The sequence below is a fragment of the Cervus elaphus genome, chromosome 24 (genome assembly GCF_910594005.1).
Source record: "Cervus elaphus chromosome 24, mCerEla1.1, whole genome shotgun sequence".
NCBI lineage: Eukaryota > Metazoa > Chordata > Mammalia > Artiodactyla > Cervidae > Cervus > Cervus elaphus.
The window spans coordinates 20408275-20696632 of NC_057838.1; the positions used below are offsets into that span (position 1 = coordinate 20408275).

The 288358-nt window shown below is 38.3% G+C and overlaps 1 protein-coding gene, 3 non-coding genes and 1 pseudogene across 43 annotated transcripts; 2 read left to right on the top strand and 3 right to left on the bottom strand.

Moving 5' to 3' along the window:
- Positions 1-17128: 17128 nt before the first annotated feature.
- CLASP2 (cytoplasmic linker associated protein 2) lies at positions 17129-188002 on the bottom strand. 39 transcript variants are annotated; one of them, XM_043886887.1, is made up of 42 exons: positions 187443-187873; positions 176961-177039; positions 169969-170072; positions 168121-168212; positions 166830-166905; positions 165196-165293; positions 160374-160444; positions 134732-134878; positions 113399-113478; positions 110572-110664; positions 107210-107355; positions 104169-104304; positions 97769-97839; positions 95566-95625; positions 94377-94454; positions 93540-93707; positions 90697-90752; positions 89471-89644; positions 81622-81645; positions 79541-79558; positions 77330-77431; positions 77149-77175; positions 71282-71452; positions 70733-70840; positions 65831-65937; positions 64137-64160; positions 62573-62817; positions 58098-58161; positions 52791-52793; positions 47629-47792; positions 46741-46819; positions 46563-46613; positions 42543-42686; positions 39382-39525; positions 37639-37745; positions 35724-35877; positions 33046-33274; positions 25783-25976; positions 24682-24810; positions 21983-22189; positions 20808-20924; positions 17129-18881 (listed from the first exon to the last, which is right to left on the bottom strand). In XM_043886887.1, the coding sequence occupies exons 1-42, from the start codon at positions 187635-187637 to the stop codon at positions 18795-18797; spliced, it is 4623 nt and encodes a 1540-aa protein (XP_043742822.1). In that variant the 5' UTR covers positions 187638-187873; the 3' UTR covers positions 17129-18794. The 39 variants fall into 39 exon arrangements, with proteins under 39 accessions (XP_043742822.1, XP_043742825.1, XP_043742841.1 ...); XM_043886890.1 differs by lacking the exon at positions 77149-77175 and having other exon boundaries at positions 187443-188002; XM_043886906.1 differs by lacking the exon at positions 70733-70840.
- On the top strand, positions 101528-101634 carry LOC122683400. The gene has a single exon (XR_006337737.1). It is a non-coding gene; the product is annotated as a U6 spliceosomal RNA (small nuclear RNA).
- LOC122683374 lies at positions 177217-177342 on the bottom strand. The gene has a single exon (XR_006337721.1). It is a non-coding gene; the product is annotated as a small nucleolar RNA SNORA61 (small nucleolar RNA).
- LOC122683255 lies at positions 180284-181580 on the top strand (annotated as a pseudogene). Its single transcript, XR_006337662.1, has one exon. The product of XR_006337662.1 is annotated as an L-lactate dehydrogenase B chain-like (transcript).
- An 86587-nt stretch (positions 188003-274589) lies between the features above and the next one.
- On the bottom strand, positions 274590-274696 carry LOC122683415. Its single transcript, XR_006337751.1, has one exon. It is a non-coding gene; the product is annotated as a U6 spliceosomal RNA (small nuclear RNA).
- Positions 274697-288358: the final 13662 nt, after the last annotated feature.

A 288358-nucleotide genomic window follows, 5' to 3' on the forward strand; every position in this document is an offset into this window, starting at 1 on the left:
AAGAGGAAATCTGTCACTACTTCCATCTTTTCCCCTTCTGTTTGCCATGCAGTAATGGGGCTGGATGACATGATCTTAGTTTTTTAATATTTAGTCTTAAGCCAGCTCTTTCACTGTCCTCCTTCACCCTCATCAAGAAGAGGCTCTTTAGTTCCTCTCTGCTTTCTGCCATTAGAGTGGTATCACCGCAGATCTGAGGTTGTTGATGTTTCTCCTGCTTATCTTGATTCCAGCTTGTATCTCATCCAGCCTGGCATTTCTCACGTATAGGTTAAACAAGCAGGGTGACAGCAGACTCCTTTGCTGCTTGGGTGTCCTCAAAACATGCCACTGGCCCCTCCTGAGAGAGGTAATTCTTAGATATGTTGACAAGGAGTCCGGGGCCCTCAAGGAGGAAAGGGTCCAGGGCTCTCGTGGAGGAGAAAGGGGTCTAGGGCTCTCAAGGAGAAAGAGACAAAACCATCTTTTGAAGGGAAGAATGTCAAAGAGTTGGTAGATGTATTTTTAACCAGAAGAGCCACATTCATCATTATCGCTTAATAGGTTTTTGAAGGCACTAAAATAGAAGAATTAGATCAGAAATTCAAGGTATAAAAATGGAAAGAAGGAGGTTAAAATTATCACTGTTTATAGACTATCTGCTCATATATCTGAAAATGTCATGGGAAGAGAGTAAAAATTTAATAACACTGTAGCATCTAGGAACCAACTTACAAAGTATAAAGAACTGTGTGAGCAAAGATTTTTAATTCTGATAAACACAAATGTACATTGAAAACTGAAAACACCACAGGTGTGTCCAGTCACTCAGCAGTGTCCGACTCTTCGACCCCATGGATTGTAGTCCACTAGCTCCTCTGTCCATGGGATTTTCCCAACAAGAATACTGGAGTGTGCTGCCATGCCCTCCTCCAGCGGATCTTCTGGACCCAGGGATTGAACCTGCGTCTCCTACATTGGCACTTTACCACTAAGGCACCTGGGAGTCTAAAAATACTACATCCAGTATTATAATGGTAGTTCTCCATAAGCTAACAGTAAGCTTAATATGATTGCAATAGAAATAGTAACAAATATTTAACTGGACAAGCTGATTCTAAGATTAATATGGGAAAATAAATAAGCAAAAATAGCCCCCCAGATTTGAAAAAGTCAAATGAAAGTATTTATAAACCTAAATATTTAAGAGTGTGCATTGGTGAATGAATGGATAGATAAGAGAATGAAAAATCTAGAAACAGATCAATATGCATATGGAAACTGTGCAATAAAAACTGGCATCTCAAATAGTGGAAGAAAATGGAATATTCAGTAAATGATATGGGAATCAAGTTAACCATCTGAAAAACATACCAAAATAAATTCTAAGTGGCTTCATTTTGTTTTTTTCCAAAAAGATTGGAAAGGATGGAAAACAAAATCGTAAAACAAGAGAAGTAAATATGAGAACATAAAAATTTTAGATATTCAGAGAGGACAAGGCTTTTTTAATTATTACTCAAAATCTAGAAATTTTAAGAGGTGGATAATATTTGACAACCTAAAAATTATACTTTTCTTCCTAACGACCACTGCCATAAGCAAATTCAAAGGAGAACAGGGAAAAAAAGAAGAAGAAGAACAGGAAAATACTATTTAGGACTTAGATCATGGACAAAAAGTTTTATTTCCCTAATACATAAAGTTTCTATAAATAGATTAAACAAAGTACTGTGAAAATGGCCTTTATACACTACAACTCCAAAGAATACACAAACTGGGAGTAAGTCTTTAGGATATACCCATACAGAAACTTTCATCGAAAAGAGCAACTAAATTGAAGGGCTTCTTCTTGCAGGACAACCTAAAACCTCACCACTAGAATTTTATGTTGTCAGTAATGGTGAAGATTAGCCACACCTTTGTTCTTGTAAAACGGTGGAAGAAGCTGATACAGCTTTCAATAGAAAGGACTACTATAGCTATAGTCAGTGATCCCATACCTATCATTTTCTCCCAATTAGATGGGACCCTGGGGATCAGCTGAGGAACAACTGCTCTTAGACAGCCTTCATCCAATCAGAACTTAGTGGCAGTTAATGGCCAGGAAGACAGTGGTAAACAGGAAGGACAAGCTTCTGATGTAGAAAATCAGATCTTTAAGAAATGTTCACATTTGAGTTCTGGATTAAAAAGTGCTACCTGCTTGGAATTCTGCACAGCAGTTAATTTTCACTTGAGAAAAATGAATGATAGATAGCATGATTTTCAAATGCTCACAAGTTAGCATGATTTTAAAATGCTTCTGTGTAATAGGTCTTGGGCTTATGCTTAACCATTTCAAAATATGCATGCTTTCAGACTCTTTGTTAAGCCGTGCATGGGGGCTAGTGAGTGAATGCTTGTGTCCCCTCAAAATTCCAAGTGATAGTATTAGAAGGCAGGGCCTTTGGGAGGTGATGAGCTCATAAGGTCCCACAGAGCTCCCTAGCCCCTTCTGCCATGTGAGGACTCAATGAGAAGTCTGCAACCCATAAGACAGCCCTCTCCTGTCTATGCTGGACCGCTGTTCTCAGACTTCCAGCCTCCAGAACTGTGAGAAATAAATCCTGGTGTTTTTTCGTCATAGTAGCCTGGAGAGATTTGCTAGGTGTCCCTTTTAGAAAAGTTAGTGAGCTGCAGTGTCCGCTTGTGCTGTACAACCAGCCATTTCAGAATTTACTGGCATAAACAACCAGCATTTACTTGGCTCATGCTTCTGTGGGTTAACTAGCTGGGCTCAGTTGGGCAACTGTTGTGAGCTCAGCCAGTCTTCCTCATGCCACTGCAGTAAGCCGTGGGATGGCTTTGCTGATCTTGGCCGGCTCTCTCCTAGATCTGGGGTTTGTCCGGGACAACTGGACTGACTTGAGTTTCAATGTATGGCTTCCCACTCTACTGCAGACTAGACCTGCTTTATGCTCGTGGCGGTTGAATGGGTTCCAAGAGACAGTGTAAGGACCTGATCAGCCCAGAACTTGAGCACCATCACTTCTGCTGAAATCTCTTGGCAAAAGCAAGTCATAAGACCAGCCCTCGTCCAAGAGATGGGGAAACAGACTCAACCTCTTAGCAGGAGGCGAGACAAAGTCACAATTATGTGGATATAAATGCTGACAAGGAACAAACATGATTTTTACTTGCTGATTCTTAAAATGCTTCAACATAATAAAATGCACTTTTTTTCCCCCCAGATTCTCTCTGTTAATAGGGGAGGGATTGGAAAATTGTGGCCATTTTTGTAAAAAACATTCGAGATACCAAGGGAACGTTTCATGCAAAGATGAGCACAATAAAGGACAGAAATGGTATGGACCAAAAAGAAGCAGGAGGTATTAAGAAGAGGTGGCAAGAATACACATATACAAAAAAGATCTTCATGACCCAGATAACCACGATGGTGTGATCACTCACCTAGAGCCAGACATCCTAGAGTCTGAAGTCAAGTGGGCCTTAGGAAGAATCATTTCGAACAAGGATAGTGGAGGTGATGGAATTCCAGCTGAACTATTTCAAATCCTAAAAGATGATACTGTTAAAGTGCTAAACTCAATATGCGAGCAAATTGGGGAAACTCAGCAGAGACCACAGGACTGGAAAAGGTCAGTTTTCATTCCAATCCCAAAGAAAGGCAATGCCAAAGAATGTTCAAACTACTGCACAATTGCACTCATCTCAAATGCTAGCAAAGTAATGCTAAAAATTCTCCAAGCGAGGCTTCAACAGTATGTGAACTGAGAATTTCCAAATGTTCAAGATGGATTTAGAAAAGGCAGAGGAACCAAAGATCAAATTGCTAACATCCACTGGATCATAGAAAAAGCAATAGAATTCCAAAAAAACATCTACTTTTGCTTCATTGACTATGCTAAAGTCTTTGACTGTGTGGATCATAACAAACTGTGGAAAATTCTTAAGAGATGCAAATACCAGATCACCTGACCTGCCTCCTGAAAAACCTGTATGCAGGTCAAGAAGCAACAGTTAGAACCGCACATGGAACAACAGACTAGTTCAAAATTGGGAAAGGAGTACATCAAGGTTGTATATTGTCATCTTGCTTATTTAACTTATATGCATTTAAATCATGCAAAATGCCAGGCTGGATGAAGCCCAAGCTGGAATGAAGATTGCCAGGAGAAATATCAATAACCTCAGATATGCAGATGACACCACCCTTATAGCAGAAAGTGAAGAGTAACTGAAGAGCCTCTTGATGAAAGTGAAAGACAAGAGTGAAAAAGCTGGCTTAAAACTCAACATTCAAAAAAACTAAGATCATGGCATCTGGTCCTATCACTCCATGGCAAATAGATGGGGAAATAATGGAAACAGTGACAAACTTTATTTTCTTGGGCTCCAATATCACTGCAGATGGCAACTGCAGCCATGAAATTAAAAGAAGCTTGCTCCTTGGAAGAAAAGCTATGACCAACCTAGGCAGCATATTAAAAAGCAGAGACATTACTTTGCCAACAAAGGTCTGTCTAGTCAAAGCTACGGTTTTTCCAGTAGTCATGATGTGAGAGTTTGACCATAAAGAAAGCTGAGTGTTGAAGAATCAATGCTTTTGAACTGTGGTGTTGGAGAAGATTCTTGAGAGTCCCTTGGACTGCAAGGAGATCTAATCAGTTCATCCTAAAGGAAATCAGTCCTGAATATTCATTGGAAGGACTGATGCTGAAGCTGAAACTCCAATACTTTGGCCACTTGATGGAAGAACTGACTCATTGGAAAAGACTGATACTGGGAAACATTGAAGGCAGGAGGAGAAGGGGACAACAGAGGATGAGATGGTTGGATGGCATCACCGACTTGATGGATATGAGTTTGAGCAAGCTCCGGGAGTTGGTGATGGACAGAAAGCCTGGTGTGCTGCAGTCCCTGGGGTTGCAAAGAGTTGGACACAACTGAGCAACTGAACTGAACTGACAGGTAGGTAGGAAAATATTTGAAATACTTCAAGTCAGCTGGATAGAAAACTAGCAAAATTTGTTCCTGAAACAGTTAACAAATATGCTCATTGTGAGGTTGGTGGATAACAATATAATTAGGTAGGATTTGATAAAAGCCCTTTGCCTTTGTTTTTTTTTGTTTTTTGTTTTTTTTCCCATTTATTTTTTATTAGTTGGAGGCTAATTACTTTACAATATTGTAGTGGTTTTTGTCATACATTGACATGAATCAGCCATGGATTTACATGTATTCCCCATCCCGATCCCCCCTCCCACCTCCCTCTGCCCTTTGCCTTTGAAATGAGAATGTTAGAACTTCCCTGGTGGTCCGGTGGCTAAGACTCTGTGCTCCCAGTGCAGGGGGCTTGGGTTCAATCCCTGGTCAGAGAACTAGAACCCAAATAAAAGCATGCAACAAAAATTGAACTAATCCTGTGTGCCGCAACAAGACCTGGTGCAGTCAAATAAATGTTAAAAAATAAAATAAAATTAGAATGTTACCTTCCTGGTTCTGTATTTGCATGGGAGAATGCCCTTCAACCAGACTTTGAGAGTGGAAGTATGTCACTAAGAATATGAGCACCATGTATTGAAAGAATGCATAACCACAAGTAAGGGTCAGGCACTCTTCTGAACATGAGACAGCAGGGTAGACGGCGGAGCTAGATTTGGATTTGAATTCCAGCTCTGCCAGTTATTACTGTGTGATCTAGGACTAGTTACAAAACCCCTCTTTACCTTAGCTTCTTCATGTGTAAGATGGAGATATGCTCTTTATGGAGTCGTTATGAAGATTAAATAATACATTGAGCTTGAAACTCTGCACAGTTCACAATAAGCATTATGTGTTTGCTCTTGTGCGTCATCTCCGAAGAGTCTCACATATCCCATCAACAGGAAGGAGCTGACTACTGTGCCCTGGATAAGCAGGCAATCCAAGCACAGATATCCCTCATGGTGTCTTTGACTATGTCATAAAACCAACAAAGGATGAAATGCTATTTGATCATATGTCAATGTGGACAGTTCTACAGCTTACAGTCAGTCATTTCACTGAGATGCCCCAGACACATGGCAGTTTCTTGGATGTTTTACTCAATGATGAATGACTGAAAATACTTTAACCTAGAGAACTGTGTGGGTCTGGTAATCCATATGCTTCCAAATGCGCTTTATCTCAAAAAAAAAAAAAAAAAAACAGAGCAGGTAATTTTTTTCCTCCCAGGCAAATATTATGCTTCGCCAAATTACCTTAAATCCTTTTTTTCCCTATGTATTTAAGATTTTTAAACATAAGAAATTTGAAAGAACACAAAAATGATCACCTATGTATTCTTTAGTGATATATGACCTATTGTTAATATTGTATTTATTTTTTCTCTTTATCTACTTTTTTTATTTGCTTAAACATGTGAAATTAAGTTGCAGATTTCATGACATCCCTATGTAAATACTTCACAATGTATTCTAAGAGTAAAGAAATTCTCTAACAGAATTATAGTATCTTCATTACATCCCCAAGTTTTTAACTTCAATTAAAGAAGTTATTTTCTATTATTATATATCATTAATGTATATTATTTTATTCATTTCTGAATCTCTCCATTTGCCCTTAAATTGTTTATTATAATTGTTTCTTTAATCCAGAATTCACAACTGTATTTGTTTTTAGTGTTTTTTTTTTTGGCCATGCCAAGACCATTGCAGGATCTTAGTTTCCCAACCAGGGGTTGAACCCAGGCCACTGCAGTGGACTGCCAGGGAATTCCCAAGCTTACTGCAATTTTGGAGATGTTTGCTAAAGCAGTTAGCATGTCTGTATAACCACATGTCCAGCTCCCTGTATTAGCTTCCTAATACACTGTAACAAATTCCTGGGTGATTAAAATACTGCAAACTTATTATCTCACAGCTCTGGAAGTCGTAAGTCTCAAATAAGTATCACTGGACTAGAGTTAAGGTGTTGGCGGGGCTGTGTATCTTCTGGAGGTTCTAGGGGAGAGGCTGGTTCCTTGCCTCTTCCAGCGTTTGGAGGCTGCCGGCACCCCTTGGCTCTTGTCAGTTCAACCTGTGGCCATCACATCTCCTTCTCTGACTCTCCCGCCGCCTTCTTTCATTTATGATGATTACATAGGGCCCACTTCCGGGATAATCTAGGGGACCCTCCCCAGCTCAAGATTCTTAATCACGCCTGCAAAGTCTCTTTTGCCATATAAGGTAACATATTCACAGTTTCCCAGAACTAGGACTGGACATCTTTGGAAGTCATTATTCTGCTACTGATAAAGTAAAATTATATATCTGAAGGTGGGACAAGAAAATATTTAAACATATTCTCTCTTGGTCCATTTGCGCCACTATCCACTCCCCTTTAGTGCACGTTGTGCATCTCCATTACACATTAACTAGATCCCTTTAGAAAACACAGGAAGGCCACCCACCCAAAAAACGCTATTTCCTCCCAGTGCCAGCAAGGTAACTCCTTAGGAGGTACATTCCTTTCTCAGTCCTATAACGGGTCACAGTAATCCACCATTCGCCTTGTTGGGTTATGTAAACTGTCAACATGTTAGTTCCTTTGATGTACAACCTTTTGTTTCAAAAATTTATATAACTGTGCTTTGACCTCCAATGAGTGGAACAGTCCTCAGAGCTTTCTGAAAGTCTGTCTCATGGGCTACATAACCTTCAGGGCAGCTCGAATAAAACTTTCTATTTCCTTCTTAGAGTGACAATACATGTTTCGATGCTGTTCTCTCGAAACATCCCACCCTCACCTTCTCCCACAGAGTTCAAAAGTCTGTTCTGTACTTCTGTGTCTCTTTTTCTGTTTTGCATATAGGGTTATCATTACCATCTTTCTAAATTCCATATATATGTGTTAGTATACTGTATTGGTCTTTATCTTTCTGGCTTACTTCACTCTGTATAATGGGCTCCAGTTTCATCCATCTCATTAGAACTGATTCAAATGAATTCTTTTTAATGGCTGAGTAATATTCCATGGTGTATATGTACCACAGCTTCCTTATCCATTCGTCTGCTGATGGGCATCTAGGTTGCTTCCACGTCCTGACTATTATAAACCGTGCTGCGATGAACATTGGGGTGCACGTGTCTCTTTCAGATCTGGTTTCCTCAGTGTGTATGCCCAGAAGTGGGATTGCTGGGTCATATGGCAGTTCTATTTCCAGTTTTTTAAGGAATCTCCACACTGTTCTCCATAGTGGCTGTACTAGTTTGCATTCCCACCAACAGTGTAAGAGGGTTCCCTTTTCTCCACACCCTCTCAATACTTTTTTTCTTTCTTCAGGTCCCCCTGTCCTTATATCCCCACTTGCAATCTCGAATGAACCCTTTCCCCCCAGACTATAAAATCATATATATATCATGTACATGTGTTAGTTTTTTATTGGTTATGCTTTTGCCACCATGGACATCTGGAAGTGCTGGTGTAATATATTTACTTTTTAAGAAAACCAAAGTGGCAAAAGTATGTGGCTTGAAACATCTACTACGAATATACTGGAAGATTGGAATCGACATATTCACACTACTATATATAAAATAGCTAATAAAGACCTGCTGTCTAGCACAGGGAACTCTATGCAATGCTCTATAATGGCCTATAGGGGGAAAGAATCTAAAAAAAAGCGTGGATATATGTATACGTACAATGGATTCACTTTGCAGTACAGCAGAAACTAATACTGTAAATCAACTATGAAAAGTGAAAGTGAAAGACACTCAGCGGTGTCCAACTCTTTGTGACCCCATGGGCTATACAGTTCATGGAATTCTCTAGGCCAGAATACTGGAGTGGGTAGCCTTTCCCTTCTCCAGGGGATCTTCCCAACCCAGGGATCGAACCCTGGTCTCCTGCAGTGCAGGTGGATTCTTTACCAGCTGAGCCACAAGGGAAGCCCTGTAAATCAACCATACTCCAATAAATATTTTTAAAAAACAACAAAATAATCCAATAATAAAATGATCCAACAAAACACAGCCCTCTGTCCTAATCTCCCTTCTCATGAGGTTGCCACTTTTCAAAGCACACTTTCAACCTTTAGCAATGTCTCCTGATACATAGTCCTAGACACTGTCTATTCACTTTCGAGGGAAGGTGAGGTTTCGGTAGTCTGTATACCTCCCACCCAGTCACAGCTAAGGCAGCTTCTTGGTGAAGTTAACTTTTATCGTTACCATCGTTATGTGTATTAATAGCAGTAGTAGGAGTCGCCGCTCAGTTGTGTCCGACTCTTTGCAACCCGGAGGACTGGAGCCTGTCAGGCTCCTCTGTCCATGGAATTCTCCAGGTAAGAATACTGGAGCTACCTGGGAAGCCCTCATTATGTGTAAATATTCAAAATTAAAGATATAGTATATTATGATACATACTTCGCTTTTCATTTGCTTGTCAAATTACCTACATCCACTCCCACAGTGTGAGAAACTTTCTTCCCAATATATTCATTCATTACATGAACCGCCCCCCCGCCTCTTTCTCTTCCCTCTCTCCCTCCTCTTCTTGAAGACATTCCCCTACTACCTGTAGGAGCCTCCTCTACCTGTATTCCAGTCTGGGCTGGCTATCCCTCCTTAGGGCTACTGTATGGCTTCTTCCTGAGGCATCTCTCAGCAGCCAGGCTTGAAGACAGGCAAGCAAAGGGCGGAAGGGCAGGAGGAAAGGATGATGAGATCAGAAGTATTAGTCTCAGTGAGACGTCAGGTAGGGCTGGAGCCGGCTGCCCTGCCTAGCCACGCTGGGTTACCAAGCATGTCCAAGACAAATGTTTGGGGTGAAATTTTCTTTTTTGGTCACACCACAGAGCTTGTGGAATCTTAGTCCCCCATCAGGGATCAAACCCAGGCCCCCAGCATTGGAAGCGTACAGTCCTAACCACTGGACTAGTCGCCAGGGCATTTCCTCTTTGGGTTGAATCATAAGGCCTCATTTTATTGATGCTTTCAGTATGACAGAGGATATGGAAATTGCATCCTCTTCTCTAATGACTATGAATATTTTTTACTTATTTTGAGAACCTCTGTACTTCCCTAGGTGAGATGTGTGCATTTTCAGAAACTTTTTATGCATCAGTTATACAAACTGTATAAGGAGTATTTTTGAAATGTATAGATAGTTATTGATTTTAAGATCTTAAAGGGCACCAATATTCACAAAATTGGGAGGGGACCTTACAAGTGTTCATGTACAATAACTAGAGTATTCATAGCACAGAGATTAAGTTTTCTATCTCTGGCCTTAGTCTGGGTTTAAAACACAGCTTGAGATACACAACTTGAGCAAATCAATTAACTTCTCTAAGTCTTAGTCTCTATTCTATAAATTGGGGATGATGATGATAATATTTGTTGTGTAGGATTGGAACAAAAAGTTAATGCATCTAAAGTACTCAGCACAAAACGTAACACATAGTAAAGAACAATTAGTATTATACATTTTCATGATAAAATATAGAGCAGCTAGTCAAAATGTGAAAACACAGAATAATTTTACTGTTTTTATGAGATTTGGATATTCTAAAGACGCACTGAATTAATTTATTTATGTATTCATTTATAAAACAAATATTAAGACTTCCTATGTTCAAGTGTTGCAGACAGTGTTATAAATATATAAATGGTTTTTAAAATAAAAGGGCCTATGTAGTATTTCAAAAGCCAAATTTGCACTGATAGATGAATGGATAAATATAGTAGATACACACAACGGAATATTATTCAGCCTTATAAAGAAGGAAATCCTGGTATATGCCTCAACACTCATGAACCTTGAAGATGTTATGCTAAGTGTTTAAAAAGTCAGTCTCCAAAGGACAAATACTGTATGATTACACTCCTATGGGAGTACCTGAAGTTGTCAGAATCATAAAAACAGAAAGTAGATGGATGGATGCCAAGGGCTAGGGGGAAGGGAATTAAGTGTTTAATGGGAACAGAATTTCAGTTTTGCAAGATGAAGTTCTAGAGATCTGTTATACAACAATGTGAATATACCTAACACTACTGAACTGTATACTTAAAAATGGATACAATGGCAATTTAATGTTACATGCTTTCTTTTTTACAATTAAAAACAAAACAAAACTTTTTAAAGCCCTGCAATTAGCAAATGAAATGCTGAGTCTATGACGGTTAGGTGGAGAAACTCAGATCGGAGGAGGTGAAATGACTCGGCATGAAGGAAGCCAGCAATAGCCCAGGGTGTCGGCTGGGTCCCTGTGCCTGGCCCGCAGCTGTGAAGGCCCTCACTTGTGGAGTTTCCGGCTGTGTCCAAGAAACAGGCATTACTTCATTTAGTCTCACAATATTCTTATGTGCCAAGTGTTACTGTTTCTGCTGTTCTGTGGACGAGGAATTCGGAAAGTTTTGAGAGATGAAGTTGTCCAAATGCTGGAAATAGTGGCTCTGCACTTGAGCACCAGCTCCACCGTAAAACGTATTCTCTGCTTCTATCCTCTTTTGGGAAGATGAGGAAATCTGGGACAGATGTCAAATAGCTAACGCAACAGCAGAAGGTGAGGATGGTGACAAGAGGCAGAGGGTGGCAGATCTACTTATCGTATGAACCTTAAAGAAGGCAGGGCTGAAGACAAAGTGGGTCTGAGTCCATATGCCAAATTTATAAAAACACATCAGCATTGAAGTCAGAATCACTGAAGTCAGTGTATGAACAGAGTGAGTAGAGAGTGCAAGAGACGGAGCCATGATTGAATTCTTGCAATCTCTGTGGCAATACATGTCAGTATGCAACTTTTGAAAGAGTTGCTTCATACAATAGGTAACTAATGAGAACCCACTGTAGAGCACAGGAAACTACCTACTCAATGCTCTGCGGTGACCTAAATGGGAAGGAAATTCAAAAAAGAAGGGCTATGCGTTTACATATATAGCTGATTCACTCTACTGTACAGCAGAAACTATCAGCGCTGGGAAGCAACTATACGCCAACAAAAACCAACTAAAAAATAAGTTGCTTTAACTTGCCTACTCTGTTCTTTTATATTACTCTGATACACCATGGGTATCATCTGATGTATTATTTACCCAAACATCTTTACATAGAGTCATTTATGGTAATCAGCTTGTGAATAAAGTTCTTAACCACTTTTGTACTTTGACCCTATCTTAATGATCATTATTTTTTGGTTATTTTTATATATGGTAAAATGCATATAACATAAAATTTACCATCTTAATAATTTTAAAATGTTTAGTTAGTTTTGCAACTATCACCGACATCCATTTCCAGAACTCTTCATCACTGCAACATGTAATCCTGTGCCTTCATTTAACAGTGACTCCCTCTTCCCTCCTCTCTGAAACCCCTGACAAACACCAGTGTATTAAAGCTCTCTGTCTCCAGGTACCTCATACAGGTGGAGTTATACAATATTTGAATATTAAGTTTTTAATACTTTTCAACAAACCTCAAGGCCATTCTTCAGAGTCTCCTCGGTTATCCACACTGCTGCACACCTAGAGAAAACCTCACTGTATGGAAATTCTCTGATCTCAAGAGCTAGAAATCAGTTCTTGGAAATAAAAATCACCATTTCTCTTAAAAGAGCAAAATGTGAAGGACTACCCTAGCACCCAAGCACTAGACTGAGACTTCAGAATGGAGTAGGTGGCAGGAGAAAATGAACAGAAAATAGTTTGGACAGAATTGGGGATCATCAACCATTTGTGGTGAATGTTTGGCATGTGAGCTCATATGTATTAAAACATGGGAAAATTTATCCTAAAATTCAGCTGGAAATGAGTTCTGGATTCTTCACTTTCTATTCAACACTAGTGTAAAAAACTGATTCAGCGTTTTTAAACAGGGCTGTATTTGCCAGCGCAGCTATCTACGGAAACTCCTTTGCTTTGATGCGAGGTCTCTCATCCTGGTCATTACTGACGTCTGGGGCTGCATACTTGTTTTGTTGGGGGGGTGTTGCTGGAGGGGGCAGTCCTGTGTGTGTAAGATGCTTAGTAGCATCTTTGACTTACACCCACTAGATGTCAGTAGCACTTCCTTACCAAGTTCTGACAACCAAAAAAACCCTTGACACTGCCAGATGCCTTCCAGGGGGCAAAATCATCCCAGAGAACCATAGTTTTAGGAGGATGGAGAAGAAAAAGCACATTTCTTGCTTTGTTGAAAGTAACTCAACTGTAAGTCTCTACTTTGACCTGAACTTTGATAAAAATTAGTTATAAATCTGGTTATAGACTAAAACCAGCGAGCACTCTCTTTTTGCACTGACTTCCAATAAAATAGTAGCTCAGATGGTAAAGAATTTGCCTGCAATGAGGGAGACCTGGGTTCAGTCCCTGGATCAGGAAGATGCCTTGTAGGAGGGAATGGCTAACCACTCGAGTATTCTTGCCTGGAGAATCCCATGGACAGGGGAGCCTGGCAGGCTAGTCCATGGGGTGGCAGAGAGTCTGACACGACTGAATGAGTTTCACTTACTCCAAAAATATCAGATTCACTTTCTTTGTGCATGCTCAGTCATGTCCGACGCTTTGTGACCCCACGGACTGTAGCCCACCAGACTCCGCTGTCCATGGGATTCTCTAGGCAAGAATACTCGAGTGGGTAGCCATTCCCTCTTACAGGGAATCTTCCCAACCCAGGGATCAAATCTGAGTCTCCTGCATTGCAGACGGATTCGTCACCACTGTGCTACCTGGGAAGCCCTCACACATTCTTAAGGAAAAAAATACTGGGAGGCTGGGGCCGCACTCAGGGCTAGCTGGTCAGGACAGTTTGCACAGAGCAGCACATCTGGGCACTTTCTACCCCCAGTTGCAGGCCGACTCGTCCTATACCAATCACATTTCTGAAAGCTTATTAATGCATTTCTCCCATTACCAGGTTCACACCTACATATTAACAGCAGATAGATTTTAGAGGTGTCAGATATATAGCTTCCCTGGTGGCTCAGCTGGTAAAGTATCCACCTACAATGCAGGAGACCTGCGTTCGATTCCTGGGTTGGGAAGATCCCTTGGAGAAGGGAAAGGCTCCCCACTCCAGTATTCTGGCCTAGAGAATTCCAGGGACTTGAAGAGTCCATGGAATAGTCCATGGGGTTGAAAAGAGCTGGACACCACTGAGTGACTGTCACTTTCAAATGCACAGCAGGTGCTCAAATATTTACTAGGTAAAAAAGGATAATCAGAACCAGATTCAAAGAGACCAATCTGGAAAAAAAAATTGTAACCTGAAAACCAACTCACTTCTGAAGTTTTCGGAGTATGTAAAACTGAGGTGTTTGTGATGTTAATTCTATGATCGTGCTGCTTTTCAGCTTGTCTTGGGTGAGCGCCTTCATCCCGTCAGATGAGTGCTAGCACGCAGCCAGATGCCATTCTCCACTGGCATCCCATGTTCCAGCTAAACCAAGCCAGGTGGGCAGATACAAATGCTATGTTTAGTCTGGAACGCAGATGCAACATCGCAACATTGTAACTTTGTATGGAAAGCAAAACTTTGGAACTAAAACCACTGAAAGAAAAGCTACATCCAAGTTTTTTTTTTGATTGTGAGAATGCACAGATTTTGGGGGAGATCTTTTATGGGAATTTTAGGAGAGAATGAATTATTATTATTATTATTATTATTTTTTACATTTATCAAACAAACCATGGTTTAAAAAGTTCTAGTGATACACCCTAATGCTACTTACTTCACACATAGCCCTAGCATTGCCTTGCTCTTTGGCTTCCCTCTGTTGTTCCGGTCCTGTAACCCCAATGAGTCTCAGGCCCATTTAGCTCTAGACAAAGTTGAAGCATCATCTCTTCTAGGAAGCCTTCTGTGATTACACCTTATGTGCGCCATCACCCCTATTCCCTACCTCCCATCAACACCTTGTGTGTTATTCTCAGCAGTAACCACACTGCATCATGGTTATTTGCTCTACTTTGCGTCACTGAAGGCAAATACTCAGATATCTTTTGCATGAATGAATGTAGGTAAATCTGAGATACTGAAATTCTTACACATATAAAGATTTCTTGTATTTTCTTGTTCTACTTTTGATTACTATAAGAATAATTTAAACCCAGCTAGAAGAATTTAGACACAGCTATTTAAGTAACTAGTAAATCTTTAAATAAGCGATGTCTTTCTACATTTGGCAATTTCATAGTAAAGACATCTATAAAGTTACCTAGTATGAAATAATTAGAGATGTGCCACAGATGTAGCAATTTGTTACAGGAATATTCAGCAAAGGTCTACAACCCAGGATTATGCTGCACACATACCAAGGAATATTTCGCTGCCATGAGACGTCATCCTATAGAAAAACAAACAGAGAATATTTTCAAAATGTAATGTTAAAATACATGCACAGAACAGATGCATTCAAAACCTTAGTTTTGAATTCTAAACTTTTCATTCTCCGTTTAATAAAACTGAATGTTCCTTTTTGGAGAAGGAAATGGCAACCCACTCCAGTATTGTTGCCTGGAGAATCCCATGGACAGAGGAGCCTGGCGGGTTACAGTCCATGGGGTCGCAAAGGGTCGGACACGACTGAGTGACTAACACAACAACAACAACGTTCCTTTATAGTTTCCAGCATTAAGTCAAATTGATTATCTTAGCAACCCACAAAATAGCAACACAGACCATCTCAAGTGGTGCTATTAAGAGGTAATTTCTTTTGCAAATTTTCCAAATATTCCACAATAGCAATGGACAACTTTTTAACTGACAAGGTTTTTTAAAGCTTAACTCTGGACCTTGCATTTGCATGGCTATAAAACTATACTGATTAACTACAATAAAATGAACTAAAACAATACAGGAAGCAAAGATGTCAAAGGTTAAGGGAAAAAAAAAAGCCTTATGGGGGGAGGGATAAATTAGGAGTTTGGGATTAGCAGGTAAAAACTATTTATAAAATATTATATATATATATATATACACCATATAGCACAGGGAACTATATTCAATATCTTGTAATAACTTATAATAAAACAGAGTATGGTAAAGAAATATGTATGTATAACTTAACACTTTGTTGTACACCAGAATCTTACACAACATTGTAAATCATCTATACTTCAATAAAAAAAAGTTTCAGGAAAAAAAAAAAACCCTCATCTATTGTGGAGTAATATTACCAATTCTCATTTCTATTTACTGTAAATGTTATTCTAAATTAACAATAATAAGAAACACTTGAATTTACAAATAGATCTGGCCTGAAGATTTGTTTTCTACTGTTAGGTCAAAACAGCTTTTCACCAAGTTATGTCTAAGTTTATAATAAAATATGAAGGAATAGAGTGAATTTACTCCAAATTTGAAACCTCAGATTCAAACCGTATCTTACTTGAAAATGTCAGAAGTCTATTAGAGATTTTGAAAACCCACAAGAAACAAACATGTTTTAAAACATGGAATTACATGCTTTTTAAATTGGTTTTCAGCAGCGTGGGTCAATGAATGACACTGACGCTTAGGGGAGAAAATTATAAAGAAAAAAAAAATTAACCAGTAGGTTTTTATCACCATTTTTCAATAGCTGACATATTAATATGTTTCTGATAAACAAATTAAAGGTATTGTAAATAGCAATCTGAATAGTCAACAGTAACTTTCTTATAGTCTTATCAACTGAAATAATAGAACTTTAAACATGACTTAGCTTTCACCTTATCACATTAAACCATAATCTTCTGTTACCCATTCATTTCTTGAGTGCCTGCCTTTACGCGCCAGGTGTTTGATCTAAGTTTTCAAGTAGAGTTATTATTCAGGCTGTGTCACTCTATTTAGTTGTCAACAGTAGTTAGAGCAGGACCTTAAAGAGGTCAAAATTAAATTAATATTTCAATCCAAAATGATTATAAAACACACCAAGGTCATGAAACATAAAACATTACTGAGACAAGTTCAATGCTTAAAATACCTTTTCTTTTTAAGGATAAACTATAATACATGCATTTAGAGCTATATACATTGGATTGTGGTTGCTACTCCTGACAAATCCTTTCCCTTCAGATGCACTTACAAATTCATGAGAACACCACTGATATAGGACTTCCTAAAAGTTTTTAAAAACCTAGTTAGGAGATAAGTGACTTGTCGCACAGTAAGACAGAAAAACAACCGATATACATCGTTAATTTTTTCAAGTAATGTTATGTACAGTTTTATTGCCAGTATATGCACAACAGTAAGCATAAAACTATAAATACACAATGTAATTAACAGTAGAAAACAAAATTGTTACAGGTAAGGGGGGGTGATGTAGAGAAACTATTTTCCTGCTGCTAGAACAAAAACAAAGGAAGGTAAAAGCCTATGACAAATCATCCATTCAGTACTCTTGTCTTAAATTCTTTACATACATTTCTACATTTTTTTTCAATTAAACAAAGAAAGTACAGATAACTCTGTTAACAATAGCAAATTGCTTCCCTAATAGCCATTTGCCTTTCCAGTCAAATTCACTTTATGTTAAGATTTAAAAAAAAAAAAGTCAAGGTAAGAAATCATTAGTATCCTGGTTCCATAAGATCTAATCTGCCTTTCACCAAAACCAGTAATTTTTGAAAGTTGGCTGCACGTGAAAATAAGAGGTGTAGCAAAAGGTGATTAAAAAATTTGTTAAAAAGTAACAGAAGATCACCCTTTTAGTAGTTTTCCAAAAGACGCTATATAGGCAGCAGCTCAGTTAAAAGTATTAGCCCTGAAGAGGTAGAGAATTTGAGCCCATTACATGAAGATAATAATAGCCTTGGCACCATCTTCTCTCTCATCAGGATCAATGTTTTCAAGTAAGACAATTTCATGGCAAAAGGAAACCAGGTTCCACCATATAAAGAAAAGGTGCTGGTCGACTCCCATGTCGCAAGTTTGTTGCATTAAATGAGAAACAGAAGACGGTCAAGGACACACATGCACTTGCTTTCTTTTTGTCTGTTTCCATTATCAAGTTTATTCATAAGTGAATTTGATATTAATAAATAAAAAAAGCATCATTCACAACCAAGATAAACAAACCAAAAAACCCTGCAATGAAACCTTCTACTTGAATAAGTAACAAGAAAAACACAGGCTGATGATTTGGTGCAGCTTTCTTAAGGGATCAGAGAGGGGACATGGTTTTAAATAAACGTGGCAAGGTCAACAACCAACGAACGATACCAGCTTTACAGAACTGGCTGGTTCTGTAACGTTTCTTTGAGGTCTTAGTTTTAAACTACAGATCACCCCAAAGAAGTTGCAACTAATGACATGTATCACCATCACACCAACAGAGTCCAGCTGGAGTTCAAATTAGTCCTGCTTTGTTTCACATCATTTCAATATTTCTAGCATAGGACATGATACTGAACAAAACTCAAAAGTAGCAATAAAAATATTATTCTGCATTTGAATAAAGGCCAAAAAAAATGTTTTAGACTGTTAAACTTTAAAGCTTTAAGCATTCCTGTTTAACCAGCATTAAAAAAAAAAAAAATTTATACAGTCGTAACACTGGCAAAGGTTAATGGGAAGACAAAGAAGTACAAACATGTGAAATGATGAATTAGATTAAAAATTACTTTGTATTGATCAACTGATGTTAATACTGCTTCTTCTTGAATTTGGAATAACTATTGTAAAAGTTACATGCAGACTGAGGATAGTCCTCTGTTACAGAAAATACAAAACAAAACAAAAAACTAAAACTGGGAAACAATGGTAAGTTTCAAAAGCTGTATTTGAAAATTTCCTTTCATTGATGAGGGTGGTCTGTCTGTCCTTTCTTTGAGAGACCTGGTTCACTTCTGTCAGCTTCACTAACTTTGTCCGGAAACATCAGTAGTGGGGTCAACTCCTCCAGAACCTGTCTGTGCACGTTTGATGTAAAGATTCAGTAGCTTCATCTGCAGATTCAAGCCAAACACATGTCATTTAGGCAAGCTGCTCTAAATTATCCTGAGATGCTCATTAAAAAAAATTATACACATATGCGAGCTTTAAAAGGTATTTTAGACTGAGGGGTTATTATAATGCACCAGCTATTGTTGATAATTAAGAATTTTTAAAAAAATTTAAGTCTTTTACTTTTGTTCATGACTGAGTATTCTAGCATGCCTTTTCAAAAACTGTTAGAGTAATTAACATATAAAACTTAAAGAAGTCACCATTAGGACAAAAATGGTAAACATTTGTGCATTATGTGCTATACAATATGCTGCCTTACATTGTATCTTTTTATCTTCACAACATTTTAGAGGTGAGGAAATCAAGATTCAGGATGTACCATCCCTGCCTAAGGTCAAAAGGGTAGAGAGAAGTGGGCCAGGAGATGAAATTAGGCTCTTGGGTTCCAGAACCCAAGATCAAGACAACTATATCACTACTCTACTAACAGGAATATTTTTTATTTCTCTGTCATTTTGCAGTCTGTACTGTATGAGATCATATTATTACAGTTTGCAATCAAAGCACATCCAATTCTGTTTTCTATTTTTTTTTTAACCTAATGTTATTCTCAAATATTTTTCCCACCTGCTTATTGTCTTCACATGCAACATTACTACAGGCTGCCTAGCATGCTGATAAAGTGATGAATTTTAATTCTTCTACAGATGACTGGATTATCAGGACCTAACTTGTCACCTGAAAACTCAGAAAACTTTTCCCTCTGAAACCACACAGTTGTCCAAAATTTGCTTTTCTTAACATTTACTCTTTGACCCAATGGTTTAACCCAGCATCCATGGCATTCAGCAGCTCACTGAACCCTCTGAAACTAGGGGTAAAATTTTCTGTATGAGTTTATTTTTCTTGAGATGAGATTACACCCGAAGCTCAAAGTGGTCTGTAATCCAGAAAAGGTTAGGAATCACTGCTTTAATCTATCTATAACTTGTATAGGTTTTAATGTAAGGTATATATTTGAGTTCTTTTTCCTTTTTATGTATTTCTTATTCCCTTTTGCTACTTAAAAAATAATTTTGATTATAGTAATGACAATTGTTAGGATTTGTGGAAACTTTTTAAATGAAGGTGAGTGTCCCACTAACTGATTCATAAACCATAATTCAACAATCATAGTTTATCCTCACCCTTCAGAACAGATTTAAGGTTTTGATGATACCAAAGAAATGAAGAAAACAAAACTAATGTTTTTTATGTCTTAAGGACTAATTGTAAAATTTATTTTAACATATCAAATAAAAATTAAACATTTATGGTGATCATAATAAGAGTAGAAAGAGAATGAGAACAAATATTTGATTATCATAATTCACAGGGGAGAATTTTCTAAATGTTCTCGTGTTCCATAATTTGGTACATGTAAGTCCATGAATATATAACCACAATTTATTCTTTTTTTTCTTTTCTTCAGCTGTACTATGTGGCGTGTAGGATCTTAGTCCCCCAACCAGGGATAGAACCCGTGTCCCCCTACAGTGGAAGCACAGAACCTTAACCACAGGACAACCAGGGAATTTCCAACTACTATTTATCCTTTTCTCTCTTTTCTGTTTATTTTTAAACAGCCACAGGGGTAAGAACTGAGTGTGAGAGTGGGAAGAGCGAGTTGGTGATCAGGAACAACCGGAAGCAGCAGACATTTTTTCACAGCAACCTACCAGCCATCCCACCAAACCGCTGACTTCACTTGAGTGACAGAAGTGAAAGTACAGACAGCTAAACTGCAAACGGTAAGAGGAATTAGGTTGGACGCTTAAAGCCTAATTAAAAGTCAAGTAACAAATTACCCTTCAATACACACAAAGAAGTCTGTCTTGAAGAACGACCCATGGCCACCATCTTTGGGAGAGAGCAGCCCTACTTACTTTACTGCCAGTGAGCTGACTGAGATGTGGTTTTAGTTCATCACCAATTACTGCATGAACAGCCACCAGGCAGAAGACACAAGCTTTCCGAACACTGCTCTCCGAATTATCATAACCCTGGGAAGAAATCCTTGTTAGTACTCCTGCGGGATCTGAGAAAAGCACCATTGCACAGAAACAGAAGTGCAACTCAGGAGATGTCACGTGTGCTGACGAGAGAGCGTTTTACTGACTGGGTAAAGTTAATATCTCACCTTTTCAGGCAGAGACGTCCCTTTCTCTCCTCCCTTTCCCCTTGAGCACCCCCATTCCACTGTCAGCCTGTTTTATCAGGGTCTTTCTTATTCAGCCTGGTAAGCTACAATCTCTGGCTGCAAAAGTCTCTGAATTAACCTTTCTAAAGCCTTCAGCTTTTGGATATTTAGCAGCTTCTCACGAATGAATAAAACCAAACCTCCCTGGCTTGGCAGTCAGGGTGCTCCTCTAATCCAAGCTGAATTAGATTAACATCTGGACCATCCCTACCATTACTCTAAGTTATTTATCCAACAAACATTTATTCATGTCCACTACTATATGTGTGACACATACCTATTGTGTATATTCTGTTCTTAGCACCAAAGCACAGATAAAGAAAGAAGACATTTGGATCTTATCTTCAAGGACCTCACAACTTAGTAGCTGCAGCTTAGAACAGTCACAAAGCTAATACTATAGATGCACAAAGAAATGAATGATGGCATCTTACACACACACTATTTAATATTAGTCATTAAAATTATACTATAGCATATTATTTATTAGATTGGAATAAGAAAAGGTTCCATTCTATAGAAAAGGTTCCTAGTCTTCGATTAACTTAAGCAAATCATGTCACAAAATAAGATCCCATTTTTCTTAAAGAGTTTTTCATATGTCTGGGTTTGTATGCATAGACGAAACCACATTACATGCTCAGTTACTACACTAAACAGTAAGTTTTGTGTTATGTGTATGCTACCCCCCGACCCCTACACACACACACACAGAGCTAGCTATGGGAAGTCTTTTGCTCTGAACACCTAAGACAGCAGGAAGGTTTGGTCATGACACTGGTGTTGCCTGGCAAGTGCCTAAAATAACTGCATCCCCAGTGTATCAACACAACTTCTTTTGAACCAAGTTTTACCGCTTACCTGTATTAGGCCTGGCATTATCTCTGGCAAAAGCAGGTTAAGGGTTTCCTTGGACACTCTCTCGATCACTTTTGTTTGCATTTTGATGGCAGCCAGGTTGATGGGGTAGTCTGCAGTCTGGATGATGGGACACAGCACTTTGATGCACTGCTCCGGGCTGATAGAAGTGGCCAACACTGATGCGGCCTCCTCAGCAGATCTCACCACCTAGGACAGAGGGCAATGCTGAGCAGGGAAATGACTGCAAAATGTATGCTGTGTCCTGGATGTGCACATTTCATGAAATACATAATACAACATGGGATCTGGAGTTTTCTTTGAAAACATGAAAGTAAATAAATGGATACATGGGGCTTTATTATGTCATTCTTCCTTCTTCTGTGTTCTCTCTCTCTTTAAAAAATAATCAGCATGTATTTACTGGGTAACATTTTGCTCAGTGCTGTAATATAGAATGTTTGGGGATACCAAAAAGCATCTGCAATCAAAAGGTTTCTATATATAAAATTTATAAGAATTTTGTGAGTTTGGGGACTAGGTCTTTATTTTTCTGTACTCTCTTAATGCTGGCATGGTTTAACGATTAAAGCAGTCTGACCACGATATTGTGGTCGAGTTTGCAGGGGAGCAGGGGCTCTGTCCACCTAGACTATCCTGTCACTGGAGTCCTTAGCATCAGCCATGCGAGACCCTGCTCACTGTTAGGACCCTCAACTCCAGGATGGCTCGTGTCCCTTTTATCACATTATTACAAAAATTAAAAGTCATTTCATTAATATGTTATCAAATTAACAATCTAGTTCCCCTACTGTTCATAATGATTTTCCTTCCTTCTATACCGGACTTGGGGAGGTAAGATGCTGGTTTTGCAAGAAAAAGTTATCTATATTTTTATTGGAATCTGTAATCTCTAAAGATGCTCTTGAAAAGATGTAAAAATTACTGCCCCTGTGGCTATTTTTGGTATTGTCTCACTTATGCTCTCAAGCTGAGAGGTTTAGAAAGGAACAGTGGAAAATACACTGGAAATCAGAAGCTGTTGTTGTTTGGTTGCTAAGTGGTGTCTGACTCTTGCGACTCCATGGACTGTAGCCCACCAGGTTCCTCTGTCCATGGGATTTCCCAGGCAAGAATACTGGAGTGGGTTACCATTTCCTACTCCGGGGGGTCTTCCTGACCCAAGGATCAAACCCATGTTTCCTGCACTGGCAGGCAGGTTCTTTACCACTGAGCCACCAGGGAAGCCCCTGGGAAGTCAGAAGACCAAGGGCTAATTTTGGCTGTAATAGCTTAAGGATATCAATTTTATCTTTTGTAAAAATTGGTATGCTGCCGGCCTTATTTGGCTCAGAAGGTGGATAACTAAACTAAATATTATGTAGTTGTTTTTTTTTTTTTTTAAGGCTTCAGTAAGATGCTACAGATGTACCACTCAAACACCAGCTGGATTTTTTAAAACTGGATTAAAAATCCAGGTAGATTTAAAAGTTATGGCACATAATACTATAAGATTCAGTCATAGCTTCTGAAAGGTGAATAACCCAGATGGTTTTGATTTCTTCATAGCATCACCAAGATTTTCTTATTGTCATGTATGTGAAATGTGGTGTTTCACTTGCTTTTAGCTGCATTTCCCTAAAGATGAATGAGGCTGAGAATCTTTTCATGTGCTTATTGGCAATTTGTATATCTTCTGTGAAGAAGTGTCAACTGATCTGCTCATTTAAAAACCGAGTTATTTATCTTTTGATTGTTGAGGTATAAGAGTTCTTCATATATTATGGTTGTTACCAGACATGATTTGCAAAAATGTTCTCCTATGTTGTGGGCTGTCTTTTTACTTTCTTGAGAGTGTCCTTTGAAGCACAAAGGTTTTTAATTTTGATAAAAGTTCAATTTACACTTTTTCGCTTGTTATCTCTGCTTTTGGCATTATGTCTAAGAAACTACTGTCTAATCCAAGGTAACAAAGTTTGATACCTATGTTTTCTTCTGGGAGTTTTACAGTTTTGGTTCTTATGCTAAGCTTTAATCTATTCTGTCTCATTGCTGTTTTAACCTTCTTTTTTTTGACTTGTCTTTTGCTTATGTCTTAGAGACACCTAATGCTCTCTCTTAGAATTGCAGTCCCTATTTGAAACTGGCTTTTCTAATTATTTCTAAGATTTTAATAAAAGTCCTTATGATTGTCTGATCAATGCCACTGGTTATGGTGGGGATATCCCAACAATGAAGTAATGAGATAGGTTTACAGTACTTTTTAAGGAAAGCTGTCCACAGTGTTTTATTGAATAAACTCTTAACAGATACCCAGCTCTTAAAGGCAATTTACCACTTTAAAATAACAATGATTCTTATTTCCATTAGTTACTAAAAAAAACAAATCCTATCAGTAAATGGAAAGTGATGTTAAGACTGGGAAACTCTAAGTGGAAATCTAAAAGTGAATGAAAGGAGAAAATGAAATCAGATAAATTATATCCAGGAGTTAGCCTATTTTGGATAAAATGCCATGATATCAACATAACTAATTTAACAGAAAAGAACATATTTTTGCCTTTCAATCAGATACTACTGTGAACATGAAGTGGTCATTAAGAAAACACTTGCTAAGGGCACTTTCCGAACACATTTATGTGTTTCATACAATAATATCAAAAGTATTGAGAACAAAATAATTTATTTGTTAGATAACTCACCTCCTTATGAGGGTCTTTATGTGCTTCCAGTGTTTTCATGACAGTCAATTCTGCATAGTTTTTAAATCTTGCTGGTTGATGCCTTAGGATTTCTCTTAAAACTTTCAATGCCAAAGCCCTGATTGTAGGCTGAAAAGAAACATTTTAATGTTGTAATGCAAGAAAAGTTATGACCAACCTAGACAGCATATTAAAAAGCAGAGACATTACTTTCCCACAAAGGTCTGTCTAGTCAAAGCTATGGTTTTTCCAGTAGTCATGGATGGATGTGAGAGCTGGACTATGAAGAAAGCTGAGCGCCAAGAATTGATACTTTTGAACTGTGGTGTTGGAGAAGACTCTTGAGAGTCCCTCAGACTGAAAGGAGATCCAACCAGTCCATCTTAAAGGAAATCAGTCCTGAATATTCATTGGAAGGACTGATGCTGAAGCTTAAACTCCAATATTTTGGCCACGTGATCGAAGAGCTGACTCACTGGAAAAGACCCTGATGCTGGGGAAGACTGAAGGTGGGAGAAGAAGGGGACGACAGAGGATGAGATGGTTGGATGGCATCAGACTCAATGGACATGAGTTTGAGTGGACTCTGGCAGTTGGTGATGGATAGGGAGGCTTGGCGTGCTGCAGTCCATGGGGTTGCAAAGAGTCACACATGACTCAGTGACTGAACTGAATGCAAGGGTCTTAATAAAGGTTGAGGGAACTGTAGAGAACTGCATAAAATATGTGGTATATTACATAATCAAGCTTTCACATCTCCAGCTGAAAACTTACACTTCTCAAAGAAATAAAGAACCACTAGTTCTATTTAAAAAAAATTTTACTTCTGAACAACTGATTCAAATATGCAAAAAAAGTTGCACATTTGAATAAAAATTTATGTCAGCAATGTTTTATTTTTCCTGCGGTCAATTGCTCAAAATCATTGATCTACTTGGTTGAGAAGAAAAAGTATTTTATGGTGAAAATTTCATGCCGACTGAAGCAGCAGCAAAGACTCATTTCCCCAATTGCCAAATATGTGTAGTGTTTGATTAATAGGCAATGACAGGCAACCCAAGACACAAAAATAGGCTATTGTTTACATGCTCTGCCACTTACCTCTTTATCCCCAAGGGTTTCAAGCAATAAAAGTAATATTGTTTTGAAGTGTTCATCCCAAACACTGAAAGATTCTTCCTGTGTCAGTTTCATGAGTTCATACAGGGCGATTTTTCTTTCTTCTACCCGTTCATTATGGTTAGACAACTCCTTCAACAACTCTGCAACCAGGTCAGAATGGTCTAGGGAAAGATCTGTCATAAGGACATGATGTTAATTCTTTGACTTTAGAGGGCAACTTTCACAAGGATAGGGATAACTTTATAACATCATGAGACACAGACAGAAAGTTAGTTATAAAAACAGCAATGAAAAATGACCAAGATTCTTTTCCATTTGTCATCCCCAAAACCTCAACGCTAGCTTAAAATTGTTTCTGATAAAAATTCATGACAGAACTGTACAATGAACCCCCATGTATAACAAAACCTCAGTTGCATAACGAACCCCCATCACCAGACTTAAAAATTAAGATTTTCACATTCTCACATCATCTTTGCCCCCACCCCCACTTAGTTTTCTCCAGTATTTCTAGCAAATCCCAAACGTGTCATTTCATCCTTACTCACTTCAGCATGCATGTTTATGTTGTCATGCCAAGGGGCTCACAGGGTTTGGGCACTCCATTTTTAGCGATACCAATAGTGATCCCTGGATTTAACTAGTAACAACTTGATCCCACCACTGGGAAGTTCTCTGTCAATCATCTTTGAACTAAAGATTTCACTCACTGATGTGGCTAAATTACTTTATTGGGAGTTAAAAATGTGTTGGGATTTTTCTGAGAGTGAGTTTGTCAACTAGTGCTATTTTGATTACCCTGAAAAGGAGTTTAATATTTCCCCTTAAATTTCAGAGTCAAGAGTTTGGGCCCAGTGGTTATCAGAGAGTATTCATTTGTTTCTGTTTTTTAAAAGTGTAATTATGAACTCATTAATTTTATGAATGTTAAAGGGCACGCTGCTGATTTTTCAACAGTCATCAGATAATGCTTTGAGTCATCTTTGTAGGAAAGACGATTCAATCCAAAAGTTCACTTCAGAACATTACAGAACACCAGAATTCTTCCTAAATTCTTTTGATGATAAAATACATGTTAAATTCAGGTTTTAAGGGACTTGGACAGGAATTTGCGTGAGCAGAGCTTGTGCCACAGACTCCTTTTCCTTCTAACCTCATCTCTGGAATAAAATAACCACAGACCATGGTGCCTGAGCCTAAAAGGTCCACCTGGGGTCACTGCCTCTCCAGGAAAGACGGCTGTCAGTGTGGAGCTGTATGCTCTGTGGCTCTGCTCGGCAAGAGCGTTCTGGTCTTCAGGAGAGGGTCATAGCCAACAAAAGGAAAGGTTCAAGAGGAAAGTGCACGTTTCCCAAAAGTGAACCTGGAGGTTGTAGTTTGCCAGATGGCTCACTACTGGTCCATAAAAATACACACTACTGTGCACATCCTGCTGGCTGAATAGCCACGGACCTAGAGATACCAACGACCTGACATTACAGAGCTCAGGGAATCAACGACTACAGAAAGAAAAGCTGTATTTCACTTAAGAGGATTCAGAAATCTGAAGAAAGAAAACCAAGTTGACCTACCAGAACAGATGAATTTTTCCCCCCCTTTTGGCTGTACCCCATGGCATGGAAACCTCAGTGTTCAACCAGGCATTGAACCCATGGCCCCACCTAGCATTGGAAGCACCGAGTCTTGACCACTGAACCTCCACAGAAGTTCCCAGATGACTTCTATTGGAATAAAACTAACAATGATAGGGAAGGGAAACTGAACCAAATAAAATGACAACACTTACTGACTATAAAAAAGGAAATGTGTTACGACAACTTTTGTGGAACTATAATAAGAACACTAAGAACCTCTGATCCCCAAACACTCATATATGACAGCACAAAATGTGACTATTGAAATTATAACTTGAGGTAATCTGGAAAGAATGAGTACTGAGGAGAACCAAATTAGGATTTTGGAAAATTAAGAAGAATTTTTAAGAAATGCAGAGCAAAATCATGAAAGATAAGAAATTTCAGTTTAAAGATCTTAATTTGGAGAATAAAAATAAACTTATAATAAATTCATCTGTTATAGACCAACAATAGAACAATGTTGCTGGTTTAACAAGAACTACTGCAGCAGGATAAATACATCTCTACAAACTCCTCAAGAATCACTCCTGAGAAGTTACATTATCAGACTTTCAAAGATGTCAGAAAATCATTCTGATTAAGAGTGTATTTTATTTCAGCTGAATAAAGGGAAATCTCAAGAAAATGCTTTGTTTCAAAGGAATTCAGTTCTCTTCTTCATGAATATAGGCTTTGTAATTACTCTAGAAGATAATTAGAAACAACTTGTCATATATAATGATCTGGACAGATGACTGACAGGAAAATAATTTCTGCCAAAGAAAGCACAAATTATTTGTTGATAAAGTATAGTCAATTGTATTTCCTCTTCTAACACAGAGAGGCATTGTGGCTCTGTGAAAAGAACAGAGGCTCGGGAGTCTCACCAAGCCTCTCTCTCTCTCAGCCTTTGTGGGACAGGAGCACACTCTTAATTACTGTGGAGGCTGGGTTTTCTTGATCAGTAGAACGGGAAGACGGCACCCGCCTCCTAGGGTCAGAATGAGAATCTGGGTTTAAAACATGAGTTTCTCTTGAATAACAGTATTATCCTCATCAGAGATAGTATATATTCTGGAATATTACAGTCCCTGATGAATTTTACAAAGGTCATAATTAGAAGTGGCTATGAGTGGGTTTGACTTGTTATTTTGATAAATCTATCACTAATGTATGTATCTGTCTGTGACATGTACAGAAACATCTGAGTAAGAGAGATACTTAATAAGAGTATCTCAGAGTTTTAAAACAAACTTTCTTTCGTAGAAACTCCCACTTGAAGAAAACAGTAATCTCCTAACAAAGGTCCATCTAGTCAAGGCTATGGTTTTTCCAGTGGTCATGTTTGGATGTGAGAGTTGGACTATAAAGAAAGCTGAGTGCAGAAGAATTGATGCTTTTGAACTGTGGTGTTGGAGAAGACTCTTGAGAGTCCCTTGGACTGCAAGGAGATCCATCCCGTCCATCCTAAAGGAGATCAGTCCTGGGTGTTCTTTGGAAGGACTGATGTTGAAGCTGAAACTCCAATACTCTGGCCACCTGATGCAAAGAGCTGACTCATTTGAAAAGACCCTGATGCTGGGAAAGATTGAGGGCAGGAGGAGAAGGGGACGACAGTGGATGAGATGGTTGGATGGCATCACCGACTCAATGGACATGGGTTTGGGTGGACTCTGGGAGTTGGTGATGGACAGGGAGGCCTGGTGTGCTGCAGTTCATGAGGTCGCAAAGAGTCAGACACAACTGAGCAACTGAACTGAACTGAACAAAAGTTTTAGATTGTAAAAACCAAAGAAGAGGAGAAACTTTACTTGGGGCCAGGGTATAAAAGAAAAATCAAAACGCAAAATTGAGGTCAATATATTAAACAGGATAATGTTAGCAACATTCACAATAATGTCAAAGTCTTCACCTCAGATTTTAAAAAGAAAACAGACAATAAGTGAAAATAATTGCTGCACAAAGCCTGGAGAAACTATTTTGGTTTAGTAGGAGGCTTATCCATCTTTGAAGAGTGTTTACTCAACATAAAAGGTCTGGCTTATGTTTCAGAAGTCAATCAAGTATTATGCTGTGAAGAAATAATGTTCTCAAGTTCAGAACTATTCAACCCAGTTTAGGTTTCAGCTAATTTCCACAGATATTTTCCTTTAACAAACAGGAAATAGATGATCTTTAGTAAAGGAGAAGAAAATTAGAGTAGGGGTTATCTTGCTATACTGTCACAGTTTTGGCTTTGTGATGTGATATTTGTGATATATCAAGTCTCTTTTAACATGAGAAGCTGGTAAAAACACAATACCTCAATCTCATAAAATGAAGATATTTTTTCATTCATCAAAATTACAGGCCTGGGGACACATTCATGGGCAGAGTAAGGAGGGTTTCCACGTGAGGATGGGAAAGGTAGGGTTTCAGAGTTCAGCCAGAATAAGAAGCGAGTCCCCATGTAGTGGCAACCAGGTGTGATCTGTCAAGAGCCCAAGCAGAAGGGCACTGGGTATCAGTGTCCACGTGGAAAGGGGAGCCCAGCAGGGTGAGGCATGCATGTGTGCAAGTGAGGAGGTGGTGGTAGGGATGGAGAACTGGTTGCACACAGGAGCAGGGATCAGATAAGCAAACACAGTAAAGATAATGGACGTCAGGTTTCTCACAGGGGTTATCAATATGTAAAGAGAGAAACTAAAATTAATCTCATGGTGCTAGACTGGAATTGGAGTTATTGGTACAAACACACAGCTTTTGACAGATACAGAAATAGATATATATCAATGCATACATACTCCTTAGCTCTAGTCACTTAGAGGAAGTATACCAAGTGTCCAAACTTTAGTCTTAAAAGATCATTTCCTATTAAAAGAAACCAAGGATTGATCCTTGGAGAAATGGTTGGTTACAGGACTGAAGTAAAGACAGTGTAAGATTATGCTGTGTCAAAACGTAAGGATGGGGACCTGTTAAAATGACACAAAGCCAGCTTAAATGGGATCCAGGTGGTCAAATCAAGGACCACTTGAGCATCAAAACAAATGATGATAATTAAACATTATAACCCACTATATAATAGGAAATTATGTGTCTATACATAAATTATATGTCTATACTTATAGTTATAAGAAGGTCATGTTGCATTTAGTCTTCACGTCTCCTTCAGTGTTCGGTCTTCTCTTGGCTTTCATGACCGTGGCACTTTTAAAAATTAAAGGCCAGTTATTACGTAGCATTTCCGTCAATTTAGGTTTGTTTGATATTTTCTTACTATCAGATTTAGATTATATGCTCTTGGCATCAGTATCACAGAGGTGATACTGCATCTGTTGACTAACACACGATTTCACTTTGCCCCAAGGTTGGTGATATAACTTTGATCGCTTAATTATGGTGCTGCTCCTAGGCTTCTCCACTGTGGAGTTACCCATTTTGGAATTAGTAGGGTTTTTTTTGGAAAGATACTTTAAAACTGTAAATATCCTGTTTCTGATTTGTTGCTGTTCATTCATTCAGTGTGGTCCAACTTTTTACAACTCCATGGACTGCAGCACTCCAGGCTTCCCTGTCCTTCACCATCTCCCAGAGTTTGCTCAAACTCATGTCCATTGAGTCCATGTTGCCATCCAATCATCGCATCCCCTGCTATTCCCTTCTCCTCCTGCCCTCAATCTTTTCCAGCATCAGGATCTTTTCCAGTGAGTTGGCTCTTCACATCAAGTGGCCAAAATATTGGAGCTTCAGCACCAGTCCTTCCAATGAATATTCAGGGTTGATTTTCTTTAGGGTTGACAGGGTTTGATCCTTCTCAAGAAGAAGGAACTGTATTCACAACTTTTAAGCTTTTGCCTGTTTTGAAATAATACTTAAAAAACAAACAAACAAACAAAACCCTACACACAGACACACAGATGGCAGACGAAGCAAGTCATGTCAGTTGTGACCACTGTGCATAAATAATATAAAAACAATTCAAGTTGTTACAGCTAGGTCTCAATCACCAGGCTGCTGGTATGACTCACGGATCCAAGGACACTTTGCTGCTACGTCCAGTTTATTCACACACTCCTGTTATGCTGCTATTGTGACTAAACCTCAAGAGCATAGTCAACTACATATGACAGACTAAAACAGACCGAAGTGCACAATGGTCACAATTTTATAGATTCTTATGTAATTTAGAGAATTTGGCACATTGTCATAATTTTGCCTTTGTGATATTTGTGATATATTAAGTCACTCAATATGACACGTTGGTAAAAACATGATTTATCGACTGCATTAGTGAAGAAATACAGAAGTGAAGAGATTTTTCTACTCTTCAAAATAACAAAAATTAAAAAAAAAATTGAGAGCTAATTTTTCAGTCTTCCTAACAATTAAAGAAATGCTCATTAGGATATCTATTTTATACCTATCACAATGACAAAACATAAAAACACTTAAACATTCTGGGTTGCTGAGGAAATCAGTACTACTTAAATTTGCCATGTGTTTTGAGTTGGTAACTGGTAGTAACTCTGAAAACTTAAGACTTACATATCCTTTAATTGAGCAATTCTATCTCTAGAACTCTCTTAAAATTATCTGTATGTGTGCACAAAAGTTTATGCAAAAATAAGTTCACTGACAGCAATACTGAGGGAATAAAGGAATACCAGAAACTATTAATACCTAATTATGAAATCATGAGGCAGTGTTGAGAAGGAGACTTGCAAGTTTATCTACATATAGTTACATATTACTAAAGATTACTTAAGCCTTTAGTTCAAAAAAGAAGTAATGAATCACATAATTTACAGAGGAAATATGCAATTCCTTACTATTAAAAACAAAGAAAATATTATTTGCACTGTTTTACACTTTATAATCAGTTTCTATATATCTTATCCAAACCTCACAGCATACTATGATCAGAAGGGCAGGTAAGACGGCATCTCCAACCATGACAGGTGAAGTTCAGGAAGGTCAACCAACCTTCCAGGTGATGCAGCTTATTTAGTAAGTGTTAAGAGCTTAGACCCAGACTTCCCTGGTGGCTCAGATGGTAAAGAATCTGCCTGCAACGCAGGAGACCTGGGTTCAATCCCTGGGTTGGGAAGATCCCCTGGAGAAGGAAATGGCAACCCACTCCAGTATTCTTGTCTGGAGAATTCCATGGACAGAGGAGCCTGGTGGGCTACAGTCCACGGGGTCGCAAAGAGTCAGACACGACTGAGCGTCTAACATACACACACACAGAGCTTAGACCTAAGCCAATTCCAGATCTTAATTGTACCTTTTCCCATATTCAATCCTTGAATTAAAGAGTTTGTAACTTCACACTAAAGAATGGGTATCCCTTTAAAGGGTTTTGTCACTCTGTATAAAAATTAATAACTAAATGAAAATGTAACTGGTTTCAGTTGTTCCTGGGAAAACTAAAGTTTTCTTGATTTCAAAGATGATCTTAGGATGATTAATCCATCTTTTATTCTGGAGAAGAAAACTACTAAACCAACAGAAATGAGCTCCTAGAAGATGGCAGAGAACATTCTCACTCTCAAAGAGCCTTACTTTTTAGAGAATTACACAAAAAGAACATGTATCTTCTTTTGCATCACTGATTACCAGTCCTCTGAACACGGACAGGACATACCATCAGGAAACTGGTCAGCATCATCATCAAACATGGCCTCCTTGAGGGCAGACTTGTTGAAGGGACTGATGCTGTCTGAATAGTTATACGGATTATAGTCTCGGGAGCGTGGAGAGGAGTGCGCAGGCATCGAGTGGAGCAGTGAAGCCTTATTATCAAGGGCTGTCTGGCTTGAGTCAGTAGCATCACCTCCTGCTCTTGGGTCAGACATCCCAGGACCACCACATATCTATTAATGGGAAGAAGAAGGCACAGCAAATTAAATCATTTCAAATATCTGTTTGAAAGTCTAAAGAGGTACTTCCCTACTGCTTGAAAGTCTATTTTGAAAAGATAACAAAAACCAGCTGAAAAAAATTAAGTAATGAAATGCACATGATGATGAGCTAAAACTTGCGTTCACAAAGTCAGTTTACTAGAAAAGATGTAAGGAAACCACAGCTGCAAGGGTGAATAAGAATCATGAAAGAACGCTGTCTCTAATGATTCCTACAGTTTCCTTATCAAGGACAGGACCAAATATATACAGTGCATTAGCAATGCCAGTAAAAGATCCAAAACAGCTTTCATTAGAAACACAGAACTAAAAGCTCCCAGATTTCATTAAGGTTATAAATTCCATAATGACAGTATATTAATACAGTATAAGAAAACAAAATTTTAAAAGGCCTGCTTAAGGAAAAAAAGGCCACAGAGGACAGCATAACTTTTGGAAGGCTGCATGATGGAGTTTGGGCACATTAACATAACCTATCAAAATACCAGTTACCACCATCAACATCACTGTTACCACCATCTACTGAGCAACCATGTGCTATGCCAGTAGCAAGGTGTTTTACAAATATTCTTTAAATATTTACTGTACATGGAATACTGTACGTATTCCATGCCAGGCACCATTACTGGTATTGAGAATATATTAGTTAACAAATGAGAGAATGCTGTCTATCCTCACGAAGCTGACATTGTAGTTGAGGGACAGAGACATTAGGAAAACGTAATGAGTGAGTTACGTAGGAGGTGAATCTCCCATGGCAGGCGAGTGCAGCATTAAAGGGATCTGAGGGCCAAAGCTGCAGATGAGTCAGCGTGGCTGGAGCAAGACTCACTGGGAAGCCACTGCAGCAAAGAGCTGGGGGAAACAAGGAAACTGGCCGTGGGTATCTGGAATAAGAATGTTTAGGGCAGAGGGGGCAGCCAAGACAAAGGCACTAAGGCAAAAAGCATGCCCTGTACGTTCAAGGAACAGCAAGGAGGCGTGTGGCCAGAGCAGAAGAGAGCAGTAGGGGATGAGGCTGGAGAGGTAACAAGGGAAAAAATTCTACTGTGTAGACTGCGGCTTGCATTTGAAGAGAGACTAAACAGATCTCCTGATGGACTGAGTAGGGAGGATGAGAAACGGAGACAAGATGAGGACAACTGTTCTGTCCAAGGTTTTTGGCTAAGCAACTAGCACTGTATCAAGTGAGAGAGAAAAGAACAGTTTGGGGTAAAGATCTGGAGTTCAAACAGGAAGCTAGATGTATGAAATCTGGAACTCAGAAGAGAGGTCTGGGCTGGATGGAATCACATGATTTATTATATGCATAATAATTTTTAAGGTATGCAGTAACATCCCTATTTTCCTTAGGCAGACATAAGGTTTACAAATGATAATCTGACTAGTGAGTACATGGCAAACTTACTCACTCCTGCCAAAATCCACTACTTGACACTGCCCCTGCTACTCTAGGAGGGAAGTCTCAATCATGCAGTGATGCTCCCTAACCTCTTAATGCTATCACACTCAACTTGTGAGGCAGGGAACCTCAAATACCAGTAGTAAGCAGGGGTTTGGCATTCTGTTTACTAGGCCCATCTGCTATGTAGGCACGGGGAGAAAAACAATAGCAGGAAAGACGTCAGGAGGCAGAGGAGGGAGCCCTTTAGAGATCTGCTAAAGTACTGCAGTGTTCTACAATTGTGCAAACACTGAGAAACCACAGATTCCACAGGAAACGGTGGGATAGCTTGTTCTTAGAAAAGTCTAAGATGTCAGAGAAAAGTCGAAGAAAAAGTAGAGTAAAAAAATCAACAGCTCTTTATATAGTGGCAGAAATAACAAACTGAACAATAATATTCACAAATGTTAGAAAGATGGGTCATAACATTCTTAACTGGCACCACATAAACTGGTGAAAATATCACCACACTGAACAGGAATTTTAAAGAGCCTGAACACTTTATTTTGTCCTACAAGAGCCATGGGATCTGGCCGATGTTCTAGGCCTCCGCTCTTTCATGACGCACATGCTTTCATAACTATACTGGCTTTCATCCTGGTTCCCAGTGGGACAAAGCCTGCTCACATCTAAGTGTCTCTGTGCCTGCTATTTCCTTAATGGAATTCTCCTCTCCTAGACCTTGTATGGCTCGATTAGGGTCTCAATGCAAATGTCATCTTTCCTATAGCATTAATCTCTATCCAAAACTCCACAAGGAACTTGAAGGCAGCATCTGTGCCTTGTAAATCTAAGACTCTGTTAGAACAGAGCCTGGAGTATGGTAGGTACTCAATAAATACTGAGTAATTGACTCCTGGAAGTTTATATCTGAAAGTGACAGAAAGCAAAGTTTAAAAACAAAATTAAAAACTCTTAATGAAAACATGTGCAATGTAAGAATATTCAAATACTCACTGAATCGCCATCATCTTTTTTAGAATCTCTTTTCAATGGTTCATTCATATCTTCTTGACTACGAAAGCTGAAATTCTGAATTGCTTCAGTGACACCTCTAAGAGAGCTATAAATATCTTCAGAGTTCATATTTTCTGTGTCATAATCAAAAGCACTATGAAAAAGACAACAATTAATTTTTGTTTATGTGTAGTTTTAAAATACAAATACATCTGAGGAAATGGCACAGGATATTTATAAAGACAGAGTTAGAGAATGTATATGTTCTAAAGCATAATTAGCAAAACAAAACCTGACAGCTACAAATGGCTAAAGAGCATGTTCCCCTGTTTGCTGATCAAGGGCAGTTTATAGTGACTCTAGAAGGCACACAGCCCTTAGCAACTGGTTTTTCTTTTCACCTTAAGAACTTTTTTTACATTTTTAAATAGCTGAGAAAAAAATCAAAACACATCTCACGACACAGGAAAATTATATGAAACTCAAATTGTGTGTGTGTGTGCATGCTCAGTTGTGCCCAACTCTTTGCAACCTCATGGACTGTAGCTTGCCAGGCTCCTCTGCCCATGGAATTTTCCAGGCAAGAATACTGGGATGGATTGCCATTTCCTCCTCCAGGGGATCTTCCCGAAATTGTTTCGGAACATAGCAAGGCTGATTTATTTAGCTATTGTCTATGGTTATTTCACACTACAACAGCAGAGTTGAATAGACCTGACAATGACCACCCTGCCTGCAAAGCCTAAAATATTTACCATATGACTCTTTACAGAGTTTGCTAACCCCTGTGGGTTAAGTCACAATAATGGTAATGCTGGAAGAGGAGAGAGATACATTTTACACAAATATGTAAGACGATTGAGAATTTTTAACATAGAATATAAGTTTTACTGATATGAATTCTTTTTTTTTTTGCCACATCATGAGGCATGCAGGATCTTACTTCCCTGACCCCAGGGATAGAACCAGTGCCCATTGCAGTGGAAGCAAAGAGCCCCAAGCACTTGACTGCCAGGGAAGTCCCACTGAAATATGAATTCTATAATCAGATTCTAAAATTCAACTCAGTCTGGAATTTAGCCTGATGGATATGCATAGGCATGGAAAAAATATGATGGTAAGTTTACAATATGTTTTGCAATATAATAAAACATCTTATGTAATTGTAATGAATATGATGAAGAATATGCTATTTGGCTAATAACAAAAATCAAGCTGATAAGGACAATAATGGCTACTAAGCCATTTTTTTTAAAGACCAGGAGAAGGGGAAAAAATGTTAATCCATTAATGAGTTAACTTATAACTTCTCTGAAGTATAGCTCATGTGGGGATTAATCAAGTGTGTGAAAATTTCACACGTTTCATGAAGGATCAATCTCAAGATCACATTTTTTTCCTAAGAAGTATACATATTGCCAATTTTATATTTAACCCTTCCCTATTTGTTTTTCTTTATTTTTACATTTTTTTTTGTCTATAAACTTAATTTTGTTTTCTATTTTTAAGAGGTGGTTGGCCCATATTAGATTTAAATTTTCATTATAACTTGATCTCATCATTTATATCAACCATTATAACTGAAAGACACAACTGGAAATTAATGGATTTACACAGCTTGTCTGAGAAACAGTAACTATGTTATTTAATGTTTAATTACTTCTTGCTTTTTTCCAAAAGCTGTGTCCAAAGTTTTCCTGTCACTTACAAGAAAAAGAATTCCATATCCTATATATTATGATCATCTAAAGGGTTTATTTTGGAATAAACCTAACATTGTTTTAATTTGCTAAGTTCCTATGTGTCCAAGACATTTTCGTTAAGTAGTAATCAACTGGATTTATATTAATGTCAGCTTTTCTAAGAATGGGAATCTGCAAATACAAACCATGATGGAAAACAATCCTTTTATTACCTTGGAGATAAAGTATTCTGTGATGTATTGGTGGGAGAAGTAAGAGGACTGGACCAGTTGGCTGGTGACCGTGGTGTTGGTCTTGTCAAAGGACTTCCCATGGAACCCTGACGGACAAGAGTCAAATAAACATTAACATATGACAGGCTCTTAGGGAGGCCATTCAGTCAAGAAGTTGAACACACGAAACAGCCAGATTTATACTAATAGGTCATTATTTTGTGTATTTTAAAAAATACTTTGTCTATGTAGTGAGACATGTGGGATCTTAATTCCCCAACCAGGACCAAACCCACGCCCCTGCACTGGAAGCACAGAATCTTAACCAATGGACCACCAGGGAAGTTCCCAGGTCATTATTTTACTTTTCTCTTTCTTTTTTAAAATTTATTACTAAAATTTATTTAGCTGCAGTGTGCCTTAATTGTGGCATGCAGACTCAGTTCCTCCATGGCATGTGGGATCCCAGGTTCTCTGACCAGGGATTGAACCCATGTCCCCTGAATTGCAAGGCGGATTATTAACCACTGGAACACCAAGGAAGTCCCCACTAGGTCGTTATTTTAAAATACTGATGTACTTATCTCTAGTTTCTGTGGGGAAAAACTTTCTTTCTATTCAGCAATCTAGCTCTTTTAAGTTTTTTTTGTTGTTGTTGTTCTCCTCACCTACTTCTTTCTCCTAAATATTACCACAACAATCTTTTTTCCTCAATAATTAAACAAGATTCCAAATTAACAATCTTAAATTAGCTTCCTGCCCTAAGCCAATTCCTTCCTCCAATCATTACAATCACTTAAATTTTGTTCCTCCTTCAGTCTGATTTACAAATGATTTTTACAAAGACATCAAAGAAGTAAAATCTGGTCATATTAGCAATTTGCTTCTCTCTCAAGATAATAATAAAACAATATCTTCTCCCTTTATTTTTTTAATTTTCAGTTGTTATCCCACATAGCTTGTGGGATCTTAGTTTCCTGACCAGAGAGTCAACCCACGGCCCTGGCAGTGGAAGTGCAGAATCCTAATCACTGCACCACCAGGGAATTCCCCCTTTCCATTTAAAAAAATAATTGACTTTGGTCCCAAGAAATGGTTCTCACATTGTTTTACGCTTACACTTTACCTTACTCCTGCCATAAGTGCATCTGCTTTCTCCCTTATGCATTATCAAAGGTATTGCCCTCTTTGTCTTTTTAAAACCCAAGTTCAATTCTTTGGCATATTATGCAAATAGTTCAACACCATTTAGATATAACACTAACGCTTCACTTACTCAGATCTTATTTCTCCAAAACAAACTCTTGTATTAGTCAAGCACCTATAGACTGACAAGCCTGCACTACCCTCCTTGGGCCTGTCATTCCTGGAATAAGTCATCCTTTCTGGTCCTCCAATAAGGACTGGTTCATCTAAAGAGCATGTTCTAATTCTCATAGCTTGCAAGGCTGATGCCCTCATCTAAGTTCTGCTATATTTCACTTTCCTTGTTCATACCGTGGTTACCATTCACCACCACCCTAATGCACACCAAATAATAATAAAAAAATTATAGGCCTAAGGACTATTTTTTTCAGGACAATATTTAATTCTGCTCAGGAAATGCTGCCTAATGCAGATGCAAAAATTACATATTAGGATCAAAGTTTACTTCATGCAAAAAAGAAAGCAATTACTGTTGTTAACCATCCATCACATTAAACAATGGCAAAAAAAAAAAAAAAAACCCAAGTGAAAAAAGACCTGTGTTCCATTGCCAGTGTTTCGAAGGTGATTATGAAGAAGTTTGGTAGCACCATCCTGAAAAGTTTTTGGTAAAGCTCCTAATAACATTGTAAACTCTGGGGTATTGAGTTCAAATAAGGAAATCAGGACTGACTGCGCTGCCTAGAAAACAAAGACATACAAGAAGCAGATGAATATATTTTGGTTACTCAAAGGAGACCATTTTCTTCATTCAACATTTCTGTTCAATAGTGCCAGACCAGCTTTCCTAGGGAAAAAGACGTTCCTATATGCTTTCAAATTTCTTTGCTGAAACAATAAAAATTTTTTTTGACTTACCTTTTTTGAAAGTAAGAAGGGATTATGAAAAGTATAACAAATATGGCCAACCAAGGGCAATGGTCTTGGCACCCTTATTGAAAATCAATTGGCCACAGACACAGGTTTCCTCGGGACTCTCAATTCTATTCCATTGGACTTTACGTCTATCCTTAAGCCAATACCACACTACCTTAATTACCACTACTTTGTATGGTCTGGGTTTGTAAGATAAAACTGCCCTCATAGAATGAGTTGGAAAGTGTTCCTACCTCTTATGGTTTTTATTTTCTTCCTCTTATGGTTTTTAAAGAAGAGTTTGAGAAGAATTGATATTAACATTTCGTAGCACTCACCAGTTAAACCATCTGAGCCTGGCTTTTCTTTGTGGGTGGTTTTTTGATTACTAATCTCTTAACTTGTTCTATTGACTTTTACAGTTAGTTTCATTAGTTTGTGTCTATCTAGGGATTTGCCCATTTCATCCAAGTTTACTACTTGCTGGCATACAATATTGAAGCATTTCTTTATAATCATCTTTATTTCTGTAAGGTCAGTAATAAACTTCTCTCTTTCATTTCTAATTCTAGTAATTTCAGCCTTCTCTTCTTTTTTCTATCAATCAAACTACAAGTTTGTCAATTTTGTTGATCTTTCCAAAAAACACAACTTTTGGTTTCACTAATTTCCTCTATCACTTTTCTACTCTCTATTTTATTAATTTATGCTTAATCTTTTTTGTTTGTTTGTTTGGTCTGATTTTTAAAACTGAAGTACAGTTGCTATACAATATAAGTTACAGGTGTACACTATAGTGACTCATACATTATAACTCATTTATACTTAATATTTCTCTTGCACAATATATCATTGTGACTGATTTTATACTTAAATGCTTGTACCTCATCATTCTCCACTCCCATATTAGTCCTCTCCTGCTGGTAACCACTAGATTGTTCTCTATATCTGTGAATAGGGTTCTTTCTTATTATATTCACTAGTTTGTTAAATTTTTTAGATTCCACAGATAAGTGATATCATACAGTATTTGTCATTGCCTGATTTATTTCACTGAGCATAAAGGTCAACCATGTTGCTGCAAATGGCGAAACTGCTCATTTTTACAGCTTAGCAGTATTCCATGGTGTGGGTGTATACTTATCAGCTCCTCTTTGTCCATTTGTCTGCTGATGGACACATGTTGCTACCATCCATATCTTGGCAACTGTAAACAATGGTGCTATGAACATCACTGGAGTACGTGCATCTTTTCGAATTAATGTTCTTGCTTTTTTTTTTTTTTAAAGATATATACCCAGGAATGGAACTGCTGGGTCATATGGTAGTTCTATTTTTAGTTCTTTGAAACTAAGGACCTGTTTTCACAGTGACTGTACCAATTTACATTTCCAGCACCAGTGTATGAGGGTTCCCTTTTCTCCACATCCTTGCTAATACTTGTTATCTGTGTTCTTTTTGATGATAGCCATTCTGACCGGTGTGAAGTAATATCTCTTTGTGGTTTTGATTTGTATTCCCTTGATGATTAGTGATTTTCAGCATCTTTTCATGTGCCTGTTGGCCATCTGCATTTTCTCTTTGAAAAATAGTCTATTCAGTTTTTCTATTTTTCAATTATGCTTTTTTTTTTTTTTAATGTTGAGTTGTACAAGTTGTTTATATATGCTGGATATTTATCCCTTATCAGTCATTTGCAAATATTTTCTCAAGTTAAATAGGCTGTCTTTCTGTTTTGTTTATGGTTTTCTTTGCTCTGCAAAAGCTTTTAAGTTTAATTAGGTCCCATTTGTTTATTTTTGCTTTTATTTCCTTTGCTTTGGGAGATGGAACCAAAAAACACTACTGCGATTTATGTCAGAGAGTGTTCTGCCTATGTTTTCCTCTAGGATACTAACAGTATTTGGTCTTACATCTAAGTCTTTAATCCATTTTGAGTTTATTTTTGTATACGGTGTTAGAGGATACTCTAATTTCATTCTTTTACATGTAGCTGTCCAGTTTTCCCAGCACCAGTTATTGAAGAGATTATTTTTTCCTTACTGTATATCCCTGGTTACTTTATCATTGGTTAATTGACCATTTGTGCACGGGCTTCTTTCTGGGCTCTCAGAATTCTGTTCCATTGATCTGTGTGTCTATTTTTGTGTCCATACCATGTTGTTTTGATTACTTTGGTTTTGTCAGTACAGCCAAGATGCTGTGATTAGGGTTGAAGAGGAACCTCAGGAAGATGGTGATGAGAACAGAGGGTCTAGAAAGGGACACCCCAGAAAAGAAAGAACCAGTGTTTTTGAGCATATGGAAAATCTCAGCCATGAGCATGTGGCAGAGATGTTGAACCTATTAACACTTAAAAAACATGTTGCGGGGAGAAACAGGACAATGAAAAACAAGGCAAATTATTAACACTAGGACAAATAAAGTTTCCATAAGGAGGGAGGCAGTAATTAACCACTTGGTGAAGGAATTAATACTTTCACAGTCAAAATTAAATCTTTTCTATTGATTACCAACAACTGATTCGTTAAGTATTTTGAAGGTTATGGGGAAAGACACAGGATAGGATACTGGAAACTGAAATCTTCATTTACAAAGGCAGACAGACAGATACACAATGACTGAATCTATCAACAGGTCAGTAAATAATGCCTAAAACTAATACGTCAAGAAACAGTATAAACTCTTATTATTATTATTTTTTTAAAGATCTTTATATCACCAGGTAAATAACTCTATGCTAACTGGTAACATCCTGAAAACATTAGCTTCCTTAACTGGCAATCTAAAATGACTGATTTGTTTTTCTAATTTATCTTCTGAATCTTAAAACTAAAACATACCTTCCGAACATCAGAACTTTTGGGTTCTGTTGTCCAAGTGATGACCCGAGACACTGCCAGGCGAGTTTCACTGGAATTTACAAAATCTCCTGGATCCATCTGTTTGGCCAGAGTTTCTATGTATTTGAGGATAGCAACCTTCACCTACATAGGGATGCACAAAGAGAGAGGACAATCAGCTGGGCATCGTCAGGCAATAAGAACATTTCAGAAACAGTTAGGTAATAGTTTTTTGTTTTTTGTTTTTTTTTAGAAATACAAAATGAAAAAGCATCAACAGCAAAAGAAAAGTTATACATACAACCACCTACCTATCAGAGGTACAAGTATATGATAATGTGGCTTTTTTCCCACACACAGCAGACTTTATAAATTTCATTACCCGTCTTTGAAGAATTGCTGACACTCTCTTGATAAAATTAGACACTTCTCCTTTAGTCTGCCTTCAGAGCTTATAGCTGACTCTTGTCTAGATCTCCCCAGGAACCAGTCTTTATACATCGAAGGATAATTTGCCTCTTGGGGAAATGAACCAAAGAGTTTTGGAAATAAGATATTATACATCCAGTGGGTAATCAAGTGAATAATCAAAGTGGGCAATACAGATAAATATACATTAAGGCTCCAATGAGACCAGGTTCCTTAATAGGTCCATCAACTGCTAGAACCACCTCTCAAAATAAATGTGACAAAAAAGCTTTACAGAAGGACCACTGGGGAAGAGACAATAGTTATTTGCATAAAAGAGGTATAATATATGAGTTTTAAAAGTCTTACTATTCTCCTAGAAATTCCTGATATGTGGGTGGCATGGTAGGTAGGAGTGTGGTAGGATGCAGGCTTCAAAATCAGCAAGAGGTGGGGCAAAGCATACATGCTTCTCTCTTAGATGCAGCCTTCTTTATCCTTAGAGTAAGCCATTATTAAATAATCTCCCCTTTCTTGGTATGGCAGGGTAGAAAAAGTTAGAGAACCACTGTTTTTAAAGTCATGCCTAACATTCTAGATTTCTAAATAATGATTCTCTAAGACTTTATCAGTGTACTTTAGAAATGCCAGCTGGCAGAGTGCACAGTCCTTGGATACAGCAGACTCTAAACACATACTAAATGCTGGTTTGCAGACTTAGAAAAAGGAAGATTTAAATGTATGATTAAAATAGAAACTTTGAAAAAATATTGTCAAAGATTAAGGTAATCAGGTATTCTGTACTCCTTCATCCCCAATTATTGATCTTATTATCAATCATTTCTCTCACTCAGTCCAAATAAGGTCTCTGGGAAGTACTATGTCAAGTTAATATATAGAAGTAATAAGTTAAACTTCTTTTTTTTTTTCCCCCACAGCACTAAGTTAAACTTCTGACTCTTGAATATCTTCCCCTCTCTGCTTCCAGTTTAAAGAAGACAGAAGACATCAACTTATTGTCTTCGTTTCATAATAAATGATTTTAAGAAGTAACTATAACTTCAAGAAATGTGTTTTTTTTTAAAGAGTTAACCCATCACCATCCTGAGTAAATCATATAGTGAAGAGGGAAAGAGATGTATAGCTAATATTGAGTAGCAGGCCCAACTAAATTATGGCAGCACATAACATTCTGGATTTTTAAGCCACATCACCTTCTATTGGTGAGACCAGCTAAAAGAAAGCTAAAGTAAATCAAAGAATAAACAATGCATTTTGTTTTTTGAATATATTTATTTGCACTATGTGAGATTTAATTAGTACCATGTCTTGGCAATTTATAGAGGCATGTAAAGTTTCTAAAGAGTTTCATAGGATAGGTGTGTTTACTATACAAATAAGCAAAACAACCATAATACATATGTAATCATTTGAAAATTTATATTTTGGTAGTATATTTCAAAAGGTTATAATACATAGTCTGTATTTTTAATAACATAAACATGCATTCTTCTTCAGAGAGGAAAAACAATATAGTTGCTAATGTGTGTATAATTCTAAACATATTTCTGAAACTCAGGGAAGAAAAAGTCAGAAAGTTCCACTTATTTAAAAAATATTACTCAAATAAAATCATCCTGTATGTCATCTTTGTCTATTTTAACGCTTCCTTTTTGACATCTGGCTACATGACAGTCTGTGGGAAATATAAAATATTATCTGAAAGATCCAGCACTTTTTAAATAAAGAATTTTGATAAATCTCATACTCAAGTTATTTGTGTTTTTCTATAATCTGTTTTTAATTCTTAATCCTGTCAACCATATGAAAGTTACTTTTATTTTCAGCGTAAGGTACAGCTCCAATAGAATTCCTTTTTGCTATCCTAAGACATCAGTTTGCGGGTTGAAGAGTGATTTTCCCCTACAGCTTTATGTGTGTGTGTGTGTGTATAATATATAAAAGCCACACATATGTCTGTATTATAGATTATGATATATACATATATGTAATACATTTACATAGATTATTTCTCTAAAAGTCATATACACATACACATACATATTCCCTCATAAATATGAGGTAATATGAGGTAAATATTCTTTACCTCGGTCGGTAAAGAATCTGCCTGCAATGCAGGAGACTGAGGTTTGATCCCTGGGTTGGAAAAATCCCCTGGAGAAGGAAATGGCAACCCACTCCAGTATTCTTGTCTGGGAAACCCCATGGACAGAAGAGCCTGGCGGGCTATAGCTCATGGGGTCGCAGAGTTGGACGCGACTTAGCGACTAAACCATCACCACGTACATATGTGTATGTGTATGTATGTATGTATGACTTTCAGAGAAACAGTCTGTGATTCCAGTCTTCAGTATGACATTTCCTAACAGGGAAACTAATTTTATACTTCCCATTGTCTTTCTCTTCAGGTCTTTAGCAACTCTTATTTTGAAAACTAATAATTCAGACCTCCATTTCTATTGGCCCATGTAACAACTCTATATATATAGTTATCAATAGCATTTGAATACCTACCACCAATACCTAAATCATAATTCTTTCCACAGTTTACAGTTCATCATGTATTATAAATATTAATGACAGAAAATTATAAGGAATACGTAGCACAATGGCTTGGACAAATAACAAGTTTAAAGAATATCTATCAATAATATCAAGTAAATTATTCTCCTTCTGCAGGTCACTTTTAAAAATCAAAACAGATGAAACCTCTTTCACAAAGCAGCTCTGAGAAAATAACATATGTTGAGTACATGTTAACTCTGGTAAGAAATATAATTGTGACTTTAAGGCAAAATCATATTCAGACACTTAAAAGGAAAATCAGTCCAAGGCAATAATGCTTATAGAAACATTTCGTGCAGAACAGAGCAGAAAATACAAGGCTTGTAAATGTACATATGCTTGTTATTTCCCTGACATTAATCTCATTTAAGAAAACTTAATAAAACCATTTTTAGTAAAGAATTCAGGGGTGCATATTATATTTTCTTCTATGTTAAATAATTATTTTTAACAAAAAATTGGTATCTACCTAGTTTCCACATAAATTATTAGAAAACGTGTGCTAATAACAATTGAGAAAGCTAATCCCAAATCTAAAGCTTATGCACACATCAGAAATATCACATTGTAAGAAGAAAAAAAAAAGCTACTGTTTCAATTAAGAAGAACTGGAGAACAGTTCTGAGATTAAACTTAAAAAAATTTTTGTTAATTGAAATACATAGGCAAAACTGATATTCTGCCCAGAATACCTATTCAAACTCCTAAACTTTGAAGAAAAAAAAAAAGGACTGGGAAATCACAAACATAAAATGAGAAAAGACTTTATAGAGAGAGTTTGCACAACAGCTTAGGGTTAGACGGCCATTCTTGTGTTGCTTTCTAACTATGAGTCCCCAGTAAGCTTCTCCGGAAGATAATCTGGCACCGAATAACACTTGAAATCAAATCCGTGCATGCTTTAGAGGCTTATAATGGTTAGTAATTGAATATATAGATGCATACAAACATTATCGGAAACACTGCAGAGTTTGTAAAGAGAGTTAAGAAAAGAAATAATGCAGATTAAAACAAAACCAATAAAACCTTGGAGCTCCAAAAAGAGTGAAGCTGGTCCCGAAGTGCTGGCTTGACTGTCTGAAAGTTTATAAAAACAGAATCCACTGATTGAACAGCTTCTCATGTGACAGAAATACAAACATTAACTTTATGAATAAAATACTTGAATTCCTTACAATGTCTTCAAAAGACCTCAAATTTTTACCTTCAAGCTTGGTGTTTGGGTCTGATCAACTGTAAATCTCATTAGAATATTGAACTGAAGATCATTTGGAAAAGATTCTCTGAAATAAGGAAAGAACAAAGCAAAAAATTAAAAATTAAGTCACCAAGTAAGCTTTTAGCAAACTTAAGAGATTATGTTTGATACCAAAACATAATGTCATTTAGAAAGCATGCATGAAGCAGTATCTATATGTGGTATAGTCTATGTGGTAAAGAATATAATAAAAGCTATTCCCAGAAGAACCAGAACGTTTGAATTTATACCCTGCAAGTATAAATTTAACCCCCTGTAGGGGGTTAAAAAGCAACACTAGAGCAAATAATGATCTCTTGCCTCAGTTACAGATTTAATCAGAAAATGTATTCAGGGAAAAGTTCAACAGTATCAGAGATGTTTCCATACCTAATATCTGAATTCTAGACTCACCTCAACTTAGTAAATGGATATTTGAAATAAGTCACATCAACAATCTACACAAGAAAGTAGAAATGTACCATTGATTCAAAATCTTCTGAAAAAAGAATGCATAATAAAACATTCTTTTTAAATTTAGCAAATATTTTTAACTTTATATCAGATTGAATAAAATCCTTAACTTTGCAGTTACATCTTAATTACAATAAATTACTACCTTGAATTACTCAACCGTTGTTAATGAAATTTTTTACAGATTAAATGCAATGTTTGAACTAAGAACCTATGTTGTATCAAATTATACCATGTAAATGACATCACTAACAATTTTCAAATGGACCTCATGCAGTCTTGATGGTTTGAAAGGACTCAGAAATCTGAACTTTCAATACAAAAACTAAGTATTCTTAATTACTACTGGGTAAACTTGAAATATATGAAGAAAAATCTTACCTTGTAACATCCAGGGCTTTCTGAACTTTTGCTTGAACAGACCCAAGCAAATCAGCACCCATTTTTTTAAGTAGTTGCGTCAGCAGTACAAACAACCAATCCTGAAGATCGTCTTTGTGGACTTGTATGAAGTCCACTAGAGTCTCCAAAAACATGCTGAATACCTACAGTGGGTAAATGGGGGAAGGAGAAGAAAAAGGAGGAAATATTGACCTCTATGATCAATTCAAAACTGAAATAGAAAGGAATACAGGAATCAGAGGCACAGCGATTGGCAGCCAAGCGGAAAAACAACCTCTCTCGCTTTTCATTGGACTCTGTGATACAAGAGTACATTTGAACTGTTATCCAACTTCTGCGGAAGTTCGACAATTAGCTATTCCATGCAGCATCACTTGGTAAAGAAACTTTGGCCATAATGGCTGGCACACCTAAGGTTGTCAATGATGCCATAGCTTAAACTGAAATTCATTTTATCTAAATTTAGGGCAAGAAACTACCTATAGTCTCACCAGCCCCCAGCTCTCTGAAGTGTCAGTGAGTTAATCAGGAAGACTATGCTGACAGCTACCTTAATATATAAGATGATTTTTAACATAATGGGCTAATTGGAGACTTCTTAGTTCTCACACACACAATGTTAGTGGTCACAAAATTCTTTGGTATAAGATGTCTTATTCATTAAAACTGCCCCAAAAGTAATTTTAAATGACCTGTGTGCTCAGTTGCTCAGTCATGTCTGACTCTGCGACCCTGTGGACGGTAGCCCTCCAGGCTCCTCTGTCCACGGGATTCTCTAGGCAAGGATACTGGAGTGCGTTGCCATTTCCTCCTCCAGGGGATCGTCCCAACTCAGGGACAGAACCCACGTCTCTTACGTCTCCTGCATCAGGCAGGTGGGTTCTTTACCACTAGTGCCACTTGGGAAGGCTTAAATGACCTGGGATACCTGCGCCTAAATAAATAAAATCAGGACACAAACCTACATCTACATTTTAATGATTTCTACAAAGAACCAGATGGCATGCTATTAGTCTCCATTTCTCCATTTTATACTTGTTTCCAATATTAATCTACTAGTTTTAAACTCCTTATAAGATTCAAGAAAAATTAAAGGGGAGGGAAGCTAAAATTCGTAAGTGATTTATCTCATTAAAAATATGACAAGTGACACAATAAGGTTATATCTCTTCAATAAATTCAATATCATACTGGACAATTTATTTCAACATAAAGAGGGAAAAGTTCTTAAGACAACGTCAGTCATGTTGTGTTAGGAGACAATTTATAATCCCAATGGATTATAAAATCTATGGCTTAAAAAAGTTAGGTCCAATGTAACTATGCTAATTTAAAATTAAGAGTTCTGCTCTCAATATATATTTTACTTCTTCTACTTTCCTTTATGTAGTTATACATGAATTCCTGTTTTTTCGCTGTTAGAAATGAAAGACTTTTTATCTATCAGAATTATAGATAATATAATTTATAATAATATAATATAATATATATTAATATAATTTATATAATAATATAATATAATAATTTTTAAAAAAAGCTTTTTAACCTAATTTGAGTTAGAAAAAGATGTGCTTGTGTGTATGTGCTCAGTCGTGTCTGATTCTTTGCAACCTCATGGAATGAATGTAGCCCAGCCAGGCCTGTATGTCTATGGAATTTTCCAGGTAAGAATACTGGAGCGGGTTGCCATTTCCTACTCAAGTGGATCTTTCTGACCCAGGGATCGAACCTGCATCTCTTGGATCTTCTGCACTGGCGGGCAGATTCTTTACCACTGTGCCACCTGGGAAGCCCTAGAAAAAATACACTTTGCTCAAGATGCTATTTGTAAAAGCAGAAAGTATGACTACTTAAAATTTCTGTTACTTCTGATCTCAAGGCAGTAAGTACATGTGCCTCAACACTGTTCTTAATCACACTGCAGATTCATTAACTCCAGTCCTACCCTATCAGAACCACTTGGACCACGGCTTTACTGAACTGTCTCTGGCTCCCTCCTCAGGGCCTGAGGAACTTCAATAGACCTACTCAGTGACAAATACATGTACCTAACCTAGTACTCACTCTGACTAGCAAATCTATCCAGTGACATCCTGTAGTTAGCCAGTACCTGCCTAGAAAGTCAAACGTTAAATATTCGGGAATTTTGTGAGATGGTTGGTGGCTTGAAATCAGCCATTTGGGACTATTTACACCTCAGGAATTATAACAAACATGACAAATCAGGGCTTCCTGCTACTCCCTTAAACCTGGTGTACCAGCACAACACTCTCTAATTCTCTGGTTCACTTTCACTCTTACTGTTTCAACTACCGCCTATTTTCCTTAAGATTCCAACCTTAAGCTTTCACTATACCAAAATCCATTTTGAAAATCAAAGGCATTAGAATGCCTAAGTCAACTCTCTCATTTTATCTGATTCTCAGAAAATTGAGAACTAGAAAATTAAGGGACTTACTTGCTCAAGGTTTCCACAGCTCATCAACGGCTAAGTCACTTGGCTTTTAATTGTGTTCAATGCACTCTATTACTGGACAACTTCCTCATCTACTTGACTGCCATTCATGATAAAATTCTCCACTGACTTTCCCCTCATTTTGATTTCTTCTATAGCTATCCTTATAGTAACTCTTTCTCCAAGGAAGAGCCAATTTTATTTCTAAGACTAGTCTTTCTATCTGTATTCTTGCTCTCTAAAGTATGGTCTCCTCTATCTTTACTCTTCTATTCTCAACCTGAATTATTTGTTTACCGATGCAGAAGACACTGTCTCAAGAATTTCGCCTTCAATTTCCAGCCTATTGCACCCATCAATTACCTTCCAATCGAGAAATGTCATAGCTTTTTCATGAGCTTAGTACGCCTGGCCATTCCATAGTTTGACACTGTTTTTCCTCTTCTTATCTCCCTTTTTTCATTGTTACCAGGAGTTTTCCTTTTCTATCCTGAATGTGGGGAGATCTCTTAGATCTTCATCCTGATTCTCTTTTCATTGAAATTATGACTTCCTTGACAGAGCCTCTCTGATCTAGCCTTCTAGGCCCCACAATAACCTCTATAATAGCTCTCACTGTTGGTCTTACTCAAATCTGTCGATCACAACATCACTGTAGGCACCAGGCCTTCCTGACCTCAAGTCTGGATTTTTCTAACAGGCCAGAAAGCAGATATTCTAGGCTTTGCAGGCCATGTGATGTGGGTCGCACTCTTCAACTCTGTCATCACAGCATAGCCACAGACACTATGCAGACAAGTGAACACAGTCTGTTTCAATAAAACTTTATTTACAAAACAGCAGACCAACTCAGACTTCTTTCTGTCAGACAGTGACATCACTCTTTTGACAGAAACAAGATTCTTTAATGTCCCTTCACTGTCTATAGAATAATGTCTCAAATGCTTAGACGAGGCTCTAACTCCTCAGACTGATGTTGGACTATTTGGCAACATAAAGTCTTCATCCCTAAACACATATCACGCACACTCCTGATTTCCTACCACACTCTCTAATCCCTCTGTTTACACAAAGTACATGACTCCTGACAAAGCTTACCACTCAAGTCCCAGTCAAAGAGCTTCTTGGATATCTTTAGATAATAGCCACTGTCCATCCCTGTTTAAAACTGGTACTTGGGCTACCTTTATGGTGCTCTTTTAACTTTTTCTGTATTTATGTTATCTTCCTATCTGGAATATATAGCATTTGAGAACAACGGCTCTATTTCAGTCTTATGTCACCAGTTAGAACCAAATTTAAAGTTATCAGAGTTTGAGGATGCAATTAAAAAGTTGTCCGATGAAACTGTAGGGAAAGTTCTCTTAAAAGTAAGAATTTTCTTTTAGTTGAGTAAAATTTACCTTGGTAACCAACCCCTTTTCTCAATGCAAGGGAAGATATGGATGACCTTCCTTTCACTACAGCCAAGGTTTTCTTCACTATCAACTTTCTGACATCTCCCACTTCTCTGGACTCAGGGTAGTCATTTGTAGGAGGCCCTTTCTTCTCATCCTGATATAATCCAAAGTTTATGTTCCTGTCAAGATCTGAACTGCTATTTTCTTCAGGAAGACGTGTCTGAGTCTCCCAAGTAGAAATTTCTTTGGATGAGATAAAATGTGAGTATAGCTGAATAAAACTGTAAATGTGTACTTATAGTACTTTACATATAGAATTATACTATTATTTTTCAAAATGTTTATATTCTATCAACAGTACTTCCTAAATGATACACATACGCATATATATACACACATATATATCTCCATCCAAAATATACATTGGAAGTTCGCATAAAATTTCATGTGACTGCTGTATCATAAAGAGTTCACTGTCAGACAGATGTTGCTATTCTCCAATTTCCTTATCTGTGATTAAAGGAGAAAGAGAAAAGTGGATATGCTAATAAAACGTTGGCTAAAAATCTGATTTCAGAAGAGAAAGCTGAGATCACTGCTCCTTAAACTGCTCTGTTTCCTTTTATGGGATACCATTAACAGAATAGTAAAAGTACATATGAGGAGGTTAGAACTCAATTTAAAAAAGTGTGAAACTTGGGAATAATTCAATGAAATCAACCTTCAACAGACTCAATGTATAATCCTATATATTTTACAACTCTAGTTCGTTGGGAAAGCACTGTAATATTCATGTTATTACAATTGAGGCAGCCTTTTCTTCACCTTGCTATATCAGGTGTATCAGTTGCTCAGTTGTGTCCACTCTTTGTGACCCCATGGACTGTAGCCCTTGGGGCTCCCCTGTCCATGGGATTCTCCAAGCAAGAATACTGAAGTGGGTTGCCATTCCCTTCTCCAGGGGACCTTCCCAACCCAGGAATCAAATCTGGGTCTCCTGCGTTGCAGGCAGATTCTTTATCACTGAGCCCCAGGGAAGCCCCTGTATCTTAGGTGTGCCAGTCATCAAATATAGAACAGAAGAACATAATCAAATTAGATTAATTAGTAGATTAAAAAGCACATCTCCAAACAGAATGACAGTTTGCGTAACTGCAAATAGCATTTCGTGGATTGCAAAGGTTCCAACACTGCATGAACTCTTTGGGAGAGAAAATAGAGAAAAAGGGTTAATTTCACAGTCATGCAGTAAAGTTAGGTTTCCAACAAATATTGAACCAACTTACTCTCTATTGAGAGTTCCAACACAGGGGACAGCATGCAAAAGGAAAAAAAGAAAAAAAAGAAAAACACACAAATTAGTCGCCATCAATGCCAAGTTCCTGTATGGAAGAAAAACACTTAGAAAATAAAAATGACAAATGTTTTCCAAAGTTTTATGACAAACTCAAAACAGCGTTTAACACAAGAGTTAAATGAATGGTATGGGAGAAGAGTACGTGGTTTTCCTGTCTTTTTCTCTCACTTTCTTGCCAAGAAAGTTACAAACAAAAAAAAGAAAAACTCCCTTCTTTTCAGACCCTACTATCCTTGAGGTTCAACTTCTGGATAGAATCTAAGACTAACAGACACCTGCCAACATTTCTGAACAGTGCCAACATTTGCTTCCAAAGCATGGTATCTGAGAATTTTTCGTTTATTTTTTCCCCCTCTTGAGAAGCAATGTATTCACAAGTTAAATTATTTCTGTGAAGGACTGGAACAATTACTATTGTATGGAGGTTAAAAATACTACAACTTTTAGTTTTCCCCAGGTAAGATGCATGTTTGGTCTCTTGATTCTAAGACCTGTAGGCAGGTAAGACTACACAGACCATAATATGTCAAATCAAAGCATGTTCTTCAGTAAAGGTGGCGCTCCTCAAGTAGTTCCTTCTGAGTCGACTGTCAGAATCACAGGGGATAAGCTTTCTGACACACCCTACATCTGGAGGAAAAAGTGTGTCTAGAGCAATCAAAATAAAAATCTGCCCTGAATTCCTTAATTTTTCAAACTTACTTATTTTTAAAAAAGCATATGTAGTGCTTATTGTGTTGTAAGGACTTTACATACATTAACTCATTTAATCATCACTGCAATCTTATTAACTCTATTTTACAGATTAAGCAATGCACACTGCTAAAAAGTGATGGAGGTAGGATTTGAACCAAAGCAGTCTAGCTCCACTACTCATATTTGTCATCACTGTGTTATACTGTCTCTCTCAGGAAAATATTAAGAGGCTTTAAACTACACATTTGCAGCTTTATAATCTAAATTACTGTCATACAGATACCACGACTGAATCGGTAGTATATGAAAATTTAAAAAGTTTATCAAGTTATGGACATCAAGTAATTTCAGCTTGTATACTGTAAATAGTCAACCACATTACTCATGTCACAGAAAAAAAATCCAGCATCTATTTCAACTGTACTCAAGAAGAGCTCTTTTCCAGCCCTTCCTTTCTGGGATGTCTTTACTATACAGTGGAGTTCACCTGATATTTCAGCTGGACTCAGATACTTACTAACACAAGAAAGAGAAACATTCTAAGGGTTAGAGGTGATCCTCGATGAAAGGAGATGGGGCTGCTGCTCACACCCTGGTTCTCTAAGTCTCCTATTTCTGCTGGGGACAGCAGGTGGTCTACTGCTACTTTTCAGATGCTATTAAAATAGACTGAAATGTTGAATTCAACTTAAAAGGACACGGGAAAGTCCACTCAACCAACCTCATGATAGGAAGTGTCTCCGAAACCCTACGGCCCATTCTGGGGCAAGGCTTCAGATGGTTTCTGCCCTGTGAGCTCTCAGGATGGCTGAGGTTACAGATAAGTGATTCCAATTCAGAGTGGAGAGCATATTTGAGGAAAGAAAGAGAAGTGACTTTGATGATCTGTTTCGAGGCTATGAGGAAAAGTGCAGGGCACATTTGGGGAAATGAACATGGTTTTCAGGCTGGATGGAGAGTGAAAAGGGAATAGCAAGCAAACATGACAGGCTTTGTTTGAATATCTTCTTGAGGGTAATGAGTAGTCACGGAAGAGTTTTAAGTCAGGAGAGATTTACCTTTCAGAAAGATTATTCAAGGATGCAGAGTGAAAGAGAATTTAGGGATAGGAGGTGGGGAGGAGGTACAGCAGGCAAAAGACAATTGTGCCAGGAATGAGTAGTGAGAAGGGAAATATTTAGAAGGTTGAATCAATCAGGACTGAGTAAATTTCTAGAATGAAGCCCAGTGAGGGGATGGTGGCTTCCTCCAATGAGATAACGTGACACAAGAGAAAAAGTAGTTTTAAGGTTTAAGATGAGCCAAAGGCATGTAAGTGAAGGAGAAAAATATGGGCTGGAAGTACCATTTGAGAGTCATCAGGACAAAGTGGGTGACAAGCTTCAAATAAGGTAGAGAGTGACAAAGGAGGGCCTCAGGCAGCGCTCTGAGCTACAGCGACACTAGTAAAACAGAGACAGGCGTCTGAAAAGAGAGGCTGTCTGCCGCGAGGAAGACCGGGTTAGACACAACAGAAAACAGCCTTCTCCTCCTCTCCACACCACACTCCTTAGAGTGTCAGAAGAGATCAACTGAGTACACTTACAACAAGGCTGAAAAATAAAAAGGGGTGTCAAAGAGCAAGTTGAAATTTATGAAAAATTCCTGGAAGACCAAGCCGATGAGGGTATATTAGCAAAAAAAAAAAGAGTACAAGTTTATGTGGCTGCTAACAGCTTCAAGGTAAGACCTCCTGCCATTTCCATAGGAGAAAAGGTAGAAAGAATGGGCTTATGTGAAATTAATTTTGCTGGTTTGGAGGCAGGAAATGGAGTTTCTGTTGGATGGCTTCTATTTTCTTGGTAAGCCAAGAGGCCAGGACAAATGCTCAGGATAGGAGATGGGTGGAGAGGGGAACAGGGCTGGAGTTAAATTTAAGGAGAGACTATTTGACACAGTCTCTACGGCGGACAGAAGAGAAAAGCAAGAGGTACAAGAAAGGCAGGACACAGCTTTTAGAGCAAAATCACAGATCAGAAATGGACAGCATATATAGGAATAAAGGTTGATTTAACCCACCAGGGACTGGTACACTGTTTCCCCTCCACAGTCTTGACCTTCAACCAGTGGCATGACTATGAGCAGAGGTTCTTGAACAGGTTTTTATTTTAGTGTCAATCATTAAAGTTGATTGTATACAACAGGGGTTGGGAAACTATAATCTGCAAGCTAAGAATGGGTTTTACATTTTAAAATAGCTTTTTTTTTTTTAATCAAAAGAAAAGGCTATTTAGTGACACAAGTTAATTTTATGCAAATTAATATTTCAATGTCATAAGTAGTTTTATGGACACCTAGTCATGGCCACTTGTTTAGATACTGTCAATAGATGCCTTTGTGCTAGAACGGCAGAGCTGTATATAACTGAGGTCATTATGGCCCACAAAGCTGAAAATATATACTGTCTGGCCCTTTATAGGGAGTGGGAAAGAAAAAAAACAACTCTTGATAGACAGCAGTTGGGAAACTAAAACTAAAATTTTACTTGGAAGGAAAAGAAAGCATCAAGAATAGCTACTTGATTCAAATGACTGGACTATTAGTACATTATAAAATTAAAAAGGAGGGATATCTACTACTTGAACAATATAAAGATATGCAAAAACTCAAATCAAACCCTGATATTTTTAAATCCCCACTATATGGTGATCTAACCAGTTTATTCTTAATTAATTACATTATTGGCAGTCTCTGACGGACAATCACCAAATAAAAGCTGAGCAAAACAAGTTAACAAAAATCTTCCCTTTATATCTGTATTCAGTGAAATAACTTTAAAAAAAAAACACAACAAAGCCAGATGGATCAATAAGAATTGTATGCTGTCATAAAACCCCACAGGAAAAAAAACAGAAAGTCTCCTTCCTGACACCTCTAGGGAAGATCGTGGCTGGTTCTCCATATTTACTAAGGGAGGCCAAACACCTGTGTTTTCACCAACATCAAACTCAGCTTTCCTATTTGATCTTCAAGAGACTTTAATTTTAAAATTTACTTCATTTAAAAAATTTTTTCTTCAAGAGACTTTTTAAAAAAAGTCTCTTTATTACTGTTAAATCCTAGGATCCAACTAAACTGCATTCTGTCCTAACAAAAAATAAAAAACTATGACTTCAAGAAATAATAACGGCCTCACTCTCATACCTTCCAGTACAGATGAATTATACTACTTATTGAAGATGTTTTAAAACTCTATTTTTAAAAGTTGTATAGATTATTAACAAAATATTATTTAATAAAACAAGTCCGCCCAGATCCTGTCTTGTTCTTTGACTCATACTGCTAACAAAAAAAATGTCAACAGTTAACTTGTTTAGGATTTATAGAAACTCTTCCATTATAATAATTCCTACAGTAACTAGTGGTAGTAATATCAGTATAAAATGGTATAGTTATCTACACGTTCAGTTTGAAAATTATATAAACTTAGTGTGCTTTTTGTCTTTAATGGGATCTTGCATTCCTGGATAAAATAAATATACCTTCAGATAAAAGGATAATCTTTGGAAGTTATTGCTTTAAAGTTAAGACAGTTTATTTTCCTTAGCCAGATTTTAGTTTATGAAAAGAGTGGGATTTTAGTATCTTTAAGTACTGTCACAAGTAATGAAAATACTGAAAACAGAAAAAAATGAGGAGAAAGAAAATGTGCAACAATAAAGTGAAGACAATAAAAAAAAATGAAGCAAAATTCATTAATATTTTTATGATTTCCCTTCCACATCTCCCTCTCACTTAGGTTAGAAATTCTCATGTAGACACCTGGTGTCCTAAAGGAAGATATTGAATAAAATTTCATCACTGTCAAACACACTGCTGAAAATAGAACAAATGAGTACATTTTACAACAAAACTTTACACTTTAAAACAAAAATTCCACAGTACACATGCAGCCTATACATAAGTACTTACATAAGATTTTAATCAGCATTAAAAGCTGAACAAAGTTCTAAAGATTTTTATGAACTCTTTCAACATAAGAAATGTTTCTCTTTTATTACTCACAAACTGCAGGTGAAACCGTATTTGTGCTTTTTGTGTTATTTTTTTTTTGCTTTTTGTTTTTTAATGGCAGTTCTTGTCTACAAAATTGCTCTTTTAAGAATATATTTATGTTAAAAGAGAAGAAAACAATAAAAAGTTAGAAACTTTTTCCAACTTATCCCAATATTTCTTTTACAAATAGTAAAATGTTTTTAATAATACAAATACTCACCCTGACTAATTGTAGAAGAGTTGTGCATGTGACTATATCTTCTTCAGTTTATAGCCTTAGATAATCTCTCTCTCTTTGGGAGAAGCTTAAATAGTTATCAGAGAGCAACTTCTAAATTATGTATGATATCAAATACTCAATTTCAATTATGTTGAAAAGATCATTGCCACTTTAGGGCAATAAATAAATAAAAATGGCTTATAGTTTTTTGTTATTATTTACTTCTTTTTTGGGGCAATATAATAATGACACCTTACAGGAGTAATCTTAAATACTAAAACATACCTTGCCATGAGGATCAGCAAACATTCTTGTGAAAATTTCACATAATCTTTTCAGTTCAACTCGACTGTCAAAATAATAAAGTGGCTAATTAATACAATGCTGTAGAAAGAAGTCATTTAAGTGACTTACATATATATTTGAGCTGCTTCTTCTTTTTTTTTTTTTTTATTTTTATTTTTGTCACACATTGATATGAATCAGCCATAGATTTACATGTATTCCCAATCCCGATCCCCCCTCCCACCTCCCTCTCCACCCGATTCCTCTGGGTCTTCCCAATGCACCAGGCCGGAGCACTTGTCTCATGCATCCCACCTGGGCTGGTGATCTGTTTCACCATAAATAGTATACATGCTGTTCTTTTGAAATATCCCACCCTCACCTTCTCCCACAGAGTTCAAAAGTCTGTTCTGTATTTCTGTGTCTCTTTTTCCGTTTTGCATATAAGGTTATCGTTACCATCTTTCTAAATTCCATATATATGTGTTAGTATGCTGTAATGTTCTTTATCTTTTTGGCTTACTTCACTCTGTATAAGGGGCTCCAGTTTCATCCATCTCATTAGAACTGATTCAAATGAATTCTTTTTAACGGCTGAGTAATATTCCATGGTGTATATGTACCACAGCTTCCTTATCCACTCATCTGCTGATGGGCATCTAGGTTGCTTCCATGTCCTGGCTATTATAAACAGTGCTGCGATGAACATTGGGGTGCACGTGTCTCTTTCAGATCTGGTTTCCTCAGTGTGTATGCCCAGAAGTGGGATTGCTGGGTCATATGGCAGTTCTATTTCCAGTTTTTTAAGGAATCTCCACACTGTTCTCCATAGCGGCTGTACTAGTTTGCATTCCCACCAACAGTGTAAGAGGCTTCCCTTTTCTCCACACCCTCTCCAGCATTTATTGCTTGTAGACTTTTGAATAGCAGCCATCCTGACTGGTGAGTAATGGTACCTCATTGTGGTTTTGATTTGCATTTCGCTAATAATGAGTGATGTTGAGCATCTTTTCATGTGTTTGTTAGCCATCTATATGTCTTCTTTGGAGAAATGTCTGTTTAGTTCTTTGGCCCATTTTTTGATTGGGTCATTTATTTTTCTGGAATTGAGCTTCAGGAGTTGCTTGTATATTTTTGAGATTAATCCTTTGTCTGTTGCTTCATTTGCTATTATTTTCTCCCAATCTGAGGGCTGTCTTTTCACCTTACTTATAGTTTCCTTTGTAGTGCAAAAGCTTTTAAGTTTCATTAGGTCCCATTTGTTTAGTTTTGCTTTTATTTCCAATATTCTGGGAGGTGGGTCATAGAGGATCTTGCTGTGATTTATGTCGGAGAGTGTTTTGCCTATGTTCTCCTCTAGGAGTTTTATAGTTTCTGGTCTTACATTTAGATCTTTAATCCATTTTGAGTTTATTTTTGTGTATGGTGTTAGAAAGTGTTCTAGTTTCATTCTTTTGCAAGTGGTTGACCAGTTATCCCAGCACCACTTGTTAAAGAGGTTGTCTTTTTTCCATTGTATATCCTTGCCTCCTTTGTCAAAGATAAGGTGTCCACAGGTCCGTGGATTTATCTCTGGGCTTTCTATTCTGTTCCATTGATCTATATTTCTGTCTTTGTGCCAGTACCATACTGTCTTGATGACTGTGGCTTTGTAGTAGAGTCTGAAGTCAGGCAGGTTGATTCCTCCAGTTCCATTCTTCTTTCTCAAGATTACTTTGGCTATTCGAGGTTTTTTGTATTTCCATACAAATTGTGAAATTCTTTGGTCTAGTTCTGTGAAAAATACCGTTGGTAACTTGATAGGGATTGCATTGAATCTATAGATTGCTTTGGGTAGAATAGCCATTTTGACAATATTGATTCTTCCAATCCATGAACACGGTATGTTTCTCCATCTGTTTGTGTCCTCTTTGATTTCTTTCATCGGTGTTTTATAGTTTTCTATGTATAGGTCTTTTGTTTCTTTAGGTAGATATACTCCTAAGTATTTTATTCTTTGTGTTGCAATGGTGAATGGTATTGTTTCCTTAAGTTCTCTTTCTGTTTTTTCATTGTTAGTATATAGGAATGCAAGGGATTTCTGTGTGTTAATTTTATATCCTGCAACTTTACTATATTCATTGATTAGCTCTAGTAATTTTCTGGTAGAGTCTTTAGGGTTTTCTATGTAGAGGATCATGTCATCTGCAAACAGTGAGAGTTTCACTTCTTCTTTTCCTATCTGGATTCCTTTTACTTCTTTTTCTGCTCTGATTGCTGTGGCCAAAACTTCCAACACTATGTTGAATAGTAGTGGTGAGAGTGGGCACCCTTGTCTTGTTCCTGATTTCAGGGAAAATGCTTTCAATTTTTCACCATTGAGGGTGATGCTTGCTGTGGGTTTGTCATATATAGCTTTTATTATGTTGAGGTATGTTCCTTCTATTCCTGCTTTTTGGAGAGTTTTAATCATAAATGAGTGTTGAATTTTGTCAAAGGCTTTCTCTGCATCTATTGAGATAATCATATGATTTTTATCTTTCAATTTGTTAATGTGGTGTATTACATTGATTGATTTGCGGATATTAAAGAATCCTTGCATTCCTGGGATAAAGCCCACTTGGTCATGGTGTATGATTTTTTTAATATGTTGTTGGATTCTGTTTGCTAGAATTTTGTTAAGGATTTTTGCATCTATGTTCATCAGTGATTGAGCTTCTTCTTTTAAGCAAAAAAAAAAAAAAAAATCAGCTCTCAAAATTGAGAAATTTGTAGGATTTACTAGTCAGGGCTAAATACAATTTATCAAAAGCAACAATAATTCTGTAGTAACATACACAATATTTTAAAGGTTGAAAGTTATATGAAAAGAAATACAACTGTACTTTATTAATGTAGCACAGCAGAGTAAACTATACAGATGATGTTCTCAGCACATGAATCTTACCCTTTTAAATGCTTTTCTGTTTTCTTAAATTTTGCCACCTGAGGGCTAAAATCTTTCTAAACTACGACTACTTCCTTGCCATTTAAAATGATACACTGAACCTAACACTAATCTAATCTTGGTGGGGTTGGAAACAACATTATGATGATTTATTGTAGTGATTCATGAACTGTAATATTCATGAACTGTAATAATATGTAATATGAAATTAAAATATATTAGGAAGTACATAGATAAACACTTATTGTAAATTATATAGTTCTAACATCTCCTAAAATCAAACCCTAATTTCAGGTATTAAGGCAGGAAGTAGCCCTCTATTTTCCACCATATTGAAACTTACGAATTTTCTGAAACTAGGTTCTTAAAGGGATAGACTGTAGAGATTTAAAACACTACACAGGGGGTGGGCCCCCTCCCCCGGCCCGCAGGCGGGCTCAGGGCTCTGCCCCCACCAAAAAAAACAAAAAAAAAACAACAAAAAAAAACACTACACAGATAAAAATGATAGACTTTAGAGGGGAAAAGCAAGCAAAAGCCAGGAGGACAGGAAACCGAATCAAACCCAACTAAAAATCAATATAAACTTAAAAAAAAATTATTTTATTCAATTATTTATTGGTGACATCTCATGACATGTGGGATATTAGTTCCTTAACTAGGGATCAAACCTGTGCCCCCTGTAGAGGAAGCATGAACTCTTAACCACTGGACCACCAGGGAAGTCCCTAAGCTTCAGTTCTTAAGAGAAAGTCACTCCAAATCCATTTCATACTATACCAAGATTCAAATATCACATGAACACCACGAATATACCTTCATTTTCAAGTGAGCATAAATATTCTTTCATCTCAATGAAAAACTTATCAGGAATGAATTTTAATGAATGAGTCAACTTTAATATTGTTATACTTTATTATTTATTTTCATTTAATTAACATTTTTATTTAATAACTACTTATGAAAAAAAGTTTCCTTTAATAATGTTTCTTTAAATAGAGCAAGATAATTATAATTTAAAAAATAACAATAGTATGGATGGTCCTAAAAAAGGATTAAGGCTTGGGATAATATTCTGATGCCACTTTTTGAATTCAGGACACATATGAGCCCATACTAGTATCTTTAAAGTTACGAAAAAGTCAAGTAAAAAAATGCTGACTCCAGGGCCTTCCCTGGAGGCTCAGTGGTGAACAATCTGCCTGCTAATGCAGGAGAGACGATCCTCAGTCCAGGAAGATCCCACATGCCATGGAGCAACCAAGCCCCTGCACCATAACTATTGAGCCCGTGTTTCAGAGCCTGGAAACCACAGCTATTCGAGCCCACACACCACAGCGACTGAAGCCTGAGTGGCCTAGAGCCCATGCTCTGCAACAAGAGAAACCAGCGCAATGAGAAGCCTGTCACTGCAACTAGAGGGCAGCCACGCTCGCCACAACTAGAGCAAAGCCTGTGCAGCTCTGAAGACCCAGCACGGTACCCCCCCAATCAAAAAAAAAAAGCGCTAAACAGACACGATAATTATTTTGAAGACAGTATAACTCACCTTAGCGTTCTCTGATTTTTTAGTAAGTTTTGCAGACCCAGGAGGCCTTCTTTCCTTTCTGACCAGTTGGAACTAGCACATCTGTTGAGGACTTCTGCCACATCTTCTGTCTGCCTCATGTATGTAGGAATACTCCCATTCCGAGAGCTGTAGGAGCGTTCTGAACAAGCACTGGATGCATCACTGTTGGCATCATCATCTGAATGCATCCCATATGATTCGTATCTTCTTCGAGCAGGTTTTTTCTGTTATACATTGAGACTCTCATTAGTGGCAGCTAAAATAACATGCCGGTATTTCACGATTTCTACTGACCAGAAAAGGACTGGCTTTTGCATAAAAATCATTGTAAAGCATGCTAATAACCATTGTAATAATAAAATGTCGAATTTTATTTTTTTCAGAAAACATGTTTTAGGAGTTAGTAGGAGATGAAATATTCTTTAACTATGGGGAGTGGTAGAAGCAGAATAAGACTACCATATGGAAGTCAGATATGTACAGTGGGGAGTGCTAAAAACATGAGGTTCTTCCTTTTTTCTTTTTGTGGAAAACCAAGACCTACTACTAGAGTGTAAATGAACAGGCTCTGTACTAAAATTCTGAGTTGTTACAAGAAATTAAAACCTTTTTAAAGGATGAGAATGCGTCAGAAAAACATGTTTCCTGTGTAAAGTTCTATTTTTTCTGTCTCTCTACCTCCCTTTTCCTCTGTTCTTTCATTTCCATTATCACTTCTCTGCCACTCCTCCTTCACTTGCACCCATCCCTGATGTTTCTTCGAGAAGAGAATCACAGAGAATGATGACAGCCCGTTTAGCTTACTCTTACTTTGGGGAAGCAAGCTCCCGAAGGGCTCTCCATGCCTTCCCCAATGTGTCTAAACTACCTCTTTCAATATATGTAAGAAAGTATTACTTTGATTTCTTCACATCTGAAGTTATTATTTAATAAATAAGACTGCTAATTTTACCTTGAATATTAAAAAATGAAACGAGACAGAATAGATTATTTGAGATTTCCCTGAAAGAATTAGAAATAAATCTTTATGTTATCTGATACTTGAATTCAGGCTGGTGAGAGGTGAAGATGTTTCTAGGAAACACTGCAGAACAATAATTTTACATAGCTCCAGGTGACTTAAATTGTTCAAGTTTAAAAATCTAAAAGAAATATAACCTGAACTTAATTAAAAATAGTTTTTCAATGACTTCCCATCACTAAATTGATTTGATTTGGAGGCACCAACTTAATTTAGAATGGCAAAAACATGATAACTTTTGTATTAGACTCCAAGTCTTGTTATAGACCTAGTGTCAATGACATCATCGCATTTGTACAAAGTAGTCAGGCTAAAAGGATGAGAACCCCCACAGGACACTATTTAAGCACTATCTCCCTACTGCTAATCATATAATCATATGTACAGAAAACTGATGTATGTCTAAGGATTTTATTACTTCCACTTGAATTTTTTATAGAAGACTATCATCTGTTAAACTGATGAAGGAAAGAAAAAAACGTTATGGTACCATAAGATGTCAGAAAATAGCAATGTCTATACCTTAGTCCGTATGTCTCCTAAGAGCTGAGAGCAGTAGATTTTTAAAGAGAAAAATTGAAAATAATGAAGAACATTTTGCTAAACAGCACAGTGAAGTAGGCATAAACAATGCCCATAATCAGAACCATTAAGCTTTTAAATATATAGATACATAAGAACTGCTTATTAGCAGGCTATATCTTTAATCTTGTCAATATCCTTTAGTCCAAAGAAAAATATGTAAGTTACAGAAATATTCACATAACCAATTTTCCCAAAGAAACTCAAGTCTTCTTCCTATTTGGATCCTTTTGTCATTCCTAAAGTTAATTTTATTTCTACGATTTTCCCTAGGTCCAAACCAGGCTTAATAGTTGGATAGTCTTTTCCTAAAAATTGATAGTTATAATTGGAATATCTATGTTATGCAAATAATGGAAGTAGACACAAATTATTGGGATTCAGCTTTTAGCACTGGTGGCTAAATATTCCTCATATAAACCAAATACATCTTATTATAAATAATAGGATAAAGATTACTCAAGAGTAATCCAATTAATTCATAAAATTTGTATGAATAGAATTTAACTAGTAAATCCTTCACATAAAGGAAACTAGAAAATGTGATTTGAGAAATACACTGATCAAGAAGAATAAATTTAAAACATATGACTAATTTAATACCATCAGAATAAGGTGTGATCAATATATACCAAGCTCAAGAGAACAAAGTTCTTATTTAGTAAACACACTGATTTATGAAAAAAATCAGATGGCTGAGGTAAAGAGAAAAATTCAGCACACACAGACTGTCAGAGCAGAACTACACATATGATTACATTTAATACGTTAAAGCTGTGACCAATGAATATTTTTAAAAACTTGCTGATCAAATATATGTGGCAAATAGCGTATCAGCAATGGTTAAGAGCTGGCATGAAGGTTTAAAAGGCACAACGTATTATCTTATTTTAAAACAAACATGATGCCTTTGTAAATTCTATGTAAGAAAATGAGTAGATGCTTCTCAAAAATAGGATTAATATCATAATTCAAGAGAAACTGTCATACTGAACTGACAGGGAAAAAGGCAAAAGCCAATCATCACCACTGTCTCAAATACTTCCTTCATAATTTTAAGGGAGAGAAACTACAGTGATATCTGTACAGCACTCTTCTGACAAAACCATCATGGATCTGTAGATTATATTTTCAAGCCTCACTGTGTAACGTTTCAGGTTTAAAGAGCTAAAAAGATACCTTAAATATAATTTGTTTTGAAATTGTACTTTCTCTCAGCTCAGAAAATACAAATAAGTAAAAGACTATACAAACTTTTACTCTAAACTAAAACAACCCCTAAACACTCAAGGTTAAGCTAGCTTTGAAATTATATACTTGCAGTGTACATATTTATATACTAATCTATCTGCCTTTATTCTCAGTGTACTACAGTGTATAAAAACACCGTGTTAACAATATCAGTATTTATATTCCTGACATTCCATCGTGGGCAATGGCTTAAAAATCTGACCAATTAATAAGGATCAACAATAAATTATACTGCTTTGCTTTTTATCTGGACACATTTGATCTTCCTAGATTTCATCCACAAGACTCTTCCATCTCCTTTCCCATACTTGTGGACTGGCTTACTCAAACATTAGTTTCATTAACTGGAACATCTACAGTGATAAGAAAATGGACAAGAGTACCAAGGCATCTGCCACTGCCTCCTCCACGTCGGAACCTGTGTTCAGGACTCGCATGGCACTGACCGAGGATGACAGTCGGCTTGATTGGCTGATCCCATACCCCGGACCTAATTCATCAGAAGAAGGAAAACAGCTTTGAGAGAGCTGTAAATGTAACATGGTCAGGCTGGAAAGTTTGAGATCCTTGAGGAGGGGGAAAAAAAAACCAATGGGGCAAAGCATTTTAAAAGCAATATTGTATTCTCTGGGTACATTTAGTTTTGGTCAAATAAAACGGTAAAAGCAATTAAAATCACTGACAATGTGTGGCAAGTGAATTTAAGGAACAGTCGCTATGATACATTTATCACCAGAAGACAGAAGAAAGTATGGCTGGTCGACTAAGGGCTTGGAAGTTGGTAGCCCTGTAATTAATCCAGTTTTATCAGTCAGGCAAATTTCATCCATGTGGGTGAGCCACAGGGTGGCCCAGAACAAAGATCAATCCTCCAACCAGTAATGATTAGGGAGCTCAATGAAGCCATGCCAAGAATTTACAAGGAAAAACTCCTCCAATGATTCTCTCTTCTCCTTCAAGATAGGCTGATTCATTCCATAACTAAAAGACATATCATTTGATATTTGTTAAGCACCTACTATTGCCTGACACTCTGAGGTACGTAAAGACAAACCATAGTTGGGTTCTTCTCCTCAACTACTTTTTACAATATATCATCATTTACAATTAAAACACTTCATCCACCATTTTGGTTTTTTTTTTTTAAAACATATATACAAAAGATGAAGTACGTAACAGAGAACATAAAACAATTCTATTCTATTTTAAAATGACATAACTTAGGTTATACAAAAGAAAAATGTCCATCTCCAGTGAGAAAAATGCTCAAGTAAGATTGCTGAAAGGAAAAAAGTTACTTGGGGGGAAATTAATAACAACAACAACAACAAAACACACAAATGACTTATTCTTCAACAAATTAAATAAAAACAAAATCAATTTTAAAACACGATTATTCAATGGGAACTGAAAAGGACAAAAAACTGAGATGAATGCACAGATGATAGTGAAAATGTACTCATCCTTCACCTGAGACCCCATACACATCGGGGGCGTAGAGGGCACCAGTAGATCTGGAGTGGTGTCTGGAGGCTGGAATAACAGGACCATACAAACCTCATCTATTACCACAGAAACAAGGTATAGTGGCAGCACTAGAGTCAGGCAAGGAGAGTTAGTTAACAATGGTATTATACTACTAAATACTTAGGATCAGAATATTGCCTTAGATAAGGGCAACTGAACACTGCAGTATCACCCTTGACACACAACAGATCTTACACCTAGGGGACAGACATAAGCCCACAGGAGACAAAGAGGCAAGTATTCAAATGGAAGGAAATGTCAAAAGTACAAGCATGAAACAGAAAAATGAACACTGTAATTTAAAAAAAAAACCACTATGGTAAATAGTAACCAATAGTAATCTTATCTCCTCTAATCCTGAACTCAGGGAGGTAGTTGTTACTATTCAATTTGACAAATGGCTAAACTAAAGCACAGAGAAAGGTTCATTACTTTGATCAAGGCCACACTCAGTAACTGTAGTTTTTAGGGTCTTTGCTCTTGAACAGTACACATACCAACTTCACATTGTTCAAAAGATAACATACCTCATTTATATTAACATAAACATTTTTTATAATGGTTTATACAACCTAAGTTCTGAATTCAGTAGATTTAAATATCAAAGCACATTTGAACACCAAAAAGGGAATATTAATAATTTAATTTAAAAAATCTAGAAATGTGTGACTTTTCCCTATATTTATGACATCTCTCTAAATCTAAATTTAGTACATTTTAAAATTTTAGATCTTAAAATCCTTATTTTCATAATGTTATAAAGTCAGTCTTATTCTTAAATACACAAATAAGGGAGGAAAAATTCATTTTATTATTTAATGAAACATATTACCCTTATTTTAAAAGTTACTCTGCTTCAGATATATTAGAACAGTTGAAGTACTTTTATTATATGAATTACTCTTCTGTCACAGGAATGAATAAGAAAATGATCAAAAAGATTGAAAGACAGGATTAAAGACAGAATGTTGTATAAAATGTTTAATCGGACCCTGAAAGGTGACCGGTATCATTAGTAAAACATACTAGTATATAGTTGGTTTTAATTTTACCCAACAGAATAATTAATAAAGTGATAAGGAAGAGTTGAACCAATATGGAAATGGTTTAATAGATAAAAAACCTTTTGAAATCAAGTTATCTGTGGCTGAAGATAACACTCACATGCTTGTAATAACATAGCCTTTCTTTTTCAATCTTAGTTCCAGAAACAGATGGAAACTAAGAGTGCAAGTTCCAGAGTTTATCTTTGCCTAGCTCTGATTTATCTCTGGTGTATCAGGGCCCTGACGCTGGCTTTGTGCTACAACTGAATAAATGGCAAACGGTGGGATTCATGTATTGAATGGCCATATTCAAGTCAGAGGCGACACAAGTTTTCACCAAACGAAGGAAGACAGCAAAATGTAGGCAAATATACCAGAAAATCCTGATCTCTGGGAATGTTATTTTTATCCCTGTTTAATAAATAGGGCCAATCTCCTATCTTTGCAATGCAACATCCACATGTAAGCAAAAGGCTATAAAATTTAATTTTTCTAAAACTGTATGATAAAAAGGTTTAACCACCTCTAAACCAAATAGGATGTTTTATCACAACTGAGAAAACTGCCTCCTTTAATAATAAAATTCAAATGATCTCAACTGCCAAATGGAGACTGAGATAAATCTAGAAGATTAATGACTAAACAATATCTTCCCTCCTAGCACAGCCTGTAAAGTATCTGCCTTCAATGCGGGAGACCTGGGACCAATCCCTGGGTTGGGGAGATCCCCTGGAGAAGGAATGGCAACCCACTCCAGTATTTTTGCCTGAAGAATCCCATGGACAGAGGAGCCTGGTGGACTACAGTCCATGCGGGACACAACTCAGTGACTAACACTTTCACTTTCTCTTTAAAAATAGGCATATTAACATGTTTATAACTAGAAGTTGGTTATAAATTTCCTCTAATCTCTATTGTACAGGTTTAAAACAGTCTAGAAACATATTTTGTTCTTGCTATCTCATGCTTTCTGCTGCTGCTGCTGCTAAGTCACTTCAGTCGTATCCGACTCTGTGCGACCCCATAGGTTCCTCCACCGGGCTCCTCCGTCCATGGGATTTTCCAGGCAAGAGTACTGGAGTGGGTTGCCATTGCCTTCTCCATGCTTTCTACTAATTCTACATTATACAGGGTATTATACCATTTAAAAAAAATTGAAGATCCTTGCCACTAACATGTAACACAACTAACTGCAGGTGAGCAAGCAATGTCAGGGCAAGAGGTGGAAGAGCAGGGGTGGCAGAGACGACAGTCCTGATGACCACGTGCTCACTATGTGCAAGCACTGCTTGGAGGGATCGCTTCCGTGGCATCTCTGCTTTACAATGTCTTCAGATCAATGCTAAGAGCTACATGCTGTTGTCATCCTCATTTCACAGATAAGGAAGCCCCGGGACACAGCTACAGAGCTGGGATACCAACCAGACCATCCGACCCTAGAACAGACGCTCTTAAACTACCACAAGCCCACTCCAACTCTTAAGGTGATGTGCTTATTTTACACAAATATAGGATTTTTTCATTTTTAAACAGATATGCATGAGGATTAATCAATATATATGTACCTGTATGTGTGTCTGCACATATACACACACATACACAGATACTCTACAACCTACTGTTGTACATGAACTACATGAACTAAACCTATCTCTGGCAAAGTACAGAAGGAAACTCTTTGGCACCTGGAACTGGAACACAAACAAGGCTTGAGGATACCCCTGTCTGTGTTCCTAGCTCAAAGGGTCAGGAGAGGATAGTTTAGTAGTGATATAGTTGAACCAAATGGCCCAAAAGAAACTTAATTTCTTAGAAATTCTATACCAAAGGGTCTACTGAAGGAAATAATACTTCCAACAGCTAACAAGTGGAACCATGTTCTATTTAAGTGTCACAAAATCTGAAGTGCAACTCTCTTAAAGTGTTACAATAACCTACACTCTATGGAATTAAAAGAAAAAAATATGAAATAACTTTAGGTAAGTGCATAAAAATAAAGTACTAGTTAAAATGCTGAGGACCACAAAGAAATTCTAAAGATTTTCAACATAAAAAAATTCTGCCTCTCCAATTACTCTAAAATACAAAAAGTTTTAAAAGATCATTTAACATTTTATAATTGAGGTAAGCATAGTACTACAGTCAAGGTTACAGTACAATCTCTATAATAAGGAACAGATAGGTTGCACAGCAATGACATGATAAAAGCTAATGCATGGGAAGTGCTATTAAACTGTAAAATATATAAAAATATTAATCCCTTCCATTTTAATAGTTCATATATTATTTTGCAGCCTTCTTTCCAGCAATCTTAACTTAAATATCTAAGGTGAAGAGCAAATATTTCTGCTGAAAAGCATAAATGTCTTTATTCTTATCAAACTAAATAGTCCACATTTCACTTAAGAGTAATTACTTAAATATTATCTTTAAATTTTACAGGGATATTTATTAAGAAAAAATACTGAATTCAATATTATGTAATCTAAATCTGTATATTTACTTGACTATGAAGGCAATTTGTTTATCTAATGTCTAATTTGCTTATTTAAAAGAAGTAAATGTCAAAGGAACTTCGCAAACATGTAACTTCCCTCTGACTGTCCTTAAAAAGGCAGAAAAGAGAGGCAAAGATCCAGTAGATAAAGCTAAATCCAGGGTCTTGTGAGGTTATCAGATGGTGCGAACACAACAGGAAGCCCAGACACTCACCAAGGGGCTGGAAAGAGCGCACAGGACTCGTATCCCTGCTGCTCTCCCGGCTGGCTTCCCGGCTGCACCCTTGACTCACGCTTGGCCGAGGAATCCGACTGCTTCGGGCTGGTATGAAGCAACGGCAGCACAGAAGTGGAGTAAACAGGAGAAGGGTTTGTATTTTTGATATTTTGGTTTTATTCTTTTCTTTCTTATAAAGCTAATAAATAACAAGTTCTGCTAAGGATGAGAAGAAATGATTCTTGATGAAGCATTACCAGGAATACCATTAAAATTCTTGCTTATACTCTTCTAGTTTATATGTGATTAGAAGAGCAACTGTATTTTACTAAAATTCAACAGCTGCAAAGAAAAAAATGGATTTAAAATAGAAGTAATACTTCCAAGATAAGATATTTAATTTCATTTTTAAACCTGTATTTCAATTCTCCTTGAGTTTGAAGCTGTTTTCCTCAAACTTAGAAGACCTAAACGAGGTCTTCAACGCTGCCGAAGCCTGAAGTACAAAAGAAATCCAAGGTCCCAAGTCTGACACAACAGTCTTACCCACTGAGAGTCGGGACGGACTGGCCTCTCTGCTGCAGCCCTGGCTCCGGGGTATCTTGCTTCTCTTCTGCGCGGAGGCGGAGTTAACCAGGACTCTCTGAACACCAGAGCTCACCGTGGAGAGGGCTGTTGTGGTCAGAACTCTTCCTGGGGACCCAGACCGGCTGCCAGCTGAACACCAAACACACATATAGATGTTAACCTGTGAACTCTAAGAGATCTTTGTCGAAAGGATAAAAATTCAAGAAGTACATCTGAGAAACCTGTGATACAATGGCAAGTTCTAAGTTCCAAGGAAACAGATTAAGGAAGCTTTATATACACTGAAAACCTGGAATAAAAAGATATACCATATATATATATACACACATACAAACATATATATATATATATATATGTATACGCACATACTAGGATTGAATGATAAATCATGTAAATATATTTTCAATTTTGGGGAATATAAGATGTTATGTTTAATAAGGAAAACACTATTATGATTTCAGAACATAAATAGTAGAAAAGGTTTCCAAAGAAATAACTTATCTAACAATACATTTCATGTAACTAGAGCTATATGTTAAAAAGCTATCTATAGAAAAAAAAAGCTATCTATTAAAGCTATACATTTATAAGGAAACAGTAATTCTATTATTGATAACATTCTTGTTAAGAATAGGAAAATTAAAAAAAAAAAAAGAATATAATAGGAAAATTTGCTTCCTGTTAAAAACAGTTTGCCTGTTGAGATGCCTTGAAATGGGCATAACAAAGTTGTCTATCTTGTTACTTGCATATATTTTAAAATTTTTACAAGATTAAATTTTATTTATTTATTTTGGCAACACTGAGTGGCATACAGAATCTTCATTCTCCAACCAGGGATAGAACCCGTGCCCCTCACAGTGGAAGTGTGGGTCTTAGCCATTAGAAACCCAGGAAAGTCCCAAGATTAAATTTTAAATGTTTACAAAGTTGGGCCAGCTAAAAAAGAAACGGGTTTTGCTATTTGCCTTCAAATAAAAAAGGGGTCTTGGGTGGCCAAAGTCTGGCATGAAGATGTGTACTGAGGGTAGAACAAGATTAATGGGCAAATAAATGTCAAAGAAAGTAGATTCTTTCAAAACTAGTAATTTTCAGTCTTGGAAGAGAAAAGATGTGGTCAGGTAGAAAGAGGGAGCTGGATAAAATCTCAGGGGGGTAAGACTTTTAAAAAAAGAAACATGTGTTTAAACTAGAACTGCATAATTAGTTTTTAAAGGGGTAAGCTCCTTGTCAATCAGAGCATTTTGTGTCTGCACTGAAAAGGAAAATAAACTAGTTAAGTCCAAGGTATAATTTAACTCTAGATTCTGGACAGTAGCATTATAAAAGTTAAACCTGCACTTAAATAAAACTTCATGAAAGCAATGTTTCCTCTTTGCTGGGCACTTCTCCACAGTCACCGCTCACCTTGTATCATCTTACCCAGCCATGCCTCACTTCCACAGAGCAAAGGTTAAAGACTCAAAGTCAATGGGGAGAAGCGGGGAACATCACTGAGGAAGGAGTGCTGAGTTCAAGGGAGGGAGTGGTGACTTTTTAGGTCAAATCAGTCCTGTCTTGAGGGCTGTCCTGGCCATATTTTTGGATTTTTTTTTTTTTTATGGAAGCTGTGGCATTTTCTGATTTTTATCATGTTGTATAGACCAAATAATACATGAATAGAGGCAGATTGGATATGATCCATGGGTTGCTGATCTGTGACCCTTGTTACTGTTTTCTTGGCACTGTGTTCCTGAATACAATTTAAACTCATGCTTAATTCCTAAACTTTACCAGTATACAATATGAAACTCATCTTCTGCTGTTTATAGCAATACTGTAAAACAAAGCAATGTTTATGATGAAATTGACACTTTATTATTTGTGTAGAAAGAATTCTAAATTATTGCAGGGAAATTACACAAGTGTACTTTAAAAATGATGGTTCATTTGAATTGTTCCATGACATTTCAGGTGAAGAATCTTTAGATGAGGTTTCTTTCAGTCATAACCTTAGGGATACTCACAAGGCACCTATTTCTCCATGCAGCATCTAAACTAAACATACACACCAAAAACACCCAAACACCCAACATGCCACAAACTCACAATGCAAGGTAAGCTGATGGAATATTTTATGGGAATGTAACAATATAAAAAGTATAAATAATGAACTGACCACATACAACATGTTATTCTGTTAAAACCAATATAAGTTTAGGAGGTGAAGGTGTTGGTAGGAAACTGGAGAATTCCTTGAGATATGGATCTATTCAGCAGAGAAGAAACATGCAGTATAGAAGCAAGAGTAATCACTCCATCTATTCTAGATTTGTTTAGTTTATCAAAACTATGCAAGCTCACTCTCTATATATTTGAATTGATTCATGCCCTGTCCTAGGAAATGCAATTGGCAGTGTTAATCATTTCATGCTCTTCTCCACTACCGCCATGAACAGCATGATAATCCAGTGCTACAACCCATCTTGCAATCATTCATACTTAGAAGAAGAAAATATCATGGCTCTTTCCCCAACAAAAGAACTACAAAGGTTAATTATGTCTTCAAGGAAAACCACAGTTGATAAAAAAGAGTATGATGCACCTAGCAATATCATGCTACTAGAAAATATTCTAATTTGCAAAATTTGAAATTGGGTAACTAATTTCTCTTGTGCTGCCTAAAGTTTTCAAATCGTCGTTTTGTACTTTTTATGAGATACTTTCAAGGCATTACTAAAGCTCCCCTGCTTTGGGATGTTTACACTTGTGGGATCAACATGGATAATTTTAAAAAACCAGGGTTTTGGTAACAAATAAGGACAGGTCACAGGAAAATCATAATTGGGAAATTTTACCCCAATGATGGCTACAAAATGATAGAACATTAAATGTTAAGAATTTCTGCTGAATAGAACCCATTCTTGATAATGAAAATAGATGATCAAACAACTGATGCACATATAAAGTCTATAGATTCTTACCACCAATGGTATTAGCAGATTGTGATCCTGAACAAGTGTAAAGGCAGAATTAGGGTAAGGGTTATAATCCATGAAGAGGGAAGGAGCAGATTTAAAATGCATGGCAGATGGAAATAAGAAAGCTTTAGTCAGTTTTGAAAATTAAAAATCCTAAAGCAAAAAAAGCAAACTTTAACAAAAGCAGAACACTGAGTAGTTTTTACAGCTGATAACTGAAATCAGACACTAATGTACAAAGCAGATGAAATGAAGGTGTAAAAGTGCAGATTTTTCAGCTTTTCTTCTGATAGGCCTAAAATCTAAATAATTAAATGTTTAAATTTTTGTTATTTAAACATTTAATTTAAAAACTATAGGTAAGGAAGAATTACAGCATCTTCTAGCTGAAGAAAAATTACATGAAAAAGCTACAGATTTTATCTTTCTTAAGACACTGAGGGAAAAAAACTGAACAGTAGCAGGGTGGGTGGGGAGACAAAATTTCTGACAGGCTGTACAATCATTTGTACATAATCAGTCACTACCAACAACAAAAGACACACTCTTTAAGTAAATAATTAAGCCTGGAAGTCCCTCCATTGGGTCTGCTTTCAATTTATTTTTGGTTAGCCATTAGAACAAACCTGCTTTGACTCAAGAGAATTTTTTTTCCCTTCAATGGTGATATAAAAATATGGAAAGACCATGCAAACCCTAGTGAATTACTTCATTACAAATTACAACAAAGTGAAGATGGAGATCATAGTAATATTTCTGTGTAGATGTGTGTAAAGAGACTTGAATCAAATTATATAAAGCTGCAATATCTTTTTTCAAAAGAATTTGAAATCAAACAGTTATTCAAATAAATATATAAGCAAGCAAATAAAAACCTCACCAGTATGATTTAAAACCTAAGTGATTTTACTGTCGGAAAGTTATCTGATCTTAAAATCTTACTGGGTCTAAAAGCCTATTATTATGTTCTCACACTCTAGGAGAGGATTTGAAGTACTGTGCATAGGGTTTCAATGTCAAAGACCAAATATAAAAAATTATTGTATATTCTCGATATGATCAGTAGTTAGGATATTCTTAAAATGGAGGTCCTTAAGTAATATATTAAAAAATCATACACAAAGCACTTTGAATCTCTGCCATGAGTTCAGTCTTAGTATTACTTTAGAAGAAAACTCAGTAAAATACCTCACATGAAATTGAGTTTTATCCTTAAGATACCAGATACAGTCTCTGGTTGCTATCTTTACTTTTCCTTATGCTTTAAATTTCCTTCACCATTATTTTTGTTTCCTGAAGGCCGTAAGACTAACAAGGTATAGAAAAGTGCACAACAGGAGTATAAAATTCAGTTGACACTGCACTAAGAAAAACAAGATCAATTTTATCAGCTAAAATATAGAGCATGTACTTTGTGCTCAGGCAAATATACTAATTTAATCCTCACAACAATCCTGTTAAGATTATCCTCTTCATTTTACTGTTTATATTAGAAGTACACAGAAATATAACAACTTTAAATAACCTGGAATAGCCATGATCAACTCTGGGAAGTACGGCTCCAGATACCATGATCTAAATCAATACTTCTCAGACTTGACTGTAACAGAAATCACTTAATGATCTTGTTAAAGACTGAATTCAGTACACCTGTGGTGAATTTCTCAGGTGTGCATTTCCCAGGTGATGCTGATGCTGGTTTGGGCACCACATTTGGAATAGCAAGGCTCTAAACTTCCATGTTACACTGCTAAAGATTAAGTTACTTTAAACAATTACTCTAAAAATACACAAGATCAGGGAAGAATGTGATGTGATCTACTCCTAATTTGGTTGGGGAAAGAGCCCTTACCCAGAAGGCATTTGCCATTTTTCCTATTTGTAAATAATCCTCAATTTGCAGACCAATTTTACTGGAGCATTCCTGCTTCTTTTCAGGACTCTTGTTGAGTGCTCCAATCTTTACCCTGACTGGATTTTTTGACCGTGGAAAGAAGAGAATCTGCTAGGCTGGACTTGTCTAATCATCTCCTGGCGCCCTCCAAGCCCAGCTCCTTTCCCTAATACCAAGACTCAAGAATCAAGCTAAAAAACAGACGAACTAGGCATCTGTATCCTGAAATATTATCTAAAGAACAGTAGAAGATAGCTACATGTATTTCTTTCTAAAATGGCCAAGTATTGATATCAAGAAGAACCTCCCTAGAAAAAATTCCTGTTCTAAGAGACATGTACTAAGGAAAATTTCTTGATAAAGAAGGAAAGAGATCTCTTTTAAATTAATTATGCCATAAATGTATATACTACTATTCAGGAACATAGAGGAATGGATCATTCATTTTACCTAGAATTCAAAATTGTGCTTTTTAATAGTTGTGCTTATGAGAAACTCAGCTTCCAGTGAAAGTGCAAAAATATAAATCTTAAATTTAACAAGGAATATTAACAAAACTGGTCATTTCAATTTGTTTCCTCTTTATGAATCAGTATATACCTGCCAAAAATGCTGACTGTATTCTAATGGATTTTAGGGAAAGTACAAGGATACTACATATCTGTCCTTGAATAATATTAGCTAGATGCAGCCAGATTTGATGCTAACATAAAGCAATTATTTTGCCCCTAAAAAGCACAATTTTCCACATTTAAAGTTTCTGAGTAGACTGTGAAAACCTTAATGCTAAAAGATTTGTGTTATTTAAAATATCTCCATGCAAAAGTCTGTATAACAGATGAAGTTTCTCTTTCTAAGTGGCAGGTATCAATGATGCAGCCCTAATAACACACCAAAGACAAGACAACACCCACTCCAAAAGTTCGAAAACATGCACAACAACTGACCCAAAACATTGAAAAAAAAAATACCTTCATTTTTGTCAGGTGATGATGAACCTAAAGTACAGAACAAGAACTCAGTATGTGGCTTGTCTTTTTGGGAATTAGTTTTGTCTTTTTCCACTGGTCAATCTCCTAATACAGTAACATACAAAGAACACGCTTATCCTAACACAGTAGAAACACGAGAGAACTAATAGGTAATACATACGCTGTGACTGAGACACCATCTTTGTTCGACTTCTTCCTCGGGAATCTGTCTTGGCATTTCCCATACTAGCAAGTGGTGCTGAAAGCTTTGCTCTCACCCGGCCTAAAGAATAAAATGATTTAGATAACTACAGACATTTTTCTATAATATATAGTAATGAGGGAAAAAAAAACTCACTTTAATTTTCTAATTGGGTGTGCTTCTCAAGTATTGTTAAATTCTGTAACACTGTAAACTTCACTTTAAAGATTAGAGTTCCCTTGAAATTTTAAAAATATATACTGTTTTTTATGTGTTGCACCATAAACTAACTCTCCTTTAAGGGTAAAAGTAAAGTCAAGCTAAAAGATCTCCATTCTCGGTTTGATATTATTAGTCCAGTAGTTATAATTAAGATAATTACCACAGGCATGCACTTCTTCAGTTTCCATGAAATTTAATTTATTCTCAAATTCAGCCTATAGTTTAAAATACAAGCCTAAGCTTAGAAACAACAACCCAGTCTTTTTAACTGAAAACGTACTTCCGAAGGGATTTGCAAGAAGATACAATACTAGCTAAAATATCTTTTTTTTTAAATATCTTTTTATATACTGTGCTAAACATCAGAGTACTACAGATGTACATGGACACGTTTACTATTCTTTCCCCAAGCAACCAACTTCCATTTATAAAATTATTTGAGGAAACAACAATCACAGAGGAGTTGGCACTTTCTCTACACATTTCCTTCTCTACCTCCAATCAGTATTCCTTCCTTCTCTATTACTGTTTCATCCCCTTCCATGAAACCAAGGCGCAGAAATGTTTCTAGAGTTCTTGAACCAAAGGAGAGAATGCTTATTTATCGAAGTGCTTAAGTAAACTGTCATTAGAAAAAACAAAAATATATTACTAGTAGGTACTTCGGTGTTCTCGAGCAACAGCCTCAATCGCCATCACATTGGAACCCATACCAACGTGATCGTGAAGAAGGGTTCCGAATTGTTTTCATTTAAAAGGAACAACTTGAAGGGCAATCGCGATCTAAAGGCTAGCCTGATACAGCAATATTAATTAAGAAAACATATCTAAAGGTAAGGAAAATTTCAAAATTATGAAATGAGTGAGGGAAGAGAAGAGAATAACTAAGAACAAGGAATAAAATGAAGCAAAATGAGAAGTGCAGGTGGTAGATCCTTTCATTCTATCAACTTCTTCAAGGCCCCTAAAAAGCTCATGATTCGGGACTTTCACCCTTTTACAGAGTCTGCTTAGAATAGGACATGATGTTCTCCTGACTAAGAAGTAAAACAGAAAGAAAATTATTATTTTTGAAATGCAAAATTAATCCGTTATAATAAAGAAATTAGGATAAACTATTAGGATAAATTATTTTTTATATTACCATCTAAATTATAATGATACGGTGCCAGAAACCATTTCTATAAAGTATTCTAAAACTTAAAATATGAAAATATTTCAAATATGTCAGAGTAAACATGAGACCATCAAAATGTCAAATCTACTTGGTTGTATTACAAGAAAATGCCACTCGTAAAATTTAGGAAAAAGACTGTGTTTCATATCAGAGGCTTAATTAATAAGATAGCCTTCAAGTAGGATAAATAAAAACACTGAAGTTTTTCCTTTCTCCAAATTGAAAAGTAATAAATATTTTTAAAAAGGTAAATTGGTTCAGTAAAATAAAGTATTATATCTAGCAAGGTTTCTGTATTTCCAAATTCAAATCATATGCAATTCCCCAGGCACTGATTCAAAATCAAAGATACATTTAAAAGCTGACAAAATAAATGCATTTAAATGGGATGATATTTAAACTCCAATGATAAAGCAATGGTGTGTGCACTCACAAAGTATAAATGAACTGGCAAAAATTAAAAAACAAAAACACAAAAGAAAAGCATTAATGTCACTACAGAAAAAATGAAACTATGTAACTTTATACTAGGTATTATTAAACATGTGAAGCAATTATGTTTTTTCCAGCATGAGATAATGCAAAATACACAGCAAAACTCCAGGATGAAGGATTAAAAAAAAAAAAATCTGCATGAATAACTAACACAACCAAACACAAAATGTAGAAGCAGCACAGCTGGCAAATTATGGATTTGCAAAGAAAGTAGCCTATTTTAGTTTTTAATGTTTAATTCCTAATAATGAAAATATTAATATTTTTGTGTTACTAACAAAATGTTTAATTCTTACCATCTTCAGATGCTGTTCCTAAATAAGAGAAATAAAACAATAACATTTCAACAAAGTCTGCCAATGTTGATATTAAGACTTTCCTTGTGCCTCCCACCCAAGATGAAAATAAAAGGGCAAAAGAAAAAAGTATCTTCTAGTTTGATAGCCTTAAATTAGCTTTTAAAAGGTTTTGAGATAAAACAAAATTTGAGGTAACCTAAAGATTCACAGCACAAAAAAGTTAAAACTAGACAACTGAAAATAGCAAAATTCTGTAATAAACCAGTTTGTCTGCTGTATTTCATACTGAAAATTTTAAATGAAGAAAAGTAACAAAACTAATTACTCGAGAATGATACAACTCTGTCACTGATCTCTTCGAAACAAATGTTTCAATATATCTTTCCAGTGTAAGAATACTTGCTGAGCATTTTCAAAAGGGAGTCCAAGAAAGAACTAGAAACTGACAAACATGGGAATCAACACCATGACCTAGGCCGTATTATTTTCATCAAAGCATTACCTACCTATGACTCTATCAGCTGTTTAGTCAAGCTTTTTTTGTACTCCCCAAGATGTTGTAAAAGCTAGCAAAAAAATTATCAAGTGTAGAGAACCCTGGTTAGGACTCCACATTTTACTGCTAAGGTCTGAGGTTCACTCCCTGGGGAACTGAGATCCCACAAGTTGCACAGCACAGTCAAAAAGTATCGAGGATGAACATCAGAACTCACTACTGTTACAGAGCAATGACAGATGTTTCTCTCTGTGCGCGCATGTAGATTTTTTTTTTAAACGCAGGACTAAACATCAGTTAGAGTATCACATTATATAACACAGATGATTTCTCAAATAGGCTGATGTTTCTGACCCAAACAAGAAAAATTTTGATCTGGAAAGTGAGAATAATTTGTTTTTCAAGGATCCAGACTCTCAGTGATAGAAGTGATATCACATGGTCTGAAATATAGAAACTATCTCTTGGTGGGTTTTCATTTAATAATTTCTTAAATTTATGAAATACATTAAACATGAAGAGAAGCACAGAGACCAATTATAAATAACACTCATGTACCCAAGTCAAGATTAAATAAATCATCAGAGTGGAAGATATGCCCGTTTCAGAGTTTATGTAATAATTGATAGAAAAACACAGTTTTCCATTTTTCCTAGATCTCATACTGTGACTTACAGATTCATGATCTTCTTACAAATTCTTACAAAAAAGTTCAAGTTCCTAGATAACACTGTAGTATCTGATGATGTGAAGGGAAAGTATGGATAATACAGTCTAGTACTAGACAAAAATATCATACAGATAAAAATTATCATATTGGATCAAGCAACTAAAGATAAAACTAAATAATGAAATTTAAAATGTACAGCTCAAAATAAGTTCAATTTTGATTAAATGTTCATTTGAAACACACTCTTAAAAAGACAGCATCTGTACCTAGCATTTCATCTTCATAGATGACCACTGTTATTGTTGTTTAATCGCTAAGTTGTGTCTGACTCTTTTGCAACCCCATGGACCATAGCCTGCCAGGCTCCTCTGTCCCATGGAATTTCCCCAGGCAAGAATACTGGAATGGGTTGTCATTTCCTTCTCCAGGGGATCTTCCCGACCCAGGGATCGAACCTGAGTCTCATGTGTCTCCTGTACTGGCAACAGATTCTTTACCACTGAGCCGCCAGAGGAGACATATGAAACTGTATAATATGTCATCTGTCTCTCTCTATAGCAGAGGTTAGTAAATTAAAGAATTGAATCATGTTACTTATGAGACTCCTTTCTCCTGAATCTAGTATTTCTGAGAAAGACTTGAGAAACCCAGAATATTCTAAGGGCTCAGGTTAAAAGAAGTTAAGAAAATTGATTTAACTTATAACAAACAGTAATCTAGTATTTGAATAAACTGAGAAACCCAAAATGGATATGTCTAGCCCCAAATTCAATCAGAGAATTACGGAACCATTTTCACATTAAGACTGCTGCTAAATAAGCAGTCTATTTTCAGAAATTAAGAGAACAAAGATATTCATAGAATCCAAGAACCATAAAATTTTTTAGTAGAATTAGAAAAGGAAGTTCTTACCATCCATCTTGTCAGAAGTATCCTCTTTGATGAAAGAGCAAGCAAAGAACAGAGGAAAACTTGGTATATTAGAAAAAGATTTTATAACCCCTAGAAAACATTATTTTTAAGAAGACAGAATTCATAGCACAGACATGAACCTTTTATTCAATTAAAACATACTAGATTAAATGAGTTTTCCTTTGTGAGACAAAGATTACCCCCCCCCCCAAAAAAAAGAACTGAATTGATAAGAAGTCTAATTTTTATTTGCCTGGAGAAGTTAGAGAAGCCCATGTTCCAACCTTGGACGCCTCCACCATCAGACAAACCTCCTGCTTGGTTCTGCTGAGCCTCTCATAATCTAAGACAGTTCGCCTCGCTTTCTTTCTTCCTCTATAGACTAGAGCACACCCCCAAATTCCACTCTAAATTTAGCTCTTCCGTCATTATCTTCCTTCTACTGCCTTGCTGCTTCCTCACCCCATCCTTTCCTAGCACTTTCGGCCCTGTAAGCTCTGAAATATGGATAAATCAAACAACTCTAATTTTCTACCCCACTACACTGAGGTGCCCCAACAGAGACAACTATAAAACCACAAAGTCATGCATAAAGGCACTGCTAGAAACGAGGGTAATCATCAGGCTTGGCCTTGAGTGACTGTGCAGAAAATTATTAACATAGCAGACCTGATACTCTTAAGAAGAGCCTAGTTACAGGGCTGGCCTTTAGCTGGCCGTTGGGAAGTTAGTTCTGGATCCTGATTGTTTCAGTGTTGGGGACAAGGTATTGAATTCCTGTTAAAGGAACAGGCCTGAACTGTTTTTGCAGACAATGTGATTTATGGGGAATACCTGCTCTCTTTTTGGGAGAACAGATGCTGGTAATTGTGGCTGGGTGTATGGCAGTGCCCTTTTGCCCTCACCCTGGGCTGAGTCTTAAGGGAGTCTCTCTGGGCAGAAACACCATGCACATATTCTACAGTCACTGCCGGAGGGAGGAGCATGTTTCATACAGCCTGTCATTTTGCCTCTGGGAGGGATAACTCTGAACGCCCGTGCCTCGACGCCTCCAGAACGCCCAATGGGTTGTCTCCCCTTGCTGATCCTGAGGTGCGTCCTTTTGCTTTAATAAACCTCAGCCGTGAGTACAGCTAAGTCGTGTGAGTTCTTCCAGCAGGTCTCTTAAATGTGTGGGTGGTTGCAGGAAGGCCAGAAGAGCACCCTACCTCTTGTGACCCCTCAACAAGCTGTTCCACACCTCAAGTCACCTCTCAGACATCCTGCTTTTTATTAGCACGGTGTCCTGACTCTGTTCCCTCAAACATGAAAACACAGACACAACAAACTCCTGATGACATGGGTTCGCTACGCCCAGCTGCCCTGAAGACATGTCAATCTACCTCCTCCTTCCTTTTCTTCCCCCTGCCTCAGTGACGCTGATGACCCTTCAACATCCAAGGCTAACTCCCTAGCGCTATACACCCTATTCCTTATGCCTCTCACAAGAATTCTGGCCATAAGCAATTTCTTCTCATTCTTGCATTTTAACTTTTTCTTCTCTACTGATCCTACCAACTTAGTATACAAACATATGTAACTCCCTCAATTTTAAAAAACAAAAAGTTCATTAACCTTTATGGATAATTCCTACAATGTTTTTTCATTTCTTCTCAATCATTAAGCATAGGGATAATTTACGCAGACTCTCCTTCCAACTTCTTCCTCAATGAACAGAAGTCTTACTTCTGTCACATGACACCACTGAAACCATTTACTTTTTTTCCTTTAGGCAATCTCACAAACCCAGCCATTGAGAACAAATACTCATAAATTTGGCATAGATATATCAAGGTTTCCTCAAGAGAAATTCCTGTCTCCCATTCTACCCAACTTCTTCTTCAGGATAAAGTTTTAAAGGGTAAACCTCAAAACACTCATCATATCCCAATGTCAAAAGGATTCAGTACTTTAGTGGAGGAAAAGCCCAGTGACAACTGCTTTAAGTAATGTATTGAGTTTAGTATTGAAAGATTATAATAAGAACAATCTCTAATCATTTCCTGACCTAATCTCAAGCACAGATCTCTCTCCTGAGCTTTCTGCCATTGTATGTAATTCTTTCTCATATACTATCTTGCCTCCAAAACAATTCCAGGTTGATGCCTTGGCAATGTCAAACTCAGAATGCATAGAACTCAACAAGCTTTCAGGTGCTCATCTTTTAGCAACCTACTGATGGACTGAGAGACTATTTTAATACAGAGGCATATTATCTCTGGATCCATAAATGTTCAGCTATAATAAACAAGAATCAAAGTGAAGGAAACAAAGAAAACACAAGTCACATCTGTATAAGAAAGGTGAGAAAGAGGGGAGGAGGGCGTCTAGGAAAGAGGAAGAGAGGAAAGGAGGGAGGGAGGGAAGGAAGGAAGACAGTAAGGAAGAGAAAAAGACACAGAAATAGAAAGGATGAGAAAATCTATTCTCTAAGCCCTGGAAAGAGCCACAGGCAAGTATCTCACTGTCCCTGAGAGTGAGCCTGGGTCAGAATGAAAAAAAGAGGACAGAGGGTACCTTTCCCTTCTGTAAGAAAGCAAACATGCCCTTCAAACCTTAAGGAACCAAAGAAACAAATTAAGGAATCTCATGGCACTGTTATGACTTTCTTATGAAAAAAACATTGCAGAAAATGGCTTTCAAATTCACATTAAAACATTTCAAATTCAGTATTTTCTTCCTAGTACTAAAAAATAAAAGCTATGAAATATGTTTTTATTGTTAAGACTCACAATGAGTAAATTTTATTGTTTCCCATTTTTCCCCACTTAAAAAATTAATGTATAATTCATGTACCATAAAATTCACTTTCATAGTACACAATTCAGTGCTTTTAATATATTCACAAGACTGCACAACCCTCATAAATATCCAATTCCAGAACACCTTCATCACCTCAAAAAGAAATCTTACACCCACTAATGTCACCCTCTATTTTTCCCAACTCCCATCACTTAGTAACCACTAATTTATGTTTCCGTGGATTCACCTATTCTAGGCATTTCATGTAAATGGAATCATAAAATGTGCCAGTTTGTACCTAACTTTATAATGCTTTCAGGTTCCATCCATCTTAGAGGATGCACTAGTATTTCATTTTTATGTAATATGACCCTTTTTATGGCTGAGGAACATTCCGTTTCATTGTATCTACATATCTGCTTAACCATTTACCAGCTGATGAACATTTGGAGTTGTTTCCACTTTAGGGCTGTTATGAATAATGTTGCTTGAACATTTATTCATGTATATATTTTAATGAGAACATAAGTTTCATTTGTCTTGGGTTAACAGCTAGGAGTGGAACTGCTACGTCACATCATAACTCTATGTTTCACTTTTTGAGAAACTGTGAAGCTGTTCCCAGGGTGGCTCTGCTTACATTCCATGAGCAGTATGTGATGTTTCAATTTCTCCATATCTTCACCAGCCATCCTAGTAAGTATGAAGAGGTGCTTTTGAATTTCATTTCCCTAATGTCTAATGATGTTGAGCATCTTTTTATGTGCTTTCATTGGTAATTTGTGTATTGTCTTCAGAGAAATGCGTATTCAAATCCTTTGCCTATTTTTTAAACAGAACTGTCTTTTTGTTACTGAGTTATAAAAATATTTGAGATCTAAGTCCTTAATCAGATACATGATTTGCACATTTTCTCTATTTTGTGTGTTGTCTCTTCACTTTCTTTTTTTTTCTCTTCACTTTCTTGATGGTACCCTTTGAAACAAAATTTTCAATTTTGATGAAGTCCAACCTTGATAAAGCTTCTCTGTGGATGTGTGTGTTTGGTAAAGTATCTAAGAAAACATCGCATCATTCAAGGTCATGAAGATTTATACAGGTGTTTCCTTCTAAGAGCTTTATAGCTGTAGCTCTTACGTTTGGGTCTTTAATCTATTTTGAGTTAATATTTTGGATACAGTATGAGGTAGGGGTCCAAATTCATTTCTTGGCATGTGGCTATCCAGTGGTTCCAGCATCATTTGTTGAAAACAATTCTTCTCTACTGCATGGTCTTGGCACCCTTGTTGAAAATCAACTGATCAGAGATATATGGGTTTATTTCTGGACTCCCAATACTTTGCATTGGCGTATATGTCTATCTTTATGCCAGTATCACATAGACTGAATTACTGTAGCTTTGAAGTAAGTACTGAAATTGTTAAGTGTGAGTATACCAAGTTGCTCTTTTCTTTCCCAAGATCATTTCATCTATTCTGGATCCTTTGCATTTTCATATGAATTTTAAGGAGCAGTTTGTCAATTTCTGTAAAAAGGGAGCTGGACTTTTGAGAGGGATTACACTGAATCTGTAGGTCAATTTCCTATCTTAACAATGAATGTCTTTCCATTTATTTAGATCTTTAAATTCACTTAACAATGTGTTGTAGTTTTCAGTGTACAAATGTGAAAGAAAACACACATATGGCCCTAATTCCTGGCACAGAGCTCCTAACCCCCTTGTAATTTCTTTGGTGGTAGGATGGAGTGCCTTTTGTTCTAATATTTACTGCTGGTGACCTGGCGCGTAACCCTGGTCTCCCCATTGCAGTCAGACGCTTTACCATCTGAGCCACCAGGGAAGCTTGGTATGTGACAGAGCTCCTAAATTCCGTGGAGTTTCCTGGGTGACAGGAGTGTCTTTTGTTCTAATGAGGCATTTCCTGGTGGGCTCCTGGATAAGCTTCAGGATGTGGGATGGTCCCAGAAAGATGAAATCATGGTCTGAAGCCTGGAATGTTCAGCCCATCCTCCATCCTCTGGAAAGGGGCGTGGAGTTGGAGACCACGTAAATGATCAATTAAGACTGTGTGATGAAGCCTCCATAAAGTGCCAAAAGCACAAGATTCAGAGGTTCTGGCTGGTGAACATACCCATACACTGGCAGAGTGGCACACTGCAACTCCACAGGCAAAGAAGCTCTGGGCTTCAGACTTTTCCAGACCTCATCCCCGATATCTCTTCATCCGACTGCTCATTCATATCCTTCAATACTCTTTGTAAAGGAGGGCGGCAAGGGCACCTCTGACTTATAGCCAGTTGGTCAGAAGCACAGGTAACAACCTGGACTTGCAGTTGATGTCTGAAGTGTGGGTGAGTCAGGGCGGGAGCCTTTAACCTGTGAGGCCTGTGTTAATATAGATTATGTCACAGGTGAATTGCATTGAAGGATACCCAGCTGTTGTCTGAGAATTGCTTGGTGTGAAATTCCACACGTTAGTGTCAGCAGTGTGAGTGTGAGAGTAAAGGAGAAACACAGGAGTGGTTATTCCTAGAGAAGTCTTACAGTTCTTCTGTTATACAGATTCCTAAGTATTTTTCCTTTTTGAGGTTATTGTCATTGGAACTGCTTTCTTTATTTTCAGATTGTTCACTGCTAGCATTTAGAAATCCAACTGAGGGCTTCTCCCGTAGCTCAGGCGGAAAAGCGTTCTACTTAGAAATCCAACTGATTTTTGCACATTGATCTTATCTTTTACAACTTTTGCTAAACTCATTAATAAGCTCTAATAGTTTTTTGTGAATTTCTTAGGATTTTCTATATATATGATCATGTTTTCTATATGTAAGATCAAGTTTTACTTCTTTTCCAATCTCGGTATTTTTTATTTCTTTTTCTAGCCTAACTGACCTGGCTAGAATTTCTACGGCAATGCTCTTACGAAGGGCAAGAGTGGACATCCTTATCTTGTTCCTGATTTTCAGGGAAGCATCCAGTCTTTCATCATGTCATATATGATAGCTGTGGATTTTTCACAGGTATCTTTATCAGGCTCAGAAAGTTTCCTTCTATCCTAGTTTATTGAGTATTTTTATCATGAAACGGTGACAGAATTTGTCAAATGCCTTTTCTGCATCTAGTGATCAGGTGATTTTTGTCCTTTGTTCTACTACAAGGTATATTGTATTGATTGATTTTCATATACTGAAATAATAATGCATCTCTAGCAAGGTAATGTTTCAAATACAGAAAAGTTTTATGAAAATTAAAAGCAGTGATCAACCCACTGTTGACATCTTTGTCAACATTTTTGTCCAGTCCTATAAATAAAAATGTTCCTAAGTATTATTCATAATAACAAAAAAAAAACAGGAAACAACCAAGATGGCCACCAATAGAAAACTAAATTGTGATATATTCATCCAATATAACATTGTATATAGAAATATAAAGGAACTTTAGCTACATGCAATGATATAGATGACTCTTACAAAAAAACCATATTTGCCCAGTCCTTCATCTATGTATAATTTTAGACAAAATGATGAAATTATCATACATTTTTTGGTAGGATATATCACTTGATCTTTATTAAAAATATGACTTGTCAGTGACTGCATGGCATATATAAGGGTATATACCATAACTTAAACATTTCCCCTTTTAACATACCAAACTTGAATCTAATACATTATTAAAAACATAATAAATGTTCTTTTTATTTCTTGGCATATTATCTAAAACCACTGGACTATAGGCTCAAACACTGAACATTTTTTAAAAAAGTTTCATGGGTATCATGAAAATGCCACTCAAATAAAACTGCTCCATGATTATTTCACATCTGTACTTTTAACCGCATTCTTTATGACTAGCAATCATTAACTTAAACTTTCTTGTTTTATTTACAGGTCAATTTGCATCTGTTTGATTACAACTAAGGTTCAATATCTGTTCTGGTGGCAACTCTGAAATATGATTTTCTTGATATATATAAAAATTTTTTTTTCTATAAAAATAAGCTCATCTGTTTTCCCAAGATGTTCAAAACTTGGAGACATTTTAGCTTTTTTTGCAGTACGTGGCAAAACCTTTTTCCCTTTCTGTTTTCAGCCACTTGTTTTATATTTTTACACTCAGATTTCAATCTGAGGGACTTTTCCCTCATGGTTTTTTGGCTTTTATGCTTAGAAATGTCTTCTTCAACCTGAGACTAGATGAATATTCAACTACTATGTTTTCATCAAGTTGCTTTATATTTTTGTTCAACTTTTTAGTCACCTGGAATAAACTGTTATACAGTGTAAAACGTGATTCTAACTTAGTTTTGTACCAGATTGCAAGCCACGTGTCTAAACACCATTTAGTGAATAACATATGCTTTCCTCACTGGGTGCAGCTATGCCACCTTTATCATGTGCTACATATACACCCAGAACCTCTGCACTTCCTACGGACTGCCAATGGTTTGCCTGCCTAGTGTTCTACCACTACTACTCAAGAGAAAGAAAAATGAAGCACAAAAGTAAGACAAATAATACGGCTAACCAACCTGAAACTTTTAAGGTTGATGGATATAAAAAACAAACTCTGAATGGCTTTGGGGATGTATGTTTTAAGCTTTGATTATGATTAAGCTTTGCAGTTTTCCCACATTCCCAAAAGCCTTTACCTTCTTGGGAAGGGAAAAGAGATAGGAGAAGGGAATGGAGAAGCTGGGTACTAGGCCAAACTTCCTCAGTAACCAGCAGCTGAAAGTGGCAGTAGTGCAGAACTGTGAAAATTCTACAGGCAAATCAAGGAATCAAGAACTGTTCCTCTGATTAAGATGATTAGGAAGAGAAGGAGAAATAGGGCATTTTAGATATCTCAGAACTACATTCCAAGGACAGAATCATATAAAATGTATGGACTATTCATAATTAGAAAGAATGAAATAGATAAAGATATCTATCTACTGGACAGATAGATATGAAATGAAATGATAAAGATATCACCATGATGAGTTACTGAAACTGATGATGGTTCACTAGCTCCCTGAGACCAGGGAGAAAACGCAGTGCGATTTTCTGTCGTGAGCTGTCTTACCTAGCGATGCATAGGAACCTGGATTCAGGGCCCCTGCACCTAGCCGCCCACTTCGCACAGCCTGCCCAGCGGCGTGATGTGCCTTGGCGCCGGCAGCAGCATTCACATCGATGTCACTTCGCGAACGCTGCAGGCTTCCAGGAAGAGAGCTGGCTTTGCTGCTGCTTGCTGATACTATGAAAAACAAAGGAAAGGTAACCTGTATTATTTTCATCATTGCAAACGGCATAAAAATTATATAAACTTGAAATCACCACAAGCTAATGAATGATGATCCAAAAAGGAAATAGTGGCCATATGGATATAGAAAAGTACTTTATTTTCTAGATACTAGAAAAGTACTTTAAAATCAGGATGCCTCAGTTTCAATGTTGTTGCAAGTAAATCTTCTTGGACAATTTTCTCAATATTTCTCTGCCTCATTTCCCCCTTCCAAAAAAATGGGAAAAAATAACCATACTTTGTAAAACTTCATAGGATTGTTTGGTAAATGGAATGATGATATTTACAACTGATTCATGAAACTGAAGTGCTACACAAGATAAATAGATGACAGCAGAGCTACTGTTTGGCCATAAAAATAATGCAAGTAGAACTAGTCCGGGGATAAGATAATTCAGAAAATAATTCAGGTTCTGTCACTCTCAGGCAATGCAAATTAAGTCATTACATTTCTGGTGCTTAGTTTTTCAGTTTTAATAAGGAGTTTTATAAACTCTGAGTTATGACCCATTCATAAGGCTTTGAAATTAACTGAGTGGGTCAGGATGGCACTTTAAAAAAATGAAACAAAACAGAAAAACACAGTATGTCATAAGTAAAGGTAAGTAGACTTCCTGGAACTTCAGATTATACTATACACTATACTGACATATAATACACTACATATTACAGGTATGTTCTAGGTATAAAATTACATACAATACATTGTATGTAGTATATGTATATGGTATACAAACACAGGTAGTAAAGTGTATATGTGTGGTATTTACTATGTAAAATGATTTTCTCCTTGTGGGTCACATTAAAACAGTTTAAAAGCTATTGTTTTCAACTGTTTAGCTTTTAAACAGTTCTAATGTGCTTCAAAAACTTTTAAGGAAAACGTTATTAATTCTTGATGACACTCTGAGTGAGAAAAGCTTTTTACACAGTAACTTTAATTTATAAAGTCACTTTTACTTTATTAAGTAAAATATGCTATGACTCTTAAAAAGGTAATTTACCTCTTCCAGCCACAGCAGATGGGTTTGCTGTAGACCATTTTGCAGAAAAAGGGCGACTGTAAGGTAAAAAGAAATACTTTTAATAATTTATCACTCTTCTGACAACACTTAATGAAATACCACTGAGATTTCTGAAGAGTTGAGAAGAACTTGATTTCAATTTTTCTTTTACAAATCACTTCAGAACAGTTGTTGTCATGTATCAATGGTATCTAAATTAGCTGTGAAGCAAAAACGAAATAACTAGCACTGAATGAAGATTGTAAGCTCTGCAGAATCAGGGACCAGGTGGCTGCTATTCACTCTTGTCCTCGGCACACATATTGTAACAGGGAACTCAATAACGGCACTCTCCAACAATTTTATTCTGAGGTATTTTACTTAGAAGGAGAGACAGGGAGTATTATTACCAGTACACAGGGAGCTCAGTGAAACCAAAGCCTCCACCACCTAGGTCATAACAGTTGTGGCCACTGGCAAGTCAAGCAATTACTCTGTAGATATCACACCATCTACAGCGGTGCTATTAAGTGTTACTGTCTGCGGCAAGAGAAACAAAGCTACAAACTACTGCTGAGGGTAATATGTATTAATGTGATTAGAATCATTTCAAAAGAATCCACTGCCTCCTTTAATATCTTTTCTGATTATTTACCTTTAACTACAATGGTACTCTGAAGCCCCAAAATAAACATGTCTAAGTATGTAATAGGGTCTGGAAAGTGTATCTATGAATTTTATTTTATTATATTAATCATTTATTCGTTTGCTGTCTTGCTATGTGGCTTGTGGGATTTTTAAAAAATTTTATATCTTTGGCTGCGCTCGATCGTCGTTGCTGTGCCGGCTTCCTCTGGTTGTGGTTCCAGGCATTCTGGCTGTGGAGGCGTCTCCTGCAGAGCTCGGGCTCTAGAGCAGGCGGCCTTCAGCAGCCGCGGCTCTGGGGCTGTAGAGCGCAGGCTCAGCAGCTGTGGCCCGCGGGCTTAGTTGCCCTGGGGCATGTGCAGTCTCCCCAGACCAGGGATCGAATCTGTATTCTCCGAATTGGCAGGGGGATTCTTAACCACTGGACCACCAGAGAAGTCGGCTTGTGGGATTTTTAGTTCCCAGATCAGGGAATGAACCTGGGTCCATGACAGTGGGCGCGTGCAGTCCTAACCACTGCACTGCCAGGGAATTCCTTATCCACAAATCTTAAAGGTGAGGGGAAGAGAGGTTAATGTCAGACTACTGAAAATATTCTTAAGTTATTATTGTGTGTAAGTCGCTCGGCTGTGTCCAACTCTGTGACCCCACGGACTGCAGCCCACAAGGCTCCTCTGTCCATGGAATTTTCCAGGCAAGAATACTGGAATGGGTTGCCATTCCCTTCTCCAAGGGATTTTCCTGGCCCAGTGATTGAACCCGGGTCTTCCATATTGCAGGCCAATTTTTTACCGTCTGAGTCACCAGGGAAGCCCTAAGTTATTATTATTGAATGGTAAATTTGGCATTTCGTTATCAAACCCAATATTATTTTTATAACTGTCTACTAAAACCGTTATGTTGAAGCAGATTGATTCAAGTTCACAGATTTCAAAGTTGTTTATGTTTAAAGATGTTCGACTAGAGTATCTAAATATCTTATTTAAAAAAAAATTAAAAAAAAAAATATCTTATTTAGATCTTTGCTACTCAAAGAATGGTCCATAGACAAAAAGCAATGACATCACCTAGGAATGTGTGATGCAAAAAATGCAAAAATCTCAGGTCCCATCCCAGATTTACTAATTCAGATTCTGCATTTTAACAATGATCTTCAGCCAACTCATATACAAAGTCTGAGTAAAGCAAGTAAGAGTAAAGGGGGAAAAAAGCAACAGAGCTCATTCAAGGTGAAGGATTTATCACAAATTTAAATAGAAGTTTAGGTACAATTATTCCTACAATAATTTTTTTAAATCAAATCGTATCTTCTTTTACTCTGAAAACTTGTAAGTCACTGAACTCTTATTTGCTACAGTACTCATAAGATCCTGTGAGTACCTCCTGCGATTGTGCCCCAGACACCTCTCCTGCCCACCCTGGTACCTGTCCTGGACCAGGAAGTTGCCAAGGCAACTAGCAGTCTTTCTGGGGGCAAAGACCCTAAAGACACAGCAACTACAGCGAGGCAGACTGATGTTCTGTGAACTGCTCTTCCCTGGAGAAATCTGCAGATATCTGTGGCCACTGCTAGGGATCTTAGCCATCTTATAGGGCTAGAGAAACAAAAAATAGGGTATAACTGCCAAGGCAGCAAAGGTTTGAGGTGGCCAGCATAATGATGAGAGGGGTGTCACAGAGAAGTCAGTCAGATACTATAGATAATTTTGTCCCCTGGAGGGAGTTGCTGAAATCTCAAACTATGCCAGAGGCGAGGAAAGAAAGTAATGGCATTTTTACCAGTCACACAGTGCTGTGTAAAAGTTCTAAAGACGATTTCTGAATCTCCATTATAATTCTTCCACAGCAGTGCCCGAGAAATGGGCTACTTACTATATGGACTATTTTGGGTGTATTAAAAAAAAGTATACAAATTAGTGCTTTCCAATCTTTCTCAAAGATATCAACATATTCTAACAAAACATGTCTGAACATGTTTGCACAAACTTTGAATCCCTAAACTCAACCCAAAGACAAAAAGTTATACAAGCATGTAACCCAACCCCTGAGGCAACAGACTAAAGGAAATAAGCACATTCAGTCACCATTCTTTCAAGGCTTTAAGAAGAAAGCAATCAGATACTCAATCATCCAACTTAAGGAACTCTGTGGAGCTGAAAAGAGGAAGTAATCACTAATGATCATTTATATGACCTTACTTGAGGCTTTCTTGGGAGCTAGATGAGGACCTGTCTGATTGTGGAAGAGATGCTACACTGCCAGAACTCTTTAAGTAAGTCTGAAGACTCTTCTGATATGACGGCTCGAGGGAATTATACAGTGTTTCAGCTTCACCAGGGAAGTGGTTTCTAAGGCCCATATATGTTCTGTAAAACAAATAAACAACAAAATTTAAGGGTTTTTCCTAAAAAAACAAGAACACGTTAAAGAAATAACTTTGCATGATTACACATTAACCGTAAACTGTGTATATTCAAAAAGAGCAGAAGTTTTTAACACCAAAGGTTTTTAATACAGCCACAATGTGCCACGTGAATACTTTCTAAATTAAACAAGTTTTTGGAGGAAGACAACAGGTTTTTGAGAAAAGGAGATCGCAGTTCAAAACCTGACTGTAATCTTTACAACTTAGGTGGCCTTGTGCAAACTTCCAGATCTCGAAACTTCAGTTACCAAAGGAGATAGCACCTTCGTTGGATCATTTCAAGGATTAGAAAAGAACATATACCTACTGCCCTAGAAAGTATCAGGTACATAACAAATGCTCAGTAAATTAGTTATTTTTATTCACAACAAAAGTGAATATGTTATGATGTAATACGAATACTGATGGATATATAAACAACAAGGCTAAATGAACTGTTAAGACAACCAGTACAGGTTTAATGGAGAAAAATCAATCTCCATTTCACTAAAGAGCGAATCAAACACAATGCTTGGGACACTTTCAATATTTTCATTCTCCCACTATAATTTCTGTTGGAAAAAAGACCAAAGTATGTTTAAACCACCACAAAAATACCTTATAGACTTACTTTCTTGCCTCCACTCTGGCCTCAGCATCAGCATCATGAATTCCCTTTTTAATAGTTTCAACCAAGACAGCTGCATGCCTATAAAATAAAGTACCTTTAGATTCATGTATAAAACTATCTATTTCACCACAAACAATACTGCCTATATACTATATATTACACATCAATCACAAATAGGCAAAGGAGAGAATAAAGGTAACTAGTATATAATAATGAATCTAAGATAGTAAGATTTCCTAATAATCCACCTGACATATTTTGCTCATGTATGGTTTCCTTCTGACAAGTCAAACATTATAAACCTGAACATAATTATTTTTATATGGAGTCCAGATAAACAGTACTAAAATTTTAAATTTCTCATGAATTAAAGAAAATCTTTTGTGCAGTTCCTCACTAACCTACCTGTGTAGAAATGTGGTAATAGTACAATCAGTTACAATCTAACCAAACTGGATAGCAGCTGCCATGAAAGAACTTAAAGAAAACTTGGAATTATATCATGCCTGCAGTAAACAACATATTCTATTTTTTAAAAATGGGTTGTGAATAGATTTAATGCTTTCCATAAGAATGGAAAACCAGCAATGTATTCAACATAAATACATGTATATCCCAAGCTTCATATGTTAAACAAATGAGAAATACAGCCATACAAATAGCCCGTGACTGACTAGCTGCCCGTATTTTCCTTTTTCTCACTGCAGAGCTTCATTAAACATTGCCCAGGATATACATACCCAATGACACCTGACGGCTGGTGTGGAGAAATCTGCCAACAAATCTCTCACGTTTTTTATCTCTTTGCTCTGAAAAGAAGTGCCTTTCTTCTATCCTAAATCATTCATTACTTGATTAATTGCACCTTGGGAAACCTATCTTATATGACTAGAGATACATTTTAAAATACTTGCCCAATTTAACATGGAATTTCTTATATAACCTGGAATTCCTTGCCCATTTACCTAAGAGACCCTCATTCACCCCACAAAGAAGAAAATCACAGATGCGATGAGTAAGAGGAGCATCTCATCTTTAAAGGAAAATCAGTACAAATAACTTTTAAAGGAAAGTGAGAAAAAAAAATAAAGGAAAATGAGAAATAATGCAAAACCAATATCATCAATTTCTAAAGAACTGATGACAAAGGGGAGGGGAAAGTGGTGGAAGCGGAAGAGTCCATGCATACCTTTCCAATGAGTGAGTCTGCCACTCCTGTAACAATAAATCTAAAAATTCAAATGAACGCCTGAAAAATAAAAATTAACTATTAACTAAATGTTGCAACATTAATACTCAGATAACTTTACAACTAAATGTTAATTAATACTTTCTTCTATAATACTGCATTCTGTCTTCTGAATTAAAGTATAAGACATATTTTTAGATATCTTTACTCTCAAATACTTAACTTTTTTTAAGACTCCAACTATTCCTATGCTTAATAGTTCAAAAAGACCTTAATCTTAACTTGAAAATGTTTGTCAGATATAAAATTTAACTTAATTTAAAAGATACTTATCTTTTAAAGACACCTACTATGCACTAGAAACTGAAGACACAGAATGGTGACCAAGAAAGCCATGATGTCAACTCAAACACTACATTAATCCTTACCCTCGCAATCTACTCGTGGAGGCCATCTGGTACAGCTCAGGAAATAACACGGAGGTTAAATTAATTTGCCCACAGTGACAGAGCTGGGACTTAAACCCAAACATTCTAACTCTAGCGATCACAGCTTGAAGCAGTTGACATCACCTCCCTCATCCACATCCAATAATCATGTCTCAATTCTGTCTGAAATCTCTTGAATTTACTGAATAAAACCTCCTTCAGTCAATTATCACAAATAGAGCTCCAGTTTTGCACCGTCTCTTCCATGAGATGTAAGAAGTCCCACTTAATTAAACCAATGCTTCTCATTGTCCTTTTTTAATCACTGTTCACAGCTGGAATAGAAACTAGGATGGATGACATTACTTCTCACCAAAAACTCCTTATGAAACAATATCGGAATTTCTCTTTCAGTTGTTCAAAGCCCTCTATACCCTGACTTCTACCTATTCCCTTCTTCCCCGTACTGAAACCTCCCGTTTATCACATCTTCTGGCCTCAGTGGCCTGTTCAATGGCTCTGCAGCCTGCAGCATAGCTTTCCATCTCTGCCTATACCCTACTTACCTCCCTTACAGGTACTGAAATGCTCCCCATTTTCAGGATAATTCTATGATGCATTTCCTGACTTCCTCTTCTCTGTTACATTCCTAATTTTTCCCATTACCAGTTTATTCAGTGTAAGACAGTGACTGATAAATCTTTTCTGTAAAGGGCCTGAGAGTAAATATTTCAGGCAGCAAATATTTTAGGCTTTGAGAACAACACAGTCTCTATCTCATTTTTTCCCCCACCTTTTAAACCACCTTTCAAAAATGTTAAGATACAGTCTTAGCTTGTGCCTGTATAAAACTAGACTGTTGGACAGATCTGCCCAATGGACTGTTATTTGCTGACCCTGATATAAGAGAGAGGTAATTAAACAACTGTCCCCAAATTCCAAATCACTTACAGGTAACAATGATGTCTTATTTTTCCGAACATTCAAAGTACTTAAATAAACATACTTATCAAACAAAAAAGGGGAAAGAGTTTTGTTTTGTTTTTTTTTTTTAACAATTTCCTTAAATATCCAATACACAAATCTTGCTTTTTGTCTTTAATACTAATGGTGCTAGTGGTGATGTCAGTGATATCAAAGACTATAGAAATAATGAGACAGATATTGAGGCTGACATTATGGCTGTATACTCTGTGCCAAAGACTATGTTCCTGTCTTCTAGCGTCCCTCTCATCTAACCCTCACAGCTCTATGGGGTCCACATCATTAGACCCACAATCATCATAGACACTGAGGTTTGCGGCAATTAGATGACTGCCCAGGGCAGGAGAGTCAATCAAAGCTGTAGGATTCTAGGTGAGGACTGACTCTAGACTCCAAACTCTCCGAAAACCAAAGAAACAGTGGCCCAAATAAACCAAAACGTGGGAGATCTGGGTTTGATTCCTGGGTTCGGAAGGTCCCTGGGCGAAGGGAACAGCTACCCACTCCAGTATTCTGGCCTGGAGAATTCCATGGACTGTATTGTCCATTGGGTCGCAAAGAGTCAGACACGACTGAGCGACTTTCACAGACACACTTTAATACGAAAAGGCCAAGAAATGTGGATAGTCATAATAAGCACTTTGTTCCTTTTTTCCTTACATAAAATAAAAAACTTTAATAAGGTTTCTAGAAGGCAAGAAATTGATGACAACTAAATTTTGTACCCAACTAAGAATCAGACATAATGCAATATTCAACATAAAGCTATACTAAGTTTTTTCAAAACTTACCTCCTTACAGGAACTGATTTCGATGTGCAATTGCTTGTTATTAAAGGTATAAGTCTGGGTACATGAGTATGCTGAAAAAGACAGTTTAGAAGAGGTTGAGAAATACCATGTACCTTACATAATCTCTTCCTCTACTTGCTTTGCATTCAAGTATTTAGCTATATTAGAAAAGAACAAAAATAACCATAAAATAAAATTTTGAAAGAAATTAAGACCAGTCAAAAGGTTTTCCCAAATTAAAGTAATAGTAACGATACAATTTCAGAGGGGCAGATGTGGGTGTAACATTAAATAATAAGGACAAGTTAATTGATAACTACAGAGAACTGTTAGGACAGTGTACTCTGGGGGGAACCAGACACATACTGGTCTTATTTTTTGATGTACCACGGCTACTGCGGGAGAGCACAGTAACTGCTATGTCATCAAAGCAGGTCATCAGAGTGAATCTGCATAATTATTAAGAATGCACTTTGAAATGGTGATTTTAACTGAACTTTCATCCTGGCTGAACCACAGCTCTCTAGAATTCAGTATATAATTTTCTGATTTCTATTAGTAATTCTTACATTCTTCTTTAGTGAGAGTGTTTGTGTGTTAGTCGCTCAGTTGTGTCTGACTCTCTGTGACCCCATGGACTGTAGCCCACCAGGCTCCTCTGTTACTGGGATTATTCTCCAGGCAAAAATACTGGAGTGGGTTGCCATTCCCTTCTCCAGGGGATCTTCCCGACCCTGGGATCGAACCAGGGTCTTCTGTATTACGGGCAGATTCTTTACCACCTGAGCCACCTCTTCTTTAGTAAAGCAAACACTAAAAAGTTCACAAGGGACATTAACATAAAATAGTAACCTAAAGATACATATTTGACACTTTAAATTCTTCTGAGCTGATAGTACAGGCCGGGTTACCTAGGAAGCAGGCTGTGAGATGGAGTTCAGCCTTTCTAATATTAAGCAGTGCTTTGGGGATCAACACTGGTGGAAGTGAGAAGGAAGCAGGAATAGGCAAAGGAGAAATCAATCTGTGATACAGCCCAAGGACCTCTTTACCCAAAGTCACTGGGGCGCTCTGGAAGATAGTCTCAAAATGGCCTAAGATGGCCAAAACTCTACTCTTCCATGTCCATCAGTTTACTGGGTATGGGCCACAACCAGAAAGGGGCAAGACTTCAGGAAAGGCAGATCTCTGCAAGCTGAGGAAGGCCTTGAAGAGGCTGTAGCTGAAGGCTGTCAGCCCACAGTGCTTCCACACTTGTGAGGAAACAAGTCTTCGAGTGAAGGAAAAAGTGAGTGGCCACAAAGAACTCAACCAATGCAGAGGGAAAACTTTTCACCTCTGACAGAGGGAAGCCACCCACAGACCTGAAGTTGTTCAAGATGAGGATAATGCAACACAGTGCTGATCTGCGTATTATCCAATTGCTATATCCAGTATGGAAGGGCTCTGTGGACTTGCTCCCCTAGCACCATGGACTGGTTTTGTAGATAACAATTTTCCCATGAACAGGTTGGGGGGTGCGGGAGGGAGGGCAATGGGGGGGGGGGTGATGGTTTTGGAATGATTCGAGCGCATTACATTTATCATGTACTTTATTTCTATTTGAGCATCCAGAAGAACTCATCCCCAAACATTACTGAGGAGTTAAAGAAAGCCCAAGGGGACTTTCTAGCCACAACATACCACATAGCAGGTCTCACCTACCTTCTTCCTCCTCTCTCTCATGATCTCAAAATCCTACTGCTGCTGATTAACTCTTAAACAACACAGTGGCAGAGATGGGGCTAGAGACTAACCTATTGCTACACCATATTCAGGGGAGCTATTCCAAAGGAAAATAAGTGATCCTCACAATTACAGATGATGCATTCAACCAAATACTAAATCAGAACAACTTAGAAGCAGTCCCCTGGGAAACAAACAAAAATATAGAAAACAGGAAATAATGTAAAACAACAACAACCTGATTTGTATTTTCTGAGACAATGGGACATGTTATTGTCTCAATAACACGAGACAAGCTCATGAAAAATGGGCAATTTGAAAACAATACATAAAGTATAAACAAACCTAAAAATGGCAAATTGGGTACTGTCAAGTGTAAGTAGAATTTAAAGGATTTTTCCTGAGAACATATACAACTGAAAGACAGGAAACAAACAGAAGCAATAAATAAATGATACACAAAAACTAACATAAATTTGAAGAAACTTCATTTCAGTCAGAAATCTTGCTCCTCTGTGTAAAGACAGCACAAATGAAAGATGATCAACTCCTAGACCTGCTGTGAGGGGAACTCCTAACAGAGAGAATCTTCTACAAAGCTTCCCTAAGGCGGTGGTGGTGCTGTTTTTAAATAAAAGAATCAAACAACGTCTCACTATAAAAATAATAAAAGAGTTAAGAAAACAATTATTTGTGAAAAGGAGATAATTCTGGGAGAAAACAAATGTGAACCTGAAGTCCAATTTTTGAATTCTTGTATAATGGCAAAGCAAAGCCATTTAGAAATATGAAAAGATAAATATCTATGAAAACTGAGAACACACTAAGATCAAGCAAATATTTTTAATGGGAAGAGTCCTAATAAAGACTGGGCAGGAATAAAAGCAGAAAAAAAACCTCACCATAGTCAACTTTAGTTGCTGGAAATTAATTTAGTGGTTAAAAGGGAAAAAATGACATGAATAAGATAAAAATATGTACTTTTTATTTTTTAAAAAATATATACTTTTTAAAAGGCTGGGGGAGTAAAAGAGAATTTATTCTTGACACTGTCAAAGAACAAGAAACTTCTAAGAAAATAAGACTTTTTTAAAAAATGAGACCATAAAGAACTGGAATATTATGAACAAACTAGATTTAGCAATGAATAAAACACTCTATAAATGAATTCCATATTTTGCAAATACTAAAAGACTACCTATCTAAATATATGATGTACTTGGATACTAACACAACTCAGGTTATTCAATGAAGAAGAAATTATACCACCAAATTCTCTGATCGGAATGTAATGAAATTACAAAATGATAAGAACAAAAGAACCATCTGAAAATGCAAACAGTACCCTTATGTAATTCAATGAGAAAGTTGAAATGGAAATTGCAAATGACTGAGAAATATAAAATAGAGTGTGGTAAATCTAAATTGCTGGATGCTGCTAATGCTAAACTCAGAACAAAACATTATGATAAGACAGTCTTATGCTATTAAACAATAAAAACTATGACAAACTGAGAATATACCACAAAAATCTAGGGAAAAAAAGAAGTAAGCCATAGCAAGTCAAATAAAGGAATTAAGAAACACAAATATAGGAATTAAACAACTAGAAAAAAAAAATCAAAGAACCCCACTGGTACCAATGTAACAAATTTGAAGCTTATTAAAAAATCTCTTAACAATACCTCTAGCAAGTATTTTCTTTTCTTTTTTTTAAAAAAAAAGAACACATAATAATATAATACAAAATGGTAATATAACCATGGTAGAAGAAACTTTTTGTAAATTAACAGTATACATCCTCATGTCAAACAGGCTTCTTAAAGTATTAGCCAACTGCATCTAGCAGTATCATAATGTAAAATGGCCAAGCAGAATCCATTTCATGAATGTACAATGGATAAATGAAGAGAGACAATTATTTCTAAAAGGATAGCTGACAAGATTCCACATCTACTACTGACCAAAATTTGGCAAAATATAAATTGGAGGAAATTCTCAGACCTAATCCAGAATATCTAAAAACTCATCCCAGTGCTCGCTTCGGCAGCACATATACTAAAATTGGAACGATACAGAGAAGATTAGCATGGCCCCTGCGCAAGGATGACACGCAAATTCGTGAAGCGTTCCATATTTTTATGGAAGCAACCTAGATGCCCATCAGCAGATGAATGGGTAAGGAAGCTGTGGTACATATACACCATGGAATATTACTCAGCTGTCAAAAAGAATTCATTTGAATCAGTCCTAATGAGATGGATGAAACTGGAGCCCATTATACAGAGTGAAGTAAGCCAGAAAGATAAAGAACATTACAGCATACTAACACATATATATGGAATTTAGAAAGATGGTAATGATAACCCTATATGCAAAACAGAAAAAGAGACACAGAAATACAGAACAGACTTTTGAACTCTGTGGGAGAATGTGAGGGTGGGATGTTTCAAAAGAACAGCATGTATACTATCTATGGTGAAACAGATCACCAGCCCAGGTGGGATGCATGAGACAAGTGCTCGGGCCTGGTGCACTGGGAAGACCCAGAGGAGTCGGGTGAAGAGGGAGGTGGGAGGGGGGATCGGGATGGGGAATAAGTGTAAATCTATGGCTGATTCATATCAATGTATGACAAAACCCACTGAAATGTTGTGAAGTAATTAGCCTCCAACTAATAAAAAAATTAAAAAAAATAAAAAAATTAAAAAAAAAAAATAAAAACTCATCCCAGAGGTCATATTTAAAGCACTCCTATTAAACTCAGAGGAAAAAAAAAAGATTTCAATCATTTCCACTAGTTTTGCACTCTGCTGTGAAGGTGCCAGGTTTAGTGAAGCTCACAAAAACATTAAAACAGAAAGAAAAGGGACATTTTCAGAGACAGATTCACAGATCTCTTCACAGGCACTAGATCTCACTGCTGAAAACGCCTGGTACAGCAGCATCAGAGAAGCACCATGTAACAGGAGAGGGCAGATTGACCAAGGAAACGGAAAAGGCATTTAAAAACAGACCCGTTTATTTACAGAAATTTACTACAAGAAAACAGTGGTAGTTTAAGAAACGACTGAACTATAATTTACTACACACCACTGGGTCAACTGGTTTTGTATTTGGGGGAAAACGAAGTCAGATACCCGTATTTTACACACACAAAAAATTAAGTTAGATCTGAACCTAAGAAACAAAATCATAAAAGGTTTAAAAACTGATTATTTTTATAACTGAGAAAAGGGGAAGGTTGTTTTAACTATAACAAAACCTACAAAAATAGCATTGTCTCAAAACAGAAAAATTTCAAATTTCTATATATATCAAATGATAGCTTAAACAATATATGAAGAAATGACAAACTGGTAGAATATATTTACAAATAAAATTAATATACAGTTGTCCTTCAGTGTCCACAGAAGTGGTTTTGGGACCCTTTGAGGATACCAAAATTCGAGGATATGCAAATCCCTTACATAAAATGGTACAGTATTTGCATAAAACCTACACTTTTTTTTCCTGTATATTTTGTCATCTCTAGATTACTTAATTAGTTAATATAATGGAAATGATACACACACAGTTGTACTTACTATAAATGTTATAGAAACAGATTCCAGCAGACGGCAAAGTAAGTTTTGCTTACTAGAAACACACTAGAATTCTTCCCCCCCCCCCCAAAAATATTTCTGATTTGAGGTTGGTTGAATCCACAGATGCAGAACCCATAGATAAGGAGGCCTTAGGAAAAAAGCGAGGAAAAAATGCAGACTATAAACTGGCAATCCTTAGAAAAACTATTAAAGGAAAAAAAAGAAAAACTATTAAAGGAAAAAAATACCTAATGTTTTTTAATAATCCAAGAAATGCAAAGTGTAATATGAAATAATATTTCAATTATTAAATTTTAAAACCTTTAAGATACTAATAATACAAAGTGTTGGTAAAGGATGGAGAAAAAGAATTTCATAAACTTCATGGAGAAAAATGGTGAGGACAGCTTAATATTATGCCCTTTAACTAACAACTGACTTAGACATTAAAAAGAATTAAACAAGAGAAGCTGCCTGAGTACATGAAGTTTAAAAAGCAAGAGTAAAAAAACATTATTTTTACATATATATAAAATATAAATGCTACACTTACATTCTGTAGTAAATATAGTTTGTATAGGCACAAGATAGAGGTTTGGAAAAGTACATACTGAATGGCTAGAGTGGTGAGTTGTAGAAGAGCAAAATTTAAAAATTAAAGTGGGGAAGTTTTATGTTTTTAACTCTTCTTCTGGCACCTTCAAGAGGTGGATGATGAGAAATATTAAGAATCTGCTGTCATCTCTTTTACCACTGCTTGTAACATTTTAACTGTTTAACATCTGCCTGTTACTACCTGTAACATGATTCACACACATACTCACACATGCACATGCATATTGTGCCTATTATATTCTGTATACAAGCATCTTTACTTTGTAATCCTCTTTACTATTTAAATTTCATTAATACCTGTGTATTACTTTTATTATCAGAAAAATTATTCAAAAGTAATTTTTTTCTTGGGGTTTAAAAAAATTCCAATGATTTATTTAAGTACATTGAAAGAGAGAGACAGAGACAGACAAATGAACAGGCAGACACACAGAGGAAGACAGGAAAAAAAAAAAGAAAGGAAAAGAACCTACCCGAATTATGAATCTGATTGCTGCACATCCAGAAGTCGCCATGACTTTTGCACTATTGGGGACGAGATTAAAAAGTGTAGGTACAATGGCTTCAGCGCCATGATCAAACTTGTTTCCCAAAACTGTCGAAAGATGGCTATAAAGGAAGACAAAAAAATGCTGTTTTAGAAAAATAGTTTAACATTAAATATAGGTAGGACCATATAATTTTAAAATATTCTTTTACTGAATTAACTTAAAATCTTTATTTTAACCAGTTCTAACATGGCAGGAAAACAAGAGAGAGAAAGGGAAGTGCAGGTATTACATATTTCTTTCTTTTCCCTGAACTTTTACTGTCTAGTGCAAAGCTGAATTTTGGCATTTTAAGCATCTCTCTGCAATAGAGAAGCCATCTGATCTCAGAATTTAAGCATTAACATGACAGGTAAAACATTCAGCTCTGACTGTCCTGATGTTTAGTCTTTATCCATCAGATATTTTCATTCTGATGCCGCAGTATCAATCTTATATTCAACATATTGTACAAACAAGTAAAATTCTACCCAAATCAGTACTCTGCTATTTCTATTAATGGTACCACTACTATTTCAGTCACAAATACTTCCTCACATCTTTGGTGTAGGATTTCAGAATTCTTGATTGAAAACAGAACTCTACCATACATTGGTTACCAGCTTCCCTGGTAAAGAATGGTGGTTCAGATGGTAAAGGATCTGCCTGCAAATGCAGGATACCCAGGGTCAGTCCCTGGGTTGGGAAGTTCCTCTGAAGAAGGAAATGGCAACCCACTCCAGTATTCTTGCCTGGGGAAACTCCATAAATAGAGGAGCTGGTGAGCTACAGTCCAGGGGGTCGCAAAGGGTTAGACACAACTGAGCAGCTAACACACATTGACTGGAGCTTCCCAGGTGGCACTGGTGGAGAAGAACCTGCCTACCAATGCAGGAGACGTAAGAGACATGGGTTTGATCCCTGGGTCGGGAAAATCCTCTGGAGGAGGGCATAGCAACCCACTCTAGTATTCTTGCCTGGAGAATCCCATAGACAGAGGAGCCTGGCAGGCTACAGTCCACAGGATTGCACAGAGTTAGATAGGACTGAAGTAACTTAGCGTGCACACACGCACTGGTTAGTTGGGTGACTCTGAACAAATGTGTCTTCTCTTTCCAAATTTGCAGTTAAACACCTAATTCAGCCTAATTAATTTAATATGGTTTAGTATGATTTTGGGTAAAACACTTAGGAAGAATGCTGTAAATACTCACATTTCTGACAAGGTGCAGAACTGGCTAATTTCTATATAGTTATACCTTATTTAGAATACAGTTAGCTCCAAAATATCAGATTCCTGATTCAAAGCGGTACTCAGACCTACTTACTAGTGTTCAGTCATACATTCAGTTTTCCCTTGTGAAACTCAACTGAGACGCAGGGCAGGCTACCTGTGCCCTGACGTTGCTGTCGTCCTTTAAAGTGTGAGCCTTTTGTTCTGGTCAGCAGGTGATGTCCTTTGGAAGTAGCCTGGTCTTTCCAGGCTTATTGGGAGGGTAGCCTGAGAGTACTCAGCTTCCAGAGTAGCCTGAGCAGTACGATCCCTACACAACAGCCTTTCTGGGGTCTCAAATGCATGCCCTGGGTGTCTGACAAGGTCTCTCCAGTCTGGCTCCTCAAAACTTGAACCTGTCCCAGCCCATGCAAGTTCTGGGAGTTGTTTACCTCATGGCTTCCAGCAGCAGGTCTTTCCTGTCCCCAGGGAGTTGTACCTTTCACATGCACAGATTAGTATTCAACTAGACTCATGGATCCCCTATGCAGACTTCTATAGCTCTTTTTCTGTGTAGCTCTCTTCTCCCCAGCATTCTGCACTGAAAAGTTTAGCCACTTCAGCTTTCAGAACCTCCCATCTCTTCTCTTGTTTCTTCTTCAGCTCAGCGAGACTGTCTTGCTCTGCCTGGGTTCTCCCTCCCCCTCCATGGTTCAGAAATGCATCCAGGTCAAAACTGTGCTGATGGTACTGTTAAATTGATTTGTTTCAAGAATTACAGTCCTGCCTGTCTGCTGTAATTATCTGTACACAGTTGTGTTATACACTTTCTCCAGTTTTCTGTAAGGGGGCTAATCCTATACCAGTTATTGCATCATGACAAAAAGCAGAATTCTCATCATGGAGTATTTTTCAAGGTTACAATTTGCAGATTTTTGTTTTGTTTTGCTATCAAGAGATATCAAGATATCAAAATTTTATGAATTTTGATATCAAGATATCAATTATTTTAGTATATTAACTTGTATCTAGCAACCATGCTATATAGTCCCTTAACTATAATCATTTATTAATTCTTTTCTTTTTCTGCATGAATAATTATATCATCTGTTAATAAGGGCAGTTTTGTTCCTTTTCTTGCAATCCTCATAGTTTTTATTTCCTGAGTTTTTTAGTTTATTTTTTTCTGCTCTGACTAGGACATCTAATATGATCTGGATTATAAATATTAATAGTATGTATCTAAGTGTTCCCTCTCTCCAAAGGAAGGCTTATACAACAATATATACAACAAATTTTTTTTTTGGTCAGGAGCAGCCGTAAAAGGAGTTCAAGTGTTCTACCATCCTTAAATTGTAGAAAAATATAAACATACTGAATAGGTTTAGACTTTGATAAGTTAATGATGTATGTTACAATTCGAGGACAATTGCTAAAATATCAGAAATAAAAAGCTTAATATACAAATTAGCAAATAGAACGTTATATAAGAGCCAGTTCTTGGACCCATTCATTTTTTTGTTACACTCACAGAGTTAGTGACCAAAAACCTACCAGTAGACTTCTGACATATACACACACTGCAAAGTTGGTATAAAGTACTATTAATAAAGGTTTTTTTTTTCAAATTGCACAAATTTAACCCCTGTGCATATGATTTTTGGATCATGCTTTAGGGGGGTTATCCTACTAGTGCTTTACTGAATGAGCAACTCCATCAGTGAGCACGAAATTAATTCATAAGAAATACTTATCACAAAAAGAATATACTTACGCTACAGTAATGCAAGCTTCTCTAACCACTTGGGATCTAAGATCCTTAGCTGAAAGTTTAAGTGCTCCATCCAACAAGCGTAAATGCTGGAAAAAGCAATCATATTGTGCAGCTCCAGCAACAAGCAATGATCGAATTTTCTTTAGCTGAAATAAAGAAAATTTTCATTACTGACATTAAAAAGTAAAGCAGTATAAAAAAACAAACAACTGCCTAAACATTATTTGAACAAAATTTTTTAAGTTTTCATTAGATTTTATAACTATATTAAGACATTTTAACAGCATTAAACATAAATAAACATGTGAAGAAACAAACAAACCAGCTCTCTGGAAAAGAACATTACAGATTTAGTTATATGTATAAGAGACATATATAATGTTTGACTATATAAATAAATCTTAAAGTTTTAAGGGAGTCTATTTAAAATTGTGACAAGACACACTCAGGTGCACGTCTGAGCTCACACACAGAAGTTTAAAGTTTACCTAAATAATACCCGTTATTATGTAGAATCTCATATTAATTTTGGAGAAGGCAATGGCAACCCACTCCCATTCTCTTGCCTGGAAAATCCCATGGATGGAGGAGCCTGGTGGGCTAAGAGTCGGAAACGACTGAGCAACTTCACTTTCACTTTTCACTTTCATGAATTGGAGAAGGAAATGGCAACCCACTCCAGGATCCTTGCCTGGAGAATCCCAGGGACAGGGGAGCCTGGTGGGCTGCTGTCTATGGGGTGGCAGAGAGTCAGACACGACTGAAGTGACTTAGCAACAGCAGCATATTAATTTCTGAGGTCTTCTAAATTTTTAAAGATATCTTTAAAAGTTAAAAAAGATGAACTAAAGATGGAAAATATAAAAATAAAATATTGTGGATATTAAAAAATAGTTGAAAGAATATTATATAACCTTAAGTGTATATAAGGAAGGGAAACTATCGTAAGCAGAAATCAGGAGGCATCTAAATGAGTAACTAAAAAAATCACAATATGGTAGGAAAAAATTATCTGCAACACAACAGTACAATACACAAGGAATGGCAATAAAGTAAAAAAAAAAGACAACCAAATATTACATTTGCTAAAATAAATACAAGGACATGTGTTCAACCTTCCTAGTGATAAGCAAATGCAAATTACAACAAAGACACACCATTTTCCTTCATCAGATCGGCAAAAGTTAAGACTCAATAACACCCAGTGCCAGACAGAAAACAGATATTCTTACTGTTAAGTAGATCATGAATGACTAATATCTTTGTTCAAAATATTTTGGCAACGTCTGTTGAAATTAAACTCTATCTATTCTTTACCTGTCAACCTCATTTATAAAAATTTAACTTACAAAAATAAAAACACCATGGTTATAAATACATGCAAGGATGTTTATTGCAATATTGTTAATATAGCACAAAACAGAACAAGTCTATCTTACTTTCTAGAAACATACAGCCCACCAAAACTGAATGAATAATTAACAGGCAATCTGAACAATCTGATCACTGATCATGAAAAATTTACAGAATCTGCAATAAAAAAAAGTTCCCTGCAAACGGAAGTCCATGACAAGATGATTTCATTGAGGATTTCTACCAAACATACAAAAAAGAACTTATACCATGCCTTCTCAAACTCTTCCAAAAAGAGTGACTTAGCTAGTGGAATGGCTAAGATGCTGCACTCCCAATGCAGGGGGCCAGAGTTCAATCCCTGGTCAGGCAACTAGGTCCCACATGCCACAACTAAAAGATTCCCCATGCCACAACTAAGACTTGGTGCAGTCAAATAAATAAATAAAACAAAAAGAAAAATTCATCCAAAAGACTAAAGTAGAGGGAACCCTCCCAAAGTAATTCTATGAAGCCACCATCACCCTAACACCAAAACCAAAGACGCTACCAAAAAAGAAAATTACAGGCCAATATCTTTGATGAATACAAATGAAAAAATCCTCAACAAAATATTAGCAAACTGAATCCAATTACATATAAAAAGGATCATACACCTTGATCAAACTGGATTCATCCCAGGGTCACAAGGATGGTTCACCATATGCAAGTCAAACAATGTGACATAGCACATCAATAAAAGAAGCCACATGATCATCTCAACAGATGCAGAAAAAACATCTGATAAAATTCAACAACCATTTATGATAAAAACTCTTACCAAAGTGGGTATAAAAGAAACATATCTCAACACATCTCAATAAAAGCTATTTATGACAAACTCATAGCCAATGGTTTATGACAAATCCAAACCGAACACTCAATGGTAAAAAGCAGAAAACATTGCCATTAAAATCTGAAACAAGACAAGGATGCCCACTCTACCACTTCTGTTCAATACAGTATTTATTAGCACTCTTAGTAACATGAATCAGGCAAGAAAAAGAAATAACAGGTATCCAAATTGGAAAGGAAGAGGTAAAACTGCCATCACATGCAGGTAACATGATTTATCGAAAACCCTAGAGACACCACACTAAACCAATTAGAACTACTAAATGTATTCAGCAAAGCAGCAGGATGCAAGATTAACATACAGAAACCTGCTGCATTTCTTTATACTAACAATGAAATATCAGAAAGTTAAAAAAAAGACTTTAAAAATTGCATCCATGGTGGCTCAGACAGGAAAGGATCTGCCTATGTTTGATCACTGGGTTGGGAAGATCCCCTGGAGAAGGAAATGGCAACCCACTCCAGTACTCTTGCCAGAAGAATGCCATGGACAGAAGAGCCTGGCAGGCTAAAGTCCATGAGGTCACAAAGAACTGGATACAACTGAGGGACTAACACTTTCATTACATATATATATATATTACATACACACACACCTAGGAATAAACCTGACCAAGGAGGTAAAAGACATTCACTGAGAACCATAACACACGGATAAAGGAAACCATAGATGAATCAAAGAAATGAAAAGCTATCCCATGCTCTTGGACTGGAAGAATGAATATTGTTAAATGGCCATACTACAAAAGCAATCTACAGATTTAATGCCATTCCTACCAATTTAGATTCCTACCAACAGTGCCCAAGGGTTCCCTCTACCCCACAGCTATGTAACCCAAAGGAAAGCCAGGGCACTGGGGCATCAGTGAAGCACAACACAGGTGGAGACACTAACAAATGGATGAGATAGACTCTTCCTGAACAGCAAAACAGAAAAAAATGCACCCTGCAAAAGGCCTATTATCTCAATTTGTTTTCCAGACTGAAATACTACTTATCAGACTCTATTTCAAAAGAAATACCAGATAGTACTACTACTAAATTTCCAAGTTTTTGAAAAAGAACACTGGGGGGAAAAAAACAGAGAGGAAGAAAATAAAAACTAGAACACTTACTGCATTGGCACGCTGATCCCAGTCGTGTTTGTCATCTGACAAAATTTCCCTGATTTTATTTAATGTTTCTTCAAGTTCTCGACTAGAATAGATCTTCAAGAAAAGATGCAAAATGATAACATTAATATTTCTTGCCACAACAAAATGATGCCCTGATGTTTAAAACAATCATTTAAGTAACAATATTTTTCCCTTTTTAGCACCATTTTTTAAATGAAGAATGGAAATACATTACAAACAATAATAAAATAAAATGCTTTGTCTTCCTTACCAGTTACGTAGGTAAGGGTATTTTCTCCATTCATAAGTAACTTCAAATATACTCTTAAAATGCTTTGTCATTTAAAAACAAAATACAAATATCCTACAGGTTAGGAAAAATAGGGATGATTCCTCAAAATGACTTCAGGTATATAAAAAATCTATTACATTCATAGAGAGTGAAAAAGTTTGTTTAAAGCTCAACATTCAGAAAACTAAGATCATGGCATCCAGTCCCATCACTTCATGGCAAATAGATGGGGAAACAATGACAGACTTTATTTTTGGGGGCTCCAAAATCACTGCAGATGGTGACTGCAGCCATGAAACTAAAAGAGGCTTGCTCCTTGGAAGAAAAGCTATGACCAACCTAGACAGCATACTAAAAAACAGAGACATTACTTTGCCAACAAAGGTCCGTCTAGTCAAGGCTATGGTTTTTCCAGTAGTCATGGATGGATGTGAAAGTTGGACTATGAAGAAAGCTCAGCGCCAAAGAATTGATGTTTTTGAACTGTGGTGTTGGAGAAGACTCTTGAGAGTCCCTTGGATTGCAAGGAGATGCAACCAGTCAATCCTAAAGGAAATCAGTCCTGAATATTCATTGGAAGGACTGATGCTAAAGCTGAAACTCCAAAACTTTGGTCACCAGATGTGAAGAACTGACTCACTGGAAATGACTCTGATGCTGGGAAAGACTGAAGGCAGGAGAAGGGGATGACAGAGGATGAGATGACAGAGGATGGTTGGATGGCATCACCGACTCAATGGACAGGAGTTGGTGATGAGTTTGAATAAACTCCAGGAGTTGGTGATGGACAGGGAGGCCTGGCGTGCTGCAGTCCACGGGGTTGCAAAGAGTCAGACATGACTGAGCGACTGAACTGAGCTGAACTAAACTGCATTCGTATATTGATACGTATTTGTTTTAGGTTAATACCTCGTCCACCCCTGTCCATGCTGGACAGCAGCCAAGAAAGATGCTCACTTTTTTCCCCTCTGGAGCTAACCACCAAACACCTTTCACTCACTTAACAAGTGTTCACATAACAAGGATGCAGTATTCTAGGCATAAAGGACACTATGGTTAGCAAAAAATAGGCATGGTTTTTGCCTCTGCAGCATATAATCTAGTCAAGAGAGAAAAGAATTAATCAAATGATATAAAATATGAAATTACAAACAGAAAGTACCACCAAGGAGAACTACACACTGTCATGAAAGTGTACATATGAGAGGGAAGTGAACTAGTGAGGAAAGCCAAACCTGAACTGAGGCAGGTATCATCAGACAAAACAAAGATGGGTGAACGGCATGTGCAAAGGCCCTGAAAGAAACTGAAAGGCCGAGCACAGCAGTAAAGAGTGCAGAGGGAACCAGGCAAAGAGCCAGAGACCAGGCCTAAGTCAGTCACACACAGGATGTCTCCACATCACAGTCAAGGTTCAGAGGTGGGCATGTGGCCCAAGTCAGTGCGATGAGAGTGAAACACAACTTTTACATGGTCAACCAGGAAAAGAGCAGAGTGCAGTGAGGATGTGAGGCTTGGAGAGCTGCAGGCATACTGCTGACCGCAAGAGAAGACAAGGTAGAAGGGTCCAGAAATAAGGCCTAACAAAAAACAGGGCTCTGGGTACCATCTGAGTGGTATACATGGATACCTCAAAATGGCCCTGCTTGTTTTTTTCACTTTTAGCAGCCATTAAAGTCCCCTTTCACTTAAAACAGAAACTTGCCAGAAACAAGAGTACAAAGGGGAGCAAGGCAGGAGACAAGGTGGACGAGGTCAGGCGGGGATCAGATAACACTCTGTTAGAGAAGGGTCTGGAGGGTCTAAGCCTTTCCTGCCTCCTGCCTTCCCTGCTTAGGAGTCAGTAGGAATAATTTCTAGCTGTCTGACTCTTGCAACTGATTAAGTAATGGTTTCCACATCGAACACTGGAAGAGTACATTTGAAAGGAGAAGATCATGAATCCAGTTGTGCACAGGTTGAATCTGAGATGCCTCAGAGACATCTAAAAGGAGATGTCAAAGAAACAATCAGTGGAAAAATTACTTTCACAATAGAGAGACGTCTGGCTTAGAGATAAAAACCTAAGCATTGTCTATGTAAAGGCAGGAACTAAAGCCATAGATTTGAAAGAAGCGACTTAGTAAAATGGATAGTAAGAAGAGAGGCCTAAAACTAACCCTTAAGAAATCTCAAATATTCAACAGTTAAATAAAGAAGGATGTAGCTATAAAGGAGAAATAGATGACGCAGACAAAAAAATAGGGGGGAAAAATGAAAGAACACTGTTCATAAGCACCTTTAAAAAAAATAGTGGATATACTGAGACACTGTAATGTAATATGACTCAACAATATGGATTTAATTTTATGTCAGCCTCACTGAAAAATCACTTGAACATCCAATTCTACCAATAAATAATAACTTGATAATAGTAAGTCAAGTATTTTATTTATGCAGTCAATTCAGGAAAAAAAGGATTTGAAAAAAGGGACAAAAACAACTGATCATAACAGGGAATATGCATGGGGAACGCCACATTACTGGTACCCTTACCTGAACAGAAGGGACATCTGTAAAAGCTTTTATAAAATCATCTTCATCAACTGCTCCGGCACCTCCTTCCTTAGAAGCACCTGATGATTAAAAAGAAAAAAAAATTTTTTTCAAGTTTACTTTTAAGCATTTTAGCACCATGAATGCCATGAAAAAATTAACTCTTTTGATATGAAAAAGGCATAATTTTGAGACATTCCATTTCATAAGAAGACATTAAAAACTCTTCAACTTCTCAGAAAAGAGAAGGTACTTAGTAGTAGTTGATTAACTCTCTATAAGGTACTAGACGAGGCTGGTAATAGAATCCAAACTATACGAACAGAACCCTCTCACCCTTCGTTCAATGAAACGGCAAGGACACACAAGAACTACAGGTCAAAGGATAAACATTTAAAAAGAGGAGCAGTTTAGTCACAATGTCACCATCAATGGCAAATAAGGGAGGCAGAGGAGCCATGTGTGCTGCAGTGTCAGGAAAGCAAACGTGAAAAAAATGAGGGTCCTCAAATGAACTTCAAACAAAGTAAAGTGAATAGGCAGTACTTATTTAAAAGCCACTAATTAAACTAAAAAGAAATACAAAAAGGCAAAATGGTTGCATGAGGAAGCCTTACAAATAACTGAGAAAAGAAGTGAAGTTAAAGGCAAAGAAATACCCACTAGAATGCAGAGTTCCAAAGAACAGCAAGGAGAGGTAAGAAAGCCTCCCTCAGTGATCAATACAAAGACACAGAGGAAAACAATAGAATGGGAAAGACTAGAGATCTCTTCAAGTTCAGAGATACCAAGGGAACATTTCATGCAAAGATGGACACAATAAGGGACAGAAGTGGTATGGACCTAACAGAAGCAGAGATACTAAGAAGAGGTGGCAAAACTACACAGGACTGTACAAAAAAAGATGTTCAAGACCCAGGTAACCACAAGGATGTGATCACTCACCCAAAGTCAGACATCCTGGAATGTGAAGTCAAGTGGGCCTTAGGAAGCATCACTACTAACAAAGTTAGTGGAGGTGATGGAATTCCAGCTGAGCTATTTAGAAACCTAAAAGATGATGCTGTTACAGTGCTGCACTCACTATGCCAGCAAATTTGGAAAACTCAGCAGTGGCCACAGGACTGGAAAAGGTCAATTTTCATTCCAATCCCAAAGAAAGGCAATGCCAAAGAATGTTCAAACTACCACACAATTGCACTCATCTCACACGCTAGCAAAGTAATGCTCAAAATTCTCCAAGCCAGGCTTCAACAGTACGTGAACCATGAACTTCCAGATGTTCAGGCTGAATTTAGAAAAGGCAGAGGAATCAGAGATCAGATTGCCAACATCCACTGGATCAGAGAAAAAGCAAGAAAATTTCAGAAAAACATCTACTTCTGTTTTATTCACTAGGCCAAACCCTTTGATGGTGTGGATCACAACAAACTGTGGAAAATTCTTCAAGATATGGGAATATCATACCACCTAACCTGCCTCCTGAGAAATCTGTATGCAGGACAAGAAGCAAGTTAGAACTGGAAACGGAACAACAGACTGGTTCCAAATTGGGAAAGGAGTATGTCAAGTCTGTATATTGTCACACTGCTCATTTAACTTCTATGCAGAGTACATCATGCAAAATGCCGGGCTGCATGAAGCACAAGCTGGAATCAAGATTGCTGGGAGAAATATCAATAACCTCAGATATGCAGATTACACCACCATTATGGCAGAAAGTGAAGAGGAACTAAAGAGCCTCTTGATGAAAGTGAAAGAGGAGAGTGAAAAAGCTGGCTGAAAACTCAACATTCAGATCATGGCATCCGTTCCCATCACTCCATGGCAAATAGATGGGTAATCAGTGGAAACAGTGACAGACTTTATTTTCTTGGGCTCCAAAATCACTGCAGATGGTGACTGCAGCCATGAAATTAAAAGATGCTTGCTCCTTGGAAGAAAAGTTATAACTAACCCAGACAGCATACTAAAAAGCAGAGATTACTTTGCCAACAAAGGTCCACCTACTCAAAGCTATGGTTTTTCCAGTAGTCATGTATGGATGTGAGAGTTGGACCATAAGGAAAGCTGAGCGCTGAAGATTTGATGCTTCTGAACTGTGGTGTTTGAGAAGACTCTTGAGAGTCCCTTGGACTGCAAGGAGATCCAACCAGTCAATCCTAAAGGAAATCAGTCCTGAATATTCATGGGAAGGACTGATGCTGAAGCTGAAACTCCAATACTCTGGCCACCTGACGCGAAGAACTGACTCACTGGAAAAGACCCTGATGCTGGGAAAGATTGAAGGCAGGAGGACAAGGGGACAACACAGGATGAGATTGTTGGGTGGCATCACCAACTCAATTGACATGGGTTTAAATAAGCTCGAGAACTGGTGATGGACAGGGAAGCCTGGCATGCTGCAGTCCATGAGATCACAAAGAGTCGGACACGACTGAGCAACTGAATAACTGAACTGAACTGCATTAAGCTACTGTCTTATAACTCTTTTACATTCTGTGATACTGGGCCTAGAATCAAGCAAAACACTTTTTTCTGCTAATTCTAATGGTTTAGAATGGTTTCTTATTAAACTGTGTCAGTGTAGGTATTGAAAGACCAGAAGCTGAAGGGAGAAGGAACCTGTTCCTTCCTAAGTGTTTCCTATTCTTGTCAGCAAAACCCTAGCAACCCTGGTGGGACACTCACTTCAGTAGCAGTTACAGACCGCAGTTTGTCTAACAGTCACTGAACCAGCTCATCACGCCTCTCAGAGACACAGGACGGCTGCACCTGTCCCTCAGTGGTCTGAGTCACAGCTCGGCAGTGCCTCTCCTCCAAGCTGCTACAGTTTAATCATTTTTACCTCCTCATTTTATTCTTCCAGCTTCAGGGGTAGGAGCTATGTACTGTGATTAACTACCTCCATGATACTTTAGTGTTTCCTTTTTGCATTCTTAAACCATCAATATTCATTTAACAAATTATATTAAATTCTCTCTGTAAAAATAACTTGTGGATTCTGTCTTCTGACTGAACCTTGGCTGGTAACACTACTTATTATTTATTTCTTCATGGTAAAAACCCAACACATGAAATGACTTTCAAATATATAAGGTATATATTCCAACGGAAAATTATTTAAAAATCTCTCTGATTAAAAAATTAAATAGAAAATATCTCTCCAATGAAGTTTATCATCTACCAAAGGAAATATTAGTATTTCAAAACTGTATTTTAAAAAATAATATCATTCAAATAAAAAAAAACACTCAGGATTTCCAAAGGTATGTTAAAAAGTGCCTTATCTTAAAAAAAAAAAAACTCTGAAGGTTTTTAAGTGTTTTAACAGCAACAAGAGATGGACCACAGAACAGAATAACATAAAGTTTAAAGCAATATAAAACTGCAAATTAAAAGTAATGACAACTGAATAAACTAAAAGAGAAATAAATGCATGCTTACCACTGGAAATTCAATTACAAGAGAAAATAAACTATATAATTTCTTAGATGTTAAAAAGTTCAAGAAAATAAAATTCTCAACGCATGCCCATACTTAGTACAATTAAGTAACTGATTACCTGAAGATAATTAACAAAACCAAAGAAACAAAAAGTATGATACCAACCATATTATTTTAATATCTTAAAACATGCATTCATTTACAAATCTCTTAATATGGCAGGGAAAATTGTTTCTGACAATGGATCCCTTGATAGTAGTGCACAGACATGAACTTTTACAATTTTTTCTCAAAAAAAATTTTTGGCCATGCCAAAAGGCATGATAGATCTTACTTTCCCAAACAGAAATTGAAGCCATGTCCTCTGCAGTGGAAGCATGGAGCTCTAACCAAAGGACTGCCAGGGAATTTCCCGCCAATCTATCACAGTTGTCTGTCTAAGTCACTGGACAGAAATGTCTTTAGGGACTTGTCCTTGTCCAGCGATGGATATTCAAGGTGGTGGAGTAGAAGGATGTGTAGAGTAACAGGCAAATTTAACCTTTAGAGTACAAAATGAAGCAGGGCAAAGGCTAACAGAGTTTTACCAAGAGAATGAGCTGGACATGGGAAACACTCTATTCCAACAACACAAGAGACAACTCTACACATGGACATCACCAGATGGTCAATACCGAAATCAGATTGATTATATTCTTTGAAGCCAAAGATGGAGAAGCTATATACAGTCAGCAAAAACAAGACTGGGAACTGACTGCAGCTCAGATCATTAACTCTTTATTACCAAATTCAGACTTAAGTTTAAGAAAGTAGGGAAAACCACTAGGCCATTTAGGTGTGACCTAAATCAAATCCCTTACAAGTATACAGTGGAAGTGAGAAATAGATTCAAGAGATTAGATCTGACAGACTGCCTGAAGAACTATGGACGGATGGTTCCTAACACTATACAGGAGGCAGGGATCAAAACCAACCCCAATAAAAAGAAATGCAAAAAGGCAAAATGGTTGTCTGAGGAGGCTTTACAAATAGCTGAGAAAGGAAGAGAAGTGAAAGGCAAAGGAGAAAAGGAAAGATATACCCATCAGAATGCAGAGGTCCAAAGAATAGCAGGGAGAGATAAGAAAGTCTTCCTCAGTGATCAATGCAAAGAAATAGAAGAAAACAACAGAATGGGAAAGACTAGAGATCTCTTCAAGAAAATTAGAGATACCAAGGTAACATTTCATGCAAAAATGGACAAAACAAAGAACAGAAATGGTATGGACCAAACAGAAGCAGAAGATATTAAGAAGAGGTGGCAAGAATATACAGAAGAACTATATTAAAAAGATCTTAAAAAAAAAAAAAAAGATCTTAATGACGTGGATAACCAAAATGGTGTAATAAGTCACGTATAGCCAGATATCCTGGAGTGTGAAGTCAAGTGGGCCTTAGGAAGCATCACGACCAAAGCTAGTGGATGTGATGGAATTATAGCTGAGCTATTTGAAATCCTAAAAGATGTTGCTGTTAAAGTGCTGTACTCAGTATGCCAGCAAATTTAGAAAACACAGCACTGGCCACAGGACTGAAAAAGATAAGTTTTCATCCCAATTCCAAAGAAGGGCAAGGCCAAAGAATGTTTAAACTACCACACAATTGCACTCGTTTCACATGATAGCAAGGTAATGTTCAAAATCCTTCAAGCTAGGCTTCAACAGTATGTGAATCAAGAACTTTCAGATGTCCAAACTGGATTTAGAAAAGGCAGAAGAACCAGAGTTCAAATTGCCAACATCCACTGGATCACAGAAAAAGCAAGAGAATTCCAGAAAAACATCTACTTCTGCTTCCTTGACTATGCTAGATGGTGTGGATCACAACAAACTATGGAAAATTCTTCAAGAGATGGAAATACCAGACCACCTTACCTGCCTTCTGAGCAATCTGTATGCTGGTCAAGAAGCAACAGTTAGAACTGGACATGGAACAACAGACTGGTTCCAAATTGGGAATGCAGTACGTCAAGGCTGTATATTGTAACCCTGCTTATTTAACTTCTATGCAGAATACATCATGCAAAATGCTGTGCTGCATGAAGCACAAGCTGGAATCAAGACTGCTGGGAGAAATATCAATAACCTCAGATATGCAGATGACACCACCTTAATGGCAGAAAGTGAAGAGGAACTAGAGCCTCTTGATGAAGGTGAAAGAGGAGAGTGAAAAAGCTGGCTTAAAAGTCAACATTCAAAAAATGAAGATTATGGCATCCAGTCCCATCACTTCATGGCAAATAGATGGGGAAACAATGGAAATAGTGATAGACTTTATTTTCTTGGGCTCCAAAATCACTGCAGACAGTGACTGCAGCCATGAAATTAAAAGATGTTTGCTCCTTGGAAGAAAAGCTATGACAAACCTAGACAGTATACTAAAAAGAAGACATTAGTTTGCAGACAAAGGGTCCATATAGTCAAAGCTATCATTTTTCTAGTAGTCATGTACGGATGTGAGAACTGGACCATAAAGGTGGCTGAGACCTCAAGAATTGATGCTTTTGAACTGTGGAGTTGGAGAAGACTCTTGAGAATCCCCTGGACTGCAAGGAGATCAAACCAGTCATTCCTAAAGGAAATCAACCCTGAATATTCATTGGAAGGACTGACACTGAAGCTAAAGCTCTGATACTTTGGCCACCTGATGCGAACAGCCAACTGATTAGAAAAGACCCTGCTGGGAAAGACTAAAGGCAGGAGGAGAAGGGACGAGGATGAGATGGTTTGATGGCATCACCAACTCAATGGACATGAGTTTCAGCAAACTCCAGGAGATGGTGAAGGACAAAGAAGCCTGCTCTGCTGCAGTCTGTGGGAATGCAAACAGTCTCAGCTGAGCAACTGAACAACAACCTTATCCAGTAGTTCCTAAACATTCAACACAGTTTTCATAACAATTTTCTTTCCACAATTATTAATATATTTTGTCCCTTTATATATTAATACCATTTCTTGCAAAATACTTTGTTACAATATTAAGAGCAAGCAAGCAACCATTAGGGATGTCCGAGAACCAACATCTGACTCCTGGAAAGTATACATCTCAACTGGTACAGGAGACCCGCACAGAAATACCACACAAGTGCCAGTTAACCTTAGTGTGCTCAAGACTGGAAAACAGAAAGTTCTACAGACAAACGGAGATGTGAAGGGGGAGCTCAGTATGAAGAGTCACTACAGTGTATATGCAACTTCCTCAAGTGTCATATGAACAGCAGAATGCTAATGCCCATACACCAGCCCGCCAGCCACAACACAATGCCAAAGGCCTCAAGGGAATGCAGAGAAGCTGACTAAACCCTGATAAGCCCAGTGCCAATGACTAAAGACATGCACAGGACAGTCTAAGCTTCAAAGTCACAATTTACTCCAATCATAATGTCTTGATTATGCAGTAAATTCTGTCTTACTATGAGTAGGGCCAAATAAGCTAGTGGACAACAGAGGGGGAGCAGAAATTAAATGGCTTTTAAAAGTCCTACAGAAAAGGGACTTCTCTGGTGGTCCAACGGCTAAGTGTCTGTGCTCCCAATGCAGGGGGCCCAGGTTTGATCCCTGGCCAGGGAACTAGATTCCACATGCTGTAAGAAAGAGTTCACATGCTACAGCCAGAAGATCCCATGTGCTGCAATTAAGACAAATAAATAAATTTTTAAAAAGAAGTCCTACAGAGATACAGAGACAAATGAGCCTTAGAACTGTCTCAGATATGACAGTTAGGTCTCTAAACCTGGTCACAAATATTACCAAATTTGCTAAGGACCTGCATAGTTTGAAGAGTTGACCCTAATCTACCTTACTCTTACTTCTGAGAATCACTGTGGTTAAGCAGAAGTGCTGCTAACAGTGTGACGATCGAGGCCATGCTGAGCTCTGCATTCTAACCTTTCTTATACCTCACATGTCTTACAAGGACACCTTTTTATAAACCTGATTTGCCTAATGTTTTTCTTCACCTTCATTTTGACTGGCCTACAAAGTATTATAGGAAAAGGATCTCTACATAGGAAATAAACTGTTGAATCAACTGTTTCATTTCACATTCATCATTCCATTTTCTGATACAACTTTAAGAAGTTCACCTAAACATACTACAGAATCCCTTTAGCACCAGCAAGGAAATGAACTACACAGAAGAAAGTAAAAAAGAGTAATGGGCTTTCATGTCAAATATTACTGCAAGAAAAGGAGAATGGGCATGCACACCAAGAGGAGACGTATTTAGATAAACTAAGTTTGAAAGCAGGAGCACAGGTAGAGGTTGGGCTGAAGGGACAAGCAAAGCTGGCTTCCAACTTGACTAAAGCTCTTTCAAATATAAATGGGTTAACAATCACACCGTAAGATGTTAACGAGGTGAAACAGAACAGAGGAGCTTTGCCCAGTTGTCTGGTGGTGGTGGTGGTGGTTTGGTCACTAAGTTGTGTCCAACTCTTGTGACCCCATGGACCATAGTCCGCCAGGCTCCTCTGTCCATGGGATTCTCCAGGCAAGAATACTGGAGTGGGTTGCCATTTCCTTCTCCAGGGGATCTTCTCGACCCGGGAATCGAACCCAGGTCTCCTGCACTGTAGGCAGATTCTTTACCAACTGACCTACAAGGGAAGCCCGCAGAGTTGTTTAACCACTTTAAAACAGAGGTCAGTAATTTTTTTTCTGTAAAGGACTAGAGAGTAAATATTTTAGACTCAGTGGGCCATGTGGTTTCTGTTGCAATTTCTCAACTCTGGCATTATAGCCTAAAAGCAGCCACAGACACTATGTAAATAATGAACAAGGCTGTATTCCAATAAAGCTCTACTTGTGGACACTGCAATTTGAATTTGATACAGTTTTCACGTTTCATACAATATTCTTCTTCTTTTGAATATTATTAGTCATTTAAAGATATAGAAAACATTCTTAGCTCATGGGTGAAATAAAGAGAGACAGCTGGCTGGACTTGGCCTGGGTACTACAGTCTGCTGACCCCTGCTCCAGAATCCACTCTAAGCTGGTAATCACCTGCACGGGGAGGCACAGGGAGGGAAGGGGGCTAGGGGCACTGTCCCTCAGGAGACAGACGGCCTCGCGAGCACCAGACTGGCTAGAGCAGGCCCTCTCAGAAACCCTCAACTGCTACTTCTAGACGTTCACGTACAAAGAGAAAACTCCATTTCTGCCAGTCTTTAACTACTAAGCATACAAAGGTGAATGAAGCCGAGGGTAGTATGTTTTAGATACAGGAGCAAGGAGAGCAAAGTCTTAGAGGTGGAGAGAGGCAGTTCTTCCCATGCGTCAATGAAGCAACTAGCACTGAAGAGAAAGATAAATGCAGGAACCTTGACAAAATTAATAAAACATCCATTTCTCAAGAGAATTACGCTACTGAAACAACTATGGGTGCTTTTGAAGCATGCTATGAAAAGACAGAAGAACTTTCTGGATCCTCAACTTTCTAAGGGAAGTAGGCTGAAAAAGATACTCAACTGAAAGCACAAGACACTTGTAGGCAAAAGAAGAAAAGATCTTGGGAGGCAGAGCCTAGGGTCCAGGGCGCAACCAACAAGAGGAAAACAATGGTCTAGAGAAGCACACCCAAAGAGAGAATGAAACCTCCTTGACGGAACACTCGTGAGGCCTGAAGTAGGGGAACCCGACAGCAGACTCCTGTGCGACTTCACAATGCTATAAGTCAGTGACTGTTAGGAAGCTTCTGTTCCTCCCCTTTTTAAAACCAGAGTGTCTGCTATGGTTTTTCCATGCTGGTACCACCATTACATGCTGACCATGTAGGGTGTGAGTAGATGTCTTTTTAGTTCAGAGGCCTTAGGATGGAGAGGACCCACCCAGCAGCTCACATGCATCTGGACCTGACGCAGATCACAAGATGATGGACTTTAAGCCTAATGGTATCATCAGGATGAGACTTTTAGGAAACGTCCACGAGTACCGTTTTGTATGTGGGAGACATATGAATTACTGTGGTCAGAGGGCAAGCTGCAGGAGACCGCACAAAGAGCTAAAAAAGCTGCTTTCATTGCTGACAATTGCTCATTTTACAATACAATTTTGCAGCTTTCCCTATTGAAAAGTGAAGTTCCCAGGAAAGAGGTGGAGAGGCGTAACTGAGAATTCTAGTTGAGACAAGACCTAGGATAGGCTGAAGGGATCCCTATCTGGTGATTCTCTAGTGTGTAGCATAAATAAATTTCCTCTGAGGAAAGCTTCTGGGGTCTCCAATTTGGACCTGAAAGACCAATTCAATTGAAGGACCAAGTTCAAGCAATCAACTGACAATCAAAGTTCAAATATGGTGAATCCTTGAACAAAACAGAATTGAACTGCACGGGTCCACTTACATATGGTTTTTTAGAATTTATTTTTTTAAAAACACTGAATTCTACACTTTGTTTTATTTACTTATTTTTTTGGCTGCATGGCATGCAGGATCTTAGTTTCCCAACCAGGGACTGAACTTGTACCCCTGGCAGTGAAAGCATAAAGTCCTAATCACTGAACCATGAAGGAATTACCGTAGGATTTTTTAAGATAAATAATGCAGTACCACATAACGCATGGTTTGCTGAATCCATGGGTGTAGAATTGCAAATAGGGAGGACTGGCTAGGGGACCTGAGTATCCGAGGACTTGGGTATTTGCGGTGGGTCCTGGAACCAATGCTCATAGATACTGGGGGATGACGGTACACAAGAGGGCAAACCATTATGAACTAAGTCACAGGGAACAAAGAATGGAATTTTAGAAGTTTAGATATGAAAACTGTCTAGTTACAGACTACAGAATATTAATATATGTGGGTATAATATTTAAAGAAATAATATGGATAGAATCACAAAGATGCCAATCAACAAAAGATAACAGGAATAAACAGGTTATTTGGGGGGAGGAGAATGCAGTAATACAACTATTTAAATTAAAACAAAACAAAACCAACTTTGACTGAAAGATTAAACAAAAGAAATATTTAGAGAACTAGAAGATACACCTGAATAAACTACTCAGAATGTGGCAGAGAGAAATAGGGAAATGGAAGTAAATGAAAAGATATGGAGGACAGCATGAGAAGTTCTAATCTCTATCTAATCAGAGTGCCTCAAAGAGAGACAGAATGGAAATGTTCACAAAAAGATAATGGCTGTGAACTTTCAAGATTCATGAAAACCAGGAATCTATAGACTCAGGATGTACAACACAACCCAAACGAGATAATTAAAATGAAACCCACACCTAGAACTCTGTGGTGTAACTGCATAACACCTGTCAGTCACCAAAGAAAGAAGAGATCACCTAGAACGGAACAACAGACTTCTCCAAAGCAACAGTGGGAGCCAGAGAGAATACATTAATATCCTCAAAAGTTTCAAAAGAAAAAACTGTAAATCTAATTGTGTACTTAGGAAAATTAATCTTTAAATATGAATACAAGTGGAAAAAAGTCAATGCACTGAAAATGAAGAAAACAAAACAGTACCTAAAGATGGTCTGATTGTCTAAATCAGAGGTTGGCAAACATTTTCTGAACATGGCCAGATAAAAACTATTTTACGCCTCACGGTGTGTGGTGCAATTACTCAACTCTTCACAAATGAATGAGTGTGGCTACATTTCAATAAACCTTTATTTCTTAAATCAGATAGCAAGGACATATTTGGCTGCTGGCTATAATTTGCCAAACTCTGGGGCAGATAGAAAGCTCAAAACAATATATAGTAAAATCATCTAAAAATTAAAATTTACCTAGGTGGCTAGTTGTAAAATCAAAATGTAATTAATTTAATTTCCATGCTTCAAGCAACAAAGTTAGAAATTTTAAATTAAAAACTACTATGTTGAGGAACCTTGAGGGCAATTACACTGAGTGACAAATACTATGATCGCGCTATTTGTGAACTAAAAAAAAAAAAAAAGCACAAATACAGAGACCAGACTGATGGCTGCTAGAGGCAAGGGGTAGATGAAATAGGTGAAGGGAGTAAAAAGATACAAACTTCCAATTATAAAATAAATTAAGTCATGGTAGGTAAAGTACAGTATGGTCACTACAGTTAATATTATATCACATATTTAAAAGTTGTGGGACTTCCCAGGTGGTCTAGTGGCTAAGACTCTGAGCTCCCAATATGGGGGCCCAGGTTCGATCCCTGGTCAGGGAACTAGACCACACATGCTGCAAGTAAGACCTAGTGCAGTAAAATAAATAAATAAAACTAAGTTAAAAAGAAAAAGTTGCTGAGGGAGTAAATATCAAAAGTTCTTTTTTTTAAAAGTTCTTATCATAAGAAAAAAACATTCTGAAATTATGTATGGTAAAGGATGTTAACTCGACTTATTATGGTGTTGAATCATTATGTTATACAACTAAAACTAATCTTATATATCAATTATATCTCTGGTTTTTAAAAAAAGAAAATGCATTGACTCTGTAGATGAATCTGGGGAGAACTTAACATCTTTGTAATACTGTTTTCCTATCCAGGAATGTAGCATGTCCATTTATTCATGCCTTCTAAAATTTCTTTCAATAAAGTTTTATAATTTAACAAAATATTATGTTTTTACCATAAAAGAAAAATATTTTCAGGTATCTAGAAATAAACCAAACCAAACAAACAAACAAAAAAAAAAATCAAAAAACTTTGAGGGAAATAAAGATAAAATTTTAATGAGACATTAAGGAACCCTAAAATTAGAGGACAGATACTCTGTGTTCATGGACGGGAAATGTCAGTATCATAAAGATGTCCAGTCCTCCCAAAGTACTGCCATGATCAAGCCTCAAACAGGATTTTTTGTGGAAACTGTCAAGCTGATTCTAAAATCTATTTGGAAGATCAATGGGCCAAGAACTGTTGAAATAACCCTTGTAAGTAAAAGGTAGAAGTTACCTGCCCAACCAGAAATCAAGACTTACAAAACTTAGATGAAGATGACAATTAGGTTTTAGTGCAGGGATAGACCAACTAATCAAATGACAAAATACACACCTCAAAAATAGATCCACAAATGTATAAAAAAAATTGAAAGATGACAAATGATTCAGATTAACAGGGAAAGTAATTCAATAATAATGTCCTCAAATTCAACAAAAGACTGAGATAACGAATTATCTATTTTAAAAAAGTTATTTCCTTTTGAAGGGAAATTTTAAAACTTTTTAAAAAAGCAATCTTAAAACTTAACAGTAGACATTCTGATTCGCATGGTAAAATGGTAGTCATCCAATTTCAAAGCAAATGTTCTATGAAATACTCCAAAACACAATGACCAAAAAGAAAAACAAATAAAACTGCCCAGAGCACATAACTTGTTATACACGTTCTCACTTCAAACTTCAATTGTCTCTTTATAGATAAATGGGGAATATAAACATCCTACAACCAGCAATGTCAACTACAGGAGCCCTTGCTGGACAGAAAATTCCAAGGAATTTGTAGGGAAGAGGAGGATCCTGTCAGTGGAGCATGCAGGTATCAAGTATGCTTCCTTGTAGAACCAGGGATAAGCAGCATCTAGACGAGGGAGGTATCCCTTCAAAGCCTGGTGGATAAAGGAAGGGAAGACAAGGGTTCTCCTGAAACAAGATGGTGTCATAGAATCAGAAGCACAATAGAAACCCCCGTGTATTAATTAGAAAAGAGGTTGCATTTCACTCTACCAACAGAAGAGGGCATTCCTGAACTAAGAAACACTATATTTTTCTTTCAGGCCCCACAGAATCACTTGTTATTTGAAAATATTCTTAGGATATTTGAAGAAACTTGAGTATAGAGAGGAAATGCTTAAAAGGAGGTGTATAATTTAAAAGAATAAATTTACAGAAAATAAAAGGGCTCAAAGGAACAAGTTAAATATCACCACAAAGAAATCAGACAAATCCACAATATGGAAAAATCTTAAAAGACAACTGGCTTAGACTCTTTTTTAAAAAAGTCAATGTTGGGGTATAAAAATTGGTAAAGGAATTGTTTTATACATAATACTATGAAATATTCCGGCATATGATAATGGTATTATGGTTATAAAGAAGACATTTTTAAGAATTAGAAGTTTCATATTAAGTACTTATGGCTGAAATGTTGTGATGTCGACAATTTACTTTCCAACTATTAAGTTTTGAAAAAAGTATGTGTGGGAATATATCTATATGGAGATGATTAAAACAAATATGGTGAAATGCTAGTTGTTAAATCTGGATGATGATTATTTGCTGTATGCCAACTTTGCTATAGCTAAAAATTTTTCACAAATAGCTACATAAATTCTAGCTCACTAAAAAGCTACAATAAGTATAGATTAACATCAGGGAAAAAGGAAAGAAACTACAGGAATCAAAATCCACACAGTTAGTAGTTATCTCAATTCAATGGAGTGAAGAATGTTTCACCTAATTGCAAAGACAATAACTTGTCCATGCTTGAGGAAAAAATTAAAATGAATATACTGTCACCTTATACAAAAGAATTTCAGATATACTGAACAAACTAAACATAAAATAATTTTATGTTTTAGAATAAATTAGACTATTTGCATAAACTTTTGGGACTGGTCAAAATAGTCTTTATACAATATAGGAAATGTGAAAGTAAAAAAAAGGACAGATATTTTACCTACCAAAACAAAATTTTAAAATTTTGATATAAAAATGCCACAGACAAAAGAGAGACTGAGGAAATATTGGTGACTTATAATAAGAGCATAAAAGGCCTAATATTTTAAAAATTGTAACAAATTGCTGAGAGGATAAAACAGTCCAATTGTTAAAAATGGGAAAATAATAAATCATAACTCACACAAGACGATATGCTAATTCCCATTAATAAATTCAAATATTCCAAATTTAACTGGAATATAAACTCTAGGAGGACAGGTCTTGGTTCCATTCCCTGATGTCCCCTAGAGGTTACACAAGGAGCAGCACACTGCAAAAGCTTTCAGTAAACACTTGCTCACTGCTGCCCGGGCGGACAGGTGGACGCAAATTAAAGAAAGAGGGACCAGGCGACATTCGCCAAATGTCATTCACCAAAATGACCATTAATGAAGCTGCTATACTCAATGCAGGAGAAGGTAAAATAATGTCATTCTTAAAATGAAAAACAAGCAACCTCATTGAAAGGAGTCTAGAAGGAAATGGTAACGTAGAGTATTCTCTTCAGAAGAGACTGGCAGGCTACAGTCCATGGGGTCGCAAAAGGGTTGGACATGACTTAGCAATTAACAACAGCAAACAAAACAATTCTACACATTAGAAGCACCAGAAGGTCCAAATATATAAGTACATGGAGACCTGCATTCTTAATAACGACATTAAGTTGTGAACAACCTGAATGACATTGACACACGGTTTATTAAATCATGGTATATCAATAATGTGGGATACTCTACATTATTAAAAAAATGTGATAGCTCTCATTCTTGATGTTAAAAAACGAAAATATGTTTTGTGGTGGGAAAAAAAGCAAGTTGCAAAGTAACAGCACGTTTAATGTGAGCAAAAATAAAATCTAATCTGAACACCTACACAAATAAACATGGAATAAGATATGGAAGGAATATCATAGATAATACTGGCTACTTAGGACAAAGAGATTAGAGAGGCAAGACATTATGAATTTTTTTTTTCTAAACATTTCTCTAATGTTAGACTTGTTAACAATCAGTATATGTTTCATGGGCATCCCAGGTGGCTCAGCAGTAAACAATCTGCCTTTAATGCAGGAGATGCAGGTTCAATCCCTGGGTCGGGAAGATCCCCTAGAGAAGGGGATGCAACCCACTTCAGTACTCTTGCCTGGGAAATTCCATGGACATGGGAGCCCAGCAGGCTACCTTCCAGGGGGTGGCAAAGAGTCGGACATGACTCGGCAACCAAACAATAACAACATGCCTTTTACGTTAAAAAAAAAAAAAGAAAAAAATCAAACAATGCATTGCATTACTAAGAAACACAGAAACTGATTCCAAAAAGGAAAAATGTCTGTGCATAACACAGATAACTACTAAGAACCTACGGTACAGCGCAGGGAAATTGACTCGGTATTCTGTGGTGACCTAGGTGGGAAGAAAACCCAGAAAAGAGGAGACACACATATACGTATGGCTGAGTCACTTTGCTGAAAGCAGAAACCAATACAACATTGTAAAGCAAACATGCTCCAATAAAAATTAATTCTAAAAAAAGAAATTTAAAATTTTAATTAAAAAATTAAGTGTACAACATGGTCATCACAGAAATAATGTTTATATCAATTCAATAATATAATGTGATAAATATAAGCTTGGAATTCTAAGCTATTACTATTAAAAACTTCTACTTTATATGGACCAAGTATAACAAGTCTAACTAATGGAAAAAGTCCCTCCCATGTGTGATCTATGTTAATGATACTGCAATCTTTTCTGAGACAAACTTTGAAATCAATTTGCCTACCTATATGACACTATAGTTTTCTAACACTTAAACCTCAAGTCAAAAAGTACAGGCAAATGAAGCGTGCAAAGGCCAAAACACTAACAAGCACTAACACTAGTTGGTGGGATAATGAGCATGGACAGATATTGTCATTTCTTTCCCACTTTTTTTTTCTTGAGCATTCTGATGGTTTGCTCAGTGGCTGATGTGAAGCCCTACACATAGTAGGCTCTACACAAAGATGTAGCTAAGAACAGTAACTTATCTGTGAAGAGAGTGGGTTTTCAATACGCCTACTAATTTCAATCAAAACAGTCTGGCTGTATATACTACTTCCTCCCTTCTCTTAAAACTTTCTGAATGCTTCATAAAATAAATTTTGCACAATGAATTTTTTTTCAAGTTTTGCACAACAGGTAAAATGAAACAGGTCAGAGAAAATAACTGTAGCAAAACACATATATTTTTAGACATACCAGGCAATTAGGCAGCTTATTGATTTATATTTAACTACTTATCAGTTAATTATTCAAATCATATTTATCTTAAAACCAAAGTTAAGAGAGAACGCACCAGGGCATCTTATGAATAAATGAGAGGGGATTCACAGTAATTTAAGACAGAACCAATCCCTAACTTTCAAATGTGTTTTGCTACATGGGATAAAAATAAGAAATATGTATCTCATGTAGTATGAGGGAGGAGATGACCCAGAGATGATCCAAAAAGCCCTTGACAGTGGGCCGAACACTGGGCTCTTGTCTTGTCTCTGCTAATAACTAACTGGTCTTGGATATATCATTTACTTTCTGAGTCTCTTCATCTGAACTGGGGTTGTATCATCTTTTAAGATAACTTCAGGGCTAAAATCTTCTGGGTAGTCATTCCCAGTCATTAGGGGGAAGAAAAGAGGGAGAAAGCAAGCAAAACAAAATAACAAACAGAAAAGTTACTTGGCTTTATATAATTTCAAAAACAAGAAACTAAGGTTTACAAATTAAAAATTCAGATTTCAAGATTAAACAAATTCTATGAGATTTGTTTTATTAATTATATACCAATTTTCACAATCTTGATTTTGTTTAAAAAGGAAAACAACTCTGCTGTTTGCATGACAAGAGTAAATGTGAATGATTAGCATAATCTGTAGAAAATAGATATTTGGACATAAATAATAAAACAAGTAAGACAGGTAATACTCAGTGACAAATTACTAACCTCAAAATCTGGTATGAATTATAAACAAAATCACTAACCTTAAAATCTGGTATGAATTATAAATAAGAGCAATTATATCATCTAACTCTATTTTTATTTTTAAAAAAGCCAAAATAATTGGTACAGGAATAGGGACATTATAACTCAGAAGATAAGCTTTAAAAAGGAAATTGTAGGGATCGGGATGGGGAACACATGTAAATCCATGGCTGATTCATGTCAATGCATGACAAAAACCAAAACATGCATGACACTACAATATTGTAAAGTAATTAGCCTCCAACTAATAAAAATAAATGGAAAAAAAAAAAGCAATTATAAAGAGGAAAACACTAAAAAAAAAAGGCATTTCCATTTATAATGAAAAATTACTAGTTTGCTTATTTCCAAATATTCTACTTTGTTGGGAATCACACTAGTTGAGGCTTAAAATGACTGATTTGTGGATGTTGAAAATAGTGATGATTCCCATAGATTTTAACCTCAGAGCTTTAGGATCTAAAAGTCTAGTGAGTTCAGTACTGATGGCAATATAACAAAATGATTTCTGTGCTTCACCCACTTATTAAAAGCATGACCAGTTCAAGTTGCTTAAATTCTCCAAACTATAGTTTGCTCATCAGTAAAACTGAGATAATAAAGTACCTAACTCAGAGTTTTAATAAAACTTGAGTTTTATTAAATTCAAGGTTTAAATGAAAACATACATAAAAACAGTCCCTAGTATTTTTGAAAAAAATTACTGACTAAAATACTATAGAAATGTAAATATTTGAAATAATCAAGTATATTCACCAATTGTATTGAAGTCATTAAGCCAAAAGAAGGGAAAATGTGTTTATCTAAATTCCTACTATGAAATCACAAATGTTATTCAGAAAATGGACTATTTAAGGGAATTCAATTTATCCTTATTCTAATTTGCAAAGCATAAAGACACTTTTGATATCCACATAACATGGATTTTTCATAGCAATTGTATATCGATATGGAGCAACCCATAATCTTTTAAAAAAATTCTCCTTGGTTTAGAGGCCACACAGTATGAGAACAGGTTGGCACATGGAGCCAAAGAACAAAACAAAACTAACACTAAAGATTAAACACAGGTCCTACTGACTTTAATTAACTGGATAGGCTACTTTGCTAAAAATAGCATACATCTCTTTAATCTGGACATATATCTCTGGGAGAAGTAAATTAAACTCCAAAACTTCAAAGTAGATTCAATCAGGGTTCTAAAGAAGCTCACTTTATTTTTATTTTGGAAATCTTAACCTGAAAAGAATTTGTTAAACACAGTGAACCGTGATTGGCTTCTACCACTATTATATACCTCTACCTACTGTACTCTTTCAAATAAGAACTAATCATACCTATTTATTACATACCACAGAGTAGCAAACAAAATGCTTGGGCTGAATCACCATTATTCCATATAAAGTTATGAGAAATAAAATGTACAGTCTAGAAAACACAATAGTCATAATAGAGGCAGGACAACCCTCAAGTATTTGAAAGCATCATGTTAACAAATAATCCACCTTCTCTGCCTAAGTTACAAGGAGCAGATTTTTAAGTAATATAAAGCAAGAATTAAATTATCCAGATTTGAAATGGCTTATAACTTTTATGAAGGATACTAGGCCAAACTGAAAGAGCATAAGCAATCCAAGTACCTTTTGATACAGTAGTTTAAAAATTTATTCCAAGAAATGGCTGGATATGTGCTGAAATATATACATAAAAGAATGATGGCATATGACAGCAGAAAACATGAAAGCAAACCTAGATATTATTTAGCCATGAATAGTTTCAAATTAATAATTTAAGACAATGAGAAAATGGTCAGGGTTAAGTATTAATATAAAGAAAAAAGGTATACAAAACTATACAATGTAAGATGCCATTCCTGCCCTCTTAAAAAAATATCTGTATGTGTAAAAATAATTGGAAAAGTAACTATAAAAATAACTGGAACAAAAAAAAAAATAACTGGAACAAAGTTGATTATGTCTTATGTAGTGGTACTGCAGATGGTTTTTGTTCCAAATTTAATCCATGAACATACACTTAATCAGATGCTGACTAATCAACCACGTATCAGGAATACTGTGAAAGGGACTGCTATGCCTAAATAGTAAATTTAACTAAATGACTCCCAATGTCCCTTCTAACTCAAAGATTCTACAACTCTAAGAAAACTATCTGCGACTGATTTAAAAATCAGTAAGCCCCTGCCAAGAACAAAAAAGTTGAAAGTTGTATTTTCAAATGACTGACAGCCAAGAATAGCATTAATTTCTGAAGGAATATCAGTATCTTCTGGCTAAGAGCTTTTTTCTTAGATAGAAAAATGGGCAATGAACCTAAATGAGCTATGGCAAACAAAAGAAACAAACAAACAAAAAACTGCAGAATGAATATGCTATCGCCAAAATAATGAGGAGGAGGAAGAGAGGAATGAAGGAAAAAACGAAGGCGTATCCCTTGTTTTCATCAAAAAGGCTGACACCAAAATAGATAGCATACTCTGTATGAGTGATTAATGATGACAATCCTGAAAGCTACCTACATTTTTCTATCTGGTAGGATTACAAATCAGAGAAGGGAGTATGGTGTTAAGAAAGTCTCTGCTTCTTTAAAAAGAAATCTGATTTTATCAATTTGATTAACATCAGAATTAAGTGACTTTTAGTAGGTAAACTACAATCTCAACTTTCATCAAAGAAAAGAAAATAGAACATGAAAATCACAGCTAATTATAAACCACCAGCTCAGATCCACAAAAATGTTAAATATTTTCACCATGCATTTTAAATATTAATCCATTTTAAGTCAAGACAATTTCATAAAATAAATATCATAATATCACAGATTGGAAACTTATAAGTCAAAATAAAGAAAACATATTCCCCTTGTAATTAGTGAAGGTAGCCATTTGTTACAAAAGTAAGCCACCACAGAATGTCATTAACTTTATACCAGAGATAAGAATCCATAATAGACATCATGTAATAGGATATAATGACTACAGAATGAGAATATACCCCTAAAATTGCAAAACAAAAAGAAAATGATTAAAATACTAAAGTATAAATTACTCAAAATATCCAGAGAAGTTATTTATATGCAAGCAAATATACATGTATATACCATACCATTTCTTTTGCTAGTATTAAAGATATTTAAAAGATGAAATATTTAGAATAGTTTTACTGTGTTTAGAATATCCTATGACGTAGAAAATAACATTTGGTTGTATAGAAAGATCAAGAAAACACAACTTATAGAACCTGGTCAAAATACAGTTTATTTTTCTTTCCTTTTTGTTTTTAATAAAAGAACTGTAGACAAAAAACAAAATCCTGAAGACCATGACTTTCCCACTAGCTATCATAAACAAGGAAAAATCTATTTTCCCAAATTATAATACATAAATTTATTAATTAAAAAAAGAAAGAAACTACTGTCTTTTTAGCATTAAATATTTATCCTTTTTCTTATAGAATTCATTTTATTGTAAAAACCTGGCAGAACTAGCACCTTAAAAATACAGCTTTCTAATTAGTGGATGAAAAAACTACTCATAAAAAATTCAAAGATGAAAAAATATGCTAAAAAGTTTAATATGATCAAAGAATATACTATGTGTTGTATAATTGCCATAAAACCTGGTTTTTCCTATTTATTATTATCTAATCCAGAAAACATTTTTGAGGTAATTTTACTTGACCACCACCCATTTCCTATTGTGACAGATTATTCAATACCCAGTATCTTTAACCATTTCTCCAATGTTAGAGTATTTAAGACTCATGCCCTAGATGAATATATATGAACATTAGATGAATCAGTACTTTAACAACTAAAGCACCTGAAAATAGCCAAATTCTGAAAAACCTACTTTCTCCTTGAAGACAAAAAGACCCAAACCCCTAACACTCCCTTAAATGTCTTTTAATGGCATCTGAAAAATAAATAGTCTCAAGAAAACACAAATTCACATATATTCTGACCGGGAATATCAATATACGATATTTTAAATGTTTTCGGAAAGGCAGCACATTCTTCTGAGTGCTGCAACAGATTCTCTAGCTCTGCAATCTTGCTGCAGTCATGAATAAACATATTTCTCTGAAGTTCTAAGTATGTGTGGCCGTATCAAGGGCATGAGGCATGCACATCAGATTTGAAATGGATTTACATTACCTCCAACCTTAGGGCCACCTGCTGAACCAGGCTTCCTTGCACTGTTGACAGGATTTCCGGATGTTTTAGGTGCAGGAACCTTGAAGGCCGAAGCAGCTGATGATGGCCTATTTCCATCCACTGATTCTTCATCATCAAAGCTTTTATCTGCACAAAGTGGTAAAAAAATGTATTTTAAGAGAACCAAGTTTTGCTCAATTTTCCTCTTATAAGACTCAAAAATCAAAAAAGATATGTATAAAGTCATTACTTTCTAAGATAGATAATACAAAATAAAGCTCCTTTGAATAAGCATTTATATACTAACACTATATAAAATAACCCAGTATAATTTAAAATCAGTTTACAATATTATCTTAGTTCTTACCTAGATATATTAAGTCAAAACCTAAAACCAAACACATTAATGCTGAGAGTAGTAAGAAGCATTTTTCATTTCTCTGCTACTCATACAAGCATTTTCTGCCAGCTCCTCCCATAGTGCATCTTCCAGCACACCCTGCCTTATTTCTTATACCCAGATTCTGCAACTTACAATCACAGATCCGTTTGCAAATCAGTCGCCTCATTCCTCTGAAAGCTCTTAATTTCCCTCACCCTAGGATGCTCTGGATAGTTCACATGGCCAAATACAATAGATTTGATACTAATCAAAGATTCTATCAAAAATAGACAGCAACAACCACAGAACCACCACTGAGGTTTGTGCCGGCATTTTTCTTTCTCTTCCCTGCCCTAGGTGCTGTAACAGCCAATCAGCTACAAGGTGACATCATCTTATGGCAGCTACTGCCAGATGAAAGGTAAAAATTCTCCATGTATTTAAAAAAATTCTCCACGGAGCTGCAATCCTTAAGTCTATAACAAAAATTTCAAGGGTGTTCAATACTAAAGGTTTATAAACCTAAATATGTTGCCTTCTCTTTAATCCACATGCAAATTTATACAAAGAGAAAATAACCTTTTCTGCAATGTTTGTTCTGCTGGAGTGCTTATTATTGCATCAGTAAAGCACGGAGTATCACAGTGCTCGTTACTGTGCATAATTAACTCTGCAATCTTAGAATTTGCTGTTTCTTTAGGCCACAGAAACCAAACTGAACAATTTGTTCTCATCAACGATTCAAAAATATTCTACAAAGCTCCTTTTAGACTATTTAGGAATAACTACACTAGTATAACCTCCTCGTATAAAATGATCCCTCCCACCCCCAATCCGCCCTCCAAATCACAAGATGCATGCATTTCACTCGTCTGAGAAGACGGTTTTCTCTAGGACCCTGCACAAACCAACCACGACAAACAAGATGGGTGAGGCAGAGAAGCAGCTTTACCACAGGCTTCAGATCAATATGCCAGAAGCTCTTCCTTTCAGTCTGCATCCCTTACCTACCCAAACACCCAAATCAGGTAAAACAGAATCATCCCTACAAATCACTGCAAGTTCAACTACTAAATGTATTTAAAAAAAATACCAGACAACTGTTAAAGACGGTTTTATTTACTGGAAAAAAAGAATCAAATAGTTACCCTAATACAAACCACATTACATTTCAGCAAGTGTTTTTCTTAAACAGTACAACTTGTAGGAAAAACGTATATTTTAGTTAAAAAATATATACATATTTTAGCAATATGCTACTGGGAGCCAGTTTGGATCAATTAAATTTATGGAGACTGATTTGTTAAAAAACATTAATATAATCTCAAATAAACCTTTTCTTTTTTGACCACCACCCTATTCTTTATAAATGCAGCTAAGAGGGACAGAATATATACACAAATCTACAGAGCGAGAGGTACTAAAACAGTGAGCAGCCAGGAGTTCCCATGGAAACAGGGCTCTCTGCTCCTACACACACACACAAGAACTGAAATGAGTAAATACTTCTACCACTTAAAAGTAATTAACTCTTAACATTCTAAAACTATTAGGAAATTAATTTTCCCCTTTTTATCAAAACAAGGCAGAGAAAAGTATGTAAATTGAAGCATACAACTCAATTAATTTTCGCAAAATGAATATGCTAGTGTAACCAGTCTCCAGACCAGGAGATCATTACCAATATTCTGTAAGCACCCTCAGTGAATTGCCCTAAAGTCGCTATTTTCTGCCAGAGCTAACTGGTCTAGTCAGTTTTGCCCATTTTTGAACTTTTATACAAAAGGAATCAAATAATAGATATTCTAGTACCTAGGTTCTTTTCACTCAATAAAATGTTTGGAAGACAAATTTTCATTGCTTCAAGTTTTTTAGTGCATGAAATGTGCCATGAGTTATTAATATCCATTCTACTGTTGCAGACATTTGAGCTGTTGCTTAAGATTGTTATAAAATAGTGCTAAGAGGTAAGCAAGCTTAAAGGGTTCTAAAGCTTTCAGTATTAATGTGGAAGTAGTAAACACAGTGATTTATTGTAGGTTGCAGTAGGTCAAAGACGTAACTTTGCAATAGGTTACAAAGATTGTAACCTCTAAGGCAGTGGAACTCAAAATGTTGTCCCAGGTGAGCAGCTGACCATCATTGGGCAATTTGTTAGAAATGCAAATTATGAGGCCCCAACTCAAACCTAGTGAATCAGAAATTCTGGATTAACAAAACCCTCCTGGTGATTCTGATTCAAGATCAAGTTTAAGAACCACACCACTATGGTAGAAACAAGCGAACTTTTTCTAAACAGCCATTTAGGAAATATTATAGGCTTTGCAAACCTTACATATATGTAGTCTCTCTGTGCAACTATTCAATTATGCCACTATAGTGTTAAAGCAATGAGATAACATGATATGTAAGCAAATGAGTATGGCTGTGTTTCAATAACATTTTACATATAAAAACAGGAGGATGACTGGATTTGGCCTGCAAGCAACAGTTTCCCACCCCTGCTTGAGGGTAAACACTGAAATAAGAGTAAACACATACATAAAAAAACAAACCGAAGAAAAAAAATAACAAGAAAGACCTGATTAACTGAAAAAACAGCAAACGACAAAAGATAAAACAAGAGGATGAAAATAGAAATAAAAGAAAAAGAGGGAAAAATAAAATCAAATATATCAGTAACCACTTTAAAAGTAAATGAACTAAATACTCCAAGTAAAAAACCAAGACTGAATCTGTATTTAAAAACAGGTTGCTTAAATGAGGGATATATTTTACATAAAAGGGTCACAAAAAAGTTAAAAGTAAAATGAAGAAACAGACCATGATAAACACTAACCAAAAGGTTCATGTAGCTATACTAATTTCAAACAAAGCAGTTTGAACAAGCAATTACTAGAGACTTTTTAATAATGATGAAGGAGCCCAACCCAATGGGGTAAAAAATCAGAACCCTATATTTTTATGCACTCATATACATTTTCCCTTCAAGAAAACTAGAGATAACAAGGGAACATTTCATGCAAAGACGGGCTCAATAAGGACAGAAATGGTATGGACCTAACAGAAGCAGAAGATATTCAGAAGAGGTGGCAAGAATACACAGAAGAACCATACAAAAAAGATCTTCACAACCCAAACTCAAGTCCACTGAATCAGTATTGCCATCCAACCATCTCCTCCTCTGTCGTCCCCTTCTCCTCCCGCCTTCAATCTTTCCCAGCATCAGAGTCTTTTCCAGTGAGTCAGCTCTTCACATCAGGGGGCCAAAGTATTGGAGTTTCAGCTTCAACATCAGTCCTTCCAGTGAACACCCAGGACTGATTTTCTTTAGGATGGACTGGTTGGATCTCATTGCAGTCCAAGGGACTCTCAAGAGTTTTCTACAACACCACAGTTCAAAAGCATCAATTCTTCGGCACTCAGCTTTCTTTATAGTCCAACTCTCACATCTATACATGACCACCGGAAAACCCATAGCCTTGACTAGATGGACCTTTGTTGGCAAAGCAATGTCTCTGCTTTCTAACATGCTATCTAGGTTGGTCATAACTTTCCTTCCAAGGAGTAAGTGTCTTTTAATTTCACGGCTGCAGTCACCATCTGCAGTGATTTTGGAGCCCCCAAAGATCAAGTCTCTCACTGTTTCCATTGTTTTGCTGTCTGTTTGACATGAAGTGATGTTACTGGATGCCATGATTTTAGTTTTCTGAGAGTTTTGTGTGTGTGTGTGAAGTCGCTCAGTCGCGTCCAACTCTTTGCGACCCCCATGGACTGTAGCTTACCAGGTTCCTCCGTCCATGGGATTTTCCAGGCAAGACTACTGGAGTGGGTTGCCATTTCCTTCTCCATGAAGTTGAGTTTTAAGCCAGCTGTTTCACTCTCCTCTTTCATTTTCATCAAGAGGCTCTTTAGTTCTTCTTCAATTTATGCCATAAGGGTGGTGTCATCTGTGTATTTGAGGTTATTGATATTTCTCCCAGCAATCTTGATTCCAGCTTGTGCTTCATGCAGCACAGCATTTTGCATGATGTACTCTGCATATAAGCTAAATAAGCAGGGTGACAATAGATAGCCCTGACGTACTCCTTTCCCAATTTGGAACCAGTCTGTTGTTCCATGTCCAGTTCTAACTCTTGCTTCTTGACCTGCATACAGATTTCTCAGGAGGCAGGTCAGGTGATCTGGTATTCCCATCTCTTGAATAATCTTCCAGTTTGTTGTGATCCACACAGTCGAAGGCTTTGGCGTAGTCAATAAAGCAGAAATAGATGGAACTCTCTTGCTTTTTCGATGATCCCATGGATGTTGGCAATTTGATCTCTGGTTCCTCTGGCTTTTCTAAATCCAGCTGGAACATCTGGAAATTCTTGGTTCACACACTGTTAAAGCCTGGCTTGGAAAATTCTGAGCATTACTTTGCTAGCGTGTGAGATGAGTGCAATTGTGCAGTAGTTTGAACATTCTTTGGCATTGCCTTTCTTTGGGATTGGAATGAAAACTGACCTTTTTCAGTCCTGTGGCCACTGCTGAGTTTTCCAAATTTGCTGGCATATTGAGTGCAGCACTTCCACAGCATCATCTTTTAGGATTTGAAATAGCTCAATTGGAATTCCATCACCCTGACTAGCTTTGTTCGTAGTGATGCTTCCTAAGGCCCACTTGACTTCACATTCCAGGATGTCTGGCTCTAGGCGAGTGATCACACCACCGTGGTTATCTGGGTCATGAAGATCTTTTTATATAGTTCTTCTTTGTATTCTTGCCACCTCTTCTTGATATTCTCTGCTTCTGTTAGGTCCATAGCATTTCTGTCCTTTATTGTGCCCATCTTTGCATGAAATGTTCCCTTGGTATCTCTCATTTTCTTGAAGAGATCTCTCGTCTTTCCCATTCTATTATTTTCCTCTATTTCTTTGCACTGATCACTGAGGAAGGCTTTCATTTCTCTCCAGGATGTCTGGTTCTAGGTGAGTGATCACACATCGTGCTTATCTGGACCATGAAGATCTTTTTTGTATATTTCTTCTGTGTATTCTTGCCACGTCTTCTTAATATTTCTGCTTCTGTTAGGTCCATACCATTTCTATCCATTCAGCTTCAGCTTCTTCAGCATTACTGGTTGGGGCCTAGAAGCCTAGACTTGGATTACTGTGCCCATCTTTGCATGAAATGTTCCGTTGGTATCTCTCATTTTCTTGAAGAGATCTCTAGTCTTTCACATTCTATTGTTTTCCTCTATATTTTTGCATGGATCACTGACGAAGACTTTATCTCTCCTTGCTATTCTTTGGAACTCTGCATTCAAATGCGTATATCTTTCCTTTTCTCCTTTGCCTCTTGCTTCTCTTCTTTTCACAGCTATTTTTAAGACCTCCTCAGAAAACCCTTTTGCCTTTTTGTATTTCTTCTTCTTGGGGGTGGTTTCAATCAGTGCCTCCTGTAGGATGTCATGAACCTCTGCCCAATAGTTTTTCAGGCACTCTATCAGATCTAATCCCTTGAATGTATTTGTCACTTCCACTGTATAATCATAAGGGATGTGATTTAGGTCATACCTGAATGGTCTAGTGGTTTTCCCTACTTTCTTCAATTTAAGTCTGAATTTGGCAATAAGGAGTTCATGATCTGAGCCACAGTCAGCTCCATGTCTTGTTTTTGCTGACTGTATAGAGCTTCTCCATCTTCAGCGGCAGAGAATATAATCAATCTGATTTTAGTACTGACCATCTGGTGATGTCCATGTGTAGGGTCGTCTCTTGTGTTGTTGGAAGAGGATGTTTGCTATGACCTGTGCATTCTCTTGACAAAACTCTGTTAGCCTCTGCCCTACTTCATTTTGCACTTCAAGGCCAAATTTGCCTGTTACTCCAGGTATCTCTTGAGTTCCTACCTTTCCATTCCAGTCCCCTATAACGAAAAGGACATCTTTTTTGGGTGTTAGTTCTAGAAGGTCTTGTAGGTCTTCATAGAACCATTCAACTTAAGCTTCTTTAGCATTACTGGTTGGGGCATAGACTTGGATTACTGTGATACTGAATGGTTTGCCTTGGAAACGAATAGATATCATTCTGCTGTTTTTGAGATTGCACCCAAGTACTTCATTTCAGACTCTTTTGTTGACTATGAGGGCTACTCCATTTCTTCTAAGGGATTCCTGCCCACAATAGTAGATATAATGGTCATCTGAGTGTTACTAGGTTATTTAAAATGAAACACTAAAGGCAAACAACCATAGACACTGGATAAAATGCACATTTAAAAAAGTTTTCTTGGGACTTCTCTGATGGCCCCGTGGTTAAGAACCACTTTCCAATGCAGGGGACGTGGGTTCAATCCGTGGTCGGGGAATTAAGATCTCATGTGCCTCAGGGCAACTAAGCCCTTGGGTCACAACTACTGAGCCCAGGCACCACAATTAGAGAGTCCTCGAGCTGCTAGGAAAGATCCCGTATGCCACACTAAGCACCAACACAACCAAAAACAAAACAAATAAAAACAAACACTTATTTAAAAATTAAATTAGCCCCGCCCCCGCCCGCTGTGCGCGCGCTGGCCGGGCAGCATGGCGGCGGCGGCGGCGGGCCCCCCCCAAAAAAATAATAAAAAAATAAAAAAACAAAAATAAAAATTAAATTAAAAACTCTTCTTAATAACCTGACAAAGAGTAAGAAATACAAAGACAAAACTTATACTTTTGAAGGTCTACAGGGCAAAGGAAGCAGAATTTAAGACTCACATTAAGATATAAAATATTAACAGACTTTTTCCACCAAAAACTGGTGTACCAAATGACCACACTTGCAAGGTTAAAGTGAACCAAAAATAAACCCTTACCCTCTCATAGTCTTTTATTCTTTTCAAACTTTTCTCAAAAGAGAGCAATAGAGAAAAAATCAGGAGGACTTCATTAAGGTCAGCTGCTTGGACAGTTGAGACACTCAAGGCCCTTAAACTCAGCAGGCTCACACTAGCAGTACTCCCAAGCAACAGCCAAAGCAAATGCATAATTTTCCTGGAGGAAAGTCTCTGGCCCACAAATTTATACCAATGGCTCTTTCATGCTGATGTATGGCAGAAACCAACACAACATTGTAAAGCAATTAGTCTCCAATTAAAAATAGATAAAAAAATTTTTTAAAGTCTCTGGCCTCATATTATTTGCACAAATAAATTTCCAAAGGTCACTTGGCATGACAGGAAACAAGACACCATGAGAAAGAATAAACAGAAAGAAATAGACAGCAGGAATGGATCCCAGAATTATCAAGATCCTACCTAGCATTCCAAATTCAAATCTGAGAACTGTTAAGCATAGACTATGAAGTATCTATATTTGGAAGTTTTTACTAAACAAGCTTGAAAATAACTTCAGGGGACAGAAAAATATTTTACAAAGTGGACACAGACTGAAGGAAAAAAAAAAAAACCAAACAGAACTTCTAAAAATAAAAATGCAATAATTGAAATTTAAATTCAGTAGGCAGGCATAATAGTAGACTAGACACAGCTCAAGGGATCATTAGTGAACTAAAAGAAAAATCAGAAAAAAAAATCGCCTAGGATATACATAGTAGGTACTTTAATATTTACTGAATAAACAATAAAAGAATCAAATACAAAAAGCAACCTATAAATCATGATTATGCTGACAGTTCTGTCTCACGTCAGTGTTTCAAAATGACAACACTACGGTTTGGTCATAAACTGAAAAGGATGAATATATTAAAAAGAACTAGGAGACAGAAACTAATAAAGTGAGTAGGCTGCAGTGGTAACACGCATGATGGAAAAGGAGAAAGGTGATAAGAGTAGGTGATGAGATGAAGATGGAAGAGGAGACTGGGAAGAAGAGGTGGTGACAGAAGGGAGGAGGGGGAGAAATAACAGGGAAGGAGAAGAAAGAGAGGGAAGCAGAGGATAAGGAAATGGAGGCGGAGAAAAGAGGAGGAAGGGGATAAGAAAAAGGACAAGGGGAGGGCCAGGCAGAAATTGAGGAGTAGGGAAAAAAGAAGCCCAAGTACGATAAGGCTTTACCTTTTGTTTCCTGCACTCAACATTTGCAAACAGCCCTCTGTTTGCAGACTGAGATATTACAGGCCCACAATCCTGTATCTGCATTCCTGAAAGCCAAAAAGCTCTGGAAATCCAGTTTCAGCTTGTTTTGTCTTTTTAAATTCTTTTGGTGGCAAAATGTGAACTGATTTGAACTCAGTTTATAGCAAAATATGATGCGATTTGACGAGACTATTTATTGTCTTTATTTTACTCACTGTGAATTTGCATACATTTGACTGCAAAAAATATTAATGTACTTGATTACAAGGGACAGTCTCAGACCAAGCTAGAGTTGTTATATAAAGATGCATGGTGTATGACCATATTAATTTTTCTATACTCTGATGTATTCTGAATTCCAAAACACAACTGGTCTACAAGGTTTCTGATAAGAAATAGTAAATTCATATTACCATAAGTCCCTTCCCTTTCTCCTTCCAATGAAAGTCATATATTTTATATGGCTATTTAAACATTCTACTTCAATTTTATGGGTATATATATTCCAAAATCTGAAATTTCTGCTTCTGAATCCATATAAAATATGATTAAAAATTTCTCCATTTTACATGGCAAACAAAAGAGCGAGCCAAACCGTTATATCATTTCTCAAAAAAAAGGAATTAACTGGGTGTGGATTTTCTTCAGTAAACCAACCGGTTCAGTTAGGAACCCACATCACGGATTTTCATGTGCAAAATACACTGTTTCAAATTAAGTAGTTTCTTACACCAAAGTTCCTCTTTTCACTTGAAGTTATATCCTTCCTTATTCTAATTAAAACAATGAGTAAAAGGACTTTGGATTGCTAAACTGTTTTACACTCTTGCATACCAGTTATGACAACGATCATAGCTAAATTAGCAACTGAGATTAGGAAACAATAATCCAAAACATTTTGGTTGTCCACTCTCCTCTCAACTGTTACAACAAGGTACTCTCCTTGACTTCCCTCTGACCTCACAAGTCTCTGTAGCTCAGTATCTTTCTCCAGTCAGCAACTAAATGGTGAATATCCTCTTCTCCAGATAATACACTTCATGAGTAGTTTCATCCGTTCTCAATAGTTTTAAACATCTTCTGTATATACTGGCAACTCTCAAATGTTTTTTCTTCAACAAATAAATGGCAAGAGGAGAAAAAGAAAAAGATATGAATGGAGGATTAAGAGATCTATTAATAACTGCAATGGTGAACCTTGTTTGAATCCTAATTCAAACCTTCAGATTATCTGAAGAACTACGGGGAAAAGTTTGTGACATTGTACAGGAGGCAGTGATCAAGACCCTCCCTAAGAAAAAGAAATATAAAAAGGCAACATGGTTGTCTGAGGAGGCCTTACAAATACCTGAGAAAGGAAGAGAAGCAAAAGGTAAAGGAGAAAAGGAAAGATATACCCATTTGAATGCAGAGTTCCAAAGAATAGCAAAGAGAGATATGAAAGTCTTCCTCAGTGATCAACGCAAAGAAATAGAGGAAAACAAGAGAAAGAGAAAGACGAGAGGTCTCTTGAAGAAAATCAGAGATACCAAGGGAACATTTCATGCACGATAAAGGACAGAAATGCTATGGACCTAACAGAAGCAGAGAATATCAAGAAGAGGTGGCAAGAATACAAAGAACTATATAAAAAGATCTTCATGACCCAGATAACCACGGTGGTGTGATCACTCGCCTAGAGCCAGACATCCTGGAATGTGAAGTCAAGTGGGCCTTAGGAAGCATCACTACGAACAAAGCTAGTCAGGGTGATGGAATTCCAGTTGAGCTATTTCAAATCCTAAAAGATGATGCTGTGGAAGTGCTGCACTCAATATGCCAGCAAATTTGGAAAACTCAGCAGTGGCCACAGGACTGAAAAAGGTCAGTTTTCATTCCAATCCCAAAGAAAGGCAATGCCAAAGAATGCTCAAACTACCACACAATTGCACTCATCTCACATGGTAGTAAAGTAATGCTCAAAGTTCTCCAACCCAGGCTTTAACAGTGTGTGAACCATGAACTTCCAGATGTTCAAGCTGGATTTGGAAAAGGCAGAGGAACCAGAGATCAAATTGCCAACATCTGCTGGATCATTGAAAAAGCAAGAGAGTTCCAGAAAAACATCTACCTCTGCTTTATTGACTACGCCAAAGCCTCCAACTGTGTGGCTCACAACAAACTGTGGAAAATTTTTCAAGAGATGGGAAAACCAGATCACCTGACCTGCCTCCTGAGAAATCTGTATGCAGGTCAAGAAGCAATAGTTAGAACTGGACATGGAACAACAGACTGGTTCCAGAGTGGGAAAGAAGTAGCCAAGGCTGTCTACTGTCTCTCTCTGCTTATTTAACTTATATGCAGAGTACATCATGAGAAATGCCAGGCTGGACTGGATGAAGCACAAGCTGGAATCAAAATTTCTGGAAGAAATATCAATAACCTCAGATATGCAGATGACACCACCCTTATGGCAGAAAGCGAAGAACTAAAGAGCCTCTTGATGAAAGTGAAAGAGGAGAGTGAAAAGGTTGGTTTAAAACTCAACATTCAGAAAACTAAAATCATGGCATCCAGTCCCATCACTTCATGGCAAACAGACAGCGAAACAATGGAAACAGTGAGAGACTTGATCTTTGGGGGTTCCAAAATCACTGCAGATGGCAACTGCAGCCATGAAATTAAAAGACGCCTCCTCCTTGGAAAAAAAGCTGTGATCAACCTAGACAGCATGTTAAAAAGCAGAGACATTACTTTGCCAACAAACGTCTGACTAGTCAAAGCTATAGTTTTTCCAGTAGTCATGTATGGATGTAAGAGTTGGACTGTAAAGAAAGCTGAGCGCCAAAGAATTGATGTTTTTGAACTGTGGTGTTGGAGACGACTCTTGAGAGTTCCTTGGACTGCAAGGAGATCAAACCAGTCAATCCTAAAGGAAATGAGTCCTGAATATTCACTGGAAGGACTGATGCTGAAACTGAAGCTCCAATACTTTGGCCACCTGATGTGAAGAACTGACTCAATGGAAAAGACCCTGATGCCGGGAAAGACTGAAGGCAGGAGGAGAAGGGGATAACAGATGAGATGGTTGGATGGCATCACCGACTGGATGGACATGAGTTTGAGTAAGCTCCAGGAGTTGGTGATGGACAGGGAAGCCTGGCACGCTGCAGTCCATGGGGTTGCAAAGAATCGGACACGATTGAGTAACTGAACTGAACTCAAACCGTCAAAAGGTATGTATGGAACAATCACAGAAATGTGAAAACTGAGTATTTGATGCTGTGGGTTAATTATTTTAGATGTGGAAATAGTCTTATAATTGTTTTATAAAAAGATGTTTACTTTATTTTACATATATGAAGGAGTGTGTGTGCAAACAAACACATCCAAGTCCAGCAGGAGAATAAGGCTGGAGCAGATAGTTAGGGATACAGATGAATAAAGATCAGATATGTACTGATAATTTCTTGAAGCTGGGTAATGGCTGGTGAGGGAGGTTTGTTATAATATATTCTCTATTTCTGAGTATGTTTGAAATTTTTCCTTAAAACAATTGTGGTAATTTGAATCATTTTACTCTCTTGCTCAAGACCCTACAATGAAACCCCAATAAAATGACAGGCAACATCATAAGAGCAAAGAAAATGAAGCAGAGCAGAGAGTATGTGAAATCAGCACCGATAGATAGTAACAATTTCCTATGAGATGCAAATAAAAAGGATGGAAGGCTTTTGAAGAACAGTATCACAGAAAAGCTGCAACTCAGAATTCTATGAAACAGCAGAGAGAACTGATGTACCCTGCAGAATGACAGAGAAGCAACAACTTCTAAGCTATTAAGTACAGGGCTGATTAGCAAGAACAACTGGAAACCCATGGAAGGATTCCATCATTAAGCTCATCCCACCCTCAACTCAGGGAGTTCAACATTTTGCATACAGGTATGCAAGTGCATTCTGTAAAAATGGAACCACCAGAAAACAAAAAATCAGTTTTTTGGACCATTTAAACTTCTGTTTGCCAAAATTAAAATTTAATAGAAGAACTAGATGAGAAAGTCAAGGAAATCTCCCAGAACAGAGAATAAAAGGAAAAAAAAAAACACAAAACTTAAGACAGAACATAAAAGACACAGTGAATCAATCTAGGAGGTTCAATATCTGACTGTAAGCAATTCCATAAAGTGAGACTAAAACTAATCAAGGGGAGAAACTTATTATTATTAAAAAAATACCTAAACAAAATAAGACGACTTCCTAGGGCTAAAGAAAACCAGAAGCTTACCGAAGTAAAATAATCATACTCCAATAAAATTTTTTTAAAAATAAGTAAAATAATCCAATAGGAACAATAAAGAATGCTTTCAACTTAAACTAAAATAAATTTTAGTTAAATGATTAGAAATTGAAAATCAAAGTGCTTCAAAATAAACACCAGATTTCAATATTCACAGGAAGATACCATGTTCAACAGCACAGTTAATCTTAAATGGTTAACTCTTAGTTATTAAAAATAAAGTCTGTTCCATACAAAGTTTAAGAGAAGCCAAGAAACTTGGTAGTCTCTTAAAATTTCTAGGTAGATATTAACTCACTAGAGTTAGTCACTCAGTCACGTCCAACTCTTTGGGACCCCGTGGACTACAGCCCACCAGACTCCTCTGTCCATGGGATTCTCCAGGCAAGAATATTGGAGTGGGTTGCCATTCCTTTCTCCAGGGGATCTTCCCAACCAGGAATTGAACCCAGGTCTCCTGCATTGCAGGCAGATTCTTTATCATCTAAACCACCAGAGAAGCTCTATTAAATAACTAGTTAAAAGATACTTGAAGACTCTTACCCTCTTCATCAAAGGGATCTTTAAAAATTCAAGACTTTCTACTAGCACAAAAACAGAAATATAGACCAAAGGAACCAGACAGAAAGCCTAGAGATAAACCCACACACCTATGGACACTATTTTTTGACAAAGGAGGCAAGAATATACATTGGGGCAAAGATAGTCTCTTCAATAAGTGTTGTTGTGAAAACAGGACAGCTATATGTAAAAGAATGAAATTAGAACACTTCCTAACACAGTGCACAAAGATAAACTCAAAATGTATTAAAGACCTAAATATAAAACCAGAAACTATAAAACTCCTAGAGGAAAACATAGGCAGAACACTCTATGACATAAATCACAGCGAAATCCTCTATGACCCACCCCCTAGAGTAAATGGAAGGGAACATCGGTAAACCTATGGCTGATTCATATTGATATTTGGTAGAAACCAACACAATACTGTAAAACAATTATCCTTCAATTAAAAATAAATAAAAACAAAAATTAACAAATAGGACCTAACTAAACTTAAAAGCTTTTGCACAGCAAATGAAACTCTAAACTATTCATACATAAAGGTGAAAAGACAACCAACCCTCAGAATGGGAAAAAATAACAGCAAATGAAACAACTCACAAAGGATTAATTTCAAAAACATATGAGCAGCTCATACAAGTCAACACCAGAAAAACAACCCAATCAAAAAATAGGCAAAAGACCTAGACTGACATTTCTCCAAAGAAGACATACAGACGGCTAATAAACACAGGAAAAGATGCTTAACACCACTCATTATCAGAGAACTGCAAATCAAAACTACAGTGAGATTATCACCCCACACTGGTCAGAATGGCTGCTCATCAAAAAATCTACAAACAATAAATGCTGGAGAGGTTGCAGAGAAAAGGGAACCCTCTTGCACTGTTGGTGGGAATGCACGTTGATACAGTCACTGTGGAGATTCCTTAAAAAACTAGGAACAAAGCCAGGACTATGACCCAGCAATTCCACTAATTCTGAGGAAATCAAAACTGCAAAAGACACATGTAACCCAATGTTCGTTGCAGTTCTATTTGCAATACCTAGGACATGGAAGCAACCTGGATGTCCACTGACAGATGAATGGATAAAGAAGCTGTGCTACATATATACAATGGACTCAGCCATAAAAAGGAACACATATGAGACAGTACTAATAAGGTGGGTGAACCTAGAGCCTATTATACAGAGTGAAGTAAGTCAGAAAGCGAAAAACGATTATCATATACTAAGGCATATATACGGAATCCAGAAAGATCAAGAACCTACTCGCAAGCGGCGATGGAGACACAGACACTGAGAACAGACTTACGGACACGGTTCAGCCGGGGGAAGGAGGAGAAGGTGGGGGGTATGGGGAGAGTACCACGGAACATACATCACCATATGTAAAACAGACAGCCAATGGGAATTTGCTGTGTGAGTCCGGGACTCCATGAGAACCTAGAGGGGATGGGGAGGGAGACAGGTGGGATGCTCAAATGGGAGGGAACGTGGGTAAACCTACGGCTGATTCATGTTGATATTTGGCAGAAATCAATGCAATACTGTAAAACAATTATCCTTCAATTAAAAATAAATGAATTTTAAAAATTCTAGACCTTCAGGAATTCAGTGAAGTAAAAGGACAAACACAATTTAAATCACTATTTGGTATTAATAAAATTAAATAACAACATACTTCATAATAACCATAATTATCAAACTAAACAATAAATGAGGCTCATAGGATTATTTAAAACCTTTAAAATGTCATCATTTTAGTTAGTTAAAATTTCACCACAGTTACAGGTTGGTTACAACAGCTGTCAAGAACATCAACTATACATTCTACATGAACAAAGAAAACATGTAAACCTTTTCATGAAGATTCAGGTTCATGAGCAACATCATGTTTGCAGATATGTTGCTACTGATGTCCAACACTTTGCACCCAGGTGGGCAAATGGGTCTGTTTCAAGATTTTCAATCTTAGTAACTACTACTTTCCTGCCTTTATTGCTGTTGAATGCCCATTTTTTTTTCTCCCTTCTAATTTACTTCCTCTTCTCATAGACTTTTTTTCCCCTTACTGCTTCTAGAAGAAAAGTTTGCCCTTTTGGCCAGTAAGTTAAAGGGCTACTTCTTTCAGTGACTTAAATTATTGATTCAGAGTGTATCACATAGAACAGTCAAGGGTTTGGGAGGAGAGAAATCTATTCAGCATTAATTTCTTGCTATTGTTATCGATCCCCCAAACCAGTAGTTACATGTCAGATTAGAATGGTCCCAAAAGGCTAAGGGAAAGCCAAGGTTATATCATCACTTATTTGTCTTTTTTAAAAGATTCATGTTTGGAAGAATAGACTGTTTTGAATTGTTTAAAGTTTAGAAACAATCTATTTGCAACAAAACCTTATTTCTTTCCAGTCACTCTGTAGCATAACAACAAAAGGCCAAATTCCTCTTGTGAGTTTTTGAGGCAGATTTCAAGGCTCAGTGCCACATAATAATCCTACAGGTTTTTAACTCTATCTGGTTTAACTGCCCAGAGCTACTTCACAATCATCTGACTGCTTTGTTTTGTACCCTTGGGTGAGGATAAAGACAACTAAACAAAAAGGCACCTGAAAGCTATTCCCAACAACTCTTCAACTGATAATCATTACAGTGCTTCTCAAATCTGAATTTGCCTAGAAATGAAACTGTTAATAAAATCTTTCATATGTCCATAAAGTTACATTTTTAACAGATAACAGACTAATAACCAGCACACAGAAAGAGAAACTATAAATGAAAAAGTCAAAAGCAAAAAGCTGAAGCACAGGGAACTCTACCCAATACTCTATAATGACCTATAAGGGAAAAGAATCTTAAAAAAGAGTGGATATAAGTATATGTATAACTGATTCACTCTGCTGTACAACAGAAACACAACATTGTAAATCAACTCTACTCCAATAAAAATTAATTAAAAAAATAAAATTTAAAAAATTATTCTCAAATATCTCTAAAACATGCACCCAACCCAGGGATCAAACCCAAGTCTCCCGCATTGTAGGCAGATTCTTTACCAGCTGAGCCACCAGGGAAGCCCACGAATACTAGAGTGGGTACCCTATCCCTTCTCCAGGGGATGTTCCCCATCCAGGAATCAAACCAGGGTCTCCTGCATTACAGGCAGATTCTTTACCAGCTGAGCTACCAGGGAAGCCCAAAAGATGCACAGGGGAAAAATAGTCACCTAAAGATGCCACAAAGCAATTCACAGTAAACAAAATATAAACATTCAAATATATGAAGATGATCAATGTTATCACAAAGAAGACAGATTTTTTTTTAAAGGGTGAGATATTTTTTACCTATCTGATATGCAAATTTTTATAAGATTAACAATCATGAGAACTGAAACGAATATAAGATAGAAGGCACTGTTGGTGAGAAGTTGTAAAGCCTTTTTTGGAAGAAATTTGCGAGAACTAAAACAACTTGAAGTGAATAAAAACTTTGATCCACAAATTCTACTTCTAGATTGTTTTTAAAAATGTGTGTGCAAAAATATATGTGCACATACACACACACACACATGATTTGTACAAAGGTGTTCATTTCAGAATCATTTAGAAAAGTTATATGTGATTAAGCAATCTGAACTTCCAAAGACACAGATATTTATGACACACATCCATACTACGGAGTACTATGCAACAGTGCAAACAAATGAGAACAGTTACATATTTTGACATTTTTAGAAAAATCCACCACTATGCACTATTTAGCAGACACAGTAAACAGCAAAAATATGTTGAGAATGATACCATTCATGTAAACAAAGTCAAAACAAAACTATTTTGATACTTAATATGAATGTAAGGCAGAGTAAAAGGTATGAAAAAAAAAACTTCATACTAATAAAAGTGTTCCTCTCTGCTTATCTCTAGGCTTAGGGTTTAGAGGTGGTTGAGAGGTGGTTCTCTATTTACATTATTTGATTTTTGAAAAAGAGAAGATACTAGCGTATTAAAGAATAAAAAACAAAATACGTAGGGAATAGCATAATCCAGTGCTGTATGTATTCTCAAGATACTAGTATGATGCATGTATATTACATGTGAGAGAGACTAATACACAGAGGAGTACATATGAAACTCTTAAGAACTATAAACCCCAAGATGACCTGTTACTGTTTAGATTTTTTATTTTTTAATAAACATGTATTACTTTATCACTAAAGTCCAATAAAAGCATTTTCATTTTAAAGAAGAGAATATGTGAGAAGGTTATTCTCTGAGCTTTATAAAAGGTTGTTACTTTGATTTTTTAAAAAAATCAACAATTCCTAAACGGTCTGAATGTATTTAGTATTATTGAAAAAAGAAAAAGTAAGTAAATATACACTGATAGCTACTGAACCTATAATGTTTAAGAAAGAAATAAAATCTGGATACAGTCCAAATCAAATGCAACATTTAGAGCTGCTTAGAAAATAAGGTTTAAAAATAACAATCAAATCAACTTGGCAATGCCCTTAAGTATATGAGAACTTAATTCATTAATTTTGATGGCTTTTGCCTTAAAAACTGGAAGTTAAAATTACATTGTTGTTTTTATTTCTATAAGGACATATAAAAGTTACATAAATTCTTGAAATAAACTATAATATGCAAAATCAGATTTACTATCATATTTCCATTAAAATATATATAATTATTTAAATGACTGTTTACCAATATGATTTTTTTAATATAAGTTTACACCCTATTCCTCAGCATCCCAAGGGGATAAATTCTTTAGACAGAAGTCATTAAACAGTCATAAAAGAAGGCTGAAACTGTGAAAAACTTCCAAATACAACCAGCCTTCCTTAAGAACGTAGTGAAAAATACATGAAACACTTCTGAAGTAACCTCAATTCCCCTTTGTACACATCTCTGGTGTTGATGCGATTATAAAGTATATATACCTCTAAGCATCTTAACAAAAGGTTTAATAATGAAGAAAAAAAAAAAACTGAGGTACTAAATGTTACAAAGGACAATACCAAAGGCGCATTTGAGACTCTAGATTTGATTCTGGTTTGTTCTGTGCCTGATTCTGGGACTTATAATCTCAACAAGCCTTAGTTTCCTAATCTGTGAAATGGAAATACCGAAATCCTCTGTACACTTCATTTATTTGTACCTTAGGAGTTAATGGACAATAAGTACACTCATGTGCTTTGGAAAACTAGACAGCACTATAAAAATACATTTTAAAAATCATTCTTATCACAATAAAACACCAGCAAAATCAATTTTTTTTATCAAACTATACCTATATAGAATTCGTAAAGGACTAAATATTTTCTAGAGAACTACTTACTAGAGATATTGACAAATAACAAGCACATCAATTAAAACAGTGTCTATGGCAAGCCATTTTGCCTCTTTATCTACTTAATCACCACAGAATTCTACTTGTTGTCAAATACAACAGGAATTTTGTCAAGCTAGGTAACTCTGTCAGATCTGTCATTCTTCCAAAGGCCATGTTCTCTCTTCAAAGCTTCTGCATATTTTCCATGTTTCTTTCAATATCCCTTTATATCCACCACCGAAGACTGAGGGTTTGCTTGGTAAGATGCAAGGTAAACTGTCATATTTGCCAGATTCCATACAGACATATCAAGTAGAAAAAGATATCAATGACAAGTACACACACACGTGTGTATATGAACATACAAGCGGTGTGTACACACACACACACACACACACAGTGTCCTTCATTCTTTAGGGAGAAATACATTTCTTATACAGCAAATGACCGTCACTTTAAAAGGAAGTGTACAGCACAAGCAAAAGAAGAAAAATAAATCTTACTCACCATCTCCCATAGCCATTCAGATGGTCCAGGGAGCTCTCTCAAACCGAGAGGTCAAACAGCACAGCAAACAAACGCAGCTCGTGCCTGCGCCGCGGGCTCGGCCTGCAGCCTGCAGCCACCCTGCAGACACCCGGAGCACTGTGTGACCCGGCCGCGCCGCAGCTCTGCACCGCAATAGCCAACAGCTGCTACTCCACTTCAAAATAAAAGTCTGGGGTCTTCCTGAAAGCCCTGGCTCTGCAGCAGAGCCTCGCAGAGCTCGATCAAGATTCTTCTTTAACTGCATGTAAGAGGTTAGACACAGGTTGTGGTATTTCTCCTTGTGCTGCCTGCCTGAAATTTAATGCAAGAAAAGCTCTGGGAGCCAATAAATGCCATCCCACTGAGGGACTTTTAATGCAGTCATCAAAACACAAGGCATGTGTTCAACAATCATTTTCTGCTTCCCTAAAGATATCCATGTAATCAGTAGCAATCACATGATCTGATGGATTAACTGATTTGTGCCTCTTTTAGAGGTTTTCATCCCTTTGTCGTTACCTTTTAATATTTACAACGGAAGACTGCTAGAAGCACACAAACAGGAATAGCCCAGTTTCCATGATTAACTGCTCTCATTATGCAGGAAGCATTTCTGGCTGCCGTAAACAAATCACGTCAAAGGCAGCCCATCAAAGGCTGCTCTGTGTGCGGACAGCAGGGCCACACGGAACAAAGCTTGCTTCTGGTGGAGACAGGACCCAGCCAGTGCGCAGCTGCGGGGACCCAGAGCACCCTCCATCCACGCTGCACGGCCATCGGCACACGGTCAAGCTCCGAGAAGGCCCTGGGGCTCCTGGTCACAGACAGACACGTTTTTCACTCAACCTAAGGAAAGGGTTGCTTTCCTTTTCGCCAAAGGGTACATTATCAACAAGACTGCCAGTTACCTTATTGCCTCGTATAGCCAAATATCAAGGTAATTTCAAAGCCTAGTTTCTATGCTTTATTTTATTGCCAATCTTCTAAAACAATTATTTTCCTAGCAACTGTTTTCAAACAGAGAAGCTGGGAGATATTTTACAATGATTACATGCCAGGACTGCATTCGGTCCTACACACACACTTGACAAATCAGAATTATGCAGAGTTTTTTCAGTGAAAAAAAAAAAGAAGACTTGCAGTGACAGTCACCAACACGTCCGTGTTTACATTTCGGTGAGCCTAGGAGCCTGTCTAGAAAGCTCCATGATGACACCAGACCCAGCCATAATCACAGGGCGCCTGCAAGTTTCAGTCTTTTCCTTCCTACAGTGCTGCTGTTGCCTTCTTTCAGCCATGATTTGATTAATTTTAAATCCAGTTTCCCTCTAATAGCAGAGTTAATTCCACTGCACTTAAGGATTCTGCCTAACTTACTCTATAATGAGAATTAAAGTCAGACTTGAAATACCCTCAAGACAAAAAAAAAAAACCACCATGCATTTCTCACTATTCCCAAATTACACGATACATTCAAATCTCTGGTAATAGAATTTACTTTGTGTTCTTGAGTGTGCTGAACTAATGCTCTAGAAAATCAAGTCAAAGAGTGCAAACAAAACTTAGAAGGGTACAGATATGGCAAGCATGAAAGAAATCAGAGCCAAAAGCAGGAGATGCAAGGCTATGCGTTAGGACGTGATAAGGGAAAAAGAGGTAGATGGAAGAGGAGATAAAAAAATAGATGATCTTCCCAAACAATAAACGTATATAAGGTAGTTTGAGGTCACATCACTACCACTTACCACAAGCTTCTCCAGCCTAAAATCCTCCGTATTCCCAGGAGTCTATCAAGACTCCTCCTAAGGCCTACAAGCCTGTCACACCGTGGTTCCTGCTCACATTTCCCATTAGCTCTCATACAGATGCTCTCGCTTCCAACATAGTCCTCGCCACACCAGGTTCTAGTCAGCCCTGGCCTCCTCCACTCCTTTCTTCATACAGATGAAGATCTTTTCCACCTCTCGGCCTTTACGACCACATTTTCTCTGCCCAAAGCATTTTTTACCACCATGTATCCGATGACCAGCTCATTCTCCTTTATCAGGTCTCAATTCAAATATGTCAATGCTCAGAGAGGCTTGCCCACCCTTCTGTCTAATGTGGCATCACTGAGTTAACATCTCCATACCCTATTTACTTCACCTAATGACTGTGTGGACGACAGACTTTAAACTACAGTGGCTCTTAGACACTTATACCACTTTTACAACAAATCCTCTGGGTTGGATTTTGTTTGCATTTAGTAAGATGACTTTTTCATCCCCAAACAACCTAAGTCAATATAAGAAGTATGGTATTTCATTATTATAGTTTCAGGCAAAGACACACCAGAAGTTTTTACTTCTCATAACAATTTTCTAGTCACAGAACATCAGATGAAACAAATTTAAATTAAATACCAGGTTTGGCTGAACTCACAATAATTTGTTTTCCATATGTACACCAAGTGGGAGAGAGAAGAGGTGGTATCTTTAATAGCTCTTCATTCTGTTGTGTGCATGAACTACTTCTACAAGTTTCCATGTTGAGCCTTTATTCTGACCTAAATGTTTTCCTGTCTGTAACTTTATTTTCAAGTTTTAGTTTGAGTGAACAGTAATGATGAGCCAACAAAGGATTGAAAATTACGTGGGGAAAAATTGTGCAGGAATTAAAAATGGAGTCAAATAAACCTTCATTACATCATTTTAGGTATAATCTTACTTGCTGTTGTTGCTTAGTCACTAAGTCATGTCTGACCCCTTTGCCACCCCATGGACTGTAGCCGGCCAGGTTCCTCTGTCCATGGGATTCTCTGCAGGCAAGAATACTGGAATGGGTTGCCATTTCCTTCTTCAACTTGCTAGTTATAAAAACTGGTTTTCAGTGCTCAATTGACATATTTTTCTACCTGTGAAAATTATTCAGGCATCTTGGGTTGGGATGAAATATACTATAATGTTAGGACAAATTAGGAAACTATTCATTTAATGGCTTTTTCACTTAGCAGCAAGGATTTTAAGGAATAATTTAATTTCAGTAAATTCATTAGACAACGAGTAGTTGTATTTTCTTCCATTACCACCTGCAATCACTCTGGATATCCATGTGTTTACTTATTTATGATCTCTCTCTCCCTAGAACGTAGGTTTGTCTAGGCTGAAACTTTAACTGTCTTCTTCACTCTTGGGACAAAATCCATTTACATTTTAAGAAGACCACGCTCAATTCCGGTAGAAAGCAGATTTCAGGGGTCAAACACAGAACTGAAACCTATTGCAGTAGGTTGCTAAAGTAGGTTGCTAAAGTAGGTTGCTAAAGGAGATTTACAGTAGGGTTTTAGCAGTGGAGATATGAAAAAAAAATAAGCAAACTTGACACATATTAGGATTTCAGAGATAGAAATGACTAGTTAGAATGGGAGATCAATGCTAATTATTAGTAATTCTAATCAGGAAAGTTTCTAGCTTGAGTTGATGGTGGTGCCACTGACTGAAATGGGTAAACTGGGGAAAGAACAGATTTGAGGGAAAGGAAGAGAACAGGCTTTAACTTTTGGACCTGTTAAGCCTGAGATACCTATCAGGCATCCAAAGGGAAAGGCCACATCAAGGTGACAGGCTCTGAGATGTAGAACACAGAGAGATAAATGAAGGCTAGAACTACACATTTAGGCGTCATCAGCAAATAGTTACCATGTAAAGCCTTTGGGCTGGATTAGATCACTGAGAGAGAATAAAGACAAGGCGAGAGAGGCCTGGGCCCTGGGACCTGCCAACATGATAAATGGGCTTTCCTCTTTCAGCCTCTTAATAACAACGCTGTTACAGTTATTTTTCAATGATAGTACAATACTGTCATCAAAATCATCTTGACCAATTTTTACACACCAAAATATATATTATGGATTTTTAACGTTCACATTTGACTATACTTTCAATATTCAGATTATAATCTCCAAAACAAAAGGATTCCTGAAGATTTCTCCCCAAAAGACATAAATGCCAGGTACTAACCCTAAATCTCCCTGTTTATGGAGAGATAATCAAAAGAAAAAGAAATGAGAGCTAAAAGAATAGGAAACAAAAAACCTTCTATCTTTTGAAGGTAACAAAATAACCTCACAAAATACAAGAAGAGCAATACTTTCAAAATAAATCACAATCAAATAATAAATATCTTAAATTTATAGTATATATTGTATTTTTCTTAAGAGTTGTGACTACATAGTCTGGAATACACAAATGAGAATGTGCTGTAAATGGTACAAAAACACAATTCCTTAATTCAAGGAATTTTAACAATTTGCCATCTTTTTGCTCTTTCTGGTTTCTATGGAAATGGACAGAGGTAACTGCTGGAAAAATAAGAACAAAGTACTTAAAACACCTTCTATTCAGAGAGGAAGAGTGAGAAACAGCTGGCAATCAGGGTGAAGATTAGTAGTGCTGAAGTCAATTTATGCTCCTGTAACTAAGTTTAGATTAGGGTAGACACAATCTTTTTAACACTAAATTCTTACTACATCTGCCTTAATGCAATACAACAAGGCTTAGTCTTGGTTTAACCTGGAGAAAAATAACTAAATTATTTAGTAACTAGTCTTCCTATCACCTGACTATAATAGTTCATACAACAAATTTTTTCTCCAATACCATATACATGGTTAAGCTAAGTATACTATCTTTATAAAATAAACCTATTTTCCCAGGTGCAAAAACTACCTTTGCAAATACTATCTTTGGAAATAGAATATATTATTCACATATACAGTTAATTAACACTTAAGGACTGAAGGTAAATGCTACCCAGTAAGATGAAACACAATTTAGCAACCTTACAAAAAAGAAGAGCAACCACAAAATCAAATAAATACTAGATACCAACACCAAGCCTCCTTGAATTCCAAGGAGGTCTCATTCTAATTAAACAGCCAAAAATGATTATACTGGTGAAGTTCCTATGTCTGTGTTTCTTCACTGGTATCATCACTGATAGTCTAAACACAGGTGTAACACAGTAATCAACCCTACAATTTCTACTAAAAATCAGTAAGTAAAACAATTACTCTGCTATCATAGGCAAAACATTCTCTAACATAAATCATACCAATGTTTTCTTAGGTCAGTTTCTTAAGGCAATAGAAATAAAAACAAAAATAAACAAATGTGACCTATTCAAACTTACAAGCTTTTGCACAGGAAAGGAAACCATTAAAAAAAAACACAACAACCCAGAAGACAACCTATGGAATGGGAGAAGATATTTGTAAATGAGGCAATTGACAAGGGCTTAATTTCCAAAATATACAAACAGCTCATACAACTCAATAACAACAAAAATAACCCAACAACCTAACTGAAAAGTGGGCAGAGACCTAATTATATAATACTCCAAAGAAAACACACAGATGGCCAACAGGCACAAGAAAAGGTGTTTAATATCACTAATTATTAGAGAAACGCAAATCAGAATGGCAATCATTAAAGAGTCTACAATGGAAACAACCTACATGTCCCCTGACAGATGAACGGATAAGGAGGACGTGGTACAGATAGACAATGGAGTATGATCCAGCCATAAAGAGAATGAAATAATGCCATTTGCGGAAGTATGAATAAACTAGAGATGATCATACTAAGTGAAGTTAAGTTAGAAAGAGAAAGACAAATGCCATACGATATCACTTATATGTGAAATCTAAAATATAAAGCAGATGAACCAATCTATGAAACAGAAATGGACCCACAGAGAGAGAACAGACCTGTGGTTGCCAAGGGGAAGGGAAAACAGGGGAGATGAACTGGGAATTTGGGGTTAGGAGCTGAGAACTATTATATATAGAATGGATAAACAACAAGGTCCTACTGTATAGCATAGGGAACTATATTCAATATCCTGGGACAAACCACAATGGGAAAGAATATAAAGAACGACGTATATATGTGTATAACTGAGTAACTGCAGAAATCAACACAACACTGTAAATCAACTATACTTCAATTACAAAATAAGTTAAAAAAAATTACTCGAGTAAAAAACACATTTTATGTATAGAAGGACACAGAGGACAAGGGGGTCATCGTATCTCAACACAGAGGATACCAAAAATAAGGTTAAAGAATAATACCATTTTACACAATTAACCCATTATTAAATTTGCACTTATTCCAAAAGAGTCAGAGGACAGGTATTGATCAGCAGAATATAAAGACTTTGTTGCTGTATCCTAACCAAGTTTTAACCCACAAAGTCAAATCTGCTGACTCAGTGATATAATGGTTGACCTGAAGGCATATTTTAGTATCCAAAACTCTGCTACCGAATGTCAGAAATGTTTGAGATGCCCAGGCTGGATGCATGAGACAAGTGCTCGGGCCTGGTGCACCGGGAAGACCCAGAGGAATCGGGTGGAGAGGGAGGTGGGAGGGGGGATCGGGATGGGGAATCCATGTAACTCCATGGCTGATTCCTGTCAATGTCTGAGATCTGGAGTAACTTAACTATTCTTACCTTTGCAGGCACTCAAAATCATACCGCCGGAATTTTGCACTTCATCAAATTTGGCAAGTATCATTTCTAATCTGGGAATAAAGAAGAAATTGTTTATTTTACATATACTTTTAATTAGAAACAATTTCCTTCACCACTTCCCTGAGAAAAAACAATCCCAGGGATTCAGTTAGTTGTATACAACTCTCTTTTATAATTAACTCACTTACTGAAAGCAAACACAAAACCCATCTATTCCGTAGAGTCAAATACAGGTAGCACTCTACACATTCACAGGTATATTTGTAAAAAGTTAACTTTCAAAGAAAGGGGATTACAATGTAAAAATAAATAAGTTACGGGGATATATTGTACAACGCACGGACTAGAATAACCATAAGTGGAATATAAAAATTGTTCACTGCTATGTTGTACACCCAGAACTTATATAATATTGTACATCTACTGTAATTCCACTTTTTTAAAAAAGACAACTTTCACAAAAAGCAGTTTCATAGTTTCATCATAAAATTCTCTCTCCAAACCCATCAAAAATACTTTAGTTCCAACCTTACAATGAATCCACTCAGTCACCAAGACATTTTTTTAAAGTACATAAAAATCATACTAAGGAAACTTAAAGCAAACATAAAAACAATGAAATACAAAATGTCAGAAATTAAAGTGATGCTGATGTGACTGATAATCTAATGTTAAATTTTAACTCAATACCAACTCTATTAATTCTCACATTCAGAATAATTACTTTCTACATTTCTGCTATAACTTTTAATTAAAAATGTGTTTTTTATTAGAAAAGTAATATATACTCATTACAAAAGAAAATTAGGAAACACAAACAGAAACAAAAAACACACAATCCCACCACCCAGAGAATTTATTCAACTGACTGCTTTCCAATTCTTTATATTTATATATAAATTTTCTTTGGGTCAAAATGCGATCATACTGACAGCACTATTTTTTAATTTTCCAATATTATATCATGCTATGATTTATTCTTAAATTTATGACTTAAGAGATCTAAGTAGGTCTTTAACTGCCAAATGTTTTTCTCACATCAATGTTTCCTGTCATAATTTCACTTCTAAAACTTTAGTTAAGCCTTAGTCCACATTCTGTCATCTTTTACTTGTAAACTGAGGATGAAGATACTGTTTGGTTTAGAATTTTTTTTTCAATTGAAAACCTTCTAGAAATTTATTGTAACAGGATTTCTAAACCTTAAACTCATCTCATAGTCACACATCTGAAACCATTAAATTCAACAAATATTCATAAATCTGAAAGTACTTCAGTCAAAAGACACCAAGTCCCTTCAGCCTACAGAGCAGTTATCTTCCAGAGAATTGAGCAGACACTAAACAGGCTGCCCAGACAACACGTGGACAAGATGAGCCAATGAAGGGAAAACAGGAACTGGAAGATAGGAGTTCAGAGTGAATACCACACAGGCCACAAATCTCTTTGGGAAAAAGTCAGAACAAGATGTTAAGAAGCATGAAATTAGCATGCAATTATTCAGTAGCAAAATGGGAGGAGGAAACTAAGGGCTGAAAGCTCTGAGAGAAAAGATGGTTGGTAAGGAATTGAGGTGGGAGACATAAAACAGCAAGAAGTGAAGATACAGGCAGCTTTAATGGGAAGAGGAAATACTAGCAAATATAACAGCAATAGGGAGAAAGACAGGAATAAATAATAAAAGGCTATTAGAAAATAATAATATAACTATTTAGAAAAACAACCTTATTCAAAATGGAGGCTACATAATCTGATGGAAAATGAGGAAACAACGTAAGGGAAGAAGGAAGAAACTAGGCTCTTTTAAGTAATTCAGGAAGAAAAAAAAAACTAGGCAATTTAACAGAAGGCAAACACAATAGAGGCTGGAATATCCAAAAGCAACTTAGAAGGCCAAAGGATACAGGTATGTAAAGCTCTGGAAGCTTCTGATTCAGGGTAAGGATAGAGACCAATAAAGCATTAAGATGGAACTGGAAAAGAAATTCTATCTTTAGTCCATATATAAGTTTAGAGTCATAATAATAAATCACAAATACAACATGAAAGAGAGCATTAGGTATCTCAGAACATAATATCTTTTCTGTATCAGCCAATTACGGAGAAAATATTCATACCATACAATTCACCCCTTTAAAGTGTACAATTCAATGGCTTTTAATATAAAGCTAAGAGATGTACACAATCAATTTTAGAATGTCATTATTATCCCAAAAAACAACCCAAGACTCATTAGCAGTCACTCTCCCCAATTTTCTCAGTACTATACAACCATTAATCTAACCTCCTTTCTATAGATTTGCCATATCTAGCCATTTCATATAAATGAAATCATCCAATATGGCTGGCTTTTTGCACTAACAATGTTTTCAAGGCTCATCTATGTTATAATATGTACCAGTCATTCCTGTTCATGGCCAAGTAGTAGTTCATTGCACAGATATGTTCTATTTATCCATCAGCTTACCGACACGTGGAGATGTGAGACATTTTGACTTTTTAGCTATTATGAATGTTTATAATGTTGTTATGAACTTCTGTGCACAAGCTTTTGCATGGATATATGTTTTCACATCTCTTGGGTATATAGCTGGGAGTAGAACTGCTGGATCATATGGTAATTCTGTTAAACATTTTGAGGAACTACAAACTGTTTTCCAAGGTGACTATACCATTTTACATTCCCACAGACAATGCCTTCTAATTGCCCTACATCCTCAACAACACTTATTATTGTCTATCTTCAAATTTTAGCCATCTTAGTAGTATCATCTTGTATTTCTCTGATGGCTAATGATGCTGAGTATCTTTTCATGTGTTCACTGGCCACTTGTGTATCTTCCTTGACAAAATGTCTATTTAAATCCTTTGCCTGTTTTTAAAATTGGGTCATCTGTCCTTTTACTGTGGAGCTGTAAGAGTTCTTTATTATATACTCTTCATATATTTGGGACATATGTTTTTTATGAGACGTATTATTTGTAGATATTTTTCCCATTATGTGGGTCTTTCTTTCAATTTCTTGATGATGTCCCTTAAAGCACGTTTTTAATTTTAATCAAGTACAGCTTATCTTTTTCCTTTGGTTGCTTATCCTTTTGGTGTGACATATAAGAAGCCATTGCCTAGCATTTTCTATAAGTTTTATCATTTCACACTTAGTTCTGTGATACATTTTGAGTTAATTTTGGGATGTGGTTTGAGGAAGAAGTTAAACTTTATTCTACTACATGTGGAAATCCCACTCACATCACTACTTATTGAAAAGAGAGCTATTTCAAATCCTAAAAGATGATGCTATGAAAGTGTTGCACTCAATATGCCAGCAAATTTGGAAAACTCAGCAGTGGCCACGGGACTGGAAAAGGTCAGTTTTCATTCCAATCCCTAAGAAAGGCAATGCCAAAGAATGTTCAAACTACTGCACCATTGCACTCATCTCAAATGTTAGCAAAGTAATGCTCAAAATTCTCCAAGGCAGGCTTCAGCAATACATGAACCATGAAATTCCAGATGTTCAAGCTGGTTTTAGAAAAGGCAGAGGAACCAGAGATCAAATTGCCAACATCCGCTGGATCATCGAAAAAGCAAGAGAGTTCCAGAAAAACATTTACTTTTGCTTTACTGACTATGCCAAAGCCTTTGACTGTGTGGATCACAATAAACTGGAATGTTCTGAAGGAGATGGGAATACCAGACCACCTGACCTGCGTTTTGAGAAATCTGTATGCAGGTCAGGAAGCAACAGTTAGAACTGGACATGGAACAACAGACTGATTCCAAATAGGAAAATGAGTGTGTCAAGGCTGTATACTGTCATCTTGCTTATTTAACTTACATGCAGAGTACATCATGAGAAACGCTGGGCTGGAGGAAGCACAAGCTGGAATCAAGATTGCCGGGAGAAACATCAATAACCTCAGATATGCAGATAACACCACCCTTGTGGCAGAAAGTGAAGAAGAACTAAAGAGCCTCTTGATGAAAGTGAAAGAGGAGAGTGAAAAAGTTGGCTTAAAGCTCAACATTCAGAAAACTAAGATCATGGCATCTGGTCCCACAACTTCATGGCAAATAGATGGGGAAACAGTGGAAACAGTGGCTGACTTTATTTTTTGGGCTCCAAAATCACTGCAGATGGTGACTGCAGCCGTGAAATTAAAAGATGCTTACTCCTTGGAAGGAAAGTTATGACAAACCTAGATAGCATATTAAAAAGCAGAGACATTCCTTTGCCAACAAAGGTCCATATAGCCAAGGCTATGGTTTTTCCAGTAGTCATGGATGGATGTGAGAGTTGGACTATAAAGAAAGCTGAGCGCAGAAGAATTGATGCTTTTGAACTGTGGTGTTGAAGAAGACTCTTGAGAGTCCCTTGGACTGCAAGGAGATCCAACCAGTCCATCCTAAAGGAGATCAGTCCTGGGTGTTCATTGGAAGGACTGATATTGAAGCTGAAACTCCAATACTTTGGCAAGTGAAGACCCTTATGCTAGGAAAGATTGAAGGCAGGAGGAGAAGGGGATGACAGAGGATGAGATGGTTGGATGGCATCACCGACTCAATGGACATGAGTTTGGGTAGACTCCAGGAGTTGGTGATGGACAGGGAGACCTGGCGTGCAACAGTGGGGGGTTGCAAAGAGTCGGACATGACTGAGTAACTGAACTGAATAACCTATGTATCCTTTTATATATTTTCAATATGATGACAGTCCAGAAAATTAAACCTATTTTAAATAAGCACATGAAATTAAAACCTTTAAAACCAGTGACAAAAAAATAAATTTAGTAATACTTACCTAGCAGGGGGAATTCCTCTCTTATAAAGGTCCACTCTCACTTTCTCTCCCACATGTCTATAAATCTCCACCATAGCCAATATTGCAGCATCTCTAACCTGCCAAATAATTCAGAACTTAAAAACAAAAATACAAGATACAATAAAATACTTTACGTCAAGATAACATTACACTCACGGACCAACCTGAAGCTCCAAGTTGGTTTTAATGCCTTTAAACCCCTAGGAGACTACATTAGGTCATTAATAAAAACCAAGAAGACCTACCAAGAAACGCCTAGAGAAACCTTGTAAAAGTTTTACAGAAATCTTAAGAAGCATCTAAATAAATGTGACTTTTGAAAAAGCTTCTACTTGTAATAAGATTGTGTAAAGAACTGATAATATAAATCATTATCACAGTTAACATATTTTCCTGGAATAAAACTGCCTTTTAGAAATGTGATCTGAACTCAAACAGATAATTATACACCAATGCTCACAGCATTATTATTCACCAAAAGGGGAAATAACCCAAATATCTGTCCATGGATGAATAGATAAACAAGATGTGGTGTATATTATTCAGCCTTAAAAAGCAAAAGAAGGAAATCGTGACACATGCTACAACATGGATGAACCTTGAAGACATTATGCTAAGTGAAATATGCCAGATACAGAAGGATAAATATCATTTGGCTCCACATGATGACTGGCCAAATTCATATGGAGAGAAGGTAAAACATGGCTGCCGGGAGCTGAGGGACTGGGGGAAATGAGGAGTCACTGCTTGACGGGTACAGAGTTTCAGCTGGGAAGATGGAAAAGCTCTGAAGATGGCTGGTGGTGATGGCTGCACAACAATGCCAATGTATTTACTGACAGTGAACTAACTCTACACTTAAGAATGGTTGAAATGGTAAATTTCATGTTTTGAATATTTTGCCACAATGAAGAGAAAAAATAAATGTGGCCTAAACACAGGAATGTGGAAGACAGCTTTTAGTTCCTCTGCACAGCTCACTGCTGAAACGGAAATAGAGACAGTAGACCTCTCTACAAACCTCTATAGGAAGAGCGATGGCCTAAAAGCAGGGGAACCTAAATCAGGGTCATTTCAAATCCCCAAGCTGTGCTGAAGAGTTACAGTCAAGATTCAACTCCACCACAAGGGACAAGTTCCAGAGCACATTCCTGTATTATGTCTACAGTATTTGCAGCTCAGGGGATGAAATCTCCAGCAAGTGATACACCACTGGCACAAGCAGGGTTATGACTGCTGCAAAAATTACTGTTGTGCAGGAATGAAAAGGAAGCTGACAACTGTCCTCACAATTAGCTCATAGGAGGACTACAGAAGGGAATCCAGGTTCTTTGCTACACAATCTTTCCAACTTAAGAATTATCCTTTAAGTCCCATCTATCCTTAATACTAGCCAAACAGTTAACAAACTTAAGTGACATTGTGAATAAAATATGTTCTTAAAAACTAAATGTGGTGGATTTTGAAAGAAAAAAAAGAAGTGGAATCTTGATTTTACCACCCCCCTTCACCCTCTCTCTTCTTTTTTAAACATGGAATAAGAGCACTAGAAAACAAGAGGAGGCAACAAAACTGAATGTAAATTTAGTGCTTGAATATAAATAAAATTTTACCTGACTGTTGGAATCTCCAAACAGGATACACAAATGTGGTACCAACTTGCTGAGGACTAGTGGTTGAGCCCCAAAACTAAATATAATTTGAAAAAAAAAAGTAAAGAGAATTTGGTTTTAATTACACAGTAAACAAAATACTATTATACTTTCTTGTCTGTCTTCATTAAGACAAATATGGTGGAGAGCATGAGCATACATCATTAAAACATGAAAGGTATGAGACACAAGCAAAAACTAATTCTAAACAATGTGAGATATGTAAAGTTGAATAATCATGACTGACAATGAAAACTGTCGACACATGATCCAACAGAGCAAAATGTTCAACCAATGGCACTCTTAAACCTAGCAACCTATCAATCACTCAGAAAATTTGAACTTTTGTATTAAAATACTGATTTTTTTTTTAAGACTCTGGGTCTCACACAAATTTGCATTCCACTAAAATAAGTAAATTTAAAGATGTTTATTTATGCTTACTAATATTTTGATGAGGTCATGGGTTGAAAGCAAACGATAAGGGAGCCAAAAACCACAAAAGCTGTGCAGACTGAACGCACTTACAAGCTCTAGATGGCAGAAGGCCCAGAGGAGTAAAGGAAATAAAACAGAGGTGTAGTTAGAGAAAAGGAAGTAACTACGGAAAAAAGTGAAAGCTCCTATATATTACCTATCTCGCTGCACAGAAAGAGAACAAATGCTTTAGTTTACGATTTCTTCAGACTGGAGCTCTGTGGCATCTACGCTGTCAGATCTTTGCATACTGTTGCCAGCTTCACTGTCTGATTACCTGGGGGAGTCTTCCTCAGTCTATGGTTTTGGTAACCACTTGCACTGCTCTAGAAAGCCTAGGGCCAACTGGCAAAAGGGGCTGGGGAAATTGGCTACAACAGCTAAAATACCACAAGAGTTAAGGAAAACTCCAAACTGGGTCCAGAACAGAAGTAGATTCTAAGTTCTACCAGCATATTTGTTATATGACCATCTATTTCGGGCGGCAACTCTTAACATACTAAAGAGAAAAAGAGAAACTTCTCATCAGTGACTGACAATTTTTAATTAACAACATGAGAGATAACTTTCACACAAAAAAATTAGCAGATAAAGCTATCATATAAGATAAAAATTCTGGTGCCAGAGATCAGTTAACAACTATTTAAAATCTGTTACTTAAAAAAATAAAAAAATAAAATCTGTTACTTCTATAGCTTGCCTTGAGCTTTGTGAAATCAATACATTGTTTTTTCTAGAAAAATGAAAAACATATTCCAGTAATCATAAAACTTACATGTTTAATGTTTCAATAAGACACAGACACACGCCTTCTCGAGATCGAAAATTCTTGTGCTTAAAACCAGAAGCCAACTGTTCCCAAATGTACTATTTGAAAGAAAAGTAAACATGTATAACAAAAAATTAAATTACTCATGTTATAATCTTTTATCTATTCTCAACCTTACTACCAGCCTTACTAATAACTAAACTTTCCCATGGACTGTTCACTTCTCTACAAGCTTTTTTAAGCCAAATTTGCACTGATGCTGCTCTAACCCATTTTTAATATCTTAGTTATATTTTTAATTTTGATTTTGTATCTTTCACTTTAGACTTCAATTATTCTTGGAAAAATTGTGTCTAATACCTAAAAACCTTAGACCTTCCAAGGACACATAAATTCTTCTAAGCTTTAGAAACCTTCAGTAACAATGCTACCATTATAAGCCTCAGAGTACTGTCAGCATTTAAAAGGTCCAATGTTGCCTAGCAACTAGTACAGACTGTCACAAGGAACAGGCTTTTTCAACATTTTATAATTCAGGCTGTTTTCCTTTTAACACTGGATACATGTTTCCAAATATAGAAACACATTTGGGCAAATTATTCTATTGCTACCCACCCAGTAATCTTTTTTTTTTCCTGAAAAAGCACAGATAAACCTATACAAACAATCTAAAACAATTACATGGGTTTGTTATTAAGAAGGAATTGAGCTGTGTTTTTCCAAACATATAGCCAACTGTCCCAATCAGTCTTTTCTCCACATTTAAGAAACACCACCCTTACCATTTACTAATGTGTACATACAGACATATACACAAACTCTCACACATACATACATACAAACTCCTCTTCCTGGACTCTATTCTCCGTGGACTCTGTATTCAATTTCTACTAATATTATTTCTCTTTGCCAAATTTTCTGGAGAGTAACTTACAAGTTTACAAAAAAAAAAAAACTCTTAAATGTGAATAACCTGACCTATTAACACCACGTCTGGAACACTTCTCTATACTTACGTTTATGTCCAAAGAAATAAGGATGCCCTTTATAGCACTCATTATAACAAAAGCATGTCAAAAAGAAGTTAAAATTCAAATTGCTAAGCAAGCGTCAAAGAATACTCACCAAGTTATAAATAAGGACTTGCACACATATTTATATCTTTATATTCTAGGGTATTAAAAAACTGAGGAAGTCTACTTTTACAACTCAATACTCCAGATTTTTAAAATAAAATATACAAAATACAATTCTTATATTATACTTTAAATAACATAATATCTTGTATTTTGTAAACTGGTTTTTTTCCCACTAAAAGTGAGCTACTCTTTAAATATTTGTTTACATGTCAATTTATTCTTTACTCCTCTTTCAAAATACATCTGTAAGACCAATTATTTTCTACCATATTCATAAAACACAGGTACTGTCATCTAGTATATGCCTTATATAACTAGCAACCAGTTGTTACAATAAAAATTCTCTCCCTCTGTCAGTAAGGGTTGCAGAAACTCATATAACACTCACCGAACACCAATATAATTTGCAGGTAGCGAAAACCAGAAAATCCTAACAAATAATATAATCAGTACACTGTCAAATCACTGAAATCTATGAGTTAGCTTTTTGAAAAAGCTTGAGAGTAGAAAATAAGAAAAAGAAAAGCAAAAAATCAAGCAGTTAAATACTGACAACTTTTCTTAAATTTCAATTTCTTTAAAGCATTAGCAATAATTCACTGTTTAAAACTCTAAGTTTAACATTCCTGGGGCTTTACTAACTTGCTGTGATTACCACCTATTTTTACTGTTAGTTAATAATTAGCAAAATCTGAACTTTAAAATGTAGGCCTACCATAGGTGGTGCTACTTGATCCATTAACTTCAGTATCAGAGTCTGAGCTTCATCTCGAACCTTGTCTTTGGCATCTCCCATTCTGTCTACTAAAGCTACAATAACTAGAGAAATGAAGAGAGAAAAGAATAAATATTTATAATTCATCTCATTTATAAACTGTACTTTATAAAATTACAGACATCAATTATTTCCATAATGAAAAGTTATGAAGCAAACTGTTTCAAGTTCTCTATCCATGAGTCCAATCAAAAATAACCTAGAAGCAAAGTTTCATAAGAATACATACGGTATGACATCCATTTAATAATGTTCAAAAAACAGGCAAAACTTACTATTATTCTGTCTAGAGATTCATATAGATGGTAAAGCTCTACAGAACAGCAAAGGAATGATTATTCCAAGGTCATGACAATAGTCACCTCTGGTAGATAGTGGGAGGTGTCAACAGGAAATGCAGAAAGCGCTTATAAGGAACTGGTAGAGTTCTAGTTTTTTGACCTGGGCATAGGCAGGTGTTGGTTTTACAATTATTCCTTAAATGCTTGATATGTATTCTTCTAGATGTACAATGTATTATTACTCAAACGACAAAAACAAAGCCTGGTCCATGAGACTGAGGTCCTTCTCTGGCACTAGTCCATGATGAAGGCTGGAAAGGCAGGCTAGAGAGTTTTCATAGAACAGGCTTCCATACCTATAAATCAACAAAGCACCGTGAAGAAATGATATGTGTTGGGGGTTGGGAAGGAGCAAATGGGAGGGTGGCTAGAACTGAAGTGATGGGCTATAAACTCAGCCCGTAGGGTAAAAACACCTCATAGTCAAAATTATCTTTCTGTAATCCCTTAAGTCACCACTGTCACTGACTGTAGTGATATCAGGTGTGTGACCAAGCTACTTAATCTTGTAGTTTTTATTTCCTCAACCCATAAATGTCCACAGCAGGACTCACCTCAGATTACTGAGATACATGTAAACAACTTAGAAAGTGAAGGACACTGGGTAAACATTAAATGGGTCACCTACTGCTCCCATCAGCGGACAGGTTCAAAAGCATGGATATTAACTTCTTTTGCTTTTCCTTTGATCTTACAGCAACAGGCTTCCTTTCACTGAGGCAATAGAGGCTGAGGCCTAATTACTCTAATTATTTACAGACATACAATTAAATGTGTAGGTAATGTGATGCCAAAGTATTCTACAATGTAACACTGTCTACACTGTAACAATCAGAACTGATATAATAATGATCAACAACCTTTAAGGGAAGAAAAAACACATCCTTTTTGGAAGAAAATGAAAAGCCAACCATGCAAAATGGAATGATCATCCAAAAATCTAACCTTAATCAAGGAACTGATTATTTAAGAAAACAAAAGCTTTGCCATAAAAAAATCATAAGCCTAATCATGAGGCAACTGAAGTATCTGTCAGTTGAAACAATATAAATCCTTCTCATCTTTTTTTTTTTATTATTTTATTTTTTCTTATTTACTTATTTGGCTGTGCTGGGTCTTAGTTGTGGCATGCAGGATTTTTAGTTGCTGCATGGTGCATATAGTTTCCTGACCAGGGATCGAACCTGGGTCCCCTGCATTGGGAGGGCAGAGTCCCAGCCAATGGGCCACTAGGGAAGCCCCAATTCTTCTCATCATGCTTAGATATATATTGTTAACACTAGAGAAGTTCTCCCACATCTATAGAGTTGGCTATTGTGGGACTCTGGTTCTGATACCTTCAGACAGACAGAGACAAAACAAAACATTTAATAAATGTTAGGTATTATTATGTACTATAGCAAGGAGAGATAGGAAAAGTAGTGCGTCAAGGCTGTATATTGTCACAGCTTACTTAACTTATATGCAGAGAACGTCATGAGAAACACTGGGCTGGAAGAAGCACAAGCTGGAATCAAGATTGCTGGGAGAAATATCAGTAACCTCCAATATGCAGATGACATCACCCTTACGGCAGAAAGCGAAGAACTAAAGAGCCCCTTGATGAAAGTGAAAGAGGAAAGTGAAAAAGTTGGCTTAAAGCTCAACATTCAGAAAACTAAGATCATGGCATCTGGTCCCACCACTTCATGGCAAATAGATGGGGAAACAGTGGAAACAGTAGTTGACTTTATTTTTCTGGGCTCCAGAATCACTGCAGATGGGGACTGCAGCCATGAAATTAAAAGATGCTTACTCCTTAGAAGGAAAGTTAGACCAACATAGACAGCACATTAAAAAGCAGAGAAATTACTTTATCAACAAAGGTCCGTCTAGTCAAGGCTATGGTTTTTCCAGTGGTCATGTATGGATGTGAGAGTTGGACTATAAAGAAAGCTGAGCACAGAAGAATTGATGCTTTTGAACTGTGGTGTTGGAGAAGACTCTTGAGAGTCCCTTGGACTGCAAGGAGATCCAACCAGTCCATCCTAAAGGAGATCAGTCTTGGGTGTTCATTGGAGGGATAGATGTTGAAGTTGAAACTCCAATACTCTGGCCACCTGACGCAAAGAGCTGACTCATTGGAAAAGACCCTGATGCTGGGAAAGACTGAGGGCAGGAGAAGGAGATGACAGAGGATGAGATGGCTGGATGGCATCACTGACTCAATGGACATGAACTTGGGTAAACTCCGGGAGTTGGTGATGGACAAGGAGGCCTGGTGTGCTGCAGTTCATGGGGTTGCAAAGAGTCAGACACAACTGAGCAACTGAACTGAACTGAAGCACTGAATTATCCCATTTAATCTTCGTAAAAACCCTATGAAATAGAGTAGGTCCATTGGATGAAGAAGGTCCAGAGGCATTTTAAATACCTGGATCAAGGTCACACAATTAGCAAGTAGTGAAAACCAGGATTTAAGTAATCTGCTAGACCATGGTCATAATTAATTCCATTTATTTGTACCTGAGGTGTTGGGTGGGTGTGTGTGTGTGTGTGTGTGTGTGTATTAACAACCACATAACAATAATGGGAAAATAAAAATAGACACTTCATTCCTGAGTGCTAGAGTTTAACTCCAAAAAGAAAATAAAGGCACTTTCCTGGTGGTCCAGTGGTTAAGACTACTTGTTTACACTGCAGGGCTCTATGCTTGGTGGGAAAACTGAGATCTCCTAAACTGCAGTAAAAAAAAAAAAATCTGACCCAAACAGGAGCTCACTTCAATTTAAAAACTAAAATTTATAAAATATAAACAACAAAATCAAAAAACCTCACACTACATAACTTCAGACTTACAGCTATTAACAAAATTTCATAAATTTTTTCCACTAGAATGCCTTTTTAACATATATACTCTTGGAGTCAAATAGAACAAGATTTATTTCTAGCTCTACTGGTTATTTTATTACATAAGACAGTAAACTTTTCTTAGTTCAGATTTTCTTGTCTGTAAAATAAGGAGGGATCCAGGTCTATACCTCCCATGGCGAGTAAGAGAATATGTAAAACTGGTAAAAAAAAAAAAGCACCTGTGCCAAGATCATAATAAGCATTCAGAAGGGTTAGCACTGTTCCTTACAGATCTATATATAATGACCACCAAATTATTTATTATTCAACATGATGAACATGCAATCAATAATCACTGGGAATCCAAAACAGCTTTTCACTCTGTAAACTCTCAAAAAGAACTTGTTAAACAAATAAGTACATCTGTCATAGACTGGAATTTGGACAGTGAAACATGGAAGGAGTTAGTATATTTTATTAGGTAGTATAAACATGGAAGCATAGCTGCTAGTATATTTTATTCTCTTAGCATTATACAAGATGCAAACCATTTACAAGATGCAAAACTGAGGACCACGTACCCTGACTGTTCTAATACTTTCTACAATATCATTTTGGATTAAAACTTATCTGTTTAAGATTTGTAAATATCTTTAAATATCTTTACTGGATTTTGTTTTCATAAAATTCCCTGGCAGTTCAGTGGTTAGGACTCCCTGCTTTCATTGCCAAGGGACCAGGTTCAATCCCCAGTCGGGGAACTAAGATCCTGCAACCTGCATGGCCAAGGGTGTGAGTGGCAGGTAGGGGACAGACAAAAAACAACCAAGGTTGGTAATCAGTGTTAAATTAAATTGTGTTTTGGGGAGGTTTGAACATTTAATTTTTCCATAAAACATCTAGTCACAAAAGAAAATGTAAATATATTAATGAATTACATTAATAGAGTCCATACTCTTTTTGGTACTAAAACTGACCATGGATCCCAATTTTCCTAAAACTTTACTATTTTTTTTTTAAACTTTACTATTAATATAAAAAGATTAAAAATATCTATAACAATATTTAATAACTGAAGTGTATCAAAAGAAAAACAGTACCACTCATATCACGTTACATATACCTAAAAGGTTACATTATCAAAAAAACCTCCAGCACATAACTTAATTCAATTTCCTTTCAAGGAAAGGCTTCTAAAATGGTTTGGCTAAGATTTACGACAGAGTAAAACAAGGAAGTGTTAGCTGCTTAGTCATGTTCGACGTGGAATTCTCCAGGCAAGAATAGTGGAGTGGGTAGTCATTCTCTTCTCGAGGGGCTCTTCCCAACCCAGGGATCGAACCAGGGTCTCCTTCATTGCAGGCAGATTCTTTAAGTCAACTCCTGGGATTCTTACTCTAGTACTATATCTCTTTAAGAGCACAAAGATACACTGCAGCCTATCTTGTAGAGGTAATTTGTCACACAAATTAGAAATAATAATTTGAGGATAATCTTTAATTTATGTAAAGGAGAGAAGCCCAGTAAATGGATAAAAAGTGGGCATTCAATAAATGGTAGCAAAACTTGAGATGAAATATTCCTATTATATCACACTGACTCTCAAGTAATAACAAGCTCAAGTTTCACTAAGAACAATAATGAACACTTAGGGTTTTAAGCAAAAACAACACTAACAGTAAATGCACAGGGGTAAACAAAAAGAGTAAGAGATTAACAGATAAAAAGCTACACATATAAGACTATGCAGATATGTGGGAAATATATTCAAAAAACACTAACCAACAAAAACAACTTAATGTAATTAATTAATTTTTAAGGGTATAGAATCATGAAGTAAAGAAAAATTCAGTACTGGGTGAAATTAATCTGCAAAGCTCCCAGATACTGAAATCAGAAGTAAATCATTAAAAGAGAAAGGAAGGACCCTGGAGAAGAGAGGATTTGAAAAAGAAATAACAGCACAGCAGAGGCATAAACAAGCTAAGCCAGAACTAACAAGAGTGAGCAAGTTTTTGATTAACAAAAGTGGAGAGTATTTACTGACGATCACAGATAAATAAGGCTGCTGAGGTAGAGAAGAGTCATATGGGCTGAGAAGACTAAAACTCCAAGGACAGCAAAGTCAGAAGTAAGCTTTGAAAACAGGATGGTCCTGGGAGGCAGCAAATGAGGATTCTGGTCCTAAAACTTTCACAGTACCTAAATGCAAGCAGTCAGCACATACGTCAAACTCCATCTGGTTATGTGCGAGAAATAAGTGAGCTATGGAACACCTAGAATTTCTGAACCCTGGAATATTGTCTGCAACAACTTATAGGGCAGGGGTCACAAGTTCAGATGCCTAAAGTCAAGGAGGTACCAGAAACACCAAAAATGAACCAGATCTGAGAACTGCAGTATTCCAACCTCTGTGTATTATAACCAAAATTCCAGTTATGAGGAGATAAGAGGAGATGGGAGGAACTTAAGGATTGGAAAACTCATGGCCCAGACAGAGAGGAAGCTACAGCAGAGCTTCTGCCAATATTCATATGTGGGAATGGAAAGAAGATCAGGGTTGCTGCATTGGCCAATTTTTCAAGTCAAGCTGCAAATATGAATTTTTATGTAAAATGTCCTAAATGTTAATTCAAAATACTTTAAGATAAAACATAAGCAAGTAACACATCTTAACATCTACCATAGGATTTTAACCAGGAGACTGACAGTTTCAAAAATCATCTTTTCAGAAGCTATTCATACAAAGATTGAATAGGAACCAGATATTGATTAAAAAGGAAATAGTATAGATAGGGACAGTTACTAAGATACTGTTGAAAGGAGAGGCAGCAAAAATAAAGGCATAAATCGGCAGAATTGAGTAGCATACTGAACATGAAGCTGACAAAAGATAATTTGAAAATAAGGGTGATGATACACTCTGAGGCATTAATTGAATCCATAAAAGAAATCACAAACATCTGAGGTTACCCTTAAATACATTTCTGTATAATAGGACCAAATCCACTCACTGAAGCACTCCAAAAGGCCCACAAAGGTCACTCAGGTTGAGAAGGTAAGTCAAAGCCCCCTCTGCCATCTAGCTACTATACACAAGCGTGATCCCAGCACAGCACCCTGGACTGCAAACGCTCCAGAAGCGCTGCTCAGAGCATGGCCGGCAGCCCAGGGCCAGTCTACAAACATCTTGAGGTCAAGACAGTGAGTTTTCCTAAAACAAGGTTTGGAAACAATGTGACCAAAGTAAATTTTACATTTGTTGATGCTCACAATAAAAAATTGAGCCTTGTATTTTTTTTTTCATTTAGTTGTGCTCTAATTTATTTGTATTGTATTTTATAAAATACTGGTCTGCAATAGACTAGCAATCAAAAAACTAGTCCTTCACCACAGATAAGGCTGAAAAGTGATGCTGCAAATTATGTTATGAATTATTAATATGTTACAAAAAAGTAAAAGACACAGTAAAAAAATTTGAAATATGAAGTAAAAATCTGTTAGATGTATATTCAGTAATTTTTTTGCTTTTGTTTTTGTCTTAAAGGAAACATTTATTTAAATAGGCTTAAAATCTTTTATGTAAAAAAAAAAAACTCTTTTATATCTCAGCAAATTAAAATGCTAAGTAGTGGATCTCTGAGTTGTATACAATTACATTTGTGCATTTACAGAGAACTAATTCTGTTAAAAAAAAAAAAACTATGAAAAAGTCAGTGTGTCAAACACTACAATAATTTGTAAATAAAATTAACTTACCCATTGCTACATAAGACTTAAATCGTGTTGATAATCTGTCCACAAAGGCACTTAAAATTTCCAATCCCATTAATGACACCTATAGAAAGAAATTTTAATGAATACAAATTAGAGATGCATAATATAATAACAGTATGTAACTGTGACATAAAGTTCTTCATTTATTACCAAGTTAAAAAAAAAGACACTGAAATGTTCAGGGTGAACAGTCATGAGCTTAGGGCACACTATTCCTTTTTTTTTTTTTTCTTGTCAGCCTTGTCTGAAACTAGCCCACATGCTATACAGCACACACGACAAGCACAGTTTCAGTACTACTATCCCTCCTCTTACGACCACCGAGACCAGGGTTTAGATCCGATGGGAAAGGGAACTGGAGGGTCTAGGGCACACTATTCTTAAATAGCCAGTAACAATAATAACATGCAAATGCAGGAAGATAGTGATACAGCCTATTTGGCAAAATATTAATTACTGGTGAATTAGGTAAAGGGTACACAGGAGTTCACGGACTATACCTGCAACTTTTCTGTAATGTTGAAATGTTTCTTAAATGAAACATTTAAGCAAAACAGCACATTTAATTACAGAGGAATTCCAGCTCCCGTCTAGGATGAAGAAACTGGAAAAAATTATTACTCCCACTGTAAACAAGAAAAAGCCAAATAATCTACAAAACTGTAATTATTCTTGAATCCATTTAGAAAGTTATGGTTGTAGAATAATCATCTAGCTTGAAATCTTAAGGAAAGACAGATGCCAAGGAGAGATATGAGACATAAGCAGTAGCTCACACATGGAAGAGGATGGAAGCAAGATGAAGCCACAATACAAGTGGGTAAAAAGAATTCAGGTATGTTCAACTCCGCGTTAATACCTGAGTGTGGGTTAGCATGAGAATTCAGAAACCTGTCAGCTGCAGACACAAGGAGAGTTCACATCAGCTTGCAGGCTTTCTCTATAAACCTCCACTAGACACTCATAATTAAGACTGAGAACTCGGCAGGAGATCAGAGAAAGTCTCTTGGTAGTTAGAGGTCTTGGTAGAAAGGAGTAGCTACCTCTGCGAGCAAATCACAAACTTTTCCAGTTCCTTGTCTTATAAGAAACAAAAATTTGAAGCTACAGATGGAAAGAGAAACACTGTTATCCTCCTGGACAGAGGTAAAATCTAACAACTACTAAGTAAAGAGAAAAGGAAAAAAAAAAAAGCCTTCTACTTCAAGGGTAGGAGCAGAAAACCATGCTGGGTTCTCACGATTAAAGCTTTCCAGTTGAGGAGGGGCAGGATTTCTGATAAAGCTTTACCTTAAGGATCTAAGACTGAAGCTGGGCCAGGAAAACTGAATAGCCCCACTACTCATAAATGAGTCAGCAAGAGAAGAAGAAGCAACCGCCGTTTACCACTGGGGAAAGGAGAAAACCCCTCCATGAAGTACAGGAAAAAAGAGAAAGCCTAAAGTGTATTGCTAAATGATTTACAAGCTGGAATCAAGATTGCAGGAAGTTATCAACAGCCTCAGATATGCAGATGATACCACTCTAATGGCAAAAAATGAAGAACTAAAAGAGCCTCTTGATGAGGGTGATAGACAAGAGTGAAAAATCTGTCTTCAAACTCAACATTCAAAAAACTAAGATAATGACATCTAGTCCCATCACTTCATGACAAATAGAAGAGGAAAAAGTGGAAGCAGTGACAGATTTTATTTTCTTGGGCTCCAAAAATCACTGCAGATAGTGACTGCAGCCATGAAATTAAAAGATGCTTGCTCCTTGGAAGAAAAGCTATGACAAACCTAGACAGCATATTAAAAAGCAGAGACACCACTTTGCTGACAACGGTCCATATAGTCAAAGCTACGGTTTTTCCAGTAGTCATGTACAGATAAGAGCTGGACCATAAAGAAGGCTGAGGGCTGAAGAATTGATGCTTTCGAATTGTGGTACCGGAGGAGACTCTTGAGAGTCCCTTGGACTGCAAGGAGATTAAACCAGTCCATCCTAAAGGAAATCAGTCCTGAACATCCACTGGAAGAACAGATGCTGAAGCTGAAGCTCTAGTACTTTGGCCACCTGATGTGAAGAGCCAACTCACTGGAAAAGACCCAAGGCAAAAGAAGGGGGCAGCAGAGGATGAGATGGTTAGATAGCATCACTGATTTAATGTACATGAATGTGAACCAACTCCGGGAGATAGCAGAAGACAGAGGAGCCTGGTATGCTGCAGTCTACGGGGTCACAAAGAGTCAAACACGACTTAGCGACTGAACAACAACAAAGTTGGGGGGGGAGTGCAGAAACAATGAGAACTCAACAATTCCACTCCTAGGTATAAACCCAAAGGAATCAAAGCAGGACATAGATGCTTGCATGCCAATGTCATTATACATCATTCATTACAGACCAAAGGTAGAAAGGCCCAAATGGCCATCAGATGGATAAATAAACAAAATGTGGTATATGCATGCAATCAAATACAATTTGGCCATAAATAGTAATGACTGATGGGTTTCATGGGGACTCAGACAGTAAAGAATCTGCCTGCAATGCGGGAGACGTGGGTTAGGAAGATCCCCTGGAGGGCATGGCAACCCACTTTAGTATTCCTGCCTGGAGAATCCCTAGGGACATGGGAGCCTGGCGAGTTACAGTCCATGGAGTTGCAAAGAGTTGGACATGACTGAGCGACTAAGCACACAGCAAGGTAATGACTAATACAAATTACAATATGGATAGACCTTAAAAACATTCTGATAAGGGAAAAAGTCAGACACAAATGGTTATATGTTGTGTGATTCAATTTATCAGAAATGTCCAGAACAAACGAATCCAAACAGAGAGAAAGTAGATTAGTAGTGCTTAGGACTGATGGATGTAGAGGGATAAGGAGGTAACAGGTAAATGGTACAGGGGTTTTTTTTTGAAGTAATGAAAATGCTCCAAAATTGACTGTGCTGATGGTCATGCAAATACACTAAAAAACAATAAGGCGTGCACCTGAAATGAGTGAACTGTATAACATGTGAATTACATCAATAAAGCTATTAAAAACTTAACTGGAAGTGCACAGACACACTCATACACAAAATTTAATAGATGATAAAAGCAGTATCTGAAATCAGCAGGAAAAACATGCACGCTTAGTAAGATCTCACTTAGGAATCTATCCTGAAGATAGATCAGCAAAATTATGAGAAGACACAAAAAGATTATTGCAAGAGACTGGAAACTACCCAAACATTCATCAGTATGAGACAGATTCAATGGTACATCCACACTACAGACAACTATGACACTTTAAAAATAAAATTGAGCCTTGCGGATCCTGCGCCAGAGGAGACGCATGCTGCTGACTTTGTCTTCGTGCAGCCCTTACCACTGTCTGGAGAACTTTCTCTCCCCTGGGTACAATGGCAACTCTTAAGGAAAAACTGATTGCACCAGTTGCGGAAGAAGAGGGAACAATCCCAAACAATAAGATCACTGTAGTGGGTGTTGGACAAGTTGGTATGGCATGTGCCATCAGCATTCTGGGAAAGTCTCTGACTGATGAGCTTGCTTTTGTGGATGTTTTGGAAGATAAACTCAAAGGAGAAATGATGGACCTGCAGCATGGGAGCTTATTCCTTCAGACACCAATAATTGTGGCAGACAAAGATTACTGTCACTGCCAATTCCAAGATCGTGGTGGTAACTACAGGAGTTCGCCAGCAAGAGGGGGAGAGTCGCCTGAATTTGGTGCAAAGGAACGTTAACGTCTTCAAGTTCATCATTCCTCAGATCGTCAAGTACAGTCCTGACTGCATCATCATTGTGGTTTCCAACCCAATGGATATTCTCACATATGTTACCTGGAAACTAAGTGGATTACCCAAGCACCATGTGATTGGGAGTGGATGTAATCTGGATTCTGCTAGATTTTGCTACCTTATGGCTGAAAAACTTGGCATTCATCCCAGCAGCTGCCATGGATGGATTTTGGGAGAACAAGGCGACTCAAGTATGGCTGTGTGGAGTGGAGTGAATGTGGCAGGCGTTTCTCTCCAGAAACTGAATCCAGAAATGGGAACAGACAATGATAGTGAAAATTGGAAGGAAGTGCATAAGATGGTGGTTGAGAGTGCCTATGAAGTCATCAAGCTAAAAGGATATACCAACTGGGCTACTGGATTAAGTGTAGCTGATCTTATTGAATCCATGTTGAAAAATCTATCCAGGATTCACCCAGTGTCAACAATGGTGAAGGGCATGTATGGCATTGAGAATGAAGTTTTCCTGAGCCTTCCATGTATCTTGAATGCTCGAGGGTTAACCAGTGTTATCAACCACAAGCTGAAGGATAAAGAGGTTGCCCAACTCAAGAAGAGTGCAGATACCCTCTGGGGCATCCAAAAGGACCTAAAGGACCTGTGACTTCTGGCTGTGAGACTGTAGAAACTTAAAACTACAGTTTGATTAACCACAAGCCTTTAGTTTGCGTCCATGTACATGGAGCACAGTTCGCTTTTGTCTTCCTAAATCTGTGAATCTGGGCTCCTAGAATCAAAGCCCATGCTTGCTTTAATGCTTGCAAGATGAGTCCTTGAACAAATAAAACAAACCACCTAGCGTAGTGTGGAAAAAATAAAAATAAAAATAAAATTGAGGGCTACCCTACTCTTGCTTTGCAATGAACTCCAAGATACATTAAGTGAAAAAAGCAAGTTGGAGAGACGCATATTTAATATATATTTAAAAAGGGGACTACTTGTTGGGGATGGAAGGGAAGCTCAACAGCAAGGGAATATATGTATACTTATAGCTTATTCACATTGCTATCCAGCAAAAAGTAACACAATGTTGTAGAGCAATCTTCCTCCAATTAAAAAAATTTAATTAAAAGAAATTTTTAAAGGAGGGCTACAAATATCAAGGGATATAGTTATCAATGTTTAAAAAAAATAACAACAATGGAAGGACAATCAGAAAAAAAATTTTATGGCTGGGAACAGGGTATAAGCCACAGATAAAGAAATCAGACTATTTTGAATATACCTTATTTGCAGCAATAACTAGTTTCATTGAAAATGAAATAAAATAAGTAAACATAACGCAGTCTTGAATCTGAATATCAGTATGAACTCAAGAAATATTATTCTTAAAAATTAAATTAAATCTAACCCCCTTCATTGAAAAAAACCTAGAAACAAAGATCAAATGAGTAACAATAAGCTCCATTAGCACCTACGTTGCAGTTTCCACATACCATTTCCCACAAAAAGAACCAAGTAGCTAATTCCAGGGCAGGAGCAGGAATATGATCTCATGATACTGGAGAGCAAAGACTACCAAAGATTCTTAGGGTCATCTGATAGAACAGTTTGGATATTAATAAGAATAATAACTGGGAACTTCCCTGAAGATTCAGTGGTTAAGACTCCACCCTTACACTGTAGGGGGCAAGGGTTCAATCCCTGGTTAAGGAACTTGAAATGTATTAGACATATCTAAATGCAAGATTTCATATGATAACAAAAACTATCTGGCCAACACTGGAGCATGCTAATTATTTTTACCTCATTATTTTGACAATTAGTAAAGAAAGAAAGAATTATACAAACTATACGAAAGGAATGAAACAAGGTTCAGAATTTCGAGTTCCAGAATATCACAATCACTGACAGTAATGCCACTTGTCAAGTCTGAACCACCAGCAAGCACACACCGGCAGTGGTCTGAATGGGCAGTGGTAACATTTACAGCGATATGCACTGGGGCAGCCTCCTGACTAGCATTATGTCTTCCTGGGTAACCAGGCTGGCACATTTATACACTGAAACATTTTATCTCATTGTAACTACATGCAATTTTCTTTTATAATACAGTGAGAACATACTGGGGATTTTTAAAAATGATGTGGATTGAGTATTATCTATAAACTTTATTTCAGGATTGTAAGGGGCAGCATTAAAAGAGGCAGTCCAGTGGTTAAGACACCATACTTTCATCGCAAGGAGGCATGCGTTTGATCCCTGGTCAGGGAACTAAGATCCCACATGCCACGTGGCGCAGCCAAAAAATAACAAAAAGGGGGGGGGGGGGCACTAAATTGGACAGGGTTCATAATCACTACCCTACAAAACTCTCATGCACACATACAAGGTGACAATGCAAAAGAACAATGTGAATAGTAAAGAGTTAAAAACCTGGATGTTCTTCCTATGTGGCAGGTAAGAGAAAAAGACGAGATCCATATATACAGACAGACTTCAAACAAAAAAAAATAGTATACTGTAAGAAATTGATGGTTTATAAGTACAATCAAGGTTTTGCTAACACTGGAAGGTAGCATCATCTTTTTAAATGGTAAAAGAGCTGTGATTTTGGATTCCAAGAAAAGACTTAAAATCCTAGCATGTTACTAGCCCAGCACTACACAGTTTATAATATAAATGCTATTTAGTGTTTTTTCCATTTTGAGAGTCAACTTATGATCACATTTACAAATAGAAAAAATAAGAGAGTTAAAGTAGAGATGACAAATGATAGGATGTTGAAGAGGTTTACCAAAGTACAGAAAAGGAAAGGAAAATTCTAATGTCCCTTGGTTCAAGTACTCTACCAATGTACCAGGTCTAGGACCTAAGCCAAAATACTTACATCTTTTCTACACAATGAAGAAACAGTACTGGCTTTCTAAGGCCACCTTAAAGATTAAATGAGATAATGGAAATAAAGCACCTGAGACAATGCCTGGTACTCACTAAGGACTCTTTAAATGGTGGTTATCATATTTAACTGCATTTTACAAGGAAGATTTTTATTGCTATAACACCATTTTTACATTTGGGGACTCCTAAAATCACAGGACTTACCAAAATCAAATGTCAGAGCATATATATTTAATATAATGTACATACCTATTCACACATTTTTAAACCTTCAATTAATGATTTCTCCACTCAGCTGAAGATCCCAACTGCCCGTTTAACATCTCAACTTGGATGTCAAACAACCTTCTCAAACCTAACTTTTTACTTCCTTCACCTGACTTGTTTTCTCAGTCTTCCCCATTTCAGTAAATACCACCCTCTACTAGTGCTTAAGCAATGCAGTGACCCCCAATTCCTCTCTCTCAACCCTCATACTCAATGCTGTTGACTCCACCACTAAATCACACCCCAATCTCTCACTTCTCAAGTACTGCCACTGTTACCAAACCAGCCTGAGCCACCAACTCTCTGATTCTTTTGCTGCTTTAACTGTCCATTCCTCACAAAGATGGCAACCCACTCCAGTACTCTTGCCTAGAAAATTCCATGAACTGAGGAGCTTGGTAGGCTACAGTCCATGGGGTCACAAAGAGTCAGACATGACTGAGCGACTTCGCTCACTTCACTCACCTCACAAAGCAGCCAACCCTCTAAGTAAAAACCCTCCAATGATTTAGAATAAAATCCTATACAGCTCTTTCTACCTGCCTCCCCAGTTTCACCTCTTTGAACACCTCAACTCACATGGAAACTCTAGCCACACTGGCCTACTTTATGTTCCTCAGCAGAACTAAGTTCTCTGCATCTGTGGTTTCCTCTGCCCAAAGGCATTCTTCACTCCTGTATTTCTTTCCTAAATGTACTCAAATTTCACCTCACTTCCTTTACACCCCAAACAGTCGCATCTTCGCCTCATTCTTTCACATCAGTTGATTCATAAGCACTTGTTACACAGAACTAATCTGTATACCCATCTGCCTTCCTCTTTCTAATAGGATCTCCATGACAGCAGCAATCTCACCCCCCTGCTTTAAATCACTGCGTCAGTGAGGTCTTCAGCGACAATTTAAAATTCACACATCTGCATCCTACCCAATGCTTCTATTCCCTTCACTGCTTTTCTCCAAAGCATTTATCATCATCTAATACACAAAAGACTCCAGTTATTTATCTTGTTTATTCCTCTGCCCCCACAAGAATCCAAGCACACAAAGGCAAGGATTTCTGTCGTTTTTTCACTCTTGTATCCTAGTGCCAAGAAGAACGTCTGTACATCATAGGTCCTCATGTAGTAATGTTAGTCGCTCGGTCGTGTCCGACTCTTTGTGACCCCATGAACTAAACACATAGCCCACCATGCTCCTCTGTCCATGGGTCTTCAGGCAAGAATAACAGAATGGGCTGCCATTCCCTTCTGAATCTCAAGTGCCCAGAAGAGTGTTTGCACACTGTAGGTGTATAATTAACCCCCAAATGAAGCTGAGTGAATGTCTTTCTAGTCTTGTTCATAGGTGGGTCCTCAAGATCTGGAATAATACTTAGCATTAAGTATACGCACTCAGATTCACTGAAGCAATGACTGTTATTAAAGACACTCAAATTGTGCAGTACTAACAAATCCGAAGCAAAACTTTATTTTGTTCAGCATAATTTGAAATTTAAGTATACTTCTATTTGTGTGTATATTCAAAAAACTAATACACTTTTTTTCAAAAGATTTCAATAATCATTGTACCTTCAGTAAAAAATGATGACTTAGCTTGGTAACTCAGCATATAAATTTCAAAGAAACTAATTAGAATGCCTTCTCCCGAACCATGTCAGAAAAGGTCTTATATTATAGAATTCAGTAGAAAGGAGAGGAATTCGGCAGGAGAGATCCAAGCTGATGAATTCATGTCCTTGAGAAGACAAGAGGGCATGGATACACATGCCTTCAATACCCATGTGGAGGTAGAAGAGAGAAAGGCGACTTGTTCACTGTGACAGAAAAGGCAGGGCGACAGGGGCACACAAGGAAGTCTGTGGGTGAGGTTACAGGAGTTCTCTTCCCATCTCTAGAACTGTCTCAGGCGGCAGCATCTGCCGAGGAGCGTGGAGACAATGTATAGTAAAGACATAAGAACTTGAGTCAGGTCCCTGATGCAGTCTAATTCTGAAGGACCAGTTAAAGGAAAAACAAAGCAATGAGTAGAAGTTCTGCGCAGAGACATCAAAGGAAAAGCAGGATACTGTGGCATCACAAAAGCCAAGAATATGTTTCAAGAGATGAGACCGCTCAACTGTCACTCACTGATGGTACCTCTGCGGAGTGAAATGGCCCAAATGCCAATTCAACCACAGGCAACATAGGGGTGACACAGGGACCTTCAGGTGGCAATGGGAGTAAGCGTTACCAAAAAGCCACCTTTCTACAACAGCCTAGGCTACAACACAAAAATCAACTATCTTAAGCGCTTATGCCCTTCTTACAGTGCAAGTAAATTTAGGCCGTTTCTTCCAAAGAAATAAGACTAATCCTCTAAACAGTAATGGTGTATTCTTAAACATTAACTTTTCCCAAAGTTTTTAAAAATAATACAGAAGCAGTATACAATGGAACACTGAGGTGATTAATTCTCAAACTGTTTATTACCCTTGTAAAAAGTCAAATCCTTCCAAAACTCTTAAGTTTCATCATTAAATCTGCATAATAGTTTTAGAGTTTCCCTTTCTTCTCTATGATGATACAGCTTTCAAAGTACAGCCTATTCGCTGTTTTAAGTATCTGTTACTAAGAAGAATCACTTCAACCGCACGAGGCTTGGACGAGCATTTTAAAACAACACTGCCACCAGAAGACTAGAAAGCAAAGTTACTGGTAAAAACCACAGTACAGGCTGGCTGCAGAAAATTTACCTGGTCTCCCAACGTGGCTACATTACAACCTGCCTACTACCGGCTCTTCTGAAACACTCATTCCTTCTTGTACCTCATCTTTTTATTTTTTTGCCACTATCAGCTAACCTGCCACAGCACGGTTTCAAATCCGAGTCAGTCCTCAACTGCGGCAAAACAAAATGACACAGAGCGTTCAATTGCTTTCCGTCGACTATACACGAAAAGCAAATAAATAATGCCATGAAGTCAGAATCTTTTCACTAGATTTAACGGGAAACTTAATCAGGCACCTTATTATGCTCTAAAGATGCTTTAGACACGAAAAGCACAACCTTTCAGAAACAGGGGAAAAAAACTATATAAGAAAAAGGAAACCAGGCGATTAAGTAGGATAAAAATGCTAATTCAAAAGGATTAACTTGACATCTCTTTTGAACTTAAAATCTGAATCTTCCTGTCCTACGTCTCGCCCTGGGTAGCGTTACACAGGTACGTACGAATGTATAATAAAGGGTCTGCTACACTTTTACGTATGTAAATAATCACTGATTTTTTAAAAATAGATGTTGAAACATAATGCCCTAGTGCCAAGGAACTCCGCACGGTGTCACGGAATCGCTGAATTTGCCACTGCTCACAATCGTGGAAAAAGTTGGTCTCGGTGGGAAGGTGGGCTCCCGCTCGCTTTCGGAGAGGCAGGCTCGCCGGTGGGGACAAGTCGGGGGACCCAGGGTCCGCGGTGCGGTTCAGAGGTGCCCGGGGGCCCACCCGGCCGCCTCAGCACGTCCGGGATTAAAGGGCCGGCGGGAGAGGGCGTGCCCCGCCAGGCCGCGCAGCCGCCGCTTACCCGGTAGTTGCTCGAGCCCACCCAGCCGGTGAGAGCGTCGACCGTCTTGCTCAGACGGGCCAGGTCCTCCTCCAGATCCGGGATGGCGCCGGGCGCGCCGAGGTAGAGCAGCAGTTCCTGGCCGACCTGCAGGCGGCCGCCGACGTCCTTCTGCTGCACCTGGGCGCTGAAGTACTCCATGCTGCGGGGCTCCATGGCCGCGGCCGCCCGCCCGCCCGCCCGCCCGCTCGTGAGGGGCCAACTTTCGCCGAGCGCCGCCCAGCCGCCAGAGCGGGGCCCCGCGGGAACGGGCGGGACGCGCTCGGTCCGGCCGGGGCGCGGCTCGCGGGGCGCGGCGGGCGGCGGGAGCAGCGCCAGGCGTCCAGCGGCCCCCCAAACTAGTCAAACTCGGCGCCCCCTGCGCCCCAACCCGCTTCAGAGGCCGCGGCCGCCGGCGACGTCAGCGCGCGCGTGACGTCAGCGCGACGCCGGCGAGCGAGTGCCCGCCCGCCTGCCCGCTGGTCCGCACACACGGTTCGCGGAGGCGGCGGCCGCAGCGGGAGCTGCTGGGGGTCGTGGGGCGTCTGGGGAAGTTGCGATCGGTCTGGATTGGCACCCCCAGGAAGCCGACGATTCTCTGCTGTCCGCCACCTCAGCACTCAGTCATCGCCTTGTAAAATCTTAGACCCTTTCAAGTTTTCCTCCACTTGAAATCAATATTTGGGAAAGTTTCTTTGACTTGGAATTCCCCCTTCCCTAACCCCACTACCAGATTTGGTTGTTGTTTTTTTTTTTTTTTTTAAGGCTTTGGGCGTTTGGGTTTGTTGTTGTTGTTGATGTTATTTTTGTTGTTGTTGCTTTGTTTGGGTTTGGGGTTTTTTGGTTTTTTGTAGAATACACTTTATTATATTAAAAAAAAATTAATAATGACCCCTGCTTCCAGCCATCGCCACTCGTTGGGTTATCATTTGATTATGCTTTAAAAAAAAAAAAAAAAGGTTTAATTTACACAGACTAAAATGCACAGATTTTAAGTGGTCCATGCGTTTTGGCAAAGGTATGCACCAGTGTGAATAACCACCACCCTAGGAACGATCGAGCATATTTCCATCGCTCCAGGAAGTTCCAGGAACTTCCAAGTCAATAACCACTGCGTTGCCAGGAAATACTAATCAGATTTCTATCACGGTAGCATACGTTTCGGTATTACTTAATTTCACATGACTTCATACAGTCTGCTTTTACTGAGTTGGACTTTTTCCTTTAGTATGTTTTGAGGTTGATCCAGTGCGGCTGCCGTGTCAGTAGTCCCTTCTTATTGCTGAGGAGCAGTCCTTATATGGAAGCACCATAGTTTGTCACCCAGTCACCTGTTTATAGACATTTGCACTGTTTCATTTTTCAGTTTTCCGGCTGTAACCAGCTATAACCGCTAGTGTACAAGTCATTGTGCAGAGACAAGGTTTCATTTCTCTTCCGTAAATACCAAGTACTGGAATTACTAGGTCTGTGTGATAAGTGTATGTTTAACTTTAGAGGAAACTGCTGAACTGTTTTCCAAAATGTCTGTATCATATTAAACTCCCATCAGCAGTGCTCAGACGTACCAGTTGCTCCACATCCTCCACAATATTTAGTATGGTTGGGGTGATTAGTTTTATCCATGATGATGTTATGCAGTTGTTCAGTTGTATCCAACTATTTTCAACCACATAGACTACAGCATGCCAGGTTTCCCTGTCCTTCACTATCTCCCAGAGTTTGCTCAAACGCATATCCATTGAATTGGTGATGCAATCCAAGCATTTCATCCTCTATTGCCCCCCTTTCTCCTCCTGCCCTGAATCTTTCCCAGGATCAGGGTCTTTTCAAATCAGTCAGCTCTTTGAATCAGGTGGCCAACATATGGAAGTCATATTAGTGGGTGTAAACTGGTCTAGAGTACATTCTAAATGTACATGGTATTTAGCTTCCTGCTAATTATTTCCAGCCACAATTTAATAATTTTAAATATCTCTCTTCTATTACACAGAAACTCCAAGATCATCTGTGTTTTCCCTAGGATGGTGCTGGACAAATAATGGGTACTCAGTCAATTTAAGCTGAATAAGTGAATGAATTTAATGAAATGCTTAAAATGTTCACATTAACAAAATAAGAACAAAAACAATAATAATACACTCTCCAAATCCAAAGAAACCTTTTCTGTGTTTACTCTGAGGTTTTTTTCCCTATATTACTGTTTCTCTTTGTATCGTGATGTAAAGTTTCTTCCATTGTTAATTAGCTGTAATTTCCCTGCTGCTAAGTCACTTCAGTTGTGTCCGACTCTGTGCAACCCCATAGATGGCAGCCCACCAGGCTCCCCTGTCCCTGGGATTCTGCAGGCAAGAACACTGGAGTGGGTTGCCATTTCCTTCTCCAATGCATGAAAGTGAAAAGTGAAAGTGAAGTTGCTCAGTCATGTCTGACTCTTAGCCACCCCATGGACTGCAGCCTACCAGGCTCCTCCGTCCATAGGATTTTCCAGGCAAGAGTACTGGAGTGGGGTGTCATTGCCTTCTCCAGTAATTTCCCTGCAGTTGGGCCTAAATCAACTACTGGAGTAACTGTTCCCTGCTGTCTAAAGGTTCCTTTCCTAAGGGTCATTGTTGTGTTGTTCAGTCGCTAATTCGTGTACGACTCTTTGTGACCGCATGAACTGCACCATGCCAGGCTTCGCTATCTCCCAGACTTTGCTCAAATTCATGTCCATTCAGTGATGTTATGTAACCATCTCACCCTCTGCCGCCCCATTCTCCTCCTGCCCTCAACCTTTCCCAGTATCAGGGGTCTTTTCAACTCTTCACATCAGGGGGCCCAAGCATTATGTCTTCAGCTGTAGCATCAGGCCTTCCAATGAGTATTCAGGGTTGATTTCTTTTGAGATTGCCTTGTTTGATCTCCTTGCAGTTTGAAGGACTTTCAAGAGTCTTCTCTAGTACCACAGTTCGAAAGCATCAGTTCTTTGGCACTCAGCCTTCTTTATGGTTCATTTCTCACATCCATACATGACTACGGGAAAAACCATAGCTTTGATCATACCGACCTCTGTCAGCAAAGTGATTTCTCTGCTTTCTAATACACTGTCTAGGTTTGTCATAGCTTTCCTTCCAAGAAGCAAGCATCTTTTAATTTCATGGATGCAATCATTGTCTGCAGGAAATTTTGGAGCCCAGGAAAATATTCTGTCACTGCTTCCACTTTTTCCCCTTCTATTTGCCAAGAAGTGATGAGATCAGATGCCATGACCTTAGTTTTTGGAATGTTGAATTTTAAGCCAGTTTTTTCACTCTTGTCTTTCATCCTCATCAAGAGGCTCTTTAGTTCCTCTTCACCTTCTGCCATTAGAGTGGTATCATCTGCACATCTGAGGGGTTGACATTTCTCCAAGCAGTCTTGATTCCAGCTTGTGACTCAGCCAGCCAGCATTTCGAGTGATGTACTCTGCATATAAGTTAAGTAAACAAGGTGACAATATGTATAGCCTTACCATACTCCTTTCCCAATTTTGAACCAGTCAGTTCCATGTAAGGTTCTAACTGTTGCTTCTTGACCCACATACAGGTTTCTCAGGAGACAGGTAAGGTGGTCTGAGATTCCCATATCTTTAAGGATTTTCCACATTTGTTGTGATCTACACAGTCAAAGGCTTTAGCATAGTCAATAAAACGGAAATCAGTGTTTTTCTGAAATTCCCTCACTTTCTTTCAGTTCATTTCAGTTCAGTTGCTGAGTCGTGTCCGACGGTTTGGATTGCAGCACACCAGGCCTCCCTGTCCATCACCAACTCCCAGAGCCTACTCGAACTCGGGTCCATTGAGTTACTGATGCCATCCAACCATCTCATCCTCTGTTGTCCCCTTCTTCTGCCTTCAATCTTTCCCAGCATCAGGGTCTTTTCCAATGAGTTAGTTCTTTGCATCAGGTGACCAAAGTATTGGAGCTTCAGCTTCGGCATTAGTCCTTCCAGTGAATATTCAGGACTGATTTCCTTTAAGACGGACTGATTTGATCTCCTTGCAGTCCAAGTGACTCTCAAGAGTCTTCTCCGGCACCACAGTTCAAAAGCAATAATTCTTTGGCACTCAGCTTTCTTTACGGTCCAACTCTCACATCCATCCATGACTACTGGAAAAACCATAGCTTTGACTAGACAGACCTTTGTCAGTAAAGTAATGTCTATGCTTTTAATATTTTGTCTAGGTTTGTCATAGCTTTTCTTCCAAAGAGCAAGTGTCTAACTTCATGGCTGCACTCACCATCTGCAGTGATTTTGGAGACCCCCAAAATAAAATCTCTCACTGTTTTCATTGCTTTGCCATCTATTTGCCATGAAGTGATGGGAACAATGTCATGATATTAGATTTTGGAATGTTGAGTTTAAGCCAACTTTTCACTCTCCTCTTTCACTTTCATCGAGGCTCTTTACTGCTTCTTCACTTTCTGCCATAACGGTGGTGTTATTTGCATATCTGAGGTTATTGATATTTCTCCCGACAATCTTGATTCCAGCTTGTGCTTCATCCAGCTTGGCATTTGTACACATGATGTACTCTGCATGGAAGTTAAATAAGCAGGGTGACAATATACAGCCTTGACGTACTCCTTTCTTAATTTGGAACCAGTCTGTTGTTCCATGTCCAGTTCTAACTGTTGCTTCTTGACCTGCATACAGATTTCTCAGGAGACAGGTCAGGTGGTCTGGTATTCCCGTCTCTTGAAGAATTTTTCACAGTTTGTTGTGATTCACACAGTCAAAGGCTTTGGCATAGTCAATAAAGCAGAAATAGATGTTTTTCTGGAACTGACTTGCTTTTTCAATGATCCAGCAGATGTTGGCAATTTGATCTCTGGTTCCTCTGCCTTTCCTAAAACCAGCTTGAACATCTGGAAGTTCATGGTTCACGTATTGCTGAAGCCTGGCTTGGAGAATTTTGAGCATTACTTTACTAGCCTGTGAGATGAGTGCAATTGTGTGGGAGTTTGAACATTCTTTGGCATTGCCTTTCTTTGGGATTGGAATGAAAACTGACCTTTTCCAGTACTGTGTCCACTGCTGAGTTTTCCAAATTTGCTGACATATTGAGTGCAGCACTTTCATAGCATCATCTTTTAGGATTTGAAATAGCTTCAAATGGAATTCCATCACCTCCACTAGCTTTGTAGTGATGCTTCCTAAGGCCCACTTGACTTCACATTCCAGGATGTCTGGCTCTAGGTGAGTGATCACACCATCATGATTATCTGGGTCATGAAAGTCTTTTATACAATTCTTCTGTGTATTCTTGCCACCTCTTCTTAATATCTTCTGCTTCTGTTAGGCTTATACCATTTCTGTCCTTTATTGAGCCCATCTTTGCGTGAAATGTTCCATTGTTATCTCTAATTTTCTTGAATAGATCTCTAGTCTTTCCCATTCTGTTGTTTTTCTCTACTCTTGGCATTGTTCATTTAAGAAGGCCTTCTTATCTCTCCTTGCTATTCTCTAGAACTCTGCATTCAGTTTGGTATTTCTTTCCCTTTCTCCCTTGCTTTTTGCTTCTCTTCTTTCCTCAGCTATCTGTACAGCCATAAGGGTTGCAGAAGAATATAAAAAGAGGGTCCAACCCACAGAAGTTTATGTTCTGTTCATAATTGCCAGTGACCAGGTATGCCAGTATGTTGAATAGAAAACAAATATATAGGAGCCATGGATTCCAGGTTCAGCCCTATCTGTCCCTGTGACCAAAAGTGACTAAATTTGTATAGCTTAAGGTCTTTGGGTTGTAAGATAACTAAATAGTCTTCATGTTATAAAACATGCGTATAGCGTCTGAGTAGGGCTTCCCACGTGGCTCAGTGGTAATGAATCTGCCAGCCAGTGCAGCAGATGCAGGAGACCCTGGTTCGATCCCTAGGTTAGGAAGATTCCCCTGGAGAAGGCAATGGCAAAGCCGTTCCAGTGTTCTTGCCTGGGAAATCCCATGGACAGAGGAGCCTGGTGGGCTACAGTCCATGGGGTTGCAAAAAATTTGGACATGACTAAGTGACTAAAACAGCAACAGCAAGTATCTGAGTAACTCTAGAAGTACCTATGCAATGTCTAGTTAACACTGGCTACTATTACCTGTGTATATCCTCTGTATGTTTCATTAATTCATCAACAAATATCTTCTGAGAGCTTGTTATATGCTACACACTGTACCATAGGCCACAGATGGAAAGTTCATTTAGATATGATCTCTGCCCACAACATACCTATGTAGAGACAAGAAAATCAACATTTCTAGGATGCAAGGATCGGGTAAGCAGAGGGTTTCTGGAAGCCTGGATGAGAGTCTCTCCTTGTCTAGCTGGCACAGAGAAGAGGGGTGGGAGAGTTGTAAATTGGGAAGGTTTCCTTGAAGAGGTTTATATATATAGAAGTTTGAGACTATATAGGATTTGGCAGAGGTTTGAGAATATATAGGATTTAACTAACTAAAGAAGCAGCTCTTTCATAAGATCCAGCAGCCCCACTCCTGGGCATATATACGAAATAAAACAATAATTCAAGAAGTCCAAAAAAGAGGGGATATATGTATATGTATAACTGATTCATTTTTCTGTATGGTAGAAACTAACACAACATTCTAAAGCAACTATACTCTGATAAAAATTAGTTTAAAATGAACCATAATTAGAATAGATACATGCACCCGCTATGTTCACAGGAGCACTATTTACAATAGCCAAGACATGGAAATAACCTAAATGTCCATCAACAAATGAACAGATAAAGAAGATGTGGTACATATATATAATGGAATATTTCTCAACTTATAAAAAGAATGAAATGATGCCATTTGCAGCAATATGGATGGACCTAAACATGATCAAGTAAAGTAAGTCAGAAAGACAAATAACATATGATCACTTATATGTGGAATCTAAAATATGACACAGATGAACATATCTACAAAACAAAAGCAGAGAGAACAGACTTGTGTTTGCTCTGGCACAGCAAAGGGTGAAGGAAAGAAGGACTGAGAGTTTGGGGTTAGCAAATGCAAACTGTTACATATAGGATGGATAAACAACAAAGTCCTACTGTATAGCACAGGGAAATATATTTAACATCCTGTGGTAAACCAGAGTGGAAAATAATATGAAAAAGAATATGTGTGCATGCTAAGTAAAGAGCAATATTGCATAGGAACCTGGAATGTTAGGTCCATGAATCAAGGCAAATTGGAAGTGGTCAAACAGGAGATGGCAAGAGTGAACGACCTTTTAGGAATCAGTGAACTAGAATGGACTGGAACGAGTGAATTTAACTCAGATGATCATTATAGCTACTACTGTGGGCAAGAATCCCTTAGAAGAAATGGAGTAGCCATTATAGTCAACAAAAGAGTCCAAAATGCAGTACTTGAATGTAATCTCAAAAATGACAGAATGATCTCTGTTCATTCCCAAGGCAAACCATTCAATATCACAGTAATCCAAGTCTATGCTCCAACCAGAAATGCTGAAGAAGCTGAAGTTGAACGGTTCTATGAAGACCTACAAGACCTTCTAGAACTAACACCAAAAACAGATGTCCTTTTCATTATACCAAACTGGAATGCGAAAGTAGGAAGTCAAGAAACACCTTGAGTAACAGGCAAATTTGGCCTTGGAGTACAGAATGAAGCAGGGCAAAGGCTAACAGAGTTTTGCCAAGAGAACGCACTGGTCATAGCAAACACCCTCTTCCAACAACACAAGAGACGACTCTACACATGGACATCACCAGATAGTCAACACCTAAATCAGATTGATTATATTCTTTGCAGCCAAAGATGGAGAATCTCTATACAGTCAGCAAAAACAAGACTAGGAGCTGACTGTGGCTCATATCATGAACTCCTTATTGCCAAATTCAGACTTAAATTGAAGAAAGTAGGGAAAACCACTAGACCATTCAGGTATGACCTAAATCAAACCCCTAAAATAGATTTAAGGGACTAGATCTGATAGACAGACTGCCTGATGAATTACGGATGGAGGTTCGTGACACTGTATAGGAGACAGGGATCAAGACCATCCCCAAGAAAAGATATGCAAAAAAGCAAAATGGTTGTCTGAGGAGGCCCTACAAATAGCTGTGAAAAGAAGAGAAGAGAAAAACAAAGGAGAAAAGGAAAGATATTCCCATTTGAATGCAGAGTACCAAAGGATAGCAAGGAGAGAGAAGAAAGCCTTCCTCAGTGATCAATGCAAAGAAATAGAGGAAAACAATAGAATGGGAAAGACTAGAGATCTCTTCAAGAAAATTAGAGATACCAAGGGAACATTTCATGCAAAGATGGGCTCAATAAAGGACAGAAATGGTATGGACCAAACAGAAGCAGAAGATATTAAGAAGAGGTGGCAAGAATACACAGAAGAACTATACAAAAAAATCTTCATGACCCAGATAATCATGATGGTGTGATCATTCACCTAGAGCCAGACATCCTGGAATGTGAAGTCAAGTGGGCCTTAGGAAGCATCACTACAAACAAAGCTAGTGGAGGTGATGGAATTCCAGTTGAGCTATTTCAAATCCTAAAAGATGATGCTATGAAAGTGCTACACTCAATATGTCAGCAAATTTGGAAAACAGCAGTGGCCAGAGAGCTAGAAAAGGTCAGTTTTCATTCCAATCCCAAAGAAAGGCAATGCCAAAGAATGCTCAAACTACTGCACAGTTGCACTCATCTCACAGGCTAGTAAGGTGATGCTCAAAATTCTCCAAGCCAGGCTTCAGTAATACATGAACCGTGAACTTACAGATGGACAAGCTGGTTTTAGGAAAGGCAGAGGAACCAGAGATCAAATTTCCAACATCCGCTGGATCACCGAAAAAGCAAGAGAGTTCCAGAAAAACATCTATTTCTGCTTTATTGATTATGCCAAAGCTTTTGACTGTGTGAATCACAACAAACTGTGGCAAATTCTTCAAGAGATGGAATACCAGATCACCTGACCTGCCTCCTGAGAAATCTGTTTGCAGGTCAGAAAGCAATAGTTAGAACTGGACATGGAAGAACAGACTGGTTTCAAATTGTGAAAGGCTGTATATTGTCACCCTGCTTATTTAACTTATATGCAGAGTACATTATGAGAAATGCTGAACTGGAAGAAGCACAAGCTGGAATCAAGATTGCCGGGAGAAATATCAATAACCTCAGATATGCAGATAACACCACCCTTATGACAGAGTGAAGAGGAAGTAAAGAGCCTCTTGAGGAAAGTGAAAGAGTAAAGAGTAAAATAGTTGGCTTAAAGCTCAACATTCAGAAAACTAAGATCATGGCATCTGGTCCCATCACTTCATGGCAAATAGATGGGGAAACAATGGAAACAGTGGCAGATTTTATTTTTGGGGTGCTCCAAAATCACTGCAGATGGTGACTACACTCATGAAATTAAAAGATGCTTACTCCTTGGAAGAAAAGCTATGACCAACCTAGACAGCATATTAAAAACGAGAGACACTTCTTTGCCAACAAAGTTCTGTCTCGTCAATGCTATGGGTTTTCTGGTGGTCATGTATGGATGTGAGAGTTGGACTATAAAAAAGCTGAGTGCCAAAGAATTGGTGCTTTTGAATTGTGGTCTTGGAGAAGACTCTTGAGAGTCCCTTGGACTGCAAGGAGATCCAGCCAGTTCATCCTATAGGAAATCAGTCCTGAATATTCATGGGAAGGACTGATGCTGAAGCTGCAACTCCAATACTTTGGCCACCTGATGGGAAGAACTGACTCATTTGAAGAGACCCTGATGCTGGGAAAGATTGACGGTGGGAGGAGAAGGGGACGACAGAGGATGAGATGGGTGGATAGCATCACCGACTCAATGGACCTGAGTTTGAGTAAACTCCAGGAGTTGGTGATGGACACGGAGGCCTGTTGTGCTGCCGTCCATGGGGTTGCAAACAGTCGACATAACTGACCAACTGAACTGAACTGAACTAAGATTCTTTTGTTGTGTGTTACTCTTTTCGACCCTATGGACTATAGCCCTCCAGGCTCCTCTGTCCATGGGATTTTCCAAGGAAGAACACTGGACTGGGTTGCCATGCCCTCCTGCAGGAGATCTTCCAGACCTAGGGATTGAACTTGCATCTCTTAGGTCTCCTGCACTGTCAACAGGATATATATATACAGCTAAGACACCTGTTGTACAGCAGAAATTAAACAACATTGTAAATCAAGTATACTCCAGTAAAACTTTTTTTTTTAAGAAGTGGGTTTTTTTGAGGCATAACCTGTTTATCTATAAGATGTATACTTGACTATTTAAATTTAACATTTGTTATTATCACTACATACCTCCTACAAAATCTACTTATTTCTCTATATCACTGTTGTCTGTCCTCCGTTAAACATCCTTAGAACAGAAAGTTCTCAGACCTCCTAGTTCAGCACTTTATCTCAGTCAATTTTCACACACCCATAGACCAAAAGAAACACCTAACAATTACCATCTCCTGAATACTAAGAACCAAACAACTTAATGAGTATTCACGTCCTAACACCTTGGCAGACCCATGAAAAATAATACACATGAGCTGAAAAAAGTGCATTTTCACTTCATTCTTAAATAACACACTAATGAAGCATCTATACCTGTTGACATAGTGCATGACTTCCACAACCTTGTAATCAGACTGGACATGGCTGTCTCCATCCTGTGGTACACTGATTTTCATGCAGCACTTGCTTTTTATCACAGCAACCACAGAAAACAAAGCCTTGTAAAAAGAAGACATCAATGAAAGAAATGTACCACAAACTAATGTTGAAACTTTGAACTCCTTGAAGCTGGTAGTTCACTCTATGACTGACATATGCCAAATATCACTGTTTCCCTTTAAGGTTAAACTATTTTGGAATGCTCTTTCTTTTAATTTTTTTTTTTCAGCCACTCTGCACCAGCAGGCAGAAACCTAGTTTTCTGACCTGGGATCAAAGCCATGTCCCCTGCATTGGAAGCACAGGAGTCTTAACCACTGGACCACCAGGAAGGTCCCCTGGAATGCTCTTGGCGAGTTTCTGGCAGCACACTGCAATACTTGAGCACACAGTTTAGGAATCTTGGCAGACATACGTGATGATGCTTGAGTTATCAGAGAGACAAAGAGAATAAGAAACAAAAATAGCAGCTCATACAGGAAGAAGGCGTGGGTCCAGTGAGAAATGGATTTCACGAAGGCCATTGCTCAGCTTGACACTTGTTAGGTCTTTTTTAAAAAAATTATTTATTTTTGGCTGTGCTGGTTCTTCCTTGCTGCTCAGGCTTTTCTCTAGTTGCAGTGAGCAGGTGCCAGAATCCAAAATAAAGCAAATTTTACTTTCCTTAAGCACAAAAATGCTTCCCCAGTTGTGGTGTGGGGCCTTCTCATTACAGTGGCTGCTCTTGTTAAGAAGCACGGGCTCCCGGTTGGATGCATGAGACAAGTGCTCGGGCCTGGTGCACTGGGAAGACCCGGAGGGATCGGGTGGAGAGGGAGGTGGGAGGGGGGATCGGGACGGGGAATACATGTAAATCCATGGCTGATTCATGTCAATGTATGACAAAAACCACTACAATATTGTAAAGTAATTAGCCTCCAACCAATAAAAATAAATGGAAAAAAAAAAAAAAAGAAGAAGAAGCATGGGCTCTAGGGCGCATGGGCTTGTGGGCTTAGGTGCTCAGTGGCATGTGGGATCTTCCCTGATCAAGGATCAAATCCTGTGTCTCTCTGTTGCCAGGCAGATTCTTTGCCACTGAGCCACCAGGGAAGCCTGACACGTGTTAGGTCTTTTAATCCCCCAAGCAACCCTATGTGGAAGATGCTATATCCCCATTTTAAAGACGAGAAAGCTAAGGCTCAAATGTTAAGTCTCCAGCCTCACTCATGAGTTCAGATTCATGATTCAAACACAGGATGTCTGGCTTCTCCCCAGCAGATAGTTTTAAAGGAAAGAAAACAAACAAGCGAAAAAAGTTTGTAATTTACTACCAAAATAATAACACTCCTTACACATAACAGTCTTTCTTTGAATATCTATGCAATAATTCCACCGAGAATCTGCTTTCCTCTGATTTGCTGTTAAAAAGAAGAGGACAAGGAGACGAAGGAAATGGGTAGAAAAATTAAGGGAAAAAGCAGCATAAGAAACATCTACATAAGAAACATTTTTTTCATAATCAGTCACTAAATGTATCTGAGAGTACAAGTTTATTTTTAACTGGCAACAAGACTGAAATAGATCATATAAATACAGGAGGCTGACTTCCTGACCTATTTGTTCATTATTTGTGATAATAGTGGAAACTTTGAGTCAACTTTGTTCTGACACTGGACTTTATTTTCCACATGGAGACTGACAGACAAATCACCACACTGCTAGTTTAAAACTATACTTCCAACAAATATCCATCAAGAGGGGCATCGTGTTAGTGATACTAGAATGTAGGGGTTGGGTGGCTTACCAAAGACAGCTCACAATCGCTCCTCAAAGGTTAAAAGGTGTTCAGTGTGTTAAAATGAGTGTTCAGGGCAGCTTTATTCATAAGTCCAAACCGGAAACACCCCAAACATCCACCAACTGGAAAATTGATGACTGTGGTACATAGCCATACAATGGAATTCTACAAAGCAACAAAAAAGCAAACTACTGATACACTCGCCAATGAGGATGAATCTCAAAAACACCATGCTGAGCACGAGAAATCATATACAAAAGAGTATATACTCTGTGATTCTATAATCGAAAGTGGTATCCCGCTGCCCACCGCTCAAAAGCCGTTGAAGAGGCAAGGCTGGTGGAAAGGAAAGTTCACTTTATTTTGAATGCTGGTAACTTGGGGGTGGGAGGGTAGGGGGCATTGCGGATGCCGGTCCAAAGGCCGACTCCCCTCAACTGACAACCAGTTGGCAAGAATTTTTATAGGCTGAGGGAGAGGGCCGCATGCAAAAACGTACAGTCAGCAGTGACAGACATCTTGAAATTGGTCATCAGTGGTCTGGTCAGTGTCATCTTGATTGTTTTAGGCAGTTAATCTTCAGTTCTAGGACAGGTTTGTTTCCATTTCTCTGAGGCCAGTTCTCGGAACTGTGCAGCTTACGTCACAGCTACTTCCCAGGTGGCGCAGTGGTAAGGAATCCACCTGCCAATGCAGGAGACGCGGGAGACTCAGGTTTGATCCCTGCATGGGGAAGGTCCCCCGGAGAAGGAATGGCAACCCACTCCAGTATTCTTGCCTGGGAAATCCCATGGAGAGAGGGGCCTGGCGGACCATAGTCCACGGGATTGCAAAGAATGGGACACGACTGAGCAAAACTGGGCATGCGCACACGCAAGTCATGGCTACAGTCTGGTCATCATGAGTTAACTTCTCCACCCGACTGGGGTTTCAGGATCTATAAGGTAACTCACAGGATATGGTTCAGAATATTATCTATAGTCCTTGAGGAGGAACTAAAGGTCCTTGACTAGGCTTAATGACTAAACCATTACTATTTGGTCTCCTTTGACTGTTTTCCTTTGTTTCTGCATGTTCTCGCTTCTCTTATTAAATTTATTCCTTGGCTAAAGTTTTTCCACAGACTAAAGGCATGGGGGACAAGGATCTGCTCTGTTTCAATTCTGATTACAGGAAGTTCTCATACAAGGAAAACTTACTGATGGTGATAAAAGTTAGAAGAGTGGCTATCACAAAGAATGGCAGTCAGTGGGTATTGACTAGGAAAGGGCCTTGAGAGAACTTTCTGCAGTAATGGACACGTTCTATATCTTGACCTGAGTAGTGATTATTGAAGTGTATGCATAGGTATCAATTCAACAAGCTACACACGTAAGACTAGTACGTGGTGTATTTACTACATTTATGTTAAAACTAATAAAAAATGGTTAAAAAGTTAAGAATCAATTAAAGGAAAATAAGAGATAAGATTCATGGTCTATTGCAGTTCTATCCAGTAGAAACATAAAATATATGCAATTAAGTTTCTTCTAGTAGCCACATTTTGAAAAGTAAAAAAAAAAGGTTATACTTAGTAACATATAGATTATATTTCATAATATTTTATTTAATGATATTTTAAAAATAATATTTAATAAAATTATAGGCAATATTTTCACATTTATATTTATATACATATTTTATCAATATATTTATCAATATATATTTATATAAATATTTTATCAATATTCAGATGTTATTTAGACCTGTGATCAAAATTAAAATTATTAATAAACTATTTTATATATTAGTGCATGCAAGTCTATTGAAATTAATACCAATTTAGAATTAGAAAACAAGTTATTACATGTATAACTGAATTCTTCACTGTATACATGAAATAACACTGTAAATTAATTAAACTCCAACAAAAAATTTTAGGTATTTAAAAAAAGCAAAAAATAAAATTATATCATATTTCTAAAAAAAACTGAAGAAAACTCAAGTTCTGAGTTCTTAGTTATGTAAACTTAGTCATGTAAACTATCAATTTGTCTGAGCATCAGTGTTTCAGTCTAAATAAAGGAAATTAATAATGATTGTGGGGAGAGAGACTCTCCTACATGAGTCTCACATACGTCTTGCTCGGTAAGCCAACAAAGAAGACCCTGACTGTTACTGACAACGGTTTTTGGTTTCCTTAATCAATAGAAATTTGATAAGTGACTTCTCTGGTGGTCCAGTGGTTAAGAATCCGCCTGCCAATGCAATGGACATGGGTTCGATCCCTGTTCTGGTACATGCCACGGTGCAGCTAAGCCCATGGCCTGCAACTTCTGAAGCCAGAGCCCTAGAGCCCGAGCTCTGCAACAAGAGAAGCCGGCACATTGAGAAGCCCATGCACCACTGGAGAGTAGCCCCCACTTGCCGCAACTAGAGAGAGCCGCGTGGAAGACCCAGCACAGCCAAAACCTTAAAAATTAAATGAAAAAATAGAAATCGGTAAGAGGCCGTACAAGAAATCCAGGCAAGGCTTTATTGGCGGCCTCTGTTGCAGCAGGACAGGGAGTGAAAACAAATAACAGTTTCCTTTGCCTGCTTGCTCACTTCCTGGGCTGCAGCAGGCTGAGCTGGTTTCTTATATGGGGTGAGGATGGGGCAGGTCCGGGGTGGGGCCAGAGGGCAGGTGTGGGTGGTTTGCCCACCGCTTTGGTGGTGGTGTGCGCACCTTTCACTTCCTAATGTACTGCCTACATGCACAGTACCCTGCTCTTGCTCCTGGCTGTTCAGAAATGGCAGTTGGGGTTTTTGGTCTTTTTGTATCTTGTTGTCCATAATTTGCCCCAGACAGGCATACATGCAGTTATTTTTAGTCCCTCCTACTGCATTTGTATTTTGCTGCTTAAGGAGACATTAATCTGGGTAGGAACACTGAAGTGAGGGTTCCCAGATCCCAGGTTCCAGCTTGCCTCGTGGCCACTCTTCCCCTGGTATGTCTGCAGTGAGCAGCCTGGAGGGGTGAAATAATGTCTCCCTCCAGGACAAAGAACAGGTTACTAAAAAAAAAAAAAAAAAGAACAGGTTACTTAGGGCTTGCTATAAAGTGGAGGATTTCCCAGCCTCTGTTTCTCTCCTGTGACAGAACCCTGTGAAATCTGGGTGGAGGCAAGCTTATGCTGGTTATTTGCCTTGAGTGGAAAAGGCTTTTGGTTCTGACCCAGGAGTCTTGGGGCTTCCGTTAACATCTATGAAACAGCAAAAGGCTGAGTAATTAGCTTGTAAGTAGAGTAAAACCAAATCCCATTTCCAACAATCAAAGGTTTTTTTTTCTTTTTTGGTAAAAATAAAATGAAATCCATTAGGAAGTGAAAATATTCCATCAAAGAATATGAAAAAGAACATATATATATATGTATAACTGAATATATAAATATATATAGGTACAACTACTGTACAGAAGAACTTTACACAACACTGTAAATCAACTATACTTCAATAAAATTTTACAAAAAGATTTCATCAGTGTAGCAGATATATTTGAAAAACAATACCAGGTGGCATATAATGAACCCCTAGACAAATTAAACACAAGTATTAAGGAAGTCTGGCTAAAACAATCAGACAAAACTTCACAGATCGATCTAGAAATTAATGATGAAATAGACCTGCCAGTTGCAGCAATGTTATAAAATTATTTCTGTGAGTAAATATTTTCTCATAAATTTCCAATATAAGAAATCCAGGGATTTCCCTGGTGGTCCAGTAGCTAAGGCTCTGCCCTCCCAATGCAGAGGGCATGGTTTCAATCAGTCAGTGAACTAGATTCCACATGCCATGACTAAGACCTGCTGCAGACCAAAAAAAAGAGTCAAAGGCAGGTTCCCAAAGACTAGAATGCTTTGTTGAAGAATGGGGCTAAAAGTTAAAAGGGTGATCAAGTCCAGATGCATTGAGAATTATAGTGTTTAATCACCCTGCCTATTGGGTAGGCTTTACCCAACTATACTGCCAATGGCTTCAAGCCTCCTAACTTCCCACTATGACACTGGGGTACAGGACTTATTTATGTATTTCTTTAACTAGAAAATACCTTTAGGTCCTACCATTTTTAAGAATTTGAGTTACGTTCCCATGGGTACCCAACCTCTGGGATCTAAAGCCTAATGATCTGAAGTGGAGCTGATGTACTAAATCGCATCGTAAATGTAATGTACGTGAATCATCCCCAAACCACACATCCCAGTCCGTGGAAAAACAGTCTTTCGGGAAACCAGTCTCTGGTGCCAGAAAGGCCGGGGGCTGCTGCTATGAGGGATCATTCAAAACCAGAGGGCACTTAACGCTTCTTGGCGAGAAGAACTTAACTCAAAACTTTCAACTTCAAAAACGTTTATGTTATCATGCTAGATGTAGAAATAGTCATAAATGAGTGGGGTCCAAGGTGGTAAGAATGATTCTCACATGGCAGATTTAAGAGATGCTTCTATAGATAGGAGCAAATGAGGCAAGTGGGAGTTTGGATGTGACCTCAGCAAAGAGACGCAGAGGACTACCAGGGACAGGGAAGGAATCTGGATGCAGAGGCAGGAAATACCAAGCTGAGCTCAGAAATCATGGCCTGGCCATTTCAGTTGGTTCCTGGGACCTATAAGGAGGAGTTCTTACCAGAATTTTTAAACCCTAAAAAGGTTTTGTCACATGCATTCAATAAGGAAAATAAACAATATCCCACTTTTTCATGACAGTCAATCTTCCTTTCCATAAGAGTCTGGAAAAATAGAAAATTTTATGTGCAACAAATGATAAGAAATTTTGGTGGTTTGATGTTATCAGGGTGTCCAGTGATGGTTTCCCATCAAACACATCAAAGGTGATTTAGAATGTGGTAAGAAAGCCATGAAAATATCACTGGGAGACTTTGCTTTAATGTGAGATTTCTTGCTCAGTCCACAAGGATGTACTCAGCCAGTATCTTCAAAAATAAATTTTCCATCTTATAAAAGACTTTTTAAATTTTTAAATGTTTTTTGGCCACACTGAGCTGGGCATGTGGGATCTTAGTTCCCTGACCAGGGGTCAAATCCACACCCCCTACATTGGAACGCCAACTCTTAACCACTGGGCCACCAGGGATGTGCCCTGTTTTAAATTTTTCCATGACAAAAAAAAATGATCTACTAACTCTCATTAAATCAATTCCTGCTCAGTTGCTTATGACTGGATATTTTCTTCCAAGTGTCACTTTTTTATTTTATTTACCAGTGCACTGTCTGATAAGAAAAAAAACACACAAAAGTTTGTGTTTTGAAACTTTCATTTCTGTCTGATTGTCTTCCAGTTCAATTCAGTTCAGTTCAGATGCTCAGTCACATCCGACTCTTTGCGACCCCATGGACTGCCTCACGCCAGGCCTCCCTGTCCATCGCCAACTCCCGGAGTTCACTCAAATTCATGTCCATTGACTTGGTGATGTCACCCAGCCATCTCATCCTCTGCCACCCCCTTCTCCTCCTGCCTTCAATCTTTCCCAGCATCAGGGTCTTTTCAAATGAGTCAGCTCTTCACATCAGGTGGCCAAAGTATTGGAGTTTCAGCTTCAACATCAGTCCTTCCAATGAACACCCAGGACTGATATCCTTTAGGATGCACTGGTTGGATCTCCTTGCAGTCCAAGGGAATCTCAAGAGTTTTCTCCAACACCACAGTTCAAAAGTATCAATTCTTCTATTGTCTTTATTCATTATTTATTGCTGAGTAGCAAATTACCTCAACTTAATGGTATTAAAAACAATAGTATAGGACTTCCCTGGTCTCGCAGTAGATAAGAATCCACCTGCCAACGCAGGGGACAGGTTCAAACCCTGCCTGGGGAAGAATCCACATGCCACAGAGCAACTAAGTCTGTGCGCCCACAACTGTTGAACTCGCATGCTGCAACTGCTGAAGCCTGCGCCCCTAGAGCCTGTTCTCTGCAACAAGAGAACCTACCACGATGAGAAGCCTGCACACTGCAACAAAGAGTAGCCCCCACTCACTGCAACTAGAGAAAGCCCGTGCAAAACAACAAAGACCCAGCACAGCCAAAAAATATGTATGTGTGTATAAACATACAGGGGACTTCCTTGGTGGTCCAGTGGCTAAGACTCCTCGCTCCTAAGGCAGGGGCCTGGGTTCCATCCCCGGTCAAGGAACTAAGATCCCACAGGCTGCATGGCACCGCCTAAAACAAACAAACAAAAAAATCAGTATATATTCATAATCCCACGGATTTGGGTGACCAGGAATTTGAGAGCAACATAGCTGGATGTTTCCTCACACACTCTTTCATGAAGCTGTGTTTAAGACATCAGCCAGTAACAAACACATGAAAAGATGCTCAACATCACTCATTATCAGAGAAATGCAAATCAAAACCACAACAAGGTACCATTACACGCCAGTCAGGATGGCTGCTATCCAAAAGTCTACAAGCAATAATGCTGGAGAGGATGTGGAGAAAAGGGAAGCCTCTTACACTGTTGGTGGGAATGCAAACTAGTACAGCCGCTATGGAGAACAGTGTGGAGATTCCTTGAAAAACTGGAAATAGAACTGCCATATGACCCAGCAATCCCACTTCTGGGCATACACACTAAGGAAACCAGATCTGAAAGAGACACGTGCACCCCAATGTTCATCGCAGCACTGTTTATAATAGCCAGGACATGGAAGCAACCTAGATGCCCATCAGCAGACGAATGGATAAGGAAGCTGTGGTACATATACACCATGGAATATTACTCAGCCGTTAAAAAGAATTCATTTGAATCAGTTCTAATGAGATGGATGAAACTGGAGCCCATTTCATCATACAGAGTGAAGTAAGCCAGAAAGATAAAGACCAATACAGTATACTAACGCATATATATGGAATTTAGAAAGATGGTAATGATAACCCTATATGCAAAACAGAAAAAGAGACACAGATGTACAGAACAGACTTTTGGACTCTGTGGGAAAAGGCGAGGGTGGGATGTTTCGAGAGAACAGCATCGAAACATGTATATTATCTGGGGTGAAACAGATCACCAGCCCAGGTTGGGTGCATGAGACAAGTGCTCGGGCCTGGTGCACTGGGAAGACCCAGAGGGACTGGGTAAGAGGGAGGTGGGAGGGGGGTTCAGGATGGGGAACACATGTAAATCCATGGCTGATTCATGTCAATGTATGACAAAAACCACTACAATATTGTAAAGTAATTAGCCTCCAACTAATAAAAAAAAAAAATAAAAAAATAAAAAGACATCAGCCAGGGCCTGCAATCCGGGAGACCTGGGTTTGATTGCTGGGTTGGGAAGATCCCCTGGAGGAGGGCATAGTAACCCATCCCAGTCTTCTTGCCTGGAGAATCGCGTGGACAGGAGCCTCGCCAGCCCCAGTCCATGGGGCTGCACAGACTTGGACAGGACTGCAGCGACTTAGCGTGCGCATGCGCTGTCATCTGAAGTCTTGACTGGGTTGGAGAATCTCCCTTCCAGGTGGCTCACTCCAATGGTTGTGGGCAGGAGGCCTCAGCTCCTCACCTCTTTAATTTTTCCAGAGGTCTGCTTGATCTTTGTGACATGGCAGCAGACTTTTCCCCATGTGAGTGATCCAAGACCAAACAGAAATTGACAATGTCTTTTATAGCCTCATCTCAGAAGTCACACACCATCGTTGCTCCAATAGTCATTGCTTATAGGGATCAGGGTGGGAGGGAACAATACTACTGCGTGAAAACTGGAGGCAGGAATGGGGATTTATTATGAAAGCTGATAACACACTATCTTTCATTGTGATGTTTGAAAAATGGAAACAGGAATCAAAAGTTGCAAGGATTAAGTTTTTAATAGTTTGAAACAGTGAGAACAGAAGAAATTCAGAAAAACCTGAAATTATTGAGGTTACTGACAGTGAGAACTATCCCAATTTTCCTGTAATTATTTTGAGAGTGATATATTCCAATCATCATTTTAACAGGCTGAAGTCCATTTGAAATGTATACAGGATATAATCAGATGTTTAATACAAATTTCTATTATTGTACAAGTGTGAATGAGTCTAAAGATTGGTATCTGGTTTTTGAGAAAACTGAGTAATAATTGCCTGAAACCATTATATTTGAAGTGACTTAAAATCAAATTTGTGGGGCTTCCCTCGTGGCTCAGCGATTAAGACTCTGTCCCTGATCATGGAATTTCCACATGCTGTGAGGTGCGGTTAAAGAAAAAAAATTTGAAAAAAAAAAATCAAATTTGCAAACTTAAGAAAAACTGTAACCACATTTTAAAATTATAAACAGAGAAGTCCTGACTACAGTATTACAATAAAATTCACAGATCAATTAAAAATTTCGTAACACTTCAAGACTGGCTTTTTTAATTACCTTGGAAACTGACATTTATTTTTAAAATATGGGAACTTCCCTGGGGATCCAGTGGCTAAGACTCTGTGCTTCCATTGCAGTGTGTGCAGGTTCAGTGCCTGGTCAGGGAACTAAGATCCCATATGCTTCTTGGCCAAAAAAGAAAAAGACAAATTGGCAACAAGTTATGTGATTTGTCATAGTTGTCGTGTCCGAATCTTTGCAACCCTGTGGACTGTAGCACACCAGGCTTCCCTGTCCTTCATCATCTCCCAGAATAGATATTTCCAAATCTGTTTAGGTCAAAAAGAGACTGCCAATCTGAAAAATATGTTCTTATAAAAATAGCACAGTTAATAAACAAAGGAGTGATTTTTTAAAAAGTCATATGTAATCCAGTTCTTTTTCATGTAATTGGACGAATGCGTAGCTGACTAGGAAATTTTTATTATGTTTGTAATGGTGATGGCTGTGAAGATGTATGTTGATAAACTGATGAAAATATTTTCAACCAAATAGTAAAGGATTTTAGCACACAGCATTTTCTGGAATTAAAAGTATGGGAATAGGCAGAGATGAAACATATCATGGACACTTCTGGAGAGAAGTGGTAATTCACATCAAGGCCCTGCTTCAAGAACACATTTTGCAAATAATCTGTTTTTGCTGGTTTTTTTTAGAGGGCTAGTAAAGAAGTAAACATTGCTTTTAAAAGAAATTAGTGGTTTGATCATTTCTTCTTTTGAGTAAAAGTTATATTTAATATGTTGATTTTGAAAACTTGCTTTACTATGCAGATACATACTGACTTAGAAAGAGCAGCTGGTCACAGGTTTCTAACTTAATTTTGAATTGTTATTTTTTTTATTTATATAAAAAAGAAAGTAAATGCTATGACAAAGAGTAAAATTTGGATTAAAGGAATGAATTGTTTATAAGACCATCTTATCAATCACAAAGCTGAATCATTTGCATTTTAAAAGCTAAACTCTCAAATGACAATTACAAAGTAAAGCTAATATTTTGACTGCATGTGACAAGACTCCTGGAGTGAAAATAAAGTCTGAGTTAGAGGAGAGTTCAGGCTTCCCTGGTGGCTCAGCGGTAAAAAAAAATCTGCCTGCCAATGCAGGAGACTTGGGTTCGATGGATCCCTGATCCAGGAAGGTCCCTTGGAGAAGGAAATTGCAACCCACTCCAGTATTCTTGCCTGGGAAATCCCATGGCCGGAGGAGCCTGGCAGGCTGCAGTCCGTGGGGCCGCAAAACAGTTGGATGTGACTGAGCGACTAAACAGCATCAGAGGAGAGTTCATGGTGGAGCTTTGGGTTGTTTGAGAATTCTGGTTCATTTATATTAGATTTCAAATATTGGCAGTTAACTAAGAATCATCAGTAAGCTTTTCCAGTCACTGAAAAAGTCTTTTGACACGTATTCTGAGAAAAGAAAGGAATGGGAATGACCAATCCCCCCCGCCGCCTTTGTTTTGGCTGAGACTCAGGGCATGCAGTCCCCAACCAGGGACTGAACCTACATCACTTTCTGTGGAAGGAAAGAGTCTTAACCACGGGACCTCCTGGGAAGCCTGGGGAGCAGGAATGGTTAGAAATGAGTTCTGTCTGCCAATAAACCAAAGCAATTCAATCCTGTAATGCACAGTGGTAGGCAGCTATATATTTTTTCTGCCTAGCACCCTTTTCCATCCACCCTTGGGTTTCAACCAATTTTCCTTTGGCTAACAGGAGAAACAGACCAACTGCTTTGGTTGCCCTAACTCAGTTTTAGCACTTAAAGTTCTATGCATAGGAAACTTTATAGTCCTGGGTAAACAGGAAGTATCGGTCATCCTGGGAGTGTGAGATGTGGGGTGGTGACAGGCTCGTTTCTTCCCAGATGTAGGATGGCACTTGGTCAAGGCCTGATCACTTACGGCATCCTACCCACGTGGTCACAGTGATTGAATGAGAAATGGATTTGAGCAAAGCTGGTCTGTCTCTCCCAGAGGGATTAGGGAAAATGAGCTCTTTTCAACTTGTACCATTTACCATGATCACCATCTTGATTGCCTTATGGAAGGCTCCTTCCTAGAAGTGGAGAGCCAGGGACCTGATCATCTGACCCCTGGAAACAGCCACTGATGAAGCCAGCTGCCACCCTGGACTTTAAACTTACTAAGCTATAAATTCCCTTCTCTGCTCTAGCTTGTTTAAGTTGATTTTCTCTTGCTTACAACCCTAAGAATCCAACAACCTGTCAGCACGAAGGCATATTTATTAAAATTTTAATCAATAGGAGTCTGAAAATGTACTTTTCCACCTCTTTGTCAGCTTGCAGTGCATCTCTACTTAATCATTATCCCACATAACACTTAAAGCAGATAATACACACACACACACACACACACACACATATATCTCCATACATTTAACTGTTTGGATTCTAGAAATATTGTGACACCAACAGCTAAAAGAAATTGCCTAGTCTGAGCTGTCAGGTCTGTGTTATTTAGTCTAATTATCCCAAATTGGTGCAATAGCTTTCATCAATTAACCAAGGAAACAAGTAGGAAAAGTCCTTTGAAAACTTTCCTGATTAGCAAGAAGTGTGAAATGTTTCTGAAGTTAAAATAAGCATGGCCAGGTTATAGATTAGAATGTAAAGTTGACATAAAATTTTAAGAGCCTAGAATTCAAAGACATTTCTTACTTGTGCTTCATTGTTTTAGTTTATATATATCCCAGGGCATATGTTCTTTCTTTCTTTCTTTTTTTTTTAGTATGTAGGAAAGGTATTTCTGTATAAAACTTAGCAAAGTCTCACAGTGGAAATAGAAACCTATTAAAAACTTTGAAAACAAGCAGAGACATGACCAGAGCTACTAACAGCAATAGGTAAGATGGTCTGAAAAAAGAGGTTACAGATGAGACCCCTTAGGAGTTCAGTGCAATTGTCTAGACAAGTAATAATGACAGTCTCAGTAAAGATAAATGATTTCCTGTTCTGGTTTCCACCTGACCCATGCAAGCACCAACCGTTAAAGGGAAAGGACATACTAAATATTAAACAGTCAACATACATAAAATGCTTCATTTAGCAAACACCCAGACTGCATTTATCAAGAGCCAGACACTATTCTCAGCACTTTACAAATATTAGCTCATTTAACTCTCATTACAAATTTACGAGGTAGTGGGACTTCCCTGATGGTCCAGTGGCTAAGACTGCGCTTCCAATGCAGAGGGTCTGGGTTCAATCCTGGATCTGGAAACTAAGACCCCACGTGCTGCATGATGCAGCCAAAAAATAAATAAACAAGTAGAAATGAGACTTATGCACCTTGCTCACCCCTGGGCAGATCCCAGGGACCTACCGCCCAGACCCGCCAGTCTACATGTTCCAGTGTTACATGGGAGGAGCAGAAAGAACAGTGAGCTACAGAGGTGTCTTGAGGGTAGGAATGAAGGACAACTTAGCAGTGAACTGCTCATGTCTGATAAGCCAAGTATCAGACGCCTAGGTGATGGAGAGGATTAGAGATCCTACCAAATTCTCCAGAAGGCAGGAATTTGGATGAAAACTTAAGGAGAAAAGGGTAGCAGGGACCACACAATTTGACCAAGATTAAATTTCCACCACTCCAAGTGGAACAGAGGCTTACAAGAACAATTATAAGGGAAATTAAACAGGATACAGGGGGAAAAAAAAGAATGTAGGGACTTCCCTGGTGGTCCAGTGATTGAGAGTCTGCGTTTTCACTGCAGGGGGGCCCAGGTTTGGTCACTGTCAGGGAAATGAGAACCTACAGGCCATGTGGTGTGGCCAAAAAGTAAATAAATAAATAGAAAGAATATTAAAAGAATGAATGTAGTATCTTTGCATATCTGAACACGTTGCCTAAGATTTGTATCCACAAAGCACAGAAGCACAGAGGTTACTGACCTGCATCCTATCATATGCCCATAGGATAGAGTGGCAGAATGAAGGAATTACAGTGGGAGAGATTCAGTCTTTGAGAAGACAACGGATCCTCTCAGGGGCTCTGTTACTATGGCTCGCTGTACCTTGTCAACCTCACATGCTCAGCTTCCCATACTGTTTCTCCCCAGTTAATATGCTCTCCGCTTCCAACTTTTTGTTTGGAAATCTTATGAGTCCTCCAAATCCCAGCTCATGAAACCATGAAGCTGTGAGCACTCCTTCCCGACATCTCTGAGATTCCATCATGTATACATAAAGGGTGTGTGTGTGTGTGTGTGTGTGTGTGTGTGTCCTAAGCCACCTCAGTCCTGTCTGACTCTTTGTGACCCCTTGGACTGCAGCTCACCAGGCTCCTCTGTCCATGGGATTCTCCAGGCAAGAATACTGGAGTGGGTTGCCATGCCCTCCTCTAGGGGATCTTCCCAACCCAGGGATTGAATTCATGTCTCTTTTATCTCCTGCATTGGCAGATAGGTTATTTACCATTGGCATTACCTGGGAAGCCCATATATGGAGGATATTCCATATTATCTGCGTGAATAAAAAAGCACTTGAGCTCAGCTTATATTTCTGTCTCTCCATGTCTCACCTCCCTAACTAGTTTTTACTTTTTGTGAGAGTCTGGACTGTATTATATACATCATCATAATTGTTTCTTTTTTAAAAGAGTTATTCTCTATTTTATTTATACTTTTTATTCTTTTATTGAAGCGTAATTGATGTATAATATTATATGTTACAGTGTACAGGTATATAGTGATTCATAACTGTAAAGGTTATACTCCATTTACAGTCATTGTAAAATATTGGCTATATTCCCTGTGTTGTACAATACATCCTTGTATCTTACTTTTTACATAATCGTTTGTACCTCTTAAGCCTTCACCCCTATATACCCACCTCTCCCCATTACTAGCTTGTTCTCTATACCTATGAGTCTGCTTTTTTGTAGTATTTTTTTAGATTTAAGATATAAGTGGTATCATACAGTATTTGTCTTTCTCTGACACTTCACTTTCAGCATTTTTTCATAACAGCATCAAATACATAAAAGGTATTCACTGTATATATGAAAAAATTAATTCCCAGGGTGCCTGTGCAATAAAATAGAATACCTAGCACCTTAGATTGGGTTCTTCCAGAAGCCAGCTGAGCCACAGATTCAAGTTGAAGTTCTTCTGGCACAGGTTAATAAGGGAGGAAGGGAAGCAGGACAGTGAAGGGGACGCAGACAAGAAAAGGGTACAATTTTTGATGAATTCTTGGACATGGTCTGAGCGTGTAGCGAGCTCTGGAGCATAAATTGCACCTTGAGTTCCTGCAGCCTTGAGGTTAGAGAGCTGGGCTTCATCCACCCTCACCAGTCAGTGGCTGCCTACCAGCCACCTTGGGGGATGGGCACTCCCAGGCATCTGGAAACTTCCAACTGGAGGTGGCTCCAGTAGCCCTGGGGCAATTCTTTGAAGAAAGTTGCTGCTATAACCCCAGGAGTTTCTGAGGGTTTCTGAGCAGTGTATCTCTGTGTTCATTGCACCTGGGAACAAAGAGGTCATAGAAGGCATCTTTGATTCATTTTGAAAATTATGTTCCTGTTCATCCTTGTTTCGTTTTTTTTTCTGGTTCATTGATTTTTTTTCCCCTGGTCTGTTTGCTAATCTATATCGTACCTCCTTGTATTTGTTTATATAAAACAATAAAAAGAATTTTAACTATTCTTAAATGCAAGCAAATACCAGATAGTCCAAAGATTTATATCTAAAAAAGGAAACCATAGAAGTCCTGGAGGAAGGCTCCCAGCTACTTTGGGAAGTAGGGACTTGAGAAGGTCGAATTACTCTACAGAGGAAATGGAAAGAATTTGTTTTTTTAATTTTTATTTATTTATTTTTCTTCTGGGAGGGAAAGCACAGAGGAGAGAGGAGTAAGGCAGAAACAACAGATGGAGCCAAAAGACTGCCGGGAACCAGAGTGCCTGATGTTTGATTTTAAGATGCTGTGTGGCTCTGTCCCACTAAGCGGTTGTTATAGACAGCTCCAAATCTTGGGTAAATAGGAGCTGCTTCTGGCATAGAAACTAAGCGATGGATCGAAGAGGAGAGATGAAAGAACAGCCTGGAACTGCACGGTGGAGAACAAGGGTTCGGTGTCGGCAGCTCACACCAGTCAGGCCAAGAGACCAGAGCTCCACAGGGGATTGCAGCGGTCGTGACCGAAGTACTGGATTTCCTTTTCCTGGAGGCATGGAATATGACCAAGCCAATCTTCTCTAGATCCTTCTGATAACTGAACTGCACTGAGGAAGCTAAAAGCCCTTCAAAGTGTCCTTACAAAGTGCTTTTATAAAATAACATCCAATCATAATATGGGAGAAGTTACATAAGTTGTGTGAAAATTACGGAATAAGGCAGAATAAGAACCCGAGAAGTTCCCAGTCCAGGCTTCTGTTCCATATTTTTGTCCCCAAGCATCAGCTTGCAATGACAGGGCCAAAGCTGCTGACTGCATCTGGTGCTTCTCTGAAAAGCTTCACAGTGAAACCGGAAATCTCAAAAATGGGTTCATTTAAATCCCCTCTGTGTCATTCCTGCCTGAAAAGTCACAGACTTGGGGAATAAGATAAATATATAGTCACCATGACAAATTTCAAGTTTTGGCCAAATCAGTAAAATGAGTGTGTACCCTCCCAAGGGGGGACTATGGTGACAACCAGCTCTTAAGAGTGCATAGATATGCAGAGTTTGGGACCAGTCGGGGAGGGAGGTGGTTGATTCAGGAAGTGATCCCTGAAAGGATGATGGGAGAGTTGAAAAGTGAGACCGGGGAAGGAAAGAGAGCCAGGAAAGGAGACGTTAATGAGTGAGTTACTACAGTGGGTAATCAGGGCTCTATCCTTGTGCAGAATACTTAGAATCGTCTCACAGAGAGGCAAGGAAGATGGGATGTTTATTGACCAATTCCTGGACCTCTTTGGTTGAAGGTTGCTCTTGGGTTTTTTGTTTATTTGTTTGTTTGTTTTTCTTAATTTGACTGCACCAGATCTTAGTTGGGGAACGCAGGATCTTTGATCTTTGTTATAGCATGTGGGATCTTCAGTTGTGGCATGTGGAATCTAGTTCCCAATCAGAGATCTAACCCAAGCCCCTACATTGGGAGTATGGTGTCTTAGCCACCAGAGAAGTCCCCCTCTTAGGGTCTTAATTCCCCAGCATTCCCTCATTGCCAGGGGAATGATCTGGGAGAGAAATGTGTGACTTCAGTTGTCTGCAGGTAGGGACGGTGAGAATTTTGAATGTCCTTTCCCCCGTCTATTAGTTATGTGACTTTTCTTCTCTGTGCTTCAATTTACTCACCTACAGAAGCATGTTGATAACAATTGAAACTTACAGGGTTTTCATAAAAGTTAAATGACAAAAACTATATATGTAAAATGCTTAGAAAATTCTCAGGAGCCAATTTAATAATACAATTACCATGTTAAATCTGCCACGTTCATTAAACTAATTTGTTAAGTGAATTATAGCTATTCTCTTATTCTTTGGAAAGATAATAACTTATTTGCATTACTTGCCTTTTTTCTAAGCAATCTAATGTTTTTTTCCTTAACAGATTTTCAACTTCATTCATGCTTCTAATTGTGAATTTTATAATATTCACAATGAATAGTTATAAATGTGGGTATCCATGAAGCAGATGACAGATAAAGTAATTTCTACACAGCTTGAGCTGCAGATCAAGTTTTATGTACAGTCAGGATTTTCTTGTATGTTTTGGTTTATTTTCTAATGTCACCTCTGCTGAAGGAAATGACCTAAGCTTTGCTCCAGATCACGGGGACTGGCACTGTGTGTTGGGTATCACTGTCAGCTACTGCTAAATATTATGATCGAAGGTGAATCTTGAAATTAGCGCAGGTTTGTTTTTTTTTTACTGATACCATTTCCAGCATTATGCAAAGTCAACGAACATATACCCAAAACTAGAAAAGAAAATATTTCAACTTGGGAGACAGAAAAAAAATGGATTCCTGGGAATTTCCTGGCGATCTAGTGGTTAGGACTCAGCGCTTTCACTGCTGGGGCCTGGGTTTGATCCCTCTCTCGTGGCCCAGATGGTAAAAAATCCGCTTGCAATGCAAGGGACCCGGGTTCAATCCCTGGGAGACCCGAGTTTGATCCCTGGGTTGGGAAGATCCCCTTGAGAAGGGAATGGCAACCCACTCCAGTATTCTTGCCTGGAGAATTTCATGCACAGAGGAGACTGGTGAGCTACAGTCCATGGGGTCGCAAAAAGTCAGACACAAGTGAGCAGCTAACATTGTGGGGAACTAAGATCCCACAAGCCAAACCACACAGTGTGGCCAAAAAAAAGAAAGAAAGGATTCCTAATCTACTTCTTGGCTGGTTTTTGTCTTGGATTTCTTCATGTTCAGGTACAATGTTTAGATGTTGTTTACAACCACACTATGCCATCTGTTTATGTCCATGATGTGCACTGAAAGTCATCCATTGCCAAGAAAGGCTGAAATGCTCAGGGATTGATCTCCTCAGTTTCATCATCTTGAGAAATTGCATCCTCAATATTAAAGGTTATAATATGTCAGCCGTGTGAGAGCTAGTGAAGAGGGTAAATACATCCCTGATGTGTGCTACTCAAGCAAGCCACTTGAAAACTGGCTTTAAAAATGACATACAGAAATGTATTCAGATGATCCCTCCTTAAAAAGACCAACGAGAACAGGAAAGGTGCTTCTCCCCTCAACAAGAAAGATGTTTCTGTAGGGAAGCTCAGTTATAGCTGTTGCTTGTTTTTGGGTTTTGTTTTTTTTTTTTTGAGGGATCTCAGTTCCCCGACCAGGAATTAAACCTGGGGCCTGGCAGTGAAAGCACTGAGTCCTAACCACTGGACCGCTAGAGTATTCCTTTTTTTCCCCTTTTAAATAGACAAGTTTTAGAGCAGTGTTAGGTTCACAGCAAAACTGAATAGAAGGTACAGAGATTTTTCCATGTACCCCTGGCCTCCACATACACACAACCTTCCCTACTATCAACATCCCCCACCCACCAGAGTTGTACGTTTGTTACCATCTATGAATCTGCATCAACACCTCTTATGACTATAGTTTATGCTGGGATTTACTCTTGGTGCTGAGTATTCTGGTATTCTGTGCCGTAGAATACCTGGCATGTGGGCTTCCCAGGTGGCCCTCGTGCTAAAGAATCCACCTGCTAATGCAGGAGGCATAAGAGACGGGGTTCGATCCCTGGTTTGGGAAGACCCCCTGGAGGACGGCATGGCAACCCACTCCAGTATTCTTGCCTGGGAAATCCCATGGACAGAGGAGCCTGGTGGGCTACAGTCCATGGGGTCACAAAGAGTCGGACACAATTGAAATGACTTAGTAAGCACACATGCATAATGACATGTATCTACCATTATAATATGGTACAGAAGATTCACTGCCCTAAAAACCCTGCGTGCTCTATCATCCCTCCCTTGCCCCAACCCCTGGCAACCACTGATATTTTACTGTCTCCATTGTTCTTGCTTGTCCAGAATGTTAGAATCACACAGCCTTTTCAAACTGCCTTCTTTCCCTTGGTAACATGCATTTAAGGGTCCTCATGTCTTTTCATAGCTTGATAGCTCATTTCTTCTTAGTGTTGAGTACTAGCCACTGTCTGGATATGCCATGGTTTATTACCCATTCACCTACAGAAGGACATCTTAATTGCTTGGAAGTTTTGGCAATTATGAATAAAGTTGCTTTAAAGATCTGTGTGTAGGTTTTTGGGTAGAAATAAGTTTTCAACTCATTTGGGTAAATACCAAGCTGGATCATTTGGTAACAGTGTATTTAGTTTCATAAGAAGTCTCCAGGCGATTCCATAAAAAACTGGAAATAGAACTGCCATATGACCCAGCAATCCCACTCCTGGGCATACACACGGAGGAAACCAGATCTGAAAGAGACACGTGCACCCCAATGTTCATCGCAGCACAGTTTATAATTGCCAGGACATGGAAGCAACCTAGATGCCCATCAGCAGATGAAGGGATAAGAGAGCTGTGGTACATATACACTATGGAATATTACTCAGCCATTAAAAAGAATTCATTTGAATCAGTTCTAATGAGATGGATGAAACTGGAGCCCATTATACAGAGTGAAGTAAGCCAGAAAGATAAACACCAATACAGTATACTAATGCATATATATGGAATTTAGAAAGATGGTAACGATAATCCTACATGCAAAACAAAAAAAGAGACACAGATGTACAGAACAGACTTTTAGACTCTGTGGGAGAAGGCGAGGGTGGGATGTTCTGAGAGAACAGCATTGAAACAAGTATACTATCAAGGGTGAAACAGATCACCAGCCCAGGTTGGATGCATGAGACAAGTGCTCAGGGCTGGTGCACTGGGAAGACCCAGAGGGATGGGATAGGGAGGGAGGTGGGAGGGGGGATAGGGATGGGGAACACATGTAAATCCATGGCTGATTCATGTCAATGTATGGCAAAAACCACTACAATATTGTAAAGTAATTAGCCTCCACCTAATAAAAATAAATGGAAAAAAAAAAAGAAAGTAATGGAAAAAAAAAGAAGTTTCCAGGCTGTCTTCAAAAGAGATTGTACCATTTTGCAACCCGGCTAGCAATGAATGATAGTTCCTGTTGCCCCGCATTCTCACAAGCATTTAGTGCTGTCAGTGTTTTGGGTTTTAGGCGTGCCGTGTTAGCTCACACTTACTTTAATTTGCATTTCCCTAATGACATACAATGTGGAACATCTTTTTGTATGTTTATTTGCCATCTGTGAGGTATCTGGTGAGCTTTCTATTCCAATCTTTGGCTTATTTTAAAATCAGGTTGTTTCCTTATTATTGCATTTTAAGAAATCTTTGTGTATTTTGCATAACAGTCCTCTATTAGACATGTCTTTTGCAAGTATTTTCTCCCAGTCTGTGGCTTGTCTTCTCATTCTCTTGGCAGTTTCTTCCACAGAGCAGAGCGGAGTTTTTAATTTTAATGAGGTCCAATTTATCAATTATTTCTTTCATGGATTGTGTCTCTGGTATTGCTTCTAAAAAAGTCATCACCATGCTTGAGGTCATCCAGATTTTCTCCTATGCTACCTTCTAGGAGTTTGACATCAATAGTTTTGCATTTTACATTTAGTTCTATGATCCATTTTGATTTATTATTTTTGACACAGTTCTAAGTTCTGTGCCTGGAAATTTTTCTGTTTTTGCATATGGATACCTCGCTGCTTGGCACCGTTTGTTGAAAAAGATGATCTTTTCTCCATTGTATTGTCTTTGTTCTTTTTTTCAAAGATGAGCTGACTCTATTTGTATGAATCTATTTTTGAACTCTCAATTCTATTCCATTGATCTGTTCATCTATTCTTTCATAATGCAGTCCTCTGACTTTGTGCTTTTCCTTTAATATTGCGTTGGTTATTTTGAGTCTTTTGCTTCTTTATATAAACTTTAGAATCACTTAGTTGATATCCACAAAATAATTTGCTGAGATTTTGATTGAGACTGTGTTGAACCCACAGATCAAATTGGGCTGAACTAACATCTGGCATGCTGCAGTCGACAGGGTCACAAAGAGTAGGACACAACTAAGTGACTGAACAAAAATAAACATCTTGACAATTTGAATCTTCTTATTGATGAACATGAAATATTTCTACATTTATTTAGTTCTTTTTTGATTTCTTTTATCAGAAATTTATAATTTTTCTCATATACATCTTGTTGCTGATCTTTTTAAAGTATGTATTTGAAGACATACATACTAGTTGCACTTTTGTTCAGTCACTAAGTTGTATCTGACTCTTTGTGACCCCATGGACTGCAGTATGCCAGGCTTCCCTGTCCTCCACTCTCTCCTGGAGTTTGCTCAAATTCATGTCCACTGAGGCAGTGATGGTATCCAACCATCTCATCCTCTGTCATCCCCTTCTCCTCCCACCTTCAATCTTTCCCAGCATCAGGGTCTTTTCCAATGAGTCAGTTCTTCACATCAGGTGGCCAAAGGACTGGAGTCTCAGTTTCAGCATCAGTCCTTCCAATGAATATTCAGGACTAATTTCTTTTAGGATTGACTGGTTTGATCTCCTTGCAGTCCAAGGGACTCTCAAGAGTCTTCTCCAGCACCACAATTCAAAATCTTTGGCACTCAGCCTTCTTATGGTCCAACTCTCACATATGTACATGACTACCAAAAAAACCATAGCTTTGACTAAATGGACCTTTGTCGACAAAGTAAAATGTCTCTGCTTTTTAATATGCTGTCTAGGTTGCTCATAACTTTCCTTCCAAGGAGCAAGGGTTTTGTAACTTCATGGAGGCAGTCACTGTCTGCAGGAAATTTTAGAGCCCAGGAAAATAAAATCTGTCCCTTTTCCCTTCTTCTATTTGCCATGAAGTGAGGGGACCAGATGCCATTATCTTAGTTTTTTGAATGTTGAATTTTGAACCGATTTTTTCACTCTCCTCTTTAACTCTCATCAGGAGGTTCTTTAGTTCCTCTTCAGTTTCTGCCATTAGAATGGTCTTATCTGCATATATGAGGTTATTGATATTTCTTCTGCAATCTTGATTCCAGCTTGTGATTCATCCAGCCTGGCATTTCGCATGATGTACTCTGCATATAAGTTACAGCTTTTTATTTTTTTTTTCATTTATTTTTATTAGCTGGAGGCTAATTACTTGCATATAAGTTAAATAAGTAGGGCGACGATATACAGCCTGGACGTACTCCTTTCTCAATTTTGAGCCAGTGAGTTGTTTCATGTCCAGTTCTATCTGTTGCTTCTTGACCTACATACAGATTTCTCAGTAGACAGGAAAGGTGGTCTGGTAGTTCCATTTCTTTAAGACGTTTTCAGTTTGTTGTGATCCAAACAGTCAAAGGTTTTATCACAGTCAATGAACAAGAAGTAGATGTTTTTCTGGAATTCTCTTGCCTTCTCCATGATCCAGTGAATGTTAGCAATTTGATCTCTGGTTCCTCTACCTCTTCTAAATCCAGCTTGTACATCTGGAAGTTCTCTATCCATGTTCTGCTGAAGCCTAGCTTGAAGGACTTTGAGCATTACCTTGTTAGTATGGGAATTAGGCACAATCATGCAGTAATTTGAACATTCTCATTCCTTGGCCCTTCTTTGGGATTGTGGCAAAAACTGACCTTTTCTAGTCCTGGGGACACTGTTGAGATTTCCAAATTTGCTGGCATATTTAGTGCAGCACTTTAACAGCATCAACTTTTAGGATTTGAAATAGCTCAGCTGGAATTCTATCACCTCCACTAGCTTTGTCTTTAGTAGTGCTTCCTAAGGCCAACTTGACTTCACACTCCAGGATGTGTGGCTCTAGGTGAGTGACCATACCATCATGGTTATCCAGGTCATTAAGACATTTTTGGTATAGTTCTGTGTATTCTTGCCATCACTTCTTAACCTCTGCTGCTTCTGTTAGGTTCATACCGTTTCTGTCCTTTATTGTGCCCATCTTTGCATGACAAGTTCCCTTGATCTCTCTAGTTTTCTTGAAGAAATCTCTAGTCTTTCACATTCTGTTGTTTCCCCCTATTTCTTTGCGTTGTTCATTTAAAAAAGCCTTCCTGTCTCTCCTTGCTATTCTCTGGAACTCTACGTTCAGTTATGTATATCTTTCCCTTTCTCGCTTGCCTTTGTAAAGCCACTTGTAAAGCCTCCTCAGACAACCACTTTGCCTCTTGCAGTTCTGTCATATTTACATTTTTTCCAACTATTACATTATTTTTATTACTATATTTATATTGTGTGGCAAAAAAAAAAAAAACAACCCCAAGCCTGTTTCAGAACATTTCCAATCAACGTCAATTAAGTGGTGAAAAATAACTACAAATTATAACAACGTTTGATCAATACCAACATGAAAGAAAAAGTTCTTTGGATACGGTTCCACCCCCAATAAGAAAACAGCACAATGACCAGCACAAATTATACCCACATTGACACTTAAAGCGGGTCACAATTTTGAATCTCTTTCATGAAGCTAGCACATTAGATAAAATAGCTTTTTTTAACCCTTTTAAGAAGGGTCATTGATGTGTTCCAAATTAAAGGAGACTGAAGAGACACGACAATTAAAAGCAATGCATAATCCTGGATTGGACCCTGGACTAGGGGAAAACAGCTATAAAAGTCAATACTGGGACTATGCATGAATTTTAATATGGCTTAGCTAGTAGCATGGCATCAATGTTTCACTTCTTGATTTTGATCATTCATATGTCCTTGTACTTTGGAAATATACACAAATATTTAGAAATGAAAGGCCTGATATTTTCAGGTTTCTTTCCTTTTTTGTTAAACTATAGTGCATGTTGTACATGTATACGTGAAAAAGTGTACTTTTTTTTTTTATACAGAGGGAGATAATGAGAAATATAATGCAGGAAAATGAAAACAAACTGGGTAAAGAGTACATAAACAATCTTTGTACTCATCTTGAAACTTCCCTGTAAGTTAGAAATCATAACAAAATTAAAAGTCACCAAGCCAATAAAAATGCTCTAAAATTAAGTCTAAAAAGTTTAAAAATCATGTATTTGACATATTTTCCTGACTTCACTCTAATATTTCAGACTTTTTTAAAAGCCAATTCAATGCAGTATTTGGCCTAAAAATTTAAACATAAGTAAAAAACAGCTTAAAATATTACATAATGTTCTATTAATACATGACTGCTAGACAGAAAATATAAAATTGAAGAGAAACACTTAATCTTAGATTCTTATAATCTTTTGTTTCACTATCTGTGAAGTTAATGCACATGATAAGATAATAGTATAAGTAGATTTTTTTTTTTCTTCAGTGAAAGAGACCTGAGAGAAGATACGCTTCTTTGCCTTCATGAGAAGTGGGAAGTGTTTAGAGGTACAAGGACATTACGTAAACAAATTACTCTCAAATGGTTTGGAAAATAACAATATGAGATGGGACTTCCCTGCTGATCCAGTGTTTAAGCCTCTGAACTTTCAAAGTAGGGGATGCAGATTTAATCCCTGATCAGGGAACTAGATCCCACATGTCCAAAAAATAAATAATAATAATGATAAAAGAAGCTAAAAAAGTAAAAGTGGCTTAAGGTTAACAAAAGTGGGACTGAGATGAAGCGTGTATGGGAGTCCTTTGTACCCTTTTCTTTCTCTCTTTCTTTTTCTTTTTGACTGAAACTTTTTCGTAAGTTTGAAATTATTTTGATATAAAAGATTACAGGAAAAAAAATCCCCAAACACATATTATGAGTCATCAGATTGTCCTTCTTATAGCCCTTCTGGTCTGTTCCATATTGCACAATCTGCTTTCTGAGGCAGCTGTCAGCACGGGCACATGTCTGGATCCACCCCACTCGGCCTTCTGTCTTTCTGGCGTCTGCATCTCAAGCCCTGGGACTACTTGCTGGTGAGCCCGACTCAGCCTAGGACGTCACTACCCTGAGCAACTCGGCCAAGACTGGTCCAACTGGTTAGGGTCCTCTGACCGTGTACATAGTTAGGCAGGCAAGTAGCACCAACAGCACATATTCAATCAGTAAGTTATGTCTGACTCTTTGCAACCCCACTCTTTGCAGGCCACCAGGCTCCTCTGCCCATGGAATTCTCCAGGCAAGAATCCTGGAGTGGGTTGCCATTCCCTTCTCCAGGGGATCTTCCCAGCCCAGGGATCAAACCCACGTTTCCTACACTGTCAGGCGGATTCTTTACCACTGAGCCACCGGGGAGGCCCCACGGGCCCATTATAAAATATACGCTGTTTAGCTGAAGCTCTAAAAACGAAACAAAATCAAGTTTGCTTCAGCAACAGGAGACCAGTGTGCTGTTTTCTGTCTGCTGATAGATCCTGAGCAGCTGAGAGCACTGATCCTTGCCCTGGATGTCTGAAGCCTGGCTGGCATGAGGCACTATATCCCCTTCCTCCCCGACCCCCATCTCTGATTATAGTTTTTATTTTCATGATTTCCTTCAGTATAAAATCAAGGTCAGGGAGCATATTCTTCCCCACAAAGACAGTGATTAAAGCAGTGTGTGGACTGACATTCAGTCTAACCTTTTTATTTGCATATCCTTTCTTGCTTCCTATAGAGCTGGTGTGTCATCAGCTGATAGGAAAGCACATTTTCCTGGTATGAAAGTACATTTCCCAGGCTCTCAATATTATTGTAAATATTAGGTAACATTCATTAAAGGGGAATTTACTGTATTGGATTTAGGATATTTAGTATATCACAAATGGGATAGCTATGAAGGATGTAAATTGTAGTTAACAGAGGATTTGAAAGGAAGACATATATTCATATGGTGATGCATGCTTGGTGAAAATTTTTTTGTGAATAACTTGGGGGAGGGGGGGAAAGAGTGCATTGAATCAGTGGAATCAGATAAATACATTTTGATCAGCAAGGGCACAGGCACTGATAATGAGGAAGAGGTAGTTCAGTTTCTGCACTTTTTTAGTTAAAAAGTGAAGTGAGACAGAGCTGAGGTTGTACCAAGGGGAACAGAGAGCTTGACTGAGAACAGGCTGCATAACCTTATGAGTGCACACTAAGGCCTGCCCTCTATGCTAATTTCATTATAATGAGCAAAACCACATGGAAGCTTTGATAGCATAAGTTGCATCAAGAGCCATTTGGACACTTGGAAGGTCTGTTGGGCATAACATTTAGAAGGAGCTTCAGGAAAAGATAAAAAATTATATCATCTGGGAAGGGCACAGATTTTAATTAATTAATTTACTTACTGTATTTCACCAGTCTTATCTAAGTCATATGGAGAAAAAAGGTTCTTTCCAGCAAGCCTGTTTCCCAGAATACAAAAGGGTGGGTGAGGAGGAGGTACGGGTGTGGTTGACTTTCCCAACTCCCCCTGTTTTCCAGGAGCTCAGGAAAAGTTAAAAACTGGCAGTGTCTTTGGAACAATTTCATCCCTTTCACTTCATCCTCAAATAAGAACATGGAGACTTCTTGGTGAGGAGTTCTTTTTTTTTTCTTTTTTGGCTATGCTGGGTCTTCACTGCTACAAGTGGGCTTTTTCTAGGTGTGGCAAGTGGGGGCTACTCTCTAGATGTGTTGGAGGGGCTTCTTATTGCAGTGGCTTCTCTTGTTGAGGAACAAATTCTCTAAAGCGAGTGGGCTTCAGTAGTTGTGCCACACAGGCTTAGTTCCTCCATGGCATGTGTAATCTTCCTGGACCAGGGATCAAACCCATGTCTTCTGCATTGGAGGGTGGATTCTTATCCACTGTGCCACCAACAAAGTCCTAGATGAGGAATTCTAATACCCCAATTTATTGCAGCCTATCCTAGGACACTTCTTCAGAAGCTCAGAACTGGTTCCGAAGCTCTGGGTCACAGATCAGGTAGGAAACTGGAGAATGGAGCAAGACGCAGAGAAGCCAATAAAGGGGAAGGGAATAGCATACCATTAATGTCTCCTGAGTATTTCTTAGCGCTCAAGTACAGATTGCAGGGTGACAATATTGTCATCCTGCTTATTTAACTCACAAGCAGAGTACATCATGCAAAATGCCAGGCTGAATGAATCACAAGCTGGAATCAAGATGGCCAGGAGAAATGTCAACAACATCAGATATGCAGATGACACCACTCTAATGGCAGAAAGTGTAAAGGAACTAAGGAGCCTCTTGATGAGGGTGGAACAGGAGAGTGAAAAAGCTGGTTTGAAACTCAATATTAAAAAAAAAAAAGAAGAAGATAATGGCATCCAGTCCTATCACTTCATGGCAAATAGAGGGAAAAAAGTGGAAAGAGTGACAGATTTGTTTTTGGGGGGAGTGCTCCAAAATCACTGCAGATGGTGACTGCAGCCCTGAAATTATAAAACCCTTGATCCTTGGAAGGAAAGCTATGACCAACCTACACAGCATATTGAAAAGCAGAGACATCACTTTGCCAACAAAGGTCCATATAGTCAAAGCTATGGCTTTCCAGTAGTCATGTATGGATGTGACAGTTGGACCATAAAGAAAGCTGAGCACTGAAGAATTGATGCTTTTGAATTGTGGTGCTGACAAAAACTCTTGAGAATCCCTTGGACTGCCAGGAGATCAAAGCAGTCAATACCAAAGGAAATCAACCTTGAATATTCATTGGACAGACTGATGCGAAGCTGAAGCTCCAATCCTTAGGCCACCTGATGCGAAGAGCTGACTCATTGAAAAAGACCCTGATGCTGGAAAAGATTGAGGGCAGGAGGAGAAGAGAGCAGCAGAGGATGAGATGATTAGACAGCATCATCGACTCAATGGACATGAGTTTGAACAAACTCCAGGAGATGGTGAAGCCTCCAGGAAAGCCTGACGTGCTGCAGTCCATGGGGTTGCAAAGAGTCGGACATGACTTAGTGACTGAACAACAACAGACTGCAGAAATTTTAGAGACACTTGACTTCCTGGAGAATCAGAAAGTCCTTGTATACAAAGAGAAAAAGGGTTCCTTGGTGAGCATAGATATTAAATAAAAGAAATACACTGTACCTGTGAGTTCCAAGGTATCATGGACACTGCTCACACCTATAATTTCTCCCACTGATAAAGCAACAACGTGAAAATCAACCAAGGACCAAGGATCTATGAATCCCCACGGCCCTGCCTATCTTGCTTCCCAGGGCTACTGCGTGGAGAAAACTTGGAAATGGAGACACCAAACTCTCTCTTCTCATAGATTTAAAAAAAATTTTCCCTTGGCCATGCCATGTGGCATGTGGGATCTTATTTCCCTGACCAGGGATCAAACCCACTCCCCATGCATTGGAAGCACAGAGTCTTAACCACTGGACCACCAGGGAAGTTCCTCTCTCCTCACAGCTTTTCAGGGTTGGTTTTTTTAATTAAACTTTTAATTTTGTACAGGATTACAGCTGATTAACAATGCTGTGATAGTTTCAGGGGGATAGCAAAGGGACTCAGCCATACATATATGTATGTATCACCATCTCCTGTATGTATACATATGTACATGTATGTATCTATTCTCCCATAAATTCCCCTCCCATCCAGTCTGCCACTCAACATTGAGCAGAGTTCCCTGAGGGAAGGGACAGTTAAGGAGTTTGGGATGGACAGGTACACACTGCTATATTTAAAATGGAAAACCAACAAGGACCTACTGCATAGCAGAGGACTGGTTTTGATGTGCACGTGAGAGGAGCCAGTCACTCCTCCCTGGTCCAGAGGAGGTCAGAGATGAAGGTGAGATGCCTCAAACTTAAAACAGAATGTTCTCTTGGAACATGGGTTTGCAATAATAAACAGAACAAGAAGTCTTTGAGCACTTTTCCCTCATATATGCCAAGAGCACCTTTCCCTTCTGCTCTTACATAATTGACCAACTCAAGAGCTAAATATCTGTGAGAATGCATACATGATGGCAATTTACTTTCTATGTCCAACAGTGTCATTTAATAAAATAAATGTTGCCAACAGTTCATTCTGCTAGCTCTCCAAGCCTAAGGTTTGACATGAACTTTGTTGCCTGGACATCCTTGCTTTTTGATGATAATTTGATTTACTCCTATTTTGTTACTCAAACTGCAACTTTGAATGATCTTTTCCTAGTCTTGGTCTCCTCCCCTACGTTTGTAACAAGACCCATTAGCTACGTCGCTCTGAAATTAGTTAGTAGTGATGGCAACTCTGCAAATATACCCCAAACCAGTGAACCGTACACTTTAAATGGGTGACTTTTACAGTATGTAAATTACATCTCATTAAAACTGTTCTTTTTTTTTTTAAGTGCTAACTCCCAATGTTCATTGGAACACTGTTTACAATAGCCAAGATATGGAAGCAACCTAAATTTCCATCAACAGAAATGGATAAAGAAGATATAGTACATATACACATTGGAATATCACTCAGCCATTAAAAAAAATAAAATAATGCCATTTACAGCAACATGGACGGACCTAGAGACTGTCATACTGAGTGAAGTGAGTCAGATAAAGACAAACATCACATGACATCACTTATATGGGGAATCTAAAAAAAAAATGATACAAAAGAACTTATTTATAAAATAAACTCACAGACTGAGAGGAATGAGCTTATGGTTCCCAGGGGAGGGGTGGGGGAGGGGCAGTTAGCGAGTTTGGGATTGATGTGTACACACTGCTATATTTAAAATAAATAACCAGCACTTCCCTGGTAATCCAATGGTTAAGACTCTGCACTGTCAAGGCAGGGGGTGCAGGTCTGATCCCTGGTCTGGTCAAGAAGCTAAGAAAACCAAAACATAAAAGCCTAAAAACCAAAACATAAAACAGAGGCAATATTGTAACAAATTCAATAAAGACTTAAAAAATGGTCCACATCAAATAATCTTTTAAAAAAAGAAAATAAAATGGACAACCAACAAGGACCTACTGTAAAGCACAGGGAACTCTGCTCGATATTATATAACAATCTAAATGGGAAAAGAATTTGAAAAAAGAATAGATACATGTTTAACTGAATTACTTTGCTGTGCACGCCAAACTAACTTTTTGTTTAATATTGCAGTTACAGAGCAGAAAGAGACTTGTTTATAGAACATAACTCACATGGGTAAAAGAATTATGATTAGATATAATCCCTGCCCATCTTTATTGTCTTAAAGAGAGGTTTTATATGGGGTTGGAGCAGCCGTTTCTTTGAAGCAGGTCTCTTGCTGAGAGGGAAAATCTCCCTTTCCCTAACACTATCTCTCAAAAAAGGTAGAGGATCAAATTCTGCTTGTACATCTTACAAGTAGAAAGCTGAGATTATTTTTAAAAGACTGAAACCAATGTGGTATTATCTGAATGTTGGACATTATGATTTTTATAGAGCAATGATTCCCAACCTTGGCAGTACATTGGAATCACCCGAGGAGTTTTAACAATACAACAACTGGGTCACACTTGAAGAGACTCTGATTTACGTGGTCTGAGGTGTGGCTGGGGTTTGGAATTTTAAAAGCTTCGCTAGTGATTCTAATGTGTAGACAAGGTTGAGATACACTGCCATGGAGAAAAAGGAGTAGCAGAATATCTGACTGGTTTATTAGTCCCTTGGTGCTCTGAAATTTCCAGTTACTGCTCATTTTTAAAAGCTTAAATTTATGCCTAAGTCAGACAAGTGATGTTGGTAAGTGCCTAGAACAGCTAAGTTATTCTTAGTGGTTGTATTTAGGTTACTAATTTTAAAGTCTTTATTGAATTTGTTACAATATTGCCTCTGTTTTATTTTCATTACTAATTGTAAGCTTCCAATAACCATCTCTCAATGACTGATGTAATGACTTGGGGATATGGAACAACACAGCAGAGAGCATCAAAGATAAAACTTATTTCTTTGAAAAATTTCTCACCTCTATTGCTCTTTCTTTCCAGAACTATTTGTTAGACATTAGACTCTCTGGATTAGTTCCACTCATTGATTTTCATATCCTTTTTTCCTTTTATTTCAAATATCTTTTATTTTGATTCTACTTTCTAGGAGAATTCCTCTATTTTATTTTCCAAACTATCTATTGAATTTTAAAATGCTGGTTGTTATATTTTTATTTCCAAGAACTTTTTCTAAATCTCTTACTGTACTTTTAAGAAATCTGTTCTTGTGTCATAGATGTAACTTCTGTTATCTCTCTAAAGGTTCTTACAGATTTTTTCCTGCTTCCTGCATATTCTATTTACCTGAACTTCTTTTTTTTCATCCCTGTCTTTCATGATAGAATGTGTCCTTAAATGTTTATTTAGTAGGAGGATAACAAAAATATATTGGAAGCTCTGTATATATGGATCGGATCACTAGGGGGTGATCAGGCAAGAACAAGGATGTTTGATTTGTACTTCACCAAATGTCAGGATCTTTAGGTTTGTTCCTCTTGACTAGGTCTGTTTTCTCAGAGAGTAACCCTTCAACCTCCTGCCTAGAATGCAGTTATGGGTTGAATTGTGTTCACCAAAAAGATATGTTGCAGTCCTCACCTCCAGCGCCTCAGAATGTGACCTTATTTGGAAATAGGGTTGTAATTCATTAAGATGAGGTCATTCTGGTGTAGGGTGAGCCCTTAATCCAATATGATGGTGTCCTTATAAGAAGAGATAGAGACACACACAGGGAAAGAACCACCATGTGAGGACAGAGGGAGAGACTGCAGTGACACATCTATGTACCAAGGAATACCTCGGGTTATCAGAAACCAGAAGAGACAGGGAAGAATCCTAGGAGCTTCGGAGAGAGCGTGACCCTGCCAACACCTTGATTTCCAACTTCTAGTTCCTTAACTGTTAGACAATAAAGTGAAAGTGAAAGTGTTAGTCACTCAGTCTTGTGACCCCATGGACTGTAGATCACCAGGTTCCTCTGTCCATGGGATTTCCCAGACAAGAATACTGGCGTGGTAGCCATCCCCTTCTCCAGGGGATCTTCCCGACCCAGGGGTCAAACCCAAGTCTCCTACATTGCAGGCAGATTCTTTACCATCTGAGCCACCAGAGATGTTGTTTTAAACCGGCTAATTTGCAGTGCTTTGCTACAACAGCCCGAGGAATTAATATAGATGCCTAAGCCTGGTTTTCACAAAACAGCAGGGAAAGAATGCTGCTGATCCCATTCGGTATCTAGACTATAATTAACTCCCCTCTCCTCACTACGGCGCTTTACCCCTGCCCTCAACTCTGCCTTGTATCCTCTTTGGTTCAATTTTTTCAGTATCTGAGCCTCCAGTATTTTTTTTTTTTTTTTTGAGCCTCCAGTATTATGCTATTGTGGAGAAGTATAGCCTTCTGGAGGCACAAGAAGGGGCAAGTAACTTTCTGTTCCTCAACTGCTGTTTTAACTGTTCCTCCTTCATATAATCAGCCAAACCTCCCACACGTTCATCCTACCTTTAGAAGTACTGGGTCCTTCTTTTATATATGTAATTATATGTGTTTATTTGGGGCTTGCTGGGTCTTCGTTGCTGCATGAGCTTTTCTCCAGATGCAGTGATGATCGGCGGCCACGGTGGCTGCTCTTGCTGCGGTCCGGGGCTCTAGGCTCGGTAGTTGTGGCTCACAGGCTCTAGAGCACAGGCGCAGAAGCCGTGGTGCAGGGGCTTTGTTACCCCATGGCCTATGGGATCTCCTGGATCAGGCGTTGAACCTGTGTCTCCTGCATTGGCAGACAGGTTGTTTACCACTGAGCCACTAGGGAAACCCTTGGTTCTTCCTTTTTAAGGTCTTCTTTTTATTTATTTTTTTTGAAAGATTTTTTTTAAAGTGGACCGTTTTTAAAGTCTTTGTTGAATTTGTTACATTATTGTTTCTGTTTTCTGTTTAGGTTTTTTGGTTGTGAGGTATGTGGGATCTGAGCTCCCCCATCAAGGAGTGAATCTGCATCCCCTGCATTGGAAGGTGAAGTCTTAACCACTCGACCACCAGGGAAGTCCCAGTACTTAATCCTTACTTATTCTGAGTTCAAGTCTTTTTGGAGTGTTTTGCCCTTCAATGAAGTTTGTTCTAAATTGCTCCCCCCACAACTGAAAAGTAAGTAGGCTTTAAGCTTTTTCAGTGCCGTTAAGTCTGGATTTTTGGTTGTCAATATTTTGGCTTTTGTTTTTTATTCTTATGAGTCTATATCCTTTTAAAAAAATCATATATGATAATTTTGGTGAGGATTTGGGAAGGAGCAGATGAATGTATGTACTCAATCAAGCATGGTCAGCTAGAAATCCAACCATATAATTTTTTAGAGGATCTAGTTGTGAGTTAAGCAGAAAGAAAAGAGAACTTGTTCAACTTGATAAAACCTACAGCTAATAAAATATTTAATTATATATAATGTTTAATGGCAAAATTATTGAATGCTTTCTCCCCTAAGAGCAGGAACAAAACAAGTATGTTTATTGTCACTTTTACTCATCACTGGAGATGCTAGCCAGTGCAATAAAATAAGTTTTGCTTTTTGGAACTTTCTGGAAAAGAACATTTTTTTCTGAATACTTTCATATTAGTTGACTCTGTGGATGTGGAACCCATGGATACAGAACTTGTGGATACGGAGGGTCAACTGTAGTTAACTGTATGTCAAATGTACCTCAATAAAGCTGTTAAAAATTCAACTCAAAGAAAGACAAATGTCATATTATATGTGGAATAAAAAAAAAAATGATACACATGAACTTATTTACAAAACAGAAAGAGATCCAAAGACATGGAAAACAAACTTATGGCTACCAAAGAGGAAAGGGTGGTGAGGGAGGGATAAATTAGGAGTTGGGATTAGCAGACACAGACTACTGTGTGTAACATAGTTAAACAACAAAGACGTACTGTATAGCACAAGGAGTTATACTCAATGTCTTGTAATAACCTCTAATGGAAAAGCATCTGAAAAAAAGAATCTATACCACACTTATGGCAGAAAGCGAAGAAGAACTAAAGAGCCTCTTGCTGAAAGTGAAAGAGGAGAGTGAAAAAGTTGCCTTAAAACTCAACATTCAGAAAACTAAGATCACGGCATCTGGTCCCATCATTTTATGGCAAATAGATGGGGAAACAGTGGAAACAATGGCAGACTATTTTTTGGGGCTCCAAAATCACTGTAGATGGTGACTGCAGCCACGAAATTAAAAAATGTTGCTCCTTGGAAGAAAAATTATGACCAACCTAGACAGCATATTAAAAAACAGAGACATTACTTTGCCAGCAAATGTCCATTTAGTCAAAGCTATGGTTTTTCCAGTAGTCATGGATGGATGTGAGAGTTGGACTGTAAAGAAAGCTGAGTGATAAAGAATTGATGCTTTTGAACTGTGGTGTTGGAGAAGACTCTTGAGAGTCCCTTGGACAGCAAGGAGATCCAACTAGTCCATCCTAAAGGAAATCAGTCCTGAATATTCATTGGAAGGACTGATGATGAAGCTGAAACTTTGGCCACCCGATGCGAAGAATTGACTCGTTTGAATAGACCCTGATGCTGGGAAAGATTGAATGTGGGAGGAGAAGGGGATGACAGAGGATGAGATGGTTGGATGGCATCATCGACTCAATGGACATGAGCTTGGGTAAACTCCGGGAGTTGGTGATGGACAGGGAGGCCTGGCATGCTGCAGTCCATGGGGTCGCAAAGAGTCAGTTGGACACGACTGAGCGACTGAACTGAACTGAATTTTAGGGTTGGCCAAAAATTCATGTTGGCTTTTATAAGCCCTTACAGAAATATATACACACATGCTGCTGCTGCTAAGTCGCTTCAGTCATGTCAGACTCTGGGCGACCCCATAGACAGCAGCCCACCAGGCTCCTCTGTCCCTGGGATTCTCCAGGCAAGAACACTGGAGTGGGCTGCCACGTCCTTCTCCAAAGCATGCATGCATGCTAAGTCGATTTAGTCGTGTCTGACTCTGTGCGACCCCACGTACAGCAGCCCACCAGGCTCCCCTGTCCACGGGATTATCTAGGCGAGAATACTGGAGTGGATTGCCATTTCCTTCTCCAGTATACACACACACACACACACACACACATATACACACATACAGCTGAGTCACTTTGTTGTACACTTGAAACTAAGACAACACTGTAAATTAACTATACTTCACTTTTTTTCAAGTGATGCAATAAAAAAGTTGGACTCTTGTCATTTTGCTGTGGTTTCTGGATGGAGCAGAGAAATAGATGTGGTTCATCCATCATGTTTACCTGAAAATCCAATCACATAACTTTTTTTTTCCAACCATATAACTTTTTAAAGAATCCTGTTTTCATTTCAAAAACTTTTTTTGTAATTTTCTTGGTCTATTTCTATCACTCATGAATACTCCCATTCATTTATGCCTCATTTTGTTCCCAGCCCAACCAAGTTCTGGGTTGGGTCCTAGGGATGGGCTTCAATGCAATGAATTACGGAAGGTACCTGGAATGTTATTGCCTGAGGATTAACAGCATAGTTAAATCAGGTACAGATCTGTCCCTGAAGCAAGAGAATAGACCAATCAATGTTTCAGGTTCTTTTCTTCTCAATACAAGCATTGATTGCTTATGTTATAAATGGTGACTCTTAAAAATGAAGGAGGTAATAAATTAGATAGTATGTCTTGGCATTTACAGTTTCGTATATGCCCTCTCCCTCCTCACCCCTTCATCCAAGCGTAATCCAAGTCTTAATAGTATCTGAAAAAGACCTTGACTCTACAGGTTCCTGAGATGGGTGGAGTGAGCATGAATGATGTATACCTGTAAGGTATGCCCATCACATGTGTGGACATGTCAGAGGAACACCTATGTCGTGATTGGTGAATCTAGATGGGAATTCTTCTCCTCAGCACTGCTTTAATCATGCATTACTTCTTTTTAATAAAAGGAGTCTCTGGTTTTACCAGTTATATTTTCCTTATAACACATTAGATAAATAATGGTTTTCATTTTAAATGTTTTTGTTCTCACAGTGAATGCGAAAGTCCCAGGATGATCAGGAATTTTTCTTGAGTATAAATCTGAAACAGAATCTCCCAGATCTCAAAGACCTTTCAGATAGAAATCAGAAGGCTCCAGTCTGGAATAGCACCTTTCAAATCAGGTAAAGCCATTTACTATATTGTTAAAGGGAAAAAAAGGAAGAAAATTGGGGGAAATGAGCCCCTTGAGGGTAATGTCTGTGTTTTATTACTTCTGTACTCATGTTGCCAAGCACAATAGGTAGACATCTGTTGGGCATCTATCATTTGGGATGTAATTTGCATTCCTCTCCTCGAACTCTGATACTAGACTGCTTCTTTCCTGTGGGGAAGTCCTATCACGTGTGTCTGCTGAGATTGTCCGTGTTCACTCCCCCACAGGTGACCAGGTCTGGCCATTCATTTCCCTGGGAACGTTAACTGATTTAGACGAACAGTTCCCTGAACTAACGTAGGCCAAATGCAGTTTTCAATTAAGACTTCTTTTGCCTGCTCGTTGGAGAGATTTTTCTGAGATATAGATACTGCTTTTTTATATAAAAATTTTTTTGAATTCGCTTTTTATTTGTTTATTTATTTATTTATTTGGCTGTGCGCTGGATCTTTCATTGCAGCTAAAGGAAAGTTATGTGGCTCAAAATAGCCTGGAGTTAAAACTCCCCTCTGGGTCCTCCCCACCATTCTATGCAAAACAAAGAACTCTCTCACCAGAAGAAAAAAATTAAGGTTGATTACGCCCAGCTCCCAGCCAGTCCAGCCTCTGGCTGAGCTCCAGAATTCCTTGCCCCAGCCGTTTTAAGAGATAACTACTCCGAACAACCTTGGAGAGGAACAGGCCCCCTTAAGACAGTAGCTCTCCACATACATGCCTATAAATACTTACTCTGACTTAGCACAGCAGCTCACTAATCTGACTGCTGCCCCTTCTTGCCTCATTAAAGGTGATCTGTTCCTGTAAAGTGCCGGTCTCGGCCTTTTTCTGAACTGACTCCCTTACCCTACAGCAGGTCTTGGGCTTCTCTAACTGCTGCGCGGCGACTCCAGAGCACATGGATTCACTAGCTGTGGCATGCGGGCTTAGTTGCTCCATAACACATGAGATCTAGTTCCCCAATCAGGGATCAAACCTGCATTCACTGCATTGGAAGGTGGCTTCTTAACCACTGGACCACCAGGGAAGTCTCATGAGATACAGACATAACCTTTGATTGTAAGAGAAAAACATGAGCCCCCGTAGACAGTGTTTGAACCCCTAATCCAGCTACGGCAGAAAGTAGACACAGTCCTTTACAGTTTGAGCTAACTTGAGTTGGGTTTCCGTGACTCACCACCAAAGGAATTCCAGCTAATGCAATCATGATTTAATGGCACCCTCTAAAATATTACTTTTTAAAGTAAATATGAAGGTCAACAGTCTCCCAACTCAAATGAAAACAAAATACAGGAAACTAAAATTTAACCCCATGTTGGGAGAGAATGGTTTGCAACTAGGATCAATTTTCAAATAGTAAAATCTTTCAGACAATGAAGAGCAGTAGTGAGGAAGTCTAAACATTTCTGTTGCGGGACTTCCCTGGTGGTCCAGTGAATAAGACTCCATGCTCCCAGTGCAGGGGGCCTGGGTTGGATCCCTGGTTGGGGAACTAAGATCCCACATCCGCAGCTAAGCCTGTGTGCCACAACTAGAGAAGCCCACATACTACAATGAAGACCCAGTGCAACCAAAACAAATGATAGAAAATGAAAATATAAAGCAGAAGCAATATTGTAACAAATTCAATAAAGACTTAAAAAAAAAAAAACAGGTTGAGCCATAAATTCGAACATGGACACACGTACACAGCACACACACATGCTTATACATATGCATGCTGCTCTTTAGCTACAGAACACAGCCGTTTTTATAAAGTAAATATATAGTCTCTCCACCTACAGCAGCATGGACAAGTTTTACCTTCGTCATACTGAGCACTCTAGCAAAAGTAGAGGCTTTCACATCTCCATCTCAAAAGGAGCTCTTTGGTTTACATTTATTTTTAAATGATGGTATAAAACTGGTGGTGAAATTTATCACTTATTTTTAATTTTCTACATTCTTTTAATTTTAAGGGAGTTTCTGGTGTTGACATTTTACCAGTTTCAGTGAAGCATGGAAACCGTGCTGTCTTTTCCCCTTATCTATCCCCATTTATAATTGTCTTAAATGTTTCCTCTCCACATATTGAGTTACGTCAGACTATGTTATCATTTTTGCTTCAAACAAACATCATTTTAAAAACTCAAGAAGAAAAGTCAATTCTATTTATCAGTATTTTTACTCTATTCATTATCCTTCCTTCTTCCTTCCTCAGGTCACAAGATTCCTCCTTTTATGAGTTTCATGGACTTCCCTGGAGGCCCAGTGGTTAAGACTCAGCTTCCAAAGCAGGGGGCGTAGGTTCTATCCCTGGTCTGGGAACTAAGATCCCACACGCCACTCAGTGCAGCCAAAAAACAAAACAAGAAAAAAACCCACTACCTGTCTCCTTGTGTAAGTTTCCTTCTGTTTAAAGGATTTCCATGAACTATCTTTCCAGCTTTAGTCTGATGGTGACAAATTCTTTTCGTTTTTCTCCATGAGAATGTCTTGATATCCTCTTCTACCTGAAGAATGTTTTCACTGAATGTAGAATTTTTTGGAGTCTCCGTTCTTTTCTTTTAATGCTTCAAAAATGTTGAGCCACCTCTTTTGGCCTCCATGATTTCTGATGAGAAATCTGACATCATTCAAATTGTTTTTACTCTACTTACTTGTAGGCATCACTTCTCTCTCTCTCTCTTTTTTTTTTTCCTGTCTTTAGCTTTCAGAAGTTGGTTAGGATCAATCTTGGTGTGTATTTCTTTGGGCTTATCCTGTTTGGGATTCAGCAGCTTCTTGAATCTATGGGTTAATATCTTCTGCCAAGTTCAGAACACTTTCAGCCACTATTTTGCTGAGCTGTTTTTCGGTCTCACACTCCTTCCCTTCTCTGGAAAGACTCGCTATGATCTCACATATACCCGAGGTTCTCTTCATTTTTTTTTTTCTTTCAGTTTATTTTCTTTATGTAGTTCAAATTGAATAAGTCTTATTGATCTCACTTCAAACTCACTGATTTATTCTCCTGTCTGCTATTGAGCTCTTCCAGGGAGTTCTTATATTTTATTATATTTCTCAGTTCTAAAATTTTCTTTTGGCTCTTCTTTATAGTTTCCATTTCTTTGCTGAAATTTCCCATTTTTTCACTTGTCTAAAGCATGTTCAAAATTTTTCATTGCAGCATTTTTTATGATGGATCTAAAACCCCTGTCGGCTAGTTCCAACATCTGTATTATCTTGGTCTTGCCATCTGTTTGACCATCTTTTCTCATTCTAGTGGAGATTTTCCTGATTCATGGGAGTAGGGTTTCTTTTTCTAAATTAGTTCCAGACATATTGGCTATTATATTACGAAATTGTGCGTCTTATTGAAACCTTCAGTTTTAGCAGGTTTCCTCTGACACCACACCTTTGGATGGGGTGGGATGCTGTCTTTGACTGCCAGGTGGGAGTGGAAGCCAAGTTCTCTGCATGAAACTATGGAGGATGGAGGGCTTTTGAACTGGATGGTCAGGATGAAAGTCCCGGCTCTGACATCACTCCTGTGTGGTGAGAGGCAGGGAGGAGGGTGCCTCATTCCAGCTAGAGGAGGATGGAAGTCTAGGCTCTCCACTCAACCTCTGTTGACAAGGGTGGGGATGGGGCCTGTTATTCCTGAGGCATTTGACTGCAGTAGGGCCATTATTGTCTACAAGTTTTCAGTCTTACGAGACTGCTCCTTTCCTGTCCTTTGGCTAAAAAGAATGAATTTTTCTTAGACCTTTTTTTTTTTTGGTCGACATGGCATTTCTAGGTTGGTAACTTCTCCAGAACCCAGTTGAGAATATGAGAGAAAAAGAAAACCTAGGGAATTCAATACATAGCAATGCTTGAGTCCTGAGGTCCCTAACCATTCTGCTTTCTTTGCTCCATCTTTCAAAGCTGCCTTCATTTGTTTTAAATATAATATCCAAAGTTTTTAAGGAGTTCAAGTCAGTCAATCATAAAGGAAATCAACCCTGAATATTCATTGGAAGGACTGAGGCAGAAGTCAAAGTTCCAATACTTTGGCCAATGGATGCACAGAGCCAACACTGGAAAAGACCCAGCTGCTGGGAAAGATTGAGGGCAGGAGGAGAAGGAGGCAGCAGAAGATGAGATGGGTTGCAAAGAATCAGACACAACTTAGCGACTGAACCACAACAATTCATTTAATGTATATATTCATCATTCCCGTGCCAGTGGATGGCAAATAGCAAGTACTCAATAAAACAATGAGCTTTTGTTGTTTACAATGACACGAAATAAATATCTGCTGGATAGACTGTCCCAACCCATGGGTTAGCAGGCTGTAGCTTCTCTTTTCAATGTTTTGTGTTATCTAGTATATTCCAGGAGAAGGTATGTCAAGTCTATTCCTGAATTAACCTACACTTGAACCCAATTTCTCTGTTGCATGGCACCTTAATGTCTCAATCCTCAGTACCAAAGTCAGGTCTTTTTCTGCTGGTCACCACTGCTTATATTGTAATTGTTCCTGGTAGTTGCAGCTCTCCACTACCTCAAGTGTTCACAAAGGTCTCATTTTTTACCCCCAAACACTCCATATAGCAGGTTTACCGAAAGTTTTAACATAAGTGAATGTTAGTACAGAGAAAGTGAAACTTTGAAACTGTATATCAGGGGACTTCCCTGGTGGCCCAGTGGTTCAGATTCTGCCTTCCAATGCAGGGGACATGGGTTCCATCCCTGGTCAGGGAACTAAGATTCCACATTCTGTGGAGCACGTAAGCCTGGGTGCTATAACTAGAGAAAGACCAGGTGTTGCAATGAAGACCCAGCACAGCCAAAAAAAGAATAAAAAAACCTGTATACCAATCGTTACTACTCCTAAATCAGCCATGCTGCAAAATCTTGGCTTTTTGTATCAACTAACAGCCCTTAAAAGACTCTTTACAGCTTTTACAACCTACAAAGCAAAAGACAAAAATTACAGCTATTAATTTTAAAACAATATTTTCTCTTTCCCTAAAACCCTAGGAACAGTGTTCCCACAATACTCTCTACAACGAAGGAGTATTAAAACCATCTTTTAAAATGATACTTCTTTTCCTGTGTCTTTCTACCAAGGATTCAAACATATTAAGGCTCTAATTTATATAAATAACCCTATGTGTGCCTGTGTGCTCAGTCACTCAGCTGTATCCGACTCTTTGCAGCCCCATGACTGTAGCTTGCCAGGCTCCTCTGTCCATAGCATTTCCCAGGCAAGAATATTGGAGTGGGTTGCCATTTTCTCCTCCAGGGGATCTAGGGATTGAAGCCCCATCTCCTGTGTTGGCAAGAGGATTCTTTACTACTGAGCCACCTTAGAAGCCCTCCATACTCTCCATATTAAGATACATCTCTTTATGTGACCAAGAAATATTCACAAAATATGATTTTTTAAAAGTTAATAAATTTCAAAAAATAGAAATGATAAAGGCAACATTAGGTTTTGAAAATATTATTTTTACCTAATATAATTAAATTAGAAATTAATAATATGATCATAAACATTTTATCCATTTTTTGGATTAAAGAGGAAATTGAAAGTGAAATTGTAACTGAATTTCATATAGGAAAACATATGAGATACATACAAAAGTACTAAGTTCTAATACATTAATTTTTTAAAAAGCAAGACTAACAGTAAAAGAATTAAATTGTTCAAATTAAGAAATTAGAAAAACACAAAAAAATAATCTTAGCATTATAAAAATTAATGAATTAAATATAAAAGCAAAATTAACAAATTTTTTAAGTGGCAGATCTGAGAAATAAATCCCAAACAGAATTTTTCAAAAAAAAAAAGCAAGATTAATAAACTGTTTTTTAAACTTAGTTGAAGTTATAAGAATAAAATCATAAATACATAAAATAAGAATTTATAAGAAAGTTGAATATGCAGGAGAAGTTAATAGATTAAGGTGAGACTATCTTGTGAGACTCTTATGAGACTATCTTATCACTAGAAAAGAAATTTGAGAACCTGGTTCAAATGACGGATTGTCAAAACTGACCATAGAATGGATATAAAATATAAATAGACTGAGTACCATAGAAAAATGGGGGGAAATATTAAAGAGTTACTCCCCCCAAACCACTCTGGCACAAACATTTTCACTGAGAACTTCTACCAAACCTTAAGAAATAATGACTCTGCACTCCTGTGTTGTAAAGCGTGTAATGAAAAGACTTCATAATGTTTAATAAAGTGAATATAACCACAAAGATATTACCAAAAACTAAAACTATAGCTTAATATAACTTACAAATATTTATATAAAAAGCAGAGACTTCACTTTGCCAACAAAGGTCCATATAGTCAAAGCTATGGTTTTTCTAGTAGTCATGTATGGATGTGAGAGTTGGAAAGAAGGCTGAGAGCCAAAGAATTGATGCTTTTGAACTGTGGTGTTGGAGAAGACTCTTGAGAATCCCTTGGACAGCAAGGAAGTCAATCCTAAAGGAAATCAACCCTGAATATTCATTGGAAGGACTAATGCTGAAGCTGAAGCTCCAATACTTTGGTCACCAGATGCAAAGAACTGACTCATTGGAAAAGACCCTGATGCTGGGAAAGATTGAAGGCAGGAGGAGAAAGCGACAACAGAGGATGAGATGGTGGGATGGCATCACTGACTCACTGGACATGAGTTTGAATAAACTCAGGGAGATAGTGAAGGACAGGGAAGCCTGGCATGATGCAGTTCATGGGGTTGCAGAGTCGGACACGACTTAGTGACGAAGAATAACAACAAAACAGAATTAATGCATGCATGCTAAGTCACTTCAGTCGTGTCCGACTCTTTGCGAACCCACGGACTATAGCCTGTTAGGCTCCTCTGTCCATGGGATTCTCCAGGCAAGAATACTGGAGTGGGCTGCCGTTTCCCTCTTCAAACAGAATTAAGGAGTACATTAAAAGAATAATACAGGAACTTCCCTGGTTAAGACTCTGCACTCCCAATGCAGGGGGCATGGGTCCAATCCCTGCTTGGGGAATTAAGATCCTGCATACTGCACAGCACAGCCTATTATTACTTAATTAAAAATAATAATAAATAAAAATAGAAAAAATGATACAGCTTCATTAAGTGGTATTTACTCCAGGAATGCAAGGATTGTTTAATAATTCACCACTTAACTAGAGGAAAAGCAAAATCATATTATCTCCACAAGTCCTGAAAAACATTAATGAAGTCCAACATTTATTTTTTATAGTATCTAGACAGGAATAATAAGATAGGTTTTTTTAATAAATTATATTGAGATAACTGGTTATTCATCTGAAAAAAAAAAGAACTGCATTCTTTCTTTTCAATTTGTACCCAAATTTCAAATGCATTAGATTAAATGTTTAAAAAAAAGGAAAACTTACAAAAGTATCAGAAGAAAATGTGGGAGAATTTTCAAAACAATTTGAACCAGGGAAGAACTTGCCCAGTAACACATAAAAATCAAGAACAATAAAGTAACAGATTTATATATTGAACTACCTAAAAAAAAAGAGAGAATTCTGCATAGCACTGAAACCTCATAAAGAAAGGAAAAGGATAACTAATAAACTTGGAAATAATATTTACATCACAGAGAGTTAATTTTCCTAATATATAGAGTGCCTACAAATTAATAATAAATAGCAAAATCCATGCCTGGAAAATCCCATGGATGGAGGAGCCTGGTAGGCTGCAGCCCATGGAGTAGAGAAGAGTGGGACACGACTGAGCGACTTCCCTTTCAATTTTCACTTTCATGTATTGGAGAAGGAAATGGCAACCCACTCCAGTGTTCTTGCCTGGAGGATCCCAGGGACGGGGAAGCCTGGTGGGCTGCCGCCTATGGGGTGGCACAGAGTCAGACACAACTGAAGCGACTTAGCAGCAGCAGCAGCAAAATCCAATATAAAAGTGGAAAAGAACATAAATAGTGCCCAGAAAAGGAAATACCAATGGCTCTTAAATATATAAATACATGCATAATGTCATTCACTGTAAAAGATACCATTTTTTACATGTCAGATTGGCAAATATAAAACAAATAACTACACATCATGTTGGGAGGGTTAGACAAACAGCCATTTCCACATATTTTCCATGGCAGTGAAAACTGATTTAACTTCTGTGGAAAGCACTTCAGCAATATCTGGCAAAATACATGTACCTTTTGACCCAGAAATTCCTCTAATGCGAATTTTTCCTATAACAACATTCATAATTTATGATATTTCACACAAAACAGGATTCACTATAGCATTCCCACACACACTTATTTAGTACTTAGACTTTGGAAACAACCTCAGCACATGCCTTGTATTCAGTCGTGTTCAACTCTTTGTGACCCCACGGACTACAACCTGCCAGGCTCCTCTGTCGATGGGATTTTCCAGACGAGACTAATGGAACGGGTTGCCATTTCCTTCTCCAGGGGATCTTCCCCACCCAGGGATCGAACCTGCATCTCCTGTGTCTCCTGCATTCCAGACGGATTCTTTACCCGCTGAGCCATTAGGGAAGCCCTACATCTACATGTTCATAATTAGAGGACCAATTTCCTAATTACAACAGAATACTGAACCGCTTCCACAAGTGACACACCATTGTTTACTGGTCAGGCCCCATCTCCAACATATATTTTCAAATACATATGCAAAACAGTGACAGTGATACCATTTGTTTATATTAAACAAAGATAAACCCACAAACACGCGTATTTCATACATCTAATTTGTATGTACATATGATATATATGGGCTTCTCTGGTGGCTCAGATGGTAAAGAATTCACCTCAATGTAGGAGACTCAGGTATATTTTTATTTTCTATTTCTGTTAGTTTATCCAAAACACTGGCAACCCTGGTCACCTCTTGTGAGTGAACTGGATGCCTGGAGGAGAGATGCAGGAAGGAAGTTTACTTTTCACCTTATCCTCTTGACTTATGTCATGTTCCCTAGATGCAGAAATAGGGATTCTTGAATATGCGCTTTCAAGGAAAGGGCAGGGATCAAAAGCTAAGCAAGAGGGCTTTCCCTGGTGGTCCAGCGGTTAAGAATCTGCCTTGCGGGCCTTCCTCGGTGGTCCAGTGGCTAAGACTCCACATTCCCAATGCAAAGGGTATGGGTTTGATCCCCGGTCTGGGAACTAAGTCCCATATGCTGCAACTAAAGATTCTACACACAGAAGCTAAGGCCTGAGACAGCCAAATAAACAAGTAAAAATAAATATTAAAAAAAAAGAATCTGCCTTGCAATGCCAGGGATACAGACAGATCCCGCAAAGCATGGGGCAACTAAGCCCCTGTGTCACAACTACTGAGCCCGTGCTCCAGAGGCTGCGAGCTGCAACGACTGAAGCCCATGCAATCTAGAGCCGGTGCTCCACAGTAAGAGAAGCCGCTGCAATGAGAAGCCTGTGTACCACAACTAGAGAATAGCCCCTGCTTGCCGCAACGAGAGAAAGCCCACTCATAGCCACGAGGATCCGACACGGCCAAGCATAAAATAAATAAGTAAACATTTTTTGAAAAGGTAAAATAAAAAAAAAAACTAAGCAAGAATGTGTCTTACCCGGAGTCTAGCTTCTGCCTGACACCTTGAGGAGCTCTGAAGTGTGAACTGTACCGAGACAGAAGGTCCAGGCTTTTGTACCCTTATCAGTCAGTCTCAGGCTCTGAGCTGCCTTCAGGAGGAGGGTGTATCCTCTCAGGAGAAGGGGCTTCTATTGGCTAAAGGTAAATCAGCCCTGAATACTCATTGGAAGGACTGTTGCTGAAGCTCAAGCTCCAATATTTTGGCCATCTGATGTGAAGTCACCTCACTGGGAACTACCCTGATGCTGGGAAATATTGAGGGCAGAAGGAGAGGGGGCGACAGAGGATGAAATGGTTGGATGGCATCACCAATTCAATGGACATGAGTTTGAGCAAACTTCAGGAGATAGTGAAGGACAGGGAAGCCTGTCGTGCTTCAGTCCATGGGGCGGCAGAGTCAGACATGACTTAGCAACTGGACAGCAACAACAAGAATTCTCCAGGAAAGGGGCCACTCTGAGGAATTAGCAATCAATTTTTCGAGCAGCCAAGGAACTAAATTAGAAAAAGGGATGTAGACCCTATAGGTGTCTACTATAAACTCACTGTACTGCCTGAAATCTATATGTCAGTATTTTTTAAAAAAACAATTAAAAAATCAATATTACAGAATGGTCTCTTTTTTGTTGTTTGTCTAAATTCTAAATCCAGCACGGATGCCAAAATTTAAACAGTAAAAGTTAGCCTTCAAAATACTTAGCAAGATTCCAGTTTCGGACAACATTAGTCAATTTTTCCTCCAGTATTGGAACAGATTGGGGTTTTCTGGACAAGCACCACATGAAATAGTTGGCTTGCATTTAGGTGACCTCCTGTTTGAAAAATCCACAACTTTAAACATTGGACTCATTCATTGACCAGAGTCTCCAGGACACAAAGAGGAACTGAGGGAAGAATAGATTTTTATCTCCTTTCCCAGGCTCATCCCAGGACGAAGGGTAAGGGGACCAAGCATATCATTTGTCTCTATCCTTTATTTGTCCATACCAAATATAGTTATAAATGTTGTGTATGGTGGTGTACAGAAAAAATTTTCCAGAAATTGGACAGAGGGCAAAAACATGATTAGGGGAACCTTTTTTCCTGGCTGCAGGGCATGTGGGATCTTAGTTCCCCAGCCAGGGACCAAACCTGCACACCCTGCAGTGGAAGTGAAGAGTCTCAACCACTGGACCACCAAGGAAGTCCCCATAGTAGAGCATTTTCTCATAAACTCTCCTAAGATCATGTCTCTCAGAAAGTGTAACTTTGTTTGGCTAGCAACTGATTAGGGCCTAGCTATCTCACAACACTGTAAAGTTAGATGTTGACTTGCAAAAACTGGTAAGGTATGATACTTTCCCCCTATCTGACAGAGAAGACAATCCAAAGACTTTGATTTTATTGCCTTGTGGGAGATAAACCAGTTTCATATCTAACTCAGCACTCTGATCTCAGCATTCCTTTCCCACTGACATTTATATCCCCGGTTCTCACGTGGGCGTGCATGTGCTAAGTTGTTTCGTTCGCCTCCGACTCTTTGCGACCCCATGGACTGTAGCCTACCAGGCTCCTCTCTTTATGGGATTCTCCAGGCAAGAATACTGGAGTGGGTTGCCTTTCCCTTCTGCAGGGGATCTTCCCGACCCAAGGGATGGGACCCACGTCTCTTGCGTCTCCTGCATGGCAGGTGGGTTCTTTACCATAGTGCCACCTGGGAAGCCCCCCAGGTTCTCATATTTTCATTCAACTATTTTCTCTGTCTTCTGGTTCCTTCATTAATGAGTTAAATAAAACTTTGACATGTGCTATTTATATGAGGATCATGCTTTGTAAATAATTTGAGAAAACATGTTTTTTTCAGTGTAAATTAACATAGTGTAAAATTACATGGTTAAATACACATATAATGTAGCTTGTTGTGAAAAAATGCATTGAGTGACAGTGGACTAATATATTGAATCTCAGTGGAATAAAATGCTACCAGATTCATTATACACTATCTTCTCTCTTGAGGGCAGGATTGTATATGTGTTTAAATCTGGGTTTTTGACTATTAGCCTGGCTGCTGAAGGACTTGACATACTGACATAGGTGATGCTTTGAAAAATGGCTTCACCAGGAAAGAGAATAAAAATAAAAAATATTTATATATTTTTCCTGGTGCATTTTCTCTTGAAATATCCTTGGGAGAGCTCTGGGACTAGGGTTGCCATATTTAGCAAATAAAAAGACAAGACATCTAGTTAAATTTGAACTTCATATAAACAAGTAATAATTTTTAAATATGTCCCAAATATTGCAAGCATTTTATCTGAAGAGCAGAGCCTAGAGCATCTCAAAGGTCAGGGGATGTAAGAAGCACAGAATTGAAAGAGACACACGTACCCCAGTGTCCTTTGCAACACTACTTACAATAGCTAGGACGTGGAAGCAACCTAGATGTCCATCGGCAGGTGAATGGATAAGGACGTTGTAGTACATATACACAATGGAATGTTATTCAGCTATGAAAAGGCTGAGTCAGTTCTAAAGGGTTGTTTGAAACTGGAGCCTATTATGCAGAGTGAAGTCAGTCAGAAAAAGAAACACAAATACTGTATATTAATGCATATATATGGAATTTAGAATGAGAGTAACAACGATCCTGCATGCAGGGCAGCAAAGGAGACACAGATATAAAGAACAGACTTTGGACGCAGTGGGAGAAGGCAAGGGTAGGATGATTTGAGAGAATAGCATCGAAACATGCACGTTGCCATATGTAAAATACATGATCAGTGCAAGTTCAATGCATGAAGCTGGGCACCCAAAGCCGGTGCTCTGGGACAATCCAGAGGGATAGAGTGGGGAGGGAGGGGGGAGGGGGGTCCAGGATGGGGGGGGGGGGACACATGTATACTTGTGGCCAATTCATGTTGATGTATGGCAAAAATCATCACAACATAGTAACTATCCTCCAATCAAAATATATTGATTAACTGAAAAAAGAAGCAGCACATGGGGGAAGCAAGTGGTCGCCAGTCATGCCAGGAATGCAAAGGATCGTGGGTAACATTGGAGTCCTATGCTGGGGCATCCTAAAGGCCAAGCCCAGCAAGTAGAATCCTGTTTTCAATTCCAAGGAGTGAAAGTTGAAACCTTAGGTCAGGAGCTTGGCAGCCCTGTAGTAGGGCAAGCAGCTAGAGTCAGGAATGGGGCCAATCAGGAGAACTGACAAAGCTGCTCTGAAGGGTAATGTGTTACAGAGGGGTTTTTATCACCCAAGGACTCTAGAGAGTGATCCAGATGAGTGAGTTGACTAGCCATCTTTTAAAATTCAGACTCAAAGAGAACATTTTTAAAAAATTCTTTATTTGGTGGTGCCGAGTCTTCGTTGAGTCATCAGGGATCTTTAGTTGCAGCTCGTGGACTCTCTTAACCGTGAAGTGTGGAATCTAGTTCCCTGACCAGGGATCAAACCTGGGCCTCCTGCACTGAGAGCTCAGAATCTTACACATTCGACCACCAGGGAAGTCCCCATATATTTTTTTAAATATTTATTTGTTTGATTGCATTGCTTCTTAGTTGCCACAGGCAGGATCTTCGTTGCATCTTGTGGGATCTTTCATTGCAGCGTGCAAACTCTCTAGCTGTGGCTCTCAAACCCAGTAGTTATGGCACACAGGCTTAGTTGCCCTGTGGCATGTGGGATCTTAGTTCCCCAACCAGGGATAGAACCCACGTCCCCTGCATTACAAGGCGGATTCCTAACTACTGGACCACCAGAGAAGTCCCATATTTTAAAAATTGTGGTATAATGTACATAACATAAAATTTATATGATGCCAACCATTTTTAAGCATACAACTCAGTAGCAATAAGTACATTCACAGTGTAGTACAACCACCACGAGTATCTATTTCCAGAACTGTTTCACCTTCCCAAATAGAAACTCTCTCTCAATAAACAAAAATTCCCCAGTCTCTGGTAACGTCTATTACACTTTCTGTCTCTATGAATTTGTTTATTCTAGGTATCTCATATAAGTACAATGTTTGCTCTTTTGTGTCTGGCTTATCTCACTAAGCATAATGTTTTCAAGTTTTATCCATGTTGTAGCATATATTAGAATTTCATTTCTTTTTAAGGCTGAATGATATTCCATTGTATCTATACATACAGACCACATTTTGTTTATCCATAAAGAGGACATATATGTGTGGACATTTCATTTTTTTCGATTTGCCTATTTGTTCATTGCTACATAAAAAAATCACACCATAGTTAAGTGTATTAAAATAACAACTTGAGGGATTTCCCCAGTGGTCAAGACTTCACGGCAAGGAACGTGGGTTCCATCTTTGGTCGGGAAACTGAGATCCTGCATGCAATGTGGCCAAAAAAAAGAATAAAATAGTATTTTGAAATTGTGTTTTGTACTTCTCAAATTGATCTACAGAGTCTACAATGCAATCTCTATCAAAATTATAACTGCTTTTCTCTCTCTCTTTTTTTTTTTTTTTTTTTTGCAGAAATGGACAAGCTGATTCTAAAATCCATACAAAATTTCAAGGAACTGAGAACAGACAAAAGAATCTTAAAAAAGAAGAATAAAGTTGGAGGACTCACACATCCCAATTTAAAACTTACTGCAAAACAATAGTAGCCAAGACAGTGTGGTATTGGCATAAGGGCAGACATAGCAAACAAGAGAACAGAAATGAGATTCCAGAAATAAATATATAAGTCACTGGTCGATTGAAATTTGACAAGAATGCCAAAACCATTCAAGGGAAGAAACAATAGCATTTTCAACAATTGGTGCTGAGACACCTGGACATCCATGTGCAAAAGATTAAAGTTAGATCCCTATCTCAGATCACATACAAAATTAATTCAAAATGGATCAAAGACCTAATGTAAGAGCTATAACTATAATACTCTTAGAAGAAAACAGTAGTAAATTTTCATGACCTCAGATTTAGCAATAGATTCTTAGATATGACACAAAAAGCATGAACAACAAAGGGAAAAAATAGATATCACTGAAATTAATAAATTCTAGTGTCATGTTTCGAATGACATTACCAAGAAAATGAAAAGACAACCCACAGGATGGGAGAATGTATTTGCAGATCCTATGTCTAATTAGGGATTTATATCTAGAATATATAAAGAACTCTTAAAAGTCAATGATAAAGAAATATAACCCAATTTTTAAAAAGAGCAATGAGTCTAAATAGACATTTTCCCAAAGAATATATATATATAAATGGCCAATAAGCACATATATTGATGACAATATAATTACTCATCAGTGAAATGCAAATCAAACCCACAAAATGCCACATCACACCCACTAGGATAGATATAATAAAAAAAAGTCAGAAAATAATATGTTGGTGACAGAAACTGGTCACAAAATATTACAAATTTATGATGCCACTTATATGAAATGCCCAGAATTTGGCAAATCTACAGAGACAGAAGGTAGATTATTGATTGTTTGGTCTAGGAAGAAAGGCTGGATAGGAGATCATAGCTAAAAGGTACAGAGTTTCTTTTAGGGGTGATGAAAATGTTGTAAGATTAACATTTATGATGGTTAAAAATATCTGTAAATATACTAAAAACCATTGAATTGTACACTTTAAATATGCGAATGTTATGGTATTTCAATTATGTATTCATAAAGCTGTTATGTTTAAAAGGTCATGTGTTATATAACCCCATGTATATGAAATGTCAAGATGGGTAAATCTATAGAGATGGTAAGTAGATTAATGTTTGACAGAGATCAAGGGAAGAGGGAACCAGGAATAATTGTTAAAAAATATGGAATTTCTTTTTGAGGTGATTTAAGTATTTTGGAATTAAAGAGTGGGGATGGTTACACAAATTGTGAATATGTTCAAGACCACTGAGTTGTATATTTTTTTAAGATTTTTTTTATAAGGACCATTGTAAAAGTGTTTATTGAATTTGTTACAGTAAAGAAAGTTTCTGTTTTATGTTTTGGTTTTTTGGCTACAAGGCATGCAGGATCTTAGCTCCTGGACCAGGGATCAAACCCTAATCTTCTGCATTGGAAGGCAAAGTCTTAACCATTGGACCATCAGGCAAGTCCCTAAACTTTAAAATAGTGAATTTTATGTCACAGGAATTTTATCTCAATAAAAACATTGTAGTTTGTTTGGTTTGTCTGTTTTAGACACAAAAAGACTAGTGATTGCATGCACTTCTATTTAAAGAGCTAATGGTAAAGAACCCGCCTGCCAATGCAGGAGATGCAAGAGACACAGGTTTGATTCCTGGGTCGGGAAGATCCCCTGGAGGAGGGCATGGCAACCCACTCCAGCATTCTTGCCTGGAGAATACCATGGACAGAGGAGCCTGGTGGGCTACACTCCATAGGGTCACACAGAGTCTGACATGACTGAAGTGACTTAGCACACACACTATTTAAGATAAGCTCATTGAGTAATTGATCCGTTCACTAAATTGAAACATATTATCTCAGAAATTTTAAGTAAATCACTCTAGTTTTCTAACTTTCCACAGCTCTGACTTACACGGACTATAATTTGCATTACTATGTGTTCTTTAAATGACCATGCTTAATTATGGGAAGAATAAGAAACCCAAGAACTATTCTAGGTTCATGGTTTTAATTACTGTAATTACAAGAGTCTGAGACAGTTTTGAGGACTTTCCTGGCAGCTCAGAAGGTAAAAAAAAAAAAAGCAGGACCAAGTCTGCTTGCAGTGCAGGAGACCCGGGTTTGATCCCTGGGTTGGGAAGATCTCTGCAGAAGGGAATGGCAACCCATTCCAGTACTCTTGTCTGGAGAATCCCAAAGACAGAGGAGTCAGATGGGCTACAGTCCATGGGGTCGCAAAGAGTTGGACATGACTGAGCGACTAATTTCGATAAAAAGCATTTACTGAACATTAAAGTAGGTTTTAATTTTAGCCCACTTATAACTTTAGCTATAGTTTTCAGATTTAATATTTGGCCTAGATACCTAGTTACTTTTCTACAAATGTATGCTTACAAAAAAGAGAGAACAAATTACAGTCACTTCTGTTTTTGGAGTTCTTCCTGGGTCCGCATAATGACAAAGTTCTTTATTTAGTCCAAAGAAGATCAACATGGAGTGATTCAATACCAACTTGATCTTGAATTACAAGTATTGTCATAGTTACATTATAGCTAACATTAAAGAGTAACAGCATACCCTGGTTTTGTAAGAGATGTTATGCAAATAACTTTTTAATTTGTTACTTTTTCCTTAACTAAAGTTCATTGCCTCAGAAGTATGTCTATTGAAACTTACATTACCAAATGTTTGATCAACTATTACTATTTTACACATTTTTAGGTCTTTTTCTAAAAATGAAATATAGTTGATTTACAAAGTTGTGTTAGCTTCAGGAGTTCAGCAAAGTGATTTATATCTATATCTATTCTATCCACAAGAGGTTAGGGAAAAATTTGAACAAACTTTTTGACCAGCCTAATATCTACATCTATATGTGTATGTTTTTCTGGCTGTGCTGTGTGGTTTGCAGGATTTTAGTTTCCCAACCAAGACCAAGTCTGGGCACATGGCAGTGAAAGAGCCAGAGTCTTAACCACTGGACCACCAGGGAAGTTCCCTTCGATTTACATTAAAAAAAATAATTTATGTATTTATTTTATGGTTGTGGTTGGTCTTCACTGCTATGTGGGCTTCCTCTGATTATAGCAGGTGGGGGCCACTCTTCACTGCAACGTCCCTCTTGTGGAGCACAGGATCTAGGTGCTTGAACTTAGTTGCCCTGAGGCATGTAGGATCTTCTCAGACCAGGGACTGAACCCGTGTCCCCTCTTTCCCACTGTTCCACCAGGGAAGTCCCCTATACATTTTTTAAAAACTATCACTGGTATCTGGGGCTGGGAAGATTCTTAACATTTTGAGTAAGAAATGAATTTGCTAATTTAAAAAATGATAATGTCCACTGTATCACTATTTTAGGTAGAAAGTCACTGTATACGATCTATATTTCTATCAATAGGTATTATGTTTGACTTATCTATACAAGGATATACTCTGGCCATAGATTTATATTCATTATCATGAACAGATGTCCAAAATATATTACTGATGAAAAAAAGTGAAAGTGAGTGAAAGTCACTCAGTCATGTCCAACTCTTTTCGAACCCATGGAGTGTACAGTCGATGGAATTCTCCAGGCCAGAATACTGGAGTGGGTAGCTGTTCCCTTCTCCAGTGTATCTTCCAAACCCAGGGATCAAACCCATGTCTCCTGCATTGTGGGTGGATTCTTTACCAGCTGAGCCACAAGGGAAGCCCAATGAAAAAAGTCAGTATTTGTCAACTAATCCCATTAAAATTCTACAGAGTTTTTACTTTCCAATATTTTCTGAATTTTTCCAATAAGTAGTAAACTACTTTCTATCTGAAAAAAAGATGGCTTTCTTTGTCTTATCCTCTTTAACTAGTAGATGGCATTCATATTCTGGGACTCCTCTGAGCTTACCCACTATGCTTCCCTGAGAGGAAGCTGAAGTAGTATCTCCTTCCTCCATGGCAGCTTTAGCGATGCCAAGGTTGGACTTCCCTGGTGGTCCAGTGGTCATGAGTCTGTGCTTTCACCGGTTCGATTCCTGGTAGGAGAACTAAGGTCCTGCATGCTGAATGCGGTGGCCAGAAAAAGAGTCAGGCCCAGGGTCACACCAGAGAAGGGCAATGATGATCAATTTCAAGGTCCGTTAGCCTGTTGCTAATTGATTAATTCTTACTAGTTCTTATTAATTAACTCTTAATTAGCCCATTCAGGGTTCTTAGGTAGAGGATTGCTACCATGTTTCAGAATTAAGTTTGGCTGACACCCTCTCAGGAGCTTTAAACAGCTAAACACAGCTCACCCCACTGACCTCATCGAACCCTATGCCCCCCTCAGCGTTGGGAACTCTCTTCATCCCCCAACATCACTGTCTGCTAAACCAGCCTATCCCACCCCTCCTATTCTCCCTCCAGGAGAATCCTGCATAAGCCTCCTTCAAGGAGGTTTTAGCACCAGTGTAGGCCTTGAGTAATAGAATCCTTCATAGGCTTCCTTCAAGGAGGCTTTAGCACCAGTATTGGCCTTTAGTAATAGAATCCTTCATAGGCTTCCTTCAAGGAGGCTTTAGTAACAGTATGCGGAGGCAGGGGGTGAGGGAGGACAGCAGACAATTGTTTCCGTTCACGGTACATATCAGGGACTCCAGAACTATGTATTAAATGCATGTGGTCACCTGGATAAAAAGTTCTTTTCATCTGGCTATTCTCAAGAGGAGAAAGTCCCATCCCTATGATGGTGTTCTGTAAACTTCAGGATGATAGAGGTAAAAGGTAAGAGGCTAGGACATGGTTGAGCTTGACTTAGCTGTATTAGTCCCTCATTCTGGGGTGTGGGGGGTGCGGAAACAGAAAAGAAAAGAAAAATAAAACACAATAGTAGGGAGCAGATCAGATTCAGAAATGCCATTTGTCCAAGAATTGTGTGCAGGTCATCTTATCAGGGAGAAGCTGCTGCGTGGGCGCAGGAGGGCCGAAAAGAGCTACTCCACGTTCAAGGTCAGGAGGGGCGGCCGTGAGGAGATACCCCTCGTCCAAGGTAAGAGAAACCCAAGTAAGACGGTAGGTGTTGCGAGAAGGCATCAGAGGGCAGACACACTAAAACCATAATCACAGAAAACTAGCCAATCTGATCACAGGACCACAGTCTTGTCTAACTCAATGAAACTAAGCCATGCCCTGCGAGGCCACCCAAGACGGTCAGGTCAGGGTGGAGAGGTCTGACAGAATGTGGTCCACTGGAGAAGGGGATGGCAAACCACTTCAGTATTCTTGCCTGGAGTACCCCCTGAACAGTATAAGAAGGCAAAATGATAGGATACTGAAAGAGGAACTCCCCAGGTTGGTAGGTGTCCAATATGCTACTGGAGATCAGTGGAGAAATAACTCCAGAAAGAATGAAGGGATGGAGCCAAAGCAAAAACAACACCCAGTTGTGGATGGGACCGGTGATAGAAGCAAAGTCCGATGCTGTAAAGAGCAATATTGCATAGGAACCTGGAATGTTAGGTCCATGAGTCAAGGCAAATTGGAAGTGGTCAAACAGGAGATGGCAAGAGTGAATGTCGATATTCTAGGAATCAGCTAACTAAAATGGACTGGAACGGGTGAATCTAACTCAGATGACCATTATATCTACTACTGTGGGCAGGAATCCCTTAAAAGAAATGCAGTAGCCATCATAGTCAACAAAAGAGTCCGAAATGCAGTACTTGGATGCAATCTCAAAAACGACAGAATGATCTCTGTTCGTTTCCAAGGCAAACCATTCAATATCACGGTAATCCAAGCCTATGCCCCAACCAGGAATGCTGAAGAAGCTGAAGTTGAACGGTTCTATGAAGACCTACAAGACCGTTTAGAACTAATACCCAAAAAAGATGTCCTTTTCATTATAGGGGACTGGAATGCAAAAGTAGGAAGTCAAGAGACACCTGGAGTAACAGGCAAATTTGGCCTTGGAGTACGGAATGAAGCAGGGCAAAGGCTAATAGAGTTTTGCCAAGAGAACGCACTGGTCATAGCAAACACCCTCTTCCAACAACACAAGAGAAAACTCTACACATGGACATCACCAGGTGGTCAACACCAAAATTAGACTGATTATATTCTTTGCAGCCAAAGATGAAGAAGCTCTATACAGTCAGCAAAAACAAGACTGGGAGCTGACTGTGACTCCAAATTCAGACTTAAATTGAAGAAAGTAGGGAAAACCACTAGACCATTTAGGTATGACCTAAATCAAATCCCTTACAATTATACAGTGGAAGTGAGAAATAGATTCAAGGGATTAGATCTGATAGACAGAGTGCCTGATGAACTATGGACGGAGGTTCGTGACATTGTACAGGAGACAGGGATCAAGACCATCCCCATGGAAAAGAAATGCAAAAAGGCAAAATGGTTGTCTGAGGAGGTCTTACAAATAGCTGTGAAATGAAAAGAAGCGAAAAGCAAAGGAGAAAAGGAAAGATATTCCCATTTGAATGCAGAGTTCCAAAGAATAGCGAGGAGAGATAAGAAAGCCTTCCTCAGCGATCAATGCAAAGAAATAGAGGAAAACAACAGAATGGGAAAGACTAGAGATCTCTTCAAGAAAATTAGAGATACATTTCATGCAAGAATGGGCTCAATAAAGGACAGAAATGGTATGGACCTAACAGAAGCAGAAGATATTAAGAAGAGGTGGCAAGAATACACAGAAGAACTGTACAAAAAAGATCTTCATGACCCAGATAATCACAATGGTGTTATCACTCACCTAGAGCCAGACATCCTGGAATATGAAGTCAAGTGGGCCTTAGAAAGCATCACTATGAACAAAGCTAGTAGATGTGATGGAATTCCATTTGAGCTATTTCAAATCCTGAAAGATGATGCTGTGAAAGTGCTGCACTGAATATGCCAGCAAATTTGGAAAACTCAGCAGTGGACACAGGACTTGAAAAGGTCACTTTTCATTCCAATCCCTAAGAAAGGCAATGCTAAATAATGCTCAAACTACCGCACAATTGCACTCATCTCACACGCTAGTAAAGTGATGCTCAAAATTCTCTAAGCTAGGCTTTAGCAATACGTGAACCAAGAACTTCCAGATGTTCAAGCTGGTTTTAGAAAAGGCAGAGGAACCAGAGATCAAATTGCCAATATCCGCTGGATCATCGAAAAAGCAAGAGAGTTCCAGAAAAACATCTATTTCTGCTTTATTGACTACGCCAAAGCCTTTGACTGTGTGGATCACAATAAACTGTGGAAAATTCTGAAAGTGATGGGAATACCAGACCACCTGACCTGCCTCTTAAGAAACCTGTATGCAGGTCAGGAAGCAATAGTTAGAACTGGACATGGAACAACAGACTGGTTCCAAACAGCAAAAGGAGTCCGTCAAGGCTGTATATTGTCACCCTGCTTATTTAACTTATATGCAGAGTACATCATGAGAAACACTGGGCTGGAAGAAGCACAAACTGGAATCAAGATTGCTGGGAGAAATATCAATAACCTCAGATATGCAGATGACACCACCCTTATGGCAGAAAGTGAAGAGGAACTAGAGAGCCTCTTGATGAAAGTGAAAGAAGAGAGTGAAAATGTTGGCTTAAAGCTCAACATTCAGAAAACTAAGATCATGGCATTTGGTCCCATCACCTCATGGGAAATAGATGGGGAGACAGTGGAAACAGTGTCAGACTTTATTTTTTGGGGGGCTCCAAAATCACTGCAGATGGTGACTGCAGCCATGAAATTAAAAGACGCTTACTCCTTGGAAGGAAAGTTATAACCAACCTAGAGAACATATTGAAAAGCAGAGACATTACTTTGCCAACAAAGGTCCGTCTGGTCAAGGCTATGGTTTTTCCAGTGGTCATGTATGGATGTGAGAGTTGGACTGTGAAGAAAGCTGAGCGCCGAAAAATTGATGCTTTTGAACTGTGGTGTTGGAGAAGACTCTTGAGAGTCCCTTGGGCTGTAAGGAGATCCAACCAGTCCATCCTAAAGGAGATAGGTCCTGGGTGTTCATTGGAAGGGCTGATGCTGAAGCTGAAACTCCAATACTTTGGCCACCTCATGCGAAGAGTTGACTTGTTGGAAAAGACCCTGATGCTGGGAAGGATTGGGGGCAGGAGGAGAAGGGGACGACAGAGGATGAGATGGCAGGATGGCATCACCGACTCGATGGGCATGAGTTTGAGTAAACTCTGGGAGTTGGTGATGGACAGGGAGGCCTGGCATGCTGCGATTCATGGGGTCGCAAAGAGTCAGACACAGCTGAGCGACTGAACTGAACTGAACTGAACATCTTATCACTGTTCTTATCCATTGTGTTACACCCTGCTGCTCATTTTCAATAAATGTCTATTAAATGTAAATGGAGGTGGGACTGTCCTGGTGATCCAGTGGTTAAGACTCCTTGCTCTCAATGTGGGGGGCACAGGTTCCATCCCTGGTCAGGGAACTAAGATCTGGCATTTCACATCGCACAGTCAAAAAATAAAAATAAATGGGGGTAACATTGACAGGGACTTAACATGTGTTTCACATACTTGGATGTGCACTACAGTTAGATCTTGATATACTGGATGTTTGCAAAAAGGGCTCTACTGTTACCAAGTCAGATTCAAATCTGTAAACAGATTGGCCGAATTCCTATCTATTAATATTAAGAGGAAAATTGCATCCTACAGAGAACACCAAAGTCCATAATTCTGCAATGGAAATCAGTATTTATAAAAGAGAAAAAAATGTTTAGTGATCAGAAGACATGAGAAAAGTGTAAAGTTTTATTGTCTCAAACTAGCCAAGCCTGCGCATATTTCACAAAGCTTTGTTACAAAGTGGAATTTGGGTTACAAAGCTGAAAATTAATGCAACTGAGTCCTAGATTATAAAAATGAGGCAAATCTCAAACGATCTATTTATAAGCAGTGTGCGAGTGTGACTTTTCACACTCATTCTGAGGCAGGCTGAAATGAGCAGTGTCTTACTTCAGCTCCTCTGGTTGGCCCACCCACGTATGTTCCCAGGACTGTACCTGCCATGTGACGGATCATACACTCCTTTCCTATTGCCTTTCCCGGTTAACCTGATATACAGTTCCAGGATAGTGCAAAGCAGACTCCTTTCAACTTGGTGATTAAGCGCATTTGAAGTTTTTGTTACTTTCTGTTTGTTTCTGGACGTGGGCTCCCTCTTGTGGTTGATTGGGTAGGCCTATGCTACACAAGATGTAAGAAATTTTATTGTCATTTTTGCGGCTGCAAGATTACTTGGGCCCTGGTAGAAAAAACGATTACAGCTGAATGGATTAATAATTTTTAAGGAAGCATTGTGAAGACCTAAGTTAACTTATTTCATCCAGAATGATACATTTATACACCCAGTGTGTGGGGCTTCCCTGGTGGGTCAGCTTAAAGAATCCACCTGCCAACTGGAAGACACAGGTTCCATCACTGGTCTGGGAAGATTTCACAGGAAACTAAGCCCATGCACCAGGACTGCTGAGCCCACGAGCTGCAATTGCTGAAACCAGCACACATTGATCCCATGCTCCGAAACAAGAGATGCCACTGGGAAAGAAGCCCGAGCAGCAAAGAGTAGCCCCTGCTCGTGGCAACTAAGAGAAAGCCCTCACAGCAATGAAGACCCAGCACAGCCATAAATAAATAAAATACCCAGTATGTAGAAAATTATACCAATTGAATACAGAAAAAGCTAACTTATTTATTCTCCCAAAAATAATAACCAGCATTTTTTGAGTGCTTAGGCTTCCCGGTGGCTCCATGGTAAAGAATCCACCTGCAGTCCAGGAGCTGCAGGAGACGTGGGCTCGATCTCTGGGTCAGGAAGATCCCCTGGAGGAGAGCATAGCAACTCAATCCAGTTTTTTCGCCTGGGAAATCCCATGGACAGAGGAGCCTGGTGGGTTAGAGTCCATAGAATCACAGTCCATAGAATGACTGAAGTGACTTATCACTGAGTGTTTACTAAGTTTTGGGTACTGCTATAAACATTTTATGTAGAGAATTATGCAACTTTTTATTCTGGGAAATTTTAAGCTTAAGAAATAAAGAGCATGAAAAAAACCTCTATGTATGTGTTGCACACTTTTTTCTATTGTTCTTTTTCTAATTGGAGTATAGTTGAGTTACAATGGTGTGTTAATCTTTGCTGTATGGCAAAGGGACTCAATTATATATACATTCTTTTTAAAAATATTATTTTTTATTATGGTTTAATCCTAGGATACAGAATATAGTTTCCTATGTTATATAGTAAGACCTTGTTGTGTATCCATTCTAAATGTAAATAGTTTGTGTCTACCAACCCCAAACTCCCAACCCATCATTCTCACTCCCCGGACTCTTGGCAACCACAAGGCTGTTCTCCCTGTGACTCTGTTTCTGTTTTGTAGATAGGTTCGTTTGATGTAGCACCCACTTTAAATCATTATCATCAACATTTTAACATTTTGCCCTATATGTTTTATCTACCACCACTGTTTGCCTCCCTCAAATTTTTTTCTGAAGTATTTAAAGCCAATGCCAGATGTCCTATAACTCATTCGTAACTATCTTAGATATATTATTGATTTTAAAAATATGTTAGCTATTTTAGTCCTTAAAAGCAGATCAAAAAAAAAAAAAAGCAGATCATCTTATTATTCCCATTTTCCGTATGTGTAAACTGAGGCAAATGTGACTGGATGATTTAAACCCTGGAGCCTGACTACGAGCCTCCCGGGGGCCCTGTGCCCTGATCTCGATCCTCTGTGTAAGCTCCCCCACACGTCACACCAGGGTGGATCTGTGAGACCCCTGGCATACAGTGGCAGAGATGCTATGTCACTTCTGAGATTGGATTGTGCCTTCTGTCTTGGGTGACTCTCCCTTTGTTGGACTACCTGCCTCTATGGGAAGCCAGCAGCCACGTCCAGCAGTTCCGTGGAGGGTCCCACATGCTGAGGAATGCAGGCCTCCAGCCAGCAGCCAGCCCAGGGCTCAGGTTCGCCAACAATGGCATGAGATAACTGGAAGGCAGACTCTCCAGCCCTATTTGAGCCTTGAAATGATCACAGTCAGAGCTAACAGTGTGACTGCAACCTCAAGAGGGACCCTGAGCCAGGACCATCCAGCTAAGCCACTCCCAGATTTCTGACCCACAGAAATTATAAGAAAATAAATGTTTATTGTTGAAGCTGTCAGGTTTTGAGTAACTTGTTATGTTGTGCTAGATTATTAACACAGTCTGTGTTCTCAATCACTGTTGTATTCTGTCCCCAAATACAAGTCTGTGATAGCTTTTGCTTTGCCACTACTGTGATACTTAAATGACAATGCTGAGGCAATGAACTGAAAGGATATATTCAGGGAGCTTAATATCATGCACACATTTCACTGTTACTCTAATCTGTGAGTGGTGAATATGATAATAAAAGGACTAGTTAATTAAACCAAATACTGCAACCATGAAATTAGAAGACGATTGCTTCTTGGAAGGAAAGCTATGACAAACCTAGACAGAGTATTAAAAAGTAAAGACATCACTTTGCTGACAAAGGCTCATATAGTCAAGGCTATCGTCTTTCACATCATGAACAGATGTGAGAGTTGGGCCATAAAGAAGGCAGAACGCCTTTTGAATTGTGGTGTTGGAGAAGACTCTGGAGAGTCCCTTGGACAGCAAGGAGATCAAACCAGTCAATCCTAAAGGAAATCAACCTTGAATGCTCACTGAAATGACTGATGCTGAAGCTAAAGTTCCAATATTTTGGCCACCTGCTGCAAACAGCCAACTCATTAGAAAAGACTCTGATGCTGGGAAAGATTCAAAGGCAGAAGGAGAAGAGGGTGATAGAGGATGAGGTGGTTGGATGGCATCATCAATTCAATGAACGTGAACTTTGGCAGACTCTTGGAGATGGTGAGGGACAGGGAGGCCTGGCATGCCGCAGTCCAGAGGGTCACAAAAAGCCGGACATGACTTGGCGACTGAACAACAATCCCACTGTTCATATTATTTTCAATTTACTTCATACTTTTTAAAAAAATGACTACAAAGGAAATCCCCTGATGGTCCAGTGGTTAGGGCTCCATGCTTCCACTGCAAGGGGCCCAGGCTCAGGGAACTGTGGTCTTGCAAGCTGTGTGGCAAAAAAAAAAAAAAAAAAAAACTGCAGAGTATTTTCTATTAGTTATTACACCAATACCTTATTCATATCCTATTAATTGCAATTTAACTATTTCCAGGTTGCCTTTTTTTTTTTTTTTTTGGCAACTATAAATGATGCTTTATTAAACACCTGTATACATTCTATCTTGATGAACTTTGGCAGGTATGACCTTATGGAATATTTCTAGCAGTGAGCTTGACAGACCAAGCATATGTGCATTCTTCACTGACAGCGACCCTAAATCACGTACACAAAAGTCCAACTGGTTATAATACCACCGATCTTTTGTGAATATCCCCGCCTTCCTACACTTTTGTTAGAACTAGATACCATTAAACTTATCAATTTTGCCAATCCAAAAGGTGTTAAATATCTTCCATTGTTTAGATTTGCATTTCTTTAACTGTGACTGAAGTGAAGCCTTTCTTTATGAGTTTATTGATCGTTAGTATTTCTTTTTCTCTGAACTATCTGCCGTATAAGAGCTCTTTGCAGTTTGGACATTAGCTTGTCAAATATGTTGCTAACATTTTTCCCAGTCATTTGACCTTTGACTTTGTTTATGATTTATGGTGTTTGGACTTTAGGTACTACTTAGTAAGGTTTTCTTTATCCTACAATAGCAAAGATATGTTTCCATGCTTTCTTCCAGAAGTTTCTGTTTTTCATTGGTTGCATAACATTTTTGCTCCCCCTGGAACTTATTTTGGGTTAAAGAATGAAAGAAGGATTCAGTATTTCTCCCCCCCAATATATATAGTAATCTAGTTGTTTTGATGCAATATATATAATTTCTCATTCCTCATCAATTTGACATGATACCTTTATGACAAACTAATTTTCCATATGTATTTGGATCTATTTTGCACCCTTTATTCTGTTCCATGGATCTGCCTATTTCTTTGCAAGTTTTTAAGTACTTTCATTATTATAGTTGCAATTTGTGGTCAGACCAGTTTCCATCCATACTTTGTTTTGAATGTTCCTGGTTACCATGAATTATAGAATTATTTTTTAAGATTAAAAAAATCCATTGTATTTTAATTAGGGTTGGATTGAATTTACATGACAATTTAGGAAGAATTTCTATATTTAACATATTTAGTCCCTTGGTCCAAAAAATGTTATGTCTTTCAATTTACTTATCTTCTTTTATGTCCCCAAATAGAATTTTGAAGTTTTCTTCATTCAAGTTTATACACTTTTTATTTGTGAATGCTAAGACAGTTGATCAGTTTATAGTTTTTAAAATGGCTTCTTCCACTAAATTTTCTCAGAGTTATTGATTAGGGATATGTTGCTCATTTTTATACACAAAGTGTATAACCTTCCATTTTCATGAATTCTACAGTTGCTTCTAATAGTTTTTAGTAATTCTCTAGGTTTTTTTTTTCCTTCTAGATATATATTGTAAACTCTGTTTTTTAAAAATATTTATTTATTTGGTTGCACTGGGCCTTAGTTGTGGCATTCAGGATGTAGTTCTCTGACCAGGGATTGAATCTGCGCCCTTCCCGTCCCCAGCGCCCCCACACAGGGAGCATGAAGTGGTAACCACTGGACCATCAGGGAAGTCTCCACCAACACTATTGGTGTCCCACCCAGATTCCCTTTACAAGCCCAGCACACCCATCCCCCAGGAGCTGTGAATGTTGATTATGAACTACTGACAGTTGGCCCCTTCTGTGGAGAACTGGGGATTCCCAGGTGGCTTAATGGGTAAATAACCTGTCTGCCAATGCAGGAAACACAGGTTCGATCCCTGAGTCAGGAAGAGCGCCCAGGGGAGGGCTTGGCAACCCACTCCAGTACTCTTGCTTGGAAAATTCCACGGACAGAGGAGCCTGACAAGCTACAGTGCATAGGGTCACAAAGGGTTGGACACAACTGAAGCGACTTAGCATGCACGCTGGAGAACTGCCTTTGGATGGAAGGGAATTGAGTTGCCTGGGAGATAACATTCCCCTCCACCTCAACCAAGCAGCTCGTAGTCAATAACTAATGACTTTAATTTGGGTGAAAAATATAAGCTTACTCCCTTGTTTCAAAATGGTACCAACTCTGTGTTGCCATTCATGCTCCAGAGCTCTTCAGGGCGGGCTGAGTCTAGACTTCAGCTGAGACCACATCCCTCCTGAGTTCCTCTCCCTGCCTTAGCCTGCTCCCCACATTAACTTTCTCCAAAAAGCATGCCTTCAATAAATAACATGCTTGTGCATCCCTGTCTCAGGCTTTTCTTCTAGGAAACTTTATTGAAGACCATATACAATTCTATGGATTAAACAAATATTTATTAAACCAATATTAACAGGCATTTGTAATGAGCTAGAACTTCTAGACAGGTCAAGTTCCCTGTCTCCTGGAGCTTACATTTTAGTGGGAGACATTGACAGTGAACAAGTAAACAAAGATATAAATATGTAACAAGGAGGATCAGGGTGCCTGTGATAGGGTAGGAGCACTATTTTTAAAAGCACAGTGAGAGAAGTTGTATCAGTTATTTTACTTTTGGTACAAGTAAACAGAAAACCCAACTCAGTGTGGTTGAAGCAAAAAAGGAAATTTATTATACCACATAACAAAAATTCTAGAGGCATGAAGGCTTTGAAGTTAGTAAAATAAAGACATCACCAAGGGACAAGGTTCTTTCTGTATTCTTGCTATGCCATCCTTAGTGTATCACTTTTGACCTGCCCACCAAAGAAACAAACAGGGACTTTCTTGGTGGTCCAGTGGTTAAGACAGCCTTCCAGTGCAGAGGATAGGGGTTCAATCCTTAGTTAGGGAGCTAAGATACCACATGCCTAGTGGCCAAAAAAAACACCAAACATTAAAAAAAAAAAAAGAAACAATACTGTAACAAATTCAATAAAGACTTTTAAAAAATTGTTTTAAAAAATGAAACAGAGATCCTGAGGCAGAGTGAAGTGTTCATACTCCAAAAATACTTTGGAGACAAATTTAGCATGAAGTCTTCAGGACTTACTTATCTAATAGGTACAAAAGAGAGAAAACAGCCTTCTGAAGACAGGGTCCCTTGTCTCTCAAGGGCAAGGGCAGGACCTATAAAGGCAGAAGTCACAAGTTTTCACAGAGAATAATGATTTCTTGGTTTCAAGAACTCCTTTGATTGCAAGTTCTAAGTTGGTTAGTTACAACAGAGCTTGGCACAGCTGACTTATGCCCCACGTCAGTTTGTTGAGTCTAGATAGTACAGTCACCAATTCCTCACAAGGTAGCTTTTCTACTGATTGACTAGTTTTCTGAAAAAGAGTTGCTCTGGTTTCTTCTTCTGAGGAAGCAGTTGCTCTGATTACTTGCTAATATTACAGGCTCAGGGTTATCAGTGAGCAAGTCTGAATACATATATTCAAGATTCAGGAAAAAAAATTTTTTTAATCCCTTTTCTCATGGTCACAAGATGGCTGCAGCAGTTCCAGAGGTCAGATCCAGGCATATAGTATTAAAAGACCGTCTTAGTCATGCTGTAGCAGAGCAACTTATCAAGCCTTGAATAACTTGTTTTAGTAGTATACTAGATAAAATGTGCTGAATTCACAATGCAATACTCATTTACCTCCAAGCAATGAAGCAGAAAAATACTGGTCAGAATGAGAATCATGGTGACTCATAGTTTTAAAAAGGGCAGGTTGAATCATGAAAGGACCAGAGATTCTAAATAAATTGCCCAAAGAAACACCCAATTCTGTTTGCATCAGATTACCTTCTTGACTAAGTAAATGTTTTTTGGAGCTGTTGATTACATATTGAAAAATCCCTGAACTCAAAGACTTCTTGTATGCCTGAACATTTTAAAGAGCTATACTTCTCTGCACTGCCTCCCTTAACCAATCCATGTCAAGTTCAAACTACACTACCTAAGGAGGAAGCTGGGCTTTCAACAAGCAAACTTCTGGAAAAAAAAGAGGAGATAATAAAGGCCAGAAACCCCATCTCTTCTAGGAAAAATGCTGGATTTTATTTCAAACCATTGGTGATGCATTCACTGTTTATAGCCTGGGAAATCTGTCCTGAGGCCACTGCAATACAGGAATTAGGAGGGGTGTTTGGGGAGCTAATTTCAACCTACCACCACTGTACTTTCCTTGAAATGTAAAAAGACGTTGGGGGGCGGGGAAGGGAGTGGAGAAAACCTGAGGGGATTGTCAGCCTGGAAAAGGGCTGAAGGAAAGAGTGGAGGTCTAGGGATCACACAGACAGACCAAGCCAGTTTCACAAGCTTACCTGGGGCCAGGTCGAAATGGTTTACTTCAAAGCTCCTGTAACTGGTTGAACTACCTCTTCTCTGTCTTTACAAAATTTCTTTGTCGATAAACTTCATTCATAATTACCATGTGGCTTGTCATTAACTAATTCAATTCTTAAACTTCTTAAAAGTTTCTTACCACCTCTACCTTCCTAGTTTGGTTCATGTTTTTGTCTTCTTTTCACACAAATAACACTATTTTTTCAAAAGATGTAAGAGCTTTCCAGTCCAGTTCCAATTCTGGTTAACTAGTTGTGGAGACTTCCCTGGTGGTTCAGACACTAAAGAATCCCCCTGCAGTGCAGGAGACCTGTGTTCAGTCCCTGGTTTGGGAAGATCCCTTGGAGAAGGGCACGGCTACGTACTCCAGTATTCTTGCCTGGAGAATCCACATGGACAGAGGAGCCTGGCGGGCTACAATCCATAGGGTCTCAAAGAACCAGGCACTACTGAGTGAGTAAGCACAGCACAGAACAGTTATGGAGACTGTACTGGCAGAGCAGAAGAAATAGCTGGCCTAACATTTATTCATTCAAGAAATGTTCGTTGAGTGCCGGCTGTGTGTCAGCAGGGAATGAGATGAAGAAGACAGCCTTTTCTTTAAGAGTTTACTGATTATTCTTTATAGGTACTAGCTTCCCAGGTGGTGCTAGTGGTAAAGAACCTGCTTGCCAATGTAGGGGGTGTAAGAGATGTGGGTTTGATCCCTGGGTGGGGAAGATCCCCTGGAGTTGGCCATGGCAACCCACTCCAGTATTCTTTCCTGGAGCATCCCATGGACAGAGGAGCCTGGCAGGCTATAGTCTATAGGGTCGCAAAGTGTCGGACATGACTGAGCTATTTAGCACACCTGGGAATTTATAGATACTAAATCATTTAGGTTGACATCATTTCATAGTCAGTATCCATCCATTAATAAGCTTCATTGTTTGGGGGCTAGAATTCAAAAGAAGAAACATCATGCCAGCTCTTCCGCAATGCAGGAGAACGTGATACCTTTTCCCAAGGTATTTGTCATCGCACAGCCGCAGGAGGCTTGGGTCATAATGGATAGCCATCAGGCTGATACCCTGAAGAAGTCCCTATACATATCCTTGCTTGACTCAGTCTCCCACCAAATAATTTAAAAACTTCAGTTCATGTGTGGGCACTTTCATTCGTTATTTTATTTATTCATCTAAAAATATCTACTAAGCACCATTTGTAGATGGATGAGAACTATCAGGATTGTTCCCAAGAGAGAGGCTTTTGGGAAACGGATCATTTCATTTCTGGCTTCTCCACAGGCTGACTGGCTTTAGCTCGACAGGCTCTTTGCCATAAATGTCATCTCCGCAGGTCTGAGATTTGGGATGGGTCCCCTCAGCTTCCTGCAAATGAGCACTATGGTTGTAGAGAGGAAAATGGGGGTGTATCTGATGAAATCTTGAAAATAGGAGGACAATATATCTATCACAACCAGAAAGACATTCATAAGGAAGAAATGATATGCTGGTTGTTGTGTATTTTCAGGTATTGTCCCTTTTTAAAAATATTTATTTATTTGGCTGCACCGGGTCTTAGTTGTGGCAGTTGGGATCTTCAGTCTTCATTGCAGCATGTGGGGTCTAGTTCTATGAAACGCTGTAACAGAAATGAAGAGTGCCTTTGATGGGCCCATTAGTGGACTGGACAGGGCTGAGGAAAGACTCTGAGTTTCAAAGAAAGTGAAAGTGGAAGTCACTTAGTTGTATCCAACTCTTTGCAACCCCAAGGACTATACAGTCCATGCAATTCTCCAGGCCAGAATATTGGAGTTGGTAGCCTTTCCCTTCTCCAGGGGGTCTTCCCAACCCAGGGATCGAACCCAGGTCTCCCACACTGCAGGTGGATTCTTTATCAGCTGAGCCACAATGGAAGCCCATGACCTAGTTCCTTGACCAAGGATCAAATCTAGGCCCCCCTCCATTGGGAGCATGGCATCTTGGCCATTGGACCATCAGGGAAGTCCCTCAGGTATTACCTCTTGACTGTGATGTTCCTGGTGTCCTCCATAGACCATTTTCCTTGATTACCACACCCCAAGACCGAAGCTACCAGGTGCTATGGAGACTTTCTGCCATATCTTCCTTCTATCTCTCCTTAGTGTAAAAACCTTTGACGATCAACCATCTTCCTCACTCCTGCTGACCACCATCCAAAAGACACAGATGGCCAAACTGTGCATGGTAACCACTTGGCATCCAAGCTCAGACAAAAAAAAAAAAAAAAGGATGTATTCACTTAATTGTTTTCTTTTTAGGTTGCAAGAGTGAATCTTTATCTATTCAATTAATTATTGAGCATCTTGATGTATAAGACAAAATGCTCTGCCTTTAGAAGCAGTTTCACTGTTAAGAGCATCTCTTCAGAACATTTACTCCTGTATGTGTGGGAGGGTAGCAAGCATCAAAGATGGCCTTCCAGTAATGTTCACCTCCAGGTATTCCCACCTTTGTGTTGCCCCCTCCCATAGTGTATCAGGTTTGGTCTGAATATGGCAGAAATGATGGTATGTGACTCCTAAGGCTCAGTTATTAAAAAAAAAACATGGTGACTCTGCCTGGCCACCCATAGGAACTGTAAGATAATCAATTTAATTGTTTCAAGCCACTAAATTTGGGGGTAATTTGTTATGCAGCAATAGTTACATCAATATGGTATGCGAGGCCAGGATTAATCCATCTGAAGCTTTAAAACAGGGTTTAGTGGACTGACATGATTTGTCATAATAGAATAACAAGTTGATAATTGCTTATCACAAAAGTAGTTTAGCAAACTATAGCTTTGAAAAGGTAATTTACTTCTTAATGCTAAAGATAGCGTGAAAAAATAATAATCAACATATAGGAAGTACATAATGAAATTATATATTCCAATTTTATAGGAAAAATTACCTGAAGATTTTAGAAATTGTAATTAATGGATCCTGCTTTAATGGATTTTAAAAAGATTTTTAAAGCAGTTAATAGTAAATATGAAAGACCATCAAAAAAGAAAATTTAAGAAAAGTGATTTTTAATTTTTCAAGATTAAAGAATCTATTTTCTTCTCTTAATAATAGCTGTCATTTTAATTAAGTCCTTAAAATAGTCTTGTGAGGAAAGTATTTCTATGCTCAAATTTTAGCTGAGGAAACTGAGGCTTCGACAACTTAAATAAAACCTGTTTAAAGTCACCCAGATAGTAGGTAACTGAGTCAGTATTTGAACCCAATTTTGCCTGTCTCCTAATCCTAAACTTTTTCCATTATAATGGACATTTTTTTATGATTAGGTTTAAGGTTCAATATGTGTTGAATATCATCTAGGCTACCACTACATATGGAAAATGAGTACACTTAATTTCTTATAATTTGGGTTTTTAAGAAAGTCTTTACTCTTAAATGAAAAGAAAGGGTTGGTCTTTTCAATTATTCAAAATGTCTGCATTTTTTATCCATTCCTTCCACTGGTTAATTGCTTATTTTCTTGTTCACTATGGACAACTGCAAAACTGGTAAGAACTTGTTACACAGAGAGGAATTACCCCCTAATTAACATTTAGTTGATAAAGATTCTCTTATATAACATATATAACAAATGACCTATAATATAACTTGCACATAACAAGAAATTATTTCCCAGCTAACATTTAGTTGATACGGTCATGCTATCTGCTTTTTTTGGTAGCAGATGTGATCTTCGATACTTGGCAATCCACGCACAAGGAAACCTCAGAAGTGGCCGCCTTAACCATGACATATTCATGTAAAGTAACTAACTTTCTCTTGCTTCTTTAGTTTTTCTACTCTGAATATAATAAAACAATGTCCATTCTGTAAGTATTTCTGTGAGTAAAATTGTCTATTTAATAAATATAGCAAGACCACAGTATATATTTTGTGATTCTATTTCTAGAGAGATCTTCTCCTCTTTCGATATGATGAAAACACCTGGAAGATGATGTGCTTTGCTGAAATGTTTTGGTTTGTGCTCACGAATTGGCCTTTACTTTCTCTCGGTGTGTGGCAGAGTCTTCTGTATATTTTCCCCACACTACTTTCTCTAGGAAGAGCACATATTTTGGGTTTTTTTTGCATCAATCACAAGTAAGTACTTTGAAGTACAATATTATAACATAATGTTACTATAGGTTAGAGAAATAAATGCATTTTCACAGTGTTTGAGACCATAAAATGTAACTTAATGGTTTAGTGTTGAATAATTAGAATATTCATTTAACATGAAACTCTTTTTTTCTTCCTTCCTGCATACTTGATACCTTCTACACTAACCCATCCCTTTCTGCCAGCCTCAGTAGAGGTGCGCGTTTGCTCGACACACAGATCCTCGTGCTTGGCCTCCCATCTCCCTGTAGACTTTGGTTCATCAATGACTCCTTTCACTCCTTTGGCCTCCTTCTCTCTCTCTCTGCTAACTTTTGACTTGCTGCTTATAGTTAAGCTAAAAATTCCCAGCCTGATATCAAAACCAAAGCCCTCCCCAAAAATTAACCCAAGAAGACGTAAAAAAAAACATTAACAGGTCAATAACTAACAAATTTTAAAAAACCATTAAAGGAAAAAAATCATTAATTGATCATTAATAACAGTAACTACATTTAGCAGCCTTGCTAAACATTTACTATATTTAAGTGCCATGCTGAACAGTTAATATAAATTATCTTATGTAATCCTCAACAACAGTATGAGTTAGATATTAACACCATTTTACAGAAAGGGAAATTGAGGTTCAAAGAAGTAATGTTTGTGCACTTCAGAGCCTGCACACCACAACCAGAGAGTCTGTGCACCCCAGTGAAGACTCCATGTGCCACAACCAAGATCCAAAGCAGCCATCCAAGGCAGAAAGGGATGGATTCGTGTAGAAGGTATCAAGTATGCAGGAAGGAAGAAAAAAAGAGTTTCATGTTAAATGAACATTCTAATTATTCAACACAAAACTGTTAAGTTACGTTTTATGGTCTCAAAGAGGTAACGTTGCCCAGTGTTACACAGCTCTATGTATCTCAGTTACTGTGAAAGAGCTGGAGTAGGACCCAAGTTTGCTGGATTCTCTTAACTGTATTTCTTCACTTGGTCAGCCAATTTAATGAAGGATAACTTAGCACCTTTGTGTGTCTTTTGAACATTTGTTGCTCTTGTTCAGTGCTCAGTTGTATCTGACTCTTTCAATCCCATGTCCTTCACCATCTCCCAGAGTTTGCCCAAACTTATGACCATCGAGTTGGTGATGCCATCCAACCACCTCATCCTCTGTTGCCCCCTTCTTCTCTTGCCCTCAATCTTTCTCAGCTTCAGGGTCTTTTCCAGTGAGTCAGCTCTTCACATCAGGTGACCAAAGTATTGGAGCTTCAGCTTCAGCATCAGTCCTTCCAATGAATATTCAGGGTTGATTTCCTTTAGGACTGACTGGTTTGATCTCCTTGCTGTCCAGGGGACTCAAGAGTCATCTCCAGCACCACATTTTGAAAGCATCAATTCTCTGGTGCTCAGCCTCCTTTATAGTCCAACTCTTATATCTGTACACAACTACAGCGAAAACCATAGCTTTGACTATACAGACCTTTGTCGGTAAAATGATGTCTCTGCTATTTAATATGCTGCCTAGGTTGGTCATAGCTTTTCTTCCAAGAGCAAGCGTCTTTTAATTTCATGGCTGAAGTCACCATCCACAGTGATTTTGGAGCCCAAGTCTGTCACCGTTTTCATTTTTTCCGCATCTGTTTGCCACGTAGTGATGGACTGGATGCCATGATCTTAGTTTTTTGAAGTCTGAGTTTTAAGGCAGCTTTTTCCACTCTCCTTTTTCCACCTTCATCAAGAGGCTCTTAAATTCCTCTTGACTTTCTGCCATAAGGGTGGTGTCATTTGCATATCTAAGGTTGTTGTTGATATTTCTCCTGGCAATCTTGGTTCCAGCTTGAGCTTCATCCAACCTGGCATTTTGCATGATGTACTCTGCAGATGACACCACCCTTATGGCAGAAAGTGAAGAGGAACTAAAGAGCCTCTTGATGAAAGTGAAAGAGGAGAGTGAAAAAGTTGGCTTAAAGCTCAACATTCAGAAAACTAAGATCATGGCATCTGGTCCCATCACCTCATGGGAAATAGCTGGGGAGACAGTGGAAACAGTGTCAGACTTCATTTTTGGGGGGCTCCAAAATCACTGCAGATGGTGACTGCAGCCATGAAATTAAAAGACGCTTACTCCTTGGAAGGAAAGTTATGATCAACCTAGATAGCATATTAAAAAGCAGAGACATTACTTTGCCAACAAAGGTCCGTCTGGTCAAGGCTATGGTTTTTCCAGTGGTCATGTATGGATGTGAGAGTTGGACTGTGAAGAAAGCTGAGCGCCGAAAAACTGATGCTTTCGAACTGTGGTGATGGAGAAGACTCTTGAGAGTCCCTTGGACTGCAAGGAGATCCAACCAGTCCATCCTGAAGGAGATAAGTCCTGGGTGTTCATTGGAAGGACTGATGCTGAAGCTGAAACTCCAATACTTTGGCCACCTCATGCGAAGAGTTGACTTGTTGGAAAAGACCCTGATGCTGGGAGGGATTGGGGGCAGGAGGAGAAGGGGACAACAGAGGATGAGATGGCTGGATGACATCACCGACTCGATGGGCATGAGTTTGAGTAAACTCTGGGAGTTTGTGATGGACAGGGAGGCCTGGCATGCTGCGATTCATGGAGTCGCAAATAGTCGCACATGACTGAGCGACTGAACTGAACTGAACTGAACTGAACTCTGCATATAGGTTAAATAAGCAGGGTGACAGTATACAGCCTGAATGTGCTCCTTTCCCAATTTTGAACCAGTCCATTGTTCCATGTCTGGTTCTAACTGTTGCTTCTTGACCTGCATATAGGTTTCTCAGGAGGCAGGTAAGGTGGTTCTATATTCCCATCTCTTGAAGAATTTTCCACAGTTTGTTGTGGAAACCAGTTCCATACAGTCAAAGGCTTCAGAGTAAAGAAGCAGAAGTAGATGTTTTTCTGGAATTCCCTTGCTCTTTCTATGATCTAATGGATGCCGGGAATTTGATCTCCGGTTCCTCTGCCTTTTCTAAATCCAGTTTGTACCTCTGAAAGTTCTCTTGTGAACATAGAAGATAATAAATACATTTCTAATTTTCTTCGGAAAACTAGTTTATTCGTCCAAACCTATACTATACATAGATGCAAAAATTATAAAATTTAACAAATTAAATATATTAAATTTATATTATTAATTTAATAACAATGATCACATTAAGTGATTGTGTGTGCATGCTAAGTCACTCAGTCATGTCTGACTCTTTGTGACCCTATGGACCATAGCCCGCCAGGCTCCTCTGTCCATGGGATTCTCCAGGCAAGAATACTGGAGTGGGTTGCCATGCCCTCCTCCAGGGGATCTTTCCAATCCAGGGATCCAACCGACGTCTCTTACATCTCCTGCATTGGCAGGCGAGTTCTTTATCACTAGTGCCACCTGGGAAGTCTATTTTAGGCATGTGGGTGTGCATGCTAAGTTGCTTCAGTTGCATCCGATTCTTCGTAACCCTATGGACTTTAGCCTCCAGGGATGTCTATGGGATTTCCCAGGCAAGAATACTGGAGTGGGTTGCCATGCTCCTCTGCAGGTGACCTTCCCAATCCAGGGATCGAACCCATGTCTCTTAAGTTTTCTGCTTGGCAGGAGGATTCTATACCACTAGCACCAGCTGCGAAGCCCATATATGTATATAAATCACATACCTGCCCTATCACATAATCAGTCACTCCCATCAACATTCATATAGCTTCATTTGAAAGCATACCCAGAGGGTCACACTTAATGCACAAAACTCCCTGTTGATATACAAATACCCTTTCTCTTTTCCTTACCAGGGAGGTGCTACTCTTGCCATTTTCATTTTTCATCCTTACATACCCCACCATGGAACTCACATAGACCAGGCTTTCGCTCCACCAAAATATGACCCTTGCCTGGACGATACCAAATGCAACCACCAAATTTTCATTCTCTTTGTTTAAACGGAAGTATAGTTGCTTTACAATGCTGTGTTAGTTTCTGTGAGCAATGAGATTTGGTTACACACACACATTCTTTTTCTTTTTCATTTATTTTTATTAGTTGGAGGCTAATTACTTTACAATATTGTAGTGGGTTTTGTCATACATTGACATGAATCAGCCATGGATTTACATGTATTCCCCATCCCGATCCCCTCTCCCACCTCCCTCTCTACCCAATCCCTCTGAGTCTTCCCAGTGCACCAGGCCCGAGCACTTGTCTCATGCATCCAACGTGGGCTGGTGATCTGTTTCACTATAGATAATATACATGTTTCGATGCTGTTCTCTCAAAACATCCCACCCTCGCCTTCTCCCACAGAGTCCAAAAGTCTGTTCTGTACATCTGTGTCTCTTTTTCTGTTTTGCATATAGGGTTGTCGTTACCATCTTTCTAAATTCCATATATATGTGTTAGTATGCTGTAATGTTCTTTATCTTTCTGGCTTACTTCACTCTGTATAATGGGCTCCAGTTTCATCCACCTCATTAGAACTGATTCAAATGAATTCTTTTTAATGGCTGAGTAATATTCCATGGTGTATATGTACCACAGCTTCCTTATCCATTCGTCTGCTGATGGGCATCTAGGTTGCCTCCATGTCCTGGCTATTATAAACAGTGCTTCGATGAACATTGGGGTGCACGTGTCTCTTTCAGATCTGGTTTCCTCGGTGTGTATGCCCAGAAGTGGGATTGCTGGGTCACATGGCAGTTCTATTTCCAGTTTTTTAAGAAATCTCCACACTGTTCTCCATAGCGGCTGTACTAGTTTGCATTCCCACCAACAGTGTAAGAGGGTTCCCTTTCCTCCACACCCTCTCCAGCATTTATTGCTTGTAGACTTTTGGATAGCAGCCATCCTGACTGGCGTGTAGTGGTACCTCATTGTGGTTTTGATTTGCATTTCTCTGATGATGAGTGATGTTGAGCATCTTTTCATGTGTTTGTTAGCCATCTGTATGTCTTCTTTGGAGAAATGTCTGTTTAGTTCTTTGGCCCATTAAAAATATGGAACGCTTCACGAATTTGCGTGTCATCCTCGCGCAGGGGCCATGCTAATCTTCTCTGTATTGTTCCAATTTTAGTATATGTGCTGCTGAAGCGAGCACCACACATTCTTTTTCATCACGTTTCATTCGAAGTAATAGCACTTGGCATATCTGATCATTCTCTCTTCCAACTGTTTTGTCCACTTGGCCCCCAGGCCACGACTCTCTCAGTGTTCTCCTGTGGCTCCAGCTGCTCCTTCTGTCCCTCTGCTCACTCCCCTACATCATCTTCCTGAGCTCTAAACATTGGACGGACCCTGGCTCAGGTACCAGAGGTGTTCTTTCCTCTGTCTACCTCACGGTCTTCTCCAGTACTGCTTTTCTTTTTTTGTCTTTAATTTTTCCTTTTTAAATTAATTTTTATTTTATTGAAATAAACACGTATACACTTAGAAAAGTCAAATAGTACTTGTGAGGTAATGGAAAATATGTATCTTGGTGTCTGCCCCCATTTCCTGACATGGAATTCCTAAAACTGTTGTAATTTCCTAAGTGGTAAGAACACTAGGAAATCCTACTGAAGCTCCGATACTTTCGCCACCTGATGCGAAGAACTGACTCATTTGAAAAGACCCTGATGCTGGAAAAGATTGAAGGTGGGAGGAGAAGGGGACAACAGAGGATGGCATCAGCGACTCAAAGGACATGAGTTTGAGCAAGCTTCAGGAGTTGGTGATGGACAGGGAAGCCTGGCATGCTGCAGCCCATGGGGTCACAAAGAGTTGGACATGACTGAGCAACTGAACTAAAGAAGACTAGAAGCATCACTTTTAAGTTTTGGTTTTGAATTTTTTGGCCTCACAGCATCTTTGTTGCGTTTTGTGGGATCTTTTGTTCCAGCGCACAGACTTTCTAGTTGCAGCAAGCGATCTTAGTTGGGCTGTGGCATGTGGGATCTTAGTTCCCCGACCAGGGATCAGATCCATGTCTCCTTCATTGGAAGGTAGATCCTTCAGGATCCAAAACTTGTAATTTCCAGCCTCACCCCTCAGCCTCCAGAGAGGAGAACATAGCTAAAAACAATTACTTATTGATTATGCCTGCAATATACATCAAGGCTGTATATTGTCACCCAGCTTATTTAACTTTACATCATGTGAAAAGCTGGGCTGGATGAAGCATAAGCTGGAATCAAGATTGCTGCGAGAAATATCAATAACCTCAGATAGGCAGATGACACCACCCTTATGGCAGAAAATGAAGAACTGAAGAGCCTCTTGATGAAAGTGAAAGAGGAAGGTGAAAAAGTTGGCTTTTAGCTCAAAATTCAGAAAACTAACATCATAGCATCTGGTCCCATCACTTCATGGCAAATAGACGGGGAAACAATGGAAACAGTGAGAGACTTTATCTTCTTGGGCTCCAAAATCACTGTAGATGGTGACTGCAGCCATGAAATTAAAAGATGTTGCTCCTTGGGAGAAAAGCTATGACCAACTTAGACAGCATATTAAAATGCAGAGACATTATTTTATCAACAAAGGTCCATCTAGTCAAAGCTATGGCTTTTCCAGTAGTCATGGATGGATGTGAGAGGTGGACTATAAAGAAAGCTGAGTGCTGAAGAATTGATGCTTTTGAACTGTGCTGTTGGTGAAGACTATTGAGAGTCCCTTGAACTGCAAGGAGATCCAACCAGTCCATCCTAAAGGAAATCAGTCCTGAATATTCATTGGAAGGACTGATGCTAAAGCTGAAACTCCAATATTTTGGTCACCTGATGCGAAGAGCTGACTCATTGGAAAAGACCCTGATGTTGGAAAAGACCCTGATGTTGGGAAAGATTGAAGGCAGGAGGAGAAGGGGATGACAGAGAATGAGATGGTTGGATGGCATCACCGACTCAATGGACATGAGTTTGAGTAAGCTCCGGGAATTGCTGATGGACAGGGAAGCCTGGCGTGCTGCAGTCCATGGGGTCACAAAGAATTGGACATGACTGAGCAACTGAAGTGACTAACTGATGCCTACTTGAGGAAACCTCCATAAAATCCTGACAGTATGGGATTCAGAGAGCTTCCAGGTTGGCAAACACACGTATACCTGGAGAATGACACATCCCAACTCCGTGAAGACAGAAGGCGCTGTGCTCTGGACCCTTGCAGACCACATGTATAGTTCTTTATCTGCCTCTTCATCTGTATCCTTCATATATCCTTTAATAAACTGGTAAAATTGTCTCCCTGATTTCTGGGACTTGCTGTGTCAAATTAATTGAACCTAAGGAGCAGATCATTGGAATCTCTGATCTATAGCTGGTTGGTCTGAAGCACAGGTGACTACGTGGGCTTGCCCTGGTGTCTGATGTGTGGGGGTAGTGAAATGGTTAGGTGGTGTGATTTGGTTGCTAAGCAAGCCTGCTTGGTTTTGTGATTAAGCAAACATGCTTTCTTGAGTAACCCTTAACTCACAGGGGTCTCCCAGACTTTTTTCTATTTACAATCCCCTAGTGGGATTAAGCAGAGAAGGCAATGGCAACCCACTCCAGTACTCTTGCTTGGCAAATCCCATGGACGGAGGAGCCTGGTAGGCTGCAGTCCATGGGGTTGCTGAGAGTCGGACACGACTGAGCGACTTCACTTTCTTTTCACTTTCATGCATTGGAGAAGGAAATGGTAACCCACTCCAGTATTCTTGCCTGGAGAATCCCAGAGACAGGGGAGCCTGGTGGGCTGCTGTCTGTGGGGTCGCACAGAGTCGGACACGACTGAAGTGACTTAGTAGCAGCAGCAGCAGCAGCAGTGGGATTGACTATTTAATCACCTACTTTGTCCCTTTTCTCTATCCCTAGCAGTGGGAGCAGTCTTATGGGACTGAGCCCTGGATATGTAGGATCTGACACTATCTTCAGGTAGATAGTGTTAGACCTAAGCTGTAGGACATACAGCTGTTGACGACTGGCTTGTGGTGGGGAAAAGAACTCATGTATGTGATGATCACAAGTGTCAGAAGTGAAGGGTTCTCTCTGAAGGTAAAGTGACGCAAGGAATAAGGACACAGTAGGGAAGAACTGGGTTTTTCCCTACAGAGGAAAGACAGCAATGCCTGAGTTTTTCCTTTTCAGTACTACAAAAGCTTACAACAAAATACAGCCCTTTTCCCATCTCTCTCTAGTTCCTTCATTCCTCTTCTCTAGAAGCAACTAATTTTTACTCCTTGGGCTGTCTTCTCTGGCATTTATGTCTGTACTTGTTTGTAATAACATGCACATTCCACTTTAATTTTTTAAAGACTTTTGTTAAAATTTTTAAAAAAAATTTTTATGTGACTTTTAAAAAGATGTTTTTAAAGTCTTTATTGAATTGGTTACAATATTACTTTTAAGTTTTGCTTTTTTGGCCGAGTGGCATGTGGGATCTCAGCTCCCCAACCAGGGGTCAAACCTGTCCCATCTGCATTGGAAGCAGAGTCGTAACCACTGGACTGCCAGGGAAGTCCCTGCATGCTACTTTAGATATTATCTACCAACTTCCATCTATTATGGTACATGCAAATTTATTCTCTGATAGTGTTACTCCCTTTCTTACTATCCTTCATCTTCTGAATATAGTTACAATATTTGGTCAAATCAATATTCAGTGTTTATATTATTAGATATACGCAAATGTAACTCCCAGCAGAGTGTTGTCATGTTTTATGATTAGATTTTAGATTCCAGTTTATCTGCTTGTAAACTCATACATTTATCTTAAATTCGGTTTATATAGTATTTTTTCTTGTCAAATTTTATTTGGTTCTTTTATAAATGTGGTTTGTAACTTTTTAGAGTTTGCTGTTGAAAATTTCCAGTGTGGCTTTTGCATTCTTTAGCAGGTACCCTTGTTTAGGATGTACACTTGTTTCACTATTTGTGTTTTTTGTCATTTTTATTTTTGTCTTCATTTTAATATTTATTTTTATGTATGTATTTATTTGTCTGTACCAGGTCTTAGTTGTGGCATTTGGGATCTTTAGTTGTACATTTGGGATCTAGTTCCCTAACCAGGAATCGAACCCACATCCCCTGCATTTGGAGCGAGGAATCTTAGCCACTGGACCACCAGGGATGTCCCATTTGTGTTTGATAATTCCAATATTTGGACGCCTCTAGGGTTGTGTCTGATGTCAGTTATTTCTGTTGGTTCTTGTTCATTTTACCTTGGCTCCTTTCATGTCCAGTTATATTTGATTGTGTGTTGAACAATGTATTTAAAAAATTAGTTATAGAAATAACATTAGGATTATGTTGTCTCTCTGAGAGGATTTTCACTTGCTTCTCCCAGGCTCCTGGTACCCCTAGTAACCTGGGATCACTTTAATCTGACTTTAAAGCTTTCGATTTGGTGTGTGTGTGCTCAGTCACTAGGTCATGTCCAACTCTGTGCGACCCCATGGACTGTAGCCCGCCAGGCTCCTCTGCCCATGGAATTCTCCAGGCAAGAGTACTGGAGTGGGTTGCCATTTCCTTTGATTGGGGGCCACCCATAATTAGAAGCTCATGACAAGCTGTTTGAAGGCTGGTTTACTGTCAATTTACTCTGACCTCTAGGGTGCAATCCTTTGAGGTCTTAATCCAAAGCAGGAGATTGTTTACCAGGGTTCCTCACCCTCAATGGGTGGCCTCTAGTTCTGGGAAGCTTTCAAAAATGCAAAAAATTAGCCACTCCTTTAGATGAGCAAATGCCCACAATCTAAGTGACATGAATACTATGTTCACCTTCCAGGTTCCATTCTCTCCTGCATCCTACCTTGGTATCTTGTTAGCTCATTAGTGCCTTAAGAAGGGTTGTTCAATATTCTGTGCAACTGTTTCATTTGTTGGTGGCAGGGTTGGTCTGAATAAGCCAGTTCCACTACTATTAGATAGTGAAGTCCTCATCTGGTTTCCCTTCTTCGCTTTTCTTGTCTCTGTTGGTTGCTCTCTAGATGTTCTGTACAACCATTACCCTAGGACTTTCTTCTGATGTCAGTCTTGGAATTCTCTTTGTTTTTCTTCTGGGTTAGATTCCCTTGGCCCTTGATCTGTATTTCTATATTTAGATTTATTCTCTGTTTAGCAAAGTAGATCCTCTAGAAGTTTCATCAATTTAAAAGTAAGTTACATTGGCAGAACCATGGTGAGGACCACCATTGATCCACCTGTCTCTCCTGTCATTGTGCCAATAGGTCTCTTGTGCTCTTATCTGGACATTGTGGCTTCATCATCATCATGGAGACTCCTTTCCTTTGCTCTCCTCTGTTGAATCTATTTTCTGTATTCCATGTCTCCCTCTTTCCCAGATTACTCCCTCATTTTAGTGGAGGAAACAAGGTGATTGGTATAGTAGACAGAATAATGCTCCTCCTTCCCAGATGACCACATTCTTATTATATATAAATGGAATGTTACTCAGACATATAAAAGAAAGAAATCTTGCCATTTGTGACAACATGGATGGACCTCGAGGACATTATCCTAAGTGAGGCAACTCAGACTGAAAAGGACAAATACTGCATGGAACCACTGACATGTAGAATCTAATGCTGCTCTTCTCACCATGTCCTTTTGGTACGAGGAGTCTGACGGTTGAAGAGGTCAGCAAATTTCTCCAAAGCCTAAGGAGTCTTCTGGGGAGGAAGTTATTGAGATCCTGACACTGATTCTTTGGGAGGATCACTTTTACTGCTTCACCTCTGATGTCCTGAAGCATCGCCGACCTGTGATGGCAGCAAAAGACACCAGGGCCTACTCAGAAGAAATTCACCATGAAGGATGGGGAACCTGGGCCACTCACCTGTGCTTAACATTGCTGGCTAGGAGGACAGGTTCTAGCTCAGCCCTTATAAATTTCCCTGAAGCATCAGAGGTGTGTCCTAGGAAAAAGAGTCCTTTGAGTTTGCAACCTCAAACTATTAGAGCAAGTTAGGTTTTAGTAACTCCCATCTTGTGATATAGCAGATCGTCTGTGTTTCAATAGTGACACCTTGTGGGGCAGAGGTAGGAAACTGGGGTCTGTGGGCACTGCAGCAATTTTATTTTCTTCTGTCCTTTTACAAACTTAAAAAACAATTTTTATTTTTGGCTGTGCTGAGTCTTTGCTGCTGCACAGGCTTTTCTCCAGTTAGCAGTGTGTGGGCTTCTCTTGTTGCTGAGCCTGGGCTCTGGGGTGCCCAGGCTTCAGTACTTGCAGCACGTGGGCTCAGGCGCGGCTCGGCTCCAGAGCACAGGCTCAACAGTTGTGGTGCGGAGGCTTAGCTGCTCCATGGCATGTGGGATCTTCAAGGACCAGGGATCAAACCTGTGTCTCCTGCATCGGCAGGCAGATACTTTACCACTGAGCCACCGGGGAAGCCCAATTCTGTCCTTTTTTTTATCTCTTATTTTTCAGTGTTTCCAGCCTTATTGAAAAATAATGACAAAATTGTAGTATTTTTAAAGTGTACAGTTTGATATACTTGTACACTGTGAGAAGTTTTTCACCGTCTAGTTAGTGAACAGTCATCCTTTTTTGCAGGGGGTGGGGGGGCGGCGTGAGCACCTTAAGTTTTACTCTCTTGACAGATTTCAATCATACAATACCATACAATTAACTACAGTCACCTTGCTGCACATGAGACCCTCAGGCCTTACTTTATAACTGAAATTTGCATCCTTTACCAACCTGTTCCTACTGTCCCCTTCTCTCTTAGCAACCACCATTTTATTTTACGAGTCCAACTCTTGTTAAATTTTTTCAATTTACGTTTCACATAGAAGTGGTACCATGTAGTATTTGTGTTTGTCTGGCTTATTTCACCCTGCTTGGCTACTCAGGGTCTTTTGTGGTTCCAAATTTTAGGATTTTCTATTTCTGTGAAAAATGCCACTGGAATTTTGATAGGAATTGCACTGAATCTATATCTCACTTTGGGCAGTATGGGCATTTAGCAATATTAATTTTCCAACCCATGAACACCAAATAGCTTTCCATTTATTTGTGTCTTCCTAAGCTTCTTTTATCAGTGTTTAGTAGTTTTTAGTGTACAGATTGTTCATCTCCTTCATTAAATTTATTTCCTAAGTGTTTGTCTTTATGATAATCATAAAATGAGATTCTTAACTCATAGTTCATTGTTAGTGTACAGAAATGCAACTGATTTTTATATAGTTATTTTGTATATTGCAACTTTACTGACTTAATCCATCTTTCATTATTAAAACCAGTGATAAGCAAGATGAAACGTTTGGACTCTCTTCCTGAGCCTACCATGAGACTGAAAGTGAAAGTCGCTCAGGGGTGTCTGACTCTGCGACCCCATGGACTGTAGACTGCCAGGCTCCTCTGTCCGTGGGATTTTCTAGGCAACAATACTGTGGGTTGCCAGTGGGTTGCCATTTCCTTCTCCAGGGGATCTTCCCAACCCAGGGATCAAACCCAGGTCTCCTGCATTGCAGGAGGATTCTTTACCATCTGAGACACCAGTGTACATAATTACTGTGTTCATCTGTTTTATATGTATACTATTAAAGACCACAGTACTGGGCTTCCCTGGTGGCTGATTGGTAAAGAGTCTGCCTGTCAATGCAGGAGACACAGGTTCAATCCCTGGTCTGGGAAGATCCTGAGGAGCAGCTAAGCCTGTGTGCCACATCTACTGAGCCTTTGCTTTAGAGCCTGGGAGTCGAAACTCCGGAGTGCACGGGCTGCAACTAGGGCCCACGCCCTGCAACAAGAGAAGCCACCACAATGAGAAGCCCACCACGGCAACGAGAGAGTAGCCCTTGCTCACTGCATCTCGAGAGAAGCCCGTGAAGCAATGAAGACCCAGCACAGCCAATAAAAAAATACAAGTATCAAAAAAAAAAATCTATAGTACCAGACATTCCCATGCATGAAGTGACCAGGTCCAACCCTGCTTAGCTTCTGAGATCAGGTGCATTCAGGGTGGTGTGGTCAAAGACACACCAGTTTAATTTGAATATTAAAAAGATATACATACCAAATATACAGATATACATACCAAAAGACAAAATGATAATGCAAAACACACAACAAAAAAAATGACTTTCTTAATAATTTCTTTATTCTTAAAATAAAGAATAATTATAAGTCAATAAGAAAAAGATGAATAATCCAATAAAAAATGGTCAAAGGATAAAAATCAGTATCTAACTTAGTTTTAATTTTACTTATTAAACATAAAGACTAAAAGCATAATGAATGAATGCTACTTTTCACTTAACAGGTTAATAAACATTTAAAAGGATGATAAAGCTTAGTGTTAGTGATGGTGTGAAGAAATTCTCATAAACTGCTAGTGGAAATAAACATTAATGTAAAATTTTGGAAGATAATTTATTAACATACATCCAAATGTAAAATGCACATACCCTGCAATCTAGTAATTCCATTGTTAAGAATTTAGGAATATTTTCCAATTGTTTTTGTTTATACATCATTTTGGATGCATTTCTTTGTAAGTAACATGAAATTCAGTTTAAAGAATCCTGGGGGTTTACTAGGCCATGGACCTAGATCTCAAGACACAGGGTGGGCTTAGTTCTGGTTTGATTCAGCACCTCAGTGACATCGCTGTTGACTCAGTTTCCCTCTAGCTCTCCTTTCTGACTTCTGGCAGGTCAGTTTCATCTGAAGATGGATCCTCCACCAAGGCCATAAGATGGTTACCAACAGCTTCCAAGGTATAGTGGACATATGCATTCTTATTGGCTGCAAGGCACCTTTGAAACCTTTCCTGGGTTTGGAAGGAATTTCTCCATCTCTTGATTCCTGCTTCATCAATGCAGAATTCAGAAATTCTGTTTCCCAGCCTTTCTTGTAGCTCTGCCAATATATTCAAATGGTTCTTGGTGACATGAAGATGCAAAACCACGCAGAGACTCTTCTGGCAGAGGTGACAGTACTACCTTCAGAGGCAGCAGTGGTGGGGGGGTTCAGGTGGAATCCCTAACGGACCCACATTCTCTACCAGCAGGGCTGGGCACCATGGGGAAGCAGCAGTGTTTTCTCTGGAGCAATAGGACATATTCTGCCTTGTGTCCTAGGATTCTCTGGCTTTCCCAGAGATTCCATGAAGGTCCTGACATTCTTTAAAAAAATTTTTTATGTATTTGGCTGCACTGTGTCTTAGCTGTCGGAGAAGGCAATGGCATCCCACTCCAATACTCTTGCCTGGAAAATCCTGTAGATGGAGGAGCCTGGTAGGCTGCAGTCCATGGGGTCACTAAGAGTCGGACACGACTAAGCGACTTTTCACTTTTCACTTTAACTCATCGGAGAAGGAAATGGCAACCCACTCCAGTGTTCTTGCCTGGAGAATCCCAGAGACAGGGGAGCCTGGTGGGCTGACGTCTATGGGGTCGCACAGAGTCAGACACGACTGAAGCGACTTAGCAGCAGCAGCAGTGTCTTAGCTGCGGCATGTTCAGTCCCGACCAGGGACTGAACCCAGGCCCCCTACATTGGGAGCTCGGAGTGTTAGCCACTGAATATATCCTTCAATATATCTGGTAGAAAATAGAATGGGAAAGACTAGAGATCTCTTCAAGAAAATTAGAGATACCAAGGGAACATTTCATGCAAAGATGGGCTCAATAAAGGACAGAAATGGTATCGACCTAACAGAAGTAGAAGATATTAAGAGGTGGCAAGAATACACAGAAGAACTGCACAAAAAAGATCTTCATGACCCAGATAATCATGATGGTGTGATCATTCACTTAGAGCCATACATCCTGGAATGTGAAATCAAGTGGGCCTTAGGAAGCATCACTACAAACAAAGCTAGTGGAGGTGATGGAATTCCAGTTGAGCTATTTCAAATCCTAAAAGATGATGCTGCACTCAATATGTCAGCAAATTTGGAAAACTCAGCAGTGGCCACAGGACTGGAAAAGGTCACTTTTCATTCCAATCTCAAAGAAAGGCAATGCCAAAAAACGCTCAAAGTAATGCACAATTGTTCTCATCTCACACGCTAGTAAAGTAATGCTCAAAATTCTCTAAGCTAGGCTTCAGCAATACGTGAACCGTGAATTCCCAATGTTCAAGCTGGTTTTAGAAAAGGCAGAGGAACCAGAGATCAAATTGCCAATATCCGCTGGATCATCAAAAAAGCAAGAGAGTTCCAGAAAAATATCTATTTCTGCTTTATTGACTATGCCAAAGCCTTTGACTGTGTGGATTCAATAAACTGTGGAAAACTCTGAAAGAGATGGGAATACCAGACCACCTGACCTGACTCTCGAGAAACCTGTATGCAGGTCAGGAAGCAACAGTTAGAACTAGACATGGAACAACAGACTGGTTCCAAACAGCAAAAGGAGTCCGTCAAGGCTGTATGTTGTCACCCTGCTTATTTAACTTATATGCACAGTACATCATGAGAAATGCTGGGCTGGAAGAAGCACAAGCTGGAATCAAGATTGCTGGGAGAAATATCAATAACCTCAGATATGCAGATGACACCACCCTTATGGCAGAAAGTGAAGAGGAACTAAAAAGCCTCTTGATGAAAGTGAAAGAGGAGAGTGAAAAAGTTGGCTTAAAGCTCAACATTCAGAAAACTAAGATCATGGCATCTGGTTCCATCACTTCATGGCAAATAGATGGGGACACAGTGTCAGACTTTATTTTTTTGGGCTGCAAAATCACTGCAGATGGTGACTGTAGCCATGAAATTAAAAGATACTTACTGCCTGGAAGGAAAGTTATGACCAACCTAGACAGCATATTAAAAAGCAGAGACACTACTTTGTCAACAAAGGTCCATCTAGTCAAGGCTATGGTTTTTCCAGTAGTCATGTATGGATGTGAGAGTTGGATTATAAAGAAAGCTGAGTGCTGAAGAATTGATGCTTTTGAACTGTGGTGTTGGAGAAGACTCTTGAGAGTCCCTTGGACTGTGAGGAGATCCAACTAGTCCATCCTAAAGGAGATCAGTCCTGCGTGTTCACTGGAAGAACTGATGCTGAAGCTGAAACTCCAATAGTTTGGCCACCTGATGCGGAGAACTGACTCATTTGGAAAGAACCTGATGCTGGGAAAGATTGAGGGCAGGAAGAGGAGGGGATGACAGAGGATGAGATGGTCGGATGGCATCACCAGCTCAATGGACATGTGTTTGAGTAAAGTCCGGGAGTTTGTGATGGACAGGGAGGCCTGGCATGCTGCGGTTCATGGGGTCGCAAAGAGTTGGACACAATGAGCGACTGAACTGAACTGATATCCAGTTTAAAACTAAATTTAAAAAAACTAAGATCATGGCATCCAACTCCATTACTTCATGGCAAATATAGGGGGAAAAGGTGGAAGCAGTGACAGATTTCCTCTTCTTGGGCTCTAAAATCACTTTGGACAGTGACTGCAGCCATGAAATCAGAAGACGTTTGCTTCTTGGCAGGAAAGCAATGACAAACGTAGACATGGTGCTGAAAAGCAGAGACATTACTCTGCTGACAAAGGTCCGTACTGTCAAGGCTATGGTCCTCCCAGTGGTCATGTACGGTTGTGAGAGTTCGACTGTAAAGAAGTCAGAGCACCAAAGAATTGATGCCTTCAAACTTTAGTAATGGAGAAGATTCCTGAGAGTTCCTTGGAGAGCAAGGAGATTAAACCAGTCAATCTTAAGGGAAACCAACACTGAATACTCATTAGAAGGACTGATGCTGAAGTTGAAACTCCAGTAGTTTGGTCATTTGATGCTAACAGTTGACTCACTGGGAAAGTCTTTGATGCTGGGAAAGACTGAAGGCAGAAGGAGAAGAGGGTGTCAGAAGATGAGATGGCTGGATTGCATCACCAATGCAATGGACATGAACTTGGGCAAACTTCAGGAGATGAGGAGGGACAGACAGGCCTGGCGTGCTGCAGTCCATGGGGTCACAAAGAGCTGGACATGCCTGGGCGGCGGAACAACTACATATCCTTTAATACATTCTTTTCTGCTTAAACTATACACAGTTCATTTCTGTTGCGCACAAGAACCCTGATGTACAGAAACATGCTCCCTCATCCACATCTAGGGAAAGAACGGCCACTTTCAGAAATTCTCTCAAAATAGCAAAGAAATTTCCTTCTCTGAGACCTCTGACAAACCTCTTTATATCTCAGCAGCCAGAATTGGGTCAATTTTTTTTTTTCTGAATTACTGGGGCTTGAGGATGGGATTGCACTAATGAGCTAAGGCCTGAGCCACATCCTTATCCGTTAAGGCTTAAGACAAAGGACAAAAGAAAAAAAGGACATAGAGAGAAGTAAGGATACCCAGGTGAGGACCAGGATACTTAGAGAAGGGGAATGGGTGAAGGTATATGAGAAGTAGGATGACCGCAAAGTCCACCAGATTACAGTGGTCTCTCAGTATCCATGGAGAATTGGTTCCAGGACCCCCATGTATATCAAAATCCAGAGATGATCAAGTACCTCACCTAAAATGGTATAGATTTACATATATCCTATGCACATCCTACCATATACTTTATTTTTAAAAAAATATTTATTTGATAATTATTTTAAAAATTTAAAATGTATTTATGTGGCATTAGGTCTTAGCTGCGGCATGTGGGATCTTCTTTGGGGCAGCAGGATCTTTTCAGTTTTGGCATGCGAACTCTTAGTTAATGGCATGTGGACTCTAATTCCCTGCCAGGGCTCAAACCTGGATGCTCTGCACTGAAGCAGTCTTAGCCCCCGGGCCACCAGGGAAGTCCCCTACCATATACTTTAAGTCATCTCTGGATTATTTATAATACCTAATACTACGTAAACACTATGTAAACAGTGGCCATCGTGGTAAATCCCAGTCTTGCTTTTTGGAACTTTCTGGAGAATTTTTCCCAATAATTTTCAATCTACTATTGGTTGAACCCATAGATGAGGAACGCACGGATACAGACGGTTGACGGCATGACCACACGCTTCTCAAGAGTGACTCTCACCCTGGGTGCAACTGATGTTTTGGGCAGGACACCTCTTTGTTGTGTGGGGCTGTCTTGGGTCGTTGGAGGTAACATCCCTGGCCTCTACTCACTACCGACAGTAGCACTGAAAGTTGCTGAATCTTTCAGGGTAGTTGCCCTACCCTGAAAGTTGTGACAACCAGAAATGTATCCAGACATTGCTAAACGTCTCCTGGGGGCAAAGTTACCCGAAGTTGAGAACCACAGGGCTAGAGGAAGACCCTGGGAGGGAGTGTGGTGGGTGAGGGCAGGGTGGGGAACTTCGACTACTCAGATCCCACCAAGTACAAGGTAGGGGAATTAACTCGAGGTTACTCTGAGTTGTAGGTGAGATTCTTTGTGTTTCTATGAAAGGTGCTACAGGGGACTGTTGAATCACCATCTCCCAAAGGCAAATATTACTTTTTATGGAGAATACAGCCTAACCACAAAGTGGAAAACATATACTTTTTCATCTGCCCTATAATTTTCAAGGCCACATCTCTTATAATGAAGTTACTTTACATTACATAGTATTACATATTATTCAGAGAGGATTTAACCCACCTACCTTGCTTCCAAATGTATCTTTTTTGCATCATTGCTGAGTCATATTCCTTTTGATTCTCTTAGCTACTCAAGCATTTGACCAAGAGATTGGAATTTATTAGTTCGATATATAGATATTTTGGGCTACCTGATACATAGGCATTAAAAAGCTATATTGTAGTTTTAGGTACATTTTTTTTTCTGGACAATTTTATCCTTTAGCATTATGAAGTGTCCTTAATCATATTTAAATTTTTTTTTTTGGCTTCAATTGT

Bases quoted from the DNA above. Each gene is read 5' to 3' on its own strand.
- CLASP2 (XM_043886887.1), bottom strand. From the start codon at position 187,637: ATGGAGCCCCGCAGCATGGAGTACTTCAGCGCCCAGGTGCAGCAGAAG. The intron at 166,906-168,120 runs GTAAGTTTTATG...AATTATATTTAG, and splicing joins CTTATTGAAACATTAAACAT to TTTTGGGGCTCAACCACTAG. The intron at 33,275-35,723 runs GTGAGTATTTGA...TCCCATTAATAG, and splicing joins AAAAAGATGATGGCGATTCA to ATATGTGGTGGTCCTGGGAT.